Source organism: Siphateles boraxobius, unplaced genomic scaffold (assembly GCF_051911475.1).
Source record: "Siphateles boraxobius isolate OS27281-9 unplaced genomic scaffold, OSU_SipBor_1 66, whole genome shotgun sequence".
Lineage (NCBI taxonomy): Eukaryota > Metazoa > Chordata > Actinopteri > Cypriniformes > Leuciscidae > Siphateles > Siphateles boraxobius.
The window spans coordinates 16,953,959-17,188,924 of record NW_027509193.1 but is presented as its reverse complement, the minus strand read 5'-3'; the positions used below and the strand labels follow the sequence as shown (position 1 = coordinate 17,188,924).

General features: G+C 39.6%; 1 protein-coding gene across 5 annotated transcripts; it reads right to left on the bottom strand.

The window, feature by feature from the left end:
- Positions 1–30,710: 30,710 nt before the first annotated feature.
- On the bottom strand, positions 30,711–173,121 carry cacna1ia (calcium voltage-gated channel subunit alpha1 Ia). 5 transcript variants are annotated; one of them, XM_077212522.1, is made up of 35 exons: positions 172,985–173,121; positions 169,029–169,162; positions 158,882–158,979; positions 153,169–153,328; positions 147,304–147,646; positions 146,660–146,752; positions 133,117–133,465; positions 131,273–131,676; positions 120,230–120,381; positions 119,062–119,247; positions 116,674–116,791; positions 116,075–116,230; positions 115,178–115,265; positions 111,815–111,975; positions 104,162–104,638; positions 102,232–102,332; positions 98,924–99,047; positions 98,667–98,735; positions 94,486–94,664; positions 94,248–94,374; positions 87,867–87,992; positions 87,464–87,553; positions 78,973–79,165; positions 71,979–72,130; positions 71,444–71,553; positions 70,344–70,477; positions 68,972–69,042; positions 64,412–64,490; positions 64,087–64,208; positions 60,279–60,632; positions 47,103–47,249; positions 44,697–44,834; positions 41,538–41,706; positions 36,671–36,906; positions 30,711–35,262 (listed from the first exon to the last, which is right to left on the bottom strand). In XM_077212522.1, the coding sequence occupies exons 1-35, from the start codon at positions 173,105–173,107 to the stop codon at positions 34,663–34,665; spliced, it is 6,363 nt and encodes a 2,120-aa protein (XP_077068637.1). In that variant the 5' UTR covers positions 173,108–173,121; the 3' UTR covers positions 30,711–34,662. The 5 variants fall into 5 exon arrangements, with proteins under 5 accessions (XP_077068637.1, XP_077068639.1, XP_077068638.1 ...); XM_077212524.1 differs by having other exon boundaries at positions 36,671–36,801; XM_077212523.1 differs by having other exon boundaries at positions 44,697–44,831.
- Positions 173,122–234,966: the final 61,845 nt, after the last annotated feature.

Sequence of the window (234,966 nt, the reverse complement as noted above, 5' to 3'; positions counted from 1 at the left end):
GAGAAGACCTGACTCATACCCGTTCTCCTCTCTGACCCCATGAGCACACGTCTGTCTCCATGGAGAGGTGAGAGCTCCAGCAGGAATTTTCTGTCTCTCTCTCTGAAAGAATTGATTAACTCATCGACACCCTGCAAAAAATAGAAACTGTCTTTATGTTGTTAGTTTAGACCCAACAATAGCTCACATTTGTGGTGACACCAAGCTTTGCACTGTAAGGTTCTATTTATATTTGTAGAATCTGATAAATTCAATAAATATGTTTCCTGTCCCCACTCATGCTAACTTCTTTTTTTTTGGGCTTAATATGTTAACTCATTGGCATTATAAAGCAGCTAGGCTTAATTAGAATTAGCATACAGCTTACTATTTCTGCCATATAGTCCAAATTCAAACATAGACTGTTTCAATCTCTATCTTTGTTCGTTGTTGAACTGGTGGAATATGATACTAACAACAGCAAGGTTATAGAATACGCAGCACTCTTATAAAATTCAACAAAATGAGTAAAAACCAAATTGATAAAATGGGAAAAGATATTTAAAAGGTAGTACCCTTTAAGGTTTAGAACATTTTCTTAAGTCATTTCTATTTTGAAATGTAAATATTGCAAGCCTGTTGGCAGCATGCAATAAAACTCTAAATCATCAACAGGGGGCAGTGTTTAGCTTTTATCAAAATTTCAACGACAAAAAACCCCCCAACATCAACAACAAAACAAAAAACCTGACTTATTTTGCCCTGTCTTTGTTTCTATATGTGTGTGTACATGTGTGTACTTTAAAACCGTGAGGAAAAAAGAGAATTGGACAGAAAATGGACATTATTTATTGATTTTTATAAACATATGAGAGAGATGCCCACCAGAAAACAGTGACACAGCTTGAGTTATTTGGGACCCGGTTAGTGGTGTTATACTGAAAGAGATCATTTCCTTTTATTGTAAAATGGCCACAATCAACTGTAACCAAAACTCCATCCATGACTATTTCTCTCTCACAAAGCAGATGGCCCATCCGTAGGGGTGTGTGTCCCCCTCGCTGACATCTCATCTTGTTCTACATTTATTCAAATTTGTTGTTACTCCATCCAGTATCTTTCATTTGAATTCCCTTTAAGGATTACACTGCTTTGTGCTGTGCTTGCATTTTTGGTTCTTGCCCCTCTTTCGCTCGCTCTCTCTGGAAGTGGAGGGAGATATGGATGCAGTCCAGACAGTGAGTGCTCACCGCTCTGCATTTCTGGTTAAATCACTAGTAATGTGATTCACAATCAATTTGACTTCAGCAGAGCGGAGGCAAGCAGGTGAGCTAAACCAGAGGAGACGTGAAATTACTCACTCCCCTCTCCATGGCAACGCTTCAAACCTGACCTCCTATAATCTGCATTGTAATAACCACTGCATTTAAAAAATAAATAAATAAAACCTCTCAAAGTACCATTGTGCTTACACACAGACAAAACAAAGGGTTTGAGGGTGAGTCTCATTTTAGTCCCTTTACCTGTTAGTGAGCTTTAGAAGACAGGTCATGATGTGCTGTGACAAGGCACCATGTTTGATCATGCTTTAGAATGACTTTTCTATGCAATGCTAACATTTCATATGTCACATCTGTTTTATAAGACTCTGATATAACCCACGCTTTCAGAAACCAGCAATGAACTACATCCTTCTTGAATCCTTCTTTTTGGTCTTCACCACAATTCAAAGAGTATCACATCTAGAAAATTAATGTTAACGACATCGAAAAGAACAATAACATCATTAATAACAACACTCCAATAAATAGATACATTTCTTCAACATTAAAGAAATGTTTAATGTTTACTATTTAGTTGTTAACCGGATGGGTGGGATGGATTGATGGATGGATGGATGGATGGATGGATGGATGGATGGATGGAAATGCAATAAACAAACATGTTGCCAGGTCAGGTGAGACACATAGTTACTTCCTCAGTACATAATATTATTAATCATATGGATTCACAGAGGTTCTGGGTCAATGTATGTTTTAACTATATAATTTCCTATCTGGAAATAAATATAAAAGAAAGGAAAAGGTGGCTTATTTTTTCATTTAGTTTAACAAACTGAAATGAAAATTGGACTTGATTTCTCCTTTCTCTTAGTGTGCAAATATATTGGTTAAATCCATGCACATACAGGAAAGAATCAGCATCTTTTAAGCCACTACATCAACATCTCTCACCATTGTGGGGCTGAACTGTTTGCCATCGGATTCTGTTCCTCCCATGTTGAGGTTCTAATATTTATCAAATTAGTTAAGAGGTAGAATCTCTCCAAACCAAATAGGCAACAAAAATGGTCAAAATGTATGCACTTCTGGGGCTGTTGTGGTTTATGTTTATTTGTTTTCACTTTTGGGTAATGAATATCCATGTCTGGTCAAATGTGCAATGCTGTCCAATTTCAGAGCTTAAGAGTTTCTCAGGAATATGTGCTTAAATTGCCTCCAGCTCGGGGCAAACAGACGGTTGATCATCTGACTCATTGCACACGCACAACACATGAATTACTGAACATGCAAATTATTTTGATCATCATAATGATGATCGCAGGCTGCTCGCCACTTGCAACACACACACACACACACACACACACACACACACACACACACACACACACACACACACACACACACACACACACACACACACACACACACACACACACACACACACACACACACACACACACACACACACACACACACACACACACACACACACACACACACACACACAAATCCAAGTCAGATGTAGGAGAGGATAAAAAGCACTGAAGAGAAGCACTGGCGAAGAACGACAAGGGAAAATATTAGCAGCAGGAAATAGGAAGAGAGGCGCAAATGATAATGTAGAATATGAATGGGGGAGATTCATGGTATTTTTGCACAAGCTTTCTGCATGGAGCAACAGATTTTTACTGCACCCACACAGTGCTATGACTGATGACTTTTACAGTAACACAGTCTGCTGTGTCACCGCGACTAGCCTCTAACAAGACCCCCTGGGTGGAGAGGATAAGATCTTTCACTCTGTGTCGATGTTTTTCTGCACTTGTGTGTCTCTTACACCACACACACACACACACACACACACACACACACACACACACACACACACACACACACACACACACACACACACACACACCTGCTTTACTAACACTAACTTTAATATCTGGATCTCTGTGGAAACAGGTGGAAAGAGCATCAATAACCTATCCTACATGACAATAGACATAGCAATAGCCTTACCAGGGCTAAAAGGCACATTTTTAAAGCTTCTCTGTATTCCTCTTTATGGGATTTCATTTTCATGAGTCTTCTTTAGAGGAAAAATACACCACTGGCTCCTGTTGTACAATGAAGCCCTAAGACCAGCATGTGATGTATAACACATTCTGGCATGTTATTGTTTCGTCAAACAATATCCGCAGAGAGGCTGAAAATGACTGTACAGCGAAAAACAGCATGACGCTCTGGAGCACAGAAGCTTAGATAGAGCTAATGCTTATGGTAATGCAGCATTGTTTCTTGAACTGAAACAGGCAATATTTTTCCTTTTGTGTCCACACACCTGATGAAGCCTTTTCTACAGTTACCAGACTGTGACACGCCTGAAGGTGACAAGCTGAGAACAATACAGCCTCCATCCATACCAGAGAGAGGTTCATGTTTATTATTGACACATATAGCCCTTTTTTCATCTTTAGATTTCCAATTAATGAATGGAATAAAAGAGTATAAGATAAGCAATAACTGCAATTGCCCTTTCAGCAACCACTCCAAATTAACATTTTCTATGCAATTTTCTTTATAAATATGAGCCTCATTGGTTCAAGCTGAAGCTCAAACGTGCTGCGTAACATGAGAATTAACCTCTTTGGTTCTGGCACATCAAGTGAACATACTTGAGCTTCTGTTTACCACAACTGATGTGTGAGTTGATGAATGTTTATATGTGAATAAAAGCCTAAATTCAATCTGTACATCATAAAAAGCAATCAAGTCTCGTCAAAAAAATTGGGACTGTAGCTGAGGGGCTAAAGACTGTAAGGTGCTGTTGCTAATGAGGTGTAGCTGGTACGGGTGTGCAGAACACCAAAATCGGAAAAGGAATCCAGTTCAACAGATTTATTTGTACAAGCATATGCAGAGGGGGAGCCAGATCATAGTGGGTTGAATTAAACAGTGCTCTCTGTGCACATATAAAAAGATGAGCATGAATACTGGCGCTGAGGGGTATCGTCTTGTGCTTTACGTATGTCCTATGAAGTGTGTCAGTGTGTGGTTTTCTCTCTGGACGCACACAACTTTAAACACTCAAAGGAACATAACAATGATCATATAACTGCATTTAGTAAGGGAATTTCACGGCTCGCTCTCGCTGAAGATGACGGCTGATGCCTAAAGGTTTGATTTATACTTCTGCGTCGGACCTACGCCGGAGCCTCTACGCCGTCGTCTACGCTTTGGTTTTAATTTATACTTCTGCGTCGTTGTCCGCGTTGACACGCGCAGAGGGAGCATGTGAAACCCGAAGAAGCGGTTTGAGCAGACCAATCACAGCGCTTGCGTCCGCGTAGAATTGACGCGTTGTTGAATTTTTGGAGAGGTGCACGTCAGGGTACGCCGAAGGGTACGCGCACTACACACAGCCTACGGCGTAGCTACGGCGTAAAGGCTGATTTATACTTCTGCGTCGGACCTACGCCGGAGCCTCTACGCCGTAGCCTACGCTTTGGTTTTAATTTATACTTCTGCGTCGTTGTCCGCGTTGACGCACGCAGAGGGAGCATGTGAAACCCGAAGAAGTGGTTTGAGCAGACCAATCACAGCGCTTGCGTCCGCGTAGAATTGACGCGTTGTTACATTTTTGGAGAGGTGCACGTCAGGGTACGCCGAAGGGTACGCGCGCTACACACAGCCTACGGCGTAGCTACGGCGTAAAGGCTGATTTATACTTCTGCGTCGGACCTATGCTGGAGCCTCTACGCCGTAGTCTACGCTTTGGTTTCAATTTATACTTCTGCGTCGTTGTCCGCATTGACGCACGCAGAGGGAGCATGTGAAACCCGAGGAAGTGGTTTGAGCAGACCAATCACAGCGCTTGCGTCCGCGTAGAATTGACGCGTTGTTACATTTTTGGAGAGGTGCACGTCAGGTTACGCCGAAGGGTACGCGCGCTACACACAGCCTACGGCGTAGCTACGGCGTAAAGGCTGATTTATACTTCTGCGTCGGACCTACGCCGGAGCCTCTACGGCGTAGCCTACGCTTTGGTTTTAATTTATACTTCTGCGTCGTTGTCTGCGTTGACGCACGCAGAGGGAGCATGTGAAACCCAAGGAAGCGGTTTGAGCAGAATAATCACAGCACTTGCGTCCGCGTAGAATTGACGCGTTGTTACATTTTTGGAGAGGTGCACGTCAGGGTACGCCGAAGGGTACGCTCGCTACACACAGCCTACGGCGTAGCTATGGCGTAAGTTCGACGCAGAAGTATAAATTGGGCTTAAGTTCGACGCAGAAGTATAAATTGGGCTTAACTGGTTCGCACGCACACAGCTCCAAAGCACTCCACCGAATGAGCTGCGTTGCGCCAAAATAAGAGTCCCCGCGATCTGGAAGAGAGCGCTCTTATAGGCTACATCCACGTCATAAATCAGTGTCATTAGTGAGACATTCACACAGGGACACTAACACTAAATTGAAATCGAAACTAAAACTGAGAAAGAGAAACAGAGCAGCATCGGTATTATAATGGAGTGCAAGATTGTTTTGGACAAAAAAAGAAGTAGAGGAGAGGAGGGATGGATAACAGTGAAAGAGATGTAATAGAAAGATGGTGGAGTGTGAGTTGAGGTCGTAGCCTTCTGTTATGTGGTGGTGTGTATGTGTGCTGATTGTGCTTCAGGCTGCTGTCTCAGGCCTGCAAGGTCACACACAATAGGTTACTGTCAGACACGTAGAAGTAATGTGCAAGGAAGTGTGTGCGTGTGTGTGTGTGTGTGTGTGTGAGAGAGAGAGAGAGAGAGAGACAGAGAGAGAGAGAGAGAGAAAGAGAGAGAGAGAGAGAGAGAGAGAGAGAGAGAGAGAGAGAGAGAGAGAGAGAGAGAGAGAGAGAGAGAGAGAGAGAGAGAGAGAGAGAGAGAGAGAGAGAGAAACAAAGCCTGCGCAGTTGTAATAATGTAAATAAGTTGCTCGTCAGAGCAGAGGATTTGGCGCAGGAGGTGACAGGGAGGAGGTGAGAGTGGCTCTGAGTCTAATATTCTGAAACTGAATCAATATCTAAAAATCTCAGCCATTAATTCTAATTCTGACAGACAGCACAGAAACAGCATCGGAGAGAGAGAGAGAGAGAGAGAGAGAGAGAGAGAGAGAGAGAGAGAGAGATGGGAGAGAGGGAGAGATGGGAGAGAGGGAGAGAGATGGTAGCAAAAATATAAAGAAATAAGAGCTGGTTATTTTGAAAATGCCACAATCAGCTGTTGAGAAAGCACATTTACTCTGCAATAGAATATGACAATTTTGCAGGCAGTGTTCTTAACAAATGGGAAACATCCTTATGATAAATTATGGCAGAATGCAGTGTGAATGTGTCACTGTCCCTCTAACTGCTTATGACTGCCTCACAGACTCATGCTAACCTTTGACACCGTCGTTATAGGGTTAAAAGTCAGCCTGCACAGGTAAATTCTTAATTTTTTAATTGCATTTATAGCAAAATGTTTTGGGTAGATTTGGAATGGTTTCTTTGTAAATGCTACCATGAAAGTTTACTTTTCTGATAAAGATGATTTATTTATTTATTTTAATAGACAAAGATTACCACCAAATGTGGCCTTTATTGTTAATCTTTTTTTGATTATGGGAAAATACCATAAACATAAAAAGAAAATCATATAAATATGAAAAATTATATTGAGTTACTACTTGGGTTGAAAAATAGTAAAGCAAAACGCACTAGTTCTCTATAATAATAATAATAATAATTCATTTTATTTAAGGGTGCCTTTCAGGACACTCAAGGACACCTTACAAGGATAAAATACATAGTTATACAAAAGAGACAACAATACAATAAATAATACAATCAACAATATAAAATAATTCACAAGAAGAATACTCAATACTAACATCAATCAGGATAAGCTAGTCTAAATAAATACGTTTTGAGACGTGACTTAAAAATTGAAAGACTCAGACTGTTGCGTATATCGTGAGGTAAAGTATTCCACATTGCCGGAGCATTATAGCTAAAAGCTCTAGCCCCCATAGTAGTTAAACGCACAGGTGGTATGACAAGAGTGCCAGAAGTAGAAGACCTGAGGGATCGAGTAGGAACATACACATGCAAAAGTTCACTGAGATACGAAGGTGCTAAATTATGTAAGGCCTTGTATGTAAAAAGCAGGATCTTGAATTGAATACGAGATTTAATTGGAAGCCAATGAAGATGCCCCAAAACAGGAATAATATGCTCGCTCATTGATGTTCGTGTAATTATCCGAGCCGCTGAGTTTTGAACCATCTTAAGTTTGTGAATCATTTTTTGTGAAACGCCGCAAAGCAGAGCGTTACAATAGTCAATTCTAGAAGTCACCAATGCATGCACAAGGACCGCAGTTCCACTAGCAGATAACGATGGTCGAAGACGATTAATACTGCGCAAATAATAATATGCGGACCGTGTGATATTATTTACGTGTGCTTCGAAAGACAAAGTACTGTCTAAAATGACACCTAGGCTCTTTACCTGGGAAGAAGGAAAAATAACAGATCCATCAAAATTAAGGTTAAAACTTCCACAGTTACGCAATTTTGATTTGGTGCCTACTAATAAAATTTCAGTTTTCGCACTATTGACCTTGAGAAAATTCTGTGTGAACCATGATTTGATTTCAGAAAGACAAAGCACAAGAGAAGACGGTAGTAATACAGAACTCGGCTTTGATGATATATAGAGCTGAGTGTCGTCCGCATAACAATGAAAATTTATATTAAATTTGCGGAAAATCTGTCCTAGTGGTAATAAATATATAATGAACAGTAGAGGACCTAGGACTGACCCTTGGGGTACACCACTTGTTATCTGAGATATCCGCGATCTGAAAGTCTTAATCTGAACAAACTGGGTCCGACCAGATAAATATGATTTGAACCAATCATGGGTTATACCAGTGATCCCAATAGAACTTAACCTCTCCAATAAAATACTATGTGAAATGGTGTCGAAAGCTGCAGTTAAATCAAGAAAAATAAGTATTGATAAGAGTCCCGAATCAGCAGCCATTAACAAATCATTTGTAACTTTAATAAGCGCTGTCTCCGTGCTATGATATGGACGATAAGCAGATTGAAATTGCTCAAACAAGTTATTCTCCAATAAATGAGTGTGCACCTGCTGAGCAACAATTTTTTCTAATAATTTGGAAAGAAAAGGCAAATTAGAAATCGGTCGAAAGTTTTCGGGGTTATTGCAATCCGCACTAGGTTTTTTTGAGTATAGGAGTTATGGCTGCTTTTTTTAAAGGTAAAGGAACAGTTCCAGTAATAAGGGAAAGATGTATAATTTGAGTTATCAAGGGTAGTAAAGAAGGTAAACAAACCTTGACAAGATGTGTGGGAATTGGATCTAACTGGCAGGTAGTAGATTTTGCTCTGTTAACAAATTCATCTATTTCATTCACTGTGGGCAAATAAAAATTAGAAAAAGTACTAACAATGGGAGCATCATAGAGAGTTGAAAATGAACCAAATGCCCTATTGTTCAAAGTCAAACTCCCATGAATGCTTTCTATTTTATCACTGAAATAAGTCATAAAAATATCACATGTGGTCTTGGACTGCGAGTGTAATGAGAAAGCATCAGGTGGTTGCAAAATACTATTCATTGTAGAGAACAGCATTTTCGTATTCCCACCAGCAGAGTTGATCAAATTGGCATAGTATTCTGTTTTAGCAGTAGAAAGAGCATTTTTATAATCTCTGATATGGTGATCATACATTTCCTTGTGCACAATTAAACCAGATCTTTTATACAAACGTTCAAGTTGACGCCCCTTAGCTTTTAACAAACGTAACTCTGAGGTATACCATTGAGCAGTGTGAGCAAATGAAAAGCTTTGTGAAGCTCTATTTGAAGCTTTTATGATGGTCTCATAACCTGTTCTTTTTTCTGTTTATATTATTGTTGCTATTATGTTTATATAGTTTCTGAAAGACACTTGGGTGTCTATGCAGTAGAAAGGCAATTATTTTCAATCGGTGCTACATGACTAAAGAAAATTGTGCCGGTGTGGGCTGTGCCTCTCCCTTTTGTCAAATGATATAAGAAAACGTAAACACCCATAATGCATTGGGCCCAATCCAACCGTCTGTGACCATGGATACAAAAATGTAGAAGCATGACCTGTAGTTCCCTTTCTAAGTGGACCTCAACAATGCATCTAGATTCACGCTATCGGGAACTCCATCAGTGTGACTGGTGTCTGAAGTATGTGTATACTGTGGCGGGAGGAGCAAACGATAGAGAGGTGTTTATTTAACAGAAATAAAACAAAATGTCAAAAAAGGGAAAATATAGTGTCCAAATAAATAGGGGATCTGGTGTCCTTGTCGTGCCAGGGAATCGTGAAGGAGGGACATTGATCAGTTAGGATTGGTGCAGGTAAGGGTCAGCGTCCGTACGCGCTTTTCTCTGTCTGGTCCAGGGCGCGAGGGGTGGCAGCTTCGGTACAGCGACTCATCCTCTCTAGGCCATGGCAACTGAGGCAAATAGCGGCCCAGCATCCTAGCCTGTCACGTCTGCGTCTCCATTCCGGACAACAGTTCCGACGAATCACGTCTCTGGTGGCTTGGGAGTCCCTCCACGCTCCCTTCCTGGACCCAAGAGCACACCAGCATGCAAGTAAGAGTGCAGAGACCAGTCTCTCGAGGAGAGGCAGGCTAAGCATTTAACAGTGGTGGTGACAAGGCTTCATTATCTTCAGGTGTGCCTCATCACACCACCAGTCCTCGTTGCTACAACGCACCTCCTCTTTCTCACACCCACTCCAGTCAGAAACCTGGTGAAGGGAGGTGATTTAAGGGATGGGGTGGTGCTGATAATAGGGGGGAGGCAGTCGTTCTGTCACAATACACACAACAATTTATTTGGCCCAACGTCAGTCCATGGCGTCTCTACCAGAGTGCCTGTGAGTATAAGAGGCATAGACATCAACTTTTCTTTTTGTTTTCAGGAGATGCTTGTTTGTACTGTATGCACGTATAAAACAAGCACTATGAGTTGAGAGCATTTGACTCCTTGAGTAAGCAGAATGTGCTCATTATTATGCATTCACGAAACTGACAGAAAGAAGCTTTGTTTTTCCTTTATTCTTACCCGAGTCAGCGTTTGCACGAGTGTGTTTGGCTCTCGAGGGAGCTGAAGGCACTCATAATAATGCATTCGTGGTGGCAGACTCTGTTCATGCTTCATTCCCGATTGAGTGATAATAATCTGACTTTGAAAGGAGTGCTTTCGGCTCTCGAGGGAGTTGAATGCATGCTTTTGTGATGCAATCATGGTAAGAAGCTCCACCTATGCTTGACTCTCTCTTGAGGGATGAGAGTTGAGCACCAACACCCGTCGGTTCAGGTCCCGTGGCCGCCATAGCGGCTAGGAGGGATCGATCACGGGATTGTAGGCAATGTGTAGGAGGAGTCTGACGAGAAGTCCTTTTCCTTTCGGAACTCCTGCTGCTAGCTCTAATGCTTTTATGTCAGTTTATAATCTTAAAAAAGAGATAGAATAAAATAAACATATTAATATGGAATGTCTAATTATTAGAGATTAGATGCAGAGAGAATTAAGGTGGATATTGTTAATAAACCCGCCCCCTCTGCTGTACACAAGCAGATAGCAACTGTTGGTGGTCCAAGATGAGGCAGATGTGGTTGATGAGGGTGAGCATACTGCTTATCGTGAGCCCTCTCAGCCTACCAGCTCCGCTTACGAGGAGTTGCTGGAGGTGATGGCATGCGCCACAACTAGACTAGATCTGGTTTGGGGGCGCGAGAGACAGAGAGTTGCTCATGGCACTTTTGATGAGAAATTCCCATCAGTCTATCGCCACCACATTCTAGCCCTGCCTTTGCGGCAGCATATCAGGTATGTGGTTTCTTGCACATGATGACGGTGTTGCAAGCGTATCAGGCGGATCCAGGCTGAAGATACCTCTGTGGGACCTGGTCTGTCACAGTCTTAGGCCTGAAGGCAGTGCCAAAAGCTGAGGGTGGCCATTTGTGTCCTCCTCCAGCAAGGAGTAGAGTGCAGAGGAGGCGGGATGCTAGGAGAAATTAATTGAAGGAAGCGATTTGAAAATAAGACAGAATCGCAGAGAAGTAACATCCCTTCTCCATATGAATCCCCCATGAGGGTTCTTTAAGTAGGATGGCTTCCCAGTGACTCCTCTCTTAAAAGGATACCAGTATTTAGGGTCGTAGCTAGTCCTTAGTAGGTTTTATTTGGCAAGCTGTTCTTCAGGGTTGAGTGTACAGTAGAACTCAAGGGTTTTAAAGTAGGGTTCTCCACTTCCTGTTGAAACTCAGACAGACTCGGAAAACCTAACAAGTAGGGGTTAATTTGCCTTTAGCAACTCTTCTTGTTATTAGGCACCTTTTGTCAGGTGCTGGGAGTCTTGGGGCCCTGGACAGTTTTGATTGTAGAATAGAACTCTCCTCTACTGTCAGGGTTCTAAAGTAGGGACCTACACTCCCTGATGGAGCCTTAACTGGTCCTGTAGAACCTAATAATTAGATGTTAAATTACCTTTTAGCAACTCTTCTTGTTATCAGATATATTTTGTCAGGTGCTGGGAGTCTTAGGGGCCTGGACTAGTCCAGACAGGGTGTGATAGTTCTGGGGTGGTAAAGCTGAAGCTCCTCTAAGGATTCCTAGAGGTTTGATTACTTTTAGCGAGGAGTGAATAGTTATCCTAAATAACCGTCCTTCCGATGAGATGTTAAACAGAGGTCCTGATTCTCTGTGGTCATTACAATCCCAGGATGTCCTTCGAAAAAGAGTAGGGGTTGAACTCCGGCATCCTGACCAAATTTGCCCACTGGCCTCTATCCATCAAAATGGCCTCCTAATCATCCCCATATACTGTTTGGCGTCATCACTCTGTCTCCTCTCTACTAATAAACTGGTTAGTGGTGGGCATTCTGGCGAAATATGGCTGCCGTCACATCATCCAGGTGGATGCTGCACATTGGTGGTGGTTGAAGAGATTCCCCCCTTCTATCTAAAGCACTTTGAGTGCAGAGAAAAGTGCTATATACATGTAATAATTCATAATAAATTAATTAATTAAATGAAAACCCCTGTGTTTGCTCCCTCTAGTGGTAGTTGTAGGCCAGGGTAGCGTATTAAAATGCTCTTCCTGGCCCAGTATTCCCTAGTTGCTGTGTCAAGCTAAACCATAGCTCTTTTCCTGAGCCGTCGGTGGCTAAGACTGGGCCCACAATGAAGGGAGGAAGGTTGAAAAAGGCTGGGAATTTTCCTTGTCACTGGGAAATGGTCCCAGGTAGTGGTTGAGTGAATATTACCACTTGACTTGTCTATGAGTCTTTGGATGTGCCGTGTACTACTGACGCTTCTGACTCCGGCTAAACAAGTCCATAGAGTCAATAATGCTATGCCCATTGTGGTTGTGCATAGGCACAGCTAATGAGGCAGGCATTCCTTCAGCATGGCGGAGTGAGTATTTGTTCCCCATAGTGTCGAACCAGACGCAGTGTTAATTTCCAGGTCAAAAGGGAACTTCTCAGGTTATGACTGTAACCATGGTTCCATAATTTTTTAAATGCTGATAATCTCAAACATGCGTACACACTCTACTCTAGAGATACACTTATGTCTTTTAAGTAAGTTTTTTTTTTTTACGTTTTGCTTAAATCAACTTAAATCTGTTTTGCTTAAAACATCACAACATCGTGACAACATCGTGAGAAGGGATTCCTGTCACATTTCTGAAAAAATGCATGATCCTAGCAAATAAATATGACAATAAAATTAGAGATTAATTTTAAGAATGATTATAAATTATTATTTTCCTATTGTGGTCTTTTAGAATCCAAACATAAAAAGAGCAAATTCAATCTCAACAAAACATAAGGGTAAAATTATAGTTTCATTGTCTTAAGTATTCATTTTAATCTAGTCTATATACACATTTTAATCAGTATATGACCAGCCTCTCAATCAAACTCAAAACTAACATGAACCTTCCGGGGAGGGAAACAAAGGGATAGAAAAAGGGAACAGAAGAGGGAGGAAGGTAATGAATGAAAGTGAAGTGTGCAGTCCATCATAAGTCTCTGAGATTTGACCTAGGGTCAGCGCATTAACTGTCACGAGGGCAGGAGGCATCACCATGACCTTTGAGGAGATGTGGTAATTGACATGCCAGGAAGACTAATGGACCCTGCTGCTTCCACCAGGTTCTCCTCTATTCTCTGTTAAAACTCACTCAGTTCCAATATATTCTCATCATTCAAGCTCTTTTTATCCCTATATGGAAGAGAATCTGCTGGACTTTCACTTAAAATCACTACAGAGCGACATGAATTTTTATTGCAGAGACAGTCCCTGAGAAAAAAGACTGGGGTTAAGTGTCATGCTCAAGGGGAAGATGATGATGGCTCATGTCTCCCTCTTTATGAGGGTTGAACCAGCAACCTTCTGGTTACCTCATACAGGAGGGTTCAAGAGACCACACTGAAATCCTGGCATGTATTTTTATGTTTAAACCGGAAAATAAATAGGATATATTTAAAGGTACACTAAATAACTTGCCTATTATAAGTGTCTATATTTTAGACTGGGTGAGATGGTTTTCATGGGAAATTGTGTGCATGCGTCACTTGACCGTGCGTGTTTCGTCATGTTCATAAATAGAGAAAAGTTGCTCCATACTTAGACGCATGTATGGTGTGGGAGCGGCATAGGTTAGTTGTCACAACGAGTGAGAAAGGCTGACATGGAGCAGTTTGCGTAACAACATCGAAAGCTTAGGTGAATTTGTATTAAATTAGAAAGCAAAACGAAATGCAAAAATGAAGCATCTTCACTATCAGACTTTAGGGCCCACTGTGTCTTACCATATGCAATTATTTGATTTGTCTCTCTATATCATCTACATTTAATTTTTATCATTTTAATTTATACAAGACTTGGTATTTTAGATGAAAATACTTTCCTTGGACAGGCTATGCAGTATGTAATTCTAATCCCTGACATTCAGACCTGCTCTCCGGGCCTATCGGCAGGCAGCAGAGCAGTTACAAGGCCTCTTCTCTTCTCATTTTCAAGTATCCAGGCTGTAATACTTCATGTCTTTCCTGGTTTCTCTGCGGGATCTGGCTGTGGATCTGGATGTGTTGCTGGTAAAGATTAAGATAGAGGGAGATAAACCGATACATAAGGATTATGTCCTGTGGAGTCAGCCGGAAATATGAAGGAATATAGTTGCTTGGACATCTGAACATAGAGCAAAGAGAATGTGTGCTCTTGCATGTGTGATTGGCTCTACCCACCAAGAGAAAACTAATGGTGTACAGTCAAGCATACAGGTGCAGATCTCAAATTTAAATAAAAAAGAATAAAGCTCAGCTGGAAAAGATCTTATGCACACTGACAGACTGATGATTTGGCAGCAGGTATGTGCACCATTCCAGTCAAGAGGGATCAGATGTTGCTGTTTGGGGCAAAATGGAGCGCTGCTGCATTGACTCAAAGACTTCACACGGATTAGGGCTTATGAATTTAACACTGTGACATTGCACAGGAAACACACACCTGCAGCCCAGACAACACTGACATCATAGTGTGTTTGGATGCGTGAAGAAAGAGATTTTGCCCTTCAGAATTATGCATATTTCCATTCAGTCAGGAACAGAATGCATATTTTTTCAATGCAAATTTACTTGTGACTCGGAAATACAGATAATGCTAATACAATATTTGGCCTAGTACTTGATGTGTTAGGCTGATCAAGCATACGCCTGCTGCTGTTTTTGCATCTACAAAATTGTCAAAATCTCCTGTTATTAATTTTACATATTGTTGGACCTATAAAGTTCGTTAACATTATTAAAATTGATGTTAAAATATTAGGTCACACTTTACAAAAAGTTTGTTACAATCATTTGTTAATTGTAGTTAACTTATATTCTTAGTATTATATTTTTTATAGAATTTAATAACCTTGTTAATGTTAGTTAGTAAAAATAGAATTTTCCATCACTGGTTCATGTCAGTTCATTGTATTAATTATTGTAACTGTCATGATTGGGTTCTTTTGTTTTGTCTTGTTAAATGATTTTTATGTTGAAACGTATTTTGAGTTTCCATTGTGTCTGTGAATTCCTTTCCAGGGTTTGATTTCCATTCTTCTGTGTTGTCATATTAGTCATCATGGTCACCTTCATTATTTCCAGCTGTTATTAATTATCCACTCATTACCAAGCTCTTTCAGTTTTGGTGTAGCGTGTGGTTTACCTAGTTTTTTTTTGGTATGTTCCTGGTTTCCCTTCTGTGTTATTGGATTATTGCCTTGATCTCTGTTCTGGATTGTTTGTTTTGCCCTTTATTATTAAATCTATGTGAGCATTTGGATTCGCCCTGGCCTTATCCTTGCACACCTGTTACAGTAATGCAACAGATGCAATTTTTTATTTAAAAAATATTATTAGTAAATGTAGAAATTAACATTAACTAAGATTAATAAATGTTGAAGTAGGCTATATTTGTATTGTTAGTTCATGTTAACAAAATTTGTAATGTAAAATTTGTTAATGTAGTTAACTTATTTTAACAAATGAAACCTAATTGTAAAGTGTTACAAAATATACTAATATTTATACTAATACATTTCTGAACATTAACAAGTAAGAAAAAAAAAATCAAGATTTGACTTTTGGACATTTTGCACAATTTTAGTACTCTGTTCGGTCACCACTTGAAGCAAAACCAGATGAGAAACTTCTGAATGAAACGTTTTCTGGCCAGCCACAACAAAAGGAACACAAATTGAAAAGAAAATTAACTATAAATTACTTTATAGTTACAAAAACCCACAACAGAGCTACAGCTCCGACAAACATATTACATGTAAGGTGTGTGCCAGGGAACATATAAAATGAAAAACAACTATAATGGTAAGAAAGGGGAATGGAAAATGCCAAAATCAGAACTCCAGTTACACAACCCTGCAGTCTCTCTCTCCAAACTAAATGTCTTTTTAAAGTCTTGTTTCACACCAATGCAGCTGGCAGTATCAATTACAAAGGCGTTCACACTGGTGTTCATGGTATTCAGGCAGGGAGTGCTTCAGGAAACTATACTGTTATCAGTTCTTTAATTACCAGCAGTTCTTTAATCTCCAGCTAAAGAATCAGTAAGATGACGGTTCAAAAATAGTCTTCTTTTGGATGCACAAAACTTCCATCGTTTGTTTATTGACAATCTCTCTTGTACAACCTTGGCATGTTGTCCATCACCACACGTACTGAAAAATGAAGAGACATTCAGTTATGAAATCTCAAATGGCTTGAAAAATAACATTGTTGTCATCACGGCGTTCCTCATCTGTGTGGTTGTATGGTGTAAATTTACAAAAATCTCCATGAAATCTTTGAAGCATTTGCCCTCAGGGAACAATCTTTAGCTGTTAAAACGAGGCAGAGATACGAAACATGACGTGGGTAGAGTATGCAAGTTACCGTTTGTTTATTTGCTCAGCTTCATTCTGGATGCTAAAATGTGTATAATACATGATTACATGATAGAGATGACATTTTTGAAGCCTTGTTTACATAATTTCAACTTCTGTGGATGAAGCAGATTTTTAATTTACATTTTTTCATTAAGCAGATGCTTTTATCGAATGTGACAAAGTGCATTTGAGGTATAAACTGTATCGGTATTTTTAGCGAACTCTGACTTTGGTGTTGCTAGTGCCACTAGTCATTGCTTTGACATTTCATTGTGTACTGATGCCGACTGATGTAAAGGTGCAAAGCAATTGAATTACACTTACTTACTATTTGCTTGGGAAAGTCCTGTGGTGCATTAGAGCATTAAGACCATGTGCAAGTGTTACTGCCTCTTTACATCTGTGTGAAATCCATGAGGTCACATCCATATAGCCTACACATGCGTTTGTACAAAACTACAAACATATTATATGCATATAAAAAGTGAATCAGTTACCCTACAGAATATTAAAAATGACTTTTGTTGGTTGATTCAGTTATATTCAATATTTTTGGCTAAATACGGTGGCCGAGAGAGCTCAACGTGCTGCAACTGAAGAAAACACATGCAAATAGAAAAAAACGCATGCAAATTAAGAGAACATCTTCATCACAACACATGTGTGCTCCAAATACTCACAACACAACCAAATACAGAAACGCGCTGCAAATAACACAGACCACAACGGAAATGTTTCCAGGGGGCGATATTTTTTTTCACAGGATGGTAGGGGAAGACTCATGAATATTCATTAGGGAACTCATGCCTGATTGGTCTGATGACCTACCCACTAACCCCGCCCCTAAACCTACCCGTCATTGGGGGTCTGATGTCCTACACCTAACCCCGCCCCTAAACCTACCAGTCACTGGGGTTAAGACCAATCAGGGATGAGTTCCCTAATGAATATTCATGAGTCTTCCCCTACCATCCTGTGAAAAAAAATATCGCCTCCCGGGGAGGCTTCAGTTTATGGCTCATGGATTACCCGGCTGCTCATAAATATGGCTGCTATAAATTTGACCTGCCATAAGATGACACTGTTTTTGACACTCTTGATGCTTCGAATCTTTTCCCGAAACATTCAGGGGAAAGCCTCAGTGCTTCACGAGGCTCCATTTGCCCATCCCTAGAGCTGGGCACTAGTGTGCAATTATGTAGCCGTTTGGAACACACTTGATGAAGGGAGCAATGAAAGACAACATAATTTCCTCATTATTTTCACCTGGGATGTTCCCATGACAACGCAGCACGTTGTCCATCAGCTGAATAGCTGTTCTGACGACAGAAATATAATGCTGTTAACATAACGGTTGCAAATAATTTTTTTATTTTATTTTCACTTTACAAAAAAACTTTTAAAATATGCATTATATATCTGTGTGTCAGTGTGTCAACTTTACAACTTTGGACCCTACATTACCCAACATTTCTTATGAAACTTTTCTTTATGAAAATTTAAACATAACAATTTGTACAATTTTGTACATCAATTTATGTTTATGTGTAACTGATGTATAGATTAATATCTATCCTTCTTGTTCTTCTTCTCTATCTTTTTTATTTATTTATTTTAGTTTTCAGCTCATTGTTCTTTTCTCATTTGTATTCTTATGGAATTGAACGTAATGTTAATACATTTTGTATATTGTATACAAGTTGTATGTCATAAAAATGTAATCTCTGTATGTTTTAAAAAAAAATTAAAACAAATAAAATAAAATAAAGTAGAATTTTGAGCTGTAACAGAGCCTGTCTACGGAGAGCCTGGCCACTACCTATAAAGTCCTATCGTACCGAGTTTTGGTTGTAGTTCCACCAGAGTTCCACTGGGGGCAATCGGCCATGAGTGCAAAATGAATGGGAGTCTATGGAGTTAGACGGCTAAATTTGTCTCTTTCACCCGATTGCCGTTGAGAAGTCTCAGATTTGATTGTAGGTTTTGCAAGTTCAACATGGGTTATAGGTCGAATGTTGAATGAACGAGTGCTTATGTCCTTTCGATTTCTTACAGGTTGAGTTGTTGTTGCCCATAACACGCTAGCATTCTGCTAATGAACGCTGATTGGTCAGTGAAGGACTGATTACGACCAGAGATACCGCTTGATGGCATTGTGGCATCCGAAGCGGGACCAGAATGTGTGTGTATTTTCGGCGTGGTCTTTTAAAACAACAAAACAAAAGCTCTTCTAGCACGTGTATTTACCTGTGTCAGCTGTGTTGTCGATGCATCGAGTGAAAAGAAAGTGCAGAGCGCGAAAGCACCAAAGTGACTGAAAGATTGCCTGTAAAGCTGTTCTCTGGTCGTACGATGTGTATGACGTCATTGACATTTTAAAAGACTTTTTAAAGCAAATAAGTGACTCTAAAAAATCTAACAACCAGCAATGTGTAATTTCTTTGCATCTACCTTTCGAATACAACATTCAAATTACTAGACAAAAAATTATATCCTGAGAGAAGTGAATTTTCATTTTCCTTAAGTACTACATCTGGGATTCTGCTCTAGACTTTGGTTTTCTCCGATCATTTTTTTACCGGGCCAATCAGCGAACAGAGGGAGTGGCCAAGAACGATGACGTTGATGTTGACTCGTGCGTTATTTTGAGTTGTAGTTCAGTAATGGGAGCAGAGAAAGATGCGAGCGAAGCCATTCGGTCCGTTGTGGCAATGCTGCCGAATATCAAGAAGTTAAAGCCGGAGCAAGAACAATCTTTGCTTAGTTTTGTTGGTGGCCATCCTCCCCACGGGGTTCGGGAAAATACATGTCACGACCAAACGCTAGCGATTGGTTATGGCAGAGAGAGTGACTCTGGGCAGATCCAATAGTTTTAGACTTCAATAGAGTAACCATCTACAAGGAAGTTAACGCTTGTCAATAGAGCACTGCCAGACTCTATGTACAAATGAAATGTACGAGAGTCTGGTGGGACCAGGCTATGTCCCAGCCGGGTTCGTCACTTATTTGGTTCCCCTGGAAAAATTTCCGTTGTGGTCTGTGTTATTTGCAGCGCGTTTCTGTATTTGGTTGTGTTGTGAGTATTTGGAGCACACGTGTGGTGAAACTGATGAAGATGTTTTCTTAATTTGCGGGTGTTTTTTTCTATTTGCATTTGTTTTCTTCAGTTGCAACACGTTGAGCTCTCTCGGCCATCGTAAAAAATAGCATATTTATCCCTTACAAAATATCTAATCATAGTAAACGCCAGGCTTCAAGTCTTGCAAAAAGCAAAAAAAAAAAAATAAATATTGCAAAAAGCAATTTCATCCCTGTTAACATTTATGTTAGACAATGCAGTCGTATTTAATGTGTCTGATATGTTATTTTACTCCTGTCAATAGTGTGATGCATACCGTAAATGGGGTTTTTGACAAAGTTGCTTTGGGCAAATAATATTGTAAGAGTAGATCTGGCGTGCACACAAACGAACATCTATGACAGAAAATGGATTCAAAACGATGCCATCTCATCTTAAACACCCCCTACACACCATAAAAAAGGAAGAAGAAATCACTATACACAAACTGCTGCAGCTATTTCCACTACAAACACAAAACAGGGTCATTGTGGATTAATGAGGCCATCAGATTCTATTTGAAGAAGGAAATTAACTATTGCGTCAACGAGAGACCTAAAAATGAGCAACATCAAATTCATTCAAATAAAATAATTTAAATAATAAACAATGCATGGCACAATGTTTTTTCATAAAGTCTCAATATCTTCAATTTTATTTCATACAATACATGTTACAATGAAATCTTAAGCAGGACCGGTGGTGAATGTACAAACGTGAGAGAGAACACCTCAGTCTCAGTTCTGGGCGAAATGGTCTTTTTGAAAGAAACACCTCTTTATTGCCACCAGGCTACATATATACACTAAATTACAAGGTATATTTTTTCTTAATTGTTCATTATTGCACAACTTTTTGTTTGGTTTTTATATGAACAGAATCAACTAAATAAAGCAATCAATCAATTTTGACAATATAGTACAAAGAAAGCAAAAATAAAGTGTTATGTATACATATATTAATATATATATATATATATATATATATATATATATATATATATATATATATATATATATAAGTCTTTCATATAAACAGCCTCTCAACATGATAAAAATCAGTCAAAGTGCAGCAGAAAGCCAGAGAAGTAGTGGTGACTAATGCCACGCCCCCAGTGATTTTGAGTGACAGGCCTGCTGATTGGGCTTACTCATAGGAAGTACCTCCCTCAGGTAAAAGCTAAATCAGTCGTGTAGTTTAAGCACCCTTAAATATCGTAATCCTTGTCTTCAAATGATCATGCACAAATGTATGTCTTCAGTTAGATTCTGTGCTCTATAAACACTATGCTAAGACCCTTGACAAATACAAGACACCTTCTAGATTTTCTATTCCAGAGACCCATAAGATATGGGACACATCACACAACCACAATAAGCTCAAAAGATTTCATTAACCTCTTTCCACCTCTCCGTCCTTTCCACTGAATAGCTCTCATCATCTGAGGTATCTGTTTTCGGTGATGCTCAAATCCATCTACCGTAATCCTGTTCCTCCACTCTCAGTCTTCCTCTCATCCAGCTCACACCATCTAAAATCCATTCGATTTGTCACTCCATCAGCTGCCGTGTAAACTCTCTGTGAAGAAGCCAGTGGTCTATGTGCTACCAAGTCCAGATAGAGTATGAATGGCCTGTTTTTCATTTCCCCCAATGAATCACTAATGACTCAAACGCTGCATTGGACTGCTGGGATAAAGGACTTTGTACATTAACAATGTGATAACAAAACATAAGGCTGTGCTTCTGATAATGAGACCATTCATCACTCGACAGGCAAAAATATTTAAAAACAAAAACACAACACCCATATGTACTTGTAATTTCAACACCATGGAATAATTCACCCAAAAATGAAAAATCACTTACTCACATTGTTCCAAACCTGTATGCCTTACTTTCTTCTGAGGAATACAATAGGGACATTTTTTAATGTACTGGTCACTTGTTTACATGCACTTACATAAGTGGAGTGGAGCTTTCATGCTTCCAAAGAAAAAAAAATGAAAGATTCAAATTTAAAATTGTAGTGTTTACATATTTTTCGCATTTGTCCATACCACACAGACATTTATTAATAATTAGATTTTTCAGGACCATCTTGATGGATCATTATAGAAAACAACACGTCACGGATGCAACAGACATGACAAAAAAAGAGCAGTATCCCACTTCCTTTACCATGATTCATTTGATAGACGATGCTACATAAAACCCATGCAAAGACAAATGGGAAAATCCCAAATGATCCATCTTCCTCTCTCTTCCCTCAGGCTTTCATCCCGCTCTCTCATCTTCTGCCATCTCTTTCTCCTACCCCATTACCTCTCTTCTTTCTGTCCATCTTCCTAAACATCAAAGTGTGGGAGACATCAGAGGACTGATGTGAGAAGATGCTAATGCAGATATCCATTCATTCATGCACGGCTGGGACCATTCTTCCATGAATGCAGAGCAGGGGACCAGGGTCTACTCATCCTTCTGGGCCACTAAGCAAGTCCCACATACTGTATATAACATTCAGCTCATCTGCCTAGCAATTTGTAGCTGATTTGTAGTAGATTTCAGAGCCAGACATTTTAGTTACTCTACATGAATGAATTGAATCATGTATGTGCACTATAGGGGCATCCTATGCTGGAGGTCCTGGCTTTGGACTGATTTCCTGGAGCCCGGGGCTATACAACATATGTCATCCAGACAAACAAGGGCTATTTTCAGCCTTGGTTTGTAGATGTCTGTGGGTGTGTATGTGCCTGCTGAACCCTTATCATAGCTTTTCAGACCACATCCTTCTTATTTCTCTCTCAACGAGCAGCTATTTTCTATGAAAGCAGAGTGGTACAGTGAAAGGGAGTGGCAGAGCCGTTGTTGGGGCCGTATAGTGCCGTGATGGTGGCTGTAATGGAGAGTTTGAGCATCTCTTGTGTATACACAAAAGCCACGGCCATTGATAATCGTCTCAGAGAACGAGTGCAAAGCACAGACTGCATCAATGCACTACGTACAGGGGCACTTTCGTTTTAATGGCCCTTAGTGCACACGTCTCCTAATTGCCATGATAAATATGTAATGCAGTCACAAGGGCCGTTGCCTAGGGTGAACTCGCAGTCGCACGCCGAATCTTCTAGAGGCATGCCGAAGCCAAGTGCAGCTCAACCTTTACAAGAGAAAGATAAGGAGTGCAAAGGGTGAGAGAGCATTTTGTTGTGACAGATCAGTAGCTATGCACGGAGTTTATGAAAAACGGCAAATGCTATCTTTGCGTCTCCTTTATTCTTCACACAATAGGCCAGCATCATAATTGCTATAGAGAACATGACAAATCAGGAGTAAATTGCTAGTGATTTTTTGTCTCTCAGCGCGCCTATCTGCAACGCTGCTGGCCACGTATTAAAGTCAACCTGTGCAAAGCAGTCTTTGAGTAATCATTTTCCAATATTAGCACTTCACATTAATGGAAAAACAGATGAGTTGATATACCACGTGAATGCAAACAAACGGCCACTTAAACAAAGCGGAACAAAGATGAAGAGGTACAGTAGAGGCTTTACCTGCTGAACACGGACCGTTTCATGTTAAACCGTGACATAACATTCAACTAGACAAATGAATGGCCTTTTAGTCCGTCGCGCTGAGCTGAAATATAAATATAATCGAATGCAGCCACACGTAACCACATTGTGGTGTATGTGTCATGGCTTAGAATGCAATTAGCAGAGAGCACATCTTTTTGAGACTATAGATAACCACCAGTGATGGGGAGAAGCAACACTAAACCTAACAACCAACTTCTGTAGCGTCACAACAGCTGTTTCCAATGAGCTCGGTTTCCAGTAACAATCTCTAACCAGTAGCACAGATAAATCATTTATAAATACTGCAATATACCATCAAAAAATAAGAATTTTGATTCCATGGTAACTTCAATGTTTAAGATGGGGAATGAACAGATGCACTAACCTAATCCTCTCTCTTCTTGCACTGGATGTCTGACTCATTGTAATTAATCGGTTCATCCTAAACTGTACTCTTTCTCATTCAGTAGCATTGAGTAGTCTGAGTAATTCTAATGAATTAATTTGTTCAGGTTGATGTAAATAAAACAACCAATTCACTCATTAGCTGATTTATAAAGTAAAAAAGTAGTGCACTACTTTTGTTTGTAGCTGATTGTGGCGAGCAGGACGAGGGAGAATGGGACGAGGCCACGCCACCGGCCTCGTGCCATTCTCCCACGGTCCTCGTCCTGCTCACCACACTGATATTGTAGTCAACTACTTTTTCAAAACAGTTGCTTGACTACTTTAAATAGTTTAACTAGGGTACAACAGGGCTAAATGCGCATTGGGGTAAAATGCACATTTGACTTTACTCTTGAAACTAGATGGCACAAAAATCCAGCTCAGCACCAATCTTAACAAACGCTTTTTTATGATGTAGTACATGGAAATTTGTCTGATCCTTGACACTATCGCGGGCAGTAACGCAAAGTTGATTCTGCGCTAATTTGATCTAATATTTAATGTTTTTAAAAATGTTGTAGATTTTTGTAACAAATGGAAATCGTTAAAATTATTGACTATATTTTGAGACAAAGACATTCTTAATGATTTTCAGTTTTGTTTAAGGTAATTAAAGCAAATTTAAAAAAAAAAAAAACAGAAGCATATGTAAAAGTATGGTATTTGGGGTAAAAGGCTGTTAATTTTTAACATCAAAATAATTAACATGATAATAAATAGCTGGATAATCACCGTATGTAGGCTATAATGAATTCATATCAAAACAAGTCTTTTATATCAAAATAAACTGAAAATTTTACAAATTTGCTAAAATTATTGTTTTGATCAAGTATTAACTTAGACATTATTAAAAACATATTATTTTAGCTAAAGTATTTGTATTAATACTTTGCGCCATTTGAACCGTGTGTGGGATAAAAGACCCACCTTGCCACATCATACATTCATAAGATTTTTAAACAAACATAACACTTTCATGAGTTATTTTCACTCAAAATCTGTTGCTCAATCAATGCTCAATACAAATATACATATTTTTCCTGCAATCATACACTATGGGAGTAGTGAAAAGCACATTTTTCTTAAGGTGTGCCTTTAGCCTCATTGTACCCTACTTCAAATTACGATTAGCTTGCAGCTTGGCAAGCTACAATTTCAGGGTAGCTTTCCAAACACCGATAACAACTGGCCAGGCCAAGTCTTTGCTGTATAAGACCTTGGCATGAAAATAAGATCTTGAAACATTGAAGTGGAAAGGTTTTCCCTTGTTCCTGGCAGAAGACAGAATTTAAGTATTCATGCCTCAGCAAATTCACTGAGAGCCCAGTATATATAATGTATTGTCTCGTATAATGCTAAAGCATATTTGGATTTCCAAGAGCACTTGGTGCAGTCATTTAGCAAGAATGATTTGTACGGCAGTTTTTCTTAATCAGAGCAACACAATCAATCCGTTCCTGTAAAGGGAAATGAGGTTCTGTAAATGGAGCCTTGACCTCACAAAAGTTTAATTCAACATGTTTTGCTTGATTAAAAACAAAATCATGTTTGTTAAAACAAATAACATCATGCTTGACTAATGACGTATAAAAACATCTGAATAAAAACAGAAGAAAACAAGGGAAATGTGCCACAAGGATACAGACACTACTTGCTTAAAGGGATAGTTCACCCAAAAATGAAAATTACCTCATGATTTACTCATCCTCAAGTCATCCTAGGTGTATATAACATTCTTCTTTCAGAAAACAAAAACTGCCATTCACTGCTATCATCAAGATTAGAAGAGCCAGGACATTTTTTAATAAAACTCCGATTGTATTCGTCTGAAAGAAGAATGTCATATACACCTAGGATGGCTTGAGGGTGAGTAAATCATGGGGTAATTTTTGGGTTAACTATCCCTTAAATGTTAATATAGCATAAATAAATAAACAGACATAATATGCTGGAAATAATCATCGTTATGTCACTCACCAAGCTTATTCAAAACACTCAAAAACATCTGTGAACAAATTAAATCCTTATAGCTTATAAATACTCATGCTCTGAAATAAATTGTTTACATAAACTGTAGTATCAAGCAAATCAATTTCTTTAAAATCTTTTTATCACAGATGGCAGCCATAAGAAAAATAAAAACAAAACTTTTAATCTGGTCAGCGTTTTATTATTATTAATACTACTTGCAATAAGCAGCAACTAAATTCTAGTGAAATCTTCAGTGCACACTGGGCATTCAAAGGATTTTTCATTTCAATTGTTTAAATGAACACCGAAACAATAAACTGCACATTTTTTAGTGGTCCCTTAATTTAGAGGACAACTATCGGGCCATAATTCAATCACATGCAAGGTGGGACTGGGCAAACTTAATAATAAAGATTTGGCACTTCATAAGCCGTATCAGTCGTAGTGATCGCAGACAAGCCCAGACAATAGCAGGCCTACCTCACTGAAACAAGAAATTATGATGCCGTCACTGCAAATAAGAATCATCATCAGTCTCAGACCCAAAAAAAGATCTTGCTTGTTTCCAAGTAGGGTTCTGGGGCAGGCATTTCAACCCAAACACCTGCTGTCTCGAATGAGGGCACAGAATTTATTTTAAAATTCCTAAAGTCCTACTATAATTTTTTTATGTAGTATTTTTCAAATCAGGATTAAAAAGGGATTCATAACCGCTGAGACAACAAATGAATTATCATTGCCATCAGCTGTCTACATAAACGTACACAAAGCCAACCAGTGAATTCAATGAACTGAAGCTGAACTCACATTAGCAAAGCACTCAGAATCATGAATATTAAATGAACATCACGGCTTTTTTTAACATAAATGTATGATTCAAGACTAGAAAAGGACATTGCAAATTCATGTTATATGCAAAAACCTGCATAGAAATATAACCTCTGTTTGTAGTTTGATCAATTTCTGTGCCTGATGGAAACAATAAAAAAAGCTCCAAATTGCATTTAAACTATTATAAACTGACCCAAAAAACCTGTGCAGACACACAACAGAATAAGACCAGCAGTCTTCTCTCAGTTAACTTCTTAACACACAGCTGTCTATTGAACGGTCTGATGTTAAAGAGCCCCATTGAATCAAATTTAATTATGTGGCTCTTAACCGGTTTCTGTTAGCTTTAAGGTCAACTGTATGCTCGTGTGCTCCTAAACACTGAAAAAGTTTTTAGCAGATGTACACACTTAAAATATGATCTCTCTCTTGATAATATTGATGACTCATTCTACACCTATTCATTTTGTCCAATCAAATGGTGACACAAACTTAAAAAAAATTGGTTATAAAAAAGAAAAATACCCTGATTTCATCATACATCAAAGTGGAGACCCAACACATAACCAAAATTGTTTATTTTACAAAAGATTGTTTATCAAAAAAAAAAAAAGTAGCTAAGTAGTTAGTAGTCTGGCTATATAGCCATAGAAAATGTCTCAAGGTTATGTATGTAACCCCGTTCCCTAAGAAGGGAACATGACACAGGTGATGATGCTATGGAAATGCCTTCAGCATTCGCCAGTGTCTGAAGCATGTGTAAAATCACGCCAATCCTATTGGCCGACGGAGGTTCTGTGACGAAGTTTGGCACATCACCAAGACTATTAAAGGGCGCCTACGTCACGGAATCTCCAAATTCTAATTGTCTGAAGTAGCTGAGCGGGCATGAAGTATGGCAAAGCAATGCAGCGTCTCGTACCCTTCTCAGGGAACCAGGTTACATTCGTAACCCTGAAACATTCCCTTTTGAGGGAACTGAACACTGTGACATGGAGAAGCCATTCTGCGCCTCTTAGGCAAGGTGAGAAATGTCTGACCAGCACGGTTGTGAAGTATGGATATGCATACTAGAAAAAATAACCCAGAAAGACTTGAAATCCCAGGGTTAAATCCACATGATTGTGTGCGGAAAGGAGCAGCCTGCCACAACATAAAACATCTCGTAAAGGCGCACCTTAGCTAGTGCACTCCTAGGTGTGGTGTGCTTGATGCCTAGTAATGAAACATGCTGTGCGCCTCGCAAGCAATAAAAAAAATAACCGACCAATAAGGTTATCATTTTGCGTTTACAAACCTTATGCCCAGTAAGGAAGGATTAACCTAGGAGGACCTAAGATCCTGGGGTTGAATCTATATCCACAATGTAGAAACTGATGTGAAATGTGTGCAGAGAGAACCAACCAACTGCACCACAAACATCTTGCAAACAAGAGGAGGCCGCACTCCGAGTGGAGTGGGCTTTGGTCCCTAGAAACGAAGCCATACTGCACGCCTCGTAGGCAAAAGAAATCACATCAAAAATCCAATGTGAAAAGCACTGTTTTGGTGGCAGGAACAGTTGATTTAGATTTAGACACTGAAACAGGCATGTGGCTTCTGAGGACAAAAAGGATTGGGGGTTCCATGACGTAGTGCCCTTTCAGGTCTTGATGACGCTCTACGCTTCGTCACCTGACATCAATAGGATTTCAAATGTGCTTCAGACACCGGCACACACTGAAGTCATTCCCAAGTCATTTTGCTTCTAATCTTGAATTTCAATGGTATCATGCTCATGGAAACTAGCTTCTACTAAAGGACCAAGATGATCTGAAGTTGATTTGAAGACAGGCTTCAGGGTCAACAATTTTTTTTTAAAGTGAAGACTATTTACTTTGCTATTCTATCTAGATTTTATGATTTGCAGTTAGCATATACAGGTCCTTCTAAAAAAAATTTGCATATTGTGATAAAGTTCATTATTTTCCATAATGTAATGATAAAAATTAAACTTTCATATATTTTAGATTCATTGCACACCAACTGAAATATTTCAGGTCTTTTATTGTTTTAATACTGATGATTTTGGCATACAGCTCAAGAAAACCCAAAATTCCTGTCTCAAAAAATTAGCATATCATGAAAAGGGTCTCTAAACGAGCTATTAACCTAATCATCTGAATCAACTAATTAACTCTAAACACCTACAAAAGATTCCTGAGGCTTTTTAAAACTCCCAGCCTGTTTCATTACTCAAAACCGCAATCATGGGTAAGACTGCCGACCTGACTGCTGTCCAGAAGGCCATCATTGACACCCTCAAGCAAGAGGGTAAGACACAGAAAGAAATTTCTGAACAAATAGGCTGTTCCCAGAGTGCTGTATCAAGGCACCTCAGTGGGAAGTCTGTGGGAAGGAAAAAGTGTGGCAAAAAACGCTGCACAACGAGAAGAGATGACCGGACCCTGAGGAAGATTGTGGAGAAGGACCGATTCCAGACCTTGGGGGACCTGCGGAAGCAGTCGACTGAGTGTGGAGTAGAAACATCCAGAGCCACCGTGCACAGGCGTGTGCAGGAAATGGGCTACAGGTGCCGCATTCCCCAGGCCAAGCCACTTTTGAACCAGAAACAGCGGCAGAAGCGCCTGACCTGGGCTACAGAGAAGCAGCACTGGACTGTTGCTCAGTTTTGCATGTCATTCGGAAATCAAGGTGCCAGAGTCTGGAAGAAGACTTGGGAGAAGGAAATGCCAAAATGCCTGAAGTCCAGTGTCAAGTACCTACAGTCAGTGATGGTCTGGGGTGCCATGTCAACTGCTGGTGTTGGTCCACTGTGTTTTATCAAGGGCAGGGTCAATGCAGCTAGCTATCAGGAGATTTTGGAGCACTTCATGCTTCCATCTGCTGAAAAGCTTTATGGAGATGAAGATTTCATTTTTCAGCACGACCTGCCACCTGCTCACAGTGCCAAAACCACTGGTAAATGGTTTACTGACCATGGTATTACTGTGCTCAATTGGCCTGCCAACTCTCCTGACCTGAACCCCATAGAGAATCTGTGGGATATTGTGAAGAGAAAGTTGAGAGACGCAAGACCCAACACTCTGGATGAGCTTAAGGCCGCTATCGAAGCATCCTGGGCCTCCATAACACATCAGCAGTGCCACAGGCTGATTGCCTCCATGCCACGCCACATTGAAGCAGTCATTTCTGCAAAAGGATTCCCGACCAAGTATTGACTATTGAGTGCATAACTGAACATAATTATTTGAAGGTTGACTTTTTTTTTTGTATTAAAAACACTTATTTTATTGGTCGGATGAAATATGCTAATTTTTTGAGACAGGAATTTTGGGTTTTCATGAGCTGTATGCCAAAATCATCAGTATTAAAACAATAAAAGACCTGAAATATTTCAGTTGGTGTGCAATGAATCTAAAATATATTTAAGTTAAATTTTTATCATTACATTATGGAAAATAATGAACTTTATCACAATATGCTAATTTTTTGAGAAGGACCTGTAGGGTGATGACTGCAGCCACCCTGTAGAGTGCAGGTAGCAGGATTGCTTCTATTGCAGATTGACAGGCACATCAGATAACACTCAGCCTTTGTTCCTGTTGTCACAGGATGTTTATAGTGTTTTTGTTTTGTGTCATTTATCTCTTTTGCTCCTCTTTTTTTTTCTTTTCGACACTAAATGTGCTAGAGTAACCGAATCCTAGCGGAATGTCAGGAGCGATTTGCTTGTGTCACCTTGATGAAACTGTTGTTTGTGTATGTGTGTGTGTGTGTGAGTGGGCTACCATATTTCAGGAGTGTGAAGTGCTGTGCTCTGATGATAGAGCTGGTGCCTTGATTTAGTGATTGCCAAACACACCAAATGAGAGAGAGGTATACTGGAGAAGAGAGAGCAAGAATGACTCAAAAAACCTACTCAAGGCTTGCAATTCAGTCTAAAAATACAACACAGAAGTAACTTTAACCATATCTTTCTTCTATCTTTTAATTTCAAAAACAGAACGGTACAGATAATGACACATTCAAGGCCATACAGTATGCCACAAGGGTATTCATCACATTGTCCTCTCAGAGATGCCCAGGTCATTACTGAAGATCATTTTTTGTCATTAAGTAGGAGGATCACCTTTATTTCACCCGTATGACTTTTGTAGCGATTAGCGCTTGCTTTATTCCTGTCAGACGGAGAGAGTAATTACTCAACCTCTAGATAAAACACTGATGCAGCCACGGTGACAGGGGTTCTCCATGCATCTAACCGACACTCTCCAAAGCTGTAATGATTAGATAAGAGCACATTTATGAGTCAAATATAAAGCAAATGACCTCCAGAACTTCCCAGGCACCAGTGTAAAGAACACAAACTGCAGCTTCAGAAACACTACCCTTTCAGAGGGTTCTTGATTTGTACAATGGTGTGACAGCCCGCATCCCAAGATTCCCGAGGCTGGCGACACCCCGGCCTTACGAACGTGCGGTCAGGACTTGGAGCAGCTGACATTTAAAGGACAGATAGCTGGAGGGAAGAGATTGTTTAGGTGTGGAAAAACAACACTTCTCCCATGCATTTCCGCTTCAGAGCTTTCTGACCGACCACACAAGCATCCAAAACCACTAGCAGCATGTCTACTATCAGAACCTCTCCTGTCTCTTTCCACGCACTTTCTTTTCTCAAGGGCCATGCTACATGGAGTTTATTGCTTCTTTTAGAGGGGCAAATCAATGAATTTTACTCATGAATATCCACTTAAGCAACACCATAAGAGCAGCACTGAATATCAGCACAAGTTGTTAAAGACATATTTGACTAAAAAAAAGGACATATTTTGTGTGTGTGTGAACTATCCCTTTAAAATCAAGTAATGTCAGGTTTCAATAATATTTTTTTTGTAAAATACTTCCCAAAAAAGCTTTGTCGCCAACCAACATACTGTACAGACCAGAAGAGAGGTTGCGAGTAGAATAAAGTGACATTGAATTTCCCTCCCTCATCAAAACGCTTCATAATCACACATGCATGGTTTTCCAGTATTTCTCCGTTAAGAAATTGGTCTCAGATGCTCTCAAAATAAAACAATACTACTTTTAGTTTACATGTACACCGCTCACATACTCTGGTCTGAAATGCTGCAAACACAAACAACCGAAATCATACAAACACTGAAATATCAGCACTCTGCACAGCCAATCAGATTCAAGAACTAACTGTTCAATAAGGGATCTAAGCTACAGTAGCACAAAAGACATTTTGAGGCCAAACTACATATGACCACAGAAGTCTAATGAGAAATTAGAGTCTCATTAATAAAACAAAGGGAAATTATGTTTTACATTAATACAGATTCAGGAAGACCTCAGGGTGGGTGAAAAAAATTATAAAACCTACAAGCCTCAACCATTCTAAATGCATGTATCATTGTCATTGGTCATAGCACACATGCAATTTGATATATAAAAGGATATGTACATATGTTCAACCCAGTGACAAGACACATTGAGTTTCGTATAAAATCTCATCCATCACTCTAGACCATTTAACATCACACATACATACACTTTTCAAAAACGTAATATATGCATTTGTCCTTCAATGCATTGTCAGATTTTTCTTTAAGCTACATACACTTTTAAACTATACAACAATGGGAATACATTAATTCTTGGTCTACCTGTTACTCATACAACACTTGCCACCGCTCGTGTTCTGTTATAATGGTGATGCACTGACGCAAGCTTATTAGAGCATTAAATGCAAAGTCAAATCAAATGAACATTAACATTTAACATACAGCCCTCTTTTTATCCAGCTATCTGTCTCCCTGAGGAAACAGAGCGTTCAGTAGTGGTATTTTCCAAGGTCCTGAGTTCGAAATGACTTCATATGTTCATCTGAACCATTGGCAGTCCATCTATTCTCAACGATTGAATGGTTCTGTAATGTGATCAGCCCTCACGTCGTGCAGGTATTGTTACTTAGGCTAGTAAACAAGGGTAAATACTCTACTTGAAGAAAATAAAGACATTGACATCATTTTGTTTACTTGGGGCACACAAAGCTACTGTTTATTGCTGTAGTGTCAGACTAACCTTTGAAGTCTTGCACACTATTAGCAAAAATTGTCTTGTGAGATCCAAGAACACCTTGGAAACCAAGTAAGCCCTTTGTTATTGTGTTTTGTGGATTGAACTTTAATGCTTCAGTGTTTCTTATTTCAAAATGGTGGCTTCATGAATGGAATTGGCGAGATTAAAATGACAATCCCACGCTTGGGTCCTGACTAAACCACAACACAACTGATGTAATGCACAAAGACCCTGACGTCATGGATGGACAGTCACTACGAATCAAGTGTCAATGAAGTTCATCAACATGTCAAGTCTAATTGTGATATCCACATGAATATTATAAAAGAAAACTCACGAGGGGTGCAAAACACTACGGCAGACTAAACTAAGATATTTGGAGTGTCATACCTACAGTTGCTCCATTTGCACATGAATACAGTGACAAAGTCTATAAGCTAGATGAAATAAAGAGCAAACAAGTGCATTTTTTTTTAAAGAGGAGGAATAATAAATAAGAGGTGCCCTACTGCAGTCCAGTAACCATGCTAACGAAAATTCATGTATAAATAATTGATTCAGTTGCAAATCCAATCAACCTAGTTTTGTCAAAATGAAAGCTAAAAATCACCGTATTGTGTTTTCTTCATCTGACATGCCATCCAAGGACCAAAATAAAGCAGAGACTCTTGAAGAAACATTTAAATCCCATGGCCTGTTCATCATCCTTTGCATCTGGCTGTATTCAACCTCCAAAACATCCAAGAGTTCAGGTAATCCACAGTCTAAAATCCTCCCCTCCCCCTTTTTTTCTTTGCTTGGATCTTTTCACCCCTGCATACAAAGAGTCCCCTCCACCTAAGCAAAATTATAAAAATGGAAGCCACTTGCAGAGAATAGTCACAGAGAAAAGTTTTTTTTTGGGTTGTGGGGAGAACAAAAGTGACCACAACAACGCGAGTCACCTATTCCTTGATCCAGAGCATATCAATAAAAAAATATCTGAGTAAAAACCTCACTCCTTTGATCCAGCATTGACATCTTCAGTAATAGTTACATTGAACTTTTTTGTAAAGACACTCCGTCATGCAGAGGGCTGTTCTTTGTCCTTGTGTCCATATTTTCTTCATCTCCTAATGCAAAAGGTAGGAGATTACATATTTCTACATTTGCTCTTTAAATAAATATACAAACAATAATTTAAACAAATTTTAATAACTAAATAAATAAATAGACAGACAGATTGACAGACAGTCTGACTTCCTTTCATTTAGTTTGGTCCCTCTCTAAAACGAAAGCTTTGCTTCAGGCTGACGGTGGAACAATTTTCGATATCCTTAAATATGTAGTATACAGACAGAAACAAAACAAATAGAATGACAAATGAACAGATAACCTGTAAAAAGTATGTATACTGAAAGTGTATACTTAACTGCATTAAATCTTTTAACACAGCATACCCTCTTTTAGAGAAGAAATCTCCTTTACTGTATCTTCTCAGTTTCTCTATATATACTTTTGTATTTCAAGAAAACTCCTAGCATTCCATCATTTGGAAAGCTCTACGTGTACAGTACGTTGTTTCCTGACCTGATCCTTCAGGCAGCTGATTGAACTTTCTCTCTAGTCATGCACTGAGGGGCCAAACTGCTTCTCTCAAGTCTCTCCATCCAGTTTCTCTACAGTCCTGTCGGACGTTTACCACGAGCAAATACAAAATGGTAACAGGTCACAAATGAAAACAGGGAGTTAGAGAGAGAAAGACTTTGAGATGGAATGCCACATGTCAAACTGCTCCCTGAAAAAAAAACAGAGATCGAGTAGTGGGCTTTAGAAATAACTGACTCTAGGTAGAGTTTCATCTATTTTTTCTAGAGCCCACGATTGTTATTTGGCTTGTACTTTCCGCGTCTTTTCCATGTGCTGCCTCCAACTGCCTCTCTCTTCCTCCTTCCTTCCTTTCTTTCCAGGGGCTTGTGATATTACCCAGTGGCTCTTTTGAAAACACCTTTTCTTGGGATGTGAGAGTTCCCTGGTCTAAGCTGCCCGTGCTGTTGCACTTTTTCACAGACGGGGGCGCTAGAGAGCTCGGCAGTAGAAGTGACGTGAGTGATAGGCTGTTCGGCGACTCCGAGAGGTGCTGGCTGTCACATGTCTGGTTAAAGCCGCACCGCAGCATCCCCACATCCTCACCAGAGCCTTGCTGAGTGCTTCCTGCACGGATGTTCTTTTCACAGTTGCTCTTGCTGCGCTGGTGTCCCCTCGTTGGTTGGAGGTTCTGGGTGGCTGGAGGACTGGGTCTCAGGGTCTCTGTGGAGAAACTGGAGCGTTCGTCGAGGAGGGTGTCCAGCAGGGGCTGGGGGGTGGATAAGATGAAACTGAGCCCTTCTTCCATGGTGGTCGGTAGACTGCCCTCTGAGCTGCCCGTAGCCAGGGAGGAGTCACTGTGAGATGGAAACTGAGGACAGAAGGGTCAAATATTTTAGCAACGAATTGATAACAAGGTGCATAAGATGTACACGTATGTAAACCCATACAGTGTTCAAATTCTGTCAAAACTCTTGTTGGGTTGCCCTCATAAAAAAAGCAGTGACCTAACTATATAGTCCCCCCATCCAACTGTAGTTCTTATTTACTTATTTACAGAGATCCACAGAAATTGTTGTTGTCCATACAGTTTTGGTTGATTTTTCTAACCTTAAATGCTAGAAATGGTAGAAATTAAATGTATGCTTCATTGTTCATGCCAATTTCTGAAATTTTATCAATAAACTGAATAAGAATAAGATCTGTACAAAACTCAAAAATTAGTAATGTTTCTATAATTTGTTAGGAAATATTTTCATAACTATTTCATAAATAGTGCAAAAACAGGCAATATTGTCTCTAAAATGTAAGTCACTAAATATAGTTTATCGAATTGTATGAAATCAATATTACATTTGCAATTGTGCTGATATTTAGGGAAAAACAGCACTTTTGCTTGTCTTAACTATTCATACTTTGCAGTCACGTGACTCCCATGGACACCTGGCGGGCAACAAACGCTCACAAAATGGTTAAATAAATACTACAATCAATTATATAGTGAGGCTATTTTGTTTCCATAGCACCATAGCAAAACGTTTAATGACACTAATAACACTAAAAACAATACAATTACTAAATATAAATAATATCACTAAAATGATATAGGCCTAAAAACAGTCTTTAGTTCACTAACAGGACAACTCTGCCATCTGTGAAAATCAAAAGCAGCTTCACAAACTTGTTTAAAAAGTTAATGCAGGTCCACAAGAGAAATATTAAGCCAGTAAATTAAGATAGTCGTCGCTATACCGTTATATCCACCGTCGTCGCTGAAAGAACGTGGCGTTAATGCAGCGACAGATGGTGAAAGCTCAGTCCGTTTCTACTTTCACTTTCGGGGAATGAGTGTGTTTACATGCACGTTCTTAACCCGATTATGCTGAATAATAGTGCATCCAATTGCACAACAACTATCTGGCATGTCGTTACACCTCAAAACACCCACTTTTGTATATTATAACTGCCGACGTCCTGGCAAGATCCTTGATTAGTTTACTGGGTTTCGTTGCTATAGAACGACGTTCTTGCCCGCCAGCCAGTACTAGTGACGTCATGTGCATAGTATGAATACCATATCTTGAATATTGGGCTCAAGTTAATGGGTTAACACCCAGGACAAATAACTAACAATGTCAAACGTATTGTCGTTGTGTTTGTATGTTTCTAGTATTCTAGTTTCAATGAAACTCCAGGGGCCCCCCAGAATATTTTTTTTGGGACTTATAGGAGGTTCTGGAGCCCCCCAGCCTCCCCCCATTTAAACACTGAGTACATACCTGTGTGGTGAGCAGCCTGGTGTTTGCTCCAGGAGAGCGTAGAGATGCCCATGAGGCTGGGGAAGTTAGACGGAGCCCTCTTGGTTTGTGTCCCGGTCGGCCTCTCGAGGGTGCAGGGAGGACTGCGGCAGCTGGGTGGAAGAATTCAGCAGGGAGACGAATAAGAGTGTTAGAGCGGCTTGAACCTTCAGAAACCTCTGGGTACTCTTGATTACTGCTGCTACATGGAACTCCACCTGCACACAAATTCAGTTACTGAATTTTAATTTAAATTAAATTGAGGTAGCAAACAGGATGCAGAAGGACAATTTGAGTTTGAATTTACAGACGTAGAATTAAAATGAATAAATCACACAAATGATATCATGAATACTCAGATCTATTATTAAAGCACCCAATAATGATATGAAACACATGATTTACATGCCTAAAGCAAAACATTATAAATAAACTAGTCTTAATCAACTCACCTTTTACCATAAACCAAGAAAAAACATAAAAACCCTTTCATTTCACCTCTCATTCAGGTTAACTGTTCGTTCACGCAGATGCTCGTATCAGCAGCTCAATGGATCTTCACGGACATGTCCGAGTCAGAAATGTTTCCTCAGTTCAGTGTACTGGTGACTCGAGAAATGTTGAAACCATTAGCTGAGTCTTAACTCGAGAAAGAACTGCTATCAGTATACTGCTGGCTGTTGATTCGAGAACTACTGCCATCTTAACTCTGTTATTCTTTCAATACCTTTTATTTGTTATACTTTATGCTTTTCAGCAAAATACATTAGAAACATACATTTTGCCCCCCTTTATGAAACCCTCGGCAGACAGTTCTTAGCATGTCGGACATGCCCAAAAGGCTGTTCTCAGTTCAGTGTACTGTTGAACTAACTGGAACGCTGAATGGGTTGGCAAAAAACGTCATCCGGATCATATACTCTGGGATATTGGTTAATTTTGAGATGGAGTGAATGTCAGACACATCTGAAAGTGAGTTTTGATTGAGTAACTTGTAGATCTGTGCTGACTTGTGCTGCAGACTGTTTCAGAAGGTTCAGTCTGTTTTGGTAAACTGGTTCAGACAGTTGACTAAAAATAACTGGTTCAAAAGAACAATATGTCCGCGAACCGGACATCACTATTACAGTATGTAGTGGGCTTTGAAAATCATAAACAACGATGAAAGAATGAGGTTTGTAGCTCCTTGCATTGCTAAATGCTAAACAATCTTTAGTTGCGTTGACAAGAATTTTTAAATTCATTAGATGAACAAAAGTTTTTAGCTACTATCTGAGTAAATCCAAATCACAGTCTCTACTGCACCAATTTAATTGATATTAATACTAGTGTAGAACATTGCATAGAAACTGTGTCTATTCCTCGTTTACTAAGATCAAATAATAAATCTACTGCGGGATCTAGAAAAAATCTAATTGTTATTAAAACAAAAAATCTCGCTAGTACAAAAACAATTTCTAAAGCTAGGTCTCCTAAACATTAGATCGCTCACACCTAAGGCGGTTATTGTAAATGAAATGGTCACAGATAATAATTTCGATGTTCTGTGCCTTACTGAAACCTGGCTTAAACCAAATGATTATTTCGGTCTAAATGAGTCTACTCCGCCAGGATACTGTTATAAGCATGAGCCCCGTCTGATCGGTCGTGGCGGCGGTGTTGCAACAATTTACAGAGATACCCTTAATGTTACTCAGAAAACTCGTCATAGGTTTAATTCGTTTGAAGTGCTTTTGCTAAATGTTACGCTCTTAGATGTAAGAAAAAAAACCACATTATCTCTAGCATTGGCTACCGTATATAGACCTCCAGGGCCTTACGCCAATTTCCTAAAAGAGTTTGCTGACTTTCTATCAGATCTTTTGGTCAACGTCGATAAAGCATTAATTGTTGGAGATTTTAACATACACGTAGATCATTTAAATGATGCGTTAGGGGTTGCGTTTACAGATTTATTAAACTCCTTCGGGGTCAAGCAAAACGTCACCGGACCAACTCATCGTCTTAATCATACACTCGATTTAATAATATCATATGGAACCGATCCAACCGATATAGATATTGTACCGCAAAGTGATGATGTCACTGACCACTACTTGGTAACTTGCATATTACGCACTGCTATAATATGTCATGCTGCGCCACGTTATCGACCAGGTAGAACAATTCGTCCATCCACCATAGATCATTTCTCAAATAGCTTATCTGATCTGTCCCAGCTGCTGCCTGAACCCAAACAAACAGATGAACTAGACGAACTAACTAGCACTATGAGCTCCATTCTCTCTAGAACATTGGATATTGTTGCCACCATTAGATTAAAAAAGGTCAGAGAAAAAAGTATAGCACCATGGTACAATAATACTACGTATGTTTTAAAGGGAGAAACCCGTAATTTAGAGCGTAAATGGGAAAAAAACAAATTTAGAGGTCTTTAGAATCGCGTGGAAAGACAGTATGTCACGTTATAAAAAGGCCCTTAAAACGGCCAGGGCGGAGCACCTCAGCAAATTAATAGAAAACAACCGAAATAATCCAAGGTTTTTATTTAATACCGTGGCTAGACTAATAAATAAACAGACGTCGTCTGAACAAAATACCTCGTTACAGTTTAGTAGTAATGATTTCATGAACTTCTTCACCGAGAAAATTGAAAGCATCAGAATCAAAATCGTAAACGTTCGATCTCTGCTCGCGCCTTATAATTCAGCCGCAATTATCACCCCGCAAGAACAATTACAATGCTTTACAACCATAGAACAAAAAGAGTTAAATAAACGTATCACTTCATCTAAAACAACAACATGTTTATTAGATCCTATACCAACTGAACTACTGAAAGAAGTGTTACCTGTAGTGGAAGAGCCTCTTCTCAATATTATTAACTCATCTTTATCTTTAGGTCATGTTCCAAGAACGTTCAAGCTGGCAGTTATAAAACCTCTTATTAAGAAACCACAATTAGATCCAAATAACCTAGCAAATTACAGACCCATTTCGAATCTTCCATTTATGTCAAAAATATTAGAAAAAGTTGTGTCTGCTCAACTCGGCTCTTTCTTGCAAGAAAACGACATCTATGAAAAGTTTCAGTCTGGATTCAGGCCACATCATAGCACTGAAACTGCGCTTGTTAGAATCACAAATGATTTACTTTTAGCTTCGGACCAAGGCTGTATCTCAGTACTAGTTTTACTTGATCTTAGTGCTGCGTTCGATACTATAGATCACACAATACTCTTAGATCGACTACAAAATTACACTGGTGTTCAAGGACAAGCATTAAGCTGGTTCAGGTCATACTTATCTGACCGCTACCATTTCGTCTACTTAAATGGAGAAAAATCGATTATAACTTCGGCAAACTATGGAGTGCCGCAGGGATCTGTGTTAGGCCCTTTATTATTCTCAATATATATGCTGCCACTTGGTAATATTCTAAGGAAACATGGAATTAGTTTCCATTGTTATGCTGATGACACTCAAATATATATTTCATCACGGCCAGATGAATACGCTAAATTATCCAAATTGACAGATTGTGTTAATGATATAAAAGATTGGATGACGCGTAATTTTCTTTTATTAAATCCAGACAAGACAGAGGTAATACTTATCGGTTCTAAAAACCGTCCACAAAACCCTTCACAGCACGACTTTAACATAGTAGGATGCCCTGTTAATTTATCCGCTACAGTAAAAGACCTGGGTGTTATACTAGACCGCAACCTGTCTTTTGAAAAGCATATTTCATATGTTACAAAAACAGCCTTTTTTCACCTTAGAAGCATTGCTAAGCTACGTAATATGCTATCAGTCTCTGACGCAGAAAAGTTAGTTCATCCATTCATGACCTCGAGACTAGATTATTGTAATGCTATATTAGCTGGTTGTCCTGCATCTTCAATAAACAAGCTACAGTTAGTCCAAAATGCAGCCGCTAGAGTTCTTACTAGATCAAGAAAATATGATCATATAACACCGATTCTATCATCACTTCATTGGTTACCTATAAAGTTCCGTATTAAATACAAGGTATTGCTTTTGACTTATAAAGCTCTAAATGGTTTAGCTCCAGTCTATTTAACGGATCTTCTATCGCCTTACAATCCATCGCGCTCTTTAAGATCACTAGATTCGAGGCTTCTGGTCATTCCTAGGATATCCAGATCCACTAAAGGAGGCAGAGCATTTTCACATTTAGCTCCGAAGCTCTGGAATAGCCTTCCTGATATTGTTCGTAGCTCAGACTCTCTCTCCCAGTTTAAAACTAGACTGAAGACGCATCTATTTAGCCTGGCATTCATATAAATTTTTTATCTTACAGTTACTGTAAATTCGGCCTCTAGTTCATAAATGCCAGAGGAGAACTGGCCCCCGACTGAGCCTGGGTTCTCCCAAGGTTTTTTTTTTCTCCATTGGGTCATTTGATGGGGTGTTAGGACACCATTAGGTCACTGGATGGAGTTTTTCGGTTCCTTGCCACTATTGCCTTTGGCTTGCTCAGTTGGGGATATTCAAATTAATTAACCAATCATACCATTGATTAGCTCTACCAAACTTGGATGTCTTTCCAGTAATAAACAAACATTGTTAAGTTGTTTTGATTGATACTGTGAAGCAGCTTTGATACAATCTGTATTGTGAAAAGCGCTATATAAATATATTTGACTTGACTTGACTTTACTTAAACAAACTGACTGTAATTCTTTAAGTTAGGTCAACTTTTTTAGGGTGTTCAATTAAAATTCAAACTCTCAGCATAGCAGAAAGGAAGCAAACAGCTCAACAGTTTTCTTGAGTTGTTCTCCAGTATTATTCCTGCAGTACTGTGAAGGTGCCGCATTACCTATGCTGTGACGAGCAGTTGTGTTGTGATGTGGACTTTGAGAACCGCCTCCATGCGTTTCTGCCCCATCCTCTGCCCCCGAGCTGTGAACCCGAGAGGGTCGCCGTAACCTGCTGTGACCTCTCTCCCCTGGTACTTCTGAGGTTAGACACTCATCACAGCCCCTTTCCTGAGCAGAAACATTAGCATAAGCTTTCAGTATCCTGGGAGGCTTTAGGACTCTTATATGCTAACATCTTGGTTTCATAAACTCTTTTAGTTTCTCTGTATCCAGGGCTTCTCTCTATAACAGTAAAATAGATTAAAGGATTAGTTCACTTTAAAATGTGTTAAAATTAGTTCACAACCTCATTGTTTTGCTTTAGAAGGCCTTTATTAACCCCCTGGAGCCGTTTCGAGCTCGTTTATGACGGACGGATGCACGTTTTTGAGTTTCAATCTGTTGGTTGCCATACACTGCCATTATAAAACTTGAAAGAGTCAGGATATTTGTATTCATCTGAAAGAAGAAAGCCATATACAGGATGGCTTGAGGTTGAGTAAATCATGGGCTAATTTTTATTTGAAAGTGAACTACTCCTTTAAGGAGCGATTAGGCTCTGCTGGATCACCTGCCCACACGTCCCTGTACGGTGTTTCTCTAATAAATAGATAGAGATGTTTAGATGTTTGCAGAAGAACTACGCTGGTTGAGCAGCAGAGCTACATGCCCCATGAGACTTCAGGATTTAGACTAACAGCTTATAGTTATTTGATTACTTCAATCCAATTAGTGCGAGTCTGGTCATTCTAACTGATTATATTCAATTAAAGGATCATAGGGGATGTAATGGATTACAGCAGTTATTATCTATGATATTATCTATCAGACAGAGGTAGTTCATTTCCGGGGGCATCAAAATAAAGCCTTTTTCTTCAACAATCAGCTTGGACCAGATCTAATATATGACTGATGCTCTGGGGAATCTGAGCAATGAAAATACCATATATACAGTATATACACTGTCATTCAAAAGTTTGGGATCGGTATGATTTTGAATGTTTTTAAAAGATGTCTCTTATGCTCACCAAGGCTGCATTTATTTGATTAAAAATACAAAAAATAACAACAACAAAAACCAGTAATATTGTTAAATTCTATTTCTATTTGAATATATTTTAAAATGTAATTTATTCCATTGATGCAAAGCTGAATTTTCAACATCTATACTCCAATCTTCAGTGTCACATAATCCTTCAGAAATCATTCTAATATGCTAATTTGCTGCTCAAAAAACAATCATTATAATTATTAGTCTTGAAAACATTTGTTTCAGGATTAAATGATGAATATAATCTTTTGTAACATTATAAATGTCTTTACTGTAAGTTTTGATCAATTTAATGCATCCTTGCTGAATATACGTATTGATTTCTTTTATTCCCCCCCAAACTAAATTCTTACTGACCCCAAACTTTTGAATTTTAGAGTATAATGTCACAAAGCTTTTTATTTCAGATAAATGCTGTTCTTTTGACCTTTCTATTCATCAAAGATTCCTGATTTTTTTTTTTTACATAACTGTTTTCAACATTGATAATAATAATATATATTTTTTGTATTTTTAATCAAATAAATGCAGCCTTAGTGAGCATAAGAGACTTCTATTAAAAACATTAAAAATCTTACCGATCCCAAACTTTTGAACGGCAGTGAATACAAATATATATATACACACACGTAAAGAGTTGTGAGAAAATGAGATGCACGCGACAGCACATCAGATCCATGTCATGTGTGGCAGCAGACTGATACTATAATGTGAAGATGATGAATTACACGCACGACAACATTAACGGTCCTTCCTATCTTCACATATCCTTTTAAAGTAACAGCAGCCACTAATGCTGTCTGAGAAGCTTAGAGAATTACTCACTGCTCTTGACTAAACAACTTTTGTAGCTTTAATAAGGATTAATCTATATTTAATTTATATGCAGTACAGACTGTTTGATAGCTTAATTCAATTTCTGTAGCCTGTATTTCCGATCTGTTAGACAGTTAGGAAGGGCACAGGTAGACATAACATTCATTATGGGTGTATGTGAGGATTGTTTTAAATTAAAATTTGTTATATTTTTTGAAGCCTAATAAATGTTGAATGGCTATAATTAATGTTTAAAATGGTGGGGGGAGGGGGGGGGGGGTCCCTAGGGTGATAATTTTCATGGAGACATCAGTAGCTGTATTAGTATCAGTGATACTGGCATTCATTTATAAAAAGATACTAACAAATATTTAAAATATACTGTCTTTATTTTGTTTCTATGTTAATTTGGAGTATAACTGAAGTTATTACATTATACAATATATTAAAAACATAAATATGAAAATAATTAAATAAATATTTATGTGTCTTTTCACGATTAATCACATAATTTTTTATTAATCTAGTTTTTTTAATCGATGGACAGCAGTAATATATACATATATATATATATATATATATATATATAAACCACAAATAATTTAATAACATTGTAAATGTATACTACCTTTTAAAAGTTTATCGTGAGTAATTGTTTTTTCAAGAAATTAATACTTTAGCTTTAATTAGCAAGGACGCATTACACTGATCAAAATTGACAGCAAAGACATTTATAATATCTATTTCAAATAAACTTCTTATAAAATAATCTTGAATGAAGAAATCATATCACAATTTTTTAAAAGTTTTCTACATAAATATTAAGCAGCACAACTGTTTTCAACAATTATAATATTAAGTATTGTTTCTTGAGCAGCAAATCACCATATTGTAATGATTTCCGATGGATCATGTGACACTGAAGACTGGATTAATGATGCTGAAAATTCAGCTTTACCATCACAGGAATAAATTATATTTTAATATAAAAGCAAACAATTATTATAAATTTTAATCATATTTCACAATATTACTTTTTTACTGCAGCCTTGGTGGGCAGAAGATACTTCCTTTAAAAGCATTAAATAATCTTTCTGACCCAGAACTTTTGACTGGTGTTGTATATATCTTAAAATGCATGTTGTTTTTTATATTTTTATTTATTTAGACAAAATTGTGCAACATTTTAATATTAATCATGATCCATGGGTGAATCATTGTGACAAAATCATCTTTCTGAGAGAAAGTTCACCTTGCCCTCCTTGGCAGCCATCTGGTACATGCTCTGCTCATCCAGGCTGAGGTCATCAGGCAGTGCTGGTGAGGATGACTTATCTGAAAGCTGCTCCGACCTCAGAGACGCCTGCTCCAGTTCAGCCATGTGGATCTGCTGTGGACCAGAATTTATAGCAATGAGAATTGAGAGGGGATTTAATCATTAAAGTCTTTGCAGAGTATTTGAATTCCTCTGCCAGACCAACGGATAGAGTTTGCAGAGTGTGGTGAATTTTGAGTAATACAACTGCCAAAAGAGACCTTGAATTGACATGGAGAGCATTGGTTCATGTCTGAAAACGTGATGACTTTTCAAAGAAGAAATTTGGGTAATTCAAGAAGAGAGATGTTTAGAGTCAAAACAGAGTGAGTGAGAGAGAAGAGCTTGCATATCAGAGATGTATGGAGAGCAGAGAAAAAGCGATAGGAACAGACTGATGGACTGACATTGTTGGCAGCCTGGCAGAATGGCGGAATGACAGGTGTGGAAGTTATCCATTGAATTACTTATTTCCTGAACTACCCCTATCCTGTCTGTCACTGTGATGGGACACAAGCATTGGGAGACTTTGTGTGTATACATGAAATTATTTACTGTAGTACACGTAAATCCATCCATCCATCCATACAATGAATGTGTAAACCTTAAAGACTTCAAAAAACTAATTTCAAACATTTGATGAAGCCAACATTCAAACTTTGCTTTCAAGATAAAAATTACAGTCATTTGAATTTCAATTTATTTTAATTATACTTCTTTAAATTAACATTGCATCATGTTTGCTAAGACAATTCAAATTCAGAAAATTGAATTTAAAAGCCATTCTGAAATAAATTCTGAAGGGTTTCGATGTAGGTTAGTCAAACTCTTTACCTGCCATTGACAGACTTTTCCATAATTTAGGACACAAAGCTTCCCCACTATTGACAGAAATTTCTGGCAAGCCGTAGCCGTGTTTCCACTGAACTAACCAGACAATTTGTCCCAGGAACTTTTTTCTCCCAGACCTGTTTCTGTCTGTGCTTCCATCGCGGTCTAAAGTACCGTGAAAATTAGACAAATTAATCCAGTGACGTAGGACTCCGCACAACTTTCCAATTCCCGCTGGATTTCGTCCTCCGCATATATGCTTAATAAAGCCTGAACCTCGTTGTCGATCCATCAGATGTATTTTTTTAAACCCCATTATTGATTCGAATAGTAAACATCACTCTTAAGGTGATGATACACAGGGCAACTTTTAGAGCAATGTTGCTGGGCAATGTTGCTGAGTGATTGTTGCTTGGGCACTTTCCCATTGAACATGGGTGTTATATGCTTAAAGATGTAAACGGGATGATTGCGCAACCCTTACGTGTGATGCTGTTGCCATGTGTGCGAGTAGCAGAAACAAGTCAGTTCTGATGTGTGACGTCGTGACATCAAGTATCTGATGGAGAGCCAATGATCACAACCTAAGAATAACGAATAGAAACAAAAGCACAAAAGAAAAATACACAAACACGCGTGGAACATAACAGTGGGCAACAAATTTTTATCTGGATAATTTAGATCGGTCGTGGGCCCTGTGTCTCACCTGATTCCTCGTTAATGGCAACATTGCTCAAAAAGTTGCCAAGTGTATCATCACCTTTACTGCATGCTCGGCAACAGACTTTTAAAAATGGTGGTTGAAATAAAATGTTAAGTGGAGTCAACCAATCAAATTGCTACGTGAACTCAACCAATCAGCATGTTCAGCGCCCAAGTCCCACCTCTGAAAGTTCCTGAACTTTGAAAAAGTACTACCTCCTGAGCAGGGACTTTCTGAGGGGGACATTTTTACCCGTAACTTCATTTAGACCCTGGTCCATGCAGTTGAAACACACCGAGTACCACCCCAAAGTCCCTAGTTCCTGGGGAAAGTTCCTGCATTGGAAACACGGCTCATGTTTTCAATGTTATATGGTAGGGGGGACGCAATTGTGCATCTTCTGAAAGAGTACAGAATCTACGGATCAAAACACAGCCGAAGAAGAAGCAGAAACAAGTGACAGAAGCATTGCTTATGCAAATGTAAAATAACACGATATTCAAACAATAAACAGCATGTGGTCTTTGAACAACGTGATTTTCTCAGCTTTTTGTTTAAAATGTTGCTTTGTTAATGAAACGTACCCATATTTAAGTGTTAATTTAAAACAAAGAATGCATGTAGCTGATTTTTTAGTTTTTTTCGTGTTTTCAAAAGCAGAGGCTCTGTTCTCTCTTTTGATATATTGCATGTTCAGATATTTATACAGCAACATATTCTGGGGGCCATGAAATTCTGTGAAAATGATCAAAAATACTGGCATGTGCATTTGCAACAAACACTGACACATCTCCAGTGTGAAGACGTACCTCTTGCGGATGAGTCCTGCAGTCTTTGCAGACGGGTGGAGAGGAGTAATGATGGAAGACAGAGCCAGAGAGGTTGTCAATCATCAGCATCTCTCCTTCAAATGAATCTTTGATAAGCAGAGATACACTGTCCAGCCACAAGTTCTCCTGGGATACAAACACACATCACCAGAGTTAATAACACACACACTGAGAAAATGTAGGGCCATAGACTGGGGGTTCGGAGATCTGGGAATGCTTTCCCAAAATCTATGATGAGGGGGGTACACAGTGCATGACTCAATTCTATAACATTTGGTTGACTTAAAATATATCAAATAGGGATGCACAATATTAAAATTCTGGATACAATAACCTGATAATGTTATGGCTGATGAATTCTTTCAAATTTGACCTAAATCATTTTAAAATAAAACACTAAAAAGAAGAATCAATCATTTTAAAAGTTTATAAAAAAAACTACATCACAACATTACAATGTACAGAATAAAAAATTGATTTTTTTTATTTAAGATTTGCTACTGTATATATAACATTTAATAGTGACTAAATTATTAGCATTTTTAATGGCTAACTTTATAGGAGTATTAAATGAAGGAAAAGGTAATCTAAATGTATAAGCACGCAAATATTAAATCCAATTTAATCCAATATCAATAAAAAAATATATTAAGTAGTAAATCATGATAAATTTACTCGCGATCACGGTAAAAGATCACGCCGCACGCCACACGCCACACACACACACACACACACACACACACACACACACACACACACACACACACACACACACACACACACACACACACACACACACTAATGAGAGGGTAGGGTCAGAGGAAGGGTCTCCTTCACTGTCACAGGGATGGTCTTAATGATGACGTTTGATAGGAGCCTTACAGCTGCAGAGCTTCAAAGAGCAGCTGTGCAGAGGGCTAAACCTGCACACACACACACACAGACACACAGACACACACACACAACACACACACACACACACACACACACACACACACACACACACACACACACACACACACACACACACACACACACACACACACACACACACACACACACACACACACACACACAGCAATAACCTTTGTAGGGAACAAAAATTATAATTAAAAGCTATAAAAGTTTGAAAACATGTCTGGGGCACCTCAATTTTTTTTTTACATTTGGCCAAACTTGATGGCTGTAAACACACAAAAAAAACCTTACTCCTGCATCAATCAACGTCTGTTTTAGCTTCCTTCATAAATGCCACAATACTCAATTATAATATCAAGATAAAGCAAATGTTCGATTCCACAACAAAATACGTTTTGAGGAGTAGAGATCTGACAATTCAATATTTAATTTACCCAACAGAGCAATTTAGAAAGCAGTCAACTGACGGATCAATCTAACACAATCATAATGTAGCGTTACCTAATGACAATCATTTATTTCCCTAGGTAATTGCACTCTTTGCGTCACTGCCAGCTAGTTGGAGCCAAATGCTTTTGATTTCCTACGCAAATAAACAATTAAGTTGAAATGACTGAATGAAAATTGATCATGCCGGCCTGCCTGCTAATTCTGAGAGCTCTTGCTTATAAGCAAAAGGCAACCTCTTGTACAACAAACAGGTCTAACAAAAGCCCTTACAGTACAATAAGAGCTTTTACAAACACCAACAAACAGTAAAGCCGTAAACATTCACCTCAGCAGCTCTAATGAGAGTTTGACTGCAAGACTTCACACTTGGCCTGACACCAACTCACAGGCTGCTATTATCCCATGAAGATTAGCACCTAGCAGTGCATGGTCACATACACCCGAGGTTTAACCAATTTATGGTTCTAGCCATGACCCACAAAGATAATGGCCAGCTCGGGTTTGTTTGAGGCCGATGCACAGGTCGACACGGTCACGGCCTGTAGTGTGAGAACAATCTTTTTCAATATTGTTCTGAGCACAAGTGACACATTTATGGGTGTTATAGTCTCACCTGTGCCGACGTGGGTCATAATTTGTATCAGCCGGATGGATCGAGGAAATGTATAATTGGCAAGGATGTAGTTTTAATGTCATTTCAGCATATGGGAGTATCAGTGTCTGAGAATATGGCTCAGAGCTCATCAAATCACTGGTCTCCATAAATCTGAGCATAAGAGAGTGTACTCCTCTAAACCATTTCTTTTAATGAGCATTCTGACGGCTTCCCGGTGATAAATCACTCAACACATGGCGCGAACAGGTCTGAATTCAATGAAAAGCAGCATCTGCCGGTTTTGCACTTTTCTGAAGGTTGTTTTACAGGTAGGTGACTCAACCAGAGACGGTTGTGAACTTGATACCAATACAAAGCGAAGTCTGTTTCTTGATCTCTCTGTCTGCTTGTCTATTCTCCTCTGCTGACTTTAGCAGCGGTTTTGCACAATCCTGACCATGAGGGAAATTATGTAGTACTATTTAATGTTAACTGTGTAAAAATACAGTAAAAACAGCATTATTGCGAAATCTTATTAGACATTAAATTAGCTTTTTTATATTTTACAATGCTTTAAAATTGAATTTATTCTTGTGATGGCAAAGCTCACTTTTCAAAGTGCAAAAAAGAGTTTCTGTGATATTGTTTATTAACTCAATATGTATGGAGATGTTTTCTTAAATTGATGGGCTCCTTTTTTGCACTTTTTATATTGTCTGCATCCACACACCTTGTGAGCTGGTAAAGTCACTCTAGATCCTACCTTACTAAAGCTCAATTTTCAGCATCCATCCATCCACCCATCCACCCGTACATCCACCCAGCCATCCATCCATCCAACCATCCACCCGTCCATCCATCCAACCACCCACCCACCCACCCACCCGTCCATCCATCCATCCACCTACCTACCAATCCACCAACCCATCCATCCATCCATCCATTCATCCATCCATCCATCCATCCACCCGTACATCCACCCAGCCATCCATCCATCCAACCATCCACCCGTCCATCCATCCAACCATCCATCCATCCATCCATCCATCCAACCAACCATCCACCCATCCACCCACCCACCTACCTGTCCATCCATCCATCCACCTACCTACCCATCCATCCAACCATCCATCCATCCATCAGGGATAAAGCAACTCAGACTACACATAAACAAAATAACAAGGTCTAATGGCAAAAAGCTCTGGACAAGCTCTGTTACCCATCTTTCATGGATACTGTCAAAATTAAATATTAAGGGTGTAACGATACACTCATGTCACGATTCAAAACAAATCACAAAATGATACTATTGCGATATTTTAAGCCAAAATAAAGAAGAGTTTTTTTTATAATTACTCTATTATTATTGAAATAATATTATTACATTATATTTAACATTATATATAGCAGTTTAATGTAACAATGTCACTGAAATCTCCATTAACAGTAATTTTTTTCTCACGCAGTACTCTCGCTTTCAATGCAGGGTATTCGTTGAATCTCTTACACAGACAGCTTGCACACAGAATTTAAATTTTTGGGTGAATTATACCTTATAAAACAGTAAGCTGAGCCTTGGACAAAACTAACCCTATACTGCAAATCACATTGTTTACTTCAACGATATCGTTACATTTTTATATTTTGATATCTCTATATAACAATGTATCATTACACCCCTATCAAATACACATACTTGACAGCACCATGTGACTCATGACTCTTCGTTGCTCATGGTCAATATTAATCTTTTAAAGGGTAACTAAACCCCTGGTCAGAGCCTGACTCCACCCACTGGCAATATTTGAAAAATGCTGGAAAAGTGGGCAGAGCCAGCGGAGGAATGGCGAGCACCTGAGACGCATCTCTCTGTAGGCAAGGGCGTGGTGAGCTGACAACTTCCAATAGGAAAATTCAACTGCAGTAGCCACCGTTCAACCTGAAGAGGGCAACACTCAGACGTTTTTACACCATATATTGTAGAATTAAAACACTTTAAACCCAAGTGTCAAAAAATGTACTCGAATCAATGAACAGTATTTATGAAGCTCCATTCTTACAGATTTTAGTGTTTAGTTACCCTTTAAGTTGTTGTGTTTGTATTCTTTGTTTGTTTTTATACAGCACTTTCTGGCAGTAGAAATGTGCTTTATTAGAAACTAAACTAAACTGAACTATACAGTGTGACCAGAAAAGTTCAAGTGCTTTGAGGATAAGAAGAGCTGTTCGGCAGAAATGCTGCAGTCAGTGTGTCAGTGCGCAAGGCACAATTCAGAAGAGGTGTCTAGAGTGGGAGGTGACTTCCCACTGCATTTAAAATATGTTCTGTTATAAATACACACTGAACTGAGCTTGAACTCAGGATGTAAACCTCTATTTCACAATCTGCTGCTCAGTTTTCACAAGTTTTACCAGTGTAACAAATAACAGTATGTCTGAACTGCCAAATCAGTTGGAAGCAGCTTATCTTCAGATAAATACGGTAAGAACAGTGAAAAATTAGGAACAGTGTGAAATAAATTACAGCAATGCAAAATAATAAAGAAATAAAATATACAGATAATACAAATAAAGAAGCACATACTATATATGTATATATATATATATATATATGAATGATAATTTTTATTATAATTAGAATGAAAACTAAGTAAATATAAAATAAAGTACAATTGTCAGGGTTATGTTTTGTTTTGTCTTAGTTTTCATTGTGTTCAGTTGCTACTTTCATTTGACTCAGTTTTCCGTTTGTCTTATTGATTCATCTCATTCACCTGTCCCTCATTAATTATCTCTTTAGCTCCTTTGTTTGTTCTATGTATTTAAGCCCTCAGTTTCAGTCGGCCCCTTGTCCTGTATTGTTTATGTTACGAGGTTACATTTCTCCATGTTATTTTCTTGTGTTGGAAGATATAATTAAAGACTATTTCATTTATTCCTTTGTCGTGCGCTTAATATAGTGATGGGAAACTGAGGCTTTCTGAAGCATTCATCAAATTGTGCTGAAAAAGGTTCATTACTCGAAGCTTTTAACACAATGCTCATTAGTGACATCTGGTGTCACACTTGTTTTCTCCGCCATATCTAACAAATCACCGTAGAGCAGAAAAAGCATGTGACCAAACAAAGCTTTGGAAGTCCGTGAAAGACAAGTGTGGGATCAATATAGATCTATCTAATCTCATCTAAATTAATTTGTGCCAATGAGACCACAACTCGTGTCATGTGTAGCCTGCTCAACGGATTCAAATATTGATCAATAATATAAAATATACAAGTATGTATGTGATCATAATTATAGTAATTGAAAAAATATGTTGGGTGTTGTTATTAAAAAACATAAATTATGTTATATGGGAGTGTAGAGTTAAATCATTTAAATAATGCCTCCTCCATAATCATTTCCCTTTATATGCATAAGGTGGGGTCGTGAAGCGCCCATTTTTTTCAAACCAGCTGTCCCGACCTTCCGATACTGCATACTGTTCGAAGCTTCAAACGTCATCAATCGTCAATCAATCACGTGGTATTTTTATTTGACGTGGTCATTTCGATACAAGCATCGGGTGTGTGATACAATAGTGCTTTGAAAACTGCGTCAGAGCATCGGAGCCCCGGTATAAACCGTCCCATCACTAGCTTCATATCTGCCACATACCGTGACAGAAACAAGTACAGTAAAATATTTTAGTCTAAGTAGGTGGGCAGTACTGTCTACTAAAAACAGTCTACATTTTTGTGAAAACTCCTACTGTCAAAAAAACTTAAGCAAAAATGAAGCTCATTAATGCATCATTTGCATTCTTTGTGTTTCTAACCTTCTTCTGTTCTGCTCTATTTTTCTCTGAGGAGATGAAATGCTTTGAGTCTGCTGACATGGCTTCTGCTTAAAGTCAAACTAGCTTTTCCAATTTCTGTTTTGCTGACTGTCATGCATACCTCTTTCCTGTCTCTGTGTCTCTCTTTGTCTCCCCCTCTCCATCTCTCAGCCCTGAGCCTGCAGGTAGTGATAAGGACTGAGCTCACTGCATGGAAAGCTGTAGTCTGTGTTGTTGTGTGTGCCTTTGTGTTTGCCACTATCTACCCGAGACCCTGTACAGTTAGTGACATCACTTCCTTCAGGCAGTGATCTGTCTCTTTGGATCTTGGAACCAGCATTGGGGCTATAGTTTCAGCGCATGTGCCCACACTACGACAGCTGAAGACTTCAGACATGCCCGTTTCTTTCTTGGCTCCATACACTGGTTGATCTAATTATAAAACATGGAAGAATTTGCTTGAACAGCTATCTGCACTTTCCATAAATACTGCACTCCCATATGGTGTCCAAAACTGTTTTTTAAAGCATCAAAGAAAAATACCTTAGAAGTTTTTTTGTTAGTTTTTGCTGCGAGAACTCATTGTTGTTAAACCTGACAAGTAGCTAGTTTTAAACACAATGTTACTAAAATGTTGCAATCCTTAAAAATTGTCTAGAAATTACGGAAGCCCTAAACCACAACATAAAAAAACAAAAAATCTAAAATTACGAGATTAAAGTCGAAATATTTTGAGATTAAAGTCAAAACATTACAAGAATAAAGTCGTAATGTTTTGAGAATAAAGTCAAAATTACGAGAATACAGTCTTCCGTAGAAGTTTTTTTTTGTAAAGAAATGCGCTCGTGAAGTCGAACTGCACCGGACATGAATCTTAACATAATAGTAGCATTTTACTTTTATCTGGGCTTTCAACAAAAGGAAATTCTACTGGTGCTAATCTACCAACATGGCATTACCATTTGTTTTAGGACGTTGCAAAATATACTGTGCCTGAATAGACTTTACTGGCGAAAAACACTTTTCCGACTGGATGGAGGTAGCCAGCTTTACATCTGAGGAAAGAAACGTCTTACATCTACGAAGAAACGTGCCACATAAAGTTTGGACCAGGATTGTGGTACCTACTCCGGCGGAGTCTTCATTCTCGTCTATAGGCAACAAGTGCATTTCTTTACCAAAAAAAAAAAAAAAAGTACTTCTACGGAAGACTGTATTCTTGTAATGCTTCGACTTCAATCTCGAAATATTGCGACTTTATTCTCGAAATATTGCGACTTTATTCTCAAAATGCTAGAATTTTTTTTTTACGTTGCGGTTCAGGGCTTCTGTAAGAATTAAATTCTCAGAAGAAATACATAAAATAGTGGTAGTAAATAATTTTATTTAATTTTCTCAATTATGTTGACTGCAATCATTAAGCTCAACCTTCAAATCTGTAACCAAAGTTATTGAAAAAATGATTAGATTTTTAATTAATCAAAAATACGTTTATCAGTTAGCCTACAAAGGCTAACTTAGGAGTTAAGCTTTTCTTTGAGAAAAGAACAAAGAACGGCACTGAAGTCCGTCGCTCTGAATATGTCACCTTCTTCGTTGCTCTAGTAGGTTGTAGCGCTATTCTATTGCGTGCAGTGGGAATTTGAAAGACAACCGTTTATCCCTCCCCTTGGATTGAGCCCTGCCAATGGTGTGTTCTCAGACCCTTGATGTGGGTCTGGCTTGTCAGGCTATTTATCAGTACTATTAAACAAACATTTTTGTTTAAGAGTACACACTATTAAACAAAACCACGCCTGTCTGATTTCCCTTGATTACTCCCTGTGTTTATAAGCCCTTGGTTTTCACAGTTTAGTGTTCTCCGTTGTTTACGTTAATGTTTAAATCTGGTTAGTTGACCATTTCTTAAATTGTATGTATTTGAGACCCTTTTGCATACCCTTTTCGTAGAAAAAAGAAACACTGCTGCAACAGTTTTTTTTCAGTGTAAAGTTCAAATGTTCCAATCTATATTGCCATACACCTGAATGCATGAGCATGTAAAAATGTTTACAGTTTAGGTGCATAAACAAGCCCAGCTTCACCATTGAATCCATGTGCTTAACATTGCAATGAATTCTACCCTTCAATTAGCATTCCATTCCTTTCTCTCTGTCCTCCTCCTCTTTTCCTCCTCTCTCGGCAGTTACATAATCTGCTGCAGAAGCTAAAAATGGACAGGTAAAGACAATTATAGCTCCACAATAGCTGCCTGACAGTGAGTCATCATGGCATGTGTGTGTGTCTGTGCGAGTGCACCACAACATTTGTCAGTATTCTGTTTTTAGAAGTCCAGTCATGCATGCACATGGGATGAACTTTTCTTTCATGGTTGGGACTGATGGATTTGCTTTAGCAGTTAATCATTTGATCCTTAACTTAACTACAAAAGGTGAGTAATTGTAGTTTACATATCTAAGAGACATATGCAGACTGACACAACGTGTTGCCATGGCGACAGGACCCAAGCTAGGGCGAGTCCTGAGGATCTATAATGAAAACATCGCATTCTGTGGCTTCTCCTTCCCCCTCATTATGCCTCTTTTGCCCTTTTTAGCAGACACAAATCATACTTCATAAACAAAGGGCGCTAACATTTTTCCATGCATAAAGGCAAATGATTGTTACAAAACACTACAGACAGTACGCAAACTTGTACAGAACAACCAGAAATCATTTATTTATCCATCCATTAATCTACCCATGGCTACTTATTATGGTACTGTAACTGTATATATCACATGATAGTAGAAATGTGTCAATCACTAAAGATTCTGCTACTGGGGAGAAGAGTGGGTAAGCTAAAAAGATCATTTTGGTCACTTGAGCATATATATTGTGTACATCATATACATCAGACTATGCTTGAGATATGAAAATGGAAAAGAAGTGGAAAAAAATATGCATTTTTGCATGTCAGTAGATTTTCTAAATGGCAAGTGAAATTTTGTCAATGCAAATTTATTCAGGTCTTTGAAGCATACTCTACCATTTAAACATTTGTTTTTGAAAGAGTTTCTTTTGCTCACCAAGGCTGCATTTATTTGATCAAAAATAAAGTAAATCATTAATATTGTGAAATATAATTACAATTTAAATGAACCGTTTTCTATTTTAATATATAATTTATTCCTGTCTGTGATGGTAAAGCAGATCTTCAGTATCATTACTCCAGTCTTCAGTGTCACATTTTTCTTCAGAAATCATTATTATGTGCTGATTGCTCAAGATGCTCAAGCAGGGTTTCTGCAGGTTTTATGAAGGTAAATTTAAGACCTTTTCAAGACCAAGTATGTAGTATTATCCATATAATACTATAGGGGGAAAACAATGAATTGTATAAGCAAGACTTCAGAGTTTGAAAATATAACATTCAACAGATCTGTTACTTTTTATGTCATTCTACAAAAAAAAAGCTTGATTCGCTCTGCTCCCAAACACTAGAATATGGAAATAACTTTTCCTGTACGTTCTGATCACACAGCAAAAAAGAGATGTTCTTCCTCAGTATTTTTGTATTGTTTTCCAGTGCAAATTTCTAAAGATTCCTAAATCAAGATGCATTTACTGGAAATGACAAAATATGAAGTCTTGTTTTCTGTGAAATTGATCAAAATGATTATTATTATTAATGATTAAAACAAGAACAAATATTTGTCAATGGACTCAGAAACTTAATTCAAAGGGAAGTTTTAATTACTAATTGATGATATTTGTTCTTGCTTTAAGCATAAACTCACTTAATTTTGTTACATTTTTCAAAAAAAAGTATTTTACATTTGCATCTCAAGTATTTGTATTTGTGGAAAACAGGACAAAAATACTGAGGAAGATATAATTTTTTTTGCAATGCATGCTATGACATTTAATGCTATGACTTCATGTATTTAAGTCTTTGCTCTGATTTATGGCCTTAAGAACACTTATCGCCTTGTGTAAGGGTGAATTAAGACTTTTAAGACTCGCAGAAACCCTTATTATTATTATTAATGTTGAAAACAATTGTACTGCTTAATATTTTTGATACGTTATTTTTAGGATTCTTTGATGAATAGAAAGTTCAAAATGACAGCATTTAGTTGAAATGGAAACATTTAATTGTATGTAACAATATAATTGCCTTTTCTGTCACCTCTGATCAATTTAACAGCTGAATAAAAACTAAAAAAACTAAAATCGTACCGATCCCAAACTTTTGAACAGTAATTATTTACCTAGTAATTATATACGTATTCAGTACAATTTTTTTTTAAATTATTATTCAGCAAGGGTGCATTCAATTTATCAGACGTGACCACAAAGAGTTTTACATTGTTATATAAAATGCATACAATATATATATATAAAATATACAACCCCTATCAATGTTTTGAATTTCCATTTTGTGATTTAACTTGCAGCATAATTATAACCATATTGTGATGCACGTCATGACCGTGATTTCAAATAATTCGCTACATACATTCATACAAGAATTCATCCAACCAATATTCACCAATTCATTCTTCCATTAACAATCAGTCAATCAATCTCTTTATCAATCCAATCATCAATCACACCTCCAACATCCATCACTGTGAACATCCATTCAGTCAAACATTTTCTTAATCAATACATTCCTCCATCTACAATCTATCCGTTTATGCATCCATCATTTAATTATTCATCCATTTATTATCACAGTGACAATCTATCTGTTCTTCCTTTCACCCAAATCATTAATTCATCAATCCCTTGCTCCATGACCAAATCTATTTCGAGTAAATGTACCCATTAAGCTCACTTTCAACTGAAGTCAAATTAAAAAAAGAGAAAATAATATTTTATACTGCTCATTATTTTACCCAATCCAGTGATTTTTTACTTCCCTGGCATTTTGTATTGCATACCAATCACATTTGGCAATGTTGAGTTATCCCCACCCATGTGCTGTATCAGGAGACCTCACACAAAGTCACCCCACAACTGGTGTTTCGGGACCCTTCAGAAATCAATATATTTCTGCCATTTCTTTGGTAACTACATTTAATATTATGTCAAATAAGAGATAAATGTATTGTTTTTTGTGTATGAACAAATAGTACTTTATCATTTTATATAATTTTCCTTTAAATGGAAAGACGAGTTTAGCTTGGAGTTCAAAGTTAATCTCTAGGTCAAACCATTAGCCTCACAGAAAGGCTAGACTGACAAAGTATTAAGCATGTGAACTGCAAACAATAAATGTTTTGTGATTCATTTTACATTAATTCCCAAATAAATACATCATAAATTGTTTTGTTGAGAAGATTATTTTCATAAATTCACTTTTTGTAAAGATGGGCTTAAATGGTACAGTGCCACAAAACGCATGCAAACTTTAGCCAACACAAGCTAACCTTGAATGAAAAAAACTTTTTTTCTCAATGTGGGCACAATGAAAATTACTATGATACTTAGTCCACAGTATATTTGAGCTCCATGCATGTATTTTTAAACACATTTTTGTACATTTTTAAAGGAAAACATTCACCATTACTCACTGTGGAACCATTTAAGCCCACCTTATGTGTTTTAATGAGGAATCCCTCCAATTGCAAACTTTGCTTTTTCTGAAAGTTTAATGATAACATTTCTTTGTGTGCTTTTACCTTACTAACCTTAACCTTACCTTACTTACTACCTTAATTCACAACTATATTTAGATAGGCCTACAAATTACACACATTCATTCAAATGAGATAAACGCTGTTTTTATTCTAAAGTCCCTTATGTACAGCCGAGTTAAGGCTTGAGATTCCAGGTATGGAGAGTTTCCAGAGGGACCCTACATTCCCCACAGCCCTGAGCTCCTGGGACCGTCCGGCTCCAAGATACCGCCATTTCCTGTCCAGCTTTGACCGGGCAAAACTCGGGACAGAAGCCGTGTTGGGGCTCCGGACTCCGGTCATAGAGGGGTCACCCAGTGAGCCCCCTATGCCAGGAGTATTGAGCCCTAACTCGGCTTTCTTCCCGAGACATGGTCACTTCCTGTGGAACTTTGATCGGGCATCGACTTTGATCCAAGCCGACTTAAGGCTCCATACTCCAGGCATGGGGGGGTGGGGGGAGTCTGACCCCAGAGTCTGGGGCCCAAACTCGGCTTCCTTCCTGGGACACACCCGGTCAAACTTCCACTTTAACCAGGCATAACTCGGGAGCCAAGCCAACTTAAGGCTCCAGACTCCCGGTGTGGGGTGCCCACTAGGAGGTCCCCCTAAGCCCAGAGTATGGAGCCCCAACTCGGCTTGGCTCACGTGATACACCCGGTCAAACTTCCAGCTTGACTCCGGCTACAACTCGAGTCAAGCCGACTTAAGGCCGTGTGTCCACCTAAGCGTTTTTAGCCAGCTGAAAACGCTAGACGCTCTGCTGAAAACGCCTAGCAGTGGGTGCTTGAGAGTGTTTTGGCAGCGCAGCGTTTTTTCAGTTGAGACGATTCGTTGCTATGATACAGAATATCCGCAGCACAGTTTACTTGTAACTGATTTCGCAGATAATTTGTTCATACTAAAAAAATGTTTCCATCCATTTTGTTCGATTAGCTCTGCTGCTTGACGTCGTTGTACAGAAAGAATGTTGTGATAGTTGGTCAGTGTAGTATTTGTCCCACCCCTCCTCCACTGTGATTGGACGGCTGTGTAAAAAGTGACAGTGTTGAACACCCAAAGTTGAACATTCTTCAACTCAATAAAAAACTGCAGGCGCTCAGTGCTTCAGCATGAAAAAAACGCTCAGCGCCCTCGTTACGCTCATGGCGTTTAAAAAACGCGGCGCTCCCATTGAAAACAATTGGAATTTTACGCCAGCTGCGTGAAAAAACACTTTGGTGGACACACGGCCTAAGGCTCCAGACCACCGGCCACTAATACCTACCCATCCCACCCAGGGCTCTAATCAAACATTAGCAAAAGGAACTTACTTCTTTAAAATCAATTAATTTTTATATTTTGTGAATCGATGATGATGTGGGCTTATTTGGAACACATGTGCTTAAGTACCAATTAAGCCCATGCCAGACTTCTGACTTAATTCCTAAAATATCTTAATTTTATATTCAAAAATGTACAGCAATTAATTAATACATTTTCAAATGAGAGATGTATCTTGCATTTTAACAAATTATTTTTCTTATAAACCATGTCAATATCTATGAAAAAAACCTAGACTTAGATTTTGGTGGGCTTAACAGGTACACTTACCCTATTTATTCATCCATCCATCAAACCGAATCATAATATTCATGAAAGCATTCCTCCATCAATAATCTGTTTATCAGTCCATCTATCCATTCCCTGCCAGCGCTGTGTGTCCTACCTGGGCCGGTGAGTTGTGCTTCCTGCCGGTGTTGGGCTCGTGGGAGTAAGGAAGAGCAGTAGAGCTGGGACCAGCCCCCTGATGCCCCCCACCGCTCTTATCGGCTCCAGCCACCCCTCCTAAGATGCAGCAGAGCGCTCCCTGGGCCAGCTCCATCTCTATCTCTGCATCCATCTCTGCCTCCTCCTGGGCTTCTTTGTTAGAGTCATCCAGGTGTTTCATCAGTACCGCCACAACCACATTGATGAGCACAAACTGGGCCGTGAGCACAAAGCTTACAAAGTACATAGGAGAGATGAACTGCAGGCTGGGATTACAGGTGTATTCACCCTGCGGGCATTCTCGAAGAGTGTCCTACAGGAATGAAGAGAGAGTTACCATAAAGATATTTAAACCAGGGCTTGCAAAATTTGAAAATCGCTGGTAGCCCTTCGGGCAGGCACTCTTCAGATTTTGGTAGCCCGAAATGGATTTTACTAGCCCAAATAAAAAGACAATTTTTAATGTAGAAAATTGGTTAGGAGTCAAACATCAATCAAAAACTTTTTCAAAACACAAATATCAACAATTGGATATAAAATAATCAAATTACAATCATCAATACAAATATGCATCTGGTTCTAACTGAACTGAAATTTGTGTGACCAGTATGGAACATGAATCAGTCTGTGGCTCAGCCCCCAATGAGGTTATGACTAAAAAACTTAACACTTTAGTTTTGTGTCTAATGCTCACTATTAACTAGTTTCATTAAAATGCAGATGGCAGGGTTTTATAATTACTGAGGTCCTGGATGTGAGGTAGGCTAGTTAGGGTGGTTCGAGAAAATTCTTATTTCTCTGATCTACATATCCCAAAAAATTGGATAACAATAACTTTAAAAACACGTCATGCAGCTGATTATTTTCCTTATGTCAGTGAAGAAAGTAAACATAGGGTCAACTGATAGGTTGATTTATGAATAATTTTCTCAGAAGCATTAATTTACTGAAAGCTACTTGGAAAGCTAGGTAGCCTAACTAAGTTTATTAAATTCATTCACAATATATACACATTCATTATTGATCTTATTCCTAACACAGGGCCGTATTATCAAAGAGGTCCTAAATTTAAGGTTGTCAGGGGGTTCAAATTTTTTATTTCTCTGATGTGTGCATTTCAAGACATTTGAAGGCCAAAAAAGGATAAGAAATAGCTTTAAAACCATGTCAGTGGCAGTAGATCTGAAATGTCAATAACTTTGTTTCAATAGGGTTGTGCACTAAACTAATTAATTAATTAATGAACAAATTATATTAGATTACATCAATCAAACAATGAGCACTAAATATTTGCTTTTATTTCATTTAAATTGATCATGGCTTCGATCTCCTACAGATTGCTGATAACCAACACTTGGTGCTGCATGTAGCATGAGCTATAGGAACAAACCCCATACTGCCAGTTTCATTTTTATTTATTCTGATGTAACAAACTCTCTCTACTTCTTTCTATCAAAGCTGCAGTAACAGAGTCCTTCGCAGTAATTTTGCTTGGCCAATCATGCATGCGGTTTGGGTTCGGGGAGGTGATGGCTTCTCTGCAGGTATGTAGGAACTCAGGTTGTAATTTAAAGCTCTGATTATTGTGCTCTAGCTGCCAGGAAACCACTGCAAGCCTCCATCAACCGTAAAACTGATTGTGTGTGTGCCTAATGGGTGGAACTGTCACCCTCCATCAAAAACACACTCTGGTGTGTGTGGGGTGCTATGCATCAATATCGTTCCAATGTGTTCTCATTTATTCAGGTGTGCTTTACTACTGCGCTGAATATGCTGAGCTGGTAGTTCCTCCATCATATATCTACCATATAAACGGCAGGTTAGAGGGAGAGCAGATGAAAGGCGGCAGGTTCTCTTTACACAGGAAGACAAGAATTCATTCCTCAAAGACAAGTGTATTAGAGACGAGAAAGACACAGAGAGCACGAGAGAGAAACAATGATGAATGAGGCTATAATGAAATAATGTACAAACCAAAAGGGGATCAAGAAAAGTGCGGAAAAGTGGTGAGAGCAGATTGTGACGCTGAAGATGTATAAGCCACTACCTCACTTTTCATAACAACCTATGCTGGATTCTTTACTGCGGCGATGCATTAGAAACCAGGGCCGTAGCTAGTGAATTCTGGGCCCCCACTGCCCTCCACTCATATCATATATGGTATAAGACATAGACATGGAGGCCCACATCTGGTGCCATGTAACCTAAAAATTGCTTTTAGCCATTTTATATAAATTTATATACAAAGTTGATCAAGCAATCATTCAAGACAAACTAATAAAATAAAAACAAAAGTCAAGAAATTGGGTCCCTTTGCTATAATTAATAACCATCGGACTAAACAATTTTTATGGAGTGGAGAGAAAGGACAGAGGAGATATTTGGAAAACTTCTTTTACTAAAGTGAATGTTTATGTTGTTTTCATTAAACTCTCGGGCATACAAGCTGACACTGTAATATATACTATAGTGATTCATAAAAGTAGGGGAATATATAGCATAACTACTGGTTTTAGTTGGCCCCTATTGTCACCACCTTTCACCCCACCAGAGACAGCCCTGTTAGAAACCAAAAGCGTCTTGATTGTGAATGTGTTTCTGAATTGCTGGTCATATCATCCACAAGCAATCTGTCAGCTTCTTCTGTCGAGCACTCTGCACTTAAATGGGTACTTTTAAGCACACTTTTAAGGGCACTTTGCCAGAGCTGATTTAGTTCCAATCATTTCATGTAATGACAGTGAACCTAAAGCAGAAGACGCAAGTTCTCATTTCATTCAGTCTTGTTTTGTGTGTTATAATGAATTCAGATCCAGCATTGGAATTTGTTATTTTTAAATATTTTTCTGAGTGCCCCTTCTCTTCAGTCCCAGAAAGTGACAACAGCAATGTTCTCTTGTCGATTCTACTTGCAAGTTGTTTTTCCAGGATGTAATCATAAAATAATATACAAAGAAATGTATTCCTGTTGCTGGTACAGTATAAACATAATACAATTAGGGTCTATTTATAATGGTCTTGAACATCTTATATTCAAATCTAAATCATGTTTGGTTTGGTACTGCTGATCCCTGCATTTATCCACTAATCCACAAAATCACAGGGACAACAGTGGCAGATGTATGGATGAAGATATCAAATTAAATTAGCAATTTCTGGTTGTCAGTGTACCTACACTTCTGTTCAAAAGTTTGGGTTCTGTAAGATTTTTTTTGATTTTTAAGAAATTAATACTTTTATAAGGCAATGACACATCAAACTGATCAAAAGAGACAGTTAACATTTATAATATTACAAAATATTTCTATATAATACTGTTCTTTTGAACTTTCTATTCATCAAACAATCCTGAAAAAAAAATGGTTTCCACAATAATATTAAGCCCAACTTTGAGAAAAGAAACGTATCAGCAAAAACAGCATATTAGAATGATTTCTGAAGGATCTTGTGACACTGAATACTCGAGTAATGATGCTGAAAATTCAGCTTTACCATCACAGGAATATATATATATATATATATATATATATATATATATATATATATATATATATATATATTAAAAAACAGCTATTTTAAATTGTAATAATATTTCACTTTTTTTGATCACATACATGCAGTCTTGGTGAGCATAAGACTTCTTTTAAAAACATTTAAAAAATATGACAACTTCAAAGTTTACAAAAGTTTTTTTTCTTCTAATTTTCCCCACCTCTTTTTATAACAAAGGGATGCTCATGGTACTATGGCTCTTTGTTCTGCTGTACCTTCATTATGCCGTTCCAGTTATCACCAGTGGAAACCTGAAAGAGGGTGAGGAACGCCATGCCGAAGTTCTCAAAGGTGGCGTGACGACTCATGCCCTCACATGGGTAGTCCTGGTTGCACACTGAGGGAAACAGATAGAGACATAGAAAAAGTTTGCTCTCTTGAAACACTCATATTTTTGCATACAATTGTGAATGTTTCTTTTCACCTAAAAGCTTTGTCTCAATGTAACTTATGCAGTCCTGCCAAATTCAGCTTTGAACTCAGAAGAACCACAAGAAAGTCAGTGAGGATACGAGTTAAAGAGGAATAGTATTTGTTTACCCAGCTCTCCAAACAATTCCACCCCCAGTGCAGCATAAATGAAGAACAGCAGCATGAAGAGGAGGCCAAGGTTCCCCACCTGAAACACACCAATCAAGACTGAAACCAGCACACATGCACTCACCCTTAACACAATATACAGGGAAGCACAGCATTTTACATTTACTTTACACTGAATCATTTAGCAGATAATTCTACCCAAAGCAAATAACAATTATCATACAGAATCCAAGAACAGTACAACAGTCTGGATTAAGCTGAAGTAGAACAAAAATTAGTGCACAAAAGTTTGTAGATTTTCAATAAATATCTCATATATATTCATAAAAATTTATTTTAATAGCTTAAAGATGATGAATTACAACACCTACTAAAAACCACTGTAATCCCACAGCGCCTTAAAAAGGGCATTTTCCCCATGTTAAATGTTTAAACCTTACTAAACTTTGCTATATTTATGCTTAAAGCTAAAACTAAATATTTACCAATGGGGTAAGAAAAATATATATATTTCAATACACATTCTCTCATTATGTTATGCAATTTTGCTGCTTAAGTAAATATATGATATAAGAATGTCCATATATTTTGGCTTGGAAAAAATATTAAGAAAATGATTTTTGCAATGTTTCTTAGACAAAAAATGACCCTGAGGTTTAGTACAGATGGATGAAGTGTCTGGAATAGACATAACAATAACAAAAAAGCAATGTAATGTACATTTTAATATCTCTGAGTCTCTCTGTAGTCATAGTCTAAGAGACTGCTGTAGCTGTTTCCCTGCAGCAAAATTAAGCAGAACAAATTTGTCATTTAACAAAAAGCTCATAAATGATGGATGGTACCAGTGGTCATGTCAAAGGTACAGCTATGGGAACAGAATTAACTTTTTAATTCAGGAAATGGCCTGTGTACTAATGTGGCCAAAGCACATGAAGCTTCATATTAGCTACGCTAATGCTAACACACAAGCAGTGTTGGGGAAGTTACTTTTAAAAAGTAGTGTTTGCTTGTTACTTGTTACTTCTTAAAAAAGTAATCCGTTACTTAGGTACCCCCTTTGGAAAGTAACTTTTTACGTTACTCGTTACTTTTACGTTACTTTTACGTTGCTTGACTTTGGGCAGAACCCAATATCTGTTCCTAAATGTGTAGGCCAACATAAAATTCTACTAAGAAATTTTTATATAGAATTTTTTTTATTTTTTATTTAAATAACATTTGAAAAACCTGTATAGACTGAACACCAAAGAACAATATTAACTATTGAGCGGTGGTGACGTTTTCATGAAAAATGTCACAAAGAACCGGCAGAAGTAATGATTATGAATATGTCAAATATAGCAAGGAGACATTTCAATTGTTTATTAATAAACAAGTGTTTTCTTTGTCAGTGTTGGCTGCAAAGATAAAGTTGACGATGCTAACTCGTGATCTTCGCAGTAGTGAACGCGCCAGGGAGAAATGCACATTTCATACGGATTACATAAGCAGATAGTAGTCTGTTTTCTTTCGTTTTGAATAGTTTTGTTTTAAAGTACACATTTCAAGCTTTCTATATATTTCTCAGATCTTTGAGGCAAGTAGCTTATACTCTGAGTTTCGGTTCATTTATGAGACGCGCTCCAGTTCACGCGCCGGCACGGAGCTCCTGAGAAGTCCTGATTATATTGCCTGCTATATTTACTTCTTATTTATTAAATACAGACAATTGGTTGATGTAACATTGATTAAAATTAAGATACAAAACTAAATTCACTTTAAAGAAAGGCTTTCTACAAAAACAAAATTAATGAAGTGGTCAAAATCATGTCTGCCCACTCCATTTGTCTCCCGATTGCGCATCTTATGATCTTACTCATGCTTTTCACTTTTCATATAATCAACATAGATGTAGTTAAAAACTAAATTATTTTACTTAAACATAAATATGAAACTAAATTGTTTTGTTTAATGACTATATGGGGTACAACACGTAGGCCTATACAGATAAGTTTAATGTCGGAGCGGGATTTGAGCGAACGCCGTCTTACGGTAAAGCATGTGGGGGGAGAGGTAAGATTTTCGAGCAATTGTCGAATATTATTTTGCTTGATATGCCAATCCTTAATGTTTGATGTTTTAAATGCCTGTTTGAGGTCTCTGTGAAAGTTTTAAAGCAGTCTTTTAGTGCCGCTTTCAGAGCGGTCACGTCCAATGTCCATAACATTTCTTTCCTCATAAATGCGAACGCGAAAAATACAATAAAATGAATATTTTATGTTCTGTGGAGAGCCAACCCTTCTTCATCCGGTGGGTAGTATTACTCTTGGTTTGCTCAGTGTAATTCACAGAATTGATTGCTCTGCTACCAGCCTCTGTCACGTACCGTGTGGAGCTTGTGACTATTGCAAGCGCTCAGCTGAGGAGACAGTGTCGCTATCAAATCTGTCTCTGGGAAAAGTAACGTTGTGCAGAATTGAAAAATGAACTACGTTTCGTTACCAATTTTTCAGTAGTAGCGCGTTACACACAACACTGCACACAAGCCTGTCAAGAATATTAGCATTGGAGTTCAGGGTGTGTCCACTGCTGAACAGGCAACTCAAAACAAAAACAAAGAGATGAGACAACACCAAAGGTGATAAAGAATATGGCACAAGTGCTAACAGCTAGCCTAAAGAGCTGGTCATTATGAAAACCGTGTGAGAGAGAGCTATAAACATGTAAAATGGTGAATGAAACAATCAGCTTACATCACATTATTGTAATTTGTATAGTTACACGATTTGGATGGCTGTGCTGTTTTATGTGGCGTGCCAGCGGGTATGATGAAACAACAGCTGAGCTTTATTACCATTTAATGGGAAGTAATGGACTATCAAACCAATGCTACAAAATGACAAAGTCCTTTTGGCTTCAAGACGTCAAAGGGAAACATTATGACTTAACAGAATCAGGATGTGTGCACAATAGCAGCAAAACTGCTTCATTCTTCAGTTTGTTCCTAAAGTGAGCATCTCTAGCTGTGTTTCATTATAGAATGCGCATATGATTACCAAACATGTCATCTAGGTACAGTAGGCATCTTCAAGGCTTTTCACTATAAAGCACAACATATTGGTTAGGTAGCTTAGAAACAAGCACTGGTTTCACACAGATGTTAAATCCACACCATTTGATATACATTGTGTTACTAAATGATTACTATATTCATGCACCATAGGTACTCCAAGGTGCTTCAAAGAATACAATGATACTACGTCAATAAGACTTTTATTCACCAAGGAATCATTCAATTGATCAAAAGTAACAGTAAAGACATTTATAATTTCTTTAAAGGATTTACATTAAAGGATTTCTTTTTATAAATAAATGCTGTTGTTTTGAACTTTCTATTAATCAAAGAATCCTGAAAAAATGATTAGTTTCCACAAAAATATTAAGCAGCACAACTGTTTTCAATATTGATAATAATACACGTTTCTTGAGCACCAAATCAACATATTAGAATGATTTCTGAAGGATCATGTGACACTGAAGACTGGAGTAATGATGCTGAAAAATCAGTTTTACCATCACAGGAATAAAGTACATTTTAAAATATATTCAAATAGAAAACAGTTTGTATATGACTTTTAAATTATAATTATATTTCACAATTTTATTGTTTTACTGTATTTTTGATCAAATAAATGCAGCCTTGGTGAGCAAAAGAGATTTCATAAGAAAAAAAAAACATTTAAAAAATCGTACTGACTGTCCACTGCAAAACTAAATCAATATGAGGATATGAGATAAATGAAAGTCAATTTGAAACTTGTGCGGAATGAGCAGTATCTCTAAGAGAGTCCTAAAGGAATGCACAGAAGTTTGTGGAAAGATGTACTAAATAAGCACTGTGTGGTAGGAATGTGTGCCTGAGTAGCTCTTTAATCAGCTCCAGCGTTAATTACCTCACAGATGCCATGGGTATAAGACATTGGGCCCAGCAGTAATGAACAAGGGATCGATATCCACAGAGGAGAGACGCTTTACTCCACCCTGGCGATGTCTAGCCAGCAGTTCTCCACTGAAGCAGTAACCACTCTGTGACCACTTAGACGACAACAACACTCTGTGTGTTTGATTATGGAAGAGTTCTGATTGCTTTATGGAGTCTGTGTGAACTGCTTTCTTTTCATACTATTCCTTTTTTCAAACGTTATATTTACATGTTTTTAATATTCCTTAAACTCATTTATGCTCTATGTAATGGGAGAAGGATCTTTCTATCCAGATTCTCAACTTTTATTTGATTCATTCCTTTTTTAAATGCGATTTTATGTTGTGTGAATAAGATGTGTGTTTGTGTGTGTGTGTGCATGCACGCAAAAAGCAGGTACTTTATTCTTGCTTTTGGGTTATTATCTGCCCTGAGCAAGTTTGTGGTTCATGAGTCACCAATTTTCATGGGCCAATGAGCAGCCTGTACTTGTTGTCAACACAGCTTGGATAACTTCCTCTTCTCAAGACAAAATGTGACTAAAAAGGGGGTGGGGTAACAATGTAATGCTTCATCTATTGCAGTGGTATCATCACCTGTGGCAGGGCTTGGACTACCGTATCCAGCAGCGCTCTCATTCCCGTGGCCATCTTTAACAGCTTTAACACTGTCAGAGAGAGAGAGAGAGAGAGAGAGAGAGAGAGAGAAAGAGAGAGAGAGAGAGAGAGAGAGAGAGAGTTACAGAGAGTTCAACAATGCAGCTCAGTAAGTGTGTGCATGTCTACAATGCGTTCATCATTTCAGAAGAAAAACAAAAAGGCCGATAACGGACAAGGATCCCCCCCCCACCTTGGTTTAATTCAAGCCTAAACGACTAATGAGGAGAGAAGGAAAAGGTCAGGGCTAAAATTAAACCCTCACACTGACGCCCTCTCTCTGTGCAAATGTAGAGTGATGGCACACTGGCTCAGTGATGGCTGTGGACAACAGCAGGATTAAATACCAGATTAAACTCTAGACAAACAGATCAATCCTCAATATAGCATCACTGACCTGTGCAAAATACCATTTTGGTATGATGGAGTTGATATTTTTAAGGCTTGTATTGGGTAACGACGCAAACGTAAGACTCATCGTCTATTAAGGACAAAACATGGGTCACTGATCAGGTATTAGAGGGAAATGGGGGGAGAAAACAACTGATTTGAGGAGACAAATAGAATTTGGCACTGGAGATAAGCAATTAAACCATATTTCGTAAGAATATTCTGTACATGAAGTGAGTTCATTTGTGTTTCAGACAGGTGTTGTGTTTCATTTGTGTTTTCACGCTCTGAGAAAGGAAATAAGGCAATTTGATCTGATCTGGAGAATAATGTAGACAAAATAAAAATATTTTTGCCATTTATTAAGGTAAAAGATTAAGGGACACAATAAAACACGTTGGGCTGTGGTTCTCATGTAGACTAATATGTTGCGAGCTGGATTTGAATTTGATCCCCTCAAGTTCAAATCCAGCTCGCAACATATTAGTCTCATTACTATTTTCACTCCCCATCATTCACTGTTCCCTCGCTACTTGCCAATCAATAATAGTGATAAAGGGCTAAAAATAAATAAATACAGATAAAATTAAGATAAATAGCTGTGGTGTGTGACAATCATTTTTATTTCATATTTTCAAGTACAGGCTATATAAAGGGAAAAAAAACTAGAGATGGACCTCACTAATCAACTAGTCTGTTGTTGGATTTGTCAACCATCATGACCATCCTTGCTGGTAAGGGAATTCAGAGTGGAAGAAAAAGCTTCTGTATTCAGCAAGCATGAGGAAAGATCATCCCATAAATCACATATTAAGAAGTAGCTAAGAGTTTAATGACATTTTTAAGGGGGCTGAAATGTCTATCAGCAGCTATGATGAGTGGTGTTAACCAGTGTTCAGCATCTTGTGTTTGCGCGACTAACCACGTGCGATGCGCAGGACCCTCATAATGCGTATGATGGTGGGGTTGATGGGCAGAGCTGCACTGATCTCGATCTCCTCCAGTATGATGCCCATGATTGACAGCAGCACTATAGCTAAATCCAGCTGGTTCCACCTGCACACATACACGGGGGACAGATTTGCTTAATTATGCAAAATATCAACTTTCATGCACTCTGAATCCAACCTTTCTGTCTAGTTTCATTTCACTCTGGTAACATTTGAAGATCGGTCTGGTCAAACAGTTGGCTTGGGACCATGAATTGTTGCTGGGGACCACTTAATAATACCCAATTAGGGAGAATTAAGGCCCCACTCCAGCATAGGTGACCTCATTCACTAATGCAGGATGAGGGACGGCTCGTTTTTACCCTACAGCAAAAATAACAGTTGCCCACATCTGCGGTGCAGGAACCAGCCATGGCACACCTGTCTGTGCACACACCTCTGCCATCCAGCCCGTAATTGTGACCTAGTTAAGAGGCATGGAGAGCTACGGCAATAAATAATGGCTTGTTGAAAGCTTTCTAGTGTCAGACCCAAATATGCGTGAATAAAAAAGACAAAGTGTGTTGCGGCGTGAGCCTGTGTTTTTTTTACTCTTTTAAATGGGTCAATACCATATATTCTAATAAAGCTACAACATGCCAGGATGTTTAGACTCTGTGCTTTCTCAATGCACCTTGATACATGCCAGTATTAGTTTATGACAAGCCAGAGGAACCGCTCTTGTAATCCGCCTAATGATAAATAGAAGTTCTATTATGTAAACAAACACAGGAGAGAGATTTTATTAAACCCCCCGAGACAAATAACCATGTTCACTCTCGCACTCACTGTAGTCAGGTGCGTTTTGTCCTATTAACACCACGCAGGGCTAATCTAATTTCTATCTGCGTCATAAATGCAACAACAGAAGCAACATTTTTCCAATAGCACACCCTCCAGTGACTCCAGAAAACAAAATAAGAAGATTCGGTCAGGTGGAATCAACATCTGATGAATTCATTAAATCAATTAGCAATCGTAGGAGAGAAAATGTGAGGAGATAAAAAGGTGAGGAGGGGAATTAACTGAATACCTGTCTTTGAAGAAACGTCGGAAGCCAAACGCGATGAGCTTCAGGACAGCCTCCAGCACAAATGTGCTGGTGAAGAAATAATTACAGTACTTGAGAGTGATCTCCAGAGACTGGGGGGGAAGGAAACATACAGACGGAGAGGAAGCCAGAGAGACAGAGGAAGAGAACAAGAGAGGTGTGAATGATTAAAAGACTTTCGCCTAAGGTTCATAAAGTCATTTTTGCATTAGCTATATAACAATATCATGTATTCTATGAATGTTTGCGTAAAGCCCCAAAAATTGAGGCAAGTCACATGGTTTATGCAAAAATACTGTATGCGTTTTTCTCAAATTAATGGACTCCCAGGGTGACAGGGACATTACTAAACTGTGAACAAAAATGTCTCACTGAAATCAATAGCAATAACAAAGCAAACAATATACTGTAAAGCCAAATCAGCAATGATCGCTTTAATGATAACTACACAATATATTAGAAAAAAAATCAAAATAATAAAGATTATTTAGAGGATGAGACCTGCATTTTATCTTACATGAGGCTGGCTGTAGTGCTCCAGTGACATAGTCACAACATTCACACAGATGATGAAGGTGATGAAGATGTCCAGGTAGTGACTGGTGCACAGAGTGTGGATCATCAGTCGCACATGACTGTAACTGGCATAATAGGGCAACTTCTGGGCCTCTGAGAGAAATGAGTAGATTAGTTTAAATTGAGTAAGCACACTTTTTGACAACAAATATTTAAAGTGTGTATTTCAACAAATGGAATTCAAACAAGTTTCATTACTACTCCTTCATCTGCCACTGGCCGGTCAAACATGTGCCTTTAGTTAAGCTGAATGTTGTTGTGACACACAAACAAAGAGATATTTTTTGATAGCGATGCAGAGCCACAGTGCTTACACTTTTCTGAAAATCAATCGACTAAAGGCTTAATTTTAGTTCCCTTTCGAGAGGTCTCTCCTATTGCGTAAGTAGCTTACGCTATGGGGAAAACTCCTTTTCTCGAGAATATTGAAGTCTTTATGTAAAACGCATTGAAGCTGCACAGCTGACAGCGATGAACGAAGGAAGCTCGGTCATTGGCTGTGCTGCGGCAACTTGCTCGAACCAATGACGGGGCGACTCTGAATGCGCGACCAATGAGCGCGCTTCGAGCCCGCGCGCGTCAGAGCCCGCCAAGATGGGCGTGGCCAAGAGCTATTTATTGGGCACCCCGTCATGAGAGTTCTTTAGATTTAATCTCCTTCAGCGAACACCTTCTTCGCTGGATCCTCCGGATTATTGAAGCCTTCGCCACCGTCGAAAAGCATACCAGCGGGATTGCTACGAGGACGTCGGCACCTTCAGCCGCCTTCGAACGCCATCCTACTGAGCCATCCGGCGTGCCACACACGCAAGTATCTTTACATCTGTTCGCCCCGCGACACTTGTAAAAGAGCAATTTTCTGAGGCGTTGTTTCAAATGCCTTCCTGCGCGTCGTGCAGAGACCTTCTCCTGGACGGGGATCGTCACATCATCTGCGCTCGCTGCCTGGGCCGGGACCACGCAGAAGCTGCTTTGACCAAGGGCGGATGCCCGGAATGTGATGACCTGGGTCTCTCCGCACTGCGGGCTCGCCTCGCCGCTTTCGCCGTGAGCGAGCCCATCGCCGCCACCCCTCTGTTTGAGCCGCGCACTAAGAAAAAGCGCCGCTCAAAGAGGCTTCCAGCACCTGAGCTCAGTGACGTCACGCCGAGCCAGTCTCCGCGTGCTTCACCGCCGCTCTTGCCTTCCCCTTGTGACTTTCGGCGCGTCCGAGGACGATGGGAGAATGGATGACAGCTTGTCCATCGACGCTGCATCGGACGACTGGCCGGGCTCCACTCTCGACCCCGCCCCGTCGACGCTAGCTAGCACGAGCGGGGGCTCCACCATTGATACCGAGATTATCCGTGTCCTCTCTAAGGCCGTGGAAGACCTCGGGCTCGATTGGTCTTCTCCCGAAGAACCAACCCGGAGCCGACTGGATGAGTGGTTTCTGCAGGGGCGCCAGCAGGCCCCTCGGCAAAGGCCTTCTCCGTTCTTCCCGGAAGTTCACAACGAACTCACCAAGTCGTGGAAAGCCCCCCACTCTGCGCGCCTAAAGCCTTCTTTTTCTTCTTCGCTCTCCTCTGTGGAGGGCGCGAAGGAAAGAGGCTACGAGGGAACACCGCCCCTCGAGGAGGCCGTGGCCAATCATCTCTGCTTGCCCTCCACCACCGGATGGAAAGCCAAAGCTTCCCACCCCTCGAAGCCCTGCCGCACTACTTCTGCTCTCGCCGGTCGCGCCTACGCCGCCGCCGGCCAAGCTGCATCAGCGCTTCACTCAATGGCGGTACTTCAAGTGTTCCAAGCCAAGCTTCTCCGCTCTATGGACGAGTCTGGCCCCGAACCCGAAGCCTTCAGGGACCTACGCAGCGCAACTGATATAGCACTGCGAGCCACGAAGGCCACCGCCCAGTCTATTGGCCGCGCCATGGCTAACTTGACTGTTCTCGAAGCGCCATCAGTTCTTAACTCTGACGGAGATGAAGGACGCGGATAAGGCGCCATTTCTCGACGCGCTTATCTCCACCAGCGGGCTGTTTGGACCGGCGGTTAAGGGTTTCGCCGAACGCTTCACTGAGGCCCAGAACGCTTCACAAGCTCACAAGCTATGCGCCATTTCCTGCCCAAGCGCTCCAGCTCATCGCAGAGCAGACAGAGACCGTCACAGCCGCAGCGGGCTAGAACAGCTCCCACCGCCTCTCAGCCCGCGCCTCAGGCTGACGCTCGACGCCGCTCGCGCTCTCACAACCGCAAGTCGGCTTCTGAGCGACGGGGTCCTCGGCCCAAGATTGTGCTGAACCCTGAGCCTCGAAAGCCGTCCTAGCCACAGGAATGAGACGAGAGAGTGCGTGTCTCGCAAAAGCCGGACCACTCTCTCTGCAAAAGCTCAAACATTACCCAGTCCCCTTACAGGCGGCTGGATATGTCCATACAGCAGTCAATGGGCCAGTCAAAGAGCTCGCTCACCTGCAAACAAACGCCGTTTTTACGGCGACGCAAAGAAAACACAAAAAGAGTCTTTTTCTGCCTGTGTCACTAAGGGTTCACATGTCCACAAAGTGTGCATTCCCAGATACTGTCAAAACAGTGCCAAATTCATTCCCAGCTCAGGCTTCGCGCCCCATGAATGTAGATCACGTGCCTACGGTCATGTACGCACCACTACACACAAGCACTGTTCACACAATTATAAATTCACCCCCAGTAAAAGCGGGAAACATTATAAAAGTGACGAGTGTGCCTACCACTGTTTATGCACCCCCACTTATAAACACTGTCCTTACAGTGTCAAACACAACCCCAGCTCAGGCTGCGAGTTTTACAGACACAGCGCGCGCTGTTGTAATCACACACACGCCCATTCACTCAGCTGCTCAGCGCGCGCCCGCTCCTCTGAGAGCTACGAGCTCAGGCGATTCGCTGGCCGGGTCCCTACGTCACAGCGGCCCGCCCCTAGCCTGTATTCAGCCCATATCTGTACACGCAGCGGCATGGGAAAACATTCCAGATATGCTGAAATGGGTATTGAATATAGTAAAGCACGGATACTCGCTCCAGTTCGCTCGCAGACCACCACGTTTTACAACTGTGGTCGAGACAAAAGTGAGAAAGGAGTGTTCACATGTTCTACGCACCGAGGTGCGCAAACTAATAGAAAAGGGCGCTGTGGAAACTGTTCCCCCCTCTATGAGCGAGGAAGGTTTTTACAGCCGCTATTTTCTCGTCCCGAAAAAGGATGGCGGTCTCCGCCCCATCCTAGATCTCAGACACCTGAACAAAGCACTAATGATTCACTCGTTCAGAATGTTAACAACCAAGCATATCCTCGCGCAAGTACGCCCAGGAGATTGGTTTCTCTCAGTGGATCTGAAAGATGCTTACTTTCACATTCCAATAGCGCCTCATCACAGGCCGTTTCTGAGATTCGCTTTCAAGGGACAGTCTTACCAGTACACAGCACTTCCGTTCGGCCTGTCCCTGGCTCCCCGTACATTCACGAAATGTATGGATGCAGCACTTTCCCCCCTTGAGACGAAAGGGAGTGCGAATACTGAATTATCTCGACGATTGGCTGGTCCTAGCACAATCAGAGAGTCAGTTAATAACACACAGATCTTGGATTATCAGCCATTTAAAATGCCTGGGTATAAGAATCAATTTTGCAAAAAGCATACTATCTCCCAGCCAGAGCATTTCTTTCCTGGGAATAGTTCTACACTCGATGCAAATGACAACGCGTCACTCTTCAGAGCGCGCGCTCTCCATCCGGCGCCTTGCAACATCATTCAGGGTGGGCGCGCGCGCCCCCGTCAAGCGCTTTCAGAGGATGCTCGGTCTCATGGCTTCAGCATCGGCCGTACTCCAGCTAGGATTGTTGCATTGGGCCCTCTTCAACGCTGGCTCTAGAGCCGCGTCCCTACTCACGCGTGGCGTTCGGGCCACCTTTTAATCAGAGCGAACCACGGCTTTATAAAAGCCCTGACGCACTGGAAAGCCGCCGACTGGTACTAGTCAGGCGTGAGTCTGGGTGTGAACACAAGGAGAAAGATGATAACGACAGATGCCTCCAAAATAGGTTGGGGGGCCCTTTACGAGGGCAGGCCTGTCTCCGGCTTTTGGTCAAACCTGGAGAAGCGCCTACACATAAACTGTCTGGAGATGAAAGCGGTCGCTTTGGCTCTCAGAGCCCTGCTTCCACATCTAAAAAAACGAACACGTCCTGGTCCGAACGGACAACATGACGGTAGTGTCGTACATAAATCGCCAGGGTGGACTCAGGTCGAGCTCCATGCATTCAATGGCCAGGAGACTCATTTTATGGTCCCAGCACAAATTGCGCTCGCTGAGAGCAGCGCATGTGCCAGGCGCCCTGAACCAGGGGGCAGACATGCTATCCAGAGACAAGATTCTCCCAGTAGAATGGGCTCTCAACCCGCTGACGATTCAGTGGTTATGGAAAACCTTTGGCAAAGCGGAGATCGACCTCTTCGCCTCCAAGGAGAACGCGCACTGCTCTCTTTTCTTCACGAAAAGCACGGACGCACTCGCCCAGAGCTGGCCGAGCCGCCCCTTATATGCCTTTCCCCCGATCGCGATGCTGCCACAGGTCATCAGTCGGATCAGAGAGGAGAAAAACGCAGTGCTTCTGATAGCCCCACTCTGGAAGAACCAAACATGGTTTCCAGATCTGATGCAAATGCAATCTGCACCACGGCCGATTCCACTGAGGCCAGACCTCCTCAGTCAGGCCAGCGGGATGATATTTCATCCCCGCCCCGATCTGTGGGCCCTTCATGCATGGCCCCTCAACAGGTTCCCAGGAACCTCACGAGCGGAGCACTAAAAACCAACGCTGAGGCGCGGGCGCCCTCCACGAGAAGCTTATACGCTCAGAAATGGAAAGTGTTCAGTGACTGGTGTAATACCAAGGGCCTGAACCCTGAAACATGCGAGATTACGAACGTACTCGCTTTTCTACAAGGGCTTCTGGAGGCGGGCCGCACCCCCTCCACGCTCAAAGTATATGTGGCGGCCATCACAGCGTCACACGACCCTGTAATGGAACGTCCATTGGGAAGAAACGACCTAATTATTCGTTTCCTAAGGGGCGCTAGGAGGATGAACCCTTCACACCCCCCCTCAGTGCCGATCTGGGACCTAGCTACTGTCCTAGACGCTCTTAAAGGGCCCCCGTTCGAACCACTCCGAACCGTGCACCTTAAACAGCTCTCGCTTAAGACTGCGCTCTTGCTGGCACTCGCCTCGGTCAAGAGAGTGGGCGACCTGCACGCGCTTTCGACAAGCGCTGCCTGCTTGGAATTCGGACCTAACGACTGCAGGGTTGTCCTTAGACCGAAACACGGGTATATTCCTAAAGTGCTCACCACTCCATTCAGAGCACAGGTTATCTCCCTAACTGCACTATCGTCTCCAGCAGACGAACATGACGCTAATCTACTCTGCCCCGTTAGGGCTCTCAGAGTGTATTTGGAGCGTTCTGCCCTATTCAGACAGACAGAACAACTGTTTGTATGCTTTGGCGGCCGTACGAAAGGTTCCGCCGTTTCAAAGCAGAGAATCTCTCACTGGATAGTTGAGGCTATAGCACTGGCTTATGAAGCTAAGGGACTTCAATGCCCCTGGGGAGTCAAAGCACACTCCACCAGGAGTGTGGGTTCTTCCTGGGCATGGTCGAGCGGGATACCGATCGAGGATATTTGTGCGGCGGCAGGCTGGGCCTCACCGTCCACATTTATCAGGTTCTACAACCTACAGGTCCCGACATTGCATTCCAATGTACTATCAGCATGATGCTAGTTGAACTACGAGTTCGTATCTAGATTATGTATGTGCTTGTGTCACACTGAGCGCCTTCTAGCCGCTCTGTATTTTTTCCCACATATAAAGCTCGCCTCTGCCGGCTAGTTGGATGATAACTTTGCTTTTCAGCTCAGGCACCTGCATCTGGCTATCATAAGGCGAAGTTCAGCAAGCACGGCGTTTTGCATGGTGTTCCCATAGCGTAAGCTACTTACGCAATAGGAGAGACCTCTCGAAAGGGAACGACTCGGTTACTAACGTAACCTCGGTTCCCTGAGAGGAGGGAACGAGTATTGCGTAAGCTGCCGTGCTTGTGCTTGGTTAGTTCGCTTCAGTCGTTTTAACCTAAAGAACTCTCATGACGGGGCGCCCAATAAATAGCTCTTGGCCACGCCCATCTTGGCGGGCTATGACGCGCGCGGGCGCGAAACGCGCTCATTGGTCGCGCATTCAGAGTCGCCCCGTCATTGGTTCGAGCAAGTTGCCGCAGCACAGCCAATGACCGAGCTTCCTTCGTTCATTGCTGTCAGCTGTCCAGCTGCAATGCGTTTTACATAAAGACTTCAATATTCTCGAGAAAAGGAGTTTTCCCCATAGCGTAAGCTACTTACGCAATACTCGTTCCCTCCTCTCAGGGAACCGAGGTTATGTTAGTAACCGAGTTGTTATCTCTGCACATTAATTGGCAAAGGAGAATATTTTACCATAAAAAAAATTATACAAAAAAAGTCTGTATGTGTGATGAAAACGCTACTCTCTGGTCCATAAACTATATTTTTTTTCTGCATAGGAAAGGTGCATCACAGAACACACCTGTGCGGTCTCTCCATCTGGCTAACGCTATTATGAGATGTAAACTGGTTATTCAGCATTAGTGTGCAAATCAAATCATCTCTTTTCATTTACAGTCACTATGTTCCTTCATCCACCTCTCTATTGGAACCCGTATGGCCAGTAGGGCTGTGGCCCACCATTCTTCAGCATGACTAATATCAGTAATTGTATTTTTTTGTAACAAAATTAAATATAATATACAGTTTTTCCTAAACTGAAGACAATATTAAACTGAACAGGAGGTTATTATTATTCCATTATATTGACCCATTCAAAACATTTAATTTTCTTCTCCTTACTCCGTCTCTTTTTCTCCATGCGTCTCAGTCTCTTCTCCTCTCTCCTCTTGGCCTCTTCCACCTCCTGGTTCTGCCGGCACTTGTGGAAGTTCTCCACCACTACTCCAACAAACATGTTCAGCACGAAGAAACTGACAATCAGGAGGAAGGAGATGAAGTACAGCAGCATCCAGGGGTTGTTATTGGTTATGGGCTGAGACAGAAAGAACAGTGGATGAAAGAGTTAGGAAAATAAAAAATAAACGTAATTTTTTTTTTTTTTTATCTGAATGCCGCTTGCCTTCTCTGCCCCTCATGCACTATTGAGACGAAGGTCTCACCTCCCTCATCCTAATCTACATTTCTCTCCCCCATTCTTCATCCTGGCAGAGATCTCCGAAACTCACACAAGAATCGAAATGGTTTAATGTGAATGATTATCATCGAGTTTTATACATGTTTGGTATTATTTGAAATGTCTCTGTGCGACTGGTACAAATTTCTCATTCCCAAAGAAGTAAACCAAAAGATAATAAAGTTCTTAGGAAGTTTAGAAACATCTTCCACAATGGAGGATGTGTCTTTGAGTTAACACCTTCTGACCATTTGACTGAATGCTAATTTTCCACTGCTAGCAAATGGTGACTTACAGGTAAATTTCCACTGTGGATGATGTTTAGATTTGAAATGAGGTCTGGGTATATAATGAAACGCAGCGAGAACTCGGGCCCTTTTCTGTATCTGAGATCGGCCCGTGAGGCTGAGAGTTGTGAGACTCTCAGCCTGACGCATTTCTTGTCGGGTAAACTTTTTCCTCTTTGTTCTAGAGCATTTGATGTTTTGCATTGATTATCTTTGAATTGATTATGAAATTGTAATGATACATTTACCTGACATGATTTCCATTACACGAGAGTAGATGTTAAAACTTCATGCTGATTTGTACTCGGCTTTCGCCAAGATAAGCACCAACTGAGACATAGTTTTACAGTAACCTACGCTTCTCCATCCATTTACGCTTCTTTCCATATGGTGATGTAAATCTCCTTCTGTCTAGTGTTAACACGCGACAGCACACACAATGGCTGCAACCACAGTGCGGTCCCCCCATGACAACCGTCTGTATTGAGCTGAGTAGGGGACATCTCTAGAGTCTTCAAGTGGGCACCTTCCGTCCTCAGTGTTTCGTCGACTAGCCCATGACACCTCAAGAGGGCTCGACAGTGACTCTGGCGTCCAAGAGTCACCGCCCTCCGTCCCCCACTCAACTCAGCCCAGCTTACTGACCTCTACATCCCTCCTGCTGCTGAGACCCAACTACAATCTCACAATCTCTCCGCAACCCAACCATACACGCCAACCCGTTTGACTAAGGCTGTCGAGCCCCACTGGTGCGTTAATATGCAGTTTCAGTGGCAACAGTTCCTTATGGCATACCACCTAGCGCAAAACACAATATCTGCCCAACCACCCGTCATTCACGCAATATACACAGAAACATAATGACTGTAAATACTATACAACCTATACAAATAAACCAACACACTCTTCAAGTTTTCAAGAATTCTACGAAACCGTATCATGGCGGCCTGTACACAGCCAGCCAAAATCTTTCCGTCTCAACCACAGCCAGTTGCTGCTCCTTTCTGCTGCTTCACATAAGTTCTTTACTGTGCGACGCAACTCTTGGACACTGAATCCGACGTCTCTGAGGAACCGGGTTGTAGAGTGTGCCACAAAACCTCGACGACCCACTTCCACTGGATAAACCTGGACTCTCCATCCTCGCTGTTCTGCTTCAGTGGCCAGATGAGCATACCGCAGTTTCTTCCTCTCATTTGCCTCATCTACCGCATCCTCCCATGGCACTGTTAACTCTATCAGTTGAACAATGCGTGCTGATCCAGACCACAAAACAATATCGGTCGTAGGTTAGTGGTGGCAATCTCAGGTGGAAAAATAAGCAGTTGATCAAGATCAGCCAGCATCTTCCAGTCCCTAGCAGCTTCCAGTTGTCCTGGGCGAGAATTGGTGCTAGCACCTTTTCTTGGTGGTTGCTCGTCTAGGCGGAGGAATATTGTCTTCTGCGTGTAATGTTTTGCTAGAACAGGCGGCAACTTATTGGTCAAACTACGCTTGCCTTCCAATGCTAAAGCCAAACATCGCAATACTTGGTCATGGCGCCAAGTAAACCAACCTTGGCTAAGAGCCACCTTACATCCTGTCAAAATGTGCCTTAATGTGGCAGGTGATGAACACAAAGGACAAGAGGGATCCTCTCCTACCGAGAGGTTTAGGTTCTGCTGTGATGGGAGAACATCATATGTTGACCTAATAAGGAATTGATCCTACTCTCTTCCATTGACCAAAGGTCTTGCCAGCCCATTTTGCGTTGTTCCACACTCTCCCATCTCGACCACTCTCCCTGCTTGGCCTGGGAAATGGCCTTTATACATCTCATCCTCTCCTCCTGCTTTCGCACCTCGTTGACTACCAGCTTCTTCCTTTGAGCTGGGCCTGCCTTGTGCAATTTAGGAGAAGCTAAACTGAGCCCAAAACCCCCTCTTCCATGCTGTACCTGTCCCACGATATCCCAATTTGAAGGTCAGCCTTTGCCTCTACTACAGGTTTCTTTGCTGACCACTTTCTACCAGTTTTTACCAAAGGGGCTGCCTCCCTTACACATTTGTCGCGTGACTCTGCTAAAGTCATTTCCAGTCTGACCTTGGCACACTTAAACTCCTCGGTTAAAGCAGAGACTGGCAGCTGCAATACTCCTTTACTATAAAGTCCCACTCTGCTGAGGCAGCGTGGAACTCCCAACCATTTCCTGATGTATGAACTTATTAACGCTTCCAGCTTATCCAATGTTGTCAAAGAAACCTCGTACACAGTCAGTGGCCACAGCAACCTTGGCAGTAGACCAAACTAAAAGCACCAGAGTTTTTATATGCCTGGTAGAGCACAGCTGTTTATGCTCTTCAACCCTTCCACTGCTTGTCGTCTAACTTCTCCCACTCGAACTGTGTCCTTTAGATCCCCATCGTACCATCTCCCAAGACTCTTCACAGGCTTATCAGAAACTGTTGATATTGCCTCACCATTAATGAAGAATGTTTTATCTACTACCTTTCCTTTAACTATCGAGATGCTCCTTGATTTAGAGGGCTTAAATTGCATTCGTGCCCATTCGATATTATCTGTTAACTTCCCCAATAACCGATTAGTTCAGGCTACTATTGTAGTCAAGGTTGTCATGTCATCCATGTATGCTCTGATTGGTGGTAGTGGCATCCCAGAAGCCAAGCGCTCTCCTCCTACTACCCATCTTGATGCCCTAATGATTACTTCCATTGCCATGGTAAAAGCCAGTGGAGAAATGGTGCATCCTGCCATTATTCCAACCTCTAAGCATTGCCATGCGGTGCTGAATTTTGGAGTTGAGAAACTAAATTGCAAATCTGCAAAATAGGCTTTCACTAAATTTGTTATTGACATTGGTCCTCTAAAAAAATCAAATGCTGCCCAAAGAAGCTCATGTGGCATTGAACCATATGCATTAGCCAAATCCAGGAATGTCACATGGAGCTCCTTCCTCTCCTTTTTAGCTGATTGAATTCGTTGCCAGATAACATTGATGTGTTCTAATCATCCTGAGAATCTTGGAATGCCCGCTTTTTGAACAGAAGTGTCAATGATGCCATTCTTTAATAGGTAGGTTGACAATCTCTGCGCAATAATGCTGAAGAAAATCTTACTTTCGATGTTTAATAGTGAAATAGGACGAAACTGACTGATGCTTGTAGCATCTTTTTATTTAGGTATAAAGACTCCACCTGCTCGGCGCCATGCTCTAGGTACAACCTGCTTTTCCCATGCCACTTTTATCAATTTCCACAGAATTCGTAGAACTCCTGAAGCACTCTTGTACACTCTGTATGGAACTCCATTAGGCCCTGGAGATGATGAAGCCCTTGCCTTTCTCACAACCTGCTCTATCTCTTTTCACTTAGGTGCACAGACCTCCATTTGGTATTCTGGTGGATTGATAGGTGGGATATCTGACGGAATTGACATAGGCTCATGACTTTTTGCATCTGTATGCGTTTCCTCCAAATATCTCTCTAGCTCAACCCTAGATGCTTTTAAAGTGCCATTCTTCTCACGGGTGAATAACTTCTTTACGAATTTGAATGGGTCTTTATAGAAATTAGCCCTCGCACACACCTTCTTTTTGTAGCGTTTCCGTAGGCGCTCAGCTCTGCGTAATGTTGCAAGCTTATCTTTTATGGCCCTTTGTAAGAGATTGAGGCCCTGTCCACACGGAGCCACGTTTAGCTGTATACGGACAAATTATTTATCGGATCGGCGTTTCGTCCAGCGGATCCTTCGTTTTGGGAGACTGAAACCGCTATTTTTTGAAACCGGGTCCCAGGGTGGATAAATCTGAAAACGACACCCTTGCGTCTTCGTGTGTACGGCCAATCCGTATATTTTGTGAAACGATGAGGTCATCACCCCATGTGTCAACTAGTCAGACGCGCTAAATCAGTAGGCTAAACAGCAACAACAACTACGACTACTTGCTTGAGTTCATGCTTCAGAAGCTACTGAGCCTATTTTATTTCTTTATTTATTATTTAGGCGTACATTAATGTATTTTTATTTTATTTTTTATTTGTTTATATTTCTTTATTATGCTTTGATGCTTGTATTTTGTCTGATTAAGACATTTCGTATTTTGTAGGGATGGGCATTTCAAGCAAAAATAATATTTGACGAATTATTTGACTATTATTCAAAAAACGCACCTCTGCCCCCTCATGCTCACCGGTAACACGGTGTTCGCTCCGACATTAAATTTCTCTGTACTGTAGGCCTACATGTTGTAGCCATTAAAGAAAAGTTAGTTTCATATTTATGTTTAAATAATATGTTATTTTTTCCATTTCATATAATTTGATTATATGAAAAGTGAACAGTTTATAATATTTAGTTTTGGTTTATATAAATACTTTCTTTAAAGTGAATTTCGTTTTGTATAAATTGTATCTTAATTTTAATCAATGTTTCATCAACCAATTGCCTGAATTTAATAAATAAGAAGAAAATATAGCAGACAATAGCCATCAGGACACGGAGGCGCCGACGCGATTTAACTTGCATCACACGTGAACTGGAGCTTGTCTCATAAATGAACAGAAACTCAGAAATATATCTAAGCTTGAAATCTCTACTTTTAAACAAAACAATCCAAAACGAAAAGAAACAGACAACTCTCTTATAATCCGTATGAAGTGTGCATTTATCTCTATCAGCACCTTCACCTACTGCGAAGGTGGCGAGTCAGCATCGTCAGAGAAAACACTAGTTTATTAATAAATAATTAAAATGTCTCCTTGCTATATTTGACACATTCATAATGATTAGGCTATTTGCCGGTTCTTTGTGGCAAGCTTTATGCGTCTGCTAACTAATCGAAAATCGTGACTCATTCCTATTTTGTACCAGGCCATTTATGGTTTTCCATATTGTTCAATAAAGTTCTTGGTTAAAAAGAAAGAAAAAAAGAAGCTACTGTTCCTAATATTATTGTATACAGCGCGCAAGGTTTATGCGCAAGTCTTCTTCTCTGTTTTTAGTGTATCTGTGTCAGAAATACAGCGCCTCATACAGGTCTGGCATGTAAACTACATCAGTTTCAGTCGGTTTCAGCGGTTTTGTGTGTACGCAGATATTTCTTGAAACGGCGCTGTGTTTACGGAATTTTTTTTTAGAACGAGGAAAAAAAAGATCGGATAGGGAAAGCTCTGGCTTCGTGTGGACGTGGCCTGAGTCCCTCCTTCTGACTTTGTTCTGCTTTTTTCCATTGCTTCCTCAGCTGTCTCCTTTCTCTAACTAACCCTTCAATTTTCTGCTGCCGTCTAGATACAGCAGGAGTAGTTTGTACTTTTTCCTTCCTTTTTTCCACACCAAACCTCTCACTTCCATATGCGTAAATGATGTCCCAAAATTTATCCAGCTTCTTTTCAACTGTACCAGTTAATCTTTCCAATGCAAAGCATAGATCTGTGTTTACCGTGTCCCATGCAGTTTTCTCACAAGCTCTTGGCCATCTAACTCCAGGCCTATGCCCGTTGAGGTTCTTTTCTCTCTTATGCTGTTTAGTCTGACCGGGTTCACAAGTATCAATGTGTTCATCACTAACTGTGCAAACCCTAATCTCCTCTATGACAGGGGTACTGATATCCTGCGAACTGTGGTTTGCTTCCTGTCGCTGGATTTCATTTGACTGACTTGACTGACTTCGTAAGAAGTACTGATCAATGCGAGGCCCTTGTCCCTTCTCCCTCAAGCATTTCAATTTCCCTTGATGAATCTTCAACCCCCTGACCGTTCTTACCCCATTCCAACGTCGTTAACCATGTTGTCCAACATTGAGTCATCTACCACCCCTGCTCTCCCAGACACTAGGGGTATTTTTCTCTTTAATTTCTCAGAAGCCTTGGGCGGGTGTCTCCAGCATCCTGTAAACACAGAGCTGGATACTGCCGACAAGGGTAACTAACCCTTACCAGCCCCATTGGGGTCTCTTTCCTCCTGTCAGCTGTCTCTCCAGGCTGTGACAAGGTCTTTCCCTTGTTGCCAGCAGCACTATTCACTGCATTCACTGGACGTATCCAGATCTTCATGATTTCCATTACACATATTAAATTGTGACATTTGATTATTCTAATTGACTTTGACATTATTTTCATTCAAGAGTTTAAAAGAATAGTAGGCTAAAACATTCGCTCACATTTAATGATGCACAGATATCATTAAAGCCTTTTCATTTATGGAGTCAGATGAAATAACGAGTATATACATATGAAAAAATGTATTGAATTTAACCAAAAATACTTTGCCGCAAGAAAAGACAGTAATACTCAAAGACCTTCACCGCTAATTCGAATACCGCCATTGGATCGAGTTAGACGGCCTTACACTTGCTAGTTTCTGGCATAGCGCAAACAGCGGGAAGTTTGACGAGAGTGACGAAAGGCTGTAAAGAAAGTGTGTTCGGAAAGCCCTTATATGGAATGAGTAACCTTCTGCATGCGGCCGCTCATTTAGAATCCTTCAAATTCACTAAGATCAGAACGATGTTAAGAGAAAAATAATTTGCGTACGAACGTGTTGTGAATTATGCAGAGATTTTTCATGAGAAGTTCTCCTTTGCATAAAAATGCGAATTAATCCACGGAATTATTAGTGAATGAGACCCAATTCTTTTCTTCACAAGTACCACAAAAACTGGCTAGAACACAGAGCTGCCTAAAATTTCATTCAACAAGATAATCAACACAGCCTTGAGTAAAAATCAACATGCAGAAACTCATAAGCTTGAGGGAAATTGGTCAAATTATGGTAAAGTGAATTTAGGTGCAGCTTTTACTTGGTTGCTTAGCAGCAGCGTAGAGCGAAACAAAGAAGCCAAAGTCTAAATTGGCTCATTCTAAAACATGGGATGAGAAAGCACACAGTACTTTGCACATTTCCATCTGCTTCCACACATAGATTACATCCTGCAGTGGACTCTGGTGGGACAGAGATGATGCAGTGGGAAAAGTACACATGCCATTTAATCCATTTGTATCTGCCTTGTGTTTGACTACCTAGAGATGTTGGGCTCTTCTAGTGGGAGAGAGTCTGGCTGCAGGCCTATGTTCTGGTCCCTAACTGATGCAAGCTCACTGCTTTTTGAATTGAGGACTCTTGAAAATCATTGCTTTTCAGCTTCAGAGCCAAAAGCCTGTTAGTATTCATGAAGCTGATTATGTGTATTCAGGATTAAATATCCACTGTTGAGTGCTTATTCCTTAAAGTTCTTTATTTTAGTTGAAAGAAAGTGACTTTTGTTTGGTTCAGAGATCTTTTAACACTTAAAACACTTTCACAGTACCTAATTCTGAAAATAAATTACATTTTATAACAAAGCTTAAATGTAGTATCTTGGCTTTAGAATATATATATATATATTTTTAGCTAACCAAGCTAGTTTGGTAATTTGCATTTATATTTATCTTTAATATATTTAATTAATTAATTTTATTTTAGAACAATAAATACAATTTATCAATTCTTTACAATTATTATATTATTAATTATTATTATCATCATTGTAGGTCGAACAGTGTATATTTATAGTATATTTTTTTCTGCTTAACTAAAATCTGATGACTCTTTTAAAACCATTGAGTTGTGTATTTTATAAGCACAGTGTGATTAAATTTGTATTGCCACTTTACTGTACTTTTAAAAAGTCTGTATAAATGTGCCTGTTTTGGGTTAATATTGTCCACAAACCGTATACGAGAGGGCTGGCTGTGAAGGTTCACTGTGATATCAATATGCAAATTTATGACAAAGTCCATCCGACATTGAAAGACCACCATTTGCATTCGCCCTGTCAGTATTATTAGGATGGCAGGATGGGAACATCAGAGAACATGTCACATGGGAACATTACCTGCTGGTCCACTGCCACTGCATCCAGTCCATGATACATGATATTGACCCAGCCGTCCTTCGATGCCAGCACAAACAGGGACATCAGAGCCTGTAAAAACATAAACACACATTCATATGAGCACATACAAGGACAAACGTAAGTATGGAGATGGATGGAAAGACAAGCTGGACAAGCAAAGATAGATGGAGGTTGAACAGACAAATAAGGTGCAAGGACAGATAGACAACCACATATGATGAAAAAAACAAAAAAAACAATGACTGGTCATTCTGATAAAGATGCACACACAAATAAACACACTATGTAAATACATCAATAAAGTTAGATCAAACAAAGCAACACATTTAGTTGCTCAGAATCGTCGTGTAATTTGAAAGGCCCAGTCAGAGAACAAACTAACCTGCCCCAAGTTGTCAAAGTTGTACTTGTGATGGACCCACTTGTAATTGGCTGAGATGCAGTCAGACCTGTTGGTGATGTTCTTGACATCCAGGCCCAAGCAGTAGTAGAACTTGCCTTTGAAAAGCTATTGAGGCAAAAGAAATGGCACACACTTCATGTCACTCAATGCCACACATCTCAAGCATCTTTTTAATAAAACTGTCAGTGCACTGTTGGATATTTAAAAGAAAAAGTGTTTTATGAAAGAAGACCAACAGAAAATAGGAAAACATTCTCCATGAAAAAAGAACAAGATATAGCACTAAAAAGAAATGTGAACAAAAAAATCAAAAGAAACAGAAAGGAATGGTGTAAAGACAGAAAGGGTGTGATAGTGAGATTAAGCAGAGAAAAGACAAAATGCATTGGGAACCCCTGGGGTATCATTTATCTATTTTTTTTTAGATCACACCAGTGGCAGGCTTACTTAGGTAAGATAAGACATCAACAAATACAGAAATTAAATAAAGAAATAATACTAAAAACATATTTTTAAGAGGCAAGTAATGTTATTGCACCAAGTACACCTGGATGCAGCCTGCAGAATGGGGCGGGGCTGCACGTGTCACACCTCCCTATGCCTACTCTGATTGGCTTGATCGTCTTTCAAAGGGATACATGATAGGAAATGTGTTTGTAGTCGGTGTAGGACGGAGAATACTGTATGTTGTTCAAATCTGTATGAACTGGAAAAGCAATGCAGTTTCACAAAGCCTTCATTATAATGCACAGAAAAAAAAACATTACTCTGTTATCTCGCAATGTCCCTAAAATGATTGTTTTGCTAAATTAAGCTGGTCTTCAAGCTAACGCACAAACATGTATTGGTTGATTATCCACAGCAGCAGGGTCAGGTAGAGGAATTAATTATGAATTAAGGCGAGACACGGCAGGCAAAAACCTATTTTTTTTTCACTTTGGGATTTTGGGATATTTGTCTTCAATAACATGTCTTCTTTTAGACTTGTGGTGAAAAAAAGCCCGAAATACACATTTAGGTTTTTATTTTACTACACTTTGTCCGTTTGCGTCTGTAGATTTCGCCTGAATTTATCTAAAGTTGGCGTTCTAAATCATCCCGCTGCTCCGCGATCGCGATCTGCACCCTGTCATCACACACACCGTTAGAGAGCTCTCTCTCACCTGTACAAAGCTGTCGGATCCAAATATGGTCATTTCCTTTTTATCAGCAACCAATCGTTAAAGTGAAAGGGGGGATTTAACTCTAAATGCGCAATCTCATTTTACAATATAAATCTTTAAAGCCCGTTTTCTCAAAATGACTTTTCTCTCATACTCCAAGTCCGAAATCTCCAGTTCAGTAGCACCTTTATACACCAAACTTTCCAGTCTTGTACCTAGTTATATTATGAAGACATTTACAGAGGGATTTGTAAATATATTATTCCTAGCCTGATTTCCAAAACATTTTATTCCAAAAAACAAGGCGAAAATCTAAAATATATATTTTTTTTAAATAAACCATTAAATAGCACTTTCTGGAGAGTTTTGTGCAAAGAAATGGAGGAATTGAGTATTACATGATATGTTAAAAACTGCAAGGTTAAGAGCATATACTTTGCATTGTTGTAGTATCAACAGATATTAGGACATTTAGCATTTACATTACTGTTAATCAGTCATCACTCGATTACACATTGTATTACCTTGTTATGATATATAGTGACCCATACAATGTGCCAAACATAATATGCCACATGAAGAGACAGTGCAGCATATGACAGTAGTGTTATGAGCAATCAGACACCGGTAGATCCAAACGCAGCGTGAGTTTATTCACAGGGTAGTCAGACAGGCAATGGTCACAGACAGCAAACACAGCACAGGAGACAAGGCAATACCCAGAGTCCGATAACCAGGCGGGAAGTCAGAGGCAGGGGGCAGACGAGACGGAATCCGGGAAACAGGCGATGGGTCAGATACACAGACTGGAACAGACTAGGCAAAGAAATGCTCGGAGATGTACACAACAGTGAAACAAGACTTCGCCCTGGGTAATAATGTGAGTGGGGTTTTAATGTGTGTGGAGCTGCGTGTGGAACTAGATGCAGGTGTGAAGGTGATCAATGGAAACAGGTGTGTGCGTAATCAGTCCAGGGTGTGTGCATGAACAGTCCAGGGTGTGTGCGTGAACAGTTCAGGGAAAGGCAGAGCGGTAGTGGAGCGCCCTCTCGTGGCACTCGAGGGCAATCCAGCCGATAATCATCACATAACTCCCCCTTTAAGGAGCGGCTTCCAGACGCTCCAAAAACAATCCAGGCGGGGGGTAGAGCGAGGGCGACCCTGGGGGAGGGACGGAGGGCCAGACTCGTGCAGGGGAACGGGACCAGGACATAGCCACGGCGGGCCTGGGCCGCAGAGCGTGGGCGGACCCAACTGGGCCGGTGGCCAGGGCGGAGCAGGATGAGGCGGAGGCCAGGGCGGAGCAGGGTGGACCGAAGACCACGGCGGAGCAGGAAGAGTCGGTGGCCAGGGAGGAGCACACTTGGCAGGGAACCAGGGCGGAGCACACTTGGAAGGGGACTAGGGCGTATGAAGCTTAGGACCGGACGAGACCAGCGACATAGGAAGCTCGGGACTGGACGGGACCAGCGGCATGGGAAGCTCGGGACTGGACGGGATCAGCGGCATGGGAAGCTCTGGTGGAGATAGCAGAACCAAGGTCCATGTCGGCGCCTCAGGGTACCCACTGCCCCCCCCAAAAAAAATACTTGGGGAAAATCCACGGCAGGAACCTCCGGGCTGTAAACGGGTTCAAGAGAAGCCTCCCGGAGCTTAAAGGGCGCAGGCAAGGCGAGGCGCAGAGGCGGGGCCGGCAGGGCGAGGCGCATAGGCAGGGCGAGGCGCCTGGGAACGCCCTCCGGAGCCTGGCGAGCCAAACGAGTCCTCCATCTCTTCCTTCTGCGACGGCGCGTCACTGGGCTTGATTCACTCACTTGGCTAGATTCACTCACTTGGCTAGATTCACTTGACTCTGCACTTGACTCACTTGATTCGGTACTTGACTCGGCCCTTGACTCGGCACTTGACTCGGCACTTGACTCACTTGACTCGGCACTTGACTCACTTGACTCGGCACTTGACTCACTTGACTCGGCACTTGACTCGGCACTTGACTCGGCACTTGACTCGGCACTTGACTCGGCTGGCACGGGCTCGGCTGGGCAGACGTGAAACTCGAGTTCGTCGTGGCTGACATGGAGCGCAGGCTCGGCAGAAAGGAGCCTTGGAACGGCGACCTTTATGGACTTCCGCGTTGAGATCAGTGGAGGATCAGCCATGCTGGAAACCAGTCCTGGGTAGCAATAAACCGATCCGATGGCCGCTTTGATGGTAGGCGTGACGTGGAGAAACTCAGGCTGGACGGGCGAGTCGTGAATTGACTCAGGGGGTACTGTGAGCTTGCGGGGTTCTTCATCAACCTTACCCACAGTAAAGGCTGAACCACTCAGTTGCAGGGCAATGTCAATATACTAATCTAAAGTACCGTGAGGATCAGAGTTGGGCATCAAAGACAGGAGCGGTACAGATAAACCTCCGCGGAAAAAGATCATCAAACATTCGGTGCTCATTGCCGTGAGATGCGCCAGTTCAACAAAATCCTCGACATACCTCTCAATCGATCGATCTCCCTGACAGAGTCGAATGATTTCCACAGCTGTATCATTGTTCGACTTCGCTGCAGGATCTTGTTGTGATACCTGCTTGTCCGAATCATTCCGAGGTGGCTGGTACCAGTGGAGAGTGAAACCTCACCTCTGTCAACTTCACCGGGAGAGCTTGGCGTGGAGTCGGGATCGATTCAGGGCTGACAACTGTGGAGAAGGGTTGAGTCTGCGATGGTCCCGGTGTAGAAACCTGAAGACCGCAAACCATCTTGGCCAACCTCTCCAATGTCGAGGTGAGTTGATCTAGTTGATCCTGGTGTACAGCGATAAGATCCGCTTTGGCTGACTGGGAGACATACAAGTCTGACATGCTATTGGATCTGGTTAGGGCGAAGTCTTCTGTTATGAGCAATCAGACACCGGTAGATCCAAACGCAGCGTGAGTTTATTCACAGGGTAGTCAGACAGGCAATGGTCACAGACAGCAAACACAGCACAGGAGACAAGGCAATACCCAGAGTCCGATAACCAGGCGGGAAGTCAGAGGCAGGCGGCAGACGAGATGGAATCCGGGAAACAGGCGATGGGTCAGATACACAGACTGGAACAGACTAGGCAAAGAAACGCTCGGAGATGTACACAACAGTGAAACAAGACTTTGCCCTGGGTAATAATGTGAGTGGGGTTTTAATGTGTGTGGAGCTGCGTCTGGAACTGGATGCAGGTGTGAAGGTGATCAATGGAAACAGGTGTGTGCGTAATCAGTCCAGGTTGTGTGCATGAACAGTCCAGGGTGTGTGCGTGAACAGTTCAGGGAAAGGGAGAGCGGTAGTGGAGCGCCCTCTCGTGGCACTCGAGGGCAATCCAGCCGATAATCATCACAAGTAGCAACAGCTGAGAAGATTTGGGTCTCTGGTGACCAGGTCCACCTCACACACACTTCCTTCTCCCATTCAATCTCTTTACTACTACAACACACACACACAAACACATTCATCCTACTCTGCATCATTTCTCATCAAGATATGCACAAGTCAAAAAATAAAATCTATCTATCCTTGTGGAAAGGTTGCTTGGTAGCTAAATGTAGGTCTACCAAGTCTTACAGTATATTCCGGTGTCTGAAGTAAAATGCTCAAAACATCTCCTGAGAAAAATCACATGGTAAACCTAGTCTTGGTTATTTAATTTTGATTTAGTCTCATTTTCCTCATTCATTCAAGGCCAGGGCACTTTTTGTACATTTCTGGAACTTTTGCGCACTTCCACATCCCGCGCAACTACGGATCTCACAGGAATATTAATTTATCGGTGTCACCTAGATGCGCGTGCGCGAGCGGTGCACGTTCTTGGTCGACTGACAACGAGATTAAGCAGCTGAACAAAAATATGGCCGTGTTCCGATTGTTCTCATCTCAGCTCCGCCGAGACAAAATAGACATGCCATTTCAAAAATCTTTCATTTATTGTCAGAAATATGTTTTCAAAAGCATCACTTTCATCAAATTTTATGTGACATAATTTCCAGTAGGCAACTGACTGCAAACGAGCAGGCTTATGTGCCGGGGCTGAGCCCTGGAGAACCCCGGCCCAATTTAACCACTTGATGTAGGCTAATGTTGTATTGTATGTGCATTTCAGTGAAGACAACTCTGAACACATTTCCTATCATGTATGCCTATGAGAGACGACCGAGCCAATCAGAGTACTGTAAGTATGGGGCGGAGTGACACGTTTAGCCCCGCCCTGTACTGCAGATTTCAGCCTGGGCTTTCTCTATTGCACTGGTAAAGTTTTTGTTCCACATGCAAAGGATCCCCAGTTCAAAGCCTGGATTATCTGAATTGTATATGGTTTACTTTAAAAAAACATAAACACTTCCATTTAAAGATTTAAGTTTAAATGTTTTAGAAAGAAGGCTCTTTTGCTCACCAGGGCTACATTTATTTAAACTAAAATGCAGTAAAAAAGCAGCCATTTTCAGTAGCCATTACTCCAGTCTTCAGTGTGACATGATCCTTCAGAAATCATTCTAATAAGCTGATTTGCTGCTCAAACATTTTTGCTGAAACATTTTTTATTATCAATGTTGAAAACAGTTGTGCTGTTTAATATTTTTGTGGAAACAGTAGAGGTTGCTCGACTACTGATTTCTGCTAGTCGCTTTCTTATCAAAACAATACTCGAGTTACTCGACTACTCGTGGTTCATGCTTTTGTAAATGAATATGAATCAATAAATGTTTATTCATTCGTAGCCTAATGCAACAATTACATAAGTAAACTCTCAAAATTAATTATGTTAATTAACATTACATATTTAAATTTTCATGTAACATAGTAAAGCCAATTAAATAGCCGTTCTTGCCTTTCATTTCAGACGCAATGTCCGCTTTTAGGGGCCGTTCGCCATGGGAGTGCACACGCTTGTGGAAAGGAGACGACTTTCCACGCGTTTTAGATGCGATATGTGAACGGCCCCTTACAGAGTTGGCAAATTACGATATTTTTGTCATTCTTGATGAAAAACTTCCACACATCTGATGTGTGGTGTCTGTTAGTGACGTTCGCTATTCTGAATTCATTATGGTTGATGGCATGCATGCTCGAGTAGTCGATTGTTTCCGACAGCGCCGACTAGTGGTTAAAGTAGTCGATCTCTCGACTACTCTGTGCAAGCCCTAGGAAACAGTGATACATTTTATTCTTTACCTGGACTCCCAGGATGCCAAAGATGATAAAAAAGGCACAGCAGATGAGAACTATGTTTCCTATAGGTTTCAGAGAGGTGATCAAAGTCTCCACAACCAGTTTGAGGCCAGGGGCTCGACTGATAACCCTATCAACAAGGGAAAACAACAACAAAAGAAAACCATTTAGCATCTGCAGAGTTATAAACTAAGCATATGTTGGACAACACCACAAAAATGCTTGCAATTACTTGTTGTACCTGAGGGGACGCAGTGTGCGCAGAAGCCTGAGAACCCTTAGCACTCCCAGGATCTTAGCCCCACCCGCCATTGACACAACAATGTCAATCAAAGATACGAACACCAGGAAACCATCCAAAACGTTCCAGCTGCTGCGCAAGTATGCCTGCTCTCCAATATACAAACCCATAGACACCACCTACAATAAACAAAGACACAATGTTTGAAATGGTCAAAATAAAATATGAAGTAGTCGTGTACAGTTTATTATTATTTTTCATTGTACATCATTGGTGTTCTGGTGTGACACTGTATGTTCTGTTTAATGTAATAGCCAGTTTTGATCCTCTAATCTGATTCTGAATCTGTTTCTGATCCTTACTAGTGAGTCTTTTCGGGAATTGACTGAAACATTTATTAAAGTGGGGAAACAGAGACCCTAACAGCAAAAAAAAGCAAAGTTCGAGTTTGTGAAATCCAGTCAAGCAAAACCAATTGTTCTAACTGGAGCCCTAAAATAGTGCTTCCTGTAGAGCTGATTTTGCAACTTAACTGAGCTCTGTGCAAATACATCTAAAATTCACCATTATGTCAATGGTGAGATGCAGATGTACTTAAGGGAACTGCTGATGGCAGTGAAATATGACTTTGAGAGAAAAAAACTAAATTGAATTTGTGAAGAAAAAAAAAAAAAGCAGAAAAAAGGTGAAAAATATTTTTCTAAACCCTGAAAAAGGGATGAAAATACAAAATCCATTGAAGGTCCAAGGTGACCCGAGCCTTAGGCCTCCCAGACAGATTCTTGTGAAACTAACAAGACGAGTGACAGGAAAGAAATACACGTGCACACATGGCCTGACGTCAGAATTGGCTGAGGTCTAAAAGTGAGAAGAGCAAGAGTGCAAGAAAACAGAGATAGACAGAGAATTACGCACTTTTAAGAAATGAGATGCCATACTGCTACACATATGTGCTCTTTCTTGGGATCAATTTGGGCTGTATTAGTCTGACAGTTTCTTTACAATACTGCCAAAAGAAGCCAATAATAAATCAGTGATGTATACCAGGCTAGTACAGTAATGTGACACTCAATCTAGCAATTTAAGTGAGAGCAGATCTGCTTGCAGAACTACTATTAGTCGAGTGTAGGTGGGTTGGGGACAGTAAAATCAGCCGTTACCCCTCAGGCTGTTATAAAGGTAGGTGTATTTTTGCAGTAGCTTGCAGAATCTGCCTCCCCAAGGATGAACTGTAATTGTTGACTTTCTGGTCCCCGAGAGAAAGGTGGAATTATTGTTTGACTTTGACTATCCACTGCACCAACGCTTTTAAAAATGTCCACAGTATAGGACATTCGCGGCATCATCTTAAATATTGACTGCGTATGGTTAGTTGACATGAAATTTTCAATGTTGACAACAGTATGAAATGCTATCTAAAACATCTAAAGAAATGTAATTATTGTAAAAAAAAACAAAAAAAAAACATAACATTTATTTTATCCAAACTGCTTGACCTATGTTAGATTGTGACATATATATATATCAGGGTACCCCCAGGATCCTCCAACTTAAATTCAAGGCTTTTTAAGACCTTTTTAATACCATTTCAAATGAAATTCAATGCCAACTTTGTTACTTAAATTATCAGTCATATTTAATACATGCACAACAGGGTTGTAGCGCGCACGTTTGTGTAGGCCAGTGTTAATTTTGGCAGCCATTTTTGATTTAGTCTTAGTCTTCATCTTCAGACGAAAATGCTTACTGGTCTTAATCACATTTGAGTCATTCTGTTTTTTATAGTTTTAGTTGACAGTTACTTTACTTTTGGTAGTTATTTTATATGTAGTCTTTAGACAGAAAATGTCATAATTATTCTCTCTAGGCCAATTCAATTAAGCTTATGAGAAATGACTGACATTGCACTCTTTAGCAGTAGAGAACTTGAGCAGTTCTACATATATATCCGTCTTTCTAAGTTCCGTGGTTCTCCCATTTTTTAGAGTGTCGTACCACCTGGAACCCCCTCTATATAAGCCACATATTTCGTTGCAAAATAGAGCAATAAGCCTGACAATGCTGTTTTACATGTAGTACATCACTTAATGTTACCCTTTTTTTTTTGTTTTTTACTGTTGTATAAAATCAATGGCACATTTGAAATCGTGTGGATATTCGGGAAACATTGCATTCTTGCTCATATAATATGATCAATATTAAAAACACTGCTGGATATCAGCCTGCATTTTGTTCGCAGATTTAGTCGCACAAACAGCACATGCGGCTCGTGACAGAACACAGACCTTCTGAGTGAATGACACTTTAATTTAAGTAGAAAATCTCAAATGAAGATCGCTGAACTCCAGCTTGTCTGTGTTTTCAGATCATACACTGCTTCATTCAGATACACTGCTTCTTCAGCAGTGTAGAGAGCGCGCACATGGTTGCCAAATACTATTGAAAAGACCGGGTAGAAAATATGTTCTTTTAACAGAAAACCTCTGATTTGGGGTTTAAATTATTGAATTCTGTCATTTGTGGCCACAGCGGATTAAACCGACACTTTCCCATTTCAGATGACAAACCAGGCTAGGTTATCTTGTCCTGTACCTCACTTGCCTAGTAACCATAGTAACGAGTGCGCACGCTATCGCTTTTTCTGCTATGACGTGGGGCGCGAGGTGCACTCAACGCTCCATGAATTTTGAACTAGCCAACATTAGTGACAGTTAATTTTGCTACGGTATGAACTTAATCCTAGGAAAGGCAAAATAATCTTTAAGACCTTTGTAACGAAATCCAAGACTTTGTATACCAAATTCAAGGCTTTTAAGGCCTTAATTTGAGATTATCAAATTTAAGACTTTTTCAATGCTTTTAAGACCCGTGGGTACCCTGATATATATACACACACAATCACAATCCAACATAGGACAAGCAGTTTGGAATAAATAAAATAAATAAAATATTCATACAGATTCACTTACGTACAACAGTCTGGGACTAAGAAAATGTAGTGTCACTTTTGAAAGGTCTATCTCTTGTTTGTTCCTTTCCTTAATAATTGATTAAGTTACATAACTGATGACCTACAAGTGCCAAGTGCTTGCAGCTGAATAGATGGGCCAGGCTGTGAGATTGACTGAATCGGAAAGAGGAAACTGGCTCTAATTAATATCATTGCTTAATTGCTTGTCATGAGAGGGCTAGCAAACGTAATACCCCACTCTCAAGAGGTCCAGAGGAGAAAGCAGGAGTGAATACTAGTGAGAAAGACAGATAGAGCGAAAGGAAAATGATGAAATGAGAGATGGATTAGAGATAAACACACACACACACACCTGATTTCCTCTTCTGGAAGATATTTGGCTAATTACTCATTCAAATGACAGTCCTTAATGTCTCCAACAAATTTGTGTTTGTGTGTAATTTGTTTAATATCTATCAAAGTTTAATATAATGATACATTATGTAATATTCCTTCATATATACGGTACAGTGGGGTCTAAAAGTGATTTATTTTATTTTATTTAAATCTCAAAGCAAAAACAAAACTTTTTGGGATTTAAAAAATAACAGAAATATTCAGCACTATTTCTAGGTCACAGAACAAATAAGCAAATTTGTCACATTGATCATGTGAGTCTTTGTACAGACGGTCAGATCATTTCTGTTGAAGCACAAGATGCTCTTTGGATTATGCTGGAGAACATGATCATCAGGTTTCAATCAAACACTTGTTTTTTGCAGCTGTCATTAAAGCAAAAGAGGGACGAATCAAATTATAAGATAATAAAATGTTAATTCACTTTTTCAATTAAACTATTCACTCAATTTTTAATTCTGATAACATAATTTGTAATGGAAAATTTGTATTCAATTAGAAAGATGAAAAACAGAAACATTTCTCACTGGTGTTTTTTTCTGAATGTTATACCTCACTGAATGTTATATGCATAACTAAATGAAAAGTTATTGTACTCCAGCAGAATTAAAACCTTTAAAACACACATGAAAAAAGGAAAAACAGTGTTAATTATTAGCAGACAGATAAAGTAGTAGATATAGTCACAGTACCTGCAACTGCTGTGAAATTATTGATCACTATATTTGTCACCATAGATCAGAGGTATGGCAGTGCATAAAGGGTGAAAAAAAAATTCAACACAACATATAATGCAGTGAATGTAAATATTTACCTTGAGAGTCATCTCCCCCACAAATATGGCTGTGAAAATGTAATTGGACACGGTAAGGAAAAGCCTCTCCTGCAGAAAGAGGAGAAGGGAGAGAGAAAGATAAAGATAAAAAAAGAGAATTTTAAAGGAAAGAGAAGAAAACGCTGGAATGTTGTCAATGCTGTGAGAATAACTCCTTGTGGACAAACGAAAATCATCAATAACTAAAACAATTGGTTAAACAACTGAATCAAAGGTCTATGGCCTCTTGGTCTTACCAGGCTACCCTGAAGAATCTTGGGTCTCTCTAGAGCCACAGTGATGCAGTTTGAGAAGATGAAGGCCAGCACCACATAGTCAAACAGCTTATGGGCTATGATTGACTGGCACAACAACCTGAACCTGAAGAGTAAGCGGGAAGTAAGGAAAAGAGATGTACAGAGTCAAACCAACTTTGTTCCAAAACATAGTGAGCTGTCCTAGTGCCTACAGCCAAACAATAACGGAACTTTACAAGCAAGCTGTTTAGAATCTGCAAGCGTGAATAGACTTGCAATTGATTTCAATAAAGTTTGATGACTACGTGTTGCTAAGCTAACAGCTCAATACTCTAATAAGCACAAATATAGACAGTAGGGGTGTTACGAGATCTCGCGAGACTAAAATGTGACGAAATTTCTCGTTGAGTGAAAAGCTGTCTTGCGATATTGCCATGACGGAGCGTGAGGGTGAAATTAGTATAGAATATGCCACTGCTACATTCACATTACGGAGCCCAACGCGGTCCCATATCCACTGTCGTTTTGCTGTTTTTATAAAAATAAAAACCATTGTAAACTTTTGTAAACGTCTGCTCTGCTCATACAGCACGAGTTGCAGTCGCACACAGGGCAGCAGGAATCACAGTTTACTGATCGCGTGATGATGGCGGATGATTCGTTGCGCAACAGAGCCGTCTGATAAATATCTAATCTTGTAGGCTGGAATGCGCGCTCAGCACCATTGCTCCCTATACACACAGAGTATATGCGATCGCGAATCCGAAAGTGAAAGTAAAACATGAGCTCCCTGATGCAAGCAAATTAGCTGAATACAATAGTCTGTCCCCCAATATCAAACCTATCTCTGGACTGTGTAGTTGTGGCTCTGGTCTCTCTTTGCACTTTGAATATTGAGAATATTTTGATTATGGTTGCAGTTATCGTTTGCACTTAATAAGACTAAGAAAAAACTTTTCCTTAATTTGAAACTTTGTTAATTTTTGTTGTTTATAATTTTTATTTCTATGTTCAATTTGGGGAAAGGAGTTCAATTAGGAGGTCACACACATCCTCAATCAGAAGTTCTGTAAGCTCATAATTAATGTACAGTAAAGTCTGAAGAGAGAAAGTGTCTCGTCACACCCCTAATAGACAGCACACACTGGAACATTTCATTCAGTATGTCAAGACTGAATCAAAGACCGACCTTGGAATATTTCATATAAACCAATATATACAAATAACATAATATATTATAATATAATATATAATAAACTACTTTTCAAAAGTCTTGGTTATTTTTTATTATTGCGAAATATTATAATAATTTAATATGACCATTTTTTTTTTAAATTCTATTTAATTTTTAACTGTGTTGGCAAAGCTGAATTTTCTCCAGTGTCTCATTATCTTTCAGAAATCATTATATGATGTTGATTTGCTGCTCAAGAAACTTCTTATTATCACAGAAAAAAAAAAGTTAAATTGTATAAATTGTGGAATCTGTGATAGTGTTTTTTCTAGATTCTTTGAGGGATTGAAATTGAAACAGCCTTTGAAATTGAAATATTTCGTAACAATATGAATGACTTTTTCGTAAATGCATTTTTGCAAAAAATATATAATCATTTTCAAATATTATATTTTGGTGTATCAATATCTTTAATTTCTAGCTTCATGTATTTTTTTTTAAATCAACACTTGAATGTATGCAAGTTCCATTCAAAAATTAACATTTTGAACAAAAAGTTGAGAAATCACGTTTTTGTCAGACTACGTCTGGATAGGATTCAGAACGATGATCAAAACATAGATGGAGTAGATCGAGTGCATCAAAACCCCCAAAGCTTCACAGTCCTACACATCATCCTGGGTCGACATTTCATTTGTAACTTTTTTATTTTATTTTATCAATCTAATGAATTCTTGCTGGATAAAAGTATACATTTCTTAAAAAAAAAAAATAAAAAAAAATAACTACAATTATAATAATAATAATAAAATAAAATCTTACTGACCCCAAACTTTTGAATGGTACAGTAGTGTAATATGATTCTCACTTCATCTGACATCTTGGATTTATTTTTTCATGGAGCTCGTTGTAGCTCACTAAGAGTTGGAACAGTCAAATATCTCAATTTTTCCATTGCAGAACAAACTTTAGATGGACATTCAAAGAGTAGACTGTTTGGAGAAAACAGACTGACAGGCAGAGGGTGGGAATAATCGGCTCCTATCTCTCTGACACCGATCAATATCCTAATCAAGCCACCCTCTAAAGAGCTGGCAGCCCATCAGTGCTATTGATTCAGGCAAGAATTGCAGAATAACTGCTGGCCGAGTTACCGTCAGGAGAGAAGAAGAGGTGTGCAGGCATCTTTCCCTCTGTATTACTTAAAGAGATCAAATCAGTGGCACTATAGGAAACAACCTGTGACACAAGCTTCCTTTTATCTGCTTAATTTCAACCTGTTCTTGGGCGTGGAGAAACTTCTAATCTTTTTTGTGTTATAATGAGATCAGGCTCCTTGAAAGACAACATCCAGCTGCATTCTCAAATTTAGCTTAGACTGACAACATTCTTACCTGACACAACCCATGATTAATTTTTAATGTGTAAGAGGGGACGAAGGTACGCGATTGCCAACGGGTTTTGCTTATGATGAGGCATGCACAAGTGCAACAACATTACTGTAAGCCAAGTATCCTTTTTTTTGTCAGCCAAACCCCTTTGACCTAGAATATGTATTTATTTGACTTGTGAGATTTTGCTATTTTTTCAATAATTTAAAAACAAATTTGTTTTGATGTTGGTTAATGGCACACAACATATTCAGGTAAATAATGTAAGCCAATAATATTTTTTTTATAGTAACCGTATTATTTGATTGTTTTTATTTTTAAATTATTTATTTTAATTTGACATTTTTATCATTTCATTATTTATAAGCTTTTCATCAACACTCAAACAGTACCCCACATTTATACAATGGCATTTATTTATTATTAGTGACAAGTTTAGCTGCAGTATTTTTGACCACATAAAAGTTAAATGCCAAGTATAATAAAAACAACACCATAATCAGATGATGGGTCAATCACATGGCAGCTAAAAAAGCAAAACTATGTGTCTTTTTATCGGTTTCTTTTTCATTGGAAATGAACTGAGAACACTTTGCATGTCATGATTACGACATAACATGTAAAACTACTGAAATAAGTTGTTTGTGAATAAGGTCAGTAGGTGAAACAGCTACTGACAGCTCTTAAGAAGAGTGTTCATGGCTATTATGTATCGAAAGAGAGTAGACAGTAAAAGGACTGACTTGTTTTGAGGTGAGAAGAGGAAGACGGACCAGTCGTCTCTGGTCTCACACCAGTCTGGTCTGTACACCTCCATCATCTTCTGGATTCGGAAACATAAACTCTGCCGACAGAAAAAGCATTTAGTTGAAAATTTGTTGGCAAAGATGAGGACTGAGATTAATTCTGCAGGATTCAGGGTGGGAGAACTTTCTTGGAAACGCATTAGTTAGTTGAAGCAGTTATGAAACGGAGCTTTCCAATGTTTCATGTCCCCTTGGTGCTGCCATGTTACTCTTAATTGCTTACAAAACAAGAGAGTCTGGCTGTAAATTAAAATCTAAAATCCTACAGCCATCTGTTAGCGTTCCTCCTCAACAGATAATAATTGGGTGATTTTCATTGTGTAGTTGATTGTATGGACAATTGGATCTGCTAATTTATGTGTACAGAAGCTTTTTTTTTCTTCTTTTCTACAGGGACAATCCTAACTCCTCTCCAGAATTCTCAGATAATCCAACATTACAGTTTAAAAGACAACTCTCATTTTTCTCAAATCTCTTTGTTCCATGGAACACCAATTTCTTGAGCTCCATAAATGACAAAAAAAATAATACAAAAAGCATAATTCCAGTCGTCTAAAACAATACACTACTGTTCAAAAGTTTATTTCTGTGATGACAAAGCTGCATTTTTAACAGAAAATACTCCAGTCTTTAGTGTCACATAACATGACCCTTCAGAAATCATTCTAAGGACCTGTTTACACCTGGTATTAAGATTACAAGTAGACAGCATTAAATAGGTCTAAAATGTATTGAGCTTGTCCATTTTCGACCACTTCCAGAGGTAGTTGAAAATGCATTTGAACAGATTGCTTTCGTAGTGTAAACGTTCATGTGGTCGAATGCATTCAAACAGCCACAAAAGAACACATAGTCTCCGCCTATTATGCATAAACATTATTGGAAGCAAGTTTCATTATCGGAAGCAATCTATATATTAGATCGAAATATCTGAAAAAGCCCATACATTTAGCCACCCATAGACCCTCCTCTTAAATAAATACGAACAAAAGTGTTTAAAAAAGGACAAAAGAGACAGATTAAAACGTGTGAACGGGAATGCATCTCCCTCATCTACTTGTGATCCGATCAGGCAAAACACATCTAAATACCAGGTGTAAACGGAGCCTAATATGTTGATCTAGTTAATCAAGAAACATTTCTTTATTACTGTCTCATACTGTTAAAGATCTGGGTGTAACATTTGATTCGTCGCTTACATTTCAATCTCATATAAGTTCTATTACCAAGACTGCATCTTTTCTCACAGTATTTCCAACCCTTCCCTGTTTAGTGTTCGGCTGTTTTGTTTCTGTAGATTTGTATATATGTACTATGTGATGCATACTAAATCTTCTTGTACAGTGACCTTGAGCTTTGGAAAAGCGCTTTATAAATAAAACGTATTATTATTATCAATGTTGAAAAAAGTTGTGCAGCTTACTATTTTTGTGCGAAACAGTGATGCATTTTTTCAGTACTCTTTGATAAATAGAAAGTTTGAAAAGAACATAATTTATTTGAAATAGACATATTTTGGAACAATATAAATGTGTTTACTGTCACTTTTGACCAAATTAATGCATCTTTGCTGAATAAAAATATTAATTACTATACGAACAGTAGTATAAATTAGCTTTGCTCAGAATACAGATCAACATTTAAGTTGCTATTCTCACCCAAACTCTCATATGGATTTAGAAGACTTGGAATATGACATGTAATCATTGGCAGCATCCGTCCCCATTCACTTTCACTGCAAGGATAAGAGCACCCAGGACATTCAACTTTTTTGGTCCAAATTCAAATGGGTTTGGAACATAATGACACTTTTTATTTATAGATGAACTATCCCTTAAAACCATTACTAGGTTTATTGGGCACTTACATAATCCAGCTCATCGTCCAGATCCTCCCTATCCTTGCGTGTATTGACCTGAGGGTAGACTTCATTGATGATTTGTGGTTGGACTGATGGTGTCTTTCCATTACAGTCCTGGTGCTCTCCAACGCTTCCCAGACCCCCAGAGAAGCTCTTCTTGCGTTGCCGGGGGTGCAGAGGAGGCAGGGCCGGTCCGGGTACCTGCAGCAGCTCCGGAAGCTCCAAAGAGAGAGCCCGTCGCTCTCTGCGTGGGACGAAGTGTCTAGACAGTAGAAGCGGATGCAGAGGAGGGGGCGGAGGAGACAGCAGGGACTCCTGCTCAGCGGGACGAGAGTGAGGGCTACGAACTCGTAAACTACCTCCACCCCCCATCCCCAGGCATCTAGAGGATCGACCCAAGCTGTTCCAACTTGACCTGCGACTCCATATACCGGGTCGTGCAGGCCGTCCCCAATTGTGGTACAGAGAGGCTCGCCCCGGACACTAAGATACATAGAACACAAGTTCATATATCAATATATGAACCCCCCCACACCGTGATTTATGAAAGCTCACACTACGAGAGTTTTTGCTTACAAAAAACTACTCAGGGAGTAAGGCGTAAAACGAGGCTGAATGTTTTAAATAAAAAATACAGTAAAAACACTAATATTGCGATATTGTCACGGGTGGTTGCAGGAACGCAGATGAAAATGAAGATATAGTACCAACACAAAGTTTTAATAACAACAATCAAAATGACAGGCAAATAGGATGCAACACACACACTTAATATAGTCGTAACCGGCCACTGAATGACGGTGAAGGGGAAACTTAATTAGTGAATACAAACAAAGTAATAAACGATACACAGCTGATACATGAGATGAATGAGGATAAACAAAGTCCATGAAAACTAAACACACTGAACATAATACTAACAGTAGTGCAAGGTGCACCTAGTGCCGTAATTGAAGAAAAAGCAAAAGGAGGGGTTGAGGGGGTTTTGGAGGTGGACGAGGAGATGGCGAAGGAATGGTGGTAGGTAGATGATGACTAACACCCAGCAGCGAAGATGACGTGTGCCTGGTGGCGCAGACCCAGAGCTCACCAGTGGCGACAGCCCACGGCGGACTCGAGGGAGGGAGGAGCCAATGTGGTGTAGTGGCTGACGACAGCTGGAGGGACGACAGCAGGAGATGAGGACGATGGATCCATAGGTGCAGACGGAGAGCTGATGGAAAGGAGCAACATCGCTGGCGCTGGAGACCAAGGCAATGCCTAGGCGACTAATGTCGAAGGCGGAGCCAGAGTACCCAAGGACTGAGGTTGAGCCTTTGTGACGGAGAACAAAGGCCACTTGAAGGGAAGCAGCAGCCGGAGCACAGAGGACGACCCGCAAGTCCGTGGCGGAATGAGAGTGAAGACTGACCAAGGGGGAGCTGGGGGGATGAGGGAACTTGGTGAAACCGCAAGGCCGAGGGTCTCAGGTGTGAGGAGCCAAGATGGAGCCAACAGGTCGATATGGAGGGGAGAGAACAGAGGCGGAGACGCAGGATTCTCTCGCACGGGTGCTACAGGTGGATGCACGACCTGTGGCTTGACGTTACAGGGACTCCCCGGATCGATGAAATGTAAAAGTTGTAGTTCACAGTGCTGTCTAGAAACAGAGATGAAGGTACCGTGTGGGATAGGGTGGGAATCGCTAACTCTTCACTGAAGTTTATCAGCCAGTCCTCTTTGTCCATCTTCACTACTCCCTCATCTGCTGATGTCGTGGGCTCACACACCTGGTCAGACACACGATGAAGCTCCACTTCCGGGGCGATGGTCAGCTCTGTCACCTTCTCTTCGAGCTATTGCTAACGCGTCGTGGCCGGCGCTAGTCTCCGCCTGCGGGTGGCTCACACGAATACTCTGAGGTCGAGGGTGGTGATTTGGGCTCTGGGTCTGGCTGTGCTCTGGACTGGGGCCGGACGCTCTCCAGACACCTAATGACGGTTTCCCTACAGTTAAGCCCAGAGGTGTCTGGGAGGTCAATTTTCAGAACAGGTTCCTCAGGGTTTTGTCACTGAAAGGGCTGGTGAGTGCAAGATGACAGAATTTAGAAGCAAAGGTCAGAAAATCTGTGTTCTCCTGAGCCACCGAAATAAGTCGAGCTCTTAAATCCATTTTGGAGGTCCAGTCATCTGTCGTGGGTGGTTCCAGGAAGGCAGACGAAGACAAAGATAGAGTTCCAACTCTAAGTTTTAATAACAATAATCTAACTGACAGGCGAACAGGATACAACACACACTTAACATAGACATGACTGGACACTGAATGACGGTAAAGGGGAAACTTTAGTGAATCCAACGAATGATATGGTAATAAACGATACAAAGCTGATACACATGAACTCATAATGACAGAAACCATGACGACCAAGGAGAGGCGGGAACTGAACATTGGAACACATGAGATGAATGAGGATAAAACTAAAAGTCCATATAAACTAAACATACTCAACATAATGGCGACGGATATATTATTACAATTGTAAAAAATATTTAATTTTTTTAAAATTTAATTTCTTCCTGTGATGGCAAATTTGAATTTTCAGCACCCCTACACAAGTCTTCAGTGTCACATGATCCTTCAGAAATCATTCTAATATGCTAATGTGCTGCTCAATAAACATTTATTATTATTATTATTATCAATGGAAACTGCTAAACTTTTTTTCATGATCCTTTGATGGATAGAAAGTTTAAAAGAACAGCATTTATTTGAAATAGAAAACTTCAAAACATTTAAAGGGTTATTTCACCCAAAAATTAAAATTCTGTCAGTATTTACTCACCCTCATGTTGTTCCAACCCCGTAAGACCTTCGTTCATCTTCGGAACACGAATTAAGATTCCTCCATACTCCTCCATAGGCTTCTTCAGGGATTGAACTTGCCGGCCTCGAAAAGTTATTAAAGACATCGTTAAAATAGTCCAAGTGACTACAGTGGCTCAATCTTAAGTTCATCAAGCGACGAGAATACTTTTTGTGCGCAAAACCCACCAAAAATAACGACTTTATTTCAACTATTCTTTTCCTTCTCTCTGGGCCTTGAGTCAGGTTACTAGTTTAATAGCGTACGCTTCTGTTGTTGTACGTCACACGCATCACACACATGACCAGCGTCGGCCAATAGTGAGCCTACGTGTGACGTAGCTCTACACAATTACACTAGTTTAACTGGCTAGAGGCCCAAAGAGAAGGAAATGAATAGTTGAAATAAAGTCGTTATTTATGTTTGTTTTTGCGTACAATAAGTATTCTCGCCGCTTGATAAACTTAAGATTGAGCCACAGTAGTCACTTGGACTATTTTAACAATGTCTTTAATGACTTTTCGGGGCTGGAAAGTTTCTTCCCTGAAGAAGCCGAGGAGTATGGAGGAGTGATCCAGCTCTCAGATTTCATCAAAAATATCTTAATTCGTGTTCCGAAGATGAACGAAGGTCTTACGGGGTTAGAACAACATGAGACACACATCCTTGTTTTTTTTCTAATTTGCTTTAGATAAACCCAGGTCATAGACAATTCAGAGAATATAGGCTACTCATCACCGATGCTCTTCGAGTGTGAATGGTGGTGAGACAAGCTGGAACTAGCTGTGGAGGTGCAACAGTTATCAAATGTTATCAACAGTTAACAGTTATTCGCATTTTGAAATCCGACTGACTTGTCCTTAGGTGTGTAGATTGTCCAGAAATAAATATTCTAAATTCTATTAACATGGTTATAGATTTTAGTATTAATCACAAAACTCAGTGTTATTTGTTTGGCATAATTAATGTTGTGCTATTACTGCCCACAGGAAGAAAATGGTAAACATGCCATTAAGTCAAGTGCACTGTTTTAAAGAGACGGCTTCAGGTCCAGGGGCCTGATGTATAAATGTTGTGTATGCGCAACATAAGCATAAAAATGTGCGTACGCATTTTCCACACAGATATCGGGATTTATAAAAAACAATATGTACGAACACTAGACCATGCATACAAACTCTTTTACTGAACTGAGGAAAGTTATGAAGTAAACAGAATGATTTAAACTATCTTTTACATTTGATATACAAATTTAGATTAAATACCCTACTCTCATTAATGGAGTTTAGGATTGAAATTTCATGAAATCATTATCCAGAGGTTACAACATTTTTTTATATTAATTTGAATAGAAATATTCGTAGTGGATGCAATGCTTTTAACACTTTTCCTGTGGCATGCAGTGTTTTCATGTTTTAACTACAGCTAGGATTACTTGGTGCATGATAAATCTGCTTTAAATCGTGTTCTAAATAGCAGAACTCATATTCTGAGAAAATATTTTTGCGCAAATAATGATCAATGATGCACACTTGACTCTGTCTAAGCAGATGGCTTAGCAACACAGATGGTAGAATGACAGACACCGAAAGACTCGCTCTGTGATCTAACGGCCCATTGGCCAGTTTGAATAAGTTCGATGAGACAGTACTGTACAAGCTCTACTGCATGCAGGTGTGCTGTTGATGCAGTGTTAAAATTGATAGCAAATTTTGATCTAGTTTTGGTCATAGCCTTATTGACTAAAATGCTATTTAGTTTCAGTCATATTTTAGTCATGAATTGTTTTAGTTTTAGTCTAGTTTTAGTTGACTAAATATCATACGATTTTAGTCGACTATATCTACAGAAGATTTAGTCAACAAGAATCTAATGGGTTTAGTTAAATTGTAATGCATCAATTAAGCATTTCTCTAAAGTTCCCAAACTTATGATATACTCCTGGAGAAAACTCTATTAACCTGTAAATATGAATGAAATTAAGGTTTAAACATGCAATACGAGACACAGATTTAACTGCTGTGACATAAAATGTCTTTATCTTAAAATTAAATAAAGCCACTTCTCATAAAGAAACAAGAACATGGTATTTTTAATGAATGATATATACATTCTTTATAATAACCTGAATACAACATTGTTCATTCTTTCAAGCAGACATATTTATTGTATAAAATAAATATAGATGAATCATTATTAAAGGACAATTCCGGCCAAAAATGAACCTAGGGCTAAATAACACATGGGTACCGAGTTGACCGTTCTCTGGGATGCGTTTTCATGATAATCGAATGTACCGAGTTTTAACGTTAGTTTTAGTTTAACCACAGTTTCGCTTATAACGCTAGTGTATGGGGCATCGAAAAAGTAAAAATTGCTAGTTAATACCACTAACAAGGCTTAAAATAGCCCCACACAAACACGGTAGCATAATGAGGATCTCTACCTGCAAACCGAAGCATTGAGAACTTTGTAAGTGTACAGTCAGTTTAATAAGAAGATACTTTATAAAGACAGTACACTTTGCGTATATAGGCAGGAGCCATCCATGGAAAACAGTCTCGACCAGTCGAACCACGAAAGCCGTGCTACGTGAGCTGAACTGTGACTATCGACCAGCACGTAGCACGGCGTTCGTGGTTCGACTGGTCGAGACTGTTTTCCAAAGATGGCTCCTGCCTATATATGCGAGTGTACTGTCTTTATAAAGTATCTTCTTATTAAACTGACTGTACACTTATGCTACCGTGTTAATGTGGTGCTATTTTGAGCGTTGTTAGAGGTATTAAAGGGGCATTCGGCAAATATTTCAGCTTAATAAAACAGTTTAGAAATCATTTGGATGGTTTAATAACCTGTTCTGGTGAGAATGGTGACTTTCCCCGCTCCCCCCAACGTTCCTAGGCGGAAAACCAACCTTGCAACATGAAGATTAACGTCCCGGTATATTAGAAAAAGGAAGTCTCGTGTTAAGCGAGAACGAGCGAGAAACACAAACTGCTTTTTGGCAATTCGACATAAACGCACACGCCGCCTCAATGTGTATGATGTATTACCCACCTCGGTAGACACAGCTCCACACGATAAAGTTGGCCGGCTCCGATAATTACAAATGCACATGAGCAGTGGTAGAAAGGGGGAGGAGGGTGCCGCAAGTGAGTTTTTTTTCCGACATTGTTGTGAAATATACATCTCAAAGCTGTAGGGGGAGCTCGTTGAGAAAACAACGCGACAACAAAAGTTGAAATCAGCGAAGAAATAGCTAGGGTTTCCGAATGCCCCTTTAACTAGCGATTTTTATTTTTACTTATTCGATGCCCCATACATTAGCTCTCTTTCGCATCATAAAGCTTTTTCAGACTTAACCATATGTCTGCTCTTCTCTTTCTCCCACACGTTTACATCTTTGAACGTTTTATGAGACATGCAGCAAGTGTGTGCCAACTTATGTCCAGTCGGGTAGATCAGCATGTTACAATTCAAACGTGAGCATCTACCAGGCAGGACATCAGCTCTGACTGGATCCCTTCCCAAATCGTCCCGCCCAAACATTTCCGTTGTTGACGAAAATGTCAAAAGATTTTCATCATAGTTCTTGTCATTCATGTTTCTTATTTAGTTATAGTCTCGTTTTCATCGGTGAAAAAACACCTTGTTGGTGTTGTGCACTGACAGAGTAGCCTAATGATAGCCATTCTCATGGTCTTACCAATATTATGAAAAACATCATTGTATTTGAATGATAGAATTTGATGGAAATTTCTAAAAATGTTTTGCCAGTGAGGTTTTGAGTCGGACAATTATTTACACTGCAATATACACTGGCCTATCTGTTTCCATTAAACAATATATAAACATCCTAAAATATATGTTTACCTTATAGGCAAAATTGTATACATTTGATTTGTGTAAAGCAAATAAAAAATACTATTTGGCCAGTGGAAAATAGTGAGATTGAGAACTCTTCTCTGAAATGTTTTTATTAAAAAAAATATATATATATATATATTCTAAAACTCAGTGCATCACGAATACTGAATGATTTTTAGCAATGTAATGTAATATTTTCCTATTGTCTCCTAACTAGGTGTTGTAAGCTCCATATATGGTTATTTCGGGGAGGAGATGCATGTATGCACAATCTTGACTAGGTTTTATAAAGGGAATTTTGCAGAGGTGCTGAAGTATGCATGGTTTTATAAATCTGAAAATTTTGTGTTTTATACATGAGGCTCCTGGTGTTTGGATTGCAGTGGTAGGCTGATGCTGTAAAGTACATTTAAGTTTATCTGATCATGGTAGTCTACTGCATCCTCCACAACCTAGCACCAAAATGTGGGCTGTATTTTGGGTGTAACCTGGTACATAATTCCTGGGGAATCTGGCTAAAACAAGACAGCACATGCAAACAAACCATGCTTTCAACTCATTCTTAGCTAATTCCCCACCAGTTAGAGCCCTTATAAAAAGCCAACCTCCTCACAAGGGCTGCTATTATTTAAGCCATTGTAAAAATAATTATGTAGTTTACAAGTTGCTCTCAGCTCTTAGAGTGCCCGCTCAACGACCCTCTGTGTGCATGCTAATATAATGCAAGCTAGACAAGTAGAGACGGCTCTCTAAGTGCTGAGTACGTGTCTTATTAATGGTTTGCTAAATGCTAATACATGCAGAGCCGATGGATAATTATTGTGTTCTTTGTGCTTTTTAAAAGGGTTTTGGATTGCTGGAGTGGTATGATATAGCTTTTGTGCCCTCTGGGTGAGTTAGACCCTGTAATGAATGGCAGGTTGACTGCAGCATGCACAATGGCTCACCAGCGTCGTCTGCTCCAGGCTAGCCCTGCCCAGAGAGCTCACGCTGCTCTTGCGGGAACCCAAGGAAAAGCTCTGCCTTTCAGATGAGTACAAGACTCTGGCGCTGGGTGCAGGTGCCAAATCCAGATGCCCATTAGGGGTCAAAGTGGAAATCTTGGGATCTGCACAAACAAACATGCCAAAACTGATTAGATCACAAAAACATCAGAAGGCTAACTTCAAACACTTGCACAATAAGTTGAAAAACAATTTATTTTGTGTTTGTGGTGTGCCATAAACACATATTAAAGTTTCAAGTTTCTGTGATTTCTAGTATCTCTAAACCCTCCTCTCATGCCAGGCGACACTGGTGGGGGCATGTAGGTTTGTCTTCTGTCTGTGTAGAGCTTCAGTGTGTACATGCATTATTCATAATGTCATGTCCTCAGATCTCACAGCACCATGATTTTCTTCACCACATATTAATGAGACATTTCAATGCATCGTTCACGGTAGTCATGGACCATCGGCCATCGAGAGCACTAAAAGAATTCCCTGTGAACTGGCAAATGATTTGGCCCGCTGCCCTGTGTGTGTTTTTGTTTTTAATTATTACTATTTTATATCATTGCCCTCCCAATGTATTGCCTTCCCAATGTACCAAAGTGATCATTTCCGAATTCAGCATTCAATCATAAATTAATAATAAATAATGAAATTGTTAATCTTGACTGGCAACGGTACGATCCGGTTCAAGTCTGCTCAGCGCCTCTTCCAAACAGTTTCCAATAGAGTAATCAAAGTGAGGGAGTTGAGGATGATGAGGAAATGTGGCCAAAGCTATAGGAAGCTAGCAATTGTTAGCATTTGGGCAGCAAACCATTACTACTGTCAGTCAAAAAACTGTATTCATCACTATTATGTATTGTAAAGTTACATTAGTAATTTAGCAGACATGGTATAGTCCTTATGCACCAGAGAAACGAAGGCGCCGCCATCTTTAGAATATTGTCTTTGAACTTCCGTTTTTGTGTTCGCTCTGTATATTTCTATGGCATCGGAGTCCAGGAGTAATTAGCTGGTGAAGTTGATTTACTTATTGTAGAGTTAACGAAAGTTATCATGAGCATTGTAATGTTTATCATAAGCATTGTAAAGCATATGTCTTAACAAATGGACCTTGGAAACGAGCCATTCATTCATAGCTACGCAAGATCGCTGTGAAAATACAGACCGGAAGTCAAAAGAAAACGAGCTCAGCGCTGAAAAGGGGCGTGGCTACATAAGGTCTATAGTATAGCTAGGGAGGGAGCTATGGCAGAAAACAGCACAAAAATATGAGTCATCATATTAATGCATAATAATTAAGGACATTTTGAAAATTTGTTTAACTATATTTGTATGAAATATAGTTTTGTTAAATCTTGGGTATTTAAATAATTCTAAGATGAAAAACAGCATCAACACATTGCCCTAAATCCGTGTATGTCACGTGTCTGTCCTGTCCTGTCTTGTATTGCACTTGGGTGTCTTTGTTATGTTGGGCCATGTGCTCTTGTTATTGTTTGATCCCTCCCCCTTGTTACCTGATTAGTGTTTGAGTTCTTCCACTTGTTCACTCTTGATTTGTTCCCTTTTTAAGTCTCCTCTTGTTTGCAGTCTTTGTCGGATCGTTGTCATATGTTTTCCCAGTTTCTGTGTGATGGTCTTCGTGTTCAGAGTCAGTGTTTGTTCTTCAAGTTCAGTTTTTGTTTAATGTCTTATTTATTGTGTTTTTCCCCCTTGTGGGTTTTTGCTTTGTGTTTTGTTTTCTTTTGTTAATAAATCATCCGTTGCTGCACTTGAGTCCTCCTCTCCACTTTTTGTAACTGTAACGTGACAGTGTATAATTTGTTCAGTTGTTTTTTTATTTAATATTGAACGTAGAAAAATGAGAAAACCGTTCCTTTTTTTTTTTTAAAACGAAATACAAGAATTCAGCTGGATTTTTAGTTTTGCGTTCTGAGGTAGAAAAATAAATAAACAGCTTGAATATTCAATTTCTACATGTGGGCGGGAATGAAACGCCCCTTTCCTCTGATTTGTCAGCCGAAGATCAAACTGCAGTTCTTTCTCAGTTCCGCACAGCAGAATAAGAGTATGGATTCTTATCTCGTTTATTGCAACTACATTTTATCTTTTTCTTATCAAACAACCAGACTAACGAATGGCTCGACACAACCCATACCGGGGAAGAGCCTAGATAGGGCTTTCTTCTGTGTAGACCAGCAGTTCTCAAGTGCCCAGGGAGTCCGTGAAATAATTTGCTATTTTCTGGACTGTAAAGTCAGTTTTTTTTATTTTTTTTATCATGAAGCAAGCTGTGATTTATTCCTCAGTGACTTAGGCCTATATAATGCATTTTATTTCAAATAATCTAAATGTTGACTTTCAAAATTAGGCGCGACCTGAAGGCGAAAAAAAAAAACTGTTCAAACGTTTGGAGTCGGTAAGACTGAAAAAATTCTCTCACATTCTGCTCAACAAGGCTGCATTTATTTAATCAAAAATATAGTAGAGCAGTAATATTGTAAAAATATTATTACAATTTAAAATAATTTAAGTATATTTAGAAATGTAGTTTATTTCTGTGAGAACTTCAGTCTTCAGTGTCACATGATCCTTCAGAAATCCTTATAATATGATGATTTGATGGTCAGTTATTATCAATGTTGAAAATTGAATGCATCCTTGCTGAATTAATTAAAGCTGTGGTCTGTAACTTTTTTGTTTTCAAAATTCACAAAATTTATATAATAAGCGAGTACATCATAAATCCATTTTCCTAACCGTGTTTTTGTTGTATTATCCTGAATCACCACGGTACACCTATAATAAGAGTCTATATTTGGACTAATTTAGGCTGGTATGGGTCGTACCACTGTGGAGTAGCCAAGTACCTGCGAGTCTCGTCATAGACATAAACAGAGAGAAGTAGTTCCAGCTACAATGTTCTTCCGCAACAAGCATGCAGTTCTGTTTATTAACCACTAGAGCGCCAAAAGTTATGGACTGCAGCTTTAATTAATTTCTATTAAAAAAAATCTTACTGAGCCCAAACCTTTGAACAGTACAGGACTAAATGACTTGGTCTGACTAATTCAAAACACTGGAATTCAAAACACTAGAGGCTTACTGTATGAATATTAATTCAACATGTAACTGACCATAGCGCAAACATATCATTTAGATAATTTGGAAGGGAGTTCTGAACCTCAAAATACGGTTTCTGCTCAGAATGAACCAAAATGAAAAACCACAGTATTTCCCAGAAGGTTTAGAAACACACAGGAAAACACAGCTGTGCTTTAATAACACTTCTTCAATTATTCCACAGCTCAGTACCTGACAGCTGGAGCGAGTCCTTTTTCTCTGTTTCTTCTAAGTTACAAGAGGATCTGTCATCATCCGAGTAGGAACGGTTAGCATCGCCCTGTTTCAGACAGAAAAAAAAAAAAAAAAAAAAACAGGGACACAAGTTCAAAACGACACAAGAAAAAAAGTAAGGTTGAGTTATGAAGCAAATACTGATTAAGTCCATTCATACAGCACAGATTTCACTTTTAAAGTGAGGTTGGTTATAAAACATGCTTTTCAATTAACCATACTTTCCACTGCAAAATAGGGTTAACAATGGTATTCTAGTGCTGTGTGAACCATAGACAAATAAAAGACGAGTGTGAGGGACAGAATTTCTCTTGTAAAATAACTAAACAGCCATAAGCATTTTATAATAGACATGTCATCTTGTTACCCTCCCTCTGAAAGTCAGTTGCATTTGCTCTAGTTCCCCATTCAGCCTCACATTGTGCCTCAGATCTAGACCATAACCTGGAGGCTCAATTCTACAAGGTCCCTGGAGAGATAACCTACTCCTGCAGACTGGATACTTGCCCGTGAAACCCTATTTATACAAGCAAGCACATTGAAAATATATTCACCGGCAAGAACAACAAAAGCCTTTGGAAAAATGCCCCAGGACAGCGGTAAGATATTAGAGCCATGGCATGTTCTTGCTATCATTTTGTTGCTGAACACCCACACAAATTTGACCTTGTTAAGAAAAGCATCACAGCCACCAGATGCTTTTTCAGGAGAACGTATTCAAATAACCTCATTGGGGGTGAATTTTTTATATTCAGCAACTAAACCTGAAAGGTATTGGACCTGTTAGATCTGGGATTGCTTTGTGCGTCAACCAAAACACTCAATTACCCAGATGCCCTAAGGTGAGTACCTTACCTCAGCCTGAAATCCTTCAACTAAGATGGCCACAAGCAGATTGAACAGAACGTAGTTCCCAAAAGTCATGAGCGCGACAAAATACAGGGCTGCCAGGGGGGAAGTAGAGGCCATGCCATTATACAAAACCATGTTCCAGTCCTCTTGAGTTAGGATCTGCAGACACACAGACACGAACGCACACACGCACACGCGCACACACACACACACACACACACACACACACACACACACACACACACACACACACACACACACACACACACACACACACACACACACACACACACACACACACACACACACACACACACACGTGTTATCAAATACTGTTTAAATTTAGACTAAACTTGGGAGAAAGTTAGCCAGGAAAAAAGTAAATAAATAAAATCTCATAGCAAAATCTCTTATATATATATATATATATATATATATATATATATATATATATATTCTAAAAACATTTCAACTCTGCAGAGAATACCCAGGTGTGTGTGATTAAATTGTGTTTTCACCCAGCTCCCAGTTGCCCTGTGTTCCCCATCACCTGCAGCAGCAGTGCTTTCATAAGTAAGATGTGTTTTGGGAGCGCTACGCACCTGAAACACCGTGACAATAGCCCAAAGCAGGGAGTCAAAGTTTTTTCTGTCAGGAACCGTGTCCCCAGCCTCTGTCTTCAGGCTGAACTTACAGCCGAATATGTGCATTCCCAGAATACTGCAAAAACAAACAGACAAACAAGCTTTGAATGTAAATCTTACGTTTAGATATTCTGATACCGTATGTTTCCGATCAACAGGATGTGAGATGAATGAGTTTGTCAGAGGTGAGGGGCCTATAAAAATGATATCAGTGCTATGTGAGGAGACATATGTCCTGGTTGGACAGCAGCCAAAGATGAGATCAGTCACGTTGGAGAGACGGATCACAGAATTCAAAATGCAACACGCACCAAGAGATAAATGAGACAGAGGTGATTCTACAAACATATTCATGCAGTGTTGGTGGTAATGTGTTACAAGTGATAGTGACCACTTCACATTTTATTTTAAAAGGAAAAAGTACAATAATGTGTTATTTCTTAAATTTAAACCATAATATCTGAGTTATAACTGAACACCTCTCATTCATGTAAGGTGTGTAAGTATTGTAGTATGTGTGAGTTTTGTAGATCTAGAGAGGGGGTCGGCAACCTATGGCATGCGTGACAGCATTGGCACAAGGAGGGATAATCACTGCCATGTGACAATAGCTAAAGAAGTGTATGTATTTAATTAAAAAAAAGTCCTTTGGACTTACATAAGGACATGCATTTTAAGGTAATTTTACTACATGAAGTTAAACTAAATGTTTCCTTATTTTTGTTTTTAACATTTTATCTCAGCTGATATTTATTTTATTATTATTATATTTATAGTTTTAGTAAATTATAATAACACTGGTGTTGCCTTAGAGCCGCGGTGGATTTGCTTTGCCATGGTACTCGCAGGTATGGTCGAAATAAACTTTGCTGTTGTCTTAACAACTGGTTCCAGCCTGGTTGTTAATGGTTGCGCACAACTTAAGACATTACAAATGTCTGGTTACACTTTATTTTAAGGTGTCCTTGTTACAGTGTAATTATACATTTAAGTACTCTGCCATATTAATTCACTACATATACTCACTAAATAATTAGGGTTATGGTTAGGGTTTGGTTTAAAGTTAGTTGCTTGTAATTATGCATAATTTCCTGTTATTTTTATAGTACATGTAAGATGTGTAACAGAGACACTGTAAAATTAAGTGTTACAGAATGTCTATAAATGATAAAGTGCTTGTATGAAATATACCTATATAAAATCTATAAGATGTTTAAATCAGATTTTAAAAAGGCTGAAAAAAACATGGTGTTTGGCTGAATTTTGTTTTAGTATTATATGTTTTTGAAAGTGAGTGAGTGAATGCATGAGCGAGTGCATGAGTAAGTGAATGAGTGAATAAGTAAATGAATGAGCGAGTGAATGAATGAATGAATCAGTGAGTGAATGAATGAGTGAGTGAATGAGTGAGTGAGTGAATGAGTGAGTGAAAAAGTGAATGAATCCGACTTTTGAGGAAAGAAAAAATAAGACAAAATAGAAACTTAATGTTGCTTTTCCTAAAAAGTAAAACTAAATTACAATGCACAACATCCCACAGAACTCCAATCAAAACACCTAGCGAAAGACAAACTTAATTTGTGTAAAACAGTTCTCTATGCGGCAGAGCAATGGTGAAGCGGATTAATAATTGTCACAACTATAGCTTCCAGTCTGTAATGCTGATTCATTCTCTCCATTTTCTCCAAAGACACGTCACCCGAGGCATCTGCTAACAGTTACTAAAGCCTGTTGACTGTACCCGCAGGCTGGGGACAACTATCCATTTAAGAGACATAAATCAGGGCATCGTTTTCAGATGAGGGGTTATAAATTGAGATGCTTGGTGGGGGGAGGGGGTTGGGGGCACTGAAAGCTAAACGTGAGTGCGAAAGACGGATCGGCAGGATTGGTTTATGCTCTCAATCCTGCAGTAGCCTCCATCTGTCTCGATGCACTCTGCTGGAATTGCAGCGCTGCAGGGGAGAGGCGGGTGAGTCAGTGGGCACCAGGGGCCTGAGTGTTATTGTTCTGCTCTCCATCAATCTCACTCTGATCCTTATGGGCCTGTCATCCGCAGCATAAGCTAAGGTGTGCTCTGAGCAGCCTGTGCAGCTGAGACGCTCAGCCATGCAGAGCGTGATCCCGGCGTGATCCAGCTGCGAGGAGGGGGCTGCTGTCAGGTGTGGATTTTATAAACCCAGGCTGCTTTGTGTGATAAAGTGTGTGGTGTTTATTACAAACAAGTGTGAGCTCGGATACGGACAGAGACTATGAGTAGGCACACAGATATGAAACATATTGGGTTTCATTCACTAATAATTGCATATGAGACCCACTGGAATGCAATTACGAAGCCCAACCCACCTGAATATGAAGATAAAGAGCATTAGTAACATGCAGAAGGTGGCCACATTGTCCATGGTCTTCATCAGGACCACCAGCTGTCTGCGCAGAGCTGGCATGAACCGCACCAGCTTTATGACCCTCAACAGTCTGAATGTCCTCAGGACGGACAGACCCCCGTCAGACTGCCCAACGATCTCGCATACACTACACACATACACAAAAAAGCATTGATTCAATTGTATAAAAGGGTGTTTCTTTAATTTCAGGCACTTTTGTGAAACTTTGTCAGTTATCTATTGTTAGTAATGTAGTGATATGATGCACAGCTCACACTTTAGTTACTTTCAAACCTAGCAGCTTTCTGTTGGTCAACGCAGTGAATTCGTTGAGAAATCTGCATGGGGAAATCTTTTGTCTTCATGATTTGTGATCATTAGTCATCATCATCATATACTGTGATCATCATATACTTTAAATCTTAATAATATAATATTGTAATAATATTTTATGATGGATTTTCGTATTTTAAGTTTAAAACTATGACGATATTTTTTTTCTGGCTTTCTATTGTAGTTTCATTTTAACTATAACAATTTTTTTCCTCTGAATAAAGTTTTCGCTAAAGGGTACTTGGTTAACAAGAAGACAATAGTGTCAGTAATTATGTTTGAGATGAAACGTGTGAAGAAAAAGAAAAAAACTAGGTTAATATCACAATTTTATTTGAGTTATTGTCTGCCAAACTCTTATTTTGTCAAAAATAATATGCAAAAGGTGTGCATTTATGATACATAAAATGCTAGCTTTGAAATATGCCTTAACAAAACAAAGGAATCAGTCATTTAATCAAAATAATTTCTACCATTGAATGCCACATCGTTTTGAGAAGTATTTAATTACTTTGAGGGGGAGAAAATCTCCTGTTAACTATATACATTTATACACTGTTGGACATTGATAGTTCACAAATTAAATAGTGTAGTGAGTGTGTGAAAAAAAAAATCAACAGAGTTTTTTTAAATGTCCACTGGACCAAAAATATTACCACATTTGAAGAAACACCCATTTAACAGTATCATTATTTTGATTAAAAAAAGATTTAAAATATAATATATATTATCAATTATTACAATAAAAAATGCATAACACACACAATGTGATTTTTGTAAAAAGTTAATCCATTTACCTGATGATCACAATAATGCCATCAAAGATGTTATAGGGATTTCTCAGATATGAAAAGAAGCCAAAGGCAGTGAGCTTGAGAATCATCTCCAGGGTGAACATACTGGTAAACACTATATTACAAATCTCCAGGACATCAGTCAGTTCATCAGGCTGTAGAGAGAGAGAGAGAGAGAGAGAGAGAGAGAGAGAGAGAGAGAGAGAGAGAGAGAGAGAGAGAGAGAGAGAGAGAGAGAGAGAGAGAGAGAGAGAGAGAGAGAGAGAGAGAGAGAGAGAGAGAGAGAGAGAGAGAGAGAGAGAGAGAGAGAAGGTTGGGATGGATAAAAGGAGAGGTAAATGTGGAGAGATCAGTTCAGATCACTGCATTGTTGTTCAAGAGAGGGTGTGCATTGTTGCATGGACAAGATCAGCTCATGACAGCAGGCATAAGTTCCTCAGTGAGGCTGTGACCTCTCATATGATACAAAGGTCAGAGAGAACAGAGTTTAAACCTGAACAATTCCTTTGCGGAACGTCAGTTAGGAAAAGATCAGGGTGATGTGAGTACACTGATACTGTGCATTATAAGTACTGCATGTCTGCGGCTTATTTAAGCCAAGATCCACCCACTTACACAGGAGGAAACTTATTGACATGAAAACCGATCATGTTTCGTTATGTTTTTGAAAAAGTCTCTTTTGGACATCAAGGCTGAATATATTTGATAAAAAATACAGTAAAACACTAAATATTACAATTTAAAATAAGCATTTTCTATTTTCAGTGTCAAATGATCCTTAAGAAATCATTCAATGCCGATTTGCTGCTCAAGAAACAACTATTATTATTAGCGTTGAAAACAGATGCTCAATACAGTGCTGCCTAATATATTTGTGAAATTCATGATTTTTTTTCAGGATTCTTCGATGCATACCATTTCAGCATTTATTTGAAAAATAAATATTTGGCAACATTATAAAGGCAAAAAACTTTTTTTGTGCTGTAGTATTACTACTACAGTAATATACACACTAACCTTGCATCATGTCCTTTTAACCCAATCTAAACCTAAGCTTTGTTTCCAGGCAGACTGTGTGCTCATGTACATTGTGTAAAGCCAGCCATTCAGTTTGTAGCTGGTAAGTTAAGCCAGAGCTCCAAGCATCAGACAGTCAGTGAACAGATTGTGGGTGGTCTGTCGAATGCTGAGACAAGTGTAAGATCTACTGTGCTTAGAAAAGGATCAACAGACCACCCTGATCTGCTTCAATGTGTAATCTGACATCACATAAATCCATTACACCTTATCTCAGTGTATGTTCATGTGCACAAGTGAGAGGGCGACCGAATTCCAGGGGAGCGAGAGCAAATTCTGATTCAAGAACACTTCCTTCGATGCCCCTTTTGTTCCTTTTTCCTCCATTCTTTTATTGATCAATATCTTTCCATTGACGAGTTAAGGCCAAGAAAACACAACTGAAGGACGAATGAAAAGAAAACCAAACCACCGGCAGCTCCAGGGAGATGCCATTTAGAGAAATTGAATATTGACACAGCAATCAGGAGTAATAACGTCAAAACAATACGGTAAAATACATGAGTGTAATAAATGAGTGTTATGTCCTCATTCATTCAAAACAATAATACACCCAATAGCTTCTCCCCTCTCCCCTTCCTCAAGCTGTACAGTAAACTTCTCTAATCAATCTATCAGCAGCTTGTCTCGTTATCTGAGCTATTTAGATAGCATAGTACACTACTTAATTTGTTCATGGTTTACAAAAAAAATCACTTAACTGCTCTTTTGTCACCATAAATGGAAAGATCACCGATTTTGTTGAACCAATCGTGGGTATATCTAGGGTGTTTAAAAACGTTTTCATTCTCCCTATATTTGCAGCTGGGGGTTGGGAATATAATGACTTGAAATAATTCTCAAAAATAATTTAAATCTTTTCTGGCTCATATACTAACTGTTTTGTTGCAGGATCCTGAATTTTTATAGACTGTATTTAATGCCTGTTGTTTCTTTAATCGACGAGCTAACCTCTTCGTGCTTTTAGGACCGGATTCGTAATAAGACTGCTTAATGCATCTCATCTTTTTCTCCAGTTCACTTTTCAAAATGTCATTTATCTGTCCCCTTATTTCTTTCATTTGTTTGAGCATCTTTGAGTCCCGATTACTCTTATGTTTATGCTCCAAAACTCGCAATTCTTTGGCTAGGTTATCATACGTTGCCAATTTAGCTTTTTTGAAAGCAGCAGTCATGGCAATCCCTTCCCCCTTGTAACTGCCTTAGAAGCATCCCATACAAAAATAGGGTAAACTTCCCCTGTATCGTTCTCCTCTATATATAGCTTTATATAATTTTTTATTTGCTTCACAATGTCTTTATTATTTAGTATTCCTACTAGGGTTGGGCGGTATCTCGGTAATATCGTATACCGCAGGGTCTTAACATAGCAACGGTATCAGTTTCAATACTGTCATTACCGGCACTTATATAATATATAAATATAATTTATTCAATGCCTAAAAATACTTATGTAGTTGTCATCAAGTGACAGTGTGGAGGAGAGAGAGAGAGAGGGAAGGGAAGAGGCGGTAAATACTGACGAGGCAATTTGTAAATGTTGCAATAAATAAGGTGACCGCGAGAGATGGAAACACCTCTAACCTAATGTCGCATCTCCGAAACAACCACCCACTCACTGCTGTGAGGATGCATTTTGCCCCGAGTTCATTAAATAAGCGCATTAGTTTATATTTGTTAAACTATTATAATGTTATTTTTTTTACATTGAAAATGAAAACTGAACAGCACGAGTAAGATGGGATGCATCGGGAGTCAGACATTGACCACTTAATCAAGTTTCATTTTGCAAAAGGCCTTTCTTTAAAGTGAATTTCGTTTTGTATAAATTGTATCTTAATTTTAATAATTTTATATCAACCAATTGCCTGGATTTAATAAATAAGAATCAAATATAGCAGACAATAATCATGACATGATCGTGCGCTAGCCCGCCGCGGTCACTTGCATTGAAATCTCATCATAAATTAACCGAAACTCAGTGTATGTCTCACAGACATGACAGATAGGCCTATATCTAAATAAAGCTTGAAATTTCATTAAACGAAACAATTCAAAACGAAAAGAAATAGGCCACTCGCTGATTATTTAATCCATGATGTGCATTTCTCTCTATGCGCGTTCATACGGAAATGCCGATCATCAAATTAAACGAAACTATTCAAAACGAAAAGAAATAGGCTAGCCTACTCTCTGATTATGTAATCCATGATGTGCATTTCTCTCTATCGTTTACTATGGAGATGGCGATTCGTCAATTTCTTTAAACGAAACAATTCAAAAGGAAAAGAAATATAGGCAGCATACTCTCTGATTAATCCATGATGTGCATTTCTCTCTATAGGCGCGTTCACTACGGAGATATCAATCGTCAATTTCTTTAAACGAAACAATTCAAAACGAAAAGAAAAAGGCTAGCCTATACCTTCTGATTATGTAATCCATGATTTGCATTTCTCTCTATATATGCGCGTTCACTAGGAGATGGTGATCGTCAACTTAATCTTTGCAGCACTGACAGAAAAGTTGTATTAATAAAAATCAATGGACGCGTGTCACCGGATTTACAAATGCACTTCTTGCTTGTTGCTTGTTAATTTAATTTAAATTAATTAATAAAATGAATACAATTGTCATAATTAAAATAATTAAATATTATTAATTGTCCCATTTTTGCTCATTTATAAATAGTATTTATATCTACCACCCCCTCAGCACCTGGGTTAAAAAATTATTTGGCGCCACCATATTATAACGGCCCAAGTATTAAAAATAGTCGAGTCTAAATAGGGCTACGGCTCATATTACATTTAATGCCGTCAGCCGGGATCAGACACAACGTGCACGGGTTGGCCTTGATTTTTTTTTTGTGTTTTTTTTTTGTGCCCGATCTGGTATTCAGTTTCTGAACGGTGTAGGCACAAGCCAACATTTTGGTGTGGCTGTCTGAGCCTTATGTCATAATTTTTAATTAGTCACGGTAATATAATATCAATATCAATATCAATATCAACTTTATTTGTATAGCACACTTAAAACAACCAAGGTTGACCAAGGTGCTTCACAGGATAAAAATACAACAAGGCACACAGTAAAACTACAACCAAAAACATTATAATATACAGTATATGATATATAGTGAAGTTAGGTTTAAAATTTGCCAGGAAAGATAACAAACTTAGCTGAGAGGAAATGGCAGAGAAAAGAAATGTGTTTTTAACAGTAATTTAAAGCGTGCGAGAGTTGGGGCAGTTCTAATCTGGAGTGGCAAGTTGTTCCATAAGTTTGGGGCAGCTACACTGAAGGCTCTATCGCCTCTGGTTTTAAGTCTGCTTCTGGGCACGTCCAGGAGGAGGAGATTGGTGGATCTCAACACTCTAGTTGGAGTGTGAACATTAAGAAGCTCTGTTAAATACAATGGAGCCAATCCATTTAGGCATTTAAAAGTTAAGAGTAAGATTTTAAAATCAATCCTGTAATGAACGGGAAGCCAGTGGAGGGAGCGCAACACAGGTGTGATGTGGTCTCTCTTCTTTTTTCCTGTTAGGAGGCGGGCAGCAGCATTTTGTACCAACTGCAGGCGCTGAATAGATGTCTTGTCTAAGCCCACATATAAGGAGTTGCAGTAGTCAAGGCGAGAAGTTATAAAGGCATTAATCACCCTCTCTAAATCTTTATGCGGGAGATAGGCCTTTACCTTGGCTATAGTTCTCAACTGGAAGAAGCAGGATCTAACAGTGGTGGATATCTGTTTATCAAGTTTAAATGCACTATCAAATATAACACCAAGACTCCTCACAGTTGAGCGGTTGTTTGAAGTTAGAGGGCCAAGAGAGTCCACATCAAACAGTTCAGGATGTCCGAACACTATGACCTCTGTCTTGTCTTCGTTTAGGTTGAGGAAATTTAGGTTCATCCACGTTTTGATATCCTTCATACAGTCAAGCAGGGGCTGTAATGAGCTCTTTCTTTTCAGGGGCAGGTAAATTTGAATGTCGTCTGCAAAACAATGGAAGGAGATCTCATACTTCTCAAAAATGGAGGCTAGGGGCAGCATATACAACGAAAATAGAATGGGGCCCAAGACAGAACCTTGAGGGACACCACAGGTAAATGGTGCTGTCTCAGAGGAATAATCGCCAAGATGGACAGAGAAGCTCCTATCTGTTAGGTAGGACTGAAACCACCTAAGTGCAGTACCTTTGATTCCCACACAATTCTCCAACCTTGACAAGAGGATTGAGTGGTCAACAGTGTCAAAGGCAGCAGTGAGGTCTAAGAGCACTAGGACAGCAGAGACTCCTGAGTCAATAGTTAAAAGCAAGTCATTAAAAACTCTTAAAAGTGCAGTTTTAGTGCTGTGACGGGGTTTGAAGCCGGACTGGAACTTTTCATAAACATTATTATTAATTAAAAATGTTTGCAGCTGGTTATAAACTACTTTCTCCAGGACTTTAGATAAGAAGGACAGTTTTGAGATAGGCCTGAAGTTAGAGAAAACAGTGGGGTCAAGATTTTCCTTTTTTAGTAAGGGCTGTACAACGGCGTGTTTGAAGGCAGACGGAACATAACCAGAGACCAAACAGGTATTCATCAATGATAAAATACAAGGTCCAATGGTATCAAAAACTTCTCTAATAAGACGAGAGGGAATGCTGTCTGAAGGACAATTTGTGGGCCGCAAATGATTGACCACCTCAAATAGGGAGGAGATTGATATGGGCTCAAACTGATGTAGAACTGCAAGGCAGATTGGAGGAACAGAGGGATCTAGGTCAGAAGAGGTGGTTACAGAAGATCGAAGAGCAAAAATCTTCTCAACAAAGAATTTTAGGAAAGAGTCACAGAGTTCCGCTGTAGGTGTAAAAGGAGCAGAGTTACGGGGGTTTGTAATTGTAGTAAACATATTGAAAAGAACCTGTGGCCTATGACAGTTGTTGGTGACCAGCTTAGAAATAAAATCAGACTTTGCAAATTTTACAGCTCTCTGATAGTCAGATAAATATTGCTGTAGGATTTCATATGACACTCTGAGTTTATCTTTTTTCCACCTTCTCTCAGCTTGCCGACATGCACGTCTGAGCGAGCGGGTGGTATCATTTAACCAGGGCTCTGAGAGTGCTTTAGTGCGTTTTATCCTCAAAGGAGCCACAGAGTCCAAAATGTTTGTGCAAGTTGAATTAAAAAGGTTCATAAGTTCATCAGCACCAGTAGCATCACCTCCATCCAAGTTATAGAGCACTGTTAAAGATCACAGAGTCTTTGAAGGCAGCAGAGAACTGTACTGGAGTTTGGCTGTTAATTACACGACGACAGCGTGCAGCAGGAGATTTAACAACAGAACATGGGACTGTGATCGTAAATAAAACAGGATAGTGATCCGAAATACAAACGTTACAGATTTCATTTACATGAACACACAATCCATGAGACAGCACAAGGTCTAATGTGTGTCCCTTTTCATGTGTTGGGCCAGACACCGATTGAGTGAGATTAAAAGAGTTTAGAAAATTTAAAAAGTCTTTCACCATAGGTTTGTTTTCACAGCATAAGTGTAGATTAAAATCACCACAAATTATAAAATGGTCATAGTTTAACCTGGTATCTGCTATAAAACCAGCAAACTCTTGCATAAAATCTTTGTTGAATTTCGGTGAACGATACACAACTGCACACAGTATGGGCAGGGAGGAATTTAATTCAAACAGCTGCAGCTCAAAACTAGAGTAAGTGACAGACGCAGACAGCCGACACTGGAAGGTGGATTTAAACACAGTGGCAAGTCCTCCACCTTTGCCAGTGGTCCGAGGAGAGCTAAAAAATTTACAGTTTGGAGGGAGGAGCTCAGAAAAGGGAGCGGACTCACCAACATGAAGCCACGTCTCGGTCAGCAGCATAAAGTCCAATTTGCGGGTTGTAAAAAAGTCATTCAGCACAAATGTTTTGTTGGTCAGTGATCTGACATTAATCAGGGCCATACGAAGAGTTAAGTCCAAGCTGTCTGGTATTGAGGCCCGCTGCAGTGAGCGCAAATTAGCCGAATTCACACCACGTCGACAGTCCGGCCGAAGTTTCCTCCCCAACGCTGGGTTTCCCAGCCCGGTGTCGGCCCCCAGGGCACCGCGCGTCACGCCGCGAGGAAGGCGGAACAGCGTCGGAGGAGCAGCACCCGAACCAGACGCTGTCACTAAAGCAGCAGAGGCCCGGCCCACCAGCAGACGCTGTGAGGCCAAGTCGGCAGGAGAAAAGCCCACAACAGGCGACGAGACCCCGGCAAACGGGCCGGGGAAGACAGGTCGAATCCATCGCAGGCGCGCGTCCTCCGAATCCCGGCAGCCACAGACAGCGGGGCGACAGCCGCCCCCGCTGCAGAGGAGACGAGGACGAGGCACATCCAAAGACCCCAGGTAAGCCTTGAGGCGAGCAATCACTCCGGCACGCTTTCCACGTCTCCTGTGCTGTGGCGCTTTTTCCGGCGGAGATCGCACGGGAAACAGCGCAGGTAGTCTGGGATGTTAGATAACCTGGCTTCTCCCAAGCCATCCGTAGACAGCCCCAAGCCCTCACAGGACGCTCGGATGTCAAACAAAGTTTCGCGATTATAAACGAGAAGGCTAGTTACATCCCGGCAGCAGAAACACAGAAATAAAACAGCAGCAAACAAAAGACAGATGCAGCGTGAAGCTGGCTGACGGCTTGCCCAACACACTGGCATCATCACATGTCCGTATGTACGGTACATGTATAATACCGTATACCCCGGTACAATAGGGAGGAGGTTTGACGGTATCAAAATTTGGATACCGCCCAAGCCTAATTCCTACATTAAGCGTCAATAATGTGTTCTTTTTTCGAGTGTTCAAATCTATTTTTAAATGAATAGCATTGTGATCTGATAAGTCACTTTGATTCGATCATCTTTACTTATTAAAAAATACTCAGTTGTCTTTTTCTTAGTGTGAAAAACATTTGATCTAAATATAAAGTACCTTTTTCACTATAAAAATAACCTTTTGTGAAATGGAAAGGTTCCATTAATGTTAAATGGTCTTCATGGAGCCATTAATGGCAATAAAGAAACTTTATTTTTAAGTGTGTAGACGCTTTTTTTCCGGCCAATCAGTGGACTTTTAGGTGTTTGCTGGCTGTCAGTCATTTTGAGTGTTTGCTGACATTTCTTCGGAGGATTGGATTTTGGAGACCAGGGGATTAGTTTAATGACTAATCTCTATTTCCAAATTTGGGGACTTCCCTGCTACAGTATATAGTATGTGATAGACATTATTTCAATTGAGTGTTATGTCAGAATATGCAGTATTCATTAAACAGTAGGCAAAAACTACCCGGATTACCTGCTACTTTGACCAAGATACCATACCTTTGGACATTTTATAGAACGTACTTTATTAACAGCTAAGATACTTACAATGTTAAATGCATCCTCAATTACAGAAATGAAATCTCATTACTCCAAAATTCCACTCCTTGTGGTTAAGCTGAAGTATTGAGTATATTTTAAAGATAAATAAAACCAACTCAAAAATGCAAATTCTGTCATCATTTACTCAACCTCATGCTGTTCTAAACTAAGTTTCTTTCTTCTGCAGAACATAAAAGCAGATATTTTGAGAAAGGTCTCTCTTTTTTTTGTTTGAAGTCAATAGTAACTGACTGTTTGGCAATCAAAATTCTTTAAAATATTTTCTTTTGTGTTCCACAGAAGAAAGTAATTCATACAGGTTTGTAAAGTCATGAGGGTGAGTAAATGATGAAATAATTTTCATTTTTGGGAGAACTATTTAATCCATTTAATCCACAGTCGATCAACAATTCAAGCATGCAAAAACTGCATTTGAAATATTAGTTAAATGCAATGATATAACATTTTAATAAATCAGCATTTTCAGCTTTGAAATTGCATAATTTGAGTATTTTGCAGTTTTATACATGCTCTCACTGGTTGCTCAGACGATCCCACAATCCTTGTACAATCCTAAACTCAGCTCCCTTACAGAATGGATTGAAACAGCTGCTAATCAGACACTGTTACAGCAGACTCATCTGGTAGCTTTTCTAACAGCACCTTTATATTTACATTTACTCATTTAGCACAAAGTATCCCAAGCAACTTCCACTGCATTCAAGCTATACATGTTTTCAGTGGATGCATTCACTGGGAATCGAATCTTGGTGTTGCCATTAGGGCTGCAGCTATTGATTCTTTTTGTTATCGATTAATTGATTAATCGGATACATTTTTTTGGTGTGTTTTTAAACAACCAAAACCAATAATGCATAACGAAAATGATGTGGCTGTAAAATGATTAAGCATTTGGCTTTAATTTCTCACAAAAAAACAGGTATTTATTCCAACTCCAACATTGAGAGACTGCAATACCGTATATGTTCTGAAGACTGCAATACTATATTTGTTCCTCCATCATGTCCCGATGTATACAGTGAATGCATGCTGAAATTATTGTTGCATGGCTACATAAAAGTTTAAGCATATGTGATGCATTGCCCCATTTGGTCTGACTGGTGCGAGAGAGAGACGAGGGTGCGCATGTGTGTGTGTGTGTGTGTGTGTGTGTGTGTGTGTGTGTGTGTGTGTGTGTGTGTGTGTGTGTGTGTGAAGGGGCTCTTTTTTTTAGGCTAAACTCTCTTGCAATTGAATGTGAATACGTTTACTACTTAAAAACATCAAAGCTAAACATCACATCTAGACAAACCGCATCACGACATCGCTACAAATACAGTATTGGATTAAAATCAGAGAACATCAATGTATAGGCTTAGGCTTACGTTACGTTACCTTGTTTCAGCGACGCTTGGTGAAACAGTATGGAGTGGATGTTTTCGTTTCAGATGCAGAATCGTTGAAGTCATACTGTTGTGGTATGCCAGGTCTACTTTGCAGTAGACACATTGCACCTTGTTGTCCTTTTTAAGTTTGTAATGATCCCAAACTTTAGACATTCTCTGCCGTTTATGGAGATCTTTACTCTCCGCCATCGCGCCAACTAAATTCAAAATGTATCACGCGCTGTGTAGTGATCCCTGCGCATATAGTGCGCGTCATAGGAATTTAACGAGGCTTCGAGGCAGAGTTTTTGCCTCAAGGAATTTTTGTAATCGAGTTAATCGAGTAACTCGATGAATCGTTTCAGCCCTAGTTGCCATGCTCAACTGTTTGAGCTACAGGAATCTTTGAATGCATTTGATTGTGCAGACCAAGAGCGTTGACAGTCATTCAATCGACTAATGTGCGTGATCACAAACACACACATGCTGCCCACACACATGTAAATATTGTGATCTTAACCATCCTTTTTGAGAGCCAGGTTAAAACATAATGAGTCACAGCAGATGATGTAACCACACATGATCTTTTTAACCATATCAGGTCGATTGGAACACAAACTCATGAGGAAAAACCTGTTGAAAAGATACTGTGTTTATATGCGAACGTGCACACAGGGGCTTCTCTGTCTTGCCTGCGTGGGCTGCATTTACATGATGCTTCACGTGTGAAAAATGCTGCGTAAAAGAAGCCAATGGTGACTCTCTCCTTTTCTCTCTCTATATATCCGTCTTTCCCCGCTTGTTGATATTTTTAGAGCCCACAGAGATGAGAAAACAGGCCCCACTGCAGGCAAGGCACCAAAGACATGAGGGGGTGGAGGAGAGAGATAGAGAGAGAGAGAGAGAGCAAGAGAGTGTGCATGAGTAGTAGTAGCTTTCTACGTCTTCCAAAGATAATTAACTGCACTTTCAAGGCAAGAAAAAGATCCAACAAGACTCCAAAGGCCGCTCCACACGCTCTCATTACTTTGAATGGCAGGCCCTGTGCAGACTCTATCAGCACCGCAGAAAGAGCCGACTATTACAGTAATGTGTGACATGATGAGGTTCAACACTTCTTTAGACTGGGTTCATTATGTGAACTGACATTGCGGTTGAAATTACCTGGTTATGGTGCTCGATGCCCATGCTGATTGTATTGATGAGGATGGCGATCATAATCCCTCTGTTGAAGTATTTGCTTTCAACAATACCCCAAAGCTTCACTCTTATTTCATCCCAGATGTCTTTACATTTCCCGAAACAGGTGCGTTCATCCTTCAACGTGTCCTCGGAGTCCTGGTCCCCCCTCTCATCCAAGTGGTTGTCATCCCTGTCGGTCTCTTCCAGCGCACTCTCCTCTTCCTCCCCATTGGCCGAATGCCCCGTCGACCCCTCCCCCTCCTTGAGTGACAGGGCTGCAGCACACTGTGGACACTCCTGTGAGTTTGGGGTGATGGAGAGGGAGACGGCGTTCTCTAGAGTTTGGGAGCTGTGGTCCAACTTGGTTTCGTGAATACAGTGAGGAGCTATAAGACAGAAGAAAAATTCAACATTATTTTGTTTGACATTTTCATATAACACAATTTAATTTTTGCCCGTCAGTTTCTTGGATAACTGCCATGCTACTGCTTTGGATTGAAATATCATTGGGCCATTAAAGCAAAGACATGCATGGATTTGTTCCTGTTTTTACTGCAACTTGCTCTTTTGCTTTTATAACTTTTTTATAAAAGCAGCTGAAGAGGCACCTCTTCTGCAAGCACTTTAATGACCTCACACTCACACTAAACCAATGCGCTTACACACACGCACGCACGCACGCACACACACACAAACAAAAAACCTCAAATTTGAAAAAAAAAAAAACTAAATTTGTCTTCTTCTCTAGCTGGTTTCCTAATCTAGTTGTCTAATAAACCTGGCATTGTGTACGTCAACAATTGTTGGCACTTTGATGAATGCTTTGTTCTTCTCTGTAAGTCGCTTTGGATAAAAAGCATCTGCTAAATGCAGAAATGTATGTAAATAACTTGCTATTCGGTTTGGAGTATCAAGGAAGCTAATTTGAAACTCGGCCAGACTCCAAGCGTATGCAAGTGGCTAAATACACTGAACCAAATGACAAATAACTCTCTGATGATATAATTTATTATTTCAGATAATTATTGGAGTTTTGAATGAATTAATGCTAATAATAGCACCAAACTTCTACAAAATGTTCACTAAATTGAAACAAAATTAATACATCCTAATTTACTGTAACTAAATACAAACACAATGAATTTTAAATCAAAATTATTATTTGATAAATATTAAACAAACAAAAAACAAAAAATTACATTAAATTGCTATGCTGTGATTTCTTTTTTGTTCCATCTTTTGAAACATCCAAATGAACCAGTTCACTAGAATGAATCAGAATGTCCAATGCTACGTATGAATGAGAGATAACAAATTAAAATGAACCAGTTCACTAGAATGAATCAGACTTTTTGAAGCCAAATACAAATGATAGAGGATAGAACTAGGGTGAATCAGATGTTTCAATGCTAAGTTTAAGACAAAAACCAGTTTACTAGAATGAATGATGTGTGTTGGAAAGTCTGATTCATTCCATAAAAGCAGACTTTCCAGCACAACATGTTAAACAAAACAGTTTAGAATGAACTCACTAAAATGAAGCAGACTTTCCAACATTATATAAAGTAAATAAATTGAATCAAACTTTTCAACACTTCATATGAGCGAAAAAGGAGAGTTTATGATGACTGATTTCACTAGAATGAATAACATTTTTTAACATTACAAATGAGCGAGAGAGGGCAGTTTGTATGAAAGCTTGCTACTATTTTGAAAACCGTTGACCTAATGTCAGGCTACTTATTTTTAGTTATTAATTTTAGTTATTTACTCCCCAACACTGTTAGTCATAGCATTTCTCTGCCTCCAGCTCTTTCCTTACTCACTCTGAGCTGAACGGCAGTGATGTCTTTCTCCACCATTCACATTAGCTCCTCCCCCTGTCGATCCTGCACCTCCTTTGCCACGCCCCTTCCCTCCCCCAGGAGGAGGGGCTTTGCCACGGAGCATGTAGTAAAGGGCGGCTGAGCGACGGCGGGCCTTGCGTAGTATGTGGCAGACCAGCTGGAAGAGTTCCTCGTAACAGTCTCCGGGCTCAACTAGCGAAGCCAGCGTGCTGGAGGACAGGTAGCGAGCACGTTGCTCTTGCATCAGCTGGTGCTCTCGCTGTTTGGTCTCCGAAAACTGAGTGGCAATGACCACTAGGCACAGATTGATCATGAAGAAAGATCCAATCTGGAATAGGAAGAAGAGAGAGATCTTGAATATAATGAAAATTATCAGACACTCTTATGTTGTTCTAAACCCTTAAAGGTGCAGTCACATTTACCATTGTCCAGAAAAATTTCACAGCCAAAATCCAGCCACAATGAGTTCAAGTTGGTCATGCAATTTTGTCGTGTTGAACAAAAGAAAGCTGCTTGATTAGATTTTTCTTCCGTGAATAAAAAAAAAACGAAAAAAGGTTGAAAAACTTTCTTGTACTGGTCAATCTTTTCTGAAGGTCATATAAGAGTTTGTTGTTGTTCATTGGCAACTCTACACTTTAAATCAGATTTTTTTGGATCTTGCATTCAATTCGCTGATTCAATGATCACAGCAGTTACAATAAGTTAGTTGGAACCTGTGAACTGAATTTTGTCAGATTTTTGAACAAATCATTATTGTGCAAACCAGATCAATCGATTCAACAAATTTGACTTACAGAAGAACCAAATTCATTCACAGACTTTAGTGCTTCTCTCAAGGATTGCTAATGCAGATTTTTACTGAATAACTTTTTGGTCTCGTTGTCGCACAAAACTATTGTATGACTTCAGAACTCTTGAAATAAAGAGCACAAGTCCTATAGACCACTTTTACGATACTTTTATGGTGCTTTTGCAACCCTTTTGATGCTTGAAGGCTCCAGGCCACATTCAATGTAATTGCTTGAAAAACTTCAGGATATTCTTTTAAAATGTCTCATTTTAAGTTCTATGAAAAAAAGTAAAATGGGTTTGAAACGACAATGTTCATATCCATTTTTGGGTGAACTAAACCTTTAAATATATTTATTTGAGTTTCCATGCATTTTGCTTTCATTACAATACCTAAAGATCATTTTTAAGCTGAATTCTGTAACCATAACTCTCACACTGCATGTGAAGCCTCAGCTGCTTTAAATATCAAGATCTACATGACACCAAAGCTCTCTAAAGCTGCCTGTGCTGCAGTGTTTGGCATTAGCAGTGGCCATAGCTGAGAAGATGAGCTGCTATAAATGGACCCTATGTTTGAAGAAGTCAACAGACGCCCAAACAAGAGACTGTTTTGTTGTGTGTGCCGCTCTGGCTTTGATATGCTATAATTATCAGGCTCTTTCATAGCAGCAAAACCACCAAATATCTCCTAGTCCTCGCAGAGAATGGCTAGATCCCTCTGCCAACGTGAAACGGATTAGAATCGGGAGCCAATCATTTTAAGGACTGAGGGCGAACCAATTCCAGACTTATCAGAAGAGAGAGCCTGCTCTTATATCATTCACCATTCATATCACTGGCATTTGTCAACACGCAGATCTTGCTCGCCTTAATGAAAGTATAGCCTGGTTGCAGCTTATGTGAAGTAGGGATCAGAGAGGACGGATGAGTTGTGAGGAGGACAGAGTAGGTGGAGAAATGAGGAGTTGGGCATATGTGTGTGTAGGGCAGCTGTGCAGATGCATCCTGCCTTCTCATCTGCTGTCCTGATTTGGGATTCTGATGTGTGACTGGACTGCTCCTAATCAACAACCAGACTTCTGTTTTATGCAGATAGACACCTTCTTTCCTTGCAGTCACCTTTCCTATCATCAATTCCACTGTACTGTTTAATGCACACACACAATTAAAATGTGTCTTCTGCTTCTCTCTTTGATATGCTATGAACATATTTGTTCCTTTAAACAGATAGTTTAACCAAAAATGAAAATTCTGTCATCATTTACTCATCCTCATGTCGTTCCAAACCTGTACAGTATGACTTTTTTCTTCTGTGGAATTCTGTCTTAATGTGAATTTTTGAGGAATCTCCACAGCTGTTTCCCAAAAGCATCATTAGCCCAAGTTGATCATGGACACCATTGCCACCAATTTTCTCTACAATCAAATTAGCTTATGATGCTTTTGGGAAATGCATCCCAGGCCAGTCTTTAATATAATGAAATATTAGATATTATGAATGAAGACTGGGGGACAAAATAAGTACTATAAAAGTGGTAGTGATAGCTTTGTCTGAAGAATAGTTAGGAATTTAAGTCATTATTCACAAAAATTGTAGACATTGGCTCTAGCTCTCCTATATAATAATAAAACAAAATAAAATAAAATATTATAACTAATGCTTAATTAACAGGCCACAATAAGAGAAGATTAGTCATGAACAACTTAACTTATTTGAGTTTGTTTACACCTTTAAGTCCCAAATGGTGCCTTTACAACATTGAAGACAAATCAGTGCAGTTACTTATACAATATTTTAAAACCAAAGAAAAAAATCATCTGACATTGCTTAGAAAGGGAAAAGAAAGGAACAGACATACAGAAGGAACAAGGCAGAAGTAGAAAAGGGGTCAACGGGGTGCTGGTTAGGGAGTATACTTCAGTTCTGTTACAGTTGGATGAAAGATGACAGGTGATGATTTATACTCTCATTTAATATTGTTCTTACAATGTAAGGGTCTGGCTGCAGGCAGGGTGACCTTAAGACTTCCAAGAACAGAAGCAAAGCCGGCCATTTCACTATTTTGCTATTAATTTGAAAATGTGAGGAGAACTTTGCCAATAGATTTATATAATATAGATTAGGCAATAAAATAACATAAAAAATTAATATATATATATATATATATATATATATATATATATATATATATATTTATGAATCATATTCATTACTGAAACCCACAATCAGCAAGCCAAAAACAATATATTTTACATTATACATAATATTTTGTTGCCTCTAATCGGAGAAAGTGCATTTACTCTAATTATATGTGATCATTCGTTCAACTGAAGAGGAAAAACTGGGCACAGAGATGGTGAGGCTGAATTAATTGCTCCGATGTTCAATAGAAGTGAAAGGAAGTAAATAGAGGTGCATCGGCGGGGTGCGGGCTGTGTCGGCACACTATGGCCCTCTCTCTACAGGTAGCGACTGCTGGCTGTGTGGTTGCCAGGTTACAGAGAGAACAGGGCGTCAAAGAAGTAAATAAAAGTGCTGAGGGACAGCCTGTTCTCACACACACACACACACACACACACACACACACACACACACACACACACACACACACACACACACACACACACACACACACACACACACACACACACACACACACACACACACACACACACACACACACACACACACACACACACACACAGTGAAAAGATACATCTTCAGCTGTGAAGGGGGCACCAGAGAGCATAAGGCATCACAAACTACAGCAACAGCTACATAGTTTATGATTTAAAAAAAAATATGTATATGAGTTTTCCTGTTCAGTGTCATGTTTAATGTACCCACACTTGTTAGTAACTGCCTTTTCAAAACATGTAAAAAAATCATGATTGGGAATAAAATAGAACAGAATAAAACATGGAAATACATTGAGCTTGTGTTAACCACATACCTTATTTTAGGCATTTAACCAAAAACTCTTTTAACCCAAAAACACAACACCCAATGACTGTGAAAACTGAATCCGAGTTTTAGGACTCATTCCTGCAGAACTCTGTAAATAAAAATATAATAAAATTACCCGTAGTGGGCTTGAATGGAATTTGTATGTGTATATAAGCATAGCCTAGAGATTGTTTTTATGTTTATATATGCTTTGTGTAGTTTCAGTTCTTAAAGATGTTTACAACATATACGCCTTAAAGGGACACTTCACCCATTTGCATTAAGCTTTGTATCTTTAGAAACCCAGTCATATTTTTGAATGGTTATGATTTATTCCCTTATTTTCCCCTGAGATGGGAGAAATAAGGATTTAAGTGTTCCACTTCCTGCTTTTTATGATGTAAAAATCGTCATTTTGCGTCATAAAAAGCAGGAAGTCCCATTTCTTTGTATAAGGGTTAAGACTACAAACACTAGCTAATCATTTATTCAGGGGGAGGGGCCCACTCACGCTACAGACCTATTACAGATCAGTGGGTGGGACTTCACTTGCCGAAACTAATAGCAATATCCGCCATCTTGTTTGGAAGCTAAGCTAACAAGCCCTGTGGAGCCAGATGGGAAGTTACGACAATGATGGAAGGAAATAAACATGATATGGAAGATCTTCTGCTCAAATCCGATGTTCGTGGCGATCTTTACGAGCCGCAATATAGCGAAGTGTCGGATTGCCAACACGAGCGGGTAGAACGACAGGACCTGCGCTCTATTCCTCCATCAGCCAAATCAGAAGACCTGCCTGTCGCGGACGAGGAGCCCGGACTGGCTCGAGTTGAGGCGGACTGGTCGTGTCGTTCTACCCGCTCGTGTCGGCAATCCGACTGAGATATCCAGCTCCAGATTGCCAGTACTGCGGGCACCAGTAAGTTGAGGAAGCTCAGGAGGAACTATTGTTGTTACTATTGTATTGTTGAACTTTTATTGTTAACATAATTATTTTTGTTGATATCATTATTTAAATAAATGGTTCTCTTACGAGAGGTTCTCTCGTATTGCGTAAGTTTAGCTTACGCTACGGGAAAGATTCATCTTCTCGAGATATTGAAGCCAAAAAATTATCCTTAATTTTGTATTCATTGTCAACGCAGTGCAGCAGCTAGCAGACCTAGAGCAGGCCATCTCGCATGCTCATTGGCTGCCCTGCGGGCAACTGCTGCAGCCTACCAGTGAGCCCGGCGTGACATCACGCCCAATGAAGGGCGCCCGCTCGTTCATAGCGTCACAGCCCGCCGGAATGGGCGTGGCTTAGCGTATAAAAGTAGGGGCTGTAGGCTGACAATCAAAAAAGCAGGTTATGAATGTAAGTCTCGTGCCCGCCAGAGAGCGTTCACGCTTGCTAACACAAACCTCCCCCCGGGCTCCGCCCGTGCGTTTAAGTGTTATCACAAAACGCAGGTCATTAATAAGACGCTCCCCATCCATTATGATCTGGGCGTCAGATACACTTGTAAGTCTCGTGCCCGCGCACACGCTTACAGGAAGCTTTTCCGCCCGGAGCACTGCTCGCGCGTCAAAAAGTGAAAAAAGAATGTTCCCCATCCCTTATGATTGGGACATCTCACACAAATCAGCCGGTTTCAGCTTTCAGCGAGCAGCCATTGCACAGAACCGAGAGCGCGCGCGCCGCGCTTTCGGCTCCGGTTCAGTTTCACAAGCCCGCAAATGGAGGCGATCTGAACCCGGAGGCCATTCGCCCCCTAGCGGCTCACATAGCTGTGTGGGGAAATATCCCAGGGATTTCAGAATGGGTGCTGAGCACAATAAAGCAGGGCTATACACTTCAATTCATTCGCCGTCCCCCGCGCTTTCAAGCCCGGACCGCGACAATAGTGAATGCGGAAGTAGCACACCTAACTTCACGCAGAAATAGCAAAGCTGCTGTGCAAAGGGGCTATAGAAAAGGTACCGCTTTCTCTGAGCGAGTCAGGTTTTTACAGCCGATATTTCTCGTACCCAAGAAGGACGGAGCCTTCAGACCTATCCTAGAACTGAGACATTTGAACAAGGTGCTTGCGAAAAGACCGTTCAAAATGCTTACGACCAGGAAAATCCTCGCGCACGTTCACCCGAGGGACTGGTTTATTTCTCTAGATCTGAAGGATTCCTATTTTCAGATTCAGATAATACCCCGTCACAGGCAATTTTTGAGATTCGCCTTCGACGGTCAGGTATATCAATACACCGTCCTGCCGTTCGGCCTGTCCCTAGCACACCGTACATTTATGAAGTGCATGGACGCGGCGCTCGCCCCCCTGAGAAGTCAGGGGCTGCAAATAATGAACTATCTGGACGATTGGCTGATATTGGCACAGTCAGAGACAGAACTGCTATCTCACAGAACAGTGCTTCTCAGTCACCTGGAAAGCTTGGGTCTCACGGTCAACTGGACCAAGAGCTCATTACTGCCCAGCCAGTCAATTTCCTTTTTAGGAATAGAACTGGACTCGGTGACCATGACGGCTCGTTTATCGACACAGCGCGCGTGCCGTGTTCGCCACCTAGCCGCATCTTTCCAGAAGGGCAGCTTTCTCACTTTGAAAACATTTCAAAGGATGTTGGGCTGTATGGCATCAGCCGCAGCGGTGCTTCAGCTGGGCCTACCACGCATGCGCCCGCTCCAACGCTGGTTGAATTTTCGCGCGTCCCGCCGAGCCTGGGTTTCTGGCCGCCAGAAAATCAGAGTGACTCAGACCTGCATAGCGGCTCTGCAGCCCTGGTTAGTAGCCGACTGGTACCAGCAGGGAGTGATGATGGGAACCATCTCTTATCGGAAAGTCATTTCGACAGACGCGTCCAACTCGGGTTGGGGCGCGCTGTTCGAGGGCAGACCGGTCTTCGGCCAGTGGTCAGACCAAGAGAAGTGTTTTCACATAAACTGTCTGGAAATGATAGCGGTCGAGAACGCGCTGAAGCGTTCCTCCCGTTCATACAGGACCAACATGTTCTTGGCCGCTCGGACAACATGTCTGTGGTATCCTATGTAAACCGTCAGGCAGGTGTCAGATCCAGAAATCTCTGCAATCTGAGGGAACGCCTCCTTATTTGGTCTCAGATGCACCTGCGTTCGCTGAGGGCGATGCATGTGCCTGGCCATTTGAACGACGGCCCAGACAAACTGTCCAGGGACAATGTTCCCCCAGGGGAATGGTCCCTGCACCCCCAAACGGTCCAGAAGCTGTGGCGCCTATTCGGCAGAGCGGAAGTCGACCTATTTGCGTCAAAAGACAACGCTCAATGCCCGACGTTCTTCTCGAAGGACCAGGACGTGCTGGCCCAGGTTTGGCCCAGCCTCCCGCTATATGCTTTCCCTCCGGTCACTCTGTTACCACAGGTGATCAAGAGAATCAGGGAAACGCGCCACTCGGTGCTCCTCATAGCCCTGCGTTGGGAGAACAGATTTGGTTCCCGGAACTAGCACGGCTGTCACTTACAGCTCCGTGGCCGATTCTGGTGAGGGCAGATCTCCTCTCTCAGGCTTGCGGCGCGATCTGGCATCCCCATCCAGAGCGCTGGTCTCTGCACGCATGGTTGATCAACGGGTACTCGTTGCCCTGCCAGAAGGAGGGATGAACACGATCACGCAGTCTAGAGCTCCTTCCACGAGAAGGCTCTACGAGTCTAAATGGTCGGTGTTCTCCGGATGGTGCAACGACAGAGGTCTGGACCCACGGACATGCGGGGTGGCGCATCTGCTCACCTTCCTACAAGAGCTGTTGGATAAGCTCAAATCCATCCATCCAGCTCAAATCCACCCATCCACGCTCAAAGTATACGTGGCGGCCGTGGCAGCGTTCGCAGAATCGACGCACGGCCAGTCACTGGGAAGACATGAGTTGGTCATCCGCTTCCTTAGAGGAGCTAGAAGGATGATACCCGCCGCGCCCCCCGTCGGTTCCTATGTGGGATCTTTCATTGGTCCTCAAGGCCCTGAACGCCTTTCCATTTGAACCACTAGACTCCGTGGGGTTGAAATATCTATCACTGAAAACCGTCTTTCTGACTGCACTGTCGTCAGTAAAACGTGTGGGGGACCTGCATGCGCTGTCTGTCAGCGCGTCGTGTCTTGAGTTCGGGCCGAATGACTCTAAAGTCATCCTCAGACCTAGACATGGCTATGTTCCTAAAGTGATGGGCACTCCATTCAGAGCGCAAGTTATTTCGCTGTCAGCTCTGCCAGCATCTGACAGCGAAAGTGAGGTCAATCTCCTCTGCCCTGTCAGGGCGCTGAGATTTTACAATACGCGCTCTGCCTCCTTCAGGCGTTCAGAACAGCTTTTTGTTTCGTTTGGTGGGCGCACCAAGGGTCTCGCCGCCTCGAAACAGAGCCTGTCCAGATGGATAGTGGACGCTATAGCAGCTGCTTACGCGTCAAAAGGTCTGCAATGCCCTCTGGGCATCAGGGCTCATTCCACGAGAGGCGTGGCCTCGTCGAGGGCATGGTCCAGTGGGATTTCTATCCATGACATATGTGTAGCGGCGGGCTGGAGCTCTCTGTCTACCTTTGTCAGGTTTTATAACCTAGAAGTTCCTGCCTTGCAAGGTAAACTTTTGTCAGTTTGAAGGAGAGGTGTATTCTGCCCAGATCTTCCTGCTCAGATCACTCTCACGTGACTCAGCTCTCCTGGTTGAGCTGCACTAGTAGGGTATGTGCCATGTGCCTATACAGACCGGCGCGCTGCTCTGTATTCCCTATGTGTGCTTATGTACAAGTGATGGCCCGCGTGGCTGGCCACTTTATTTTTTCCACTTATGGGGTTCCCCTGAAAGTTTGGGGTCTCATGGTGGATGCTTGGCGCGCACGGCGTTGACAAAGTGTTCCCGTAGCGTAGCGCTTCAGTCGACGAAAAACCAGGGAAGTCAGCCTACAGCCCCTACTTTTATATGCTAAGCCACGCCCATTCCGGCGGGCTGTGACACTATGAAGGCGCGGGCGCCCTTCATTGGGCGTGACGTCACGCCGGGCTCACTGGTAGGCTGCAGCAGTTGCCCGCAGGGCAGCCAATGAGCACGCGAGATGGCCTGCTCTAGGACTGCTAACTGCTGCACTGCGTTGACAATGAATACAAAATTAAGGATCATTTTTTGGCTTCAATATCTCGAGAAGATGAATCTTTCCCGTAGCGTAAGCTAAACTTACGCAATACTCGTTCCCTCTCTAGAGAGAACGGAGGTTACGTTTAGTAACCGAGTATCGTTCACATTTACGTTGTTTTCCTTATTAGTGTTTTATTCCATGTGTATGTTAGATAAATTTGGACGACCAACATTCCATCAGTGGAACTAATGTTACTAACCTACTGTTACCTTACATGATAATAGATAACAAAAATGGTCATGCCTACATATTTTTATTCTTATTTTGCAAATCCAAATTGCAATACAATGTTTGGACTGAACGTTCAACATAAATAGAAACGAGGAGTAATTCAATAATGATTTCGGCAACAAACTAGATTTTTTTTTCTGTGAAATGAATTTCAAACTCTGGCGGCACCCAGCCTTGTAGACGTTAGAGTGCTTTCTCTGAATCTGATAGGCGGATACCTCCTCAGCGTTGTTCTGGATTAGTGGGAGTGGCTTGCGGAGCTGTGCAATGGGGTGCATTGTGGGAGTTGTGGTTTTCAGTACAAATAGGGGTGTGCCGGTTTCAGAATTTGTGATGACGGTTATGACGTGAGTCAAATGTGACGGTTCGTAACATAACCGTCGTCGGGGGGATGTTGCGACGTTCGTCTGTTATTATAGGACAACTTAGATTGATTAAAGGAGCAGACACTGATCTGCTTGCTCTACGTTTATTTAAAATGAACAGCAAGACGACAAGAAGTGAATGTGCTTTCCATTAAATCCCATTAATCACACACAGTAAACAAATCCTTAACAAAAAAAAACTTCACAATGAACGTGCTTTGTTTTAAATAAATCACAAACAGTAAACAAAACCTTAACAAAAAAAACTTTGCAATGAACTGCAATTTAGACGCGCAAACTGGGTGCCGGTGCAATGAGACGTACATACTCGGGCAGATTCGGCTTGAAGTCGTTCATCCTCGGATGCGGCGCCGCGCTTGCTGTTACAAAAAAAGCTGTGCACACAGCAATGCGAAATGGGGTCTTGCCGGTCTTGCGCACCCAACGCGTAATTTTTGCCACGCGCACCTTCACACTCGTGCGGACCGTCTATTCAACTATAACCGTCAGTCTCATGGTTATATAATAACCGTCACACCCCTAAGTACAAATGCGCCCTAAAGTTACTTTCTGTCTTTACTCGGTCAAGAAGGCACCAAATTAAATTTTTTTATTATATTTCGACTACATATATGACCCACTTTAAATAAAGATGAATGTTCCCACGGGTGAAATGCTCCTTTAACAACAGTATCCACGGTTTTAGCATAGTTGATAACTATGATAAAGTATCATAAAGGTGAGTATAAAGTACACGCTGCATCCGAATGCATAGAATTCGAAAAAAACAGTAGGCTAAAAGTCCTACTTCCGCCAAGATTCTGAAGTGAGCATTCGATGGACTATCCCGTAAGGCCATGGGAGGGGATTTATGAATGGAAGTGAAGCAAGGTAACTGACGCTGGTAGGTCACGTGACCAGAGCCGATCAGCCCTACATGCACACTACGCAAGTTGCGTTGGGTCCCGCAAATTACTCAAGGCCCCGCCTCCCCCTCATGTCAAAGCGCGTCACTCAAAGTTTACAACATCGATGACAAAATTAAGCGGAACTTTCCTTCTGGTCACGAAAAGAGAGAAAAAAAACACCATGAGAGTGAATTGCGGGAACAGCAATCAGGTAAACTTGTGTTCTCTCCTCTCCAAGTTTGATGTCAGCAAAGAACAGTAAAGTTAAGTTGATGTGCATCTCTTTTTAGTCTAACCCAGCTGGGCAGTGCATCTTTAGGTCTTTCTGTGTCTTGCTTGCAAATGACAGCCACTGCCAGGGCTGTGTTCTGTGACTTTGTGCCTGACAAAAAAAAGTGAGAGTGAAATACAAGTATTTATTACGTTTGATAAACATTAAACGACAAAGGGCAACGGTTTTTGTTTATAAACTGCAGCTCGGAAAAGATAACCGCGTTGCACTTTAACATGAGTTCATATGCGCGTGCTTGAAAAGACACGTGCACTTTCCAGCAAAATATCTGTGGGGACCAGTACAATATGGGCGTGACGGCACTCCTCATTATAGACGCACATACTTTTAAAACAAGAAAATGACTATAGTCTCCAAATCAGTTTAGTTACAACTCTGCAATAAAGCAAGATGGAAAGCAATGTATTGATACTGACTATTGATTTATAGGCTATATTGCATTTAAACTGTTGATTGGTTGGACATACTGGTCAATATGGATGCACATCCCTCAGTAAATAATAACCATCAAGTATCAAGTATTGCTTTTATAATTTAAAACACAGTGACATCCTACAGAAAGCCATTTTAGCTTTTATTCATTCACAGGATGCATTTTTGATATCAATATTTAAATTTGTACCATTTAAAATGTGAATTCTTGATATTAATATAAAATATGTCTATTTCTGATATCAGGAATTACATTTTCATTAGTACAAGTTAAAGGAGGGATGATTGTAGTGAGAGCACTGGGTCAGGTAAGACTGTGTGGCAATGGCAAACGGTTTACATGGCTCATGGGTCAGGTATGAGGGCCCCTTAACAGAATTTTGCGTAGGGCCCCAGGAACGTGACAGTAACAACATGGCGGATATAGTACGTCCAAATTTCATTCATACTACCCATATTCATTCTATATAGAGCATACTTTTTAACAGTCGCAAAATAAATTCAAATTCAAATGAAGTTGGCTACCTACTCGGACAGTGCGCGATTTCGGGCACAGCGAGTGTCAACTGGGCTGCACCTGTGGACCTTTGGTCACTTCCTGTTTCTTAGGCAGCACAAGATAATGACTAGTCTAAATGATGTCTGCTCAGTCTCTTTATACTTCACTTAGTGTCACATTCCACCAGTCAAGGTACTGCTGGTGCATGCTGGGAAAGAACACATGACAGCTTCGCAGGATGCATGTGTTGGGGTGGCAGGGTCTCTGTCAGGAATTGTGAGAGACTGTCGTGATGGCAGCTGGGGTCCGCTAGTCTGATGAGCTCTAATTAACTGCTAATGCTTTCACTCCCCTGACCTACACAGGATTAGGCCCTGTCATTAGCCACATACACACACACACACACACACACACACACACACACACACACACACACACACACACACACACACACACACACACACACACACACACACACACACACACACACACACACACACACACATCCATTTACTTGCCATTTGTTGGGCTAAAATGGGTTTCGGCATCTCCAGCAGTGCCATCAGTTGTCTAACACGCATTTGAACGCAGGAAATGGGAAAGGTAAGAAAAGCACAAATAGCTACAACAAATATCTGCAGGCCTCTCCACTATCTGACCTGCACATCTCATTCCTAAATCCATTCCCTTCCTCTTTTATTCCTTTAGTCTCCTGCTGTCTTTCAGCCTCAGATCCTTTTCCTTCTTATCCTCAGGGCATTTCTTTCTGCTTGCTCTCTTCTTTAATCTTGGAAGAAGACATTATCCGAAGCACATCTCACTGCAGGGCTGTCTCGTTCACTGCTGTTCCTCCCATTCAACAAAGAGGGCCGCAGCGGTACAAGAGCTGGCTCCAACACAGCATCGTTAAACATACAGCGGAAGCAAAGATACATTAATTTTATACTGTCCAGCTATTGATTCTTCACTAAGTTGTTCATTGCCTAATTGATCTCTGCGGCTCCGTCAACTCCTAAATGTGCAGTTTAGCTAAAATCTGCATCTTTGAAACCTTCAGGCCATCAATGGGAGTAATGCAGATTCAGTTAAGCTCAGTCTGTTAAAAAAAAACTATTAGCAGATGAATCTCTGAGGAATGACAGTAGTGATGTTTTTCAAGATTTTAAACTTCAGCTGCAACGCACCATATGCCAGGACTAATCAAATGGATATTGTCCATAAACATCTATTACCCGTTACGTGGCCTTGCATTAAAACTACTGTATTAAGTTTGAGCTTACAGATGGCACTCTAAACACTAAATATGAGTCTCAAAAGATGATTGTTTTGGAAGAAAGAGTAAATAAGTAGTAGTAGGGATGCACAATATATTGGTGCCATAGTAGTTATCAGGTGATATTAGAGATTTATTTTTATTTCTTCAGCATATCAAAATTAATATCCATTTTTAATACTGTACATTAATGTTGCGATGCCTAATTTTACTCTAAATTTACATTTAAAATGGTTGATTGAAGTATTATAAAGTTTTATTTTTATTTATTTAGACAAAATAGTATATCATTTTAATATCAGCCATTAATCGGTTAACATCACTGTCTTATCAGTATCGGCCAACATATTAATATCAGTCTATCCCTAATTAGTAGGCTTTGTGCTGAAAGTTTCAGTGTTGTTATGTGTTAAGCTGTATTTTTGTGTCAAGGGGGAGACATGACCTTTTTGTTCTTACCAGTGAGACCAAACATCCAGTTCACCCTCTGGCCCTGTTAAAGGTCACTAAACTTCAGGTCCTCCCAGACTACATATGCCATATAAAACCACAGACTACAAGTTCTCAATAATTAGGACACATGCTTCATTTCTGAACACATGCATGCCAACATATAAAAACTTACGATGATGAGGAATATGAAGTAGATGAAGTTGTAGAAGGAATGAGCATCCATGACGTAGTACATGATCTCCACCCAACCCTCTAGGGTGATCACCTGCACAGACCAGATCAGACCACATTCAGGCTCTTTATACACCTGGTAAGATTAGTCTCGGGTGATCCATCACAAGTCGTTAGTTGAGAAAAAACACTGTTCACGATGAAGTAAGATGCGTCTACTATTTGTGATCGGATTTCGAGGGAAGAATCTATAAATAAAACGTATATGCATATAAGAGTTAGAGGTGTTAAGGGTGTAATCTTTTGTTGGTTTAGTCTTAATCACACTTAATATCTTATGCCATTTTGTTCAATTTTCATGAAATGCAAAAAAGAAGGATATAAGAGAAAATAAGTTATTTTCCTAAACCTTTGTTTTAGAACAGTGATTGACAAGTGTGAAGGCGGCCTTTCTCTTTTGTCCAAAACGCATCAGGATAGATTAGCATTTTTAACAGACTACACATGCAATGTGGTCACATGCAGTTCTGACTTCATCTGAACAGGCATTGCTCCATTGCATGCATGCTAATTTATGATAGGATCATCCAAAACAGATTGAATCAGATATAAACTAAACAACTGGCATTCGGCTCCGTCTCATACCTGAAATATGACGATCCATGCGTAACCTATGTTGTCAAAACTTATCGCTCCTTTATGTGGGTTGGTGTGTCCTGTATGACAGCGGGTGTAGTACTGGTTCCAGTTCACACAGAGTCCCACTGCAGAGGCACTGCCATTGACCAGCGGCTCCGCACTCAGACCCAGGGCCTGACGGTGCAGCGCGTCCTCTTTATCTAGACAGCACTCTCGTCCGCCCTCTCTCCGAGCGGGCACATCGTTGCAGGACATGATGCCATTATCCTGAGCAAGAGAGCAGATGAAGGGCCGCTCGTCATCCTCCTCAGGCCGATAATATGGGGCGGGAAGGGTGATGCCAGATGTGCTGAGGACAAGACGAGAGGAGAAGTCAAGATTTCTGGAAATACCGTGTTAAAACTGCACAAAATGAAAATGCATTAAATATGTATATAAATAATTAATATAAACATACAGACTGTCTCCGGGGGGCAGGGTTAGACTAGTTGGTTGCAAAATTTCCGTTTAAATGTTAATGAAATTAGTTGTTACACACACACACACACACACACACACACACACACACACACACACACACACACACACACACACACACACACACACACACACACACACACACACACACCCGTTGTCTCACATATATATAGATGGACAGATAGAGAGACAGACAGACATACAAAACAATAGATGGACAGAACGAAAGACAAACAGACAGATAGATAGATCGGTAGATAGACTGATTACATACACAATTTTTTTATTTTAATTTTGTGAAGTTTGTGCTTAAAACAAGGGCGAGAAAAAACAATAAGAACACTAATTTCTACAGTATATATTTTTTTCTTATTTTTTTTCAGTGGTAGAACTAGAATCATTGTCTATAGATCTCATCTGGTGAGTTGCCACTTGTTGGACTAAGAAAAATTGAAGTGCTTTTTTTTTTGCAGAATAGCTGAAAACTCTCTAGGTAGACCCGAAGAGATCTGAGCATTATCCAGTATGGACTCATACAGAGTCTATAACAGAGCAACTGAGCTTGTGTAGTGTACATATGTGTGAAGCCCATTTCTCTGGGAGTGACCCATTGAGGCAGCCTGCCCCTTAATCACAGTGTTTTACTGCCCAGAAATAGCTGTTTCCATCAGCCACTCACCCTCTCATTCATATAACAGGGTCACAATGACTATTTACTGTACCCTCCCTTTCCTTCTCTCTCGCTCGCTTGTTTTTATCCTCTTTCTCTCACACAAATCCATGTATTAGCAGCAACATGCAATGCCTTTTTTCATCAGTACAGATAAGCATAGCACGTGCAAGCCACATTCACACTGACCAATCAATGCCTCTATTGCTTTGCGGTCTAGACAGTTAATCTAAATACACACACACACATACACACACAGCTCCCATGACAGCCATGTTGGAGGTATTGGATGCCAAGAAAGGATTGGTTCATCATCCCCATGGTGTGATTCTCCCCATTTGGATGGAAGACTTCTCCGCAGACTCTCAGCTCGATAAAACCAAGAATGTTTCTGCTGTCATGGAGGACATTTTTCCTTTGCCCTTCAACAACACGGCAGCCAAAAGATCGGAACCATTCGATACCAGTAATGAGCAATGGTATATCAGGCTACACCAGAAAAAGCAATTTGTCTAGGTAGACCACTAGGATAACACTTGTGCGAGGATATGCGTGTGCACATTTCCAAACTAATCAATGCCTGTGATGTGGCAAATTGAGCCAATGAATCAAACAGTGAATCCCCTGTGGGCTTTGTGCGGCACACACTGAGATCTCTCCTATAAACGTCAGTCTCCATTTTCAGGAGGACAGTCAAGCCGGACTGCGCGACACTGCTTTACTTAAAGAGCTCAGTGGTATGGCGACAACCGGAGGGGTTGGGAGAGAAAGACAGAGACAGAGAATCAGTAGGTCTGTCAGGGCTCTGCAAGGAGCACTGGAGTGTGAATGATGTTTGTGCCAGTGCCAGTGTTTGGGCACAGCATGGCAGCGCACTAAGACGCACAGCCCAGCGTGGCACACCGCTAACACCCCACTGTGGCACAAAATGCCATTCCACTGCCAATGAGACTGCTCTCACACATGGAGATAATTGACCACTGACTGACAAGCTGTTTGTGGGTCGTCGCAGGTGGGTGGGTGTTAAGGAATGCAGTATAAATCGAGCCCTGGAGATCAGTGTGACTTTGAGGGTTGACTTTTTAAAGGAATTTCTTTCATGAGTCATTTTCAAAGGTTCGACTTGAGCAATCTAAACTGTATGTTTGGTGTCTCTAGCTCAGTTAACGTTGATGGTCTCAAAGTCGGCATGAAATGAAAACTGTGTAACAATACACTGTTATATCGAGATATAAAAATGCAATGAGATGAATCGTTGATGTAATTTATGTGACTTGCAATATAGAGTATTTTCCTAGGCTCAGCTTACATTTTTTATAAGGTATAATTCACCCAAAAATTTAAATTCTGTCATCATGTACTCACCCTTATGTCGTTTCAAACTTCCAAACACAAATAAAGATATTTTTTATGAAACCCAGAAGAGTTTTGTCCCTTTATTTAAAGTACATTCCTCTAAAACTTAAAAGATCCCGATTCCCAAAAATGTCATAAAGGCATCGTAAAAATAACCAATCGAGTGTTCTAATCCAAACCCAAGTCTTCTGAAGAGACACGATGGCTTTATATGATGAACAGATTTACAACATGCATACTGTAGTAATAACGGACATTCAAATACTTGCGTGATGTGTGAAAACAACATGAGAGTGAATAAATGCAGAATTAAAATTTTTGTATGAACTAACAATTTACAGTATAGGAATTGTCATTTTGACATGCTTTCAAGCGATTAGAACTTTGATTGATTGCATTGATCATCTGAAAGCGCATGAGCTGGAACGGCACTCCTCAAAGTGTAAGCGCAAACATCATTTAAATCACCATATCACATTCAGCTTTAGTAGTATGGTTATTCAGAGCGTTTAATTATTATTTGTATAGTGCATTAATAGCGGGAGAGGCGGGACATAGTGAGCACCGGGAGAGTCTAGATCCAACAAACGGCTGCATTAAAAACGCGAGGACTGCGTGAGGAAAAAAATGAAAGTTTACAGAGTTTCAGTGACATTACTACATTAAACGACAATATTTATAATGCAATGTGGGATTTTTTTGTGGGTCCTGATAATAATACAATAATAATAAAAAAGTAAAAATAAAAAAACCTCTCTTTATTTTGGCCTAAAATATAACGATAAGTATTGTATTGTGAGTTCAGCAAACGATTCGTCCATGCCTGTTTTATTTTTTTGGCTATTCATTTTTAATCCAAATACTATAACTCAGATCTTCCTGAAGCAAATGAAACTTCCTTTTGGTGACGAATGTCAGAATTATACATTATACATTATACATTCGCTTATACCTTACCACATAACAAAACAAATGCAAGCTCGCATTTATTTTCGGGTGCAATAGCCACATGTCAACATCAATTAATAATAGAACCAAGTTCCCGTCTTACAGCGGTTCATTTTCAATTAAATGTTACACTCGGATGCACTTCAATATGGAAGACCTGTCCCTACTTCATGAAGACTTTAAAGGTGCTATCATCAACTAAATGACAGATATCACTGAAATAGGTGCCATGAGGAATCACACCTTTAATTTCTATCAAAACAAATTTAATTTGTAGATTTACATTAAGACTCGCGGATATCATGATAAACAGTTTTTTTATGTCTTCAAGAGAACAAAAGTGTCACTTCTGAAGGTAAATTAGCACAAACTAGTAATTGAAATGCAATAAAATGTAATAAATTATGGTGTAAAGCAAGCTGATAAAGTATTCATACAAACGAGTTTACTAGCAAATGCTTTCAACTGCCATCTCTTCGGGTTTGCTGAGAGGGAATGTGGTTAAAAATGGCTAAATGGCAATGTATTGAACACAATGAACAAAATAAAGTTTTTTAGAATGTATTAAATTGATTACATATACTTATATGTAAAACTTTAAAAGTAATAAATAATGGTACGTGAGTTTCAATAATCGGAAATGGCTCCAGCAGCTAACTGTTGGTATAGTTACATTGTTATGGTTATGTAATGTTTGAAGCCAAATAAAAAAGTTTTTGTTTTTGTTATCTAACATTTGCAGTAAACATCTGCAAAAGCTAAAGCTACTTTCCTTAAATAATATCCAGTGGTGTAATGTAATGAAGTAATAACCTAGTTATCGTTATCAGTAAAATCCCCTGTCGGTCGACCTCTAGCGGCGACACCTGCTACTTCGGTGACAAACAACAGTGGTGATGAAGGTGAACACCCATGGCCATATTTGCGAGAAATGTTTTCTTATGTTGGAAGACTTGGAATGATAGAGTTCTTCGTAGCTGATGAAGTGCCTCTTATGCTTACTCAAAAATACAGAAATATTGTTGTTTAAATACTCACCGTCCAACCCCAAGAAACACACTAAGCTCTCCACATTCAAATTAAAGAGTTAATTTTCAAATTTGAAACTGAATTTTTTTTATTTACTTAAAACTTATAAAAAAACAATTTATAATAAACAAATCTGTTAAACTAAAACAGTGTAGTATATGTGGCGAGCAGGACGATGCCGAGGGCTGTGAAAGAGCGGCACGAGTCTCGTATCTCTCACGGAGGAGTGGAAGCATAAAAGGAGGATTGACGACAGTGGAGAGCGAGAGAGGCCAGGACTAGACTTGTGTTGTGTTTGTTTTGTAAGGCTATATGTGACAGCATTCGTCCGTGAGGGGCTGCTGTCTTTTACTTTCATTTTGTATTTGTTTGATTTTGTCATTAAAATGTGTGTGAACATTCGCCGGTTCCCGCATCCTCCTTCCTATAACAACAAACTATGTTACAATATGTTCTTTTAAAACCCCATAAAAACATTTTCTTTAAAGTAATTCTTCCCCCATCAAAAGGGAAGGAGAATGTACATTTTAAAAAGACTGTAAGAGACTTTACAAAGCAGAAGAAAATCAGGAGTTCCCTCAAGAGACTATGATACTCTCCTTTCAAAACACTTCATCATCCTCTGAGTGTAGTGCCATCCCGTAAATATACTTGCTGGAAGACAATAAACGACAATCAGACCTCAGCTGACGTTTAAACTCAGACATGAGCTTCTTTATCCCACACACACGCGTACAAACAAACGCACAGAGTGTCTCGCACACTGCCATGCACTGGGAGTCCTTTCAAATCCAATCACACAGCAGCAAGAGGCAGGCAGACCACGGTTGGCACGGTAACCTCAGGCAGACACCCACTCATGAATATGGACGCCAATCTGAGGTTTAATCAACTGGAGCCATCGACTGGGTGGAACCACATTTGCATTTTCAGAGGCAGGTAGACAGTAAAAACAAAAAGATGAGAGGAAAGCTTAAAAACAAGGATACAAGTGATAAAGACTAGTTTACATCTTAAAAACGTATAGGCCTACATTGAATTGAATGAATAATTTTTTTATTGGCCCCCAATGTCCACGTGATTCTGAACTATCTGTTGATCACAACAAGTATCCCTTCTTAGAGAGAAAGGACATTTGAAATACAAGTCCAATCCAATGATGGCGTGATCAGGCACTCTGAAATGCATCTTCTAGAAGATCCGGCCTCCTAAATTCAATCTCTTTATCCTTGTAAACCTAAACTGTCATCTAAATAAACCCACAGTTTGGATTCTGTGCCTATTTTCACAATTAAATCACCATTGAAACCGTGCATTCAGTCCCCCCTCTCTCTCTCTCTCTCTCACTCTCCCTCCCTTAAGCCCACCAGCCCTCCTCTTTTGGTACTCACAGGGTGAAGTTCTCCTCTGGGTAACAGCGATTTCTTAATAGTCCAGCCCACAGCTGCACGCCAATGATGCCAAAAATGAAGAAGACAAAGAAACAGAGCAGAAGCACATTTCCCAGCATGGGTAGAGTGTCCAGCAGCAGGTTCACCAGGATACGCATACCTACGCAAACACAGAAAAAGATATTCATTATTCTAGAAAAAGTTTATTTTCATATCCTTTCATAAAATGTGATAACATTTCCTGCCTCTGACACACCCTTATAATATTACTTATAAAATCAATGTATTTTCATTGATTACGCATCTATTTGTCACATTGCGGAAGTTAATGACATTGCCATTCTTATGTTATTTTTACGTCATCCAGTCATTTGTGCTTTTGCAAATAACAATTTGTGTTACTATGACCATCCACCAAGTTGTGACTCTTAAGAGTTTATCATCATAAAAAAATTTGTATTTGCTTCTGCAACAGTGGGATCGCTTGTGTGAGTGAGGGTGTGTTCATGTGTGCTAGTGAAGCGCTGCTGGGATTGAATGAAGGGTGTGTGTCCGTTCTGATTGGAGAACAGCAGCATGTGATTACCACAGTGTGTGGGGTTGGGGGAAACACAACGGGGGACTAACAACACTGATGGAACACATTAACACACTGTGTCGTGTGTGGACACACAAACATGTTATACACGTCAATGTGGACAGATGAAACGACTAGTGCAGTGGATATCTGGACCTCTGGAATGAAAGCAGAATTGTGTCTTTAGCTACTCACAGAAAAGGCGATCACAGTTAAAAAACAGGAGAGAAGAAGATTAATTAAAACTTGTGGCGCAAAGGTCAATCAAATGAGAGCTTAGTTTCCAAGTGGGATGTTCTTTTTTCTAAATATCACAACAGATATTGCCTTTCTCAATGAAGAAATAGTCAACCTCTCTTTCTCTGTGTCGTTGTCTCTTGTCAATGTTAAAGAGAAAGTTCCCCAAACATCAAATTTCTACCATCATTTACATAATTTATTCAAAATTTGACAGTTTTTTTCCCCCCTTTTTAAATACATGGATAGTCTGCCGAAGAGATAATTTATATGGGAGCATATGGGTAGCAATATTTAATTTGAAATGTAAAATGACAATGCAATATGTAAAATGACAATGCATTTCTGTATTTAAATTTACCTTTTCCATTACATTTGTGCAACGTTTGGTGCAAAATTAAATGAAAATTAAATGATATAATTTACATTTGCCATTTTATACACTATTTTAATATGTAAATTGAATACATATTTCAACGCTTTATAGTTTGCAAAATGGAAATGAAAATGTATTACAGAAATGATTAGATATGTTTAACATGTTCAAGCAAAAACTGTAGCAACATGATCATTTAAATTTTATTTTTCTTAATTGCATTTACACTAACAGTTAAGACACTTGCGCTTCCATTTCCATTAAGTGTCCCGCAATGAATGTAGCAAAAGTCAATGTGCAATTTGAAAATGGATTCTGAGCCTATCACGTGCCCTCCCGTCTTGCCCGTCAATCACTGTATCAAGGCGGGGCTCGGCAACATGTAAACAGGGTATGTTATTTGAAGTTGTTTGAAGGAAACATGGTGGGGGCAAAGCTGATATGAGCGTTAAATTCACTGGCAGAAGAAGTGGAGGGTGATCAGAGAAATTCAGGGCTCGACATTAACGCTTGTCCGGGACAAGTGGATTTTTTGAAGGGACAAGTAAAAGAGAATTTTACTTGCCCGACTGGACAAGTAGCCTGATTAGAATATCAATAACAAAAATAAACAAATAACCAGGGAATCAATAAACCCAGAGAATGGTTCTGATTTTATTACATTTATTGTAAGTTGGGATCGATTGTGGATAATACAGACGGTAAGGTTGCGCTGTTGACGCTCGCGCAGCCTCTCGAGGAGAAATCTAGACAAATGAGCGCAGCACACACACACACACACACACACACACACACACACACACACACACACACACACACACACACACACACACACACACACACACACACACACACACACACACAGTTAACGACATACTGCCTATAAAAAATCTAAATGTGGAGTTTTTATATTTTTAACATATATTAAGCAACCTCAATTATTTTTCCTGAATAGCTACCATCACGGTTGAAAATGTGACATTGATTTCCTACAACAGTTAAAATTAAGTCACTTACATTTTAGATGCAATATTGCCTGTTTTTGTTCTGTTTCAGCAGCGAAAATAGTTCCAAACAAAAATCACAGCAGAACCACGGCGCATCTCAGGAACACTCAACCTGTTTTCATTACTGAATGATTCAGCATTTTAAACGAATCGGTTGAGTCAAAGATTCAATGACCCATTCATAAACATCTGTCTCATTCTTGAATGAATCAGCCGTTTGAACAAATCGTTTGATTGAATGAATGAATCGATGACTCACTCATTAAGACGGTCGCCTGCCACCACCTACTGGCGGTTTAGTGTTATGTTTAAAAGTAGTATCATTCTTGCCAACGTTTCTTGTATATTTAAATCAATTTCATAAATTTTTTTTTGCAATTGTAATTTTTCAGTGTAAATGATTTCATTTGATCAGCCCTACTTAGGGTAACAGCCCTTATTATTCTAAATAATTGAATTTCTTGATAAAATTTAGGAATTTAAAATGAAACATGAAGCATACATTTAATAAGATTGGGGGAGGAGATGCCCTTTAAAGGTGCAGATATTATATGCCGATTTAAATATCAAAGCTGATTGAAAACTGATGAGAATATTGCTTCAGAATAAAAAAATAAAAAATCCGGACAAGCAACTTTTTTACTTGGACAAGTGAATGACAGATTTACTTGTCAGAAGGAAAAGCACATGAAAAGGCTTAATGTCGAGCCCTGGAAATGGTAGTATAGTGTCTCCGAAGATTATTACACGTCTGCAGGTGATAAAACCAGTATGTTGTTGAAACGTCTGGCAGAATGTTCTGCATTCTCAGACGTCGACACCCGTTTGGTGTCATCATTATGCTGCGCTGTCTGATGGTGGACTGTGTTAATGATGGTTTCGTTTTGTATAAAATATTCTCATTGTCTGACACATGCTTATCTTTATTCTTATTACTATTAACTATAATTACCCAATAATGTTGGAGATCCTATAGTTTTTCCTTACATATGCATAGGCCTATTACTCTAAGATCACATAATATGACGGGTCAAATTCACAGCTACCGAAAAGTGACCGCTCTTTATTTCACCATAACTGAATGTAATGTTCATTAAAGTGACTCATTTGATGTGTGACCATCTCTGTTTATGCAGCTGAATAAACATAAAATATGAGGCAGACATGCGAGTCCCCTTTCTATTTTATAAAGCATATTGATCATATACTAATAAATATATAAGTACAGGGTCATGGAATCTGACGGGTCAAATTCATCGACCTAGCTTTTCTTGGGTGAATGTGGAGCAGGTCGGGGGCTGGTGACGTCATTGTCTATAATTCAGTGTCTGATATTTTAAACAACGAAGCAGCACAAACGAAACTTTAACCAGCACAAACGATCGCATAAACAAACGAGACTAGTTTGGGTGAATTTGGACCATGTGGGAGGCTTAGTGAGCTCAGAATGACCAATAAATATTATTTTAATATTTAAGAAACTGAAACGGCACAAAATAAACGATCACCAGTATATATCGGTACAAACGAAGCACAAACAAACAAGACTATTTTGGGTGAAATTGGAGCAGGTCTGGGGGCTGGTGACGTCATCGTCTATAATTTATATAATATTTCAAAAAAATGAACCAGCACAAACAAAACTTTAACCGGCACAAACGAACGAGACTGTTTTATTTGTAGCATGTGGAGGGCTGGGTGACCTCAGAATGACCTATACATATTATTTTAATATCTAAAAAACCGAAGCAGCACAAACAAACAAAAATTACAGCACAAATGAAGTAAAATGATTGAGCCTTTTGGGACCAATTTCACGCAGTGATTGACGGACGGGACGGGCACGTGATCGGCTCAGAATTCATTTTCAAATTGCACATTGAATTTTGCTACATTCATTGGGGGCAACTTAATGGAAATGCAATCACAAGTGTCTTAACTGTGAATGTAAATGCAATTAAGAAATATAACAGTTTTTGATTGTTAACATGTTAAACGAATCTAATGTAATTTTCATTTTAATTTAGCAACTTATACAGCGTTAACATATGGATTCACTTAACATATTATGAAATGGCAAATGTAAATTATATAATTTCATTTTCATTTTTATTTTGAACTAAAGACCAAACGTTGCACAAATGTAATGGAAAATTTTAATTTAAATACAGAAATGCATTGCCATTTTACAAATTGCATTGTCATTTTGCATATTACATTTCAAATTGAATATTGCTACCCATATGCTTCCATACATTTATCAGGGTTCCCAATATTAGACCAATGAATTTCAAAGACTTTTCTGGTCATTTGTGTTTACCTGATAATGATTTTTATTAACTCACAAAGCCATTTTTGGGCAATGAAATATTTTCATAATATTTTTAACAATATTTTCATATAATTCAAATATGAAATTGTACACTTATGTTCAAAAGTCTGGGGTCAGTAATTACTTTTTAGTCTGTTCTGCTCATCAAGGCAGCTTTTATTTGATCAAAAATACAGCAAAAATAGTAATATTGTGAAAAATAAATATAATTTAGAATAGAAAAGGTGTTCAAAAATCTTACTGACCTCATTTTAGAAATTTCCCTGACTTTTCTTGGCATTGGATTTTTAGAATTCCCTGAAATTTCCAGATTCTTGGTATCTACGTGAACCATGATTTTGCATACATTTTGCTAAATAGCCATTTGCATATTCCCAGAAGGGGGTGGGGGGTACAGGTTTGGAACGACATGAGAAAGAGTAAATGATAACTGAATGTTAATTTTTAATGAACTATCTCTTTACAAAGCCTTGTATACAACCTTGCTACAATTTGACATGCTACATGAACAGATAAGTGGATGTTTGGATGTTAATTTGATTTTGCATGACTACATGCAAGAGTGTGTAACGGTGTTTATGCACTGTGCTTGCTTGTGTGTGTCTTTGAAATCTGTTTCTATTTACAGGCATACAAAGACCTACATTCTACAAACATTTCCTGAAACCCTCCCTTGAACACTCACTATCTTTTCATCAAGACTGAGCAGCAAAATCAAATGCGAGCTAATTTAGTTAGAATTTATATTTCATGCACTACACCATGGCCATAGGCACCGAAATATTGATAAATCCTGGGCTTCTTATGGAAGCTTAAAGAAAGGCCACAAGTTTTGGATGGTTGTGAACGTGAAGCAGAGGAATATGAATTATGGCGTTTGCTCAAGGACAACTGTTTTTCTACCCAATTACAGGAGGGATTAATCTGGCTCTGCTAATGGTGGTGGCAGAGAAGCAGTAGCTCTGAAATCCTGTTTGATTAATTCCAGCTTTGCTGCTCTGGAAGAACTGCACGCCAAACACAGTGCTACACAATGCACGCTACCGTGGCTTTGATAGGACAGGGTTTGAAGCTGACACATGAGGGTGATTTTGAGGCTTGGCATTAACACCAGAAAAAATGTAACACCTGAGGTTTGCAGATCAAACATTTTTTGGGGGAAAGTGTATGTCTTGTTTACTCACTGGGTACTCTGTTGATGGCTTTGAGAGGTCTGAGTACACGCACTGTTCTGATGGCGGAGAAGTTGATGTTCTGGAGATCAAGGGAGTATTCCACCATCCTGAGAAATACAAACATACAGAAAATTACTGTCATTGTGCCAGTGTTGTAGTTGAGACCAGCTCATTAAAAACCAAGACCAGAGGAAGGTCGAGACTGAGTCCAAATGTTCCCGAGTCCATGACAAGACCAAGACCAAAAAAATGTGGAAAACGACCCTAATCTGGGCTTAGTCTTGACTCGGCATTGAATGAGTAGGTCTCGACTTCAACACTGGCTTCTGCCACCCTTTTCATTACTTCCAAGGGGCCAGAGTCTATACTTTTGTAGCATTTTATTTTAGTGTTAGTCATTTATTTTTATACCAAAAACATTCTAATTATTTTTACATGTCCATGTCTAACCTCTCTCTAACTGCCCTGTTTAAAAAATTAAACTGGCCAAAGGTGTTTTTTTTTGGTTTTAGCAAGCATCAAGCTGGTCAGATTGGTCTTGCGTAATGGATTTAGAGGGGTTTTGAACCATCTATTTTGGTAACCATCTTATTTTTTTAAGGATTTATTTGTTCTTTCATCCTCAGCACCTGGTACCATCCACTGTAGGTGAGCAGCAGTTTCATACAGACCAGCCCTACACACTACAAACACACCTCCATTCATCACCCTGACTCTCTCTCTCTCTCTTTCACACACACACACACACACACACACACACACACACACACACACACACACACACACACACACACACACACACACACACACACACACACACACACACACACAAACACACACACACACACACACACACACACACACACACACACACACACACACACACACACACACACACACACACACACACGCACACGCACACACACGCACACACACACACACTAGGACAACAGGCCGTTCTAATGCAACCCAACCCAACCCAAAGCACAATACCGTTCATCTTGATCTGACCATTCATTGCTCTCGACTCTTTGAGAGCAGCTCTGTTTGAAATAGTTACTCACTGCTCTCTGCATCAAACGGCCCTGTGGGACTGTGTGTTTGAAAATAGAGGCCAGAGGGTTTCTTTTCCCAGACAGAACCAGACATTATCTGCTGCTGATCTCCCATTTAATCTGTATGGTTCATCACAGCGAACAAATCTAGATGCTGTTGTGTTACCAACAGCAGACAGACAGACACAGACACACACACACACACTTTATTTCCACCCGAGAGAGGACCATCTTAAAGCAGACACACACCCCCGTGATGTCACCAATCTCGTCAGCCTCCCTTTGACCTCCATCTCCATGAGATGTTATTCAATGGGAGGCATCTGCGGTGAGAGCCGAGTCACAGAACGGGACGAATGAGTCACACCGGCCACTGAGAATATAATGACAGCATCTCATAGCAGCAGCACAGGGAGTCACACATTCAACATGTCTACATAACCACACAGCAAGAAATACTCCACAGCTCTCCAGAGCCGCTCCGCTGCCAAAACCCTTCTCACATACACGCAATTAAACCATTTAGTAGTGTTTACTTTAACGGGAATGATCTGCGGGCCCATATGGAATCTGCAAATGCCGTTTCCACACTGATTTAAGGAGAAAATATACCATGTGGATTTAAACAGGTAGTCATGTTATTGAACAGTTCAAAATGTGATGTTTGTTTCAGTGGATAGGTGAAATAGTGTTAAAGACATCAACAAAATTACTGATGAGCTTTTATGTAATCAACAATAATGCAGACATGGTAAATCTGCAACTTATTTATAATTAAATGTTTTTTTAAATTTTATTTTAAAAAACAACAACAAAAACAACACTACAAGACATTAACAATTAACTAAAAAAAGTAGAAGAAAATGAAAATCTTGACAGAATATGATTGTTTCAAATAATCCAATAATATCAGGAATTTGGGGATTGAGCTGAGTGAGTTAAAGCTGAAGAGTGAATGAATACCAGTAAACTGAAGGGCTTTACTAGTGGGTTAATTAACTCACTCAAATCATATCCATAGGACAAATCAGATATATACACACAACATAAATTTAAGTTTACAATTTGCAATGACATGAAAGCACAATTTAGCTAACTCAAACTAAGTTCTGTGCTAGTCAGAATGCATACATCACGTTGTGAATACCCCTTTTCCGTATGCTTTAACACACGGACAATTATTTACTGAAGCATAAAGAATTACATTAGTGTATTCAGTATCATTATTTTTAGATCCACAACAAAAGTTTTGAAATGTTTTTTTTATATATAAAATGTTAATACATATTTATTTTAATATATAAAAAGACTGAATAATTGGCTTAATTTTTCTCTTTTTTAACATTTTATTTTTGTCAAATAAAATAAGATGCATTTTACTCAAAGTTAAACTTAATGAATATTACATTAAAAGCAAACAAAAAAATAAATGGACACTAAAGTGAAATCCAGTTTACAACCCACCGGCGAGTAGAAACAAAGAGCTAATTAAAATATTCAGTGGAGAGTAAACATCTGGTTGCAAGCGCTGCATTTCGACAGGCAGGTGCAGACATGCCGTGCCTTGATTAGAAAAGTAACCAATCATTATGACTGTACCAATGAGACTGCATGTTAATAAAAGTTGTACAAAGGGCTTATGGGATATTCATCACCCCAGTGGCATGGATTTCTCCAAAAGACTTGGCTTAAGGGAAAAGAGTTAGTAATTCTGAGTTGGAAACAGGCCAGAAAGCGAGAGAGAGAGAGAGAGAGAGAGAGAGAGAGAGAGAGAGAGAGAGAGAGAGAGAGAGAGAGAGAGAGAACAAGGACTGTGTTCCTTTGTAGTACTACCACAGAAGAAAGATCGACTGCATTGCTGTTGTAGAGCTTGACAATCCCATTATGTCAATTACTGTCTGACTGACAGCAGTGTCAGCACTCGAAAAGTAGCGGGACGCTCGCTGCCACACACGCACAACTGCGGCTGCTTGTGTGGCTCGCGCATGTGTGTGGCTCAGGCAGCGACAGACATACTCCTTAACAATAATAAAATCCAGGGCATAATGTTAGACAATACCCATGCAAATCCTTACAAAAAAAAGACCAAAGTTTTCTCATAACAAATATAACATATCCAACATGTCATAAGCATGCATGATCAGACAAGCCATTTCCTTTAGTCCAAAAAGTAAAAAATGATGTGTGATGCAAGAAAATCTGAGTAAATCAGCATCACTTGGATTTTATTCGCTCTCCGAATATAATGCAGCTGAAAACTGTAATTCTACGATAACTTTTATTTTCCATGATTTTTTATGGATCTTCTTGTGGAACTTGAGGAATTTATCATAATGTTTCAAAACTTCCACAATTAATACTTCAAAATCAAAGTATAAAAAAGCCCCTTTTTAACAGGCTTTCATAATAGAAAACATTTCAAATGTATGTAAATAATAGGCTGCAAACCCACCATTAACTCTACCTGTCCATGTTTGATAAAAGAGGAGTAGCATTTTAGTCCAATAGATTTTCAGTGTGGGTGGAGCTGCCCACCGCAACACTGCAGAATTTATTTCAATTGTTGAACACCTGAGAGTATTAAATACTCATTGGTAACTGATTGCATCATTACAAAATATTTAATAAACAAACATGCATGTAAAGGGGGATGTTTAGAACCGTTTATGAATGAATGGTGTGTGAATTATGTACTGACGCTTTGCAGTTTCAGGTTCAGTGATGTGGAAATGTTGTGTGACACAAATAGCCTTGATCTGTTTGTATTCACTGCATGCACAAAGAGTAGACTAAACTTCAGTTATTCTTAGCTCATACATTTTTTATGAAATGGTCTAGTACAGCTAGTGTGGGGACAGCGAGCCTGAAGAAACCTGAGTTAAATTGCCTTGCTCCTGGCTACCCAGCAGGTCGGCCAATGAATTTGAAATTTTTGGGTCACCAGCCCAGAAACTCAAATACTACTACCCATAACCCATCTCCTTCAAAAACATGTTAACAAGAGGAAACCCTCACAATAAAACTGTCAACAAGTGTGAACTGTTTAAAACTGAAGGCAGCTGCTTTACTGCCCAGACAACCATAACGTCACATCAAATGACATCCTGAAAAAGAAATTTGAGTGAGCTTTAGAGATAACCAAGTAAATATTTAAAGATTATTTCACCATAAATACTAATCATAATTTGAAAATGAACACATTTATAAACTGCTTTTAACCACTCCGTCAGCTGCTGTTTTATTCTTTCTACAAAGCACTAGACAACACACACAGGATTGTGGGATATCATAGGCAGCAAAGAATAGCTCTATTCTGCCTTCATCTCAGTAGAAGTGGATGTTATGCAAACACTGGATGCAGAGAGGCCTTGATGCCTTCATGCCTCCATTTACTGCCTGAAACGTGTTTTCGGCCAGAGCCGAGCCTATGTTAAGATACAGCTCACACTGATGTAAAAACTCGTTTTCTCTCTCCATACCGCTCTCTCTCTCTCTCTCTCTCTCTCTCTCTCTCTCTCTCTCTCTCTCTCTCAATAGATTTCTCTGCTTTCTTGCATGTCTATCATGAATTATTGAAAAGCTTGAGACCAGCATGGCTTCAGGAAAACTCCCAAGTTTGACGTGTACTCGTCACTAACTCGTTTCTCCCTCTCCCTCTTTCCTTTTACTCAGCCTCCTTTATTCTCTTTTTCCCTCTAGTATCTCTCTTTCTCTCTGAACACACATATTCTCTCTCCATCACTATCCAAAGTTCTCAGGATATCTTCACATCTTATAGCATTATAGCAACTAAATCAGTGCTTCTCAACTGGCGGGTCAAGAGCAGTAGTATTATTTATGTATAAATGATTATAGTATTCATTCATTTTTTAATTTGGCCTACACCACAAAAAATGTTTGCAAATGAATCTGTCGCTTGGTAAAAACTAGTCAAATTAGGCAAGATTCTACCAATTTTAGTCTGTTTTTTCACACAAAGCTATCAAAGATTTAAAGCACATGGAATATCAGGTATGGACAACTTTTATGATGCTTTTACACCATTTAGGCTTCTCTGACTTTCAATATGTGAGAATGTGTTACTAGGATTGACATTAAACAGAATATTTGTGTAGTTTTAGGGGCTCAACTGGAACGACACTTGCAACCAAGGTTTGCTTCCCAGAGAAGATGCGTTGAAAAAATACTTTGTTGAATGCACTGTAAATTGCTCTGGATTAAAAAGCATCTTCCAAATGCATTCATGTAAATACAGTATATAAGCAGTTCATTGAAAAATGAGTCTTGAGATCCCTGTGTTCTGTTTGACTCCATTGCACTCCTTTTCCTGAGCGGCCTCTTGCACTGAACTCAAATAATACGACATTAAGTATGAGCCGCAAGGGCATCTACACAAACAAGTTCAGGTCAGCTATTTGAAAATATCTACTATCATACATACTATGCTAAATACAGTACCCCAATAAAAAATGTTCCACTGGCATTATTTGGAGCAATACTGCCGTAACAGTGGTATCCATGACGGCACCCACTGATTCTGAACATCTCATTCAATTTCAGTCTCTTTCATTTTGAATTTTCATAACATCTTTACTTCACGCCCGGGCCTGCTGAGGAAAGCAGACCCTTAGGTGGTCCGTCCATCACTCAATAAACACCTGCTAATCACATACAGCAGCTGGCCCTCTCATTAGCATACATACATTATTCATTCATGCAAAGAAAGCTGATTAGAATAGAGGATCAGAGAGGGGATTGGACAGCTAAGTGAAAAACACTACATGACGAGTTATTTTGTTTTAGAGTGAGACGGGTGTATAATCGGACAACATTGTAGCACTTTAAGTCGTTATTTGCAGTGTTCCTGATTACGAATGAAATAAACTGCTCCATTTAGATGCATAAATGCAGGCTTTGGGTGAATACACACACACACACACACACACACACACACACACACACACACACACACACACACACACACACACACACACACACACAAACACCCCGCTCAGAGGCACAAGTACACTCAAAGCAAATATTCTGGCAGAAGTCAGACTGACCAGGATGAAAGATCCAAAAATATCAGCAGAGTTTTTTTTCCTTTTTTTTTTTTGCAGTGTAGAATCAGTTGAAATGTCAGACTGGCGATTGAAATGTCATATAGAGTGAGAATACCTGAGAGAGCAGGATCTCTCCCCTCTACAAACACACTGACATTAACACCATTTAAACAAACACGCTTTAATGGCAAAAGGGTCCGACCCTCAAAGGCATCATGATGCCTACAGGACGTCTTCAACAGAGGGACATGAGAGAACTGAACAAGCTACATTTGGACAAATTAACCCCCAGACACATGCAAATTGACACCCACACCTACCCACACACCCCACACACACACAAACCATAGAAAGAGAAGAGCTTATCAATATCCTTTCCACCTGGAGAGATTAAACCTGCAGGATGCCTTTCTGCATCAAACATTCTTATAGAAGCAGTCCCTCCTATACAGACAGACACACACCCATAGACACACACCAAGGCAAATTTGCTAATATTTTGTATAGTTTGCATTAAATGAAACGCAGCAGGGTATAAAACCAATAAATGCTGACTAGTATTAAATTCAGGGACGAAATCTGACAAAAAAAATGTTCCACAACAATAAGGTTATTAAACTGGAACTGTGACTATATTGTTGATGAAAATGTAGTAAAAAAAAAAAATTGTATTTTTGTTGGAAAAAGGGAGACAAAATATTACAGACCACTGTACTAGCCTCTACTATGGGCTTTCATGTTTGCGGTTGCCAGATGTCAAGAGTAAAATCCCCAATCAGAGCTTTTCTGTTAGAAGGACATATTTTCTGCCAGTGTTTTAGCCTACATAGCCTTTACAATCTTTACAATTTAGCACCATATACGTGCTCTCTCTCAACATTGCGGAAGTAGCACCAATAGCCGTGTTTCCACTTTTGGGACAGAAGAGAGAGTGCTAGTTCATGTCAGGGCCAGTTGCGTTTCCACTGTCACTTCCAGGGCTCGAGGAGTGGTCATGAACAAAGGTGGAGTTTACCCGAGTCAGTAGACGGTCAACATAGCTGCTTATTTCCCATGTAATTATATAAGGCACCAGCTAACGTCAACATTTAAACCATTTTAATCAATTTTCAGCTCAAAATTCCAGCGAGTGTTTGAAATAACTTCCTTGCGATCCGATGGGGATTCTAATTACTGTATGAGGCAGAATAAAATATAATTATATACAATGCTAAAGGCTACTTCTAACCATTGCAATAATAAATACACATATGTTTATGGAAAATACCAGAGACTGCTTGAAGAGTGTAGACAAATCATATATGATTATAATCATGTATTTATTTGGTTTAATGTTTTAGCTGTCTCTTCCCTGTGCCTTTGTTCATGCCGGAATAATGCTTCCCCATATATGTCATAAAAAACATGAACTAATTTTTGCATTAGTTAACTCGTATAACTCCTGTTTTCTTCTCATGAGCTCCCTCTGTTGCTCTGGCTGTAAGGGTAACAGTCTAGTGAGGCGGGAGAGATCGCTCAAACCTGATAAAATAGCAAAATAATCATCATCAGTTTAACTATTATGCAGCATGAAGAAAGAGTTTCATTGACTAAAACTAGACTAAAATGCTCAGGCATTTAGTCGACTAAAATTTGACTAAAAAAACAGGACAATGTTGACTAAATATTTAAGTACATTTGACAGAGGACTAAGACTAAATAAATAAATAGCTGACAAAATTAACACTAATTCTAACTGAAAATTAGAGATGACATGGATGGATGGATGGATGGATGGATATACAAATGAATGTACGGACAGATAAATAGACAGATTGATTGATGATAGGCAGATGAGAAGACAGACAGAGGAATAGACAGACAGAAAGTCTCTACTAACGTAATAAACATAGTCATTACTATATATCAGGCCCCTCAGATGGGTCTAGTATAACTTCAACAGAATAATTGAATAACAAATCAACCAAGCTCTGCCAAGCAGTGAGGGAATGTGCCAAAACAATGGAGGGAGGGACAAAGTAAAGAAAGAAAAAAAGTCTCAGCATACGTGAGGTATTGTGGGGAGAGGCATAAATAAACAGAGGCAAATCCTGAACAGAGGCTCAGAAGGGACAGAGAGAGAGAGAGAGAGAGATCTTGGCTGTTTCAGTGCACATCAATCAGAGTGTGTGTCTGTGAGAGTAATTAGCTACCTGCCGACGGGCAGCCTCTCTCTAATTGTTCACTACTTTGCTGCAGCGTCTTTTTCCTGTTCTCCCTTCATCTCCCTCACTTTCATGTACCGTCAGTCTTCTAGTGTTAATGTGTGGGGTGTATATATGTGTGTGTGTGTGTGTACTTTTGTGTGCATCTTGTGAAATGAGACTGCAAAAATGATGATTCTTCTGTGGGTGTGGGGATGGAAGAGAGGAAAAGACAGAGAGAGAGAGAGAGAGAGAGAGAGAGAGAGAGAGAGAGAGAGAGAGAGAAAGAGAGAGAGAGAGAGAGAGAGAGACAGAGAGAGAGACTAAAAAAGGCAGTAAGGCAATCTGAGCCGAGGCTGAGAGAGAGAGAAAGAGAGGGAGGGGAAAATGGGGAGAAAGAGGCATGTAATCTGGGTGTGTAGTTACAGATAGCCTCACTGACTTCACCCACAACACAACTGAAGGATTAGCCAAGAGTCGGCTAGAAAATATCACACAAACACACAGACATCCCACCATACAGAAAACACACTCAGGAGAGGACTTGACGTAACAGGGCTTCTAATCCAGTGTTTACCAACCAGGTGTGCAAGTACCTGTACCTCAGGGGGTACTTAGAAACATTTCGATTTTACCTGGTTAAGCATGTCTTCGTCGCCTTGAAGTCGCAGGTTCTCATTAAAATGTGCACTAATGGTGTTGTATTTGCTCGTGGGTGATATTTCATACTTGTTGAGCTCTGGGGCTTTTTTAAATTCCACCATTCAAAAAGTACAAATGGCTTTATGTTAGTTAAATGTCCTATCAGGACTTCATTTTTAAATGCACGTCCCTCTAGCACGTTTACATAGTAAAAGTAGCGCATTGGAATCGAAAAATCACATTCTGTGTGAACGGCCCCTAATGTATGTCATTAGGCAAGGCCACATTAATGCCTATCATGTTCTAATGAGTCTAATCTTTCAATCAGCGAATCCTGCCAAACCTGAGAGCAGCCTAGGGTAGGGCTGCTCACTGATACAAACCTGTACTACCCTATTGTACTTAAAAACACACTTAAATGTGCAACCAAATTAACATGCAAAAGTAGAGAAGAATAGCTTAATGTGCTCTATGAAAAGAAATAAATATTGTTATGGGATGCATTGCTCATGGCCAATTTAGGTAGTATAATAAAAACTTAACAACCTGTATAACATTATGGGTGTGTTCCAATTTGTTCAGATTCTTAACCTATGAGTGTTTGTTTCCTGTGAGTTACTGTGGATAGTCAGAGAGAGAGAGAGAGAGACTATGCGTGTATATAACACATTACAACAAGTTTATCTAGCTCTAGCAGGTCTGTCCTGTTGATCCAATGCTTCTCTTTTCTGTTCTGATGTCCTCCTCAGAGAAATATCCAGAAAAGTTTGGTAAATTAATACTCTCATAGCAGTTTTCCCTTCTCTTTTTGGCACTGAAAACTGGGAGATTTTGAAAACAGCATCAAAACAACACATAGGATGCTTGTACACAACATTAGTGAGATCTGAAGGACTGTAGCTGAAGGGTTTGGCCTGGACATTCGTACAACAGAACAAATGAAAAACCCAGCATTCTGGAGGTAAACATGAAGTACAAGACTCTTAGAGATGAACTTCACAATATAAACATTTAGTCATATTATACATGAGCCATTTTCTTATAACAACTGAATTGAAATGTTCATTAATACGGTTCACAGAATGCATATTTTCTCTACTTAGAAAAAATAAACCCACTCACTACATATAGGGGCACTATAGGCCCTGATTCACCTGCAGCTACAATTAATGGTATGTCAGGACAGGTTGAAAGAAAACACAAGTTCCCTTACCCTGCCATGACGATGAAAAAGTCCAGTCTGTTCCATGTATCGCCAAGATAACAGCGATGGCCAAAGATCCCTAGAGCCACCATCTTCACCACCATCTCCAGTGCAAAGAAAATGTAGATAAATGCATCAAATGCCTAAAAGACAGAGAGAGAGAGATCAATAAAGACACTTGTATAACAGTGTATGTTTTGACAGGCCCAGTGAAATCTAAATCTAGAGTATTTTGGCTTTGAGTTGTTATTTAGCTATCATTATAGTGTATTCCCAAAAGTTGACAATCACTGAATAGATTTGTCCAATTAGATGCTCTCTAGAATGAGAATGTGCCTCCCCAATACCACCAATTTTCAATTTAAATTTTCGATTTGTAAATGAAATCAATTCTTAATGATAATGGTAAAAAAATAACAAATAATTATTTAAATAATGTCCAGAAAAGATGACAAAAAAAACTTTTTGTTTGTAAAACAGATCCAGCATTAGATTAGTTATTAGAATTGCAAAGTCAACCTTGGTAAGTAGAAAGAAATTGGTAGCTTTACAATTGGCCATTGTCATGACGTTCAGAGCATGTTTTTCCATCAGCTGTGCATTAGAATCAACAAGCGGCAGACACAATGTGAGGATATATTGTTTCCACCAATTTTGATTCCTATGTAAATGAGTAACGGCTAGTGCTTTTCAGGAGAGAGGAAACTCAGAAAGTCACTGTTTGACAAATAGAACAATATAGATAGAATGAGAGAATGATAGATAGAAAAAGAGAAGAATGGATAGAAAGAAAGACAGACAAGACAGGAGAACAGATTATATTAAGATAGATAGATAGATAGATAGATAGATAGATAGATAGATAGATAGATAGATAGATAGATAGATAGATAGATAGATAGAAGGGCTCAAAATTAACTTTTTTTGTTGCTCCCAACCTCAAAAAGTTAGGAGCACCATGACACATGTTTTTTTCATGACACATTCATAATCATTACTTTTGCCGGTGGACTGTGGCAAGCTTTATGCGTGCGCTTGAGTGCTGATTAGGATATGTATAGACAATTAAAAGCCCATTATTATGAATTGGCTTATTAATATACACGTGCGATTAGTCAACTGATCGCTTAAATTAACAACTAACAGTTGACTAGAAAAATCTTTAATCGAGGGCAGCACAGACAACCACTGCATTTTAATCACGATCCAATGAGAAGTTGTTTTATATTTAAATTAGATTGCATCATTTCAAGACAAAATACAGAATTGTTTGAATTTAGCTGTGTGAAATTATGTTACATAAGACACACCTGGACAAAACAAAAACAGACAGACTTAATGAAAATGCAATTTTTTTCTAAAACAATGTCTGACTGCCAATGCGAGCTAATGATATCCTGAAAGAGGTCAGAAGCTGTATGAGCCTGAAACGAAAGGTTCCTCAAGAACCCTTGTGTAAATGAACATTTGATTATGAAGTCCAGTCAACACCCAGCCTGTTCAGCCTCACTTCACCTGACCCAGGACGACCCACCCCAGATCTCATTTCCCAACCAACACTGAGATGACTGACGATCAGAGCAGAAGATAGGCATGACAGAAAGCGTTTCTTTCATAAACAATTGAGTCGCGCGAGTACACAGACTTTAGGAGGGCTGTTAATTAGCTCCTTACAAACACTCTGATATGTGATTGTCGCTGTCAAAGCCCCGCTGCTTTCTCATTACGACACCACAGATAGCTGGGATTTCAATGACTGATTACAAAGACCATTCAGGCCGCAATCACCCTCATCAATGGCTTTTTGTTCTTCTAACGTCGGTCACTCATTTTTTTTTTAAGTTTGACTCTGCGGGGACAATTATAAAGATTTGAGAAGTGTAATTTTCTTGCACACGTGTGCAGAAAAAAGAACGTCTGTTACGTTGTGCTCTTTGTCACTTTGCATGTCCAGTTGCCAAGTAGAGCTGATACAGGTTTTGTTTCACACTACAGTGTGTGTATGTGTGATACAGGGATAAGGCTATTGTACAGCGATGCCAATTTGGATGGCAGCCCGCACGAGAAACGAGGAGTTTGAAATCGGCCGGTGCATGCGAGCAAAACAACACTGGTTTAAGATCCCCTGTGGGACCAGAGGATGCAAACATCCCGGCGCCAAGAGGATGCTTCCTCTAAAGCTACCTTCTTCCACACGCCATACACGACATATGGCTCTCTATACGAGTCCGCACACACACAGCAAGCAGGAGAGAGACAGACTATCGTTCCTGCCCACACAGTTTTCATTTCAACCCTGTCTTTTTGTTTTGCAGTCAATCCAAAAAGTAATGTAAAAGAAATTTCGCATTGCAGACCTTTATTTGCATTTCTCTCTTCAAAACTCTTTTTACACAATGGAAGTACAGCTTTAAACAGCGAGAGCTCACTGAGGGAGTACTGTCAGCCATCTTGGCTGATAAAACATTGAGTCATGGCTCTCGCTCCATTTCAGCTGTAACACCTATGAGAAGGTAAAGCTGCCGTCTGAAGCCTCTGGCCTGCCTTAATGTATGCAACTTTCACAGGTAAGTCAGAGATGTAAGGTAAGCCATCAGCACAGTCAGCATTATCTCTTAATTGGGCAATGCACTGTAGGAAGTTATTGAGTGAGGAAGTTTATTGCAATAAAACTGATACGAATTGGTGGAAAGGCTAGTAATTAGGAGAAGATCTCGATAACTTTTCTTCTTTCAAACTAAAGGCCTATAAGATGACTTGCAGCGATTTGCCTATATTGTTATATCCTTGTAAAACTTACAGGGGAAGTCGCTGGAAGTCGAAAGTTCACCCAAAAAAGAAAATTACTCACCCTCATGTTTTTTAGCAGAAAGGATGACCATATTTGAAAAATGTCTGTTTTTTTCTGTTTGGACCCCAATGACTTTCATTGTATGGCCAAAACATTAAAATATATTTTACAGCAGAAAGAAAGTCATTCAGGTTTGGAATGACATGGATGTGCATACATAATGACAGAATTTAAATTTTTGGGTAAACTATCTAAGCTTTTGCATCAAATCAAATTAGTCTGTGCCTTGATTATTGTAAACACAAGGCTTATGAATGTACTGTTGCAAAATGTGTGATGGTGTTGCACATACAGAGGCTGTAGTGTAGACAGAAGCCAAAATCACCAACCTCAACCATTCCTTATGATCCCTTCAAGAACAAGAGCAAATAAATGCATTTCATATTGATGTGTTGTGAGCCCTGTTTTATTTATATAAGATAAAGGGAGTGTTTATATTGCATACATTGGCAAGAAAATATGAATATATTTTGTCTGATATCTGAATATGAAAGTTATTTACTCACTTTCATGTTGCTCAAAACCCATATGACTGATTCTAATATAATCATTGAGTTACTGAATTGAAAACAAGAGAGTAATTTAAAAACAAGAATTTTGTAAGATGGATCATACAAATTAATTGAAAACAACTGACTCAAATGGATTAGTTCTAGGTCTGCACGATTAATCGAACAAAAAAAAATCACGATCTCGATTCATACATAAATGCGATCTTCTTTCTAAATGATGGCGATTCACTTGCATGTATTTCCCTGTATTCAGATTACGCTGCATTCACGTGTTCACTTATTTCCTTTACAACAATCCAAGATACTATATCAGTCAAACTTATTGCTCACAGTCACACAGTGTAAAACAAAACACTATTAATTCCCCACATAGGGGGGGTTGGGCCCCTTCGAAGTCGCCGATCTCAAGTCAAAAGTCCGTCCATGTGCAATGAAAAGCCCGTCCGTGTGCAATGAAAAGCCCCCCTCCCCCCTACAAGGCAACAAAAAAGAATAACTGATTATTTTGTTCCATGGCATTTACAATACTGCCTTAGTAGGTTGCCCACAAGGTTTTGAAAAAGAGCTAGTTTGTGTGCAGGACTATATGTGTTCATACTGACCTGTAGAACCTGACAGCGCTCTGAGGTGCAGTCGATGTTCTCGCAGGGCTGGTACATTCCCAGAGTGACGCAGTTCAGCAGGATCACCATGATACTGATGCGCTCGAACCATGTGAGGAGCATATGTTAAGGCTAATATTTTTCAGCAGACACATAAATGCAATAATACAAAAAAATAGAATTTTTCATATTCGGAAGAAAATTATTACCTGTGGGAAAATTGCTACCAAGATGCTATGTACAGTACTGTTAAAAAGTTTGGAGTCAGTAAGAATTTTTTTTTTTTTAATAAACGTTTACTCAACAAAAACAGATTAAATTGATCAAAAGTGACAAATAAAAGACATTTATAATGATTTCATCTTCAAATAAATGCTGTTCTTATGAACTTTCTATACATTAAAGAAAATGTATCATGGTTTGCATAAAAGTATAAAGCAGCACAACTGTTTTCAATAATGTTTTTGAGAAGCAAATCATCATTTTAGAACGATTTCAGAAGGATCATGTGACACTAAAGACTGGAGTAATGATGCTGAAAATTCAGCTTGACCATCAAAAGAAAAAAGAAAGAAAAAAAAGTAAATCGAAAAGATATTTTAAATGGTAATATTTTACAATATTACTGTTTTTCCAAAATATCAAAAAATCCCACACTTTTGAATGATAGTGTAGCAATGTAGTTTGCAGATTGCTAGCATAATGCGTTCCAAGCTGAAGTTTAATGTTCAGGGTTTCGGATTTATTTATGTGAGTATTTAATGTTTCCTATTCAAATTCAAGAACAATATTAGATTTACAGATTTATGTTCAATTATAAGCCGTGTCTGGGGTTGATGCCTTAGCAGACCCCACTAATAATGATAAATCTGAAAAGCAAATCTTGTTGTAAATATTCACCAATCATCATGAAACATAACATCATGTGGATTTTAGATGTATATTAAGTAAACATGAAAGGTGCAGTTTATTCATGCCAATGTAACATCAACAAATTAATAAACACTATAAAGTATAAATTGGGCCACTCAATTAATACAACCTTCACAGTGAAAGCACAGCACAAAGAAACACAAAACAAATTGAAACCTCCTCCTCCCTCAGGCCTGTTAGCTGGAGTGAAATATTCAGGCCTCTCCACTAAATCTCTACAAGCCTCATCTCTTCACCTTTATGGACCATTTCTTTTTCAATTTACTCTACTCCCTCTTTTCCTCCGGCTTGGTCAACCTTTTAGCGAGCTATTTTTTCTGTTTGCACATACCGTCTACCCCTCCTCGTTTAACTTCCTCGTTCATTCCATCATGTTTCTCTCCTTCTCCCTCCATCTTGCCTCTAATCCCCAACCATTGCCTTTTATTTCCTGTTTTCATGAAACATTTTCTAGTGTTTGAACTGTGTTAGCCATAGGGCAAAAGGGCTGCTGATTTCACTTTGTGCTGGATCTAACAGTGCTATACATTCCTAAATTAATTAGTACCTACAGTACCAAAAATGCACTGCACCGGAAACAGGCTTCTGGCACTCAGTAAAATGTGATGTATGAGCAATTTTTCTTTTTTTTTGCTCTTCAATCTTACCCAAAATTTGAATGAGAAAAAAAATGTACATTTGAATATGCATATGCTATTAGACTAAGGGATTTGCCACAGTGTTGGCCACACTTTGAACTTGCGTGTGTAATATTGTAAAAAGCCTTGCAGGCTCGTGTTCCTGCTTTAATCATTAGGATGGAGACCGCAACCCCCATAGGGGTAAAGCAAGCATCAGCATCATGCAGCAAAGCGTTCGCTATGGTTACTGCAGGAAATTGCTCCTTTCTTTTTTAATATTATTGTTGATTCTTCATCAGGTTCTGAGGCGGGCTTTTGGCAGAGGGAAAAAGCGCCCACAGAAACACTTAAATGACATTAAAGGGACAGGAGCACAGAATCAATCTCACAGAACACATCACAGAGAGAGAGAGAGGGACAGAGAGAAAGAGAGAGAGAGAGGGAGAGAGAGAAAGAGAGAGAGAGGGGGAGAGAGAAAGAGAGAGCGAGCCAAAGCCGATAGGTTGACAGAAACATGCCTTGTTTATTTAAGATGAGATGGAAGGAAGGCTGAAGGAGTATGAAATGAGACAATCACATGCACACAGGAAAAACATTTCACTCAAAAATGTTATTGGGAAAAAAGGTAGATAGACACAGTGGGATCAGTGAGGATGAGGAATTGCACTTGATTTTGCTTCCGGGCCTGATATCAAGTTGCAAACAAACACAGTTCCAACACTGTTTGTTATTCAAGGGGGAAAAAAAAGGATCTTAAAAATCAATTATTGGCATTTGTTAATATTACTATGAATTGCATAGGCCCAAATATATGAAAAAAAAAAAAAAATGTTGCGCTCCCTTTAAATCCAATTTAATATGCAAAATAGTGCAAAAAGGTATTATTTCAATAATACAAAGGAGAGATAATTTTTCAAATACTAGGGATGTGCGAAACAAGCCAACTAAATGATCATGCTGCAGCTAGTCAACTTGGAAATACTAGTCGTTTACATTTTTTTTTGTACATTTAATGTTTTGCTATATATATTTTTTTTTTACAAAGGCTATGTTTAAATTACTGTCATGTTAATGTTACATCTTAAAATGAATACATTATTTTGAATTGTATATATATATATATATTTAATTATTTTATTTGAATAATTATACCTCAGATTTTGCATGCGTTGGTTTTCACTCGCGGCGGTTCAGAGAAATGGCCACTCGGAAGATGAGCAAGGTGAAGGATTATTTTGAAAGCCTACACAACACTTTTCAGATTTTTTCTATGTCATGTGAAACTAAAAATTAAACTTACTTATAGGCTTGTTATATTACCGATTATGAGGGACAATATGGTATGAAATATGGTATGGAAACTAAAGCTTTTCTTGCAATTTTGCCACCCACCATGTGTACAAAATACTTCTCATACATGAGAAGCACATTCAAACCCAGACACGCAAGTGTTTGCCGTGGTAACAAACAACGATACTTTAACGTGCTGATTTATGGGGACTGACTTTTTTTTTTTTTAGGAAATCTGTTTATAATTGTTGGGTTTGAACTTATTGGTCCTGCCCAATTCAGCTAATTTGAATAAATATGTCTATAATGGCTAACGTTGCTTAAAGCTACAATAAGTAAGATTTTTTGTAATAAAATATCCCCAAATCACTTGCACAGTGTGATATATTTCCTGCAGTTGTGTACTTCCAATATCCCAAAAGTTCCCAAAGATTTTTCATTTCAGAGATATTCCAATTTTAAATAATGGCTCGTCCCTGTTCACTTGTCGCCTGTCAATGACGTAATATCCGCGTTATCCCTGGTTTCTGCTCATACTGCCACAGTAACCATGGTGACAGACGTGGACAACAGTGTTACGTCTAGTGGCACGCTCATGCTGTTTATGGACCATTATGGACCATGACAAGCAGACTTTGGGACAAAAGGAGGATCAATTTCAGCGTGGCGTTTTCGAGATGCTGAGAGCTCCACGTCCATGACAAACTTCGACTTGACAGAGACGCCATACTTGCATGTACGTTATTAGACAGGTGAGCAAATGTACATAAAACTAATCAAATGTTATATAGCTCAACGTGATGAAATGTTAGAATATGATCAGTATGTTACTTCTAGTCTCATACAAAAAAATAACACATAGAATAACATTATAACTTTCAACACACTCAAATTAGGTCTGCACGATTTGGGGAAAATGTCATATTGTGATTATTGAGGTCAATAATGTGATTGCGATATAATAAACAAATGGTTTCATGAGTCAACTTGCTTAGTTCTCAAGGAAAATGCACAGACAGATTAGTGATAATGCTGAAATGTGTATTTCTCAATTCAGTGTTTTCAAATTAAAATACTATTTATTACAACATTAAATAATGACATCTTTGCATTACTGCAAACTTGTTATTGTCTCTATAGTACAATAATATAAAATAAATAGAACAATAAATAAGAACATTTGTATGTTCATGAAAATAAGATATTTTGAACATTCTGTCATGAAAAACAGGGACATTTAAGCAGGATGTGTATTGTAATTGTCAAAACATTTGGTAACTAACAGAATTTTGTTAAGTTTAGAGACAATATGTTACAATGTTTACATGGTACAATGACTGGTAGGCTACTGTTCCCTTTCGAAGGGAACTCAACAATACGTCAACGACGCTATAGGGGGAACGCCTCAGGCGTGACAGGTGTCTGAAATCACTATCAAATCACGTCAATCATATTGACCGGCGACAGCCCGTGAATCATTAGCGTGAATGATTAACGTGCGACCTGGAAGTATAAAGGGGCGCCTTGCAAACATGACAAACCATCTCATCGTCTTCAGGGACTGTCTGTTTGAAAACGCTACTCAATGAAACGGTAAGAAAATGAAATGTACAGCACACGAGTGTGTTTTTTCCTGCCTGGGAGAAGAGCGCGCACGAGAGGTTCTCGAGGGAATCCTCTGTGTGAACTGTGAGCGTTTTTCTCTTAAAACGCTCCGCTCTCGTCTGGCCCTCTTCTCGAGTGAAGGGGGTTCAACGTCTGGTCCGCGTGGTCCCGCTCGTGCCGAGGCAGAGCGGCGACTTGCATCATGGGCTTCCAGATAGAGCTCATCGATCATCTTGAGAGTCCTGTAAACCTCTCAAATGATTCGACGGCTGACGAGGGCGAACTGCAGGCACCAATGGTTTCCTGCAGTTGCTGCTCTTCAGGACGAGCAGGAGATGGCTGAGGAGGTTTATAATCAGGTAGATCCTGAACCCTCTCAGCCACCCTGCCCCGTGTATGCAGACCTGGTGGATGCTGTGGAGCGCGCCGCCAACAGGCTGTAGCTGCCATGGCGACGCGCTAGAGGAGAGACCGCTCGCGGTAGGCTTGGCGATCGGTTTCTCCCCTGCCATACACACCAGCTCAGGTGAGCCTTCCATTCCTTCCTGATCTTCACACGGAGATCGAGAGGGCATGGAAGAGCCCATACTCTGCCCGTATTCACCGACATCAGCGGGTTAATTTCGCTGATGTTGAGGGGATCGCAGAGCATGGGTATGTGTCGATGCCGCCCATTTGACGAGTCGTTTGCGAACTATCTCGTGTCTGGGCAGGCGTCGACACTGAGAGCTCCAACCCTGCCATCCAAACCGCTAAAGTCAACAGCACGTTTGAATGGCAGAGCATACACGACAGCGGTTCAGGCTGGTGCTTCCCTGCACACTATGGCGGTGCTGCAGGCATATCAGGCCGACCTGCTGCAGGATCCTGCATACCGCTGAGAGCCGGTTCCACACCCAGGCAGGCGGGAGGGCCTGGCCCTTCACGGTCCGAGGACCGTAGACAGGGCCAGAGAGCCAGTGTCGCCTCTCGTGCGCCCCCTCCGTGGAGGAACAGGGCGCAGAAGAGGCGTGACTCCCGCAAGAAGAGGGATCTGAAGGAGGTTATCCAGCACAAGCGCACACAGTGTCGCTGATGGATAATCTCCCCGGAGGGCTTCATTAAAAAGAAATCCAGCCCTCTCCTCTCTTCTGACTCCCCAGACGTTCATTACATCAGGCCTGGGGCTGGGCCTATGATAGAACGATGTTCCAATGGCCCGCCTAGGCTTGGCTAGTAGAAACGCCTCTTTCAGGCATGTAAAGTGGTGGACCCCAGGGTCATAAAGAACTATCTGGCGAGTCTTCACTCCGCACGCCGCAGGTGAGCTGACTGGTCTTTTAAGAGTAATTTTTTGTGAATTAAAATTCCGAGATGTATCTCTCTACAGACCTCGTTCCCTGTATAGAGCTATGGGGTCATGTCAAGGTAATAAGGTAAGAGAAGTTTCCTGGATCATTAGGGCCCTGAAGTTCCCCGTTAGGTGGCCAGAACGATAACTATGTTAGCCTTCGGGCTGTTAGCCACCTCAGGGTAGAGTAGTTTGTCTCTCTCTTAGAATTTTTTACTTAGAGTGTTGACTGACGCTAGAGCTTCAGATAGATCTTATGTCCGGCCCACGGGTCCGTTGACTTCTTCCTGAGTATTTCGCCCCTTGAGCTCTGTTTGGGTTTCATTAGGCTGAGCGATTCTGCAGCCCTTTGTATGGAATAATACAGACTATATTCTTTAGTAAGGCTGTGGCTCCTCCGAGCCCTCAGATTGATCTATGCTTGCAGGCTGGCCCTCACCAGGGCCGCCTCTGTAGCTGGCCTAGGCTGTGCCAGGGATAATAGAGGCGCTCTGCTAAAAATTTTAGCATTTCTTCCTCTGACCCTTCACTGTGTGAATGTTGGTTTCTAGCATCCCTGTATAAACAGCCTCCTCCCGTGGGAGTCGTTAGGCCAAGGCCCGCCCCCTTCTCTGCATTCTGGGGTGACTAGAGTAATGCAGCGTGGTGCTGAGGATGGTTTGTAAGGACATGGTAGCCCTCAAACAGGCCTCCGTGGTATATATGTCCTTATTGAGCAGGGTTAGGCCGTCTTTCGCTTCACGAAGAAGACTGGGTTTCCTGCCCGACCCTGCCATGCAGAACTGGCCTATGGATTTAGGCCGCCAGTTTAGGCTTCACTCACCTCGCTGAGCTACTGCTCGAGCGCTAGGTTGTAGGTGGTTGGCTTTCATTCAAGCCCCACTCCCCTAGGTTGGGCACAGATACATTTCTGTCACCCCTAGAGCCACTGGCAGGCCCGCACCCTGATAACCTCAGGGTGGGGTGTGAGTATTCCCCTGTGATACAGGGTAGGTCTGAGCACTTCACTCCCAGTTCTGTTTTATCCCACCTCGCACCACTATGGCTCGGGTCGAGTATGAAGTAAGCTTCACTTCTTCTTTGGTCGAAGTACGCTCCCCTGAAGCCAGAGCATTGCCCTGAGCTGACGCCCATGCGTAGATGGTAGGCCCCTGACTAACTGGGGCCTCCGTTGAGGCAGAGTGGCGTATGTTGTACTCCCCTTGTTTTAAGGGTACTAGCTTTCTTGCGGAGTACACTGCCATGGGCAATGTGATTAGGCACCAGGATGCTGTAGGCAGAATATGACTTGCTATTAGCTAGTAGGCCCGACCAGGCCTCCCTGATAGGCGAGTCCCCAGCTGGCTGGCCTTAGCAGGCCACCTTATACTTTCACCCGGACTCAGGGCTCAAAGCTACCAGTGAGTTCCCACAGATAGTGGTGACCAGGTGGTAGGCCTCACCAGGCCTCCCTGAAGGTGAGCTCCCCACATACCGTGGTTGTAAGGTAGCAGGCCTCACCGGGCCTCCCTGAAGGTGAGTTCCCACGTACTGTGGTTATCAGGTAGTAGGCCTCACGTGCCTCCCTAAGGGATCAGGTAGTAGGCCTCTCCGGGCCTCCCTGTAACGCTCCCTAGTGGTGCTGGGTTTATGAAGCTAGTGGTCTCTTGCTATCAGTTTCAGCTAGCCTTAATAGGCAGCTGCTGAAGGCGAGCTTGCGCCCTGGCTCGCTAAAGTGTTCATTCTCTGCTAAAGGTTCCCTCCCTGAACCTTTTTCTGCCTACAGCCTGGTTTGCCTACCAGGCAGACCTTGTGCTCCCCTCACGAGGGTCTCTATGAGCATGCGGCTGCCTGAGTCTGGTCAGACGGTCGTAGGCCTCTCGTGAGGCCTCCCAGTTAGATCAGCCCTTAGGCCTTCACAGGCCTCCTCAGTGTTTTGAAACACAGACACTGGGTTGATCCGTGGATCGAGTAGAGAAACTCCCCTCGCTAGCAAGGGTCGGAAAGCACTATGCTGAGTCATACTCTCCGGGATATCCCGTCTCTGAGATCCGGGCCGAGTGGTTCACTGCCAGCTTCGCAGTCCCTCGGGTTGGATGCCTTACTTAAGGCATTTGTCCAGAGGCTCTGTCTTCAGACAGACAGGATTTGGCCAGACTAAGTGTCTATGTACTGGCGCCAGGTCAGGCCGTCCTGGTGGCATTTCGGGGTGAGTACGTTCCCCTGAATAGTGACTGGCTGGGGTTCCCTTGGGTTCCCTAGCCACATTCCCTAGAAGGGACCCCTTCTAATTGGAAGCTGAGGTTCCAGGCCCGGAGCCGGCCCAGGTAGACCTTTCATTTAACCATGTTTATGAAGGTTTTTCTGTGAGGCTGTAGCTTGGGCTATGACCGTAGGGAATGCTGTCACTGACAGTCCAGTGTGACCTGAGGGTGAGTGGTTCTAGCGTTTCATTTGAAGTTGCTGGTTCTGACAGTTGTCACTGCCACTTGGCATGCACTCCCCTTAGCATGGCGCCGTTGGTATATCGTTCCCCATAGCGTCGTTGACGTATTGTTGAGTTCCCTTCGAAAGGGAACGTCTCAGGTTACGACTGTAACCAATGTTCCCTGAGAACAGGGAACGAGACAATACGTCTCCCTGCCATGCCGCGGGGCTTGCCTACCGTACAGTCCCTTCAGACGATAAGGTGATTTGTCATGTTTGCAAGGCGCCCCTTTATACTTCCAGGTCTCACGTTAATCATTCACGCTAATGATTCACGGGCTGTCGCCGGTCAATATGATTGACGTGATTTGATAGTGATTTCAGACACCTGTCACGCCTGAGGCGTTCCCCCCATAGCGTCGTTGACGTATTGTCTCGTTCCCTGTTCTCAGGGAACATAGGTTACAGTTGTAACCTGAGACGTTTTTATTATTGCTTGATCTGGTGATTTGATTCCGATCTTGATTCAATATCGATTCATTTGGATAAATATTAGGTACAGTAAATACATGTTAATTTTTCTCAAGAAAAAAAACAATCTCACCTAATGCGGTAAACATACAGAGAGCCCTGTCAGCTGGTATTATTATACCATATTAAGGTTAAAAATAACAACTCAAAGTATATATAATTTGGCTTTCACTGGGCTATAATAACAACGTTACAATATTTTAATGATATAAGTAAAAATATAATAAATATTTAATATAGTGCAAAAATTTTGCAAAATACTCCTCTCTATATATAATTTGTTTGCCAACTAACGTGCTATTAAATGGCTTTCCTGAGGTAAATGTAACGTTATGTGACATTGCCTATTGTTCTCCAGCTGTTTTACTGACCTCTTTCCGCGGTTAAAAAAACACTGATGATCGATATTATGTATGAGGCATAAACATTTCGGTAAGTTGTACTGTATCTTTCAACACACCTATTGTTCATTCGTGTTTATTTACTATTAACTAGTAAAGAGTAAGAGATGTTCAGTTCATGACCATGATCTGTCACGTCACATTTACAAACGCCAAAACGCTATTGTTTGAATTTCGTAATCAGAATTTGAGAGCTGAGAATTTGTTTCCTATCAAAAGTAACCTGCTCTGTCTAGTCTGTCGGTGTCAGTGTCTTTGCTTCGTGATTTTCTCTGCGTGAGAAAATGGATGTGTGGCGTGAGAGCGTGTGAAAAGTGTTGATTGCGTGAGTCTCAAGCTGAATGAGTGAGAGTTGGCAGCCCTGCTCTCTCTGCTCAGTGTCGGTTATCTTATAGCCAAAATATCGCCATATAACAGAGGTCGAATTTTTCTGGCCACCAGTTCAGTGTCCGTCTGCTTGGCGTCCATCTTCACCTGTTCTCCGCGCTGCACACCGGAGAAAGTCAGGACGTGACCATACGCGCCACACGTGCCACTTTCTAAACTGAAACTGACTGGTCTTCTTTTTATTAGCGGTGTAGAAAATCGGCAAACAGAATGGATTGTCCACACATGCATTTATTTATTTAATAAAATCGCAGCATTTTGCATCATATAATCGCATAGGCTTGACATGGCAATTGCGATATGATTATTTGTGCAGCACTAACTCAAATGCAGTTTAGTGTGATAGTGTAGTAGACCAAGTGAAACAGCGTCGTGTTACCTCACAAGTTTCATTCGTCTAATAAACGGACCAGTGTAAGAATTAATTCAGCACTTGCGGGTAGTTCAGTAAAATGAAATGTCCTTATTCCTTTATATCCGCGGGACTCGCGTGTGGCGCTGATATCTGTCTCTCATTAGCAACCGCGCCATGCTTCATACCATAGTAATGTTAAAAATATCAATGTATTCACTCATCCATAAATATTATAAGATCCATCAGCATGACGACAAGTTCCATAATTCCGCTTATGCGTCATCAACCTACGCCTTTGTTATTGTAAGAGGTTAGCGAACCCTAGCGGTGAAAAAAATGACATATTCAGGGCTCTACAGTGCGACCATTTTGCTCGCATCAGCCCCTAAAAATCTATACGTGCGAACGGGGAAAATGATTTACGAGCACAATGTGCGAGTAACTACAACCTACCATAATCGAAAACGAGACGATAACTAAATAAAAAATAGTTTTGAATGACAAAAACTATGACGGAAATCTATTGACATTTTCGTCAACGAATAAAAACTAGACAAAAATGTTAGATAGTGACGATTTGGGAAGCGATCCAGTCAGAACTGATGTCCTGCGTTTGTAGATGCGCATATTTGTCCTGTAGTAGGGACGTGCTGATCTACCAGCGGCACACGGGTTCACATGCGCTGCATGTCTCATAAAATATTAAAAAATGTAAATGTCTGGGAGAATGAGTAGAGCAGCCATATAGATCTGAATGAGAGTGACGACGACACATAGTTTTCTGTTCGCACACACCCGACTCGAAGCATGCAGCCACACACACACAGCGCGCGAGGACTGAATTTAGCTCTCTTTCGTGTCTGAATGGACAAATACACAACATTATGTCGAAATGTCCGTTTTGGAGAGTATTCATGTAAACTGTGTCGGTTAAGTCTTAAACAGTTTTGAGTGTATCGGATGTGCATCAGTGCAATTGGATCCGCATGTAATTGGATATGATACGATGTCTTAAAGTGACAGTGAGTAATAAACCTAATGCAGTCTGTGTCCTTAATATTGATCAAGCAACAAAAGAAAAAGAGAAAAGCATTCACTGCTCGTTAATAGCTTTAATAAGGATTCATTATATTTAATTCATACAAATAAATACATCTGCTGCTTGAAATAATAAAGAATGATGTATGCAAGTAGTTATAAAGAATGCATATATCATTCATTGAAAGAAGACTATTCTACTTTAGGAAAAGTGGTTTTATTTAATTTTAAGATTTTTTTTAAGACACAGTAGTTAAATCTGTATATGTATTGCATGTTATATGTATAACAGGTTAATAAATTGTTTTCTCCGGGAGTATATGGGTTTGGACATTTTAGAGAAATTCTAAATGAATGCATTACAATTGAACTAAACCCATTATATTTTAGTCATCTGAATTGTTTTATTTTTAGTCTAGTTTTAGTCGACTAATACTAGTAAATACTAATACACTCTTAAACTAGTTTCTCCTCCATGTTGTGGAAAAAGCCTCTGGAGTGAAAGATGCAGATTCACAGGTGTGCCGATGTGCTCCTCCTCCTGAGAGTAACACGTTCCCCTTGTTCTACTAAACTTTTGTTTTGTTTTACTAAAGTGATTGTAAAGTGTGATTTATACTTCTGCATCAAAACGACGGTTTCACACCATAGTTGAACAGAAAGAGAAGGAGCACACACGTTGTGTTTATAAATATATATATATTAGTGCTGTCAGTTAAACGCGTTATTAACGGCGTTAACGCAAACACATTTTAACGGCGTAAATTTTTTTATCGCGAGATAACGCTCTTTTTGGCCTAGCAAACTTTGTAGTTTTTTTCACATACTGTTGCAACAACTAGTAACGTTAGAAAAACTACAACATCACACTGGATAGCTAGGCCGGAAACAAAACAACAGGCATGCCGCACATACTTGTTTGGGCTTGCGCGCCGGCCAAAGAGTAGTAGGCTAACGTTACGTTTTGAGTGGATGGCGCTAGCTCGAGACGTCGATCTAGAGACGTGCACTGACTGCACTCTCAACGCAATAGAGTGCGGCGCGAGACTAGATTTGATGGCCGAGTACGAGCGCGTGCGGTAATGTACTCAGTCTGTGTGTGCGGGTACTGGAGAATAAAACGATTCGCGGGACTCCCGCAAACTATAAATATCTATGTATAAAACATAAAAACTAATACATTTTTATTCATATGTTGCAGAAAAGCAACAAGAACAACTAAAACAAAATAGAAACGATTTACAGGCCAGAGTTTCTTTTTATAACATGTTTGCAGCGTTGAGCGATGTAGCCAATCACATACACATGTGATTGAACGCAGACACATTTCTTGAACGCAACGGCCAATCAGAAGCATTTAAAATAGACTCCCCTCACCGCTCAAAACTAACTTTTTGTTCAGTGCTGAATTCTGTATGCAGGCAAATCCTCAAATTATAACAAACAAAGTGTATATATTATTAAAGATTCATTGTGCAGTCAGCTTCATTGATAATAACAGAGTTGTGTGAGATCGCGATGAACTGATGTCAGCTTTTTAGGAATTATAAAGGGAGTGCACATTGTGCGCATTCAGTCATGCCAAACCATGCACTCAGTAGCCTGCTTGCTTAAAAGCAAGTAATATAATATATATATATATATATAACATAATATAAAATTATATTATAACAGTGGTTTGTGTGTTAATGCTTTAATAACAAATAATTTATCAGGAGCATTTATGCTGATGTGTATGGTGGCGACACGTGGGCGAAAGTATTTGGAGGTAACGTTAGCCTACAAAAAAAGTCTATTTGCGGGCGGGAGCGGGACAAAAATGTTGCGGGCGGGAGAATGTAACATAGAAAGTAGTTGAGAACGTCAGTTATAACAACCCACGTATTAAAAAAATGGACGGGTTTAAATCGGGCTCGGGCTCATAATTACTGTTTATGTGTCGAGCCGGGCCGGGCTCGGACACAATGCGCACGGGCTCGGGTCGGGCTTGATTTTTTGGGCCCGATCTAAGCTCTACAATGGATGACTTCAGACAGAAGCACATGGATACCACAGCTAAGAACAAACTTACTGCCGGTCCACTCTTCCATGTTGATAAGAGCATTAAAATTAGAAAAAATAATGGGAAAAATAGAAATCAAGGGACATTTAGAATAGATAAAAATGTGTGATTAATCGCGAGTTAACTACGGCGTTAATGCGATTAATCGCGATTAAATATTTTAATCGTTTGACAGCACTAATATATATATATATATATATATATATATATATATATATATATAATAAACAGTTAAACTTGAACTTGAACATTTTTCACTGCGCTCCAAAATGTCTTTGTGTGCTCCTAGATTTTTCATTTAGGAGCACATGTGCTCCTTGGGAAAACCCTTAGCGTAGAACCCTGATATTGTAGCTTTAAGTGAAAGCGCAAGTTTTATATACAATGATCATAATGCAATACACGCACTTTGCATGTATCTGACCTGTTTTTAGCGACATTCATTATGGGATTTGACTGTTCATAGATTAAATAGTCTATTTCAAATGGATCCCATATAAAGACTGTCTCCGGGGAACGGGGTTAGACTAGTCGGTTGCAAAATTTTTGTTATGCTTTTTTGGATATTACCTTTCATGTAGTTTGTAATATAGCTGTTTGGAATATAAAAGGTCCTCAGTTTCAAAGATCAAAGTGCGTGATACATGGAGTTACTGTCTCCCAGAAGAAAGAACCGATTCTTAACTGCCTGAAACGAGTCGTCAGTATATCTTGCACTACACAAACCTTTGTAGGTTTGTAACAAATATATACTTTGACCCACCCTCAAACACTGTAGTTGTAGTTGTGGCCTGGAAGAGCGTTTCAAAAGGATGTGGACTCGTGCTTCAATTAATTCGGTAATACCGACACCATCGTTACTGATTGTATCACTGCATAAACAAGTAATGGCCGCTTCTTTCAATTACAACAGACTGGGCTGTCTGACAAATCAGAACAGAGAAGGCTCTCTGAAAGGAGGGGTTTAGAGAGACTGAATAATTTATCGAACCGAGTATTTTTTTACCTTTGATGCATGTATACGTATTGTAGGAGACCCCCAAAACAAAATTAGGAACCTTTAAAATAGCATAATATGATAATGCAATGTTTAACGCCAGTACATATTCTCAGTTCACTCATTGGCTGTTAAGTCAGAAAACTTGCACCTTTGACAGATATGCAAAATGGCTCAATGATAAGATCATGCATGATGTATGAGAAAGCTCCTATCAGAGTAAGGGGAGGGTCAGAGTATCAACAGCCAATCACAGACACTTACAATCAGGCCTCCTGAGACCCATCAGGAAAAACACAATATCATCCATGCCAATGCACATGTCATCAGAGCCAGAGAGAGAGAGAGAGAGAGAGAGAGAGAGAGAGAGAGGGGGGGGGGGAGGTGCGTGATAAGTGTGATTAGTGATGAAACAAGTTCATTTTGAGAGCAGCTCCATCAGTTACAAGTGCTAGCTGATTAAGACAGACGCAGCTTATGTTTGAGTCAACATAATACAGAGACGACAGAGGAGGAGGAGGATGAAGAAAAGGCTTGCTGTAATTGGCACCCTGAAGTGAAAGAATCCAAAGGCACTGTAACATTGTTGGATTTGCCATTAAGATGGACAAGACACTGGTAGATAGAGGGTGAGACACACTGAAGCAGAATTAGAGGGAGGACAAGGTGTAGACAGATCACTTTGTGTTCATAGTGGAAGTGAACTTTTGCACTCAAAGGCTACAAGTGTGTATGTACCGGTACCACTTTTTCCAGAACAAGTTCGATATGATACTTATTTTTATTTTTTTATATTTGTTTTTAGTACTTGCCGATACAGAGTACTAATAACTGTATTTTCAATGCATTTTTAATTTTTTAAAATATTGGGCAGAAAATCAAAAAGAATATGAATCAAATTAGTTTCATTCAGTTATTTTCATGCTTAATTATGCGTGTTCAAATGTATTATAGGAGCTACTGTTACTTTCACTGTTCATATGATTGCTCTATCATATTTAATCTTTACTTTAATAGCACGGTGAATATTTAGAGCTGCTCCAGCAAGGCTCAACCAGTCAAGAGCAGTGAGTGATTTTCTCTGTCTTTTGTTGTTTGATTAACATTGAGGACAAAGACAGCAGGTGTTTTTTTTTTTTTGGCTGCTGTCATATACTGTTACACATGCATTTTCTTCTCAACTGTTTATGTTCACTTTACTGACATAACTGACCATTTTTCACAAGGATACTTGCCTATATGGGCATTTTGACATTTTTACTTGCACATACGATTTAGATTTGATTTAATTCATGCCTCCTAAGATACCTAATTTTAGCCAAATTTAGAGACAGCATCACATGTATCCTTCATGATAAAAGGCAATCTTAAAATGCATTGCGAGCGGATTAGAGAAAAAAATGCATACATGATGGGAGATATACAGTAGATTATAAAGTAACTTGCACTGCATTCAGTGTGAAAAAATATGAATAAAAATAATGCATTATTTAAAAATAAATAATTTTACCAATAAAGCAATGAGAGTTTGAAAAGCTTTAAAGGCTCCAAAGCCTCTCTAAAACCAGCAAGTTTTTCTAGGGTGGATTAACTCTCTTTTTTTCTCTTTTCACAGAGCATTATAAGAATGTATTTTGAAGCCTTCATTGAATCACTTTGAATCAGCAAATCAAATGTGCTTGAAAGAAATAAAACATTAAGGACAGGGTTTACAGATTCTCCCGCAAACTGTTCTAATCATCAATCAGTGATTCTCTCTCTGATGGAGACTTCTGAGGCGGAATTGGACATTATCGAATGAACGCTTAAGCTATACAGAACCTCTTTCGTCTCTGACAACCTACAGCCACGCGGAGCTCTGCAAACAACCGCAGCCATTGCTCAGCTGACTACCTCTGCGCTCGTTTTGCCGTTCCGCTTTAACCACGCAACTCCCAGTGGAAAAGGGAACAAATTCCAGAAGCACTCCCACCACCCTCCGCACATTAGCATTAAGTGAGTGTATGTAAAGAGCTCGCGGGCAGTGTGTGTTTTGAAGCGAGAGTGTGCGACACTTGTTCTGGTTATTGGTGTTAAGAGATGTTAAGAGGAGGATTAATAACAGCAGTTAACTAAAACCTTTCACCGTTATCTCACCATAAAAGCGAGTATGCGTGTCCCTTGAGTTCTCTACAGCTCTGTAAAGTGAAACAGTGTGGTTCTCCCTTGTGTACAATCCACAGAGCACCTCTGAACTCTGCCTGCATCATTGTCCTTGATTGTGTGGGTTTGTACATGCAGTTTGAACTGTGCCTGCTCTTCTGGTACACTGAGTGTGTGTGCAAGTGATTGCGTGCTCACTCTTCGTCGGAGGGTCGTGTGAAGGTGTGAAGTGTGAGTGTCCGTGTGAAACTCTGTTGATGAAGGCAGTGGTGACTCATAGCTGTCTGTAGGATCAGACTCAACTTCCAGTAAAATTAAAAACTCATTCCAGTCCTCTAATCCTAGATTATCTCTCCAAACCTATTTAACTATTATTAACCATGATTAGCAGAACAGTAGAAACTGCTACCAAGCAGTAGCCTCTTTATTGCCTGAAGATACATGGGAATGAGAAGAGCAGGTCACATGACTTCACTTTCTGAGAAGGTGAAAGGTTTCTGAAAGGTACTCAGAGGTACGTTTAAAGGGATAGTTTACCCCAAAATGAAAAGTTTGTCATAAATGAATCCCTCTCATGTCGTTTCAAACTCATAAAACTTTTCGTTCTTCTCCGAAAAACACTGAACAGCAAACATACATTGAGTGCTCCAATATTTTAAATAAAAGCTCAACCATACTTGCTTGATACGCAAGAATATATTCATTGGTTCTCACACTTCAAGAAATATGTTTGAGCTCTACTAAACTTGAGTGATCTATGCATGTTTGCTGATCAATGTAAGGACAGAAATCTCTCAGATTTCATTAAAAACATCTTTAATTCGTGTTCCGAAGAGGAACAAAACCCCTTATGGGTTTGGAACGACATAAGAATTAGAAATCGAGGAAAGGTGAACTAACCTTTTAAGGCCTGTTTACACCAACACAAATGGTCAGCACAGATTTTGTCAGCAATTTGTATATTCAGTCTAATGCGAAAAAGCAGTAGACGGGTTGCATAAAAATGCAAATTCTTTCTCTGACACTAGAAATCAGAAATACCCCAGTAAACAAAGTGCACAAAGTTGAGACATGTTTTATTACATTCTGTTGTGCTAAGACAATGTTTTGTTTTTACATACAAGAACATGTCCTGTGTGAATGCCTTCTATTGAGGGTAAAAAGATATACATTCACCCGAGTTGTACCTGAACAGCACTGTATCATGGGTACTGAAGTCTCCAAATCCAGTCAGTCCAATCCAGTCTGTATTATCACATTCTGCTAAATCACTTCAGGTCTTTCCATCATTTCCCTCTTTGTACATTTCCTCATGTTTTTATCTGCTAATTGCAGCGCACATACTGGTCAAGAGCACAGTGTGTTGAGCCTCCAGATAAAGTAGGCAGACACTGGCAGGATGTCACTACTCAAAGTGAGACACGCACACAGAGTACGCACTTCACCAAAACCATTGACCTGCTCAACAGCCTCATCGTGTCAAGACAGAAATTCTCACTGCAATATTCATGCACATGTCAGCACCTGAAGACGACACAAATCTCACATACCTCAAAACCACCGAATCATGCAAATTTGAGTACAATGATAAGAAACAGCAGGCTAGCCCTCATTACTGTTAAAAAACAAATCACATTTACACAAAGCTCAGATTAATTCCCTCTGAATTCTCTCCCCGCTGATTTTAGGGAAACACAATTGTTAGGTACTATTAAATCTCATATTTTTATATATCCTATACTTGTATATCACAACTGACTGTTCAATTACTACTGAAAATTAATGCACATCCCAAAATGGTATTGTAGTTATTACACTTGGGTCGCAAATTCATTTTCAATAATTCAACAACCCAAAGCTAATTATTCTTCTACAGTTGGGGTGAAGATCGCATGTTTAAACGCATGTTTAGTCATCTAGCATATTGTACCGACAGATATCTATGTGCTATTCACTGTCACGCTGTTGCTAAAGATATGTTACTTTGTACACTCTTCATATCACAGTCCTGCAATTCATTTGTCCAAAACATTAGGTTAGTTGCATTTTATACTAAACATATATTGGTGACTGAGTACGACATGGATGAATTAGTGAATGGTGAGTTATTTTATTAAATATAATGATCCTTGCCAAAAGAATCGCAAGAAATCTTATGTCTGTTCCATCTGTATCATCTCAGTGAGCTATTATGAGGTTTTACGCGTTTACATATGCAGTAAGATTTATTCAGAGTTTTCCAATATTTCAATGTGGGTGAGAAACTTTTGGAAAATGCTTGAAAACTACTGTGGACAGAGAGCGTTTAAAAACGAAAACGTCCAACGTAACTCGGAGTGACTATGAAAGGGAATGTCATTTTCAAATGTATCCAGATTAATGTAGACGTAGCCTTAGCTTATTTAGTTGTGTTTGATCGGGGTTGGAGCTGAACTTTGCAGGAAGGTACATCTCCAGGAACAGGATTGGGCACCCCTACAGGTTTTACCATCTATATACACACATTTCAAACAATAAAACCAAAACGTTACCGTAAATCACACCAAAGTGTTTTTGAATATGGGTTGTCTGCACTACTGTCCAATTATTTGAAACATGCAAACCAGGCACTCAGCCACGCCTACAATGTGTCCCCATATTTAATTATGGTCTTCAGGTCACCTTAATCAGATGATGACTAAAAAAACAACTAAATGCAACATGCATTTGCAAAATATTCTAAAAATGATCAACATTAGCATTAACGTTGAGTGAGACTTTCCCTCATCTTGCCTTAAACACACACACACTCTAGTATAGGCATTCAGCACTGTTCTGCGAGTCCATGCGCATTACACTCAAGCCCACTCAATGAGTTTAGCTGGTTCTGCTGCAATTGTTTTCTTCCATCTACATTTTTAATAATAGAAATTTCATTGTAATTTTATGAGAAGCCTAGAGCAATAATAAACAGCTTATTCACAGGCAAACAAAGAGCAAAGTATGTTTAAGTTGTTTTCATTTAAGGCTTGAAAATCCATGCAGTTTTTCAGAGGCGAAGAGAGGACATTGTGCAGCGATTCTTGCAAAAAGTGCAGACTGCAGTGGAACTGAACACCTTGTATCCAGTGTCACACTTAGATGTGAATACTGAATGTGATGCTTTCTGCATGATCCATCAAAAAACAATAATCTTTAAAAATACAGATGGGACAGGGCATGTAAAAACACACTACATCTCAAAACCTGGTTAGCTTCCCAGCATGTTTGCTCTCAAAGGCTGTTTTAAATTAGAGGTGGGCATGAGATGGCCACTGACATTGCTTGTTTTTTCATTCTTTTTTCTTTTTTTTTACATTATTAGATTTAAATCAACAAAAACATCCAAATGGGGGAAGAAAAATGTTTAATTCAAGGTAAGTTTTCTGACAACAAATCTTAATACCAAATTTTCCTTCAAGCTAATTTACCTTGTTTTAAAGATATTTTTAGTGGAAAATGACAAATGTCCTCAACACCATTTAAAGAGGAATAAAGCAGCATAGGAGACACGCAAGATGCGTTCTTGCGTTACAAATCATCTAGACGGAGCACAACAATCATGAATGTCACAGTAGTGACGTAATTACACATCTGCACACAAACACACACTCATACACAAGTCTTAAGGGTGTAAGAGTGGGCGAGAATAGAGCGAAGGAGAGGAAGGGAGTTGTCTGTCTCCCAGATGTTAAGCTGCACTGGACCCTGACAGTAGCCCGAGACAAGCCGGGCCCTGTTGCCACAGCAACAGGATCAGATGAGGTGCCTCCTTAGATACTGAGCTAAACAGAGTGTCTCTCCTGCGAGGGGAATCAAAATGGGGGATGCAAAGAGTGCACGAGCGCTTTGATTATACTTGCATGCCGCTCATGTGTCAGAAGAACTGAAGATCAAGCCGCAGATTGATGGAGACACAGACTGAGTTCGTATGAACCATCGCAATAAAATGACAATGAGGATGTTAATGAGGTTATGATGTCATAAATACCAGGATGTGATGCATTCTAGAAAAAGAGACATTCGGGATGCTATCTTTCTGCTTTCATCAGATGTTAACACACACACACTCTCACCAGCTGGGTGCTAATTGATCCTCCAGTGTCTCAGAAGGCTTTGATCTATTGATCATAGCGGTGTTTTATCTGTGTGTATCAGAACGCTTAGCAAGGTTTGATCTTGGCCCGTTTCATGTTGGGAGAGTGTGCTTTTACGTGTGTGGCCTCTATGCTTAAGCTCTCCTGTGACCTCAAACTGCTGCTTTTCTGTACTTAAGTGGCTTGTACAGGCCAACAAAAGTTTTCTAGAACTTTAAAAGACATGATTTATGCTAGGGGTGTCGCAATATATCGGTATATGTGAATTATGATGGTAACTATCATATTTGGAAAATGAAATTATTGATATAATATTAATACTACACATATGACAATATCATAGCCCCTAACTAGGGCTGTGCGATTAATCGTAATTGATTTTTTGATTTCGGCTTCCAACAATTATGAAAACAAGAAAATCGAGATAAAACGATTATTGTGCTGCTGCCGCATTCCGTCCAGTGCTCCTTCCTTTCCTTCATATCAGCGCGCTTTCATTCCTCCCTAAGCCAAACGTAACATTCAAATAAGTGAGTGCTGTAAAATGCAGTCTACTGTTGCTAAACTGCAGGATGTGCTTGATTTTTAACAGTGTTATTAAAAGTGTAATAAGCTGTGAAAGAGATACTGCATAAGCAAAGTATATTGTGGGCTTCGGATTCGAGCCCAAACGGTCTAATAGCCTACACAAAAATATGTCGAAATGCCGTTTTGGTTAGTATCCTCGGAAACACAGTCGGTTATGTCTTAAGTGAAGGCTATTATTTAGCTGAATACCACTGTTAGTACATCTTCCTGAAAAACCTAAAACACTGTTTATTTAATTTGTATTTTTTGTAATTTGTTGTTTGTAATTAGTTTCTTTGTTCTTACTGTATTGCTGACTGTTAACTTGTCTTCTGTAACTGTTTTGAAGACCTTTTACATACATTAATTAACCTAGTATTAGTTTTTGCTTAAGTCGCTGAATCGATAACTGTGAAATTTCAATGATATTTAAGATTACTCATATCATGAAATAAGACCCACCAACAATCTTGTTAAAAAAATCATGATTTCAATATTGACCAAAATAATCGTGATTATGATTTTTGCCATAAAAGAGCAGCCGTACATATAACTATCGGTTTGACAATCTAATATAGTAGGTGGCGGTATTGCACTTTAACTAATGTTGTCACCCATCATTAAAAACTAGTACTAAAATATAAGATGACGCAGTGTGTATCTACTACAGCCGCTCAAACTCATATCAGAGGAGAAACTTTCTCTCCGCCTTGTATTTTGAGTGTGATTCTTTGACAAATAAAGAAAGAAAAGAAAAAACACACAAGATGATACAGTATTATTTTCCAACATTTTTATATAGATATTGTATTTGCTCTACAATATCTAGAAAAAGCTTTTTGCTTGCATTCCTATTCATCTTAAACCCAGTTGTGATTACAAATCTGTCATCTTTGCTCATGGGCGCACAGTTCTGCAGCTTGAGCTGTTCACAGCATTTAAAACATCTATTTTGACGTATAAACTGTTAATAAATATAATTGATATGTTGCTTGCAAACAATTATTTTTTTTCAGAATACACAACAATTTGGAACTTGTCAAGAGAGACTATTCTGTTTCTTGGACATCTATAATTTGTTTTGGACATCTACATGTATTTATGAATTTATTATATCTAAATGTATTTATCTCACAACACTTCACACCCAACCTAAAAATGAGTGGTTTGGCAGGGGATAGTCAGAAAGTGTCGGAGATGTATATGAGAATATGAGAGTGACTGATGAGGACAGAACAGTGATTGAACACTAGTGACAGGTGGATAGAGAGTAGAAATAACCAGAGAGAGAGAGTAAAAGTGACAACGGAAACGGACTTCTGTATGACGACACGCAGGACTCCACAGCGACACCAGCCTCCCTCCGGCCGTCTGTCACTCGTTCCCTCCTTCTCCTTTTCTCCCTCATCGCTTCACTTTTGACCTTTCCTTTCACAATGTTTGCTCCTGGCACTGAGAGCTGAAGCGATGAAGGGAACCCATGCGAATGGAAAATAACTTTAACTGGAATTAAGTGAGGAAAAAGAGTCATATTTTCCAGCAAGTCCTTCACACTTTTGAGGTGAAGTATGGCACCAAATAGAACTGCAGAAATTACAGTTTTCAAAAATTTTATAGCACTAGTCTAAAGCCAAGTGCACACTAATTTATAATATGCCTTTACGATTTTTGCTTGTCAAACTGTACGAACATGAACATTGCTGTAAAGCTATGTCACACGGTAAGATCTCAGTTATCATTAATGTCAGACTGTACGACAGTCAAGACGCTTTAAAAACTGACGCATGCAAGAAAACTTGTCAGGAGTTTTACATCATCAATCAATGACACGTACGGTGACAAGTGAGATGCATTACACGCGGGATTGAAATGGCTACAAAGAAATCTTTAACGTTCATTTTGGTCATGGCTTGTCTTGAAAAACGAAGACAATTTGACGGTCGTCCTAGGAGAAGTCACACTGCAGGACTGTGAGTCAAATCTTCTGACACTGCCAGAATTTCGCCTGAGGATCGCAACATTCATTAATCGGCTGTCAGAAAACATGTCAAACTAACGATCAAAGACTTCAGATTGTAGACTAGGATAAGAGGATTCTTTTAGGATTTACAAAATCTGTCTCAGACGGCCAAATGCACTGTGCACCCGGCTTTACTCACGTCACTGGTTGACCATACCAGACCATTTAAACAGACAAAGCAATGTTTTCTCTTACTTTAATGTATGACAGAACAAACAGCTAATCAGCAAGCTTACTTATGGGTAATACACTCACACAAGTTAATTATAAGTATATAGACTAACCTTATCCAACACTCTAACCCAAACAGAAAACTTTTTAGCAATTTTAGAATTAAAACAAACACACTGTACACAATTTATTATTCAAAACTGCATAAAGAATGTGATATGGGTTGATTACTGTATAGCTCACTTTTCTTTCTCTCGCTGCTTAGTGTGATGAAATAACAGAGCTGGACAACAGCAGAGCCTGAACTTAAGATTGGGGAAAAAATTATGTAAAAGCGAGAGGAAACGGTGTGGATAGTCTTTATGCGAGCTGGTGGAGTACATGGCAGTTAAGTGATTCTGAGAGCCCTGGAGCTTAAGACCTTTATTCATATTTTACACGGATCTAATGCAGAGACATGATCCATTTTACATAGAGTGTCCAAAGACAGATCAGATGACCTGAGTGCAGCAAAGCATAACAAGCCTGGGACTGAAGACTGTCTTTCGCTTTCTCCTGCTGTCACTCGGAGTGTCAGATCATTATCTGTCCTTTTGATGGACTGAGAAAGTTTTCCATCATGTTCTATTTTTATCCATCGTTGTTTTCATTTTCCAAAATATTATATAGACGCCATTACATTTTCATATGTAGATTTAGTCTTGATGTTCCAAATGGTAATATATTCAATAATTCAAAATAACAATTCATACTATTAATGCACTGATGTTAAAATTCTGGTCAATGTAAAAAACCTGGTTATCAAAGGTAATCAAATTGTAAAAATAGGGGAAATTAGCATGAATTGTTCTATTGATTGTTATATAAATACGTATAAATAAATATATATAATAATTTTATTATTTTTATCTATAATTTTCTCAGAAGGTGAAAATAAGGTGGAGCAAAACCATTCATAATTTATTGAATTAAAAAAAAACTTCTGGTTTGGACAAAAATAAGTTGTCTGGTCAAAAACATTTTATCAATTCAGTAAATTCTCAGTTAACACAACCTCTGCCTTTTTCAGGAAATGAAAAAGAAGTGTTGAATGATTAGATAAAGAAGACAAAAGATGCAAAAGTGGTGGAAGACTGGACAACAGAGAGAGTTAATTACAGCACGCGAGAAAGAACAATGTAAAAAAAAGGCAAGACTAGAGGAAAACGGTTCTCATCTTGACGTGGCTTGGCTCATTTGCTCATCATTATGTTTAATGAATGCAAGTGGGGTATAAATAACACCTCTAACATGCCTCTTCATCACTGAAAATTAGACCCTGCACCACTGCATTCATGAGATGAAACTCAATCAAAACTCAATTCAGGCTCCAAATGTATTGACTATTCATCGGATTTTGAGCATCACCAAAAATACAAGCTATCTTAACATTCACGCCGGTATGTTCAGAGCATTGCGAGTCAGTCATGACGAAGTGCGAGCGACTAGCGCAGGTGTCATGGGAGAAGAAACAAATGTGCCGAAGGCCTCAAAGGCCACACAATAGTAGCTGGCGGGCAGGAGAAAGGGAGCTAATTGCATTATTAATAGGTAGAGTCCGGGGCATTTTGTGATGGTAATTTGCAGAGCGGAAGGTGGGGGTCTGTCACTCTTTGGGTGAATACCGGCGGTGGATGTGAAGAGCTGAATAGCAGCCGCTAATGAGCTGGCCATGCGGAAGACGCAGCTCTGGCGTGACGGCACATCAGCGGCTCCGTGATCTGTTGGTCTGTATTTCATATGCCAGGATGAAATAGCCTGATTAACAGGCTATCGTCCCAATGATACTATAATGAGAGTTCAGTCATAATGGCAATTTAAGCGCTATGCAATAGGTAGCGACGTTCGCTTGCATCAAGCTTTCGCTAGAACAGTGAACATTACCAAAGCTGCCAGAACAATCATGTGTTATGTGTTAATAATATTTAGCCGGTAGTGTATGTGAAAGTGTGATAAGGGGACAACAGATACAATTATTTAACTGATTCTACAGAGAAGATTAAATGTGTAATTTCAATAACACTGGCTGCACAAAACTCAACTGCAAAACTGCAAAAACAATGCTAAGGAGTTGTAGGTGTTAGCTAAGGAATTCTGGGTGATTTTTTTAGCATGCTGCCGTGCATTACTAGCTTGGTTAAAAACAGACCCTTCTCAGTCGTAACTGAGTTAAGGTCTGGGGAAGGTTCATTCACAGCTCATTTCCAAAGGGGCGTCACCAACGGACGTCGCTCAAATGCCTCTGTAAGCAATTACATAGACCTTAAAACCAATCAGATCGACTGTCATCTTGTAAAGCCCGCCTCAACGTTTGTGATTGGTGCCTCGATTTGGAAAGATTGGAAATGAGCTTGAATGGGCTCTTCGCGAGACTAACTTGCAGAGCAAATCTAAATTTGCCGGAAGTTCGTCTGGGTTTTCCCAGGCTAGTGCATTACCACAGTATTCTTCATGGTTGATTACGGTTGAGCACTTTTGACTTGAACCAGTATGAACCACTAAAGTTACTGTGATATTCTGGTCTCTAGATAAAACACAGGTTCTTCTTTGAATGTAAGTCTGTGGGATTTCGTCTTTTATGGCCAACCAGGCCCATATCATGAGTTCAATCCATGCAGCTCAGAAAAGTAATAAAACACCTCTCCTTAACTAGACATTAGTTGATGTCCGTGACACAAACTGTGGTGGTTAGGCAGATCATATGCTAAAGATCAGTTTTCTCTGCACATTAAACTGGAAGTGTTTTAACAAAAAATACACTTTACCTTTAAATTTCCCTTGAGATTAATTAGATTCTCATTTGACATGTTCTACTAAGGATGTCATACCCATGAGAGACAACTCTACTGTACGCTGTTCTCCATGAGGTTGATGTGAGCACGGCTCATTTGAGAGCGGCCTCCATAAGACAAGATTAAAGGATTGCGTGTTGAGATGTAAAATTTGACCCAACAATAAGGCAGCAGAATTATTTCAGCTTTATACAGAAAGAGATGTCAAAACATCAAACCTCAGGAAAGTACGTGACCATTACTGTGCCACAGCTGAGTGAATGCTACTTTCTAATGCTAGAGTTTTGCAGCATCTGTCAACTCCTCTGTACAAGAAAAAAAGCCACTGGTGACCACATACTTAAATATTAATATGTCAACTGGATAAAACAAGGAAGGAGGGAGTATGCCTTATTTCAAATGGGATTGGTTTAATAAGTTAAGTAATCATTACTAGGGCTTCTCTTAATCCTGTCCGAATCTGCCATATAAGTGATTTTCTACAGGTAATCGTAGTCTCTTGCTAAATAACATGGTGGTAAAAATCTGCTCTCAGTGTCCCATGTCCAGCTTCAAGGCCCTTTTAGTCCAGTCATTTTATGAAAAAAGGTTGAACAAATTGCAACAGAGGCAAACTCAACTGATTTTGTATCCTCAATATGTCCTGAGTAAGGGGGAAAAAAAGCCCAGAAGAATCCCAGTAGGGGAAAGTTTCGAAAAAAAAACAAATATATCCCATTCATACGTCTATTCATTATTTTTCTCACGTGAAAAGGGTAAAAATTTTAACATTTAGATATCATCATGAAAATCACTGAGTTGATTACTTACATCAAGACAAATAAAAAATGTATTACAAGTTTTTTGAAATTGTTTGTTAACATGGACAAACGGTGCATAATATAGGAAGAAGTACTTTAGAAACCAGTCTTTATTAATTATTATTGCAGAGATGGGGTTTGGGCATTGAGTGCATTGTGTACGTAATTAGATTTTTTGATCCAGACACTTTTTATTTCACCTACCTTTTGTCTTCTGCATTCTCCTTACCCGTGTCTCCTGTTCTTCCCTCAGACTCATCCCCCAGAAACAGTCCCACTGACCAAGCCCCAAACCCCATCTCTGCCATAATAATTAATAAAGGCTGGTTTCTAAAGTACTTCTTCCTGCATTAATGTTCATGGGTAGCCTAAATGGGTTCCATTCATACCTTAATATTAAATAGTTTACTGTTATATGTCAACAAGATTCAGCAAGACATTTTCACCTGGCTATACCCAATGTTTAGAACTGTTTGGGTAATTATGCAAATTAGCTAATACGTAATTATATTATGCACCGTTTTTCCATGTTAACAAACAATTTCAAAAAACTTGTAATACATTTTTTGTTTGTCTGGACGTAAGTAATCAACTCAGTGATTTTCATGGTGATATCTAAAGGTTAAAATTTTTACCCTTTTCACGTGAGAAAAAGAATGAATAGGCGTATGAATGGGATATATTTGGGTATTTTTCGAAACTTTCCCCTAATGGGATTCTTCAGGGCTTTTTCTTCCTTACTCAGGACATATTGAGGATACAAAATCAGTTGAGTTTGCTTCTGTTGCAATTTGTTCAAGGTTGACCCCCATTTTGGCTTAAAATGGCTGGACTATTTAACTACCGTTGTTTCTCCTCAAGTATTATCTGAAGTGGACATCAGGAAATCTCCAGACATGCTGTACTTTATTTACTTAACTTATTCAGAGAGATACAACTTGGTGATGGGTTTTGGAAAATTATTTCTCTGAGTAAAAAAAAGACTAATAGCAAGTCAAAAAATTCAATACTTAATGACTAGTAGGCCTATTAAAGATGTTTTTCCTCATGAAATTAAGATATGCCCATGATCCATTGTTCTATAGTTCCTGCATAATTAATTGGCACAAAAAAAACATTCTGTGATTGGTCAGATACATGTTATACACTAATGCATAAATTTGGTAGACACATCCACCTCCTCAGTTCGACGTTAATGTTTTAGTTTTGCTGTTGTTGTTGTTGTTGTGGTTCTTGCCTTTCAACTTTCGTCATTTAAATTCAGTCAATATTTTTTGATTATTATTCGCTTTACTTTGACTGAAATATAATTGTATATGATGAAAATACTATTTTAGTTGACTGTCAAAAATGATAAACTGTAACAGACCAAACTTTATCCTCCCCTCCTCCTATGAAAACCTGAATCACCTAAAGTATAGGCACCTTTTTAAAAGTGAATTTGTTATGATTTAGAGTACTTAATTTTCTGTTCTTTCCAGACTTTATTTGCATATTACTTTACGTGTAGCATTTAATGACAACCATTTAGGGTTACAGAAGTTACTTTACAAAAATATGAATGAAGCCTCAATGAACCACTGGTTTTATCTGTATCCTATTCGGTCTATTTTGGAGTTCTGCTTTGCTGGCTCAAACACACACACACAAAGTCAATCCATAAACCTACATCTCTCTTTCCCTTGACCTTTCTCATCTTTCCTTCACCAATCCATTGTTTTACTTTCTCTGGAAAGTAATCCATCCCTTCTATCCAGCATCATCTCACATATCCACGCATTACCCTCAGGATAATTATTTGTCATGGTCACGATCCTCCTGGAATGTGTTACTTTAATCCCCCGTCTCCTATTTTGTCTCCATCTCTATAGCGAATTTAGTGGCTGTAAGGAGATCAGGGAGGCAGAGAGCTTGCTTCACTAATGGCAGCATTCTAACAGTCACGTCAAGCCCAGCTGGAGATCCAATGTTCCTGTCTTTTTTAATTACCATCTAACTGACTTTCAACAGTGTGATCCCTCAGAGCTTCTCTTTCTTCACCCTCTCTCTCTAAAATCTATTCCTCCACTATGCATCCAACATCCTGTGAACTTTGTTGAGGACAATCTAAATATACGTCAACAGGGTCTAAAAAATGGGGAAGTACACAATTATTCAACTTACTAGCTTGCTCATTAAGATGAATTGTTCTGTCACATGAAGCGGAGTGATGAAATGTGATGAAAAGCATCAAATGTCTCTGCTTTCCATTTATTGGTATTACAGAAGGATAAGGTAGGAGATCTACCATCCTGTCATAAAAGGGTAAAATAATGTTAAAACAGTAAATAACCATAAACACTAAAACACAGATGAGTGATGGAGAACTCTGACTCTTAAAGGTTGTATCAGTGATTTCAGGCCCAAAAATAAATGTCTAATCTTTCCTAACCATCCGCTAGCTGCCCGCCCCATAAGCATGCCGTCCAAAAACCGCGTCTCTGTAGGTAGCCTAGGCTCTGAGATCTGCACACAAAAACAAATGGGTACAACCACCACTCAAAACCAAAATAAAGTGTTCCAACCAATCACTGACAGGGGCGGGTGTTGTGAGGTTTTGCGCTCGTGCACGGCTGGACGCGAAATCGGAGCAACACCCGCCCCTGTCAGTGATTGGTTGGAACACTTTATTTTGGTTTTGAGTGGTGGTTGTACCCATTTGTTTTTGTGTGCAGATCTCAGAGCCTAGGCTACCTACAGAGACGCGGTTTTTGGACGGCATGCTTATGGGGCGGGCAGCTAGCGGATCGTTAGGAAAGATTAGACCTTTATTTTTGGGCCAGAAATCACTGATACAACCTTTAAAGGGATAGTGCACCCAAAAATTTAAATTCTGTCAGTATTTACTCACCCTCATGTTGTTCCAACCCCTTAAAACCTTCGTTCATCTTCGGAACACAAATTAAGATATTTTTGATTAAATCTGAGAGCTGGATCACTCCTCCCTAGGCTTCTTAAGGGATTGACACTTGCCAGCCCAAGTGACTACAGTGGCTTAGTCTTAAGTTTATCAAGCGACGAGAATACTTTTTGTGCAAAAAAAAAAAAAAAAAAAACGACTTTAATTCAACTATTCATTTCCTTCTCTGTGGGCCTCTAGTCAGTTAACGTAGTGTGATTGCGTAGAGCTACGTCACACGTAGGCTCACTATTGGCCGACGCTGGTCATGTGGGTGATGCGTGTGACGTACAACAACAGAAGCTTACGCTTTTACCCTAGTGAACTGACTCGAGGCCCACAGAGAAGGAAATTAATAGTTGAAATAAAGTCGTTATTTTTGGGGTTTTTTGCACAAAACGTTTTCTCGTCGTTTGATAAATTTAGGATTGAGCCACTGTAGCCACTTGGACTATTTTAACAATGTCTTTAATAACTTTTTGGGGAACAAGTGTCAATCCCTTAGAAGCCTATGGAGGAGTCATCCAGCTCTCAGATTTAATCAAAAATATCTTAATTTGTGCTCCGAAGATGAACGAAGGTCTTACGGGGTTGGAACAACATGAGGGTGAGTAAATACTGACAGAATTTTCATTTTTGGGTGAACTCTCCCTTTAACCGGATTTGTATTCTCAGAATGTTGGTGTCACTCCTTTTTATATTACATGCCCATTCAGCTCTCAGCAATCACCCCTTTCATTATAATCATTACAGCAGCCCAGCAGTTAATTTAATGTGCTTGTTAATATCTCTAATGCATTTAATTCCTACATCAGCATCACAGTAGTGCAGTCTGAAAAAAAGAAAAGAATAAAATAAGAACAAAAAAAATGGCAGTGCTCTTTTAGACAAAATTCTTTTCTTGAATCTGTGAAAGCTTTTTTTTTGTTGCACATTTTTATAAGAATTGTAATAATTGTGTCATTTCAGTTTTATTGATTTTTTTTGTTTTTCACATGCTTTCTGCATCGTCTTATCCATCAGTTTTTTAAAGCAACTATGCAAATCGGGTGACAACACAAATCACAGCTGGTTGTTGATTGGATGGAGGCAGACCTGAATACGAGCTTACAGTCAAATGTAAGAAAGACACAGGGTTTAAGCGAACTAAAAGAGGTCAGAACTCCGGCATACATCACTAGAGATTCCATTTGTCATTTTACTGGAGGATCAGATATTTTGATAAAAAATTAGGCTATAATATAAATATTATGTTGAAAATAAATAAATAAAACATGCATGAATTGGTCACAAATAAGATCATTAACATGATTTGAAAATAGACGGGATGAATTTCCATTTCATGCCGACTTTCAAATAAATAGCAAATTGTGAGTTGTGGGCACATGCTACCAGTGTAAAACTTTCCAAATCAGTCAATTATGAGAATCTAAGATGGTTAAGTTGCTGTCTATGTAGGTCTTGGACCAGAGATACTGTTGGAACAGGTCTGTCATCGCTAATCACTAATTGTGGCTTAGACTAAATGCTCATCAAGACAATAGCTTTGCGAAATGTTGACTTCATTACAATGAAGCCACCAAACGCTTGACAAAAAGCTTGACAATAACAACTTCTTTACTCTCTCCACTCCACTCCCTCCATCTGTTCCTCTGTGCAATCTGAAATCTCAAACACGAGTCTCTGTCCACTTCCCGCTGTTCCAGCCTCGCATCTCTATTGGTTGAACTTGTTTGCAAGGCCGCAATGTTGAAAGCAAATAGAGGTCCTGTGTCAGAATGGATGACAGCGGACAAGCTGAAGTCTGACCATGGGGGACAGCAGCAGTCTGGAGGCAAAGGTGTGACATTTTGACAAGACACTTTTGTCACACTAAGTCATTCGGTGACTCAGGGCCAAGGCCATCTCCACACGGAACCATCTCTTCACAACAACGCTGTCCAAATAGTCTTCGGCCCCATCGTCCCATTAGAGCACCTGCTGTTTGATTCCCCAGAGGTTTGATCTATCTAGAAGCATGTGTTTTTGCTTTCAATTTCCCAGGATCACTAGATACCCTGTTTTTCTTTCTGGGCTTTTTTTGTAGCAGTTTAAAACATCACTGTCACATGTGGTAACACAATCTGACAGCTCATCAGATAGTACATGTCTGAAACAAGAAATCCTTTGCGAGTGAACAAACACGTTTCCCCATGGTAGAGACTTTCAGTTGCCTTCTATTGTTTTTATTTTATTTCAGTAGTACTAATTATATCTTCTATCCCATAACCATATATATATATATATATACATATATATATATATATATATATATATATATATATATATATACAGTTAATGTATCCTTGCTGAATAAAAGTATTCATTTCTTTCAAAAAAGGAGAAAATCTTACTGCCACCAAACTTTTGAATCATGTGTACCTATACACAAAAAATATATATCAAATATATTTGCTATATCAAAAATCTGATATAGCAAACAATAATAATATATTTTTAATAATATAATAATTTGGGGGTCTTTAAAGCACCACTACAGCCATATTCCAATCAAGGAAACAGACACATCGCTCAAGCGAACCACATCTACAACAATTAAAACAAAGAGCCACAAAAGAGGGAATGCACAAACCCATCAGAGATATGACCACTCATACACCAATGAGCCTAAACAAGAACGACCACCGGCCAAATATGCTGTTGGTCCTCCATGTCCTGCCAAACAGTGCTGACCCACCGAGGAATGAACTCTACAAGACCCCTGAAGGTGTCCTGTGGTATCTGGCACTAAGACATTATCAGCAGATCTATCATGTCCAAGGTGGAGCCGCAATGGATACGACTTGTTCTTCCAGTACATCCCACATCTGAGGAATTTGGAGGCCACGGCAACACCTTGAACTCTTCCTAATGTTCCTCAAACTATTCCTGAACAATGTGTGTAGTGTGGCAGGGTGCAATATTCTGCTAAAAAGAGGCCACTGCCATCAGGGGGGGGGGGGGCGTACATTTGGTCTGAACTGATGTTTATAGGTGCCATATGTCAAATTGATGGCCATATGAACATCCAGCAGAACATTATCCGCAGCATCGCACTCCCTCCACTGGCTTGTCATCTTCCCACAGTACATCCTAGTGCCATCTCCAAATAAACAACACACATGTACATGGCCATCCACATGATGTTAAAGAAAATGCAACTCATTGAACCAGGTGACCTTCTTCCACTGCTTCAAGGTCAGTTCTGACACTTGTTTGCCCATTGTAGGGGCTTTCGTCTGTGGACAGGTGTCATGATTGACACTGACCAATGTTCCCTCTATTTTATTATTATTTTTTTGTTGAGCAAAACTTTTCACTATAGGGCACACATTTTGGCCACCTGAACACAGACATTTTTTTTATACCAGACCTGTACAGCACACGCTCACACACAAAAAGTGGTTACATCATGCAGTTGTAACTTAATTTTTAGGTGCTATTTCTATTTGATTTGACCCATGATGTAACTTACTGATATTAAATCATATTTTGGAAAACAAGCAGTTAATTCAGAAGTCACTAAATGAAGCACATTTACCAAGAAATTCTATTTAAAAAAAAAACATTTAAAAAATCTGACGCAGAACAGTTCAATTTCTAATGCAATAAAATTAAATAAAAAAATAAGATTGTCTATATAAGGGGTTTTCAAACTTTTTAATGGAAAGGAGCCCTGAACAATCCTCTTGTGAGAAAATTCTTTATTAGGCTTTTATAATATAATATAATATAATATAATAAAATATAATGTAATATAATATGTAAGGAATAATTGACAACAGGCCGTTGATTTATTAGAAAAATAGGGACTTAAAGCAACAGCTGCTGATGGAACGGCAACGGCAGCCGGAAGTAAACGGTTAACTGCCGTAGTTAAAGAACGCAAAAATCACTAAGCAACAGTAAAGAGTACGGCGTAGGGGATAATTTAATCATTTGACAAAATACAAATAAATAAAGTGATTTTAACAAGCACGAGAGGGTTGCTTTGGGCATTTAATGATATACATAAACAATTACAATGGCACATACCATAAAACATAACATTAACTTTCTTAATCTTTCACGTAGTAGCGATTACGGCAAATCAGCTGTTCTCCCGTAGTAGACGGTTACAGTAGAACGTCGTGAAGTAGCAGTTAAAGTCGCGCATGCGCAATAGAACGCCAGAATGCCGTTGCACCAGAGGCTGTTTTAAAGTCCCTAATAATGTCACACCCGAGGTGGTAATGCGGTCACGACGCGAAGCGGAGTGGCTGTTACACCTCGGGTGTGCATTATTTTTCTAATAATTCAACGGCCTGAAGTCAATTATTACGCTTATACTACAATTACACCTCGAAACATTGTTCAGATGATGCATTTCAAGACGTTTGTCAAGTTTTTGTCATTAAAACGCTCTTGTATGTAGGACTAATTTCTTACGCATCTAATCCCATGCCTGCTAATTCCAAAATGTAATTTTAGAGTTACAGTAGTATCGGGGGCTGGAGCTACTGATAGCAGACTAATGCAATTATTATTGCAGTTATTAGTGCAATTATTAGAGAGACAGAGGGGGGTTGCAATAATGAGACAGAAAAGCATGTGCGTCAATATTATATAATTTATTTATTAGGCTATTTATTTATTTGTTCTATAACAGAAACCCTTGCAGCAGGACTATGTATATTCAGTTTAATTTTCTATTGATTATAGATAGGACTATATACTTTATTTGTTCAAATTAAACTGCACGTTTTCATTGATTGGGAAGTTAGACATCGAAAAAGATAAAGCGCATGGGGCTGCATGTTAGCAGAGGGTTCTTTTTCCTGGTGATCCTTGGCTTGATTTTCGTTTGTACTTTTTTTTCCTGAGAGGATCAAGCTCCATTTCTATCTTTCTTTAGCGGAAGGTGCCCAGTAGCTTCTCAGGCTTGTTTCACACCTGTGCCCTGTGACAGATATGATCCATCAAAATTGTGTCATTTTTTTTTTTCTTGTTATGAATTGTATCCTATTTTCCGTTATTACAGTTAACTACGCGAAGTGATATGGAACAGTAATGCGGTCAAGACCTGCCAGGAACTACTTTAGCCGTGCGTTTCCATGAAAATAATTGCACACCTTAGAAAGTTCTCAACCAATCAGAATCAAGCATTCAACAGCCCTGTAGTATAGAATATTATAGCGTTTTGCATTGCCTCTGGTATTGAGCTATTTGGTCCGCAAACATTAAAGTACGGCGAAAGATTTGGCTCACTGCCACTCCTACGTGCTCACATAATTCTCTTTCTATGAAACCTAAACCGCATTCATCGGTTCCAACTATATAGCAACACTATGTCTATAGCTGTTGACTAGAGCACTGCAATTATTTCTCCTTTATATTACAATCAAATGTGACTGGTCACGGAAACTAGGGACACAAGTCGGTTCTGGGGCATTTTGAGTTATTCATAGATTCTGAAAGTGTAATCTCCAAGCTTTCCAACGATGTGTAACATGTGGAAATCTGATAATATTTGGAGAAGTTGTGGCCATTTGAAGCTAGGCACTTAAAAAAGCTCAAAGATGAGAAAACGACCTCTAAAGATTGTGCAGTTCTCACCTGTCTCTGCTGCTGGGGGTGACAATAGGGCTCATTTACATCTCATTTAGATAAGCCATACCCCCTGTAAAGCTCCCCCCTGTGCTTTACAGCTTTTTTTCACTTCAAATGAGTGCACTTCTGCCGCACTAGGCGAAAAACAATTGTGCTGCCCCTCTATTTGCAACGTACCAGCAACAACACACAAAGACCAATAATGCCATATAGCCTACATGTAACGCAAAACCAGCAACAACACACAAAGACCAATATGCCATATACTGTACATATAACGCAAAACCAGCAACAACACACAAAGACCAATATGCCATATACATATAACGCAAAACCAGCAACAACACACAAAGACCAATAAGCCATAGGCCTACATATAACGCAAATAGTGCGCAACGCTCATGTGCCCAAAATGTCAACAATATTGAAGTTTATGCAGGAGGCAAATGCCTGCTGGCATTTTTCTTTAAGCAGTCATGACAGGAATTTTCCAAATAATCACATTTCACCTCCTCAAATTACTGTTGCAAATCTCTTTACACCACTTTCTTATGTGCGTATACACACACAAATGAAATGTCCGCAAACACATTATATCATCAGCAGGTTCAGCATCTTAAATAACGACTAAAGAGCAAATGAAGCTTAACTTACATTTCAGAAACGCGCACAGCGGGCCTTCATCGCAGCAAAGGTCTTAACTGCATCCTCTATTTCGATTCTCTGTGCCAGTTCATGTTCTATGGAGATTGTTGCCAGTCCATTAACTCTGTTCCCTGTTCAAAAAACATTCCCCATTCAAAGAAATCGGGACGTCACATATGAAACAGCCAGCCACCGCTGTCATCGAGCCGAGCCGCCGTATTCAAGCACTGAGGGCGTGCGCGCCGCACCCATGCCTCCGGTTCAGTTTCCCAAGCCCACGAAGTGCGGCGAAAACATTTTCGGTGTAACTGCCACGGTTCATTTCGTCTGCGACAATCTTTGCGGCATCCATCTTCATTGAATTTTGATATCAGATAGAGCCTGCAAGAGCACAGCATAATAAGTAGCCATGCGGTTCACTTGGAGGGCGGGGGCAAAAGCGCCGGGTTATTCAGTATGGATATACACACAGACAATGACACGCCACGCCCCTACTGCATGCTAGAATCTCCGAAAACAAGCCGATTTCAACCTCAAAATGTAAGCTTTTAAATATATCAATACTGCTATCTCAAACATGGAGAGGCTTCTTCGTGATTTCAATTAACAGATTCTGCAAAAAATTGAAAATCACCAATTGTGAAAAAAAACTCTTCTTTCTCATTTTGCTCGAAAGTTGTGCTGCCGACTTGTGTCCCTGGTTTCTGTGACGGGTCACAAATGGATTTCTCCTAACATTTCGCTTCTGTCCTCTGCACGGAAATGTATTCTTTCTGCGCGGTACAGACATCAGAAGTGCGCAGCCACACATGCAGCTTAAAACGAACAATAACTCTGACCGGTCTGCGGCTACACAGCACCATATGCAATGCGCTGTGAATTGTAAAACATTCCTCCAATAACCATCATTCAAATTTTGTGTGACTTTAGCCACAGAAGGCCTTCTCACAATTTGGTCCAGACAGTAAGGCTATCCTTTGTTGCCCTTGCACATCAAGAAGCCTTGGGAGCCCAACACCATGTCACTGGTTTGTGGTTTGTACTTCATCAGACCACTGAAAGTAGGTTCTTACCACTGCTGACGGGAGAAACCCACAAGGCTTTTCAGAAATGCTATGATCCAGTTGTCTGACCTTAAAAATTTGACCCTTGCTCTGGTCTTTACTCCTGCCCATTTCTCATGCTTCCAACATGTTTTCTACAAGAAATTATCTATTCTACCAAGACATGTTGCCTTATCAACGAAATTTGCTGTACCTATAAGTGGTCATTATGTTTTGGCTCGTCAGTGTACACAATTACTTTAAAAAATATCTATGCATGACGTTGGCTTGGTCTGCTTGTGACTGGCCATTCTAAGCCTCCCTACCAGGTGCTCACCTTTGTTTCCCCTTCATGGTTTGCACACATTAGCATGGCGCTGCTGAAGCTCGCTGGCGGTGCATTACTTCAGCTCTAGGCACCCAGTGGGTTGCCCACACTGACACTGATGGGTATTGGCAGCCCGTGGCCACTGAGAGAGGTGCTGCAGTCCAACCGCCAGCAGGGGGTGGTGTGTAGAGCATGCAATCACACTTACACAGAAAGACACACACAAGCAGATGTACAAACACACCTGGGTCTGCCAGATGCTCAGCTTAACCCTCTGCCATTATTCAATTTGCTACAGACCTCTATTGGCTGAGCTCTGAGGGCTGTAATGCCAGAGGGGAAAGAGACATGCTGAAATTAGCCTCTCTGAAAACATATAATCCATTCTCACTGAAAAAAAGTAACACTTGGGTCAAGCTATAACAAAATTTGTGATAAACAGCAAAACAGTCTACAGCAGCAATCATTTGGTTGGCCCTCCTCCTCTCCTGTTTGTGACGGGTCTCGAATGCTTGTAAGACATTTAGAACAATTCCTATATCCCAATTCACATGCTATTCATACTAAATAGTACTGTATGCCAGATTAGAATTAGTGTGTCCCAAATCATAGTACACTGAAAATCCACCAGAAAAGGGGTATTATTAGGGTGCCCTGGGCATACCATTTTCAAAGTGTGCATCCATACTAATCCAGCCATGGCTAATATTGCTCATAGCCACTTCCACAATGAAAGAGGAGGATATTGTGATGGTTCTCTTGGCTATTTGAGCTGAGTTGTGGAATGCGAGGCTTAAGCTGTCACCAGTGCTAGGTTTGCAGCCATTTTTTTACATTGTCCATAGCTTAAAATAGCACTTCCATACATACACCTATGTATGAATTCTATAAAAAGGAAACAACAGGTCTGTTCCACAAACTAGTGCACCACCTTGCTGCCTACATCAGCAGTTGCCATCTAATGTAGAATTCCAAGGCCCTGTCCCAAATGGCACACTTCATATGCACTTTCGGTCTTGTTGACTTACAATGGCTGCCGCGTACACACGTCCCTAAAGTCCATGAGACCGTAGGCTGCCCCATCTGTCATTATAGGTTTGAGAATACTCACAAGCAGTATATGTGGCAGAATTAGTGCCCTCAATGCACACTTTTGCCGAGCCTGCACTGAAGCGAACTCCGCAGCAGACTCCTTACCGACCATCAAAGCAGCGTTATGTCATGAAAGTGTAGACTCGTAGTAAGACCGCGAGTGTTTAGGGTGCCATTTGGGACAGGGCCCAAGAGTGACAGATTTTGAAATGCTTTAACTCCCATTAGGCATGCAAATAGACCTCACAGGTGACTTCACTCAATTGATTCCAATAGAATGCTACAGTCGTTTTCCGGAAGTAGTAATCCCATTCATTTTCTCCATAGAGAAATCGTTTTTAACAATAACTTATAAACCTTTGAAGACGTGTCTACTGCGAGAGGTTGTTTAAAACCAGTGGCCTGCACTATTGCAGCTTATTTAAATAATTGTGTTGAACAGTTGACTTACAGGTGAAACAGCTAGATTACCCATGAATTTCAGTTGCACGATTAATCATAATCATATCGCAATCATGATGTCAAGCCTATGCGATTATATGATGCAAAATGCTGCGATTTTATGAAATAACTATGCATGTGTGGACATGACAATCCATTCTGTTTGCCCATTTTCTACACCACTAATAAAAAGAAGACCAGTCAGCTTCAGTTTAGGCAGTGGCACATGTGGCGCGTATGGTCACGTCGTGACTCTTTACGGCAGCACTGAGAACAGGTGAAGATGGACGCCGAGCAGACGGACACTGAACTGGTGGCCAGAAAAAATTCGACCTCAGTTATATTGCGATATTTTGGCTATAAGATAACAGACACTGAGCAAAGAAATTTGCGCTAGGAATTTTCGCACGTTAAAAAATAAATACGACCTCATGTTTTGTCAACCACGTTTACACACTGCCCCCGAAACTTTCTTCCGTCACAACATTTTTTGGATCTGGTTCGATTTTCTGCGTTTTTCGCATCCGTAGCAAGAGTAGCCTACAAGAGTACAGAATAGATCTGCCACTGAGCCGCTGGAGCTGCACATCTGCAGTCTATCACTTAGACATGACAGACTCAAATAAGCCAGTCATGAGCACACCACCCCCACATCTGTCCTCCACAGCCCCACAGATGGCTAAATTACAGCCTACAAAACAAGCGTGGCCTAAAAATTTGAAAAATCAATTATATTGAGGTATACAGGCTTTTAAGAAATAAGAAACCCATGAGGGCCCATCTATTTGTGACACTATAAGAGTTATTGGATGACTTCTGAGTAATAGCATTCAATTTTCTCCATTATGTTACCTAATAATCAGAAGGGTGTTAACAATTTTCCTCAGTGCTTATGGCTACTGGCCGTTTAGGTAATATCTTTAAGAGTGCCTTATTTAAATGGGCTAAAATAGATCAGTTTCACACACACCATTAGCAGAGACAGACGTTGCCCACAGCAGCCCTGCCGAGAGTTAGACAGACTTAGACACATTAACCCAACAAAAGGACAACATTTAGTCTGATGGCTAACCCAGCACGAGATAATTGTACACTGTGAAAGAGAGGTCTGGGAGGGTCGGTTCTCAGAGGCCACTGATACATGTTTTGTACAATAAGCCAATACGATGTTAAATTAGTCCAATCCTGCTGCTTTCTCACTTCTAATATTGCCCAGAGGACTCTTCTGCCAAACCTCAATACTGCAGCCACCACAAGAGCAGATACTCCAGAAAGAAACTGATACTACATACAGTACACTCACCAAATGACGTATGAGTTAATAAGTAAAATGCACACAGAAACAGATCTACTGCAACCAATCACAAAAAAAAATCTATTTAAATTAAGAACATTTTTCAGCCCCGTAGAAAATACTGAAATACAAGTAGAAGTATAATAGAAAAAATAATATAGTTTGCCTGTAAGAGTATATATACAGGCAGCTGTAGTAAACACCTGGAATGCAGTATGTCCCCGTTTCAAAAAGCCATATATTATTAGAAAATTGGAATTTAAAAAAAAGGCCAGAAAATTCAGTAATGAATCAGGCAGTATTTAGTTTCTTTCCCTTCTTTCTAGGGGTTGCACCGACTAGTCGACCTTAATGCAATGCCGTGACGCTTTAAGCTTGACGTCGACTAGATCATGTGACACTGTGATTGCGCTAATTCTGATACTAACAACATGGCCGCGTTGCAGACGAAAAGATGAAGAACTCAGAGGGTCATTGCAGCAAGAAAGCAGCATTGGTACATCAAGTGTGTAGAAATACTTAACACTAGATATTGTTGAAAACGAAAGTAAAAGCATGACGCACGCTAATTGTTTTACCGGGAAATGAGAGTTCAGTCTCTTTATTAAAATCATTAAAACATTATTTTTTTCATATATTTATTTAAACATATTAATGATTTATCTATAATTCATCAGCAATTAATTGGAATATTATTTTGGAATACTTGGATCTGCGCATCACTAACGCGCAGATGCGAATTATAGCATTTTTTTCTTGTCTTTTCATCCTAAATGATGATGTAAACAGTGGGCTGTTTACACCTGGCCACTTCATGTGTTTCTGTGATCTGGTCGATCGTGAAATGGCCAGGTGTAAATGCCCTCCAAAACGCATTCGAGACGGATTTGAATCCGATCGTTCAAACCGCTTCAGGAGGTCTGGGCCGCATTCCAGATGAAGTGTAAATGCATCTGGTTGTTGAAACCATATAGGCCTATGTAAATTGGACTACTCCCAACAATGCTAAAAATAAACGTATGAGAGCATGTTATAGGCTATATGTCATGTTATATTTATTATATAACGAAGCTATGGCTACACGCGTAAGCGCAGATGAGCAGCTGATCATCTATTCATCAAGCCAACGTGCAAACTATGGCAAATCAAAGTGAAAGTAAGTCGCAGACGCTGAACACACAATCATCTTCGTTAAAAGTAAAAAAACAAAATGATCTTACCAGGGCTGTTGCCGCTCTCTCTTATTGCGGTCTTTGATTTTGATTTTAGCTGATGATCCATAAAATGCAGCTCATTACTGTTGCTTTCGGTGACGTGAACTCCGTTAAATCTGCATATAGCGTGTTGTTTGAAGATCAGATTTATATCCGTTTTGTGAAAACACATTTATGTGACCAGGAGTAAATGGAATCGTTTTGATAAATCAGATAGCTATCCGATCTGAGAAAACGCATATGAAGTGTCCAGGTGTAATCAGCCCCATAAGCTGTCTGTCAGCATCTGTGTAATTGTCTGCTAATAAATTGCAAATTGTGGCATGTTGCAAAGCAGTCCCATGTCTTGTTTTTTTATGAATGACGTCAGCAACTAGTCGACTTCGACTCGACTTTGATGTCATAACAGTCGACTTCAAAAAATCTGAAGTCGTTCAATCCCTACTTCTTTCTCATATACTGAACTGTATTGTACATTCTTGATGCATTCTGTTTTAGACAGCTAAGGTAAATGGGTACAACACACACAAACAAAACCAATGATGTGTATTACGCTTGAAGTGCTTTAAGTGTTTGCACTGCTGGCTGAAAGTGTTTTTAGTGACAGGACAGCAGGTGCATGTGTGTGAGTGTGTATTTACGGGCAGGGGCGTGGGGTTCTGACTCTGATGTCAGGTGAGCTGAGCATGAGGACAGCAAGCAATGAGTCACACTCACAGCAGAGTCAAAAACAGAAAATTATGTGTGGATGTGTGTGAGAGAGATAGAGAAAGTGTTTAAAGCACTTGACTCTGAACACTGAGAATTATAATTAAATAAAAAGTCATGAAACAAACATAAACAGCATTTCAGAGATTACTGTCATCTGGAGAGAAAAAGTAATTCTGCACTGATTTCAGAATTCTGCTGAATTTTGTGGAATGTACATAGTAGATTGTGTTGAATAAATTGTGTTGTGTTGATTGTGTGTCAAATAAAAACAAATTAGCAATTATTATTATTTTTTAAAATAGGGTCTTAAAGGCGCACTATGCAGGAATTCCGTTTTTGTCAAACAGTGACCCCTAGAGTCGTTGTAGAGCAGTGGTTCCCAAACTGTGGTCCGCGGACCACTAGTGGTCTGTGAGGGTACTGCAGGTGGTCCGTGGAAAGGCAAAATAAAATATAAAATAATATTTTTTACCTTCATTTTACCAGGAATCCCCATAAAAAAAATAAAAAGTAAAAAGAATATGTAGGCCTCTATTGATATAAAATTTAAATTAAATTGTCTGGTTATTGTGTGATTACTAAAATAGGCTAGTGGTGCTCGGCTGTGACGTTCAAGTTCAGTGCCGTTAGAACCACAACATGGATCGGTGGATAGCAACAGGTTCTCTTAAGAGGAAAGCGGCAGAGGCAAATATTTTGTCATTATATAAAATATTTGTCTGATTATAATTTCACCAACAGTAATTCTGAATTGCCTCCACCAAACAGGTAAATAGGAAATAAGCAAATCAGAATACTGCACGCCAAAACAGCAGTATGCGCGCAAGCGTGAAACGCTAGTGTTTCTTCTTGGTGCGTGTCTTTTACTGGGGTCTCCAACACGTCGCTTGATTGGAGGTAGCTCATCAAGGGGCCGTTCATATATCGTGTCTTTTGCGCTCTCAAGTTCATTATTTAATGTAGGCGCGCGGCAAGTGGGCTCATAATTGAAGTGACGCACTCATTTTTTTAGGCGCAGCGAGATGAAAACGCCTCAACTTTTCATAATGCAGCAAACGCACCGCAGTTCATGTGACAAGAACAAACAAATCAGCTTCATCCTTTCCGTAAACATTGAAAGCTCAGTCAATGAAGAATGTAAGAATGCACGTGCACCCAAACACTACGTGTGTTTTTCTCTTCTCCGTAAATAAATCTTGTAGCAGAGCTACAACAAGCGTTTTTCGGTGGTGGAAATCTATTAGCTACTAAGCACAACTAAGTTGTGGAGAGCGCGCATAGCAATGACAGACGGCACGGGAAAATCGGACCGAATTTTACTATTAGCTAATAATAAAAGTTAAGCTAATGTGCATCGATGTAAATGTCAAGTAATTTATCTTTTTTTGACTCATTCTTTTTATAAAAATGATTTAAAGGCTGAAATATGTGAGGTTTATCTTTTTATAAAACCTTTTTTTGTTAAAACTTTATTTGAATTTCATTTTACTAAATGTGCCTATAGGGGTGGCAGGGGTTGGCGGCAATGTAAGTATCTGGATATTTGCCACGGGGCGAGGGCTTCGATTACCTCTCTCTTTTTTGACCATACATGTTTGCATCCCTGAAATGAACCTGATTATGCCCTCTGGCGCTTGAGTAAATAAATAATTATTTATATATTTATTATTTTATTTTATTATGTGTATTATGAGGTGGTCCGTGAAAATTCTTGATTACAAATAGTGGTCCACACTCACAAAAAGTTTGAAAACCCCTGTTGTAGAGTACTTGTATTTAACGTAACTGTCGTAAATACCACTCACGCAGAGCCAGAGCATCTCTGCACTCACGGCCTCTGCACTTTATAATAATAAAGTAGCCTACCGCGTTTGATAACATTTTTACATGATTGCAGCTAAATTACAAGTAAATAGCCAATAGCCTAGGCCTACTGTATAATTTAATTTGTGTTTTTTGAGTGTAATGTAAACATTACAAAATGCCAAATGACATCAATAGTTACATTTACTTCACATTATTTCATACAATGTCCGTTATGATGTCATTAGACATGATTATTGCAATTTATCATAATTTATCATAATGGTTTGCAAATTGCGCTCGTTTACACTATTTACAACGTGTAGGCTTACTTATGTCCTGATAATTATGTGAGATATTGACAACTGTTCTCATGTTAAGCTAAAAAAAACTGCATACTGTAGCTCCTCTTTAAATGGTTTATAACAAGGGGTCATGACATGGATTTTTTTTAAATTCTTTTAATTTGTTCTTTGATGTTCATTATAATGTTAATAAAAAAAATTATAATAAAAAAAAATATATATATATATGTGCGAAAAAACGTCTATTTTCAACCTTCTGCCCCTTTGTGTGGAATGATCTGTTTTTAAGGGGCGGCTCCTTTAAGTCTCGTCAGTAAACGGCCACGGTTATGATTGGCTAATGTCATTGAATCGGAAAACAGTACTGGAAACAAGTAAGTCTTTTGAAAACATCCATAAAACTGTCATTAACAGACAAAGCATTTTGAAATCATTACATCACATATTCCTGCAATATCAAAAGGAGTCATTTTTAGATGCTTTAAGCTGTGAAACTTTGCAGGATGTTTAATGGTACAAAGACCTTATTGTAGGCCCATATGTCAAAAGCAAATATGATTTTTCATGTCATGACCCCTTTAACAAATGTAAAATGTTATTTTTTTTATGCATTACAGGCAGGGTAGGTGATTTCTTCCAGAAACATTTTTGTTATGCTGGATGAAAGTCTCTTCATATCACAATCACTATGTTAAGTGGTCTAAATTGATTTATATATATATATTGTCTGTGGAAGGCGTAGGACAATAAAATTTGGTACAAATGCAATGATACGATGTCTTACCTGCCTGTCAACGCATGTCTTTGCGTTAATGACATCACACGTCATTAGTGCATTTCATGCTATCCAAAGTTAGACAGACGTCAGTCACTGAGCACCAAAAATCAATAGTAGAGGTGTGAATACATTCTATCCATTTCATTCTGCAGCGTACAGTTGGAAAACAGAATACAACTGGAGCGTCAACTCATATTGCTCCGTGATGTGTCAACAGTAGTGATGTCCGGTTAGTAAACGAATCATTCTTTTGAGCCCGTTCTTTTTAGTGAGCCGGTCGAATCAGTTCACCAAATCGAATGGAATCCTTCAAAACAGTTTTCTAAAGTTACTCGCTTTCGGACGTGTCTGACAGTCCCTCCGACTCATCATAAACTAATATCCCGGAGTATATGTTACTCCACTAACTTGGAAGACATGTTGTGCTGAGAGAACTGATGAGCACGAGCAGCTGATACTGAGCATGCGTGTACTACCGAACATACAGGAACAGCCACGGTCGTTTTGGCAAGGTGGTTCAACCCTCTACAATGCGAGTAAATCACTCGCATAGGCGAGTAAACTTCACTCTGGGCGACTAAATAATGTAAATCATTAAACATTGGCTATTCAATTCTTAGATTTTACTCACCAGTGTGTGTGTGTTAGACACCAAGTATTAGTTTAGCATAGATATATTTTCACTCGCTGAACACTGACTGAGCGCTTGAGAGTTTCGCGTTCCATCAAGCGATATATTTCAAATTCTGCTGAGCGTACCTGTATTTGACTTACCGTAAACTCTAGTGTTAAGGCGCACGACTCACCGTCGCGTTTCTCACACAAGCAAAGAGAGAGAGAGCGAGAGAGAGTCTTACCTACCACCCAAAATCGACCCAGCAGCTCATGTGTTGTAGGCCTATACTATATTTTTTTACAGTCTATGGTTGTATTTTGCCATTATTAGTAGTAGGATTATCTTTTAATAATAATTTCTATTATCAATTACTAGCCAATGAATGGCTATTCTATTGCCAATGTGTGCATAGAGGGTTGTATTAAAAGCATAGGGGGCGGGACGCTTTAGATTCTAGAGAGCATTTGATTGGACAGGCGATGTGATGAGAAGCGGAAGTCCGTGGTGATGTCATAAAAATCCGTGATCCATTTTAGCAGATGTGAGAGACTGTAAGTTTAAATGCTTATTTCTCCTTAATGCAAATTTTGTATTTGGAACACACCAGCTTATTCATAACCTTAAGGCTAACATATTCATACTAAGAGCTTAAAAACTTAAATTTTGATTTCAGGCGTCCTTTCAGGGGCGGGGTTTCAGCTTAGTCAGGGCGCTAGAGAGTTCAGACTTGGAAGTGAGGGTTCAGAGTGAGTTTGAATGCAGGAGCAGTGAGCTATATTTCTCTTTATGTTATGTACAGTGTGGATTGCAGCCAAAACAGTAACCCTGCGGTTCTTTAATAAAGTCTCAGAATGAGAAAGAACCCGCCTGGTTACTATTATTAGTGAAACGCTACAGTATGTTCATGTAAAAATTTAAATAAATAAAGTCTCTTGATAGGTTATTATGATAAAAGGCTGATAGGTTATGATTCATATCTAATTACAATCATGTAAACATGGATTGAACTATATAAAAAAATCCCTCAGATGTAAAGAGGGGACTTTGACTAGTCCACCATACCCCACTGATATATGTACCAAAGTAAATTGAATGAAAGTCTGGTGTTTGTTTAAAAAAGGTGAAACGGATTGAGGTCTGTGAGAAGCTGTTGTTGTGGGTTGTGATAACACCGTCTAAACTATGCTCGGATCTCTGTGGACTTCTGTCTGCTTCCTTAATTTGTCTGGGAAATTGGCCAAAAGAAATCATCCTGATGAACTGGAGCTCTTCGGCACATCATGCTTTAAAAGTAAATTGAAGCGAATTGCGCCGTCAATTCGCATTTGGAGAAAAAGCAAGAACAGTATCTAGTCAAAAACAAGTTTAAATGTGAGTATGGTCAATGCCTTGAGTAAATTTTATAATTATATAAATCACGTAACTACAGTATGTTTTTCCTTTGGTCAAAGTAATGGCAAGGGAATAACAACAGATGCACAAGCATATCTTTATGACTTCTCAGCCATGTGTTAAAGCATTTAAGTGTGAAAGTGACTGGATAGCATGTATGTATGAAACCACAGAAGCATGTTCTGTTCAGATTCAACTTGCATTAACTGATCACCTTCGATTGACTTCGGCCGAAAACAGAAATCAAAAAATACTTACTTTTTAATAATGATTTTTTTTTTAAATTAGTTTTTGGTATAATTATATTATTATTAGACTTAATTAAATTCGATAATTTGACCGAATCTGAATTTAAAAGTACAAGCCAATAAAATAAAATAACCATACTTTTATTTAAAGTAACACAAAATTTGGACAGAAAATAGGCCTATGTTACAATAATGTTAAATATCAATATATTATTCTTCATTCAGTTCTATGCAAGATTAAACATATTTATGTTTTGACTAATTTCCAAAATAAAGTATATCCCTAGAAACCTATTTTATTAGAGCATGTGAGCAGATAGCAGGGAGTGAATCAGTCAATGAGAGCGTCATTTTACCAGCATTGCCCAACACGGCTATACCACACCATGTTACAGCACACAGTAGGGCTGTTGCAAACAGAAACAAGTCTACTACGGAGAAATTTCATGTCAGCATGTTATTTGAGCAGACTTTGCTTTTCTCTGCAAACACAGAGCGAACACTGCAGAATACTGAGTTGTGCATCTTCGGAAGCGAAGCCGCTTGTAAAGTAACAAAACATGCTGTGCGAGTGTGAAACCTGGTCGTTGAACATGGAGGGGCAGGGCAGCATATTTTAGGCCATTTCCAGCCGATAATTTTCAGCTGCCGAAATTTCGGTGCATCCCTACTTCCAGAGCATCTTAAAGGAATAGTTCACCCAAATATAAACATTGCGTAATCATTTTTATTCACCCTAATACCATTTCAACCAAGAAGTATAATGTTCTTTATTCTGTAGGATTAAGAATGAGAAATTATGAGGATGTTTCCATGTTCTGTTTCCATGCAGTTGAAAGCTTCAAAGCTACAAAAAGGATCCAAAAGCATCATAATAGTATCACAAAGGAAAGTTCTTGAGATAACCGAAGAAAGAAAATCATAAAGGTTGAGTAAATTATGACAGAATGCTCAGAGAACTATCCCTTTACATTTCAGCTGCACGGGTATCCAAAAAAGCAGAATCCAAAGATCAACTATAAATCACCTCACCTCAGAAAAACGTCTGACCACTGTAATTTACAACATTATAATGAATACGATGATATTGTAATGAACTGACAGCTTGAGTGAACCCTTTTGAAAGTGTTTGGACAAGGGCAGCATAATTGCTAGAGGAAATTTGTAATTACAAATCTTCATTGTCATTCAACAGTAGCTTGTTATTTAAAGCACACTGCAGGACATCGATTGCAGGTACAGTCCCTTCGGAGCAACTTGGGGTTAAATGCCTTGCTCAAGAGCTACAGTTTGTGGGAGAGAGAGCAGAAGTCAAAGAACTGCAACGTCATCCAACTGCAATCCAGGTAGAAACAAATGAGATTACATTGAAACAAGACCATGACCTGGATTAGCATCTTTATGTGCTGGTGAGCAGAACATCAAATAAATCATCCCCTCCTTTACATTTCTCTCTCTCCACTCCATCATGCAGACAGCTCTGTGACATTAATCGGGATACAGTATAAATGTCTGAAGATTTTCTCCCTCTGATTAACTCTGACACCAAGAGAACTGGATGTCACTGGGAACAGTAGGTCCACTGATGCAGGGTCAATGGGAAATTATATCATGACTATACTGTTCTCCACAGGCCTGAGATGACAGAAACGAGTATGAAAAGCAGTAGATTAGCTGCTTTTCAAGAAAAAGCCAGAAATGTGAGATACACTTGATGTCCATATAACAAGCCCTGCATTAACTGCCTGTAATATCGTTCACACCTATCCAGACCCTTACGGACGCCCTATTACTGTATATGCCACACCACAAATATGTGAATCTCATGAAGCCTGTCAAAAACAAGATTTTATACAGTACCACCAAATCAAAAGAAACTTTTTTTTTTCAGGATTTTAGGATTTAAGGAACATTTGTGGTCCATCAGACTTTTTCTTTTTTTTAAGAAGTTAATACTTTTATTCATCAAGGATCATTTAAATTGATCAGAAGCGATAAGGACATTTATAATGTTAAAAAATATTTATTTTTCAAATAAATGTTGCTCTTTTGAACTTCCTGAGAATCCTGAAAAAAGTAGCACGGTTTTGGAAACAATATTAAACAGCACAACTTTTTTCAAAATTGAGAATAATAAGAAGTGTTTCTTGAGCAGCAAATCATATTTTAATGATTTCTGAAGGATCATGTGACTCTGAAGACTGGAGTAATGATGCTGGAAATTCAGCTTTTCCATCACAGGAATAAATTACCTTTTAAAAAATATCTAAATAATAAACAAACAATAAACAATTTAAATCTTTAGTAAACCTTATATGTATTTATAGCATGGTGTGTTTAATGCACAGGTCCAAGTGAGTTTAATCACTGTCTATATTAACGCAGTGTTTTCTTTGAATTACACACACAGAGATCGGAGAACTTCTTGTTAACGCCACGACTTTATTAATACATAAGCTTTGCTAATTAATCTTAAATTATATTAAAAAGCAAGTTGGTGGTAACGTTGCTGTTTTTGAAGTAATTAAACTCGCAGCTTCATTGTTAGACGCTGCAATCTATGTCATTGTTAGACGCTTAGCAATGCAAACATCAATAACAATAATAAGCCTTAACTTGCTGGCATATGACCAAGGTATAAACAGGATAATCCACAGATAGCTGTGTATTAAACGATTTTAATACACAACATGGAGGGAAATAACTATTATAAATAAGTTATTACATACATTCTACTGCATTTTATTACAGTAATAGAAATCTACTGTGACATTAGATTTTCATTACTGTAATATAATGCAGTCAAATTTTATATTAAATATAAACTTTAAATATTAAAGTTATGAAAAAAAAATCAAACATAAAAAATAACACAATGCTGGAAAAAAATCTTAATGGAAAAATCGTAATGGTCCAAAAAAAACAACAACTTAATGGCAGATTGTCTGTGAATGAGAGTGACTGCATGCAGTTATATACTAAATATATTTATATATACTAAATATATGAATAAATGCATAGCTGCATGTGAAGCTCTACGTACTGTACATGTGCCCGGTGTGCCGTCAGCACCATTACTGTAACGCAGGAGGAGGTCTGGTTCAGTCACTTTGACAGTGACAAAGCACTGCCATTTAAGCTAACTCCCATGGTTCACTGAGTATTATCTTACTCCTATGTCCCTCTATCTGTGTGTGATGAGCATATCGGTGGCTTGGCTCCACTAGAGGTGAAAGGGCACAGAGTAGGGCAAACACACAGACATTGTTCATCTCTCTTCATGCTTTTCCTTTGGGAGTAAATATGTTCTTCTAACCCCTTCTCTTCCCTTCCATTTGCCTTTGTCTGTTGTTCATTCTCATGCTTCCTCTATTTGTCACTGCTTCATGCTGTTCTGGGTACAGCCTATAACAGCCCCTGCCAAGAGCACAGTTAGAGACTCAGTGGTCCTCCTACCTGCTTATTGACAGAGTCTTAACAGACAGCAGTCATGACCTCCTTTACACAGACACACAGAGCAAAGCAGACTGCACACACATTTCTGGTTCCAAGGCAGGTCACAGTGAGTTTAATGGAAATGTTATATGTTTTTGAGAGAAAAAGCGAATGAGGACAAGGTAAATGGAAGCTGACCTGATACACTCTAATCTGAAACTAGAAAATAAAATTAACCGCAAGAAACCTTTTTGTTGAGAGGAGAGCGGGGGGAAGAGAGAAAGGGTAAAATATGTTAAATTACTGAATACCTTAAAACACTCAACACCCCCAAAGGACATATATTTAAAATTATAAGGTCTTTCGTTTCTTTCTTTATCCTTTTTTTCTCTCTCTTCTCATCCTTTCTTATATTGTTGTGTATCTATGTTTTTTTATATAAAACAAAATCATTTGAGTATGGCGAAACAAGGAAAAAAAGGTGTGCAAAACTTTAAATCTGAGTTTAAAGTTATGGAGCAAAAGGAGCAACAAGTCAATCTATCTTAAATCTATCTATAAATTACAGGAAGGTCTTTCTTTCTGTCTGTTATTCGCATATCTCTCGAACCGTTAGTCCGATGGATTTCAAACTTGACAGGTGTCTTGCTACGGGCACGAGTAAGTGCAGTGTCAAGTTTGACGTTGTTTGGATTAGAAATGCAAAAGATATCGTCAAATATATCGGTAAAAGAAGCACTTAGAAGTTTGTGGTCTAAAAATAAACATTCTGACATAAACACTCTGTCAGCTAAACATTAAGTCAGCTACACTGTTTACTTCTGAATATTATATTTTATTCACAGCCATCATTTGTATAGCCTATTCACAAACTGTTGCTCAAGCGTAGCGTTTTCTCGGAGCTCACTGTGTAGCTGCTCCCTGAATCATGTAGTTCAGAATGATGGTTTAAATGTAAACGTATTTTTTAAACAAGTTTTACAGTTTGGTGCAACAGAATCGTTAGATAAACCTTGATGATTTAAGATTAATCCTTATTGGTGAAACCCAGCAATTATGCACTTATCTATTTTGTTGTGAGTGCAGTTGGTTTGCAAAGAGAGAGCCTGCCCACACGCTCTTCTGATTGGCTGATTTTGTTCCATCACGTACTGTAACTGTATCGCACCTGGTGCTTGTCACTGGAATCTAATGACATTGCATATGGTTACAACACTGTATTATACTCATTTTGTTTTTTACTTACTTTGTCTTTTTTGTCATTACACTATCTTATATTTTGTCATTATATATTATTTATTTGCAGACACATTACTTTAATGCAAAAAAAAAAAAACTTAACATATTTAACTAAATGTAGTGCAAGTATAAATTGCATAGTTATTTTGCATTAATGATAATTATTAGAAAAATATATCTTTGTCTAATTAAAGGGTAACTAAACACTAAAACTACTTTTTTTAGTTAATAATATGTAAGAGTGGAGCTCCATAAATGCTGTTCATTGATTCGAGTACATTTTTTGACATTTGGGTTTAAAGTGTTTTAATTCTACAATATATGGTGTAAAAACGTCTGAGTGCTGCCCTCTTCAGGTTGACCTATGGCTACTGCAGTTGAATTTTCCTATTGGAAGTTGTGGTACCCTCTTACGTCAGAGGGTACCAGTTAACCACGCCCTTGCCTACAGAGAGATGTGTCTCAGGTGCACGCCCCCCCTCTGCTGGGCTCTGCCCACTTTTCCAGCATTTTTCAAATATTGCCAGTGGGTGGAGTCAGGCTCTGACCAGGGGTTTAGTTACCCTTTAAATATATGGATAAATATTTCACAAACAAATTCAAGACAAATTTTCCATAACACCCAGAAAAGCCAAGATGCACTACTGGCACTAACTACTTGTGGTTGTATGTTTAATTTTATGGTGAAAAAAAAGATGTTTCATCTTATTATAAAATAATGTTTAATAAGTCCCAGTTAAGGTATTCAAATCTCACATTAGCTTACACTCACAAATTATTTGCAAAGACAAAATGTGGACAATTGGTTTCTTAAAATAAAAAAAATAAAAAAATCCTATTTCATAAAGGCACGCTTGAAACCCCTGTTTAAAAAATAGCTTAGAAATTAAAATTAATACGATCTCAAACGGATTTATTAAGAAGTTATTACTCCATCTGCGTGACATCATTAACCAACTTGGTTGAACGGCATGTTTGCAACAATATGGTTTTAGGAAACAGTAGTGACTAGCTACTTGATTTCTTCAACGAAGCATAGTATTATGGTAGTGAAGGAGCGAGTTACATTGTTGTTCAGGAAACGCATCCCTGGTTGGGATAACAGCATACAAGAATGCTGGGCCAAAATTTAAATCTCAACAAATGGTGGTGACCAACCATGCTAAAACTTAACTTAAAAATGTCTGTCTTAAATCATAATACCCTGTCTTCAGGAACATCCTGTTTTGAATGGAGACAAGCAGCTACAACTAAGGGTATTTTTACAACTAAGGGCCTCAATTATGGCCCCTCTAGAACAACTACACCGCTTTACAACTATAGGACAGGAAGAGCTAAATAAACTTATCATTGCATCTAAACCAACAACATGTTTATTAGATCCAATACCCACTAAACTACTGAAAGAAGTGTTACCTGTAGTGGAAGAGCCTCTTCTTAATATTATTAACTCGTCTTTATCTTTAGGTCATGTTCCAAAAATATTCAAGCTGGCAGTAATACAACCTCTCATTAAGAAACCGCAATTAGATCCAAATAACTTAGCAAATTACAGACCCATCTCAAATCTTCCATTTATGTCTAAAATACTAGAAAAAGTTGTGTCCGCTCAATTGTGCTCCTTCTTGCAAGAAAATGAGATATATGAAAAATTCCAGTCGGGATTCAGACCGCATCATAGCACAGAAACTGCGCTAGTTAAAATAACAAATGATTTAATTTTAGCTTCTGACCAAGGCTGTATCTCAATACTAGTTCTACTCGATCTTAGCGCTGCGTTCGACACTATCGATCATAAAATACTCTTGGATCGACTACAAAACTACACTGGTGTTCAGGGACAGGCATTAAGCTGGTTTAGATCGTACTTATCAGACCGTTACCATTTTGTCTGTTTAAATGGGGAAAAATCAAAGATAACGTCAGTAGACTATGGAGTGCCGCAAGGATCGGTGTTAGGCCCTCTGCTATTCTCAATATACATGCTGCCACTTGGTAATATTATAAGAAAACATGGAATTAATTTCCACTGTTATGCTGATGACACTCAATTATATATCTCATCACGACCAGATGAAAACACTAACTTATCTAAATTGACAGAGTGTCTAAATGATATAAAATGCTGGATGACGTGTAATTTCCTGCTATTAAATTCAGATAAAACGGAGGTACTACTTATTGGTCCAAAATACTACCCAAAAAATCCCTTACAATACAACTTTAATTTAGAAGGATGTCCTGTTACTTTATCCACTACAGTAAAAGACCTGGGTGTTATACTAGACCGCAACTTGACTTTCGAAAATCATATTTCATATATTACAAGAACAGCCTTTTTCCACCTTAGAAACATTGCTAAGCTACGTAACATGCTATCTGTTTCTGATGCAGAAAAGTTAGTTCATGCATTCATGACCTCGAGACTAGATTACTGTAATGCTTTATTAGCTGGCTGTCCTGCATCCTCAATAAACAAGCTACAGTTAGTGCAAAATGCAGCCGCTAGAGTTCTTACTAGATCAAGAAAATATGATCATATAACACCTATTTTATTATCTCTACACTGGTTACCTATTAAGTTACGTATCAATTACAAAGTATTCCTACTGACCTATAAAGCCCTAAATGGTTTAGCTCCTGTGTATTTAACAGACCTTCTATCGCCATACAATCCATCGCGCTCTTTAAGATCATTAATTCGAGGCTTCTGGTCATTCCTAGGATATCTAAGTCCACTAAAGGAGGGAGGGCGTTCTCGCATTTAGCTCCTAAACTCTGGAATAGCCTTCCTGATATTGTCCGAGACTCAGACTCGCTGTCCCAGTTTAAAACTAGATTAAAGACGCATCTCTTTAACCAAGCATTCACTTAATGCTTAACCTTTAATACTACTGCTGAATCAGTTCGAATGCATTAACATTATGAACATCAGCTATGCTAATTATTTCCCATCTGCCTTTCTGCTGTTATCTCGGGACGCTAGTCCCGAGGTAAATAGCGTTCGTCAGCTCCAGTTTGTATCCAGCCTCTCACGGAGACTTTAGATGCCCCAACGCCTGTGAAGAGACGACTCGACGCCTGTGAAGAGACGACTCAAAGCCGGCTATATGTTACGCCATAAATTAATACATGATTAACTAACTGTATTTTTCTATGTACATTTCTGAAATGCACTTTCTGTAAAGCTGCTTTGAGACAATGTGTATTGTGAAAAGCGCTATACAAATAAATTTGAATTGAATTGAATTTTTTAAAAAGACTAGCAATGCATGGTATATTGGTATCATATCGTTATTAGCCAAAATTAGAGATTTTTTACAATTATTTATAGTGAATAATGAATTGTGCATCCTCATTTTCCCCTTTTTTTAGATTTTTATTTTTTTATTTTATTCATTTAGACAAAATGGCCCGAATTTTTCACCAGTTATGGTTTATGCATGAAAAATAATTACCAGAATTTTAATATAATTTAATTTAATATGCAGCCCTACAGGAACACACAAGATATTACAAGACAGGCCTACGAAACGCTCGATATCCATTTATGCCTTTCACACTCTAAGGCAGGGTGTGGAAATACCCACATCTGAAAGCTGATGGAAAGAGAACCATTTAAGACTGGTGGAATCGCTGATACCCACCCAGCATGACAAATAAACACATCTCAGGCTGGGAATTCAAGAACATCAGTTTTGCTATGACCAGAGACAATGACACCGAGCCTTACTGTGCCGATAGGGTCAGGAGAGAAAGACACCGTGAAACATCTGATGCCAATAATCCACAAGGACCATGAAGATATACCTACATAAGGCAAGTGTGAGTGTGTGCGAGAAAGAGAAAGGAAGTGTGTGCAGGGCCAGGCATATAGAGGTGCTGTTTGAGAGCAAAACAATCTGTTCAAACGGCTGTTCAACACAAGGCCCTGGGACCACAGTCTTAAAAGATCACAGCAGTCACAGATGGACCAGGAGACTAATCTACTACAACAATTGCGTGTGTGTTTGAGAAAGTATGATCTGTAGATCAATGTCAACAGCACAAAAAACATCTGTTAGAATAGAACACCATTTAGAAACCCATCACCAGCCCATCACAAGCGCAGAAAGTGTTTTCTAGCTTCGACGCCAAAAACGAACACCTGAAAAACAAAATTTAACTTCAAGCAGTCCGAGAAATGTCTGTGAAATTAAAAACATACACCTAAATCTCAAGCATCTGTTGCCGTGTTTCACGTACATCACCCACACGGATGTTACTCCAACATAGATCGGTTGCCTGACACCATTACTATATCAAAAAAAACTTTAAAACACCATCTGTTTCTCAGACAGGAGATGAATATGAGCAACAGCATTTTAGCGACATCGATGAATGTAAAACATTCTATTTTTTTACTTTAATCCAAAACTTGAGATATATTGAAGGAGACATATTTGCCTGAAAGCAGTGTCATGTATAATAAAAAAGCTCACTTTTAAAAGGTCAAAGCTCCTCTACGTTATATGGATATTTCACACAAAAATTAAGATTTTCCATTTACTCACCCTCATGTCGTTCCAAACATAAATTACTTCCTTTTAGAGCTGAACGATTAATGGTTTAAAAAAAAAAAGCGCAATCTCGATTCAAACACCCCATTCCTAAATTACAAAATGACAATGATTCGCCTGTGTCTATTAAAACTTTGACAATGATCACAGAGAACACTCATATTTACGTTGCCGCTGCCGCTAAGCCAGAGAGAGAAGTTGTCATGTATGGAACCCACAGTATTTCTGTGTTAAAAAAATGCATATTATAAGAGATTTACTGGGATAAAAGTTTATAGTTCGGATATAAACACTGATGTCTATGGTAGCGATCAAAAGAGAGTAAATAACCTTTTGAAAGTAGCATGGTGCTTCAAATAAAGATTGTATTGATTACAACTATACGCCTTCAGATGGCGACAAGCGACCGTTTAAAAATGTATTTGTCTTTGAATCATTCATTCAACAGTTTCGTTCAAAAACGCTGATTCATCAAGGAATGAACCAAGTGAAGTCTTTATGAGTGAGTCATTGAATCATTCATTCAAACAGATTTTTTTAAAATCATTCAGATTAAATTAACATTTTAAATAGACTGCAGCAATTAACACCTTTTTTCAGAACTTTTAGTAAACTGCATGCTATTTTGTTTTGTTTTCTGTTCAGAATTGTGGGAGAATCGTGATCTTTATTTGAAACAACAACAACAACAAAATCGTGATTCAGTTTATCCAGAATCATGCAGCTCTACTTTCTTCTGGGGAACACTAATGGAGACATTTTCAAGAAGATTATGGCTACTGTTTTACATGTAATTCCCATAAATAGTGTCTGAGGCACTAGTTTTATGGTCCCTTTTGAAGCTTGAAAACTACTTTTCAAATTCATTGCAACTATATGAAAAAAAAAACCCTTTTGTGTTCCACAAAGAAAATAAAGTCATACAGGTTTGGAATGACATTCATTTTTGGCGGAACTATTTCTCTGAAATAGATATAGATAGTTCACTGTTCTGTAGGATTTCTAAAAGTATGCTCAGTTCAGATTTACGAACACAACTGTACCACCCAAAGTCCATCTGATCTGTAATTAGAATGCAGCAGCACCATCATTCAGCATATACCGACTATAACGTTCCATTACAACAGCACTCTGGACTGAACGTCGGTCGGTCTGAATTTACTACACAGTGTCAGACTAACACATGCAAATGGAGAGCGATAGACAGCAAGAGATGGTAGTCCTCAGTAATTACTTTAACATGCTGTGACATAAATCACACACCAGAGGGTTCTTATTGAGTGCCTGGTAAGGAAAGAGACAGGGGTGATGGAGGGAGGGAGGGAGGGAGAAAGAGAAAAAAGAGAAAAAGAAAAAAATCAGAAAATGGTTTAATAACCTTTATGTCATTGCAAATCAGTAGGAATTTCTTTCTTATGCAGAACACAAAATATATATTTTTTTGATAATTACACTACCGTTAAAAAGTCAATAGAAAAGAAAGTGGCATCAAACTGGTAAGATCATTTAGTCTCAATATTTTTATAAGATTATTTTAAAGGTTGTATCAGCGATTTCAGGCCCAAACAAAAATTATCACATTCATCTAATCTTTCCTAACGATCCGCTTGCTGCCCGCCCCATAAGCAGGCTGTCAAAAAAACGTGTCTCTGTAGGCAGCCTAGGCTCTGAGATCTACACAAAAAAACATATGTTCGGTGGCCGAGAGGTGCAAAACAAATCACAGTTATAAAAACAAAATAACAAGTCAGAAAACACAACGACAATTCAGAAAACACAATAACAATTCAGAAAACACATTGACAATTCTGAAAACAAAATAACAATTCAGAAAACAAAATAACAATTCAGAAAACAAAATAACAATTCAGAAAACACAGTAACAATTCAGAAAACACAACGACATTTCAAAGAAAACAGAAAAGGTAGGTACATTTTGAGAATGGAAAACTTGTCGCTGATTGGACGAGACAACTGTCAATCAAGCTTTACAGGAATTAAGAAATTTGTGATCAACTTTGTTTTGCTAAATGCGAAAATGGAACACATTAAACATTACTTTGAAGAAGGACATTCATGTGCCGTGATTCATATCTAGATTCTCCAGAGCTTTGAGTTTTTAACTAATTTGCGGGCATCAGGGAGCCGCTATCAATATGCGGGGAACTTCCGGGAGACTTGGGATGTCTGCATATCACTCCATGGGACCGAACTATCTTTCGCATGTTGATGGGTGCGATAAACTTAAGCCATTGGAGCACAAGCTCATTTTAATGTCATGTTGCCGCCAGCATGTCCACAATCACGGCATATGAATGTCCTTCTTCAAAGTAATGTTTAATGTGTGTGTTCCATTTTGATCACAAATGTCTTACTTCTTGTAAAGCTTGATTGACAGGTGTCTCGTCCAATCAGCGACAAGTTTGCCATTCTCAAAATGTACCTACCTTTTCCGTTTTCAATGAAATGTCGTTGTGTTTTCTGAATTGTTATTTTGTTTTCTGAATTGTTATTTTGTTTTCTGAATTATTATTTTGTTTTCTGAATTGTTATTGTGTTTTCTGAATTGTTATTTTGTTTTCTGAGTTTTCTTTGTGTTTTCTGACATGTTATTTTGTTTTTATAATAGTGATTTGTTTTGCACCTCTCGGCCACCGTACAAATGGGTACAACCACCACTCAAAATCAAAATAAACAGTGTTCTAACCAATCACCGACAGGGGCGGATGTTGTTCGTTTTTGCGCTCGTGCACGGCGCCTGCACAAGAAGTCGGAGCTGAAGAATAAGCCAGCGTCCATCGACCCTATGCTATCAACGGACCAGATACATTTAACATGTAAGAGGCAATCCCCAAGAAGAGAAGGAGGATTAGGGCGGGGAATATCGCCGTTTTTCGTCAAAGAAACGAATAATATTCGGGAAGGCTTTTGAACAGTGGAGAGAACTCAAAGAATTGAAAATGTTTAAATCGGACGCCGAGGTTGCACTGTTTCTTCTGGACAGTTGAGTAGCTTCTAGTGCTGACTTTTTTGTATGTGAACTGTGTGAAAATATAAATCTTTAAAAAATATGAGTGAAGCTCGACTAAACTTGGATAGCTCTAGCGAATATCAGATTGTAGGGATTTAGTCTGTGAGTTGCGTTTGTTATATGTGTCTACTTTGATGTGTAGCCATAACATTGTACTATTAGCAATAACACTAGCCTACGTTCAGGACTAACGTTCTGACAACTTGCTAGAAACCATTTATATTACAAATTACTATTCTGTTAGCTGGGAGAAAAGCTGGAAGCTAGCTATGTAGTTGATAACATAATGTTCATGCATACAAAGTAAAAAAAAAAATAGAAACATTTTCTGCAGTAGCCTATTTTAAAATAAACAATATTGAAAGTGTAAGTAACGGATATTATATTTACTTGGTTATAAAATTATGTTAGAAAAACAACTATAATGACTTACCCAGGAGAATGAGCCACCATTGAGGTAGACCGTCAATCTGAATATAGTGTGTTTTTGTTGCTTTAAGAAATGCGCGTGCATGACCGTTTTTTTCATTATGCACAAAACGGAAGGGAGGGGCGAGCTAACTTGGTTTGTTTGGGATCTCGCTTCAAACACAAACAGAAGTGACGTCACCCACAATCGCTGATACAACCTTTAAGCTTCAGGATGTGACGCCAAACTTTTGGTTTCATTTGCGGCAGTTTGCGCATCAGCTTGCTGAAGAGATACTTAGCTACTCGTTTGTGGCGGCCATATGTGATGCGTGTTGCTGTCATATCTGGCTGCCGGTAGCCTATAACACGCTCCCACGAGTTTATTTTTTTACCATTTTGGGAATAGTAAAATTTACATATGTAGCTTCAACAACCAGATGCATTTACTTCAACTTAAACATTTATTTATTTATATAACACATTTAAAAACAACTTTGTTGCCCAAAGTGCTTCACAATTGTTTTAGAAGTGTATATAAAGAGTAAATAATAAAAAGATAAAAAAGCATGTAATAAAAGACATACCAAATAACAATTAACATGCCTACACACAAATAGCCAATAACATTTATTGTGCCTACAACACACACAGAGACAATTACCCAATTACCACTGAGATCCAACATAATTAAGACAACCACCAGTCCAGAATAAACCACTATCAGTAAATCGTTCACAACTTTTACGAAAGCGGTCTCTGTACTGTGACCAGCTCTAAATACAGATTGGAATTTGTTCAGAATTAAATTTTCTGATAAGAAAAAGGGGTTGTTTGTCCAGTTTCAGCTGAAATGCATCTCAAACCACCTGCTAAAGTGATTTGAGTGATCTTGAAAGCATTACTGAGGGCATTTACGCCTGGTACTTTCACGATCGGATAGGTATCTAATCAGAATAAAACACACAAAGTGACCAGGTGTAAACAGGTTTGGAACATCAAAAGGCTGAATAAAGAACAAAGACAGAATTGTCATTACTGACATGTAGTATCCCTTTAAGATCCTTCAGCCTCTGAAAGGCCTATGGGGAGAGAGAAGGGTTATAGGAGGATACAGAAACACGAGAGACGCAGGTAAAAGCAGGTTGAGAAGGTGAGCGAGCATCAGTCTTGTCTGTTTGATGAGCTGTCATAGCAACATAGACCGGTCAGGACTGGAGATTAGTATTAACCTTGTGTCCCCAAGATCTCTTCAGGACACACGGAGGCTGAATTAGACAGCCTGGCACAGACAAAGTGATGTGTGAGGATGCATCGATGCCTATTAGCTACACCTTTATTACTGAGAGGGAGAGAAATCAAGGCTCTAGGCAATCCACAGAGTGACATCCTAAAGCAATCAAGCCACTGTTCAAATTCTACAAATTAAACTAATAATGTCAATTATTTCATCATCCTATCATACTATCAAGAGGCAAGCTCTTTTATATAAAGAACAAAGATAACACATACAGGCATTTGAGTCCATAGATTCTACTGACAAATACCTCCAAAATGACTAAAAGAAGGAACAAGGATATGCATGGATTGAAAACCGATACTAAATGGTTTCAGAAGTGTTGACAGAATCTAATTTTCCCTCTCGTACTGGGAGTCAAAGGTTTGGAATACCATTATTCCATTAGGGCACTGTGATGACGGGCGTTGTCATACTTGGTGTGCTGCAGGGATGGGATTGATGTCTAGGGAGCATTGCAATCAGCCAATTGAATGTGGCTGAATGTTTTGTTCTAGATTAGTGGGTCTAGCCAGGATTTTGAAAGACTGTGTGGTCTAATACTGACAAATGTTATTTTGTAAATGCATACACAGACACACACTAGTAGCCATTTGCAAAATGAATGGGCAGTTTTGAACATAAGGGATGATCAATCTTTTTTTTCTTTTCTTTTTAGCTTTTCCACTGAAATTCTACTGACAATTCAAAAATAGTTCACCCACAAAATTAAAACAAATTTTTAACCCTAACATTAAATGTCATTTTTCAATTACGTAATTTTAAAATATTTACTACTTTCATGGCATTATTTTCTGTCCTGTGAAACACAAAAGGAGATATATTCCATGCAAGTATAATTCAGAGACCATAGCTTTCAAGCTGCAAAAATGAAAAACCATACAAGCTTTGTAAAACCAGATCATATGACTCATGTGCTATATTTATTAGTATACA

Coding starts and splice junctions, on each gene's coding strand:
- cacna1ia (XM_077212522.1), bottom strand. CDS start 173,107: ATGCTCCTCACATGGTTCGAGCGCATCAGTATCATGGTGATCCTGCTG. Junction 119,248..120,229: donor GGCATTATTGTGATCATCAG/GTAAATGGATTA, acceptor GTATGTGTGTAG/TGTATGCGAGATCGTTGGGC. Junction 71,554..71,978: donor AGCACTACAGCCAGCCTCAT/GTAAGATAAAAT, acceptor CTTCCCCCCCAG/TCTCTGGAGATCACTCTCAA.